The following is a 249,502-nucleotide window of genomic DNA, read 5'->3' on the forward strand; positions in this document are numbered from 1 at the left end:
GCTGCCGCTCCTTACTTGTTTCACATTGAAGCAGTGGATGAAAAATTTTCCACGGATGTCACCAGTGCATGCATTCAGCTCATATTATGCGTATATAAAAGTCCTCCCCTGTCAACAGCAGTTGTGAGGGCATGCTGCCTTGGAGCTCTATCGCACTTCTTGGAGAGGTGCGATGGAGCATTTGGGTAACTTGTTGGCACTGCGTCTCTTGGAAGCATGGGTCGATCACGGGGAATCTTGACTGTTTCGCCGTTGACCGTGCACATGCGTGAAGTGACACGTACACAATGCATTGTTCGTGAAAGTGAAGCTCACAGAGGGCAGATTTCTCGTGGAGAGATTTGTCGGCCCGAGGGACAGCCCACCGCCATGTTTCAAAACGTTCAGGGTCCTTTGGCACAGAAAATAAAGTGACATATACGTACGCTTCCAGTCTCCCTTGACGATACGTAAACGGGCGTGCCGTGAGGCGCAAAGCAGCGCGTTTGCATCGCTTTCTCTACGCGAGGATCCATTTGGCTGGCACAGGGCACGGAACTCAAGCCTACATGCTAACGAGCAATCTTTCACCGCGAATATCGCATGCGTGCAACGTCGAACCTATCTAGCAGACGGCGATCACACGTGCTCATGCACAGATAGCGGGAGGAGCGAGAGACTAGACGTTCATTTGAGGGATCGCCAGCCGTTTGTGCGCAGGCGCGAGAGAGATAATAAAAATGTCATATTATGGGGTTTTACGTGCCAAAACCACTTTCTGATTATGAGGCAAGCCGTAGTGGAGGACTCCGGAAATTTCGACCACCTGGGGTTCTTTAACGTGCACCTAAATCTAAGTAAACGGGTGTTTTCGCCCCCATCGGAATGCGGCCGCCATGGCCGGGATTCGATCCCGCGACCTCGTGCTCAGCAGCCTAACACCATAGCCACTGAGCAACCACGGCGGGTGGGCGCGAGAAAGAAAATATGTGGGCTTTTGTTCCTTGAATATATGTGACTCTGCCTAGGCACTACGGAGAAGTTTAGCGCGTGTTGTAGGCGTTATGTAACGAGGGTCTCGAATCCGGAACCACTGATGCCTCTAGTTAGGTAGCATGCCGTTTTTTCGTGGGCGCCGCCATATTGTGAACGCAGTGGCGCCCCCTATGAGTAGCGCCATACTGGCTTGAGTGAAAGCGGCGTTTTGCATGGCAGGTATGGGGAACCAGCGCTGGATAGGCGGCGCGTCGAAAAGAGTGCGTTGCACGCCGCCATGGCGACGAAACGCGGCATATTCCAGCCGCTCGACCACACTCTAAGAACAGTTTACACCCTTTGGCTTGCCCCCTCTGCCACACAAAAATAATCGTCATCTGCCTTGATGCGTTTCCTTTCTTTATCGCTGCAAGCCCGGAACTTTCCAGTGACGAACGGCACGCGCGTTATCAGAAGAGGCACTCCAAAGGGTGTAAATTGTTCTATGCTGATAACGCGCGTGCCGTTCGTTACTGGAAAGTTCCGGGCTCGCAGCGATAAAGAAAGGAAACGCATCAAGGCAGATGACGATTATTTTTGTGTGGCAGAAGGGGCAAGCCAAAGGGTGTAAACTGTTCTTAGAGTGCAGACGACACACACGTGCGCGGCCGTATAGTTCGTATGTTTCCGTTTTCGCGTCGCTTCACGGGACAGCTTTCGTATAAAACCCCTTGATAATTTGAAAGTAGCGACACTCTTTGAACTCTGCCGCCGCCGCACGACCTCCTCGCCCCTTGCATGCGCGTTCCCCCGCGGCAACCAGTTTTGCCCCCGTTTTTCTGCACGACGATTGGTCTCCCTGCCGTTGCCCTTGGAAACGCGCAGATCTTGAGTTTTGCTTGTGTTTTTCTTTTTCGTTCGCGCCATTTTCCTCCTGAGCATGGCTGGCTCGGCGCTTCAACTCGGTGTAGCGAACGTTGTACGCTGCGTTGCCTGCTCTATGTGCTAGCGCTATGCCGGGTTGTTGCGCATATAACTGCAGCAAGAAGCCTGACGATGGTTATGCCGTTTTTATGATACCACAAGGAAAGCGTGACGGCTGCGCAGGAAGCAGTGGCTGCATGACATTGGCCGAAAGAACTTTGTTCCAACAAAGAACAGCGTTGTTTGCGAGCTGAGGCGTCTTTCTTATAGGTCGTAGTAAAGCATCCCGTAATGCTGCATTTTCTTTTTCATTCTTCCAGCCTGCTCACCAGCGTTTTTGCTGCGTTCGTCCTCAGTATGCTTAATATTCTGGGGCGGCTCCATCACCTCGCACGTCGCTAGCTGTTATTCAATCGGAAGTGCAGCATTATAGATTATGCTTTGCGCCCTGAAAAAATTTGTGGCAAGTATACCCGTGGTATTGCAGGTGATGAGCGTTAGCTAGTCAACACTGAGTTTTTTTTAAGTTTTAAGGCGAAAGCCTTTAGATCTCTGTTTCAAGGTCGAGTTGTAAACTGGAAGTATCACGTGACCCAAAGAAGGCCAGAGGTGACCCAACACATGTTCACCCCTGTATAAGAGAATGATTACCTAATTAACTAATCATTAGCGATTGACATAAGGTGGATTAGGGAGGATTAAGGTTGATTAGAGTGCATTGAAGAAGATTAAGGTGGATTGGAGTGCATTGAAGAAGGATTAAGATGCATGAATAAAGATTTAGGTGGGTGGAGGAGGATTAAACCGGATTATGGTGGATTAAGGTGAAGGGTTGGTGAAATTATATTAATACCGATTAGGGTGAATTAGGGTGCATGAACAATGATTAGGGAGGATTAAGGTGGATAAAGGGGTGAATTAGAGTTGATAAAGGAGGATTAAGACCGATTAGGGTGAATTAGGGTGCATGAATAATGATTAGGGAGGATTAAGGTGGATAAAGGGGTGAATTAGAGTTGATAAAGGAGGATTAAGACCGATTAGGGTAGATTAAGGTGGATTAGGGACCATGGAGCTGGATTAGGTTTGATAGAGGTGGATTAGGGTGTATTAAGGTAGATTGGGACTATTAAGCAGGATTAACTTGGAAAAAGGTGGATGAAGGTGATTAAGGCAGATTATGGTGGATTAAGGTTGATAAAGCAGGATTAAGACCGTATAGGGTAGGCTAAGGTGCATTAGGTGCGATGTAGGTTGATTAGGTTGTATTAAGGTGGATTGGGAGTATTAAGCTGGGTTAACGTGGATGAAGGAGCATTAAGGTGGATTAGGGTGGACTAAGGTGAATTAGGGTTCCATGAGTGTTAAGACCGATTAGTCTATTATAATCCTCCTAATGCATATTAATCCATCGAATCCACATTCATCGACCTTAATACTCCTTCATTCACTTTATTACACCATAATCCACGAAAGCCCTGCTTAATGCACCATAATGCACCTTCATCGACCTTAATCTACTCTAACCCTCCTTAATGTACTTTAATTCTCCTTAATCTATCCTAATGCTTCCTCATTCACTGTAATCCACTATAATCGTCCTTAATTCACCCGAATCCACTTTCATCTACCTTATTCCACCCTAATCCTTCTTAATCCACCCTTATCCTTCTTCATGCACTTTAATCCACTATAATCGTCCTTAATGCACCTCAACGCACCTTCATCGACTTTAATCCACCTTAATCCTCCTTAACACACCCGAATTAATCTTAATCCAATCACTAATCAATCATTACTTTGCTAATCATTAATCATCTGTTATACGCGGCTGCACATGCTTTGGTTCGCTTCCCGCCTTCCTTCGGTCACGTGATAGTTTCTGTAGCTCACAACGGGACCTTGAAACAGAGGTCTAAGGCTTTCGCCCAATAAGCCACACACAAAGAGATGTGTCACAAGCAATACTAGATCAGACGCACGAAGTAAAGCATCTGATCATGTGGCAGAAAAATTGTTTGGAGTAAGGAACCCGTCTCAAAGCTCCCTTTATATCGGTATACCTTGTTCATACGGCTTTAAGAAAAAAACCAACCTCCTCATAAACGTTGCCTCCAGCATTATCGATGCTGTTATTAGCATTTCTCAATATTTTCAACCCCACTGGAGCGCGCAACTGGCCCAAAATAACACGCCTCCAAAGAATCCTGCGGCCCGTCCGCGGGAGCCCAGGAGGAAAAGCGCGCCTTGCGCAGCCGGCGGGCGAGGAGAATCGAGGAGGAAAGCGCTGTGATGAGGAGAGTGTCGCTACTTCCGAATTATCAAGGGGTTTTATTCGCAAAAAAAGCTAGCGCCATCAAGTGAAGAAATGACGAGCCTTTTTAAGGTTTATATATTTTTCACAGTGTTTCTTTAAGAAACACATGCTCACAGAGCACGTGTTTCTTAAAGTAGTGTTTCTTTACGGTTGCGCCGTGGTCCGTTGCCATGCTTGCGTGGCAGCCTGCCTCGCAAATCTTAGCAGCTATGGATGGCTCCGGTCGTGCTGCGCTATGGTTTCGGAAGTATTAGTTAGCCTGAAGACATTCCATATTTCTCTGGCTAGATACAAAAAAATGGCTGTGGCTTAGGTAAGGTTAAGCCCAGGATGCGAAGCATACTAGCCTTTATTTTAGTTGTTGAACCACTGTTTAGCCTGGTGAACTGCTGTTGCTTGGCTATATTTGGTTCGGCTAGACGAAGAAACAACTCATGCATTACTTCTTCGCCTTCAAGAGTGGAACGCGACAGCGTTCCCGTCGACCCGCCAAGGGGTGTAAGACAATGGGCTACAGGGCAGCGACTACGCGCCCCGCATTGGACGCGGTGAGCGTCGAGCAAAGCAGCGTTCGGCGCGGCAACGAAATGTGCGCCTGAGCAAGAGACGCACGCCTTAGAAACAGCGCGTTTCTAAGGCAACACCGCATTCACTAGAGGCGCTTTTGTACCGCTTTGAAGCGTTGTACTCGTGGCTCAGTGGTAGCGTCTCCGTCCCACACTCCGGAGACCCTGGTTCGATTCCCACCCAGCCCGTCTTGCAAGAGTTGAGCCAAAGCCACTTCTCCTCTGTCGTGACGTCACGGTGTCACGTGATTTCATGGTCACCGCCGCGCCTGAGGAGCTGGGTTGAGCCCTCGTAATATGCTTCGCATAAAAATCTGATGTTACTTCGCCACAGCAGTCAATGGAGAAGAAAGCTTTATCGCATCAGCTCGCGACTCGCGCAAGCAAAGGTTTGAGTGCTCCGCTGGTGGATCCGTAACAACGCTGGCTACATTTAGCACTAATTACATAAATTTACCGGATGCATCTCAGCGCCGAGTCCTCATATCCGCATGCGCATTTTTAAAAATTGGAGGACGCTTAAGCTTCGTCTTCAAGAGTGGAACGCGACAGCGTTCCCGTCGACCCGCCAAGGGGCGTAAGACAATGGGCTACGGCGCAGCGACTACGCGCCCCGCATCGGACGCGGTGAGCGTCGAGCAACGCAGCGTTCGGCGCGGCAACGAAACGTGCGCCTGAGCAAGCGATGCACGCCTGAGCCTGAGAAACAGCTCGTTTCTAAGGCAACACCGCATTCACTAGAGGCGCTTTTGTAGTGCTTTGAAGCATCAAACTCGTGGCTCAGTGAAAATAAAGAAAAAAAAACTCGTGGCTCAGTGGTAGAGTCTCCGTCTCACACTCCGGAGACCCTGGTTCGATTCCCACCCAGCCCATCTTGCAAGTTGTTTTTTATTCTTGAAGTGCCTGCTGGAATTTATCGCTCACGGCCAACGCCGACGACGCCGACTTTTCTGCGACACGAGCTCCTTAACGCTGTCGCGTTAAAACACATAGGCGGCTGTCGCGCGTGCTGGCAGTATGCGCACACAACTCGTATTACAAGGCAGCCTCCCTCCCACATAATTCTTGGCAACGAATAGATATTTACCTTTCGTATCGTTCGCTTGGTGCGGTGGTGGTGCGCGGCGTGACGATGTGAGGTCGTATTGCGGGGTTAGCCCGTTTTCTCTTGCTTTTCAAGAGGATGATAACCAATTCTTTTTTGAGCTGTGTTCATTCCGTTCTCTACGACGCACTGACACGTATTACGGAAATTTTGTATACAAAAAATAGCAATTGCATTCTTTTTATGCGATCCCTCTCATATATTATGGCTGTATACAGGTCAAAAAGGCAGTGCTGAAGCACACAGCTGATCGTGCTGGTTCACCAACCGCAGTGATCGCTGTGTTGAACAGCACCATCGGTCTCATGCAGGAAGGCTAGCGTAGACGTATAATAATTTCAAGCCTACTAGACTTGAAATGCGTGAGAACAATGCCGTTGCATCACAAATATTTGAAAGCGCCTGCTGCTTATAGTTGTTTCGCGGTTGCCTTACGTGCACGAGCATGCGCTCTTATGTTTCATGTTTTACTCCCTACGCCAACTGATCAGATAGTGAGCTGATTTACCATTTAATGCTGGTAATACAGAGACACCGGTTTTCTTTGTTGAATTAAAACCGATATAAACAAAATAATTCACAACACATGCACACACCGCGACTGATAATGTGCGTCACATTTTTGCGCCTCCAAGACATATTTCCGCCTACTATAATTACCGATGCACCGAAAGGCTTCCCTGACGACCTTATATGAACGGACATGGCGTAAATTTCACAAAGTACTATCTAAAACATCTCGAAATCGTTCTGCAGCATGCGACAGCAATACTTTCAAGCAGCGCCGCGCGTCCTATCCTTCTCGCCCGATGAAACGGTGTATTGACCAGTTGCCATCACCCAAAAAAGATCACGTTCTCGTGACGCCTGCGGCAGAAAGGATGTTCCACATCCGCCGCCAAGGTCTGTGAGTGGTGTCGCTGGCTAACACTCCCGGGTTTCTACTAGAAAAACATGAATACCCAAGAAAGTGGATGGGGAAACGGTGCCTAGGTAGCTCAATAGGTAGAGCATCGCACACGAAATGTGAAAGTTGTGGGTTCGTTCGCCACCTGCGGGAAGTTGTTTTTTCATCCACTTTCATTTCCAGTAATTTATCGTCTTTATTTCATTTATTAAGCACAAGTAACTTCCCCTATGTCGTGCTTGGTGTCAGTGTTTGTTGGCTTCTTGTGATAGGACTAATAAAAATCCGGCCCCTCGGTTAACCCCCTTTCTTCATGTGGGTGTGCGCCACTCACGAAGAGCGGCACACATAACCAGGGACCCAAGTTGGCATCAAAGAGGTTCCTTGGAGACCAGCACAGACCAAGTTGCACAACATACCCAGTGTTCCAAATCAAATCAGTGATCCATGTTGGTGTGAAAGAGGCTCGTTTCATGAAGAGTGGCACGTATATACTCAGTGACCCATGTTGGTCCGATGGTTGGTTTCAAATCCTGTTCCCTAAGCACAGCACATAACCATGGACTACCCAATGACCCAGGCAGGCGGGAACATAAATGGATGGTTGTCCCTGGAAAGTGCGTGAAGTACCCTAAGAATGCTATGGCAATAAAGAAGTCGCAGTTTCGCCCGAAACGCGATGCATCAGCTGTGATAGCAAATTATGAGACAGGTACACAAATTAAGAATAGTAGTTTTATCGACCGTATAAACTTGTAAACATTCGCTTACTAACTGAACGGTGCCCCATGGTGTCACAAGCAAATATGAACACATCTCACTCAATGACCACAAAAACTCGCTGTCAAAACACTGCAGTGAGGAAGCGTGGCAGCAGCAGCGACTGAATTGACCTCTGCGCCGCCTCTAAGTGGCAGCACGAGCGGACTAACCGGCGAAAAGACAGAGCACACAAAGCTATCAGCACTCGGCATGCTGTCCCCATCGCCGAGAGCTTTCATAATAGGTCCCACGCAGCAGCCGCTGGTGTAGAATGTCCCCTCCCCCGATACTGTGCACGCAACAGAAGACAGTGCGCTTCCTCACCGCTTTCCTCCCTTGTGCATGCGAAATTGAGCTCTAATCGTTGGCTCCCTCGCACATACAGCACACAGTGTGCGGTGAAGATGCTATCGCCCTTGTACTTTATACAGAACATCACGGTGATGGCGGCGCCGACAGCAGAGATGCGCCTGGGGTATCTACATAACTGCTATAGCAGCAAAGCAAGAAGGGGGGGCTCTTGAGTTGAACGTCACAAAGTGCCTCGGATCTGGTATGATAGAAGGCAGGGACGGACTGCTGCTTGCTGAGGCTAGTTGAGCCTAAGGGAGAGTGCGTCTATGTTGGCAGTGAAACTGCCTGGCAGCAAGGCAACACAATATTTAGATTTTTCCTACCTCCTGTGATAACAAACCAATTAGAAAAAATTATTGTGGTAGAATAGCACCAAGACGGTCACTTCACAACCTCCATTGCATAACTCAAATTTTCAATGGGGCCTGGTGAGGGGCCTTTTAAAGAACTGCAGACATCAAAGAACTGTAAAGAACTACAGACATCAGCTTTGCGGCTGTGTCTTTGAGAGCCCTGTTTTAGAGTGACAATAAAGAGCAAAGCTTAGTTGGCCTAAACCACCATCTTATATTATCAAAACATTACCCATGCCCATTCAGCAGGAAGCGTTGCTTTTTTTTTTTTGCGGACGCAGCAGAGGCCAACGTTCTTGTTTTCAATTTTGCACACAAACTGCGGCACTTGTGGCGTAATGGTTACGTCAAGAGTTTCTTGGTATTATTTTCACATGTATGGGCTCCTGCCACACAAGAAAGGCCCACAATTAGGTGTTGGACCCAAATTTTCATTTAATACCCTTATCTTTTTTTCGATATGCACTACTATTTTAGCTACCCTATATCACACGCTATCAAATCTACGACATCGTGGGTAACCGACGCGAGAGTTTTTACCTGGCATTACTGCAAATCTCTTGTTTTGCAGTGTGCCATGCATCCTCTCAGTGTAAGACAGACCGCTCAGCAGCAATTCCAGAAGCGCAGTTTGCAGAGACATCAAGGGCAAGCAAGACGCTGCAGCCATTTTATATTTTCCCTTGTTGAGCAGCTGCATCTCACACACTTAACACTTCTGCAATGCTTATTAGTGTTTTAAGGATGACACTAATTATATCAATGCATGTTGCCTTATTGCGTGGTACATGGCGCAAGTGGCGCCCTTGCTTCACAATACACTGGGTCTGGATGCAATCTCCTGCCTCCATCCCCTTTTAAACACCAAAAAAAAAAAGAAACTGTCTCTGAAAAATTTTTGGGCACATCTTTGAGACTGCAATGCATGTAAAAAATAGAGGCAGCTCAAATTTCTATACCATTCAAATTTCGAAACTTACAATGTGCGAAAACTCCTATAACGTCGTCTGCTGGGTACATTCTTTCAATGCATAATACTGATAACAATCTCTTATTCTACACACAAAGTCATTTTGCACAAACATGTAATGAATCATGAAATGATGATCTTGAGTATGGCAAAAGAAAAAAAAAAAGAAAAGAAAGAATCAGCCACAAGAATTCTACTGCCTTTTCTAAATGCAAAAATTTGATCATAATTGGTGCACCGGCCGCTGGAAAGAAGTGTTTGAGCTTTGCAATGTTCTTTGACGGAAGCATCACACCAGCAACTTCCCTCTGGGAAAAAGCCAGAGATTGGCCGAATCAACAGAGCTGCTTCTTGTATCAACCAAACCGACTTGACCCTGTATATAAACATAGCTTCAGTACATGTAACACAGATGAGAATAAATACACATATTTTCACAGAAAACCAGCTTCTGCGTTCTTGTTTTTGGTCATGATGTGTGGCCGTGGTCCTCACACTCCGTCCACTTCTAGACAACTCCGAAGTGAACACACTGAATGGCCTGGCCCTGCTGAGGAGTAAGAATAAACATTGTGTGCAAATGTACTAAGGCATATACGTAGCAAGTAAAAAAGATAATGTCAAAAATAGAGCAAGAAAACTTTTGATTCACAATGCAATCCCCATGAAGCTCTGTTGTAGTTTGAAGGATGAGCTGAATAGCTCTCTGTAATATCGAGTGACAAAGTCTCACCAGCGACAAGTTTTTTCCTTCACTAACATCATTCTACTTTTAATACTCTTGGTTATATATATAAAAACCACATTGAAGATTACATCCGAAGAAGCAATAAACTTCCAACAGTGAGCACAGCAAACTTGTAAAAGTGAAAGGGCCCTAGGAACTTTTTTACATTATTTTTTAACTTCTTCCCAAACTCAAGAATATTGAGCTTGGGAAGTTTTTCAGGTGTGCACAATATGAACTGTTCTGAGCAAAAGACAATCCGTTTCAGGAATCTCTCAACAGCCACCTCAAGCAAAAACCCTCTGTCACTGCAGCACATGCAGAACGCTGTGCATTTCAATTATTGCTTTTCCTTTGCTGCCGCACTGAGCTGGTGTGCCAAAGGAAACAGAAACCATGCAAATGCAAGCTTCCACCACAAGTCCCACTACATTTCCGGAACATTATCCCCCGGGGTTATTAAAAATAAAATGAATTCTAACAGTCCTTACCAACAGTTCCTCACCGGATACGTCACCTAGAAGGAAAGGCGTAGGTGCACTTCAGAAAACTTCATAAATGCCACTGCAATGACAATGCAGGGACACTGAAAAATGCAGCTTCAATTTCAGCTACTTGACCAAACAATACTTTCAATGGAAATGGCTGCATACACTTAGAAGTGTTTAAACACTCTAGGGTGTATCTTTGTCACACAACAATAAATAGAGAGCTTTAGTGTGCCCAGTACATCGGCATATGCAACAAAATTTAATACTGGGATAGGGGATCCTTGTGATGCTTCGTCTAACCACAATGCCTTACAGGTGCATTTTCGTGTTTCTTGAGTGCGTTTGTCAAAAAGATATTTAAGAAGGCGACGTGTTCGCTATTACACCACTGTTGAAAATTTGCACTAGAAACAAAGTAGGATACAGCCAGTTATTTCAATAACTGTTTGTTTGGTTCAGCTCCACACCACCAGGTGGCACCACCAATCTTGTTGCTCACGTTTACACCTCTGCTAACCCAGTAAACCGCAAACTATGCCGGAATACTCAATACACTAAAACTCTTGTACCATCTGTCGTGCTTGCACTTTCTCTCTTGAAAACTCTCTGCTAGGCTTCTTTCCTGTGAAGAATGCTATGTCACGCTGACAACGAGCATGCCATTTACATTACGACTGATGTTTGAAGACAGGGTAAACCCCAAAGACTGCAAGCTTTTTCTAGAATGTACAATGGAATCATCTCCTTCAACATTATTCTGCAGGATTGTGGTCCTGTCGAAGGGTGCAAAAATTTTAATACACTGCATTCTGTCCTTAAAATGCTTGCATGCTACCAATTCACAACGTTCCCTGCCATTCCTGCATTCTTTAAGCACCCTAAAAGAAGTCACACCTCTGCTTTGATGGAAAAGCTTTGACAGAAGGATTTTTTCTAAGATCAGATCCTAAGAGGGGGTTCATTAGAAGGGCTCAAGTTGGGGCAAGTTGGCTGTACATGTTGAACTGAAATGCGCTAGCAGGTTGCAATAACGCACGAAAAAGATGCACACGACATGTGGACAAGTGCAAACTAGTAACCAATTTATTACTATATTTATATATTGACTGAGCTAGCAAAGTATCAAGCTAACAGAGTTCCTCCCTCGTGCCTACTGTAAAGCCAGTCTGGAGATTATACAGACTGGCTTTAAGAAATACTGCATATCTAACACACTCAACTGTACTGAGGACGACATCATTTGGGGTGCCGAGGACGCCTACGAAGCATCCAACAGGGTCGACTTCTCTGCCAGTTCCGACGGGGAAGCAGCTAGTGGCATTTACTAGCGAGATTTAGTAGCCGAGCTTAAGGCAAATGAAAAGGTGTATCATGTTCAAAGTTTCTTGTTTTTCTAAAAAGGTATTGACAGGCGTCCATATTTATAATTTTCTTGTCACCGGATAACACATGTTAGATGCGCCTGCCTATATTAGAACATTTTCAGTTGTTGTAGCAGATTCTGTCTGTTGACCATGTTGTCGCAGGACCTTATATAATTGGATTGCATGCGCAATGCGCATAGTGTACTTTCTGGAAAGTATGAGAGCACCAGCGATTATTCTGTAACCGTCCGTGAGCCATGTACAAATAGCCAATTCATCTGACCCATAGATCAGATTTCGACAATCGATCTATGGCTCACTGCTAGCATTGTTCCAAGTGTTACTTCTGTTGTTGGGCACAGGTTCACCCAATAAACCGTTAGTTCCGTGATCTGCGTTGCACAACTGCAGTTGTTCACCGTCACTATAACGTGACAATATGAATTGACCTGTATTCGAATTACAATTTCTTGTTTCTCGGCGAGTTACACGTAACAGGGGTTGACCTATATTCATGTTCGACCTATTTTCAAGTAAATACAATAATTCGAGAAGCGCAAACAAACATGTTACCAAAAGTGGCTCAAGTCCGTCTGATATGGAGCCTTGCCAGTGACTCCCTCCAGCACAATGTACATACTATGCTGAATACCCTGACATGCCACAAATACTGTGACCCATTGGCACCCGACCTTCACCCTCAAATTCCCACCTCACTCTGCCCCAAAATGTTGGGTGGCTGACAGAAGCCACCGCACCAGAAGATCGAGAGGACCTGGGAGGCTCCACTAGGTTGGCTTCGGTGAAATTTACGATGCTCTGTACTAAGGGCCTCTGAAAAGCCAACCACTTTATAAATAATAAAGTGACATCTAGAGAGGAAGATGATTTGAGTTGCTTTAGTAAATTACGCTTCGGCAATACAATAAAAAAAAAAGCCACTCGTGCTGTGTTTTCTTGCTTGGTAATGCAGAAAAGATGCCAAAAGGAAACACAGGTCACGTCGCTGCCTTTGATACCCTGCACCACATTTACATGAGGTCACGGATTTTAATGGTGTCTGTTCGGGCCTAATTAACTTGTTATTGATAAAGGTGGACAACACTGTATCCTAAAAAGAGTGAAAGACTGAACTCAACAATTTTCTGTAACTTTTTCTGGCACCGCAATGGCCAAAATTCAAAAATATATTTTGAAAGCCACGTCAAACTGATTTACTGGCACTGGGGCTCTGGTGTGAAATTCAAAAAAATGAAACTTCTATTTTTATTCTCTCTTCTAATAATCATTCTATTAGCATATGATTAAAGTAATGTTTTGAGAGACTAGTTTATCAGTACAAACTGATTTAATTGTTCCTCTTTAGTTTCCCTTTAATCACAGTTGCAGTCATCACACAGTGATGCTGCCGAGACCCCTAACGAAAAGAGCATCACTATTTTTTTTTACTCTTGACCGACAGGAGCAAGAGCTGCCTTAGGACTTCATGTACGCACCATCTGCACCTAATGTCTTTTGCTTTATGTGCGCAACAATGTCTGTTGTATTCACGTACGTACCGTCAAGCGAAGCCAGGTTTGCAGCAGCGGCTGGAGCTCCAGAAGGTGAATGCGGCACAGCTCTGTGATGGCTGTTTTTGAAACGAGAGGCACCACGTTTCATTGTAGTCGTCGTAGACACAAAGCTCCTAGGGAGCACACAGCATTAAAGACAAGCGCACTAGACTGATAATGGCAGATTGGCCTTTCAGAACTCTTTAAGCCCTCATTATTATCCTATTATTAGCAAGAAAAGTCAAGGATGTGCTTTCTTTTTGAACTTAAATTTGAAAAGAACAGCAGTGCCTATGGCACCATGGTGATGCCACACATTTCACAGCATATTCTTTTGCTCCGAAATTTGCAGGAAAAGCCTGCAAAAGTTGGCCAATTGAGTTTTGACCTAAATTCAAGTACAATTGCACTCCTACAATCGCATTTCCGCAGCTATTGGCTAGGGTTGGTCAGATCTCATGAAAATCTGCGACATTGAGGAAAGCCAACATGAAAATTAGGGTGGTGTTATCACCTGTCTTTCAATTCTTTTGGCCATGCAATACTTCTGCTCATGCAAAGGTTGACATATGTTCAATTAAAGTAGAATATATTAATTTAGCTCAACTTAATACTTTTCCATGTAAGTTTTAACTAATTAATAAAGTTAATTCATGGGAAGCACGGACACAGAGTTGGTTGGCACTTCTGTCTCATTAGAATATGAAGATTGTTGTTTCCACGCATTGAGCAATCGTGCACTGTGGCAAAGTGCACCTGTCAGTTACGTCTAGCAAACTTGCTGATATCATCACACCTTATATTTCCCACTGCCCTCAACTGTACTCCCCTTCCGTTGCCGCTCATTTTGTTACCATGACAGTCCATGATTTGCCTGCTCTATGCACTATGTGATCTGCCAAACAATTTTTCAATTTCAACTAGAGTAGTGTCTACACTCGTTCCCAGTTTTATTCCTACCGGTGTCTTCCTGTCTCTTGACGTTAAGCCTACTGTTTGTCGTTAAATCAGATCAACTATGTATTGCTCATTTGCGTGTGATATAGGGCACAAATAAGGCAGCAGAGGGAGAAAAGGAAGGTCTGCAAAGAGGAAACATGAAACGGACACAAAAAAGATGAAAATTTATTTGCAGGAAGGCCAGAAGTGACAGAACAGCAAGATGCTGAAGAGTGCATACAGCAGGAATAACAGAAAAAAAGTCAGAAGAGAAAAGGGGTGGGAGAGAAACAGAACAAATCAAAGTGCAGAGCGGAATGGTGATGTCAGAACAGCAAAAAAACAGGCCCTACATACTGAAACAATCACTTTTTCAATAACTTCACTCCTGCGTAGTGAATGGTGTCGCACTACCCCTCACTGTAAGCAAAAGGCCTTCCTGGTGCGGCCTTCTCGGACAATCACTTTTGGGGATCCATTCGCTTTTGCGAGATTTCGCCTGACCAGTGCCAGATGCGTCAGTGTTTACAAGTGATGGCATTCTTGACACTATGACAAGCAGGCTATTGTGGCACTGTCAGGAACGCTGTGCCAAGATAGCCTGCTGCAAGAACGCGAAGTCTGGGAAAAGTGAACGTATCCTTGAAAGTGATCGTGCAAGAATACTGTCCCTGATGTCACAAAACTTCTGCTGCCCATTTCGTCACTGCACTGGGCAATGAAGCAACACAATAACAATGACAAAGAGGTCCCCACAAACTTCTTTCATGCTGTCCATCCTCACGGCCTCAAATAATCAATGACTGCGACACGTCTGAAAGTGACCATACCAAGATGCATTTGCAAAATCACAACTTGAGAAAGCTTTGGCCCTGCTTCCGTTTCTGGCGTTTGCCAATCCAAACACTACAGGTTATGTTCAAAGATACCTAGTTAGAGCCTGGCAAGCGTTTCAAGTGGAGGTAACCAGAATATATTTTCAGAAGACCTTACAAAAGTTTTGCTTTGGTGACGTGACATTCTTATGTCTAAGCGGAGTCTTGATCTTGTTTTTAGAACTTCATGATGGCCGACAATACCTTTCTTTTTTAAAGAAAGGCTGGACAGCAACAACCCTGGAGAGTTTTTAAAAAAACACTTTCACTGCCCGCTCCCCTGGCACTTTGTGTCCAGTGGGTTTCTTGCCAAGCATGCTCGGCAGGACAGAAGGGAGAGGCGTGGCAACATGCGAGTACAGGGAAACACAGGTGTAGAAGCGCACTGTGCGGTAAGAAGTTAAACACACAAGCCGTTGCTCAATAAAAAATAAAATGATTCTGCCTTCATTGGTAGGCTATAAAACTAGGTCCAAGCCCCAACCCATACTACTCATTGCATACGAGAAACATACACACTGCTTCCCACTGAACCTTTCTACTCCTTCCCTCGCACAAGCTAGTGCATTGAGATGCCTGGCACGTACGTCACATTGCATAGCACCGATTTACTAATAAAAGTGAGGGCACACTCACTTCCCAATCCTTCCCTAGCAGAATCTAGTGCTTTGAAACATGAGACGACATTGCACCACCTTAAAGGGGCCCTTAACCACTTTTTATTGAAGTGGAGAAAGACATTTGAAGTGAAGATAGGCTACTTCATAACCACTTTGCCGCAAAAAGTACTTCAATGCGTTCAGCAGAAGCGGAGTTATCTGCAATCAAACATGGCCTCCGCTGTGCTCCCCTTCCTCCTCCAATGCCTTGCACTACAAAGGCTACGGTGGAGATGTCACCGTGGCTCGCAGATCAAATTTCCGGTTTGGTGGCTATGCCGTGCTAAACGTAAGCCAAACGCAGCTGTCCTCAGAGAGCCACAGTGCGTACAACAGCAGAACTTGGCTGAGATGTTCACAACAGCTTATGCTACCCACGGACTACGTTATTTCACCAAGCCCGAGGGGTGTTTCAGGGCCCCTTTAAGGACTGGTCTACGTCAGAGACAGAAAGGATGCACCCAGTGTTGTGTTAACACTACCATACACGACAAAAGCGAGACGTGCATTTTGCAACAAAGTTTGTGCACAGCTGTGCAGCAGCTGCACAATACAAAGCCTCGACAAGAAAGTAACAGAACACAGAGACAAGTACAGTATGATACAAAACACTATAAGCTTTGCTTACTCTGACAATCTTCTCTATTGGTTTCTGTATACTTCTTTAAAAAAAAAACAGTTAACACTCATATAAACACAGGCAATCCTTACGCCTTGAAATACCTGTACACAGCTTAGCTAGACTGTTACCCTTGACATGAGAGTGCACATTTTTCTATGTTGCCTGCGGCGATACATAACTCTGAAGAAATTTGCCACGGCAGAAAACACCCACTTGTAGGCTTCGGATCCGATGGAGCTCAGTTCTGTCGGAGCTCTCCTTGGGTCGGCTGGCTGGATCCTCGGAATCGGTCTAATGACAGACTGCTGCATTGTGGCGGAAGCCAACATCTGCGGAACCAGAGGGTCAATGATCGGCACGGCGACCCGCACGCCTTCCGACGTGCACTCGTAGTCGTCGCTCAGGTCAATGAGGTCTTCCTCTGCCGCCTGCGTGACCGGCACCGCTCGTGGTGGTGGCCAGTGGTAACCGCTGGTGCCGGCACCACTGGCTGTGAAACCAGTTGGCATGGACGGTCGTAGGTTCGGTGACTGGCCTTGCGGAGGCTGAAATGGTGTTGTCAGGAGAGAAGACTGTTTTTTATACTCTGCAGCCAAAGAAACATTTCCATAAAAACTGTGTCACTTAGGTGCTATGAGGCTTTGTTGGTCGGTTGTCTTGAGATGCTTGGTTAACCGCTCCATCTGTGAATCAATGCACTTATAAAAGGTACTTATGTGGGCACGTATGGATGCCAATTACACCACAGTGGCTGAGAAGGGATGTGTTCATTTTCAAGATGTGCAGCACGAGATGCAATATCATCTTGCCTGCCCTTTCCTTTTTGTGGCTGCCCAGTGCATATGCATATACTCTTGACAAATGCTTTGACACTTTGACACCCCTCTTCGAGCATGTACAGTGTAACCTGATTGCATGCCATTAAATGCTGCATTTGATGTAAGCTCTTAGGAGTAGAGAGAGATTAATATAGAATTTGATTGATAGCTCGAGGCCTGTTTGGGGAAGTGGGTAAAGGGATCAAAGATTGAGAGAAGTATGGCTCGCAATGGAAGCTTCATATAAGAAGCTCTACGATGAATGAAGCGTCTAGGATTGCCAACCATACCAAATTTAGCTGGACAGTCCCGACTTTTGTGTAAATGTCCTGTGTCCCGATTTGACCAAGTCGGGGTGGCCAAATGTCCCAACTTTTGCTTTTCTTTTCAACTCAATAAAAGTAAGTTGACCAGATATGATTTTTGTAATGCCTGACAGCTCGTTTGCAAATTATTTTTTTGTGTGTGTGTCCTGCTGCATTGTCATAAACGTAAAAGCGGTTTCATTTTTTTTTTCTAGTTTTGTTGCAGGCCCTAACAGTTGGCAGTAACTCTAACCGTACTGGTAGCCACGTTAGTCAAGCAACTATACTACATATTTCTTGTTGCAAATTGTGACACAACAGGACTGAAACAATTTGGTGAACTTTGTTGCATGTAAAGACTGGAGGCTCCTGGCATTGGCAAGGTCAGTCGTCAACAGCTTCTCAACGCACCTCGCCCCCCAGCATTGTCCCGACTTCATCCACTCGAGAGTTGACAAGCCTAGAAGTGTTCCATGTTAGCCCATGGTTAGATCCTGTCCTCAAAGGATGCCACTGCTTTGGGGCAGGATTTGTCTTGAAATGTCTTAGACGGGCAATATTTTTTCCGGCTAGAAATTGTATTGGCAGCCTTCTTGAATTTTGGATCTTACCTAAGCTCCCCCACCCCAGCCCCGCCTCAGTGTTCCCTGTTTTATGCTCAACGTTTTGAGGGGCTCTGGCTCAGAAGTATTTTTTCAGTAATTATAGCAACAATGTAAAATTAGCAAATTATATCTATTAATTAAAAAAGCTGGAACCTTGAAGCGGATATGTTATTTAACACTGCTATCGCTTCTTACACCATAAATCATACACTTTGTTTTTCTTTTCCTTGCTTTCCTGTACACCCTACCCTGCTGAAGCTTACTTGAGGTTCAGATAACATGAACTCGCCTTTTATTTAATCCGCTACTGAAGGTCCTCCCTGCTGTTTGTAATCATGGCTTGTGCATGCATGTCTGTCCCAAGCACAAACAATGTGTTCATAAATGAGGAACTGAAATCCTGTCTTGTTCAAACAAGCATACCAATCTAAGGCGACCAGATTCCGAAACACCTGTGGCCCCAGAGCAGGATGCCACAGCCATAGCCACAGCCGGACTGCAGCGGGCCCCATCGTCGCTTGAGCAACAGTCGTCGGTGAGCTCGCTTGACGAATCACAGTCATTTGAATCTGCACAAGGTACAAGCGAGGAAAAACACAGTTGTTCTTTTAAGCTAAATGTGATTCCTAATGCAGACTGATGGGCAAGAAAAGAAAATAATTACAATCATTCACACAAAATGATTTTCAGTAAGGCAGCATTACCATGCATTGAAACACAAACAGGAAAAAACTAATCAGGACACCTGCAAAGCATAACCAGACTGATTTGCTAACACTCCGTAGCTGGTCACTAAACATGATGTAGACCCAAATGTATGTTTTAGAACTTAAATTACACCACTGTTATACGTGCAGGCAGATTTGTAAAAATTCCATTCCAGTTGCATTCAAATTTATGCTAATGGGCACATTACTGGGGACATAGAAACAATGATAAAGTGAATGTCAGATGTTAGAGCTGTTCACATGATTTACATTTTTTGAACAGCTTGCACACTCAGCATAAAGCTTCTCTGTATTCACCATTTGTTGGTTGCCAACATGAATGCATATTCATGTTGGCAACCAACAGTATTAATGAATTCATATTTATGAATATTGTACACAGCAGTGAGATGAAGTAATGATTGGTAGGTGCTGCCATCTCTTGGAACACACAAAAGACTTATGTCTTGTGTCTCCCCCTTCCAGAAATGTGAAAGAAGACATTTTTACCCACTTTCACGCTCAAACCTGTTTACTTTTAGTTTTGGATATTGGCACACCGACTGTATTCTCGTAGAGGGACTCACAAGTTATCTTATAGTCCTTTGCGCTATGGGAAACAACAGTGAACGCGCACATGGTAGATTGCTGTCAGGAGCACACATATACACCTGTGAGCCAAAGCACGCAGGCTATAAGCTAAAAAAAAAAAATACCATAGACTCGACAGTCTTATGTGCATGACAGCATTAACTTAAGCTGCTTTGCGTGACCTACCAACCCCGGTCACAGGACTGGCTGAATGTTTACAGAAGCAACGGTCTGAATTGGTTTTGGCTTGAATGACACTCTGCACTGCTGAGTTGCCGTTGCCACTTTATGCCTCTACAAGTGGGCGAATTCACCTTAGTTGTAGTGGTAGCCAATTGTAATGGTGGCTTTTCACAAGAAGGAATTGCCAACATTTTTAATTCAAAGCTGATGATGGCGCCAGTCGTGGTTATGACTGCGCTAATTATGGGTCTATATTTATTTAAGACACTGATGCAGGCAGCCTGTCTAATGATGATTCAGTATTAGTAACAACTTCAGTGACTGGACACCTCAGCAACAGAAAGCCTTCCACAACAGAAAAGTCCTTTAGGTAATCCTAGTGCCTGCAAATTTTTTTAAACCAAATAAAATCTCTAATCTTCAGTGCAAATGATGATGCATTTGAACAGTTTCTGGACCAATAATCATGAAAGCATGTTTAAAAAATGTAGCACTAGAACATGAGACACAAGAGATGAGATGGAAGCATTACACAGATGACACTCTGTGTTTCATCTTTGGTGTCCCAGCTAGAGCTACATTTTTTTTAAATGCACTTAGTGTTCTCATTAATTATTTTTGAGCAGAAAAATGCTTGTTGCACTTGTACTGTCACGCATAAAGTGCCTCATGCTACACAGAATAAGCATACAGTACGAAATGCCCAGTACGTGGGCATGGCACACAGCGAACAGACGGAAAGGTATGGCCTTAGAAGTATTGTGGGATTGAGGGTAAATGCAACAAAAACCCCTTAACTCACAGCTACAAAAATCAGAAAACATTTCTAGATAAGCCGAGTTTTGAGACAACCGAAATCACGAAAATGGGCACCTGCAGGCCAAGCACAGTCTGCGCAAAGCCTTTCCAAAATGGCAGCAGTAATATTCTTGGGTGAACAGTTCGGCTTGACTTGGCGTGGCACACACTGGTGCCTAGGAGCAACACTGTTACCGTGCCAAAACAGCATGCTTGGCCCCAAATCAGACAAATGATCATAATGCAAGATTTGAAGCCTACCATCCGAGGAGTTCAAAACTACCTCCAGGTGTGCAAAAAGTTGAAGTCTATAATTTCTGCAGCATTGCGAATTCCAGACAATTTTGCTTAGGAAATCGAAAATAAATTACGGAAAAGCACAACTGTCACACCTTCAGCAGCGCCCACCAGTGCTGATCTGTTTATGCCACACCAGTGCACGAGCATGAAGCGAGCGTCCCTATCAATCCGCAGCAATCTCACTGAAGCTGCTCTGGGGGCTCACATGGTAACCTTGTTTAGGCGCAGCCCACGGACTGATCGCGCCTACTCAAAAAGTGCCAATGACCTTGCTAGAGGTCACAATTAATACACCGTAACCACATCGATACATTGCTGACAGCGTCCTGAATGAGAGCGGGGGAAAGGGAGGGAAAACTTGACTCCCAGTTCACCACTCTTGTGCGAGGCCACGATGAAGCAGCAGTCTGAGTAGGCGAGTGAGTGCGTGAAAGCACTGATGGAAAGAACGAACAGTAAGCTAGGAGCGCGGCAAGTGCGTAGGTGTACTCGGCCCCGAGTGAAAAAGGCAGGTAGAGAGGCTTCTCCGGGAATTACATCAGGGCCTCTCCTGTCAGAGAATGCTCAACCTAGAGCCACCGCAAGGCTCGTGCAAAGGTTAGTTCATGCAGTTAAATTTGCAAGTTGCTGTAGTAAAATATTTCTATTTCCACTTGTTGGTGATGCTGCGGGTGCGCACAAAGCATGCAAATCCTTTGGGCAGTGTCTCCTGCGGTGTTTTCACAGCCGAGATTTTGAGACATCAGGAATGCAGCACAGGGACTTTTCGAAATACTGGGTGAAATACACACGAAGTTGGCATCACGGCGTGAAAGATTTCTGCTTTAACCCTGACATGTTGAGTTAACGAGAGTTTGCTGTATATGGCACACTGCTTTTGCCAATGCAGCTTGGAGTAGACGTGGCAGCTTTGAATGCTTTCTGGGCTTTATGATAAGTGTGCTTTGTGTTAAACGTTGGCAGGCAAAGTCAAAACCTGATAAAGTCCTTTGGGAGACAGCAGCCACATGAAAGGTACACTAAAGAAATACAATGTAACACTGCATTACTAAATTAGGCTTCTACGATACCAATATGGCCAGCACCCCTACAGTCACAGTAAGGCTTACATACTTGCAAACCTATCAACTTGAATACATGTATTCATAAAACACATATGGAAATGATGGGGGTAAATGGGTGGAGGGGCAAGGCAGCCTTTGCAATGACTAGCTGACTAACAGAAAGAAATGCACTTTGTGGCACTCACCGCAGTCGGACAGTGCCCGGCTTGGCTTCAGGGCATTGGCACGTCGCAGGGCAACCTCCACGAGACCAGTTTCTCCCTTCTTCTTTGCAATGTTGTGCAGGTCCTGACACAAGAAAAGGTCAGTGACGTGGCTGAAGCTGCACATGAACACTTTGCAAATGCAGTTAAACCTCGACGTAACAGAACTTTAATATATAGCGAAATCATCAATTTAATGAAGTACTAAAGTGTTTGTAAACCCATGTTGGTAGAACATTATGTATTTTTAACCTAAATATAACGGAGTGTGTTTATGCATGATTTCAATGTAATGAAATTACTCTACTGCCGCAGAAGAAGACTGAGGCAATAAACTCAAACTATCATGGTTGCCAGTGGTCAAATGGCTGAATAACATGTGGTAGTTTGCAAATGCACCTTTCAAATCGTGTGGCACGTGACAAAAGACCAAGCAAACAGAGAAGTATTCCTAACACAAAAGAAAGATTGGTTGAAAATTGTACTTCTTCAATTTATGGTAATAAATTTTAATGTGGCAAAATTTCTGAATAATGAAGTAAACTGCTGAATCTACTGACTTTGTTATATCAAGGCTTAGCTGAACCACCGCACAATCTGTACATTTCCTACAAACAGCACCTTTCATCTGGTCATATATCTGGAGGAGCACGCAGGGTAAACATAGCATGTAGTCAATGTTCCTAAAGTATCTTTCTATGCATAGTTTTGCCACTTTTACCCTTTTCTGCCTTGAAGGCTCAGTAAAGTTACCTTTGCAAGGCACACTACACCCATAGTGTGATCTCAACAGCCCTCCAACTGGTTTCTAGTTCGGCGTATTCACCGAACTGCATTTAATTAAAATATTATTAGCCAATGTAGGTATCAGAAATACATGAGGAGCACATAGATACTACATACATAAACAACACTAACAGGTACAGTTGGCCACAAAAGGTTGTTACATGGCATTTACAAAAAGAGCTCAATTGCTACAAAGCCTTGGCACATGGCACTGAATCCTTGTGTAACACGTGACACAGGAGATCTGCTACTACTCATTCAGGCCTGTTTTGAGACAGTTAGCCGCTTGTTGGCCCAATTTTATTTGGTCACCCATGCTTAAGTTCAAAGATGCCATGTCAGCTCACCCCAGACAAAGATAGGCAGCCTTACCATGAAGAGATCCCAGTATCCCAAGTCAACGGCCAGAAGAAAGGCCTTTTCCAGCCTGTCGAACCTGGCGAAGTGACGAATGGCAGTGCAATGAGAGATATGACTGCACGAGTGTGCTGTGAAATCCTTACAGAGAAACTATATAGACAGAAGAAAAAAAGCACAACACCAACTCCATGACTGAATTTTGTGCCGGGCAGTGAGAAATGAAACTGCAGTCAGCCCCAGCAAACAAACATAGTGCACACGGAGACGCCCCACTATCCAGCCCTCATGACAGACGTCCTTTCCTGTAGTCGTACATATCTTTCCTCACCATATATTGGCAGCCGCAAGCAAAGAAGTCAAATTAATAAATTTAAAGCAATTTATCACATTCTGCAATTCAATGTAGACTGCCTGTAGTTCATCAATATGCATTGTAACTTCATCAGTTAAGGAAAAGAAATGATAATGATGTAAACAGTGCACCAACTTAATTGATTAAAAATAAGAAAGCAAGGCATTTCAAATCAGCAGAAGACAAGTGCCACAAGGAAGCTACAACACTTTATTTTTCCTTTTCAAACTTGACCTTCACAAGAGTGTATAATAAATGTGGAAGCGTTGGTTATTTGATTATTCATATTCAGGTGGGAACAACACTAGGGATAGTGCGCCTTTGCATTGTTCCTTGTGGGTTCTCAAATGTGCTTTTGGGACAAAGGAACAGCAACAGAGTAGTGGAAACAAACAAAAGGGCATTTATTGCGCCTTCTATACAATATGGCCAGCTAGAAGGATCACAACCAACGAAATATGCCAATGTGCCTGCGACAAATCGAGGGAGTGCGACTCACCACGACAGGATATTAAGTGAATATGTTCCCGCCATGACAGACACCAACGCCTAATTGTTTGCATGTACAGTCACACAAACGGTAGCCTGTTTGAACTATCGTGTTCGTCCATTGCAGTGCCCCCCTCTGAATCCTCTCGTGGGACATTCCCACAGAGTGTTCCACCAGGTGCATAAGTCCGTGTGCTTCACTGAGCCCAAGTCAAAAAGGAAGACACTAGTCCATTTTGCCCCCGAGTAACCCAACCTTTAGATGGTATTAGCTGCGCAACATTTATTCCATCTCTCATATTATTCTGCAATTACACCGACCAGCGGCGGCGCACAGCTATGCAGGGAAAACAATATTAGGGGAACCGTGAAAGTTGAGCGCCTCCAGACCGTGTAACTTAGCAGTGTTCCCGCCTTCACTAGAGGCCTCCCATGGTAGCTCAGTTGCTATGGCACTCTCTTGCTCAGAACCCAAGGTCGTGGGTTCGATTCCCAGTCTCACTGGCCACATTATAAAGATTGCAGAATGCAAAAACTCTCATCCACTTAGGTTCAGGTGCATGTCAAAGAATCCCAGGCAGTCAGAATTAATCTGGAGCTGTCCACTAGTCTCTCATAGCTGCAGTGATGCTTTGCTTTGTTAAACCCAAATAATGACTCAATAAATCGATCAATCAATCAATCAATCAATCAATCAATCGATCGATCGATCGATCAATCAATCAATCAATCAATCAATCAATCAATCAATCAATCAATCAATCAATCAATCAATCAATGTGCTCTGTTTTCTTTCATAGGACCTTATTCGACCAGATGGGATTCCATTAGAGTCAAGATTTTAGCAAAAGCTGAAGGCACAGCCCCTTTCAGAATATTATCCCATAAGAAAAAGTAAAAAATCTCACACTGTAGCCACACAATAAACCCATGACATCGTGCTCAGTGGCCAGACGCATTCACCACAGCCATTGGTCAAAAGCTACTGGCCACGGTCAAAAGAATTCAATAACCCTGCGGGTGCTATATAACAAGAGAGATATACAGAAACGTTTTACTTACACACCAGAGCCATCTATGAATCTTGCAGCATGCAGCTTGCTAAATGCCGGCAAAAGTTGATTAACCTTTCCACCTAACCCATTATTCAGACTGCTACAGCGTGCTCGCGGTGCAGAAAGTGCACTGTCCATGCAAGTGCATTTACAGTGGCAGTATGCAAGACCTGCCGCTATACTGAGAATGTACGTTGGCAGCGCGCGCAAATGTGCATGCAAACAGGATTCAGAGTGCAGTGTAGGATGGTGCTGGAGGAAATATCCCACGTTCCCTATGACAAGTTAGAACATCAGGTTGCCTTTTGTGAAAAGAAGCACAGTCAAACAAAAAATTCAGCGCTTACTGATTTGCTACAACTTTTCAAACACTAAATGCGTGGGAAGGAACCAAAACAAGGTGAAAGCAAACAGAGGACGATCCCTGCCACCTGAAATTTAATGTCTCAGCTGACCACGTTAAACCAGTTTTGCTGTAGTTAGTCCTTTACCTTCTCAGTGTTCCAATTTGACACAATGCTCTGACTACAGTGTGAAGGTATTATCAGTGCAAATGCATAATCTAGCCTAGCTGACATTATCAACTAACCAGAGAGCTACTGCAATGTTTGAAATGGGCACTGCTTTTTTGGGCAGACACCTACCGCAGCTGCAAGATGGGGTGCACATCTAAAGACACGCTGCAGTTTTGTGGGATGTGCAGGGTGCCTGTTGTCGAGCTGATAATGGCATTGAGCACAATGGTGCCATCTATTGTACAGAGAGGACATCGGTGCATCAAGCCACCCTCCTTCTCAGCTCACCCTCGCAAGCTTTCGCCCACACCTATGGCACACGGCGCGAGGCTGCAATATTATTACACTTGGGACTTTATACAAAATGTCACGGGGCGCCCACAGCACGAATTCGCCTGGAGTGTCCGTATAATTGCTATCGCAATAAAAGGAATTTTCAAGCTAAAGGCTCAATTTGGGACTTCAGTACATTCATTAAGAGCTACCCTTTGATGGGTCAAATTAAGCAGGTGCACTCGAGGGAACATGCAGCCACAGCAATCTACAGCAGTCATTAACGTGCACAGATGTCATGATTTAATGTGAAGGATACGGACTGATTGAAGTTCCTGTGCAACGCATATAATCGGGCAATGTCACAAAGGCAATTCTTGCACAACATAAATGAGATGGCTCTGCGAGATATTGCTATGAACTGCAATGTTTGAGCCTCTCCCTGGTCATGAAACATGGAACCATGGCATCAAATGCAACCTACGTATCTGAGAGTAACATAAATCCATGTGTTTCAAACAGCATGTGACCTGACACTAAAAACTGAAATTAAATCATGGCGCTTTTTGTTTCAAAGCCACGCCTTAGCCATCAAGTGTGCCATAGCTCTGCATTCACCAGCCTCCAGGTGAATCCTAATCACCAGAGGCTCACCAGGAACCAAAAGCTCGTACACGAGTGTTCTTGCATTTTGCCTATCACAATTAAACTGCCACACCAGGGATCGAAGCTTCGATCTTGTGTTTGAAGATAGATACATGACCATGTTTCATGCTCAGAGCATTTTAAAGATGCTCAAAAGTCAAGGAATAAGGTTAGTAAAGTGAAGTGAAGGACATGCTTTCTGGGAAGAAGTCATGCAGCCATACCGAAAGAGGTTAGGAGGTCAGCCCAAGAGTTCACACCACGGCACTCTGTGAGTCAAGCAGGAAAGGAATTGGTTCAGTATCGCAAGTCAAAGGTTTCCTAGGAAAAAACGACAATTTATAAATTTATTATGCACCATATAACACTAAACAACCGCTAAAGGCAAATGAACAATCTAGAAAAAAATGCCCTTGCATGTCCAAAAAGAGAACTTGACAGTGGCACAGCCATGGCCTATGGCTGTTAATTTTTTTATGCTAATTAATATGTGACATCCCAAAATATGTTAATTAGCATAAGGACACCATGCTAAATATGTTATGATGTCATCAATTATATTGATTAGGCTAGGTTTTAAGGCATTCTTGCTGCAATTTTGTGCCAATGACACGCAAGAGCACGTTGGCAGGAGGTGACATTAAGAATGCTTGTCACTAAGTGTACGTAGAAGAAAACCTGCTCCCTATTGAAAAACGGAGGTAAACATCACTGGCAAACTCATCTAGAAAGCACCTACCATATTGTTGATGTGGTTCAGCCCAGCGCATCTCTAACCTTACCAATCTGGAGGCGAGCAGTGCAAAATATAAAGACAAACATGCTGCTTTTCGTGTTGTTTGCCCTCAAGAATGGAATGCTAACTCGCCCCACAAACCATTCTTCTGAAGCTATGAAGTAAGCCTATGTGAGATTCTCAGAAAGAAAACAATTTGTCCCTTTCATTAAACTTAGAGTAAATTCGACATGTTTCTACCGTGCTCCAACTTAGTTTGCTGCAATGCGGAGCCTTCTAAAGATTGCAGCCAGAGAAAGGCTGCTCCAGCTGAACGTGCTAGCTGCTCGCAGAGCAATCGAAGTAGCTACATGATAGAGTACCTGACGGAAATCGGTCACATGCACAGGTTGAAGGCGAGAACGCCTCCAAGCGCTCTGAGTGGGAATGCAGCGCTCTGAATGAACAAGGAGAATGTGTTCTGAGCGGTCGATTTCGACCAGCCGAATGTACAAGTACTCAACCTTGCATATTTCTACAAAACTGCCATACTCCGAGGCAGAAACAAAACGTGCTGATAAGCTGTTTAACTCTTTCAAGGGTTTTTGATGCACATGTATGACAGTGATCTTATGTTTGATATTTCGCACGTATTCAACACTACTGCTTGTTGACAGGTGCTGCCATCTCTACGGAGTCGGCCAAAGTCATTTGAAATTGAATTGTCGCTTACCGGGGTGCACAACTCGAGTTGTTCTGGGGCCCCTTATCCCTGTTTACAAATTTTATACCACAGTGTGCTATTCCATCTGTCAGCCCCCTTCTTGATTTTGGATGTTTTTTTTCTAGACATTTTTCTCAATCTCATACTGCACAGCATACTTGTATGCATACTGTTGGTGCCAGTAAAGCGTTTTCGAGACAAAATATTGCATGCAATAATTTTTGTTGTATTCATGAGCTTTAAATAATTTCCTACTACTGGGAACTGCTATAAAGAAGAAATTGACCACAGGCCATGGTTCTTCCAAAAAAAATACCGACCCTGACAGCGTTAATATGTACAATGAACTACCCTCAATTGAACTTTTAGCTTGATTCAAACACACTGGAAGGTACCAGTGAGAAACCATACATGCTATCAAACAAAACTCGTTTATTTTTTAACACAATAGCATGTCACTTTGATCTATTCAACACCCCTCTGAAACTTCTAAAAGCCTGAAAACACAAGCAATTCAGCAGACAATGTGTTTACTGGTTCCCTATGTGATGACAGTCGCAGCTGCAACCTGTCCTGTGATGATGATTACTTGCTCTGTGCGTCAGGATGCGTCTCTTTTGGCAATTTTATCAAGCGCTGATGATAACGTTGAGTTTTGTTAGCCACTGACTGATGCCGACATGTATAATTATTGTGACACCGTATTTAAGTAAACTGTCAACGACAACAAAATACTTCAAGCAATAAAAAAAATACATTTGAAGCTGTTTATTCTGCTGCCCTTAGTTAATTCAATCGACCAAAACTTGCAGTCCAGCGAGGGCCAAATAGCTGGAGTCAGCTTGTACTTGCAAGCCTGTATGCGAGTCTGTGAGTCTACCAGCTGGTTTGGACCACAAATTTCCACAGTTTCAGGTAAAAGGCTGCCTTCGACATATGAGGCCTTGACTATCTGATTATTCTTACACACTTGGGGAAAAAGTGTTTAACACATTCCCATTTTACCCTTAGCGGAGCATTTCGGCCACGGTTCCTTCATGGTTGGTAGCACCACAGCAATGTGAGCGAGAAGCTTAGAAATCTTAGGTTCAAGCCAATCGTTGATTTGGTAACACATGGTAAGAGATTATAGGAACGAACAAAAGACTAGGACAAAGAAAATAACAGCGCTTGTCCTGTCGTTTACTTTATCCCGGTATTTCACTCACACAGTTAATATGCTACCTGCATTAGAACTGTTTCACAGCAGCACACCTAATGAACACACACACACATGCACAAAAAAAAAGAAAATGATGACCAGCATGTGTCAGTGTGGAAGTTAGCATTATTGGCCCGACCCCCAGAATGGGTACGTGTGTGCTACTAGGTATGGGCTTGAATAGACAAGCATATCGAGAGGCAAGAAGTGAAGAAGTCGGAAACAGAAGCAGTCGAGTATGAAGAAAGAAGTGAAAGGAACAAAATGGGTCCAAAGTGTGCATTGATTGAGGAGCATTGATCAACATAGAAGTGAAAAAGAAGTGAAGTGAAAACACTTTAATAAACACGGAAGAAACCTTTGCTTATCGCTAATTTAGGCATTTGCGTGCGATCTGCTGTCTTCTTTTTTTTTTTTTTTGACCATTTGGCTGCAGGGCCATCAAACACAATCCAAGTTCACGAACTCTCTCAGCTTTCAACGTTGCTGACAATAGTGCTGTCTACATGATGCCAGGGCATACAAGAGAGGCCTGCAGAATCACTCCAAGCATCCTACCTTAGGAGGTGATGAAAAAACCGCCTCGCCAGGTGGCTGATGCGAGCCCCGTATTCGGTAACCACCGACTCTGGTATTGGCTGGGCAGGTCCATAGAAGCTTCCCAGTGCCGTCTCCAGTTGAACTGCAAGAGATGAGACTTGAAGTTATTCGGGACTCTGGCATCCTGCTGGTCGGCAGGTGAAACATTCATCCCAGCACTGTGCATCTCATCACAACTGCCTCACACGCTGCTATGGTCACGTGCTTCCTCCCTGGTGATGTGAATGGAAAACGTGCAAAACCCCTTCACCAGTTCACAGGGCACTATTGCATCTTCCGAAAGCATCAGGTTAAGAGGAAGCTTTAGCTCGGCCCCAACTCTGATTAAATCTATTGATATACAAGTAAAACACAGAACTACATTTACAACGTCCCACTACATACCTTCATGTTTGGAATCCAGGGGCTGTCGAAGCAGGTAGTTGACTATCTTGCTGAGGCACACGAAAGACAGCTCTGCAACACGACCCCAGTCCAGGCTCAACAGGAGGTGAACAGCCTGTGACGTTGACAAAGCAAAGACCACACTGGCAGAGCAAATGCAGCAAGTTGGTTCTGAAAAATATTTCTAACCATTAATTAACCTAGCACATAATGTCCCAATGTGCATGCACGATATTAAAATTCTTAAAATTACTTACCAGCTATGGTGCAATAGTAAGTACATATAAAAACATGCATGAGCACGACATCATGGCCTAGACAGGCTTGGGAGACTCACATGCATGACTCGGGACCTACTATGTGTGATCAACACTATGCTTGTAGAAAAAAAAGATAGAATAGGCTCTGTGAGACAAATTCAGTTGTGCAGTCATATGAAACCTAGTAGAAATGAGGAGGTGCAGAATGGCGATTGATATTATGCAATAAAATGAAATCTCGCCAGGAGTTCAGGACACAAAGAACGGAATAGACAAATGAACATTGCCTCACAAGTGAATGTAAAGGAGCCCTGCAAAAGCTTTTCAGAAAGCTGTGAAATACACCTGGTGTAAAGCCTATCCACCTCACAAATACGTTTCTTGAAAATTGTTCAAACACTCCTTGTACAAGCCAAGTTAACAGCAATTGAATGTTGCTCCCGCTATGCCTTCGCGGCCTTCAAGCCATGATGTCAGGCAAGTATGGAGCGATGGCCATGTTTCGGTGCCGATCATCATGTTTAAGTGTCCGTAGCTGACCAATGTTTGGATGGTTAGGTACAAGGAGGATATTGCCAGTGCCACATGTCAGAAGAACTTAAAATACCCGCATCCAATATAAGCAGTATCAATGGTAAAATTTCGCCTACCTGCCCACTTCCTTGCTGTTGTCAAGTTTTGATGGCACTTAAAATTTATCACTTTGAAGTTATCCGAGATGCCTGATGTTTCCAATACAGTCGAGCACCTGTACAACGAACACCTCTACAATTAATTTACCCATATAATGAAAAAATAATTTTGTCCCCATTCTAATAAAGGCGTTAAACAGAAAGTCGTCGTGCCATTTCTTCAATAAGATCATCCATTGTGACTGCAGAGCTTATGACTGTATTCCTGCGATTGTACTGTTCCAAACAGAATGTCCTCCCAACTTATATGAATATCCATTTCACAACAAACCCCAGCTTTCTTTTCATTAGAGGAAGAGGTCCAAGAAAACTCCTTCCAATTAACAGCGTCTGTATTAAAATGCAACAAAACTGCAACCTTTCTGCATGATGCCAATTACGCATGAATCACTACCGGTAGCCAGGAACAGTCAATACCTCATCTACTTGCAAGTGCTTCAGGTACTGCGACACAAGCTCAAGTGGTCCCAGCTGCCCTCTGGTGAGCAAGCCAAGTGGTAACTTGAGGATGGCCAGTGGACCACTGCACCAAGAGAAAAAACATGGCTCAAGATTGTTTGAAAGATTGTTGACAATAACAGTATATCACAAGCCATGTTCAACGCAGGCCATTGAGAAACAATAGCACCACAGTGCAAGGTGCTTCATTTATACATCTTCATCAGTAAGACTTCTTCTTTTGCACACTGTTTTGAACGAACCTCGTAATGTTGCCACAAATTCAACCTGTGGCCATAATATTAGCACTAAAATACCAAAATTCTATTTTTTTTTTTCTACAAAACATACCGGGATGGTTTGGGGAATCGAACCGGGGCTCATTCAACTTCGAGCCATGTGCTCTAACTACAACTCAATTTCCATTTTCTCGTACTGTGGCAAACCACTAAAAGCTATGAAATAGGCTGAACATGTCCATCCATGGCCGAGAATATACCCTGAGCTGTACAAAACAATAATGTGCAGTAGGAAGACAAAAACGCTTCCACATAATGGTGGGTGCGAGATAGAAGAGTTTAAAAAAAAAAGAAAAGGCTTCACACTCACTGCACCATACAAGAAAAGGCGCTCGTCAACAAACTGAAGGACGGACAGCCACAGCCGGTGCTATCGTATCGGCCGACAAAGGCTTGAAAAAGGCAGGAGCCCAAAACAAGAAGCAGCTCGGGATTGAATGCCTGCCCTTCAATAACACCAGGCAGATGATGATGAAGCAGTGCTAAAATATGAAGCAAACCAGGAAAGCCACAAGCAAATGCTTCATTTTTGCTGTTTGCAGTAACTGAGTTAAAAAGAATCAAAGTCATTGGAGCCTGCCAGTAATTTCTGATTGCTTCTTCCAGAGGTTCTTTTGTGCCGAGCCGAAGAAAACGAGTCGATCTGCTGAAAGTGTGTCTGTGTGCGTGTCCGAGCAGCACTCACAGCTTTTGCAAGAAATGCGCAGGCCAGCCACATCATGCACGACCAGAGGTGCTCTCAGGCTGCATGGCAGGACTGGAGAATAGCTGGTTATCGGAAACTTCAGAAACCGAACCGAAGCAATTACGTTTTACTTTTTACTTTCTTCCTGACTTGGAGGCTTAACTGCTAGGAGTGTCACATACGTCAGACTTCACAGCCTGTCAACATACGCAGTCACAGGCCCTTGGTGGCACGGTCATCAAAGGCCAGAAATCAGGCTCCCTGGTGACGTTGGACCACTAGCATCTTTTTCTCTGCACTCAGCCCGCAACATAAAAGCCTTACAACCAGACATGTGACCTGTGACCAATAAATCATTGTCCATATGGATGTGGATTAATGAATTTATTGGCAGTCAATCAATCAAGCAATTATGTTTTAATGTCCCAAAGCAACTCCGAGGCTACGAGCAACACCATAGTGGAGTGATCAGGATTAACGTTGACTACCTGGAATTCTTTAAAATTCGTCCACGCTCGGTTTCATAAATACCAGACAATGCCATGATGGCTAGAGAGACGCCTTCCACTGATTACATTTGCAACCAAAGAATAACGTCACATACAAAATAAAAATGAGGTGTGCATCATGTAATTCCATGTAATATTGTTGAATACCTTTATGTCGCAAAATATGATGTAACTCTTACGTAGGTGCAGTGGCGTAGCAACAGGGGGGGCCGGGGGGCCGTGGGCCCCGGGTGCAAGGGGCCAGCGGGAGGGGGGGGGGGGGTGTCATACGCCTGAAGACACCCCTTTTTCCGCCGGCTTGACTGGGCGCAAATGGCAAAGAATGCTCCGGTATCCAGTAGCCCGAGCTCATGTACCCCATGCGTTGCGCCGCAGAATTGTCGGCTGCAGCTCTATCAACACCCCATAAAATAATTGCAGGAATGTGCGGGCTAAAAAAAATTTGATTCCCAAAATAGTTGCTAAACTATTCGCCTTAGCGGAATTTTTCATGTGGGGTGTGCCGTGCGTTCATGCTGGGAGCAGGAGTCGCTAAACAAACGCTCTTGGGTCCCTCTTCCGTTCAGAACGCGCAACGAAGACGAACAAAGACAGGATGGCGTTCAACGAGCGCTCCCGGCGCTCTCGTTTACAGCAAAGCGTTCGTTGAGAGCGACGTTGCATAAGTGCGGCCGTCAAAAGTCGCGAATGGGATTCTCTGGATCGTCTTCAGATTGGGTGCGGCCGAAAAGTTTGGCGGCGTATGACTCGACAGGCTGTATATAGTCGCGGGCGCCGCGATGTTCAGCTCGCTTTTACTTCCCCTCTCCCGCTCGCTCCGAGAATCCGCTGCGAAACCTGCCGTTATGTTTCACGCTTTCCTTCTTACCCTCGAAAGTTTCAGAAAACTGTTGTTATTGTGTGACTTCATGTCATAAGTACAGTGTCTGTGTCAGCTGCACATAATCGAAAAAAAAAACGTGAATTTTGTATGGATATTTCCGGATATTCTATGAAGTTATGTGACTGTGATTACTAGGAACTCGGTAGCGTGAAAAATATGGCAGGTAAGTAATAACCATATCCTTAATAATGCCCTAATTAGTACTAATAGAGGAAGCACTTCAATTCCAGAATTGAGGATTCAAATTCATATTATTAACTCAACAAAAACTTCTTAAACAAAATCGTTTTGGGTGCTACAACCTACAGTACTTTGGCACTGCGGGCGGCGCCCAGTATGGCAGTAGCGAAAGAAATATGAAATAGTGGACCAGTGATGTTGAGCCCGCAACCCTCTCCATTGCGAGTGCAGATCAACAGGTTTCGCTGGCACGGGCTTCATCGAGGTTCTTTTCTTTTTATGGTGACGCCAAGAGTCGACACGAAGCGTGCTCTATTCTGTTCCCAATCTTTTGGTGGTACCGCAGCTAGGATAATCACGTTCGTCCGTATAGCAGCAAATAAAAACAAGGCTTTATTGATCAGAATAAGGAGAAGTCGTAATTGTCATAACATTGGCGCCCGGCAGCAGGGAGGCAGGTGGCATTTTCCGTTATCCTAATATGGTGGGGAGATCAGCGCCACTGAAACACAAGTTAATTTTTGTTTTCGTTCAGGGCTGCCCACAGCCAAAATACTGCGGGCCATAGAACCTACGACGATTTTTGTGAAGTTGTTGTTAGGCAAGATATGAATGTCGGCCTTCAATTTTGCAAATGCAATGTTGCCGCTGAAATTGGTAATTAAAGCTTTATAAATTTTGTTTACTTGTGACGTCAGCCGTATTTGCCACGAAGCCACATTTGTTTTGGTTGCCCAGCCTTACAGTCTGACAGAAGATGTGCACATGCGCTTATCACAAGTTATCAGTGCAGCACACTGTGTTATTTGGCGCAGAGAAAAACAGCGTGTATTGGCCTCGAGTTCCACCACTGGAAAAGCTGGCGCCACTGTCGACGTGACGTTTTATTAGGGATCACGTACGTGGACATAGCGGCCGCGTCGGCTGCTTCGCGAGCGCCGAAGCGAGCTGAAAAGGAAAGTTTAAGTTCCCTCGTACGCTGCGGTCCTCATTTATTGGCGGGATTTTCCCGCTTCGAGTGTCTCCTTTACAACGATTGAAAGCACTAGAATAGGTAGTGGCTACCTGTGAAGGTGCTAGTACCTTCAAAGGTAGCCACTACTGCTCGGTGCCGCATTGCCGGAGGTATGCAACGGAGCCCGGTGTCAGCCTTATTCATACGTAGCCGCAGGACAAAAAGCTGCGTGAAGCTTCGCTCGCGTAACATAAACTGGCAAACAGCCATCGTCTACAACACGGGTATGCAGCAAGCACAGACACGAGGAAGATTTCTGCTTCGGCGCCGGGTCTGCAATGTTCGAAAAACGAGCACTGAGCTCAGTACATTAGTCGGGCAGCGGACTCGGGCGAGCATCTAGATGCTCGCCCGAGTCCGCTGCCCGACTAATGTCATGACGGTTTGTTCCATGAACTTGTCGATGCTATAGATACTGGCAACTTCACTGGAGTGGAAAGGGAGCGGTAAGAAGCACATTAAAAAAAAGCATAGCATATGGTCATGTTTGTGCTATGAATTAATGCACTGGATTACGAAAAAAAAGCAGTGGGAAATCGCACGCTGAGAACACCGATAAACATATAGTGCGACGCAACTCGGGAAATAATATTGAAACGTCCAAGAATTTAGAAAAAAAAAAAAGATTGAATCGTCGCGACGTCCGGCACATCAGTCCCCGTAGGCGTCGAAGTCTCTACAGTGAAATTATTTTTGAACAGCTCTGATAGCGCCCACGCAACATTGGTTGCTTGTATACTGTCAAATGCTCATATTCTGCAGCTTAAAGCTCATGGCACGATGCGAAAACGCGCACGCGGCGAAAGCGGAATAGTGCGCGGACAGGCATGCAGACACGCAGTCAGTCGCTGCACTGAGGCTTCGTTGTATTACGCTCCATTTAGATATACAAACACTATGAGAATATATTTCACATAGTTTGGTCTCGGTGTTTGCCTACCTTTCACGCAAAAAGCCAGGTCGGGAGACCAAATCACGGCGACCGCGCACAGTGGCGTCCACTGTACGTATTCGGTAAAGAGATAGCGTCTGTAAACGATTCTGTGCTTTCAGTTTGCCCGAAATTATTATTTAGGCTGTAAAAAACTTCTCTCGTTTCGAAAGTACTTACAGAAATTTTTGGGAGAGCACACGGGTGGTGTTTTTAATTCAGTGGGCGCTGACAGCAAAACCTATGAGGAGCGCACCGCGTGATCCCTCATACTACGCCAGCGAGGCGCTTCCGATAGATGGCAACTGCGTAACTCCTGGCCGCCAATACCTGCTGCATTCGCGACCTCTGGGAAAGAAAGCGAAGGAGAGGAGACCTGGGGGATGTGCGTGGTGTCCAAGGCGGCTGTACTGGTGCTGAAACCCGGAAATTGTCGATATCCTCGCCTTCCTCGACTACACCCGAGGGGGGGGGGGGGTGACAGAAGACCTATGGGCCCCGGGTACCAGACGACCTAGCTACGCCACTGCGTAGGTGTTACAGATCTGAACCTATTTACCAGCATACGAGCGAAGTGACATGTTTCTACGATCACCAATGTCACTTGCGCTGTCGGCCAAAACGTAGTACATCGCATAGCGGAAGCACCACAAAGAGGCACAAATAATACACAATTTGATATCACCTTACGTACGCAAGTTGCAATCGTGTCATGTGAAGTAGTTATTCTGTAGAAAGTGTTGCATATCAAGGACCACTGGATTGCAAAACATGCGGAGTGATGCTTTCATCACCAGACTAATTTAGTAGCTTTCACAGTGTTGCCTGTGAAATGTCAAACAGATAAAGTGCTCTTTTTCTATTTTTTGTCTGTTTTCTTTCTCCTAACGGCTCTTACGGGCATTACATAGCCAGAAACAATGCGTAACTAAACAGAAACACTAAATAATATTCAAACATTGCAAAAAGTATGAGAAGTAACGACGTCAGCACAAACTAATCTGTGCGGAAAAAACAGTACAAAGCACTTGTAGTTGATTTGACAAGAAAGAGATAAATAACAATGGTATCGGCAAACATTTGTCAATATAAAAGAGTGATCGCAGGCGTTAAGAGGATAACTAGCAGTTATAAACGGCCTGTGTCAAAAGAAAATAAAAATTTCAACCTCACCATAACTCTCACAGATAACGTCTACTCCTACGGGAAGTTAAGTACACAAGCATTTTTGCATTCCGCTCCCATCAGAATGCAGCTGCAGCAGCTGGGAATCGAACCTGGAACCATCGCATGAGTGAGCCTACAAACAGCGGCTCACTGCAAGAGGCTCGAGCCTCGACCACTTCCGACTAACCAAGGAGGGCGCAAGTGAGAGCACACCAAATCAGTCAAAACCCTCGCACCGACTCACCCGTCAAACAGCAAGGCGGCGCAGTTGAAAACTGCAGCAGTGGGGCAGCGCAAGACGGCGTCACCGTTTGACTGCCACATCAGCCGATGCAAGGAACCACTGTTGCTGCAAATGGGGGGGGGGGAGTCATGTGATCAAGTAAAACTCTTGCATGGGCTAGTTGGTTCATGCTTGAATTAGTAAAGGTAAGGTGCAGGAGACCAGGACTCAAGAAGAATAACACGCCGGTCCTGTCGTTTGTGTTCTTCTTCTTGAGTCCTGGTCTTCTGCACCTTACCTTTACTAATTCGAGCCATGTGAGAAAGGCGCCCATCATAAAACAATTATACCAGTATATAGCAGCGAAAGGGAGAGATGACCTAGTTGTTGGGCAATGTTCGGCATGAAGAATTTTCTTAGAGTGCAACAGCTGACACATGCAAAGGCGGGTAGGAATTGAAAAAAGAAATAGCAGAAGGAAAGTGCTTCACTCACAACTGAAATATTTATTGGAGCACACCCATATACTGTTTCCTTTCTTTTTCGAAGGTCCAAAATGTTTAAAAATTGCCTGACGCAGACAGATCAATTCTAACCCTTGATCTAAATTACTTGAGGCAGCCATCAGTTCATCGAGACATCAAAATGGTTCATTAAACAATTAACATAATTACACGAATTAGCTTTTTACTTAATTACATTACAACATATGTCTAAATCTAAGAATTATAGCAGGTGAGTTCGAAAGGCATATCCACTTAGAGCGAATTCTCAGGGTTGCACCAGTTTCGAGATATTAATACAGTGTCCAACTAAATGCATTGGCGTTCCAGTTACTTCTTTTGCGAAAACGCCGTTTCATGCATTGAAGCACAAAAGTAACTTTTGATAGGGAAAGACATTCTGGTGGTATCGTGAAGCAAGCATTAAGTGCTGCATCATATATGTTGCAGCACGCAGTTATGGGTTGCTTTTTGAAGGAGAGGAGAGATAGAGATTTGTCTCCTCACCATTTCTTAGAAACATCACTGGTGATGAATAGGCCAGAAAATCAAAATGCCAGTAGTGTTTACAGTAAAAATAGCGTTGGTGCCTGTCATATTTTAAGAGCTAATAACAGTTGAAACAGCAAATAATGCTCAGAGCAAGAGGAAGAAGGTTTTTCTTTTGGATTGCATCAAGCTCTTAATGACTACCCAAAGTGAAAATTGACACAACGCCAAGGTCTATAGATGATCCGGCATAGCTATTGAAACTATCTATTCGTCAATCAAGGATGTTCCATCAAATTTTAAAGAAACTTACACCAGCTAGAGCTGCAAGAAATACATTACAGTTTTTTAAAGCAATGTTTCATGCTTTTTCAGTGGTTCTGATATTTTTTTTTTTGCAAGTGTTCTGAAATTCATACATATTTCTGCATGCTCATAAAATATACCTGTAACTGAATGGTGTATCGTATACGATATGCAACAACTTTGGGTCACAAAATTGCAAGCAAGCATTTCTTTAGAAAAGAAAGGTTTATTCAGGTGTATTTGGCACAAACAAAGGGCTTGTCTAATTTTTTGCGCAAGAAAATGAAAATTCATGTAGCAAGAGTCTAATGAAAAACAATGCAGCCCTAGGCTGGCAACAAGGTCAAAGCCGTTTAGAACATACCTTAATAATATTTGGGGTTTTACGTGCCAAAACCACTTTCTGATTATGAGGCACGCCGTAGTGGAGGACTCCGGAAATTTTGACCACCTGGGGTTCTTTTAACGTGCACCTAAATCTGAGCACACGGGTGTTTTCGCATTTCGCCCCCATAGAACATACCTTAAATAGGAGCCTATGTTCAAAGTTGGTGCAGCAGTTGCAGACTCGTCGTTAAGCCTCAGCTGTATTGTGGACAGAGCTGCGTCGAAGCACTGCATTGAAGAGAAAAGATATCAGCTCTGTCTTGTGCAGCAATATTCATCAGTTTCTTTCTTTTTTCTTTTTAACTTGCAAGTTCTTTCTTCTTTAAAGCTAACACGTCTCGAAAAAAAAAGTCAGCAACATTTTTTTCTAGCATGCTGAAGCAAACGTGTTGCAGTTAAGAGAAAGATTTACCCCAGGAGTTTGTAGCTAAATACACGGGAATGAACAAATTGTTCCGCTTGGCACGCCCTGCAACGAATTTGATGAAATTTACTGCCCTTTTAAGAAACGTTAGAATCAATATATTTTCGGGAGCTGATTTTCAGTTTAGGCTGTCAATTTCTCTTTATAAAAAATTTGGTGAAAGTCAGAACATGTATAAATGTCAAAGGACCAAGTTTACAACTCCGTCACTCGGCAATAATAAACCGATTTCACAATTCCGTAAAGCGCAGATACCGGAACATCTAAAGCAGACAAATATGTCGTACACCGCTTTGAATTAGAGCGATAATTTATAAACAGAACTTTTACAAAGCTCAGGTACACAATGCAATGATTTCACATAAACTACAAACTAACGTATCATGTTCGCATGTTTCAGACGATCTAACAGGCGCAATTGGCATAATTGTGACACATTTTTGCCTTTTTGGTGCACGGTCATGGAGCTGTAAACTTTGTGCCTAGCTCTTCTCTTTTTCTAACTATTGTCGGCAGCTTTCGTAAATACTATGATGCCCTGAATCAAAATTATGCTTTCCACAGTCACACGTGATTGGTACTTTGATGGACATGATACTTTGCAGACACGATCGTCAGCCATTGAAGTATGTACTGCGCTTGTCTGTCTAAAATGGCCGAATGTGGAGAGAGCCCCTTTAAGTGCTACATTCCAATTGGCTGAGTAGTCATGTGAGGAAAGCGATTAAGCACTCCACGTGCATTTGAATAGAGAAACCAGAGTTGTACTAGAGCTAGAGTGACTGACTTGATATTTTTTACACGTCAGATCTTTTGCATCAAATGTAGGTGCAAGACCTCTATACCCTAGAAAATGTACTGGCAACCGTCATAGCACCCGAACTAATTTAATATAACAGCTTTCCTATAGCCAGTTTCAGTTTTGTATTCCAGGAGGTGACTGCGCGATGTCGTGACGTGGAAAGTGGTCACGCAGGAGGAGATTGTGAGGTTTGGGCACTCACTCTAGCAAACTTGGTTGCCTCCTATACAGATACTTGTTGGGAGGCCCAGTGCAGCAGTGCAGCAGATGACTGAACTTGCTATTAGTGGAATGTCAGTAGTTGTCATGTGTGTGCCCAATGACCATGTCATAGCACCAAGGCAGGATTTAATTACATATGGTAAATAATGAGGCCAGAAGAAAGATTTACCTGAAGCTGACCTTCTTCAGAGGCGAAGAACATGACACAGCCACTCGGATGCCAGGTGACTTTTGTCCCAACCTAGAAGAGACAACAGTCTCTCATTATCACGCACAAAGTTCCCTGACAAATGGCCTTCCTAGCTGGCCACTGAGTCACTGTGGTCAAGTTAGTTGTCCTCCCAGTAACGAAGAAACATTATTGGGCATTGGGTTTGAATCAAAATGGCTAAAACTTCTTGTCTTTTTAAAAAATGCAGTTGTTATTTAAAACACTACAAGACTATTGTATGGCCATATCGGTGATGGGCAGTGTAGGGTGCTCTGGTTCCCAAGACGAGCCCCTCATACTCTGCTAAGTTAAGGTAAGCCAGCCACAATGTCAGTTGACATAAAGCCAGTAAATAGAAGCCATGGCATGTACAGTAGAACTCAGATTATATTACTTTCTCGGGACCGTGAAAAAGCGTCGTAAAATGCAGCCGTCGTAGAATCTGAACATAAATTATGCCTATAAAGATACTACTTATTTCGCATGATAGATTTACGAGAAACTTCAATGTAAACTACTAACATACTCTGCAGGGCTTGGAAACCCAAATTACCAAAAAAGTAAATGCAATAAGAATTAATGTGGCAGTACAGGTACCAATCATGCTTTATTCAAACGAACCTTTACAGCACTCCACTGCCCACTGCCGCGCTTCCTGCCAGCCGCCGCGAACTTTAAAAAAAGTCGGTAAGTTTCTTTTGGATCTTGTTTCATCGGTGAACCAAGAGCTTTCGCTCGAGTTGGGCAACGCCCAAAAGGAGGTCCTCTACGACGTCGCGTGAACAGATCAAGCTCTCGATGCCGCATATGTGCCGTAGCACCTCGGCAAACGTGGTAGGCACAGGCATGGCATCTGCAAAGCCTCCTCGATGGCATCATCTAGCAACACCTCGTTGCAGATCGCAACATTGTCATAGGCCTCCACATACTCGGTGAAGGTTGTGGTGAGGTTTAAACCCTCGAAATCGTCAGCGAAGCCTGCATCGACCTCGACCGGCGTCGAGGTTGCTGCGTCCCCAGCAGAGGAGGCAGTCTCTCGCTTAAAGGCACAGTGCTTGAACGAGTTAGCGATTGTGCTTTGTGACACTGTGTTCCATGAACTGGTGTTCCACGAACTGCCCGAGTGACAGAACTGTCCGCTTTTGGGACATCGTGCATCGCATTGCTCCACACAACTCAAAACTTCCGCTCAACACTGGTCGCTAGGACTACGACGAAGAACATGTGCTATAAACCTAGGCCTCTCCACGCTACCTTGTCGGTGATCTGCTGCTGGGAAACTGGAAGGAGAGAAACGCTTCCCCAACGCGACGAGAGGTGACAACGCTGAGAAGAGAGGGAGAAAGTGATTGTGGAGAAGAAAAGGTGCTATTTCAGCACATCGGGCATTGCGGGTGGCTGCTGGTAGGAGGGAGAGAGAACTGGTCGAGCAGTGTCAAGCGCACCACATGCAGAGAGACGGAGCGAGGAAAGAGACCCGCGACACTTTTCTTTCGTTCGCCGTTCCATTCCACACTTCACGAGCGTCGTCGTATAACGCAGGTCAGGCGTAAGATTGCATCGGATAACCGGGGCTTTAATGGATTCCTTCTATGGGGACTTCGCCGGGACTGCGCTAATCCGTCGTAAAACCTGAGTCATTGCAAAACCAGGGGACGTATAACCGGGGTTCCACTGTACTGGCTGCATTTAAGCCTACTATCACTACTACTACGTTTAATCACCCATGCAATGTGTCATTACGTATACTGAGAAAACATTCGTGCGAGATTCACATTAGATGTTACCGAAACTGGCACATATGATGAAGTGTGGAAAGAGATATAGTATAAACCACTAATTACAGTACTACATGCAAATTCAATATCACTCACTGAATAAAATAGTTTTCCACTCAACAGCAGCAAGATACTGCTACATGGCTTAGTGCTCAAAGGAACACTAAAGAGTGCCATATTTTATATATATGGCCAATATAATCTTAAAATGTCAAAGTAACAACAACAACTATTAATCGCCTTGGATCAACAATTTCCGGTTAATAGTTGGGAAAAGTTACAAAATGAACGAATAGGCAAGGTTATGGCGCACTATAATCAATTTGTGATCGGTGAATTAAGCTGGCGATTAGGACGTATTTGTACATTACCCTTCAACAAGAGCAAAAAACAGTGGTGACAGGAGACTTAGCGAGCCAGGAAGGATGCAAAAATTTAAAAACTGGTCACAATGTCACCTGGATGTTCCCATACCACATTACCGTGATGCCATAAATTTTGATGGTCTTTTCTCAGGCCTAAGTTAATTTTATTGGTATATATGAACTATTGTTGTATTCTAAAAGAGCCAAATATTGAACTTGGCAAGTTTCACAAATATTTACTGGGCCACAATGGGCCAAACGTGAAAAAATTTACTTTGAAATCCACGACGTCACACTGATGTACTGGCAGCGGCGTTTTGATGTGAATTTCCAGAAAACTAAACCTCAAGCTTAATTTCTTCTTTCAACAATCAACTTATTACAAAGAGACGAACAAAAGTAGAGCTTCCTTATCATTTTTTGTTGATCTAAACAGGTCTAGCAATTCTCTTTGGTGTCCTTTTAAGGCCAGGTGGCAGTATTTGTAGTTAATAACAAGCAAATCTGACCACTTGTGTCAGACATAGCGTTAATTAGTAACTTGGTTAGTCTGGCATTCTATTTTGCTTGATTTCAAGGAGCACCAGAATGTGGATCATTCATAATACTATAACCCAACAAAAGAGCAAGCGTGGCAAGAACCAAAGTTTAAAAGACTAAGGCTCACAAAAGAAGTTGTCGTGAAGTGCGTGGTCTGGCGCACGGCATCATAGAGGACCTGGGAAAGAAACAATGAAAAGACGGGTCGACAAGTGACAGCACTTTCTTGATTGCAGCCAGTACTGCTGCAAGTCGGCAAAGCTCCGTTTCCTGAAAGTTTTCATAGAAGCAAAATGAGCACAGCTCAACTAGAAGAAATCAAGGAGTAATCTAATACTTGTGAAAAAGATGCTGTAACGTTTTGTTTTCTTGCATTTGTTCCATAAATGCATCTGGGAAACGTTATTTCTTCAGGAGGAAGTTTTACCTTGGGAGCTCCTATCTAAATACATGGGATTAAGAAAAAATTGTTTTGCTTGGCATTCACTGTGCAAAATTTGATAAGGCATTTCCTTTTTTTTAATTTAGAAGAGCAACCTAAAATATACTTGTTAGCAGCTGAAATTTTATGTAGGCCAGCAATTTTTTTTTTCACAGAGGATGATGAAAACCACGCGCACACAAAAATACATGCATACACACACCCGTCAACAACAACCAAAAACATCGAGCTTACTCTGTAACTTAAAAATAAAAACCATATCCCAATTCCGTACACACCACCTACTGAGACATCTAAAGTGGATAAAATTGGTGCAGATAGTATACACTTCTTGGAAATATACAACTAATTTATAAGTAGAATGTTTGTAAAGCACCTGCAAAAATTGTGACAACTTACTGCAATTTTCACCCGAATGAAAGGAGTATGATAAATTACTCCTGTAGTAGTAGAGCTCGGTATTTCAACAAAGCTGCATATTGCTAAAGGCGGACCGTGCTAAGGTAGCCCAGTGGCTATAGCATTACGCTGCTGAGCTCCAAACACAAGCTGAATCCTGACCACAGTGGTCACATTTCAATGGAGGCAGAATGGAAATACGCCCATGCACTTAGATTGATTGCACATTAAAGGATCTCAGGTACTCAAAATTCATTTGTAATCCCCCACTATGGCGTGCCTCATGATCAGATTGTGGTTTTGCCATGTAAAACTACAGAATTTAATTTTTACTAAAAGGGAGATCAGAGCCACACAACCGACAATGGCTGCTGATACACAAAAACTCACTCCCATTTCTTTTATTCTGCAAAACCCACATCATCAAATTTCCTTTGTATGTTCTAATTCTCATTGTTTACAATGCCCACATTATTCAATTTGCCACTCGTAAAAAAGAATCAATCTGCACATGTTTGAAACAATGTGCTACAGAAGATAGAAAGCACCAAGGCAGTCACCATTATTATATCATTCCATGAAGATTTTTTTTTGATAAGATGTCACAGAACTCGCTTACCAAGGATGCATCGTCACAAAGCAGCACAAGCTTGTCTTCTGCATTGTTCCACTGGGAAGTGACAACACGGCCTATGAAAGAAAGAAAAAAAAATAAAGGAACTAAGCATGAGTGCTCTATCAACAGGTATGAGAGGAAAAAAAATTTTTTTTTTAGCTTACCTTGTAAAGAGATGGATATCATTGAAACTCTCTCAAACTGCAAAAAGAGAGCTATCAGTAAACAAAGAGAAAAAAAAATGAATGTATTTACTAAACATTCTTTTTTGATGCTAGATAAGACATACGAAAGCAAGGACACACATATTCACAAAGAACCACTTACATATGGCACGTTGTGTGTGTGTGTCCTTGGTTTCGTACACCCCATCTGGCACCAAAAAACAATGTTGAGTAAATCCTACCAACATGCACAAGAAGAAGTTATATTAAGCTAAAATGAATTTGTTCTTATGCTAGCAGTAAAAATCAATTAGAAAAAACAACCTAGATCACAGCTAAAAATTCATTAATTTGGCTGCGATCGGAAGTAAGCATCACAAGTTGCTCATTGTGACACTGCCCCAGTGTCACAGGTGTGACAATGAAACTAACACAAATTAGAATGTCTGTCACAACCAAAGCATCGGCACTATTTAGTAGACTCAACTAGCTTAACAGTTGCAAAATGTACAAAGAGAGTAGCAATATAGACCAATTGTGCACAAGCCATAGTTATCCATACCGTAAGTTCCAGCAGCTTGATTGAATTACACTGCACCATATTTAAAACAGTAGAGTGAAAGTGTGGCTGGTTTTTCTTCGTACCATGGAGGTGACGCTATTGTTCACACGGCAGGAAACTGTATCTTTTGCCACTGACTCTCAAATTCAACGAATCCTTTTTTCTCATTCTCATTCAGACTTGCTTTTTCTGACTGCCTGGTAATTTGGAAAATTTTGCGGCCCCTTCCATGTAAAAAAAATATCTATCAGCAACTGTACTTATTTGCATAAAAGGTCAAATTGCAATAGAACAAAATCTTCACATAAAGAAGCAAATTACAGATTTTAACGCCTTGTTATATTGAGCTTTAATAGAGACGAGCTAAAGCTCATAGTAAAGGGCTGATGTTTCAAAACTAACATTCTTTCACAACTGTTAATTTATGCATTGATGCAAACAAGCCTCCTCAGCACAAAAGTCCTCAAAGCAACTTGCCTTACTACATTTGTTGCATCTGCGATAAGCCAACCAGCAAGTCACTGACGACTCACCTTTCCTCTGCCAAGCTCGTAGACACAGACATCAACGGCAACACTGCCGCCACGGGAAGCGTCCTCTTCAACAATCAGGAGTTTGTTCGACTGATACTGACTGGTTTGCAAAGACAGAAAGACGTGAAACCAGTGTTCAGCATACAGCCATTAAAATTCTGCAAGATTTGAGCCCTCAGGCGGTGCTCATGAAGCAAGAGTGAGAATGAGAGGCTCACCTGAATGACACCAAAACTGGAACCTTGTCGATTCTTCCATAGGTTAGTAACTCAATGTTGGGCCTGCAAGTGATGAAGCCCACTGAGCCGTGGTCACCGCAATACTCAAAGCTCCTGTTATAAAACTGCGCTTGACTATAAAGTTACAACTGTATACTGGGTCACCTTGATGGAAATACACTTATCGGCATTGTGTAAAATGGACTGTTGATAAGTTTTAAAGGCAACATCAATGCATTTTGCCGCAGATCTTTAAGGACACATTTGTTGAAAATGATGCTAAGGGCAGAATTTCTACTAAAAAGATATCATTTAACTGTTTGGGCGGCAATCGCGACAAGCACCCATAGTGAATTATTGCAAAGTAGCAAATATTACTAATTAGCTAACTTCACTCTGCAAGCTGTCTTGTAAGTATCAGTCACCTCTTTCAAGTAATTCTGCTGATGTGACAGTACTGTGATGTCTACAACCGTAGGTCTATAATAAGTTTGCTCCCATTAAGATCACCTGCTACTGTTTGTTTTCCACAATATGTGACATTTCATTAAAAGGCTGTGAGCAGATTTTCATGACACGCAATGCTAGCTCAGTGACAATGGCATTGCGCCACTCAGCTTGAGGTTGCAAGTTTGATACTGGCCACAGCAGCCACATTTCAATGGTTGCGAAATGCAAAAAAGAAAAAATGCTCGTGAGCTTAGATTTAGGTGCACATTAGAGAACCCCGGGTGATCGAAATTGATTCACAGTTACCCACTACGGCATGGCTCATAATAGACCATGGTTTTGGCACGTCAAATGTGTCAAATCCCAGATTTGGTTATTTCAGAAGGTTTTCACTAACTACTGTGCAAGAATCAAAAGAAAAGAGCAGCTGTGAGCTGGTGCCTAATATACCATTACAAAAAAGAAATAAAGAACTTCCAAAGGATTTAAAAATTCCTTCAAAACAAGGTAGGTAGGCAGGCAGGTATTGTGAGCGTTCTGTCAACCTTTCAAAATGACATACTTCTTTACAGATGTGAGGTGCTATACATGAGGTGGTATACTGATTGCACACTACTGCAAAACAAGTTCTCACCCATTCAGAGCATAGACAACCATGTTTGACCTTTCACGATTGGAGGTCGAGGGCATCCAGGGCCACACTTCCCCATCACCCACCGACCACCAGTTTAGCACCTGCACATGGAGTAGCACAATATAATCACATGGCATGCATAATTTAACCTGACAAACAAATGCAAGAAAGTTGAAAAAAGACAATATATATTTTTTTTACATGCAAACAATTCCGTTGATCAAGCAATATCAAGACCAAGCAATAAGTTCGTGTCATAAAGGCAAAGTTGCTGAAAATTTTTTTTAGGCTGTAATGAAGATGGGCTTCACAAAGTGAACTTCAATGCACATTCTGCTGCCTTTACCACCCCCTATTCCTGCATAAGCCCTAATTAATCTAATTGCCTTCACCACCTGTAGATAGGGTCTGTACATTTTTGCCCAGCACCCTTCTTTTCCTGTTCTTATTTTCTCTCCTCACATATTTTCTTTTCCAACAAGTGCTGGAAACGTCACGAACTGCCACTCTCCTTTGCTGGCCGTACTCTTACTGTCACTGCTGAAGACGAACATGCACTGAAGACACGAAACATAAGGCACAAATGATGTCATGCCAGAACATAATTGCATACCACCGCAGCCAATGCAATTTGCCTTACCCAGTCTTTCAGTGAATTGAGGCTCAGCTTCCGTTCGAGTCGCCGCCCTGCCAATCCCAGGATATCAAACGTGACAAGCTTGGCGTCGACAGAAGACAGCTTGCGCACACCATCTGTTCCAATCAGTGGCTTCCCAAAACAGGCGTACGTCATCTTAGGCTCATAGTATGAGATCAGCAAGCTGTGGTTTTCCAGAATGGCTGAAAAGAACAAGCTTGGATCATTACACCATCTTTTTCATGCAAAATGCAGACGCAGACAGTGGGTTAACCAAACCAGCCGTATACTAAGATGTCATAAAAATGCTTCATACATTCCATTTCCATGAAACAGTAGACAGACAATGCACAATTTTACGATTCAAGGGGCAGTTAGGGCCTCACTTGTAAATTGGAACAGACTTGTAAAGCAATGAGGAAAGGACCACTGATAATGCAAGCATAATTAACAGGTAAGGTTTCAATTGAGATTGAGAAAGGTACTATCCTGGCTTTTAACTGTCACACCCAATAAACTACAATATGTGCCACCACAAATCAAGTTTATCCCTTCACATCTCCAGATGCTGATTTTCTTTCTCATTGACCAACACAAATAATGAGATTTTGATTGAAAAAATGTAAGAAAGAAAGGAGGAACTTTTAAAGAAAACAGGCTTATGTATTCCTACATAGTGCCTTTCAGGTGTGTTTGTCACTGCATTTTTAAATCATCGATGACTAGTGTGATTGCTGAGATACGAATCTGTAGAAAACGTAAATGCCTTACGCCAATGCCAGTCGGAACAATACACAAGGTCAAACTATATTCTACAAACTGTGTCATTACTCTGTGACGGAGCATTTGTATGATATTATTTGTAAGGTTGCAGTAGAAGGCAAAGCAATTAACTGTTGGTGTTTGTGTTTTAATAGAACTAAGAGCCCCTCTAATGAAAAAAAAAAAAGAACTTCAGCCTCCTCTGACTGGCCTCTTCTGATCAGGACCTGCTCGTACTATTGTGTACTGCAATGCACTACATCGCAAATTAATTTTTGCAGGTAACACAACGCTCGCGTCCTAAACTTGAAGTTTCGCTATTAAAATGGTAAGTGTTCTTTTTATCTCTTTGAGTTTCAATACTTACGAGTTCCATTAAACATGATTGATTTGTTGATAATGTTTATGTAAAAACATAGAAAAAGGGAACTCTTTTTTTTTTTTTTCGGCAACCACTGCACCAAATTTAATGAGGTAAGTTGCAGTTCAAGAAAAAGCTAAAACCTAGTGAATGTAAGAACAGGATTATTTATTTAGGCCACCAAGGTTTTTATAAACATTTAACATTGAACATTTTCGGCAAATGAAACTATCAGTTTCCAGCAATGAAAGCAATAAAAAATGGCATTGCAATTCTGTCAATTGCCTGTAACAGCACATCTGATGCGGAGAAAATTGATGTGTTATATATGGCTTTTAATTACACCAATGATATGCGAGTTGGACTTTTTCAAAACCCTAGTAAGCATTGTACCAAATTCATGGAAGATATGAACTAATATATCAAATTTGTCCATTTTGGGTGTTCTTATGGACAAAGTTTACAGAACTGCAATATCTGCTTTTGGTACAGAGTTAAGGTTTTGTAAATTTCATTCTTCTATGTTTGTCAAACTTGCAAAATTTTGACAATTTTTGGAAAAAGGTTCCAAACCTGAATCGAAATTTCGATTCTGACATTCACTAGAATTTAACTTTATCTCTCAAATGCAACAAATTTCATTTAAATTGGCCCACGGGCTACCCCACACAGGCATTTCTGCGTATTACATGTATCTGAATAGGCGGCATCATAGCTGGCCCCAAGCTAAAGCTTCCTCTTAAGTGCAGCTCGACTTGTACCATGATGTGTTGTGCAGATGCCCCTGCTGATGTTGGGAAACACGAAATACTTTAAAAAGTATTACAGAATGTCACCGGAGGGCTTTGAAACCTTGCACTCACTTGTCGAAGCAGGTTTGATAAGGCTTCACGCTGTGCCTGAACCAATGCATTCACGCACACAGCTCTCTATTGCACTCGGGTAAGCATGCTAAAGCTAAGAAGCATTGGTCTCAGTCAGTGCCTGTCACCACTTCCGAGGTAGTTATCTCACCTTACTGTTTTAACCGTCTTGGTGCTGTAAATGTTGCTAGTGATCTTCAGGAAACAACACAGAAACATATCTGACATATCTTTTTTGTCTAAATCTTCCGTTTCATTTTGGGAAGAAATATTGAAAAGTGCCTAAAAAAATAAAATTTTGCGCTTACGTGCCTCATACTGTGTTGCATTTATAGGCAAAGGAAATGCTATGTCATTTATGCATGCAGTTAAGTTTACATACGTTATTCTCATCTGGTAAACAATAGAAAAACAATGCAGAACACGAAATGCGGCTCAAGCCTTCACAAAACCTTGTGTTGTATTTTTGTATTCTTGTTATCTGTTTTAACTGCATGTTCGCACTCCAGATGGCTTTCCTAGAGAATGCGAAGTGGACCTCTCGTCTGGCCAGAATGGAAAGTGGAGACCTCGATGGAGGCAACCTTTGCCCTCAGTGATTGACGAAGAGCAGCGCGTCACCCCTGCTGTGTTTACATCTTGGAAGTAAGGTGAAGTTCTGATGACAAGAGGGGCAGACCATGCGCATGTGTGTGTGCATGTGTGAGAGAGAGGGACAGCCACTCCTTGAAGACCCGACAGAGTGGACATCGTGTCTTACGCTGCAATTTTTTTCCGTTATTCTCCTGTGCTGCTCAAAAGAATGAAAGTCTTCTTCAATATTTCCTTTTCAATCGAGTGTTGTAAATCTTTCACACCTTGTTCTTCAGGTACCTTACATCTGGCGTGCACATGCAAGCTGTTGCTATTGGCTTCAGGGTTAGCATCTCAACAGTGGCGACCACTGCGCATCACACATGCAATCTGCTGTGGATAACACTGCAGCCTTTACACCTAGAGGTACGCACTTAGCCACTGTACAAGGAGGCTATTTATTACTAAAACTTGCAGCGTGGTTACAAACATAGACTCCTGCAGCTAGTTTCTTGCAGTACCCATGTGCATGAGCTAGCTTGCTTCAGGTACATTTCTATCAAACAATTTTTTTCTAAGAGCGACTTTTTTTTAATGTGTAAGGTGCCGAAAACTGAAGCCTGGAAAGAAGCAGCCCAAGGATTCGGTGAAAAATGAAACTTCCCTCACTGTATTGGTGCTATTGACAGCAAGCACGTTCAGATACAAACCCCTCCTAATTCAGGCAGCTTGTATTACAACTATACGGTGTTTAATGTGGTAAGTCACATTTCCATAACATGCGCCTATGGTTTTATTTTCTTACAGGGTACATACTCCGTCATGCCACTGTTGACAGCGATCTGAAAGTCGTGTGTGTTGATGCTGGGGTGTACGGATGTCAGCGATGGTGGCACATTGTCTGATTCCCGCTTTGGGAAATCACTAAAAAGAGGGCTTGCTCGGCCTTCCACCTCTGAAGCAGCTGCCTGGCACAAACATCATTCCTCCTCACATTTTTGTTGGAGACGGAGCCTTTCAACTTCATACGGATTCTCTTCAACTATATTCTGGGAGGTACCAGAATGAAAACAAGCATACCTTTAATTACCGTCCAAGCAGTGTCCGGTAAGTAAAAGCACAAAATTTGTCCTTGCTTATGTTGAACAGTTTCTTTTTACTCAAGTTTGCGGGAGGTGCATTGAAAAACGCTTTCGGAGTGACAGTCTCCCGATTCAGGATCTTTTGGTATGCCATCAATCTGCGAACACAAAATGCAGACCACGTTGTAGTAGCGTGCCGTGTCCTACACAACTTTTTGCGTGACGACGCTATCTAAATGACGACCCTGAAGATGCATATGGCAACATCACCAGCGGTCAGTGGCGCACCACCCAGTAACAGGGAACTTCGGCAATGCCCAGTCTGCAACCTCCCTCTGGGCGCAATTATACAAGGATGGCAGCGGAAACAAGAGACCATTTCTGCTCATACTTTGTGAGTAAAGAGGGTTCTGTGCCTTGGCAACGGGCATCTGCTGGTTTGTGGCTGTCAGAGGCAAAGCAAGTAGCCACTGGGATTTTGCTGGACGTGCTGTCTACCAGCCGCTTCTTGTTTGATGTACGGCACAGTGACACTTCACAGAAGTCAATAAATATGTAAATAAAAACAGGCATTTCTGTGGCTGGCTACTGAAACCCCACAATGAAAGGTGAATTTCGTACTTTGTGTACTCCTCCTGTTTCAAGGAATAATGCTGCATTTTTACGTCGCACTTTGTGTTTCAAATAACATTTAACAGTGCAGATCAATTGTGTTTTATTTTTCTTCCATGTTGTACTTTTTCGTTAATTATTTTATTGCATATCTTTATGTTTATGCTACGGCCTTACCATAAACGGGGTAGGGGGTTGCAGTAGCAAGTGCAGCTACTACAACCCCCTACCCCACTGCTTTCGTTTGTGATATTCTCAGTTAACAGAAAAAACGAAAACCATTTCCTTCATGTTTAAAAGCTTCATTTGCTTTGGTTTGTGGTGTTGCCGCTGGACTGCAAACTGACAAAATGTATTTAACGATTTCTATGTTGTAGTGCCTATCTCCACAGTAGAATAAACAAACGTGATCAGCTGGGAAATCTTTTATTGCACTCTTGCCTTTCATGCAGTTCAGTTATTTGCAGCTGTATTAACCCTTTTAATGTTGAGTTTTTTCCTCACCGCTGCACACTCCCTGCCAGGTTTTTTTTTACATGTTAGTTTCTTGAAAATCTTATGCTAGTAACACACTACAATGCTCTGAAGGTCATGTAAACATTTTTATTCAGGATTATCTTATAGATATTAGTTTTACTGAACACAAGAAATTGGCACTTAACAAATTAGCAATAATTATCTGCTAATTAGGATGTCCAGGTGTTTAGAAAGCCTTTTTTGGTGTGGTATTCTTCAAAACAAGGCACCATACAAAGCGGCACCTGGCAGCTAGAACAGAGATAGTGAGACTCCATTCGTTGCTTTGGTCGACGCTGTGTGTTAGCACAGACACGGCAGACTCGTGTTGGGTTCTGCTTCGCGGTAGTCGGTGGTATTGGAGACAGGAAGTGGCACGCTGTCAGCCGCGTTGGATTTTCACCCTTCAACGGGTGTCCTGCCTTTGGCTTCGAGTTTCCTTCATGGTACTTCTCGATTAGCTGGCGGACAAGTTTGAGTTGAAAGTCTGCCATGCTTCTTTTTTTTACCAGAGGCTGTGATTTGCAGTAAATTGCTGTTGAGTATGGTAATGTCCAAGAGGTGAAAGAAGTACTTCTTGTACCACTTCATGCACTTCCTTGTGACTGTGCCAGTCACGGTCGCAACCATGTCTACCTTATCTACAGCAACCATGCATAAGTTGTCTTTGGAGACGCACAGGGGAATCTTTCTGCTCTCGCCCTTCTTCCTGTCCACCTTCCCGGACTCTACCATGCCACTCTTATGCTTCGTTGTGAGCATGAGCACTTCACGTTTGTCTTTCCAGTGGACAAAGAGAAGCTGATCATTGCACATGTCGCTGGTTTCCTCTTCTTCCAGTCTTTTCTCGTCGCATGGGATACCCTTCCTGTTCTTCTGGACTGTACCGCAAGCATTGGTCTTCTTTTCGAAAAGGTAGGTGAAGAGGGCGGGACTGGTGTACCACTTGTCAACCCAGAGGACGTGCCCTTTGCCCAAGTACTTGTCCAGTAAAGTGATAACAACTGAGGCTCCATATCCCATCTCAGAATCGTTGATCTCAGTTGAGGATCCGGTGTACAACACCATGTCCAGCACTATGCCTGTCTTCACATCACAGAGTATGAATGATTTCAGGCAGAATCTGCTTTGTTTGGATGGGATATATTGCTTGAATGCCAATCGCTTTTTGAAAAGAAGCAGGCTTTCGTCAATACAAAGATCCTGGTATGGAGATAGCACCCCTTGAAGGTTTTTCCGAAGCGTCAAGAGAACCAAGCGCACCTTGTGCAAACTGTCACCATGAATCTTACCTTCATTATTGGAGAAATTAAGAAACCTCAAAATGAGGAGGAAGCAGTTGCGACTCATCAACTTCGAGAATGCAGGTGTACTCAAGAGGGGATCCGTGGACCAATACTGGGCAATGCTACCTTTTCTTGCATGAGCCATGAGCATTACGACAGCAAGAAATAAATAAAGCTCATGCGCTTTACCTGTTGAAAAATCATCCTACAAGTTTTATGTTACTTATGTGGCATCTCCATAGATGGCGCGACATGCTTGCATCATCTTGTTTTACACGAGTATTATCGGGAACGGCAGGGAGCGAGTTAAAAAGCCAAAACGAGTATACTCGGGAGAGGCAGGGGGTGTGCATGTGTGGTCGCCCGAGTTATCTCGGAAGTGGCAGTGAAAGGGTTAATTGTAATATGTAATAAGTAGATCGGGATGCTTTCCGGTGCTGTAGGATGCGACAATATTTTGCAGCTCTAACCGCAGATGCTGCTGCATGCGCTTAGGTGCTTCCCTGATTGCTGGCACAAGAGGCAGCACGAAATGGGTAACATCGTCCATAGACTGGCTTTCTGCGAGGGTGCCCCTTAGTGTTTGAACTCTCAAATCGACTGCCTCGATTTCCTTCATCATTTTCTGCCTCTTCCGTGCCCGTCACTCTGTCGACTCAGGCAAGGTCACAGATGACTCCTTGCTTGTGGATGAGTTTGTTTTCAGGGAGCGACCAGGCAATGCAAACGTTTCTTTGAAGACCTCCTCTGTTTCACGCTTGGTGTTTCCCACTCGGTGTTTCACACGCGCAGCACTCTCCTTTGGATCATCTTGTTGCTTGGGTGAAACATCGCTGTGGCTCCTGCGTAATATACATGTGGCTTATTAAAGAGCACTCATACCTTTACACATGCAGTTGCTCTTAACGACATGGTTCAAACAAATCTGACACGAACCTCAGCCTTTCCATGTATGGCCCATTCTGGGATTTGGTTTTCTTCATAGCAGCTGTGCCACTCCTGTGCTCATCGTTAAAATCTTTCAGCTTGTCCCAAAGTGTGCCCTACAGGTCTCTTCATTGGCTTTATATTTCGTCCATGGCCACTGAAAAAATTCGAAGCAACATAACAAAATGTAAAAGACAGAAAATACATGCAGAACTTTCATCTCTGTATAAATGTGTCACCTGATAAGTAGCACACTCTCTAAATACAATGCCGTCAGATGATCCGTGATCGCATTTCAATGTTCTTGGCACCGGGTCACGTACTTCACTGGGTGGTTCGAAAAACAGCTAGGAAACTAAAAACGGAACCTCGAAATATCAACCCCTCGCATTCTGCATTTCTTCACACACAATTGAAAAAGTGTAATTGTCCAAACTTGGCATGCTGAGCAGAGGGAACTCTTATATTGGCTTGTATCTCTTCACTTTTTTGTGGCTGATTCTTTGTTGCGGGTACGTGCTACAGAAATCATAATCATCAGCAAGCGACAATCATAAAAGCGCCAGTTGGCCCTGGCACTGAGCATAGATACAGGGGATAAATTTGATACTTAATTTACAGTTGCATGAAGTTGTTACAATGTTTTTAGGGCTTTTGCAAAATCCTACAAATTAGTGATATAAACCAATAGTAGTGATATACATCAATCTACCGATACATAAATCGGTAGATTGTTATTAAGTTTGACAGGGAATTTTTCTATTGGGTTTACGGTCTTTTTATATTTTGACGCACTGGTTTTATTCACGTAATGACGCATGCACTGGTGTCTACCACGCGTGTTTCGACAAGTCATCCGGATAACTCCTAATGCACATGCACAGTGGCTTAGTTGTTGACATGTTGGCCTGTGTTGGCCGGTGTATATAAATGTGAATTTCCTCAAAATAAATCTTCAGATGTGAGTCAGCGCCAGTGTCGTGTTCTTCTCTTTCTTTGTCCTTGTCTGTTTTGTGCTGTCAATTTCCGAAACATGAACCCCCACCAACTCGCCCAAGTTTCTCTTCTAGTATAAATCAGAGAAATACATGTTATATAAATTTTTCCCCTTCAGATGTATTATTAGGTGTAGCTTCCAGAATTGTGATATCATTTATCATTGCGGAGTTGTAAACTTATAGTTCCGTTTCCCAAAATGTTTTCTTTTTTTTAAATTTTGTACGAAAACTGATGACTCAAATAAACACTCTGCTTACCATAGTGACTAGATTCTAGCTCTTTTTTTCTTTAAATGCCGCAAACCTCATCAAATTCGGTGGAGGCGTTTGCAAGAAAACCCATTACTATTTTCCCGTGTATTGGATAGGAGTCCATTTACTTACATAGGAATAAATAAAAAGACTGAACACATACCGTTAGGGCCGATGGTCCTCATTGCTGCCAGCACTTCTTCCCATAACGCAGACCTGTTCCTGGTCGTCTTTTACTCATTAACGGCATTCCACAAAAGCGGGCACATCACGACTTCATTGATTAAAACATCATTGAAACTGATGGCCAACATTGCTCCGCTGAGCTTCTAACATGCAGTAAAACTGGAAAGCGTCTATTTCGACGTCGCTTGCCATTATGCCGTTCACTGCTTCGCTCACATCGCGCTGATTTCTGCGACTCAGCGACAGCGCAACCAACTTGTCGGAATCCAGTCACGGACATTCTGCCACTATCAGGGACCTGCTGTTCAGGTCGACGGCAGCTGGGCGAACAATGGGTGCTGAACTCCAAGTTCGGGCCCATGTGGGTGCGTGGGTTACCTCCTAGGCAGTCCTGTCTTGTGATCCAGAATGCGGCATCGTCCTCATCACCACTGCCTACACCTTCTTGTGCCCTCCCAGCCTCCACCAGCCAAAGCCAACGCAACAGCACCGACTTCACCGTGACCGCCGGTTGAAGCCGCCACGGACCAACAGCACCGTGACAGCGTTGCCCTGTTATTGACTCGTACACTGTGTTAGCACTTAGGGTTTAGCATATACGGTAGCTGTTGGCGTGGGAACTTTAGAACTTCGCACAGTGGATGAGGCTGGATCAATCGCTTGCTGTGCTTGTTCATGTGTGTATTTAGTCGCTTTTCGTTTTTCTACTTGAAAATACATTTGTGTGCTTTGCTATGACACCCGCTTCTCTCGTGTTCATTTCTCAACGCACTGCACATCTGTAAGCGTGACAATCGTCCGCTAAAACACCACACGGCACACAACAATCTAAAATGTCTTCCAACCGCACAAGTGACAAACCAAATTCTCAATAACATAAATAAGGGTACCTTACCATCTGTCACATGTTCCGAAGCAAGTCGGCCAACAAGATATCGATCAACGGTGACCTTTCGCAGCTTGCACGAGTCGGGGTCAACTTGCACAAAGATGCAGACGCCGCTTTGAAAGAAAAACTGCACAAAAGAACCAGAAAGAAAAGGAACAATGATGTGCATGCATTTTGCTGCACTTGGTGAGCATAAGCATCACTCCAATGTACTCACACAAAACACACAACTGAGGCCAGTAACATAAAGGAACAGCAACTACCAGAGCAAAGCTGGCCAGTGTGTGGACACTTACCTCCAACAGTCCAGACGTAATCCATCTTGCGCTGATGCACTTTTGGGCATTCATGATATCCTGCAAAAGTCAGTGGATTTCACATTAACATATTTACGCTCGTGCACATCTCTCATGCTACCTTATCACCCCCAGCTGGCCTTTATATGTTTTCTATATTTCTGTGACACAGTCATGATGCTGCCTTTCACCACTGCATCGAACTGACTGGTACAAATGTCGGTAACTTGAGGTACTACGCAATTGTTGCCTTCAGCTCTTTTTTGATTAATCTTGTTGTTGTTAAAAACTTTATTTAAACAGAGGTGTTCAGGCCACTTAGGCCCCTGGGCCCCCGCACGACGGTACTCCTCTCAAGTGGTCCGTAGGTCCATAACTTTGGCAGCCCGGCTGGTCGCGATAATTTGCGTTGCCGGGTCCTCAGAGCGAAGCACGGTCTCCCAGTCCTCCCACGATGTCAGGTGCTCCAGGCCCCGCGGGGGAGGGTACGCCGGGCAAAGCGAGAAGATGTGGATGGCGGATGCGAACGGTTCGGGACAGAGGGCGCAGGTGGGCGTGGGGAAAGAGGGATGGTAATGGGATAGGGTGACAGGGGAGGGGAGTGTGTGGGTCTGGAGTCGCCTCCACAGTGTCGCATGCCTGTTGTCTAGGGATGGGTGAGGTGGGGGGTAGATCTGACGTGCTGCTCTATAAGCCTGCGTCAGATCGCTGAAAGAGTGCATGCGCTCCTTCATGAATCCTGGATCGGAGGCCACCTGAGCCCGGTTAATAGAACCTCGGGCTAAAAGGTTGGCAGCCTCGTTTCCGGGATTCCCGGAGTGCGCAGGCACTCATATCAGCTCCACATGGCGGGGTCGAGGCGCAACGGGCGAATCCAGTATGCAAAAAGCAGGAACATGGACTCGGCCTCGTGCAAAATTTAGTATAGCTGTTTTTGAATCTGTTATTATGTGCCGGGCTTCCGTATGGGTGATGGCAATGGCAATCGCAGCTTCCTCTGCAGCTTCTGGGGAAGTGTGTGGGGGGAGGGGTAGTGTGATGAGTGGGGAGAGGAAGGAGTCCACCACGGCGGCAACCGCTTGCTCTCCCATGCATGCAGCGCCTACCCATACGGTGTCCGGTTCGGGGCCGTAATAGCGATGGAGCGCCTTAGCTCGAGCTCGGCGGAGCGCCTCGTGGTGTTGTGGATGCATGTTCCTTGGGAGCGGCTTAATAAGCAGCTCCCGGTGGATGTGGCGTGGGGTGGCGAGTTGTGTAGGGTCGTTGGCCGGTATCTGGATCCCGAGGGAGTCCAGGATGTGCCGCCCAGTGGATGTTTGTGTCAGGCGAATGTATTGCGCCTGTCGGTGGGCTTCTACAAGTTCCCCGATAGTGTTGTGGAGGCCCAGGCCGAGTAGTCTGTCTGTGGGTGTATAAATGGGTAGTTTTAATGCTACTTTGTACGCCTTGCGTATTAATGCATCTAGGGCATTAGTGTCGTGTCGGGATAAGTGTAAATATGGGGTTGTGTAAAGCACATGGCTGAGGACGAAGGCATGGATGAGGCGACATAGGTCGCGCTCCTTCATGCCTCTGAGGTGTGCTGAAACCCGGCGAATGAGGTGTGAAATCGCACCTGCAATCTGCTTGAGTTTCTACAGGGTGGTGGTGTTTTTACCATCATTCTGTATATGGAGTCCCAGTACTCGGAGGGTTTCAACCTCCCGCACTGGGCGTCCGTCCAGCTCGATCGTGATGGGGGAGCATGGGGAGCAGCGATTACGAGGTCCGATGAGTAGTAGTTCGGATTTTTCTGGGGAGCAAGAAAGACCGATACTGGCAGCATAATTTTGGGTCAGGGTGGCTGCAGATTGGAGAGTGTCCTCTATGCCACCGTCACTGCCGTAGGCAGTCCACAGCGTGATGTTGTCGGCATAGAGGGTGTGTTTGAGATGGGGTATGATTGCCAATTGTCAGGCCAGGGGGATTAGGGTTATATTTAATAGAAAGGGGGACAGAACGGACCCTTGCGGGGTGCCAACACTCCGTAAAGTGAAAGAGAGGGAGGTGAGTGGGCCAAAGTGTATCTGAGCCGTGCGGTCGGTCAGGAATGCTTGAATGTAGGTGTACGTATGTGCACCCACATTCAGTGGCGAGAGGGCAGTCATGATCGCATGGTGTTTTACGCGATCAAAGGCTTTGGAGAGGTCCAAAGCCACGACTGCCTTTGTGTGACCTGGGATAAGGGGGTCGAAAATGTCGGGCGCAAGTTGTAGCATGGCATCCTGCGCAGATAAATGGGGGCGGAAGCCCACCATGCTGTGAAGGTAAAGGTCGTTTTCCACCATGTGTTGTGTGAGTCTCGATAATACTATATGCTTGAAAAGCTTTCCGAGGCATGAGGTTAGTGAGATCGGGCGAAGGTTTTCTGAGTGTAAGTGGTTTGTTGGGCATGACGCCAGGACTGGGGGAGGGTGCTCTCCCTCCAACACTGGTTGAAGTAGTCCGTAATTTGTGTGATGGATTGATCATCCAGATTACGAAGCATAGATTTGGTTACCTGGTCGGCGCCAGGTGCGGAGCTGGTACGGAGAGTCAGGAGGGCCGCTCTGACTTCCGTCTCCGTTATGTCCATGTCGAGTGTGGGGTTGGGCTGCCCTGTGTAGGGAGGTAAGCGAGTCGGTATGCCTGGGGAGGTGTAGGTTTTTTGAAGTATATCTATAAGGCTGTCAGGGTTGTCCATGTGTACGTGGACGAGTCTTGTTACATGGTGTTGTGTTGCTGTTTTTGTCTGCGTCGGATCTATAAGGTGGCGGAGGAGTTGCCAGGCCCACTTGGTGGACAGGTTCCCAGCAATGCCGTCGCATATCTGGCCCCAGTTGGACCGGCAGAGCTCCTCAGAATGTTGTTGGGTTTGGGTTTGCAGTGCGGCCAGCCGCTTTTTAAGTGTCCTGTTTAGCTTATTCCTCTTCCACTGTTCTAGGAGGCTGTGATAGGCCTCCCAGAGGTGGGCCAGTCGGGTGTCTAATGTAGGGGTTTCAATGAGTTTTGTGTTGCATTGGACGTCATCCTGGTGTGATTTCACCCAGGTGTCGATATCGGAAATAGGAGTGTCAGAGCGGGCCGCACGAGTGGTGCGGAGCGAGTCCCAGTTTATGAGTTTGTGTGTCATGTAAGTGTGACGGGGTTGTTTGTATGGGACAGTGACCTGTATAATGTAATGATCGCTGCCTAGTGTGTATTGTGTTCTGGTCCAGGTGACAGCTCGGAGGGAGTGGGTCAGCACCAGGTCCGGGCTGGTGTCCATGCTGACGCTATTTCCGATCCGAGTGGGCGTCAGGAAGTTGTTGTGTACGGTGAGGTGGAGGTTCTGGAGGAGCAGCCAGAGCCTGCGACCTCGGTGTGTTGTTGTTTTGTATCCCCAGTCTGCATGTTGACTGTTGAAGTCTCTGCCGACTAACAGGGGGTGCTTTCCTGCCAGCCGGTGCACCGATCGAAGTAGGGACTCTAGAGACGCCATCGGGTGTGATGGGAGGTGATAAATGTTGACAATAAATATGGATGATAATGTGTGTTTATGGTGTATGATTTCAGTGATCATGCAGGGCGTCTCTGAAGCGATATGGTGTACCCTGTGAGTGATGCTACGGTGTATGACTGTGGACGCCCTGGGTTTGTCTGTGGCGTCCGAATGTACCGAGGTGTAGCTGGGAAGTGTTTTGCAATGTGCAGCGTCTTGGAGTAAAAGTATTTGGGGCTGAGGAGTGAGTGTGGGAAGTAAAAGCTGCAGAGGTGCACGCTTACCCCGGAAGCCACGGCAATTCCAAGTTAGAATTTGTAGGTAATTATTTCCCCGCACCGCCATACTGGAGCGTGGGGGGGCGGAGAGGGGGGGTTAGTTGCGTGTCCATTGGAATGTGTTGGACAGGAGGGGTGAATTGTGTAGGCTGAAGGGTGGGTTGCGAGGGTATGGAAGCACGCATTTGTGTGAAGCGGTGTTCTATGTTTTCGAGCATCTTGTTAAGCATAACATCCATGCGGTGCTCTAATTTCTCCGTGAGGGTTTATACGAGGTGAGTGAGTTTAGTCTCGAGGCGTGTTTCGAGTTCTTGTAGCTTACGATCGAATTTAGCCTCAAGCGCTGCGAGTTTGACATCTATGTCTGTCAACTGAGGGGGTGGTATTTCCTGTGTGGTTCGCTGTTTTTTCGTGGGAGGTGTGCTGGGAGATTCCGTCTCCGGGGGTGGAGTGGAGTTAGGGAGGCCTGATTGTGTCGGGGGTTGGGTATGGACGAGGGAAGCAAGGCGACTTACCTCTTCCCTGAGGGCCTGGAGCTCCCGTTCCTGTTGCAGCGCTTCGGCAGTCTGGGTGAGCGGGGGGGTATGTCTTCCGGCGACCAGGTCGGCCCATGTGAGATGTCGAGCGTCCGAAGAGCGAGAAGCTGTGCTGCCGGAGGGTTGACGCAGGCTGGGACTGGATCGATGGTGTTGTTGATGTTCTGTCTTCTTTTGAGTGGATCGCGGCTCATGTAGTAGGACCTCTTCGATTTGCTTTGCATCCACTTGTTTCGGTCATGTGTCCTCCACCGCAGAGAATGCTTTGTGGAGCGCAGGTTGGGGGGTCCACTCTTTCATGAGTTTCGCCACATCTTGGGCATCAGTGGGAGTGGGGCAGGGTACATACATCTGCTCTATATCCTGGTTTTCTGCAGTTCGCACAGGCGTCGATGTGTCCCCGGTAGACCGTGCATAGGTGGACACCGCCGCCGTAGATGATTTTCCTCGGAGCTGGTCCGTAGGCGAAGGTGATAAGGATTGAGCGAGTTTTCCCCATACGTCGAGCATCAATGATGGAGACTTCGGAATTTCGGGCCTGAAGGTCTGCGATGACCTCGCTGGGGGTTTCATCCCAAAATGCGTTCGTGATCACTCCGGGCACCGCCCCGGCTGGTGGGGCGATGTAGGCTGTGATAGCATATTTTCGGTCGCGTAGTGTAATTTCCTTGAGATTGACGAGTTTGAGGGCGGTCTCTTGGCACGTGGTGGCGATGGTGCACGTGTTGTTGGTGGGATGTACTCGGATCTGGATGTCTTGTTGGCCTTGTAGCTGCGCTGCTTGCGTGATTGTGGCGAGTAGCGAGCGTGGTGGGATGTTGAGAAGCGCGAGCCCTCCCTGCGATCGGCAGACAATTTTGTAAGCGTCGGCAGGCAACGGCGCGAGTTGGCGACCTTTGAACGCTGCTGCTCTCGCAGCGCACAGCTGTTCTTGGCGACGCTGGAACGCGGGCGGCTATGGCGTCGTGGCGTTTGCGTTCTGTGGCGTCCCCATGCTGGATCCTGGGCATGCGGGAGACAATTTGGAGCCTCCGGTCGTGTTCCGATGGGACGCGTGCATGGACAGGACATGCTTCCAGTCCCGGGGGTTGTATTCGGATGGGTTCAAGTCCTCTGCAGACACTGTGACCTGCATACTGGAGTCTGGGAAGTGGCCGCGCGAGCCTAGTGCGGCGGCTGCGCCGCTGCCAGGAAGGAAGGCTGACGGCTCAGCCGGAGAGCGTCAGATCTCCAAAAATGTGGGGTCCTCGGGAAGCTCTCACCTTGCTGCGTTGATTGAGGTAGGCAGTGGAGTTCCCCAGCGGGTTCGCTGACCGCTGAACAGGTCTGTGTGCCTGGTGTAGTTGTGCGCACTCGAGATAGCAGCGACTGGCAGTTTTCGCTGTCACGGCGGCCGAGCGTCTCGCCGGAGCTGGGGAGCCGGAGTCACCGGGGTTTCGAGGCGAGCCGTGCCGCTTGCGGTGCCTCGGGGGCCCCCGGCTGGGGGCGGCGGTTCGGGCCGAAGTCTTGATATAACACACTTCACACCTGAAGCTGTGCTGCACTTGGTGGGCATGCTGAACTGGTTGCATTAGGAGATTACATAACAATTGGTGTATTATGCGGTTGAGAAAGTGAAGCTCCATACTAGAATTATGGTGTTGGTAGCTAGCTAATAAAGCAAAGAAAAGCAGGACAAAATTTTTTTCTTGTCGGTACCACTTTAACATAAAACTGAAGCAAAACCAACACAAGGAACATTGTTCTTGACTTTTGCTTCTGTCCAGTCTTAAAGGGACACGTAAGGGAAATATTAGACTGGATTAGTAAGTTACACTTCCGGAATGTCAGAAACAAAAATATGATAGATAGGAGGCCTGAAGCTGACATGCTAGCTTCTTGGGACATCATGAATTTCGGATAGCATATTTTCGGGACTAGTTAAGTTTATCAATATACAAGGATTACATAGCACTTGAATGAAATCAAGAAATCTATCTAGTGAGTTTTGAGAACTCTTTCTACACAAAAATGCTCAAACCCGTGAAAATACATAGAAACATGTGACATCACAGTAAGGCATCAGTGTTCCAGTTCAGGAATGACATTAAAAAAAACGGAACTTCTCTCAAACAGTGTTGAAGACGATCACATGGCACTTCAGCCGTTCAGCATGACCTTACGACATGACAGTTGTTGGGTTCTATGTGGGTAATGGACAAGCGTAAATGAGAGAAACACCAGCTGTGGAATCATCAGTGACTACGTATTATATCTGAATGAAAAAACCAGTAAAAAACACAAAGGACGAGAGGAGAGGTTCACCCTAAAGCCAGTCGTTGTGGTGTGAACCTCTCCTCTTGTCCTTTGTGTTTTTGACTGTTTTTTTTTGTTCAAGTATGTACCAACTGACCCAGATTTCAACCCTTCTGCAAACCAGTCGTTGTGGTGTGAACCTCTCCTCTTGTCCTTTGTGTTTTTGACTGGTTTTTTCGTTCAAGTATGTACCAACTGGCCCAGATTTCAACCCTTCTACGTATTATACATTCGTGCATACCTATGTCTATGTCATGTGGTACATGTTAAAACGACAATGGCATTATACTACAGTGAAGAATGTAAAAACACGGTTAACTTGGGCAATTAGGAAGTTAGCAGAATGTTGCACAGTTTATACATAGCGTAAACTCCTCTAGAAAATGGGTCAGTCCCAACAGTCTAACATGGCGCCTCAAAGCGCAAGCTGTCACAAGGAACAAAGGCAAGTGGCATGTAACACACATGCCGAGTGCTTCAAAGAGCTGGCTGAATTTAGCACAACAAAAGTATCCGTGAAATCATGGCCTAGTGGTAAGAGCACTGGGCTGCTGTGCTCCATGACAGACGTTCGAATCCACCATCAGACAAACTTTTTTTTTTTAAGAGAGGTGAGACAGGACGTTACCTACCTACCTATTGCAAGGTGCCATGAATGAGGTATAGAATGCTTCGCATTAGAAATACTTCATTGGACTAAACTCACCCAGCATTGCTCTTTATATGGCCATTTATATGTGCCTCTTGCAAGTTTAAAAAAAAAATGACCAGCTCGTCCAAGCCTGCACCCTGTTAACAATATCGTCCAGTCAGACACAAAAGCATGTAAAAAACACAATAAAGATATTGCAAGTGTTTGCATCTCATGGGCTTTCAGCAGGTAGTGTAGCATCTACTGGCAAGTGCATAACAGCAGCACTGAGAATTTTTCCAACTTGGCAGTAGCAAGCATAGCACCCTAAAGCCAATTTTTATTGGTCAACCTGGTGGTCCACAGCAGATAATTAGTTTTCTGCGGAACAATTCAAGCCGAGGGTGGTTAAGGTGCACACGGTACAAAAAGAGCACAAACTACACAACAGAATGGTTCAGGTGCTTTGGTTAAAAACTGGAAGTTGTAAAGCACCACAAACAGAGTGTTCTGCCAAAAGGGTGCACTAATAGTGGAGCCAGGATCAAATTAAATGCTGCCAGGTAGTGGTGCGAGGTGGGCCACCCTCTCCCCATTAGGGATTCTCTCCAACTGCCTCAACCAGCGAGTGCAAGCAATGATATTCTTCTTCCTCTGCCTCCTCTGATGTTAGACAAACGGGTCAACGTGGTGTTTGCTCTCTCTCCCTCTATCTTCCTTTCTTGCAGCATGGCACACTTCCGGTGGCGGTTTTGTTCAGCCTGCATTTTACTGGAACCTCCAAGCTGCTCACGTTGCTGCTGGTTATTTGTGCATGGCAAGCACAATGTGTGGAATGCTATTTTAGTGAGAACGAGCCAGGAGTTTACAAGAAGAATTGCGTATACTTGGCGCCTCTGTTTAGGTAACATTCAGTATTTGTGGCCATGAATGATTACTTTTGAGCACAACTAACTTTGGCGACAATAATTGCCAGCACAAGGCCCAAGACTGACCAGGAATTATTTTCCGAGCAGCGACACAATATGATGTTACTGCAACAGCAATTAGAAGCTTGAAACGGGGTTTGCCATGACTGTCCTGTCCCTTACACTGCCACGATCATGGTGCCTTGTCATCAGGCCATCTCTTCATATTCATCCTTGCCATACGGCGAAGAAAAACAACATTGCCAGTGGAAATTTAACTTGTGCTCCTGTGGCACTAAGTAGTGTGCTAATTGCTCAGCTATTCGCACAATGTTCATGCCTGGCAATTTGCACAGGGTTTTGCGCATTATGCAAACTGACAGTTGTGGCATCTGCGGCGGATTTCAGAAGCCACAACCGAAAATACCGCAGCAGTCGAGGACAACTTTGTGTACACAGCAAAGAAGTTGTTCTTGAGAAGATGGCAGTATCTAGCGAGTGAGGATGCTGCTGTCACAGTTCAGAGCCAGAAGAATCGCTGAAGTTTGCCCAATTTTTTTTCTTTAGCTTACCTCGAACTCCCAGATGCACTCTCGCAGTTTCTCCGGTCGCTTGTTGGATGGAGTCCACATGATACCCTTGGCTTTCAATGAAACAGCGATAGTTGCATTTCAATACAGTGAACATGGCATAAGGAATGCAACTAGTTACAGCAAGTGCAGGTATACATACCTTTAGCATATGCCTCCTTTGCGTCTATGTACAGCTCTTCCGGATCTGTAGGAAACATAGGTATGCGAATTAAACTCTTCTCAATAGTCAGGGCATGAAGTGATGACGAAAGCTTCACAAGTGAAGAGCGAACAACTGCACTTACCGAGATCACCTTTGTCGTAGAGCTTGAAGCAGCCCAAATCACTACCTAAAGTAGGACAATGAGAAGCACTCTAGACAAACAGCATACCAGCCAAAGTGCGAGAAGGGGTGAGAAATTGCCTCCCCCCCACCAAATATACGTACCTTTGATTTCAACATCATCTTTCATGGTCCAAAATTGCAGCTCACACAGTAAGGATACCATCGTGATGTGTTCCTGATAGGACCAGAGTCAATGGTACAGAGAAGTAATAAAACTAATCAACTTTTCTCACTCATACACGCATGCGCGCACACACAGACACACACACGCACGACTTCGACGTGGACTTGACAAACTCTGCTTGCTGTCAACAACAGCAACTGTATATTCGCTGTCCAAAACTAACAAAAAACATCACTCACAGCTATGTCAACAACACAGCACCACGACCCCTAGGTCGGAGAACAGCAATGCTACAGACGGAGTCGCATTTGAAGTGCATCAACGTCTGAAGCACAGTAGTCGGAAGTTTCTGATCTCCCGTACTCCAGCCGACAACAAACTTTGAACCGCTTTGAACTTTGCGTCGGGACTTAATAAATTCCAAGTAATACCGCTTACTTCGTGCTTCGCTTCATTCGCAATTTTTTTAAACAACTACTACAAACTTTATAGCGCTGCAGTCGCAAGCGTTAAACAAACAATTGATTCATGTATGGCTTAATTTCTATCAAATTGTATTTTTATTCAGCTATTTAAAACTTAGTTGAAATGTTTTATACTAAACAAACTTATCAATCTTGTTTCTTTTGGAACCAGTACGATTTCGGAGTTTTTTTATTAGTTTGGGTTTTTGGACGTAGTGCGCGACGGGCGACTCGAAACTTCGTGCGCGCGTACATGGGCGCAGCTGGGAAGTTGGTACACAATTTCGATGTAACAGCATCGCAAATTCACCGGCATTGCTGGCTGCTGCGACATGTAGAAAGTTACCACGGTGTTTGTGGCTATGACGACGTTGTGGCAGTTACGTCCAACCGCTGTCATCGGTTCCGCAACGCTTGTCGCCGTCGCCACAGTGATTTTTTCGCTGTCCTACCGGAGTGGTGTGCCCCTCAGCGGCTTGGAAAGCTGTTACGTATTTATTGATCGCTTAAAAAAATCGGAGTTCGCCTTTATATACGCGAACGTTGGTTCATTGCTCGCTTCGGTAGGTTTCAGTCGAGAGGGTAGAAGATGGGAAAGCCGAAACGTCACGATACGAAGTACCTTCCGAGGTATAGATGCGAGTTCGCTGACGAAGAACATCGCTGAAGAGGTTTTGTCGGTGAGTGTCATCGCTGTTGTGGCACGACGGCATTATGTAAATATTTTTAAGATCGTTACCGTTTCTCAGTATATGCTTTGCTGCGTTGACAAACTTTTCCCTGTGACTTTCCTAGGAGCTCTAAGGCTGTTAACTTTCTCAGGAAAGCAGCTAGAACCACGTCATCCATTTTTCCGGCTTAGGCGAGTGACACTGCGCTTGTGTTGTCTGTCATTGGTAGCTTTTGTTTGTTTGATTCAGTTTTACCTCTGAAGAACCCGACTCCGTCTATATAATCAGCGAATTGCTGCATCGATTGTTTTGTGCGCGCCTCAGAATAACCTATTCTCTAAATACTTTTGTTGATTGATAGTGCCATGAGTTTTGATGTTTCTAACAATCAAAATCACAGACTAGATTATGGTTAGCCCGTTGAGTCTTCACCTGAGCACCCTAGCAGAGAACATGTCAATGAGGCCTCACCGCTGTATGGAGGCATAAAATCCTTCAAGAGCAGGGACACCCGGTACATGGCATGAGGGGCCGGGTTACACAGCACAAAAGCCCTTTGGCAAATGGCACACACTTAATTCAGGTTTCTTATTTAAGGGCAGCCACTCGACTGACTGCCATGCTGTAGTAAAGTGTAGGTAATATCGTGCTAAGGTATTCTATATTGGTAAACTTGTAGCGCACAATAAGAAAACAAACACAGCAGGACACATGGTTTGAGAAATTGAAATTGTATCTGTGAGAAGGCACATAATTTAGCTTTAGGACGTTGTTAGTTATGGCTAAGCAGTGGTTTATGCACTTAAATTGTGTTGTACACTTATTGCAGAACCCCAACAGCAATCTTCAGGCACTCCTGTCATGGAGAGAACCTCAGCAGCATGTCAAAACGTTGCCACTGTCCAGATTCTCAGCTTTTCTGCCACCTCATGGTAACATTCACGGTAATCCGTGGTGGCTGTTGGAAGCAAAAGACTCGCGGAACTCCGATGGACATGTGGAGGCAGATGTCTACGAACCACCAACACCCAGAACGCCAGCCGAAGTCCTGCTTGGAGAGCTTTTTGGGATGTTTCATCAAAATGTCTTCCTCTTTACGAGAGCATCGCCTGCTGGAACAGCTGCGGTCGTTACAAGAAGCAGAAACAGCACACTGGATATCCTGTTCAGGTTGGTATACACCGGTCTTTCGTTAACTCCTTATTATCATTCTGAGAAAAAGTGACCTTATTTCGCTTGTTTTGTTATGGCATATTTTCAAATTTCACTTCCTACAAAGCACTTTTAAGGCGTTTAAACCAAGTTACTTCACACTTTGTGCATGCAAACCTCATCCCACGAATAAGCAATATAGATGTACTTGTCATTGCCATAAACAGTGCAGTCAGAAATGAGGAAAAGGCTTTATATTACAGACCTTCAAAATCAACTTATGTGAAGCAAAGCTCAGTACCAAAGAAAGTTTTCTCCCCATTCTTCCTCCACTAAGGCAGGTGGTGAAGTGCATGAAACTTCATGAAGCACAGAACGGTGCACAGAGCTTTGTCGCATGGCTTGCACCAGATCCCAGCACGACCCCTGTGCGAGCGGTCAGTGGGAGACGCCATCTTCGAAAAGAGCTCCTGCCGAAAGGTGCCCAAAGAGCACAATTTCAAGAATGCCGTCTTCGAGCAATGACAAAGTGCTGCCATCTATTTAGTAGAAAAAGAAACTAAGTGGTTGCACTCTGTTCATCCAAATCAGTTCAAAAAGGGGAATATTGCCGTGGACAATGTGAACGTGTCCAAAGCAGAGTTTACTACAATTGCGCTGACGAGCTAGGTTCGTCCAAAGCGCTTCAAGAGTTAATGTTAACTGTTGCTTTCTGAGAAGACCAGAATACAGTAAGAGGTATGCTGGAGCCAGCATATGTTATTTACTGTGCAATATAAAGAACTTGTATCTTACCACTGCATGCAGTAAAGTAATGGAAAGAAATTCTCAGCCTGTATAGAAAAGTAAATATGTCTTGAATCCAAGAAATCTGTCATACCCATTTCTGTTTGCGTGTTGCCCTGTGACACCCAAAGTAATTATAGAAGTAACCATTCCTTTTATTGAACTGTAAATCAGTAGTTTACAGAGTAATGCCTTTGAAGCTTGCCGTGGAATTTAAAGAAGAGGTTAGCCCTTAAGTACTTACTGTAATACATGCTATGCTGAAACTCATCACAGCCTTGAATGCAAAACTATCTTGCTCTGTTTCTGTGAGCCAGTATTGTTTGTGGGCTGCAGTTGCTGCTGTGACATTTGAATGTTTTGTCTGGGTCTTTTCTAGATATGAAGACTTTGAGTCTGTTATATAGGCTTTTTGTGGATATTCTTGACAACATACTGGCAATTAACATTTTGGGCAGTAAAGACGTTTTACTGTCCCTCTTATCTTCTGAGCCAGAGTTTTCTAGCTATATATGACAGTTCTAATTATAGTTGTACTCTGGCTTTGATTGCTGATAACAGTTACTAAATTTGACACCATGAGTAGCATTAACTGGAATTTCTGTAGTTTTGTTCACGGTTTGCAGGCAGCGCTGTGCAAGCATCTGGTCTTCTGGCACTTTAGAAAGTGTAGTGCATTTTGTTTTATACCTGGAAAAATTAAACCCACGACAGCTGTCTATATGGAAACAGCTTAGCGGGATGTTTCTCAATATATGCTGCTGCATTTACAGTGAATGTTTTCTCTTGAAATCAATGCTTAAGATAGCTCATTACTTTTTGCTCGTTTGTGAACCAAGGTCATTTTTAAGGGTTTGCACAATAAGCTGAAACACCCTGCATAATGTGAGTGCCTCTGTCGCAGCAATGCAAAACCAATGTGCAGTGCATTTTGCTTATTTGGGCCTGTGTATTAATGGAAACACTTCCCGATACTTTTACCCCCATGTAATGTGAGGTCCAGTGCAATGTCACATCACTGTAGCAACAGGCATTTGTTGACTTGGCTACAATCCTGTGCTGTCCATAGTGTCGGTTCATTTGGCAATTAAACAATGTGGAAACAGCAGTGACGCAGCATATGCCCACTGACACATTTTGTCCATCATGTCCAATTCTCTTTCTTTAGCCAATCCCTGCAGGCAGAAAGTGATACGTTGATGAATTACAATTCTGAACAGTTATAGCCATAGTCCTTCTACTGTGTCACATATATAAGGTGTGCGAGCTGGGTCAGCCCACATACAACTGGTATAACAGTTGTTGTGTTGTGTGGATGCCATATGTAGATCACACTATGTTACGTAAAGTGACTGATTGAGAACGTGGCCCCTGATCTCTGTGCCGACAGGTCCCACGTTGAGTTCCAGATCAGCACGCCACCACACAGGCCACTTTGGTTCACGCCTGCTCAGTTCCAAGGACGAGTGGTGATCAGTGAGGACGGTTCTGTCCTGCACCACTTTGAAGCTCACTTGCCTACCGACCGGCAACTTAACGTTGGTGTGTGCAGCGTTGGTTCTCTATTTTTTATTCCTTACAGTGGAGTTGTTTTTGTGGCTACACTTTTGCGAAAATACAAATACTAAAATATGTCAACATGAAAGTACTAGTAATTTGTTGTTTATTTCTTACATAAATGGAGAATTACTGCTGACCGCACTGTAACTGTCTACTTCTAGCTACTTCTACTGACACCTGAACTGCCGGTCAGCAGTAGGGGCCAGCTTGAGGAGGTGGAAGGGGGTGTAGACAGGGAACGATGACAGAGTAGGGGGACGGAAGCTATTCGCATGCTGTACAATGATATAAAAATACAAGCAAATAAATAAAAGAATCTGTGTAAACAAGAAAAGCCATAGTTTGGTTTTGTTATCATTTCGATGCAGTGTTTGCAAACACAGCCCTGCAACAGGCTCTGTTTAGTTGGTGAAAGTGCAACATTAGAAAAGGTCACAGTTAGGTATATAAGGATTCAGAAGTCGGTGTACTGAAGATTACAGGAGCTGTGGGGTGTGATGAGACTAATGTGTGGCCAAAATTACAAGTCCTGGAGCTTTAATGAAATGTGCTTTGGAAAATTATCAAAGTGGAGGAGGTGGCAGTAGGGCTAACTGCGCTACCAGCTATGGAAAGTGGCCTGTGGTTCTAGTTGTTATCGTAGAAAAAAAAAAAAAAACTCTGGTTGGCGATAAAAATTCAATGAATTTCGAACTTGGAATATATGCCATCTAGGTCAGTATATCCCACTCCTATGGTTTGATTATTATTACACATCACAGAGTATTCAAGTACTCACAAGTGGTGTGCACTCTAACATATCAAATTTGTTGACCAGTTTTATGCACTGTTCAAAGCTTTGCCTTAGCGCAAGTTTCACCGTGCAAATATTTATTTCTTGCTTCTAGATCTGGAATGGCTATCACAACGGTATAGTGGTGACGCGCCGACCACAGAAGTGGACATTGGAAAAGTTCCTGAGATGATGCTTAGTATGGGAACTCCCAATGGGCTGCCTACGGAAATGCGCCCGTCATCTATAAGCTCTAATGAGGAGGACAAGGCGCTAAGAAAGCTGCATCAGATGTTCTTTCCTTTCCTCAAGGTGGGTTTGAAGCACTTCTGGAAACACTTGACTTCAAGGTGGTTGGAAACACTGTCTGGAAAACACTTGACTTTGTCGCCATTAGCAAGGGCGTGTTTTAAAGTGCAAGTGAAGCTCACAGTGCACAGTTGGTGTTCTACATTAAAGATCTCGCATTGATACGGGACCTCATTAGGACTTCAATATGGTTGCTAGCCAGGCTTGTGGGTAGCTGGTCCCTGAAGTATACGCCTCATTAGGGCAGTCATAAGAAGTGACGAGTGACTTCGTATGACTGTGACTAATGTGCATTATGCCTGTTTCAACCATTTGTAACGACCATCTATGTCTTTCCACCATGGGAACAACGGCCGCTCAAGTGTTGCTGTCAACATGGCCTCAGTCAGCAACAATTCTGCACCACGCGGTGCTGCCACACAGTCTTGCAAAGGACCGGTGGTTACCATGGCGTTATCGAGAGACCATGGTTTGGCAGTGCTTCGTATACGTGTTGCCCATTGCTGATAACAGTTTGTGGTGATGTTTTAGCTTTCAAGTATTTAATTTTTTTCTGCCTGAAGTGACATAGATAACAGAATTTTATGGCTCTTTTGTGGCTGATGCGCAGCCGTAATGCTGAGATCATGATGTTGAGACCTTCACAGAACGGTGGCATACCGCCGCAGTTTCTGAAGTTGACGCTTTCGGCGAACTAGAACGCTTCGCTCTCTTGTGCAGAATATGGGCATGTCCCACTGGTAGTAAGATATATCACAAGCTCTTGATTAAATAGTAGCGGCTGCACTTGCCGATTCCAAATGACAGGTGATCGGAACTGGGCGCCATTTTGAAAGAGCTTCACGACGCTACATCTCGTTCTTTAGATGGCCATTTCTAATGGAAGTTTGCAGCTAGGTGTGGAAACGCACTGGAAACAAAATGACAATGAATAATCTGGCTTTTGGACCAAAGTGCTGCCGAATTGTAACTGCTGCTGCTGACGCTAGCTTCAGCGCAGTTAATTTTTTAGCATTCTTAAGTGCGAGTCCATATATAACGAGCCACTGGTATGACCACTTTTCATGGCACTATCAAGTTTGTTATAAACAGGTTTGACTGTACCTTCTTTGTTGTCCCATCAACATCAATGTTTCTTCGTCATTCTATTGTAACCATAATGTCATCATTCAATCATGATTATGCTGCCGTTGTCAAGCTACTGTCAGACAGTTGCTATCATGCATCCGTTGTCAGACCGCCGTCGTCATGATGTTGTAGTCACTCCAGCCTTGTCAACTGACTCTCGTCATGCTATCATTGGCACACCATCGTCGCAGTAGTTCTATCGTCATCACCCTAAGTTCGACATCCAGTCGTCATCAGCCATCATTGTCACGCATCATCGTTGTCATATCATTGTTTCATGTCGTCGTCATTGTACCATTGTCATCATTCAAGAATCGACATCTCATTGTCGTCATGCCACCATCCTTATACCTCCTTTGTCGTTCCATCGATGTCACTTCTCCTTTATTCCATAATTGTCACTGCATGGTTGTTACATAGTCGTCAGCATGCCCCCATGCTCTTATGCAACCTTGGCAAGCAAGTGCCATAGCAAAGTGAAACAATATTGGGATATTTTACGTATATCCAAAGTAATGAAAGTCACAGAATGACCGCTACAGATCTTGCATAAATGTTACTTCAGCAATATGGTTTGTCACTACACTGCTCGAAAGCTAATCGCATTACTGTCGACAGTCATGAGATGAGCATTGCTGTAATTTTTTAGCCCACTGTTTCGCTTGGACTCCATGAACTTCCGCGATTGGCTCCCGTTTCTTTTCTTTTGCCCTTGTGAAATGTGCCCTTGCGATCAGCTCCTCATTGTCGTCTCTTCCAAAGCGCTGCACTTGCATGAGTGTGCTTACCCTTCGCTGTTATCTTACTTTTCTTCTTTCCATACACTGCACTCGTCCTCGTGCACTTCACTCATCACAAAAGCCCCCATATTGAAAAGTGTTTCCTTCAAAAGAAAAACTGCTACTCGGTGTACTACAAGTCCGCCACAACACACAATAAATGTTACAAACAGCATCCGTTATGCGTCCAGCACATAACGATCACAATTTCAAAATAAATTTCAGCATTGAAAGAAAGAAGTTCTGTTCAGTAAAAGGTCAAAGATATTGAGATGGCAACCAGTGATTCATCACTTCTCTCATATTATCTTGTCCCAGATCAGATGAATGCTACGTTTTGCCTGCTTATTGGAGGACGGGACTGACGCCACTTTATGGACTTCGGAGAGGGGAACGGCTGTGTTTCCGCATGACAGGACTCGGGAACTTAGCACACTTGTACAAATTTACGTTGCTGGAACTGAATGACGTTTTCAAATTCCGAGCCTCACGACTCATTTCCTCCAAAATTGAGAGAACTAACGTATCCTTTCAACCTGTCAGCTGAATTTGCAGAGTAATTTGTGTCATTCACAAGTGACACTTCAGAGGGCATAGTGGCTGCCTCATTATTCAATGGGGAATGCACGCCAATCTGCTCCCTTTGTTTTCTCTATAATGATTCGTTTCTGACACCTTAACAATGCGTTCGTCAGCAGAAGCACACTTTGATTGGTCAACAACCTTTTCAAACCTGCATACATGCACGCTTTGCATGCATCATGACACTGTGCCCTTTGTTTGTGCCTTTTAAGCAGCGTTAGTGAAGCTTCCCCTCATTGCTAGCCATAAGCAATGCATGTTTCAAGCTACCAAGTAGTAGCAATCTCTTAGTAGTAGTAGTAGTAGTGGTAGTAGTAGTAGTATAGTCTCATTGTAACCTTCTCTTGAAGCCTCCTGCATTGGAACTGGTGCCTTGGCTGCCTCGGTAGTGATTGCATTCTCTTGACACCTATATTGCACCTGCAAGATGCTTTTTTTGCATCCTTCAGGCCATTGTGCCAACAGGCTGCCTGATCGTGCAACTCATCAACAAATACACAGGTGCCATACCACAACCTGAGTTCAGTGGTAGCAGAAGCCAGGCGCCACAAGAAGCTAGTCCACTCCATCATCACCTGGGGTCCGCTGGATGACCAGTCCTGCTGAGGAAGCGCTCGGACCCTACGACAGGGTCCGCTGGCTTCGCCTGCAGTTCAAAAGCTCCTGCAGGCTGGCTTTGTCAGCTCGTGGAGCTTAACAGCTGAACTACATGTATGTACTAGCATTCACTAGTGGACACTTGACTACAGTCAACCTATGGTGTACTGGAATGGGGCAGTGTGTCGTCCATCTAGCAAAACAATGGGAGAACCGTGGTCACTTCGGCGATGATGCGATCAGACATGTGCTGCGATCAACCGATGTGCCTAGTGCGCAAAATTCAGACATATTCTGCAAAACTTTGACAAACTCCTAGAACAAACTGTTAGACAAACTTCAGATACACTAATGATGCCGTCTAAGCTTGCACATTTGCAATCGCAAATCATGTAGTGTTCCTGATCGCCAGCTCAGTGTTTTAGTTGCAGGAGACAAACAAACACTCATCTGCTCGTCCCATTCAGTAAGCATGCATGTTTTTGTTATCCAAGTATTTCGAAAGCCACGAGGATGAGAAGTCTGGAAGGAGCAACTACCTGCACTGTGCCAGGTAGGTTGCACGAGGTTCCTTTCACACTGCATCAGCCGGAAAAGCAGTCGGCAGGTTTTGCTGAAGCAAAAAGAAATGTTCTGTGACGAATGCTGCCACCGTGGCTTGGACATCTTGCGCCCCAAAAGGGCGCCGCAGAGCAAGAATACGGTCAATTTGCCCGATCTGAAAAATCCGGGATTTGTTCTTGTTGTGCAGGAACTACGATGTGCAAACACACTCACACCAAAAAACATTCTTTTACAAAGCCAGCGCTTGTCGTGCACATAAAGAATGTGCAAATGAGACAGGACAAACCGCAGAAAGCAATCGGCGAGCTTTGTACGGACATGCGTGACCTCTGCGACAACTGTAACTGCTAATCTCTGAGGCCCTGTGTTGCGCCCTTATGGATCCACCTGCCAGCATTGACTCCAGGCTGCAGTGACAGATAACACTGAAGTAGACTAGTGTGCTCTAGCACCCCAGGCCATCATTGCAAACTTATATTAAAAAAAAATTATATTAAAAAAAAAACTACATTTTTGCTGCCAAGTTGCACTCTGGCTGGTCCAGTACACCATAGTCGAGCCCACTTATAACGGACATTACAGTCACATGCATTCATTACAGCTGATTATTCATAATAAGCGGACATGCAAGAATAAGCCAACAAAATGGCAGAAACATCTGTACTTTTCTGAACTTTACAGTCCGCTTTGCTAAGGACTGTAAAGTGTGATCTTAAGTTAAGTGACAATGAATGCGAGTGAGTGTTGGTATGTATGAGCGGGTGTGAGTAAAAACGTGAATGGGTGCCAACAAGTGTAAGTGAATAGATCGCCTGTTTTCTTTAAAGAACCCAATTACCGTATGCCGTATACTCATGTAAGGGCCGCACCCCCGCTTTGGTTTGGAGGGCGCAATTTCAGGGGAAAATGCAAAACACCTTGCCAGAAAGCAAAGTTAGTTCCGTTGCTACTAGATGATGCCAGCTGCTTTTGTGTCGACGCTGCTCATGCTGCCACCCTCGTGCCATTATTTCGTTGCATGGCACATCATCTCTGTTGGCACTGTTTCCAGCCAGATTGGTAGAATTTCGCCTCTAGAAAAGGGAGTCCTGTTTGGGTAATATCTGATCAGGGATGGTGAGCTGGCATTTGAGGCCGCTTACTGTCGCGTTATGTAATTTGCGCCTCTCGTACCGTCTGCTACAGTTGCGAAAACAGTGCGAACCTTTTACAGGCTGTCATCGTCCTGATTCGTTTAAGCGCCACACCCAGCCAAGATTCTAGAAGAAAAAAGTGCGGACCTTGCATGAGTACATAGAGTATTCACACCTACCCAGGGCACTTCCACACGCCAATTTCAAGTTCTGCTGCATGAATATTTCATAAATACACTTCATAAATGTTTTGATTTGGTTGTGGTACATTTCATTCTAGCTGCTGCATTACGGCAGAGTACGTGTTCACAGCGGCCTCGCAGAACAAAGCCTGTGAATTTTGGTATGAACAGTTAACACCTTCAAATAGAAAGGATTTTTTACGTTTTTCACCAAACTGCAACATTTCTTGGCTTTGTCTGTGTGCATTTGCAATGAAGAAGCTAAAGGTCATCCATCCAAATGCCTGGTTCAATTCTTCTTATTATTGTTTTCTCATACCCTGCACTTCCCTGTGCATTTCATCTTTACATATTTTTTTATATTCCAAGGTTGGCAGGCCCGAGCCGATGTTTTGTATCATGTGATGCCCTATGTTTCAAACGTTTGTATTGTATGATGTATTACTGAGTGTATCGGCTGAGCTGGAATCCAGGAAATTAACATTGTAACCACGTGGTGTTCATTTCAAGGATTACGCTGCCTCCGAAACGGATCAAGCAACGAAGAAAATGGCTGCTGCCTGTCTCAGCGAGTACAAGTTTCCCGTCCAGATTCTGTGCCTCCTGCCGAACGCAACAGTAGTCGACAGCATCTGCGCCAATCACCTTCTCGCCGTAGATGACGTCGATGAAGCGGAACTTCAAGGGTAGGCTTTAACTTCTTGTACGTCTAGTTAAGCCGAGTTTAAAGAGACATGAAAGAAAAACATTGAATCAGTTTAAGCTGATATAGTATTCTTTCAAAACTCTACTTTAGTTAAATTTGCTGTAAGAACTTGGTAAATACAAGAGAAAGCAATGGTCACACTTTCGTTTTGTGGATTTCGTGCCGTAACTTCACTGCCATACGTCAATGTGGCGTCAGGGATTTCAAGTTATTTTCTTTTACTTGGGTTGTTGTGACCCCACAAACACTCTTGAAGCTTGCTGAGTTATTGGTTCCTTTAGAATTCAATTGAAAGCCAAGAAGGGCAGCCCTCGCACCCCCCCCCCTTTTTCTTTCTTTTTCTTTTTTTTTTTTTTTCAAACAGCTTGGCCCACATTAGCTGAGACACAGAGTAGAGCTGGAACTTCAGAGATAACCAGGAACTTCAAAGGGAAGCTAGGGACTACATGACAAGTGATGGACAAGGAAATTATGGATGTAGCGTTCAGAGATAAAATGACAGGATAAAGGATCGGTATGTAATAAGGAGGAAGTGTGCATGTTGTACGAGATTAATTTGCGCACAATGCAATGTGTGATAATAAATGGGATTGAAAGAAAGCAAGCCTTACACGATACCGCCCATGGCTAGTTTTCCAATTAAGAATACAGGGTTATGCTGGGTTCAATTTTTGCAGATGTCGAACTTAATAGTTATCAACAGTCCAATTTAAAATTGTTTTCCACGGTGCATGCTGTCATCTAATGATAAATACACTAAGCATGCTTATTTATTTGAAGAGTTACTCAAGGTAGGAATTAAATTGCAGCCCACAGAAGGCTAGGCTTGCAAGCAGGATGCTTCAGTTTCTCTTTACAAAAAGTGTTTAACTGACATTAATTTACATTGTGCATATCATTCACTGTCTATGTAAGTCGACCTATGCTATGAGGATTTCCAGAAGTTCGAAAAATGAGAGGGAGCATATTAGATGAAAAATAGGACTTGGTCTTTGTGGGTAATTGATTGATCTTGACTAAACAATGCACAAAAATGAGTAACACGAGCTGTTACACACTTCCGTCTATTTGCTCTTGCAGAGGCATGTGTTGTTACTGTGATTGGCTCTGTTTCTCACACTTCTTTAATTGAGGTTTGCTTGTTTAGCGACCGATTGATTGGTGACCATTGTGTGTTAGGAATAATAAAGGGCGATTGACAGAAGTCCGTTGTTCTTGGCCATCTCTACATTTCAAAAGCGTCCATTTTGAAAACGTTCATTCCGCCTAATTATACATTTTTCTTTTTCATTCAGATTCACTGACCCCATCGAAATGGCTTACCACCAGTTCCTCAGCTCCTGCATTACAAAGGCCCGCACCAAGCATCTCTTCGAGATTTCCTAAACCTTCGTCTCTCACAAGAATGTTGCACCATAATCAAAACATACACAAAAGTGCCTTTCACTGTAGCGACGGTAGCTATCATATGAAATCAAAACAATATTTTACACTCGTCCTTAGTTAAGTGGCCCTGTCTCAGGCTTAGTCACATACTCACTGAGAACATGCTGTCCAGTTGTTTCATCGTAATTCATGGTAATACAGTTGAGCTTTGTTATAACGAAGACATGTCGAACACAAAAACACCTTCGCTAAATCCTATATTTGTGTTAAGCATACACACTGACATTAGCATGAAGAAAACGAAAATTGACAGTTGAGTGTAAACAATAATGATGCCTCCAATTAAATGAAATACGGCCAGTCATATTTCAGATTCACTACGTTATATATTATATAATGAATTATATACTTGTGTTGAGATATATTGAGGCTCAACTGCAGTCAAAGCGTGACAGCTATGTTATGAATGCAAACAAGTTGTGATTGAAACTGTCACACTGTACTGAGCTATTACAGTGCCTGTAGATGTCACATATCAAAATATTCATCTATCATAACTTCTGGAATGTACACACAGACTGCACCCGCTATGTTACTGCTAGTAACTCGAGCTTAGCATGAATGCTGCTGACAATTGAAGCTTAGCATGAATGCAAAATCAAAGCGTGTATACCTGACACCTATTAGCTTTTGCTTTTCCTATGATTATCTGTGATATAACCGCCTCCACCAATCACAGCATATTTTTTTTTTCCTTTTGTAACATCACAATGCAAGTGCTGCAAAAACATCACATCTGTTCCGTCCTAAAGCCCTTTTAAAGTAAAGCCTCGTTAGCTCAAAGTATGATATTTTGAAATAACAATTTTTTAAGTTGAGTTTTTTTTCGCCGTGATGTCAACTCTATGCATTTTTCACCTCTTATCTCTCAAAAATTTTTGCTCCATACTCTGAATATCTCAAAATCTCAACTGCAAAACTGCCTGGGAAGAGTCAAAACCCGAAGGTTTCCATATTTTGTGTACAGCTGCGATATCGCCAAAGAGTGAAATCGGAATTCTGTGGCCACAGCGACTTTTCATGAATGGCGTGAACCAGCCTAGGCCTTATGTTAATATTTTTCATTTGCACAAAAAGTGTGCGTGCCCTCCCAGTGGTGTGTGAGGCTAGACGGAGAGGTTAAAACCATTACTCCCGTGGGTCGGGTAGCACCGTGCTTATCAACCCCTTGCAGGAAAGGGCCTGGCATCACCACTGGCGAAGTGCGCCTTCGCACCGACCAAGGTCACGTCGGAGAGAGCAACCCGCTTAGCAACCATTGCTATTTACCTGATAAATGTGAAAATGACAAGCGACTTCTGCCAAACCTTTCACAATGCATCGGGATTGTAGAGGTCTTAGAACGACAGAAAGCTGAGCTAGTTGGTAAGGATTCATTACGCAAAAAAGAAGTGAGGCGTGCAGACAGGACACAAGAGTAGAGAAGTGGACAACACGAACGCAACACGAACATGAAGTGCACAACACGAACATGAAGTGCACAACACGAACAACACGAACGGCGTTCGTGTTGTCCACTTCTCTACTCTTGTGTCCTCTCTGCACACCTCACTTCTTTTTTGCATAATTGTAGAGGTCTCTTTTGCAAAGGGAGACGATTTTATGAATATCCCGACGCGTGGATTTCCTTGACAGCCGAGCATCATGGCTTCCGACACTTTTCATCTGGTAGCGAGCGATCGTGCTGCGCTATGCTAGCTAGTGTAGTCAGGCGCCGCACTACATATTCGTTCTCCCTTTCTGTCGCTTACGCACGATTGATTGCTGCCACCTCTCTGTGGCTCTCATGTAAGCGGTGAACTGGGAGTTGAGCTTTGCTTTTTTTTTTCTTTCTTCTCATTGAGGATGCTGTCAGTGGCGCATTAGTACAGCTATGGCGTATTCATTGTGACCTTGAGGAAGGCAGTCAACGCTCTTGAGCAGGCGCAGTCGGACTACTCGCTACAGCTAAATGAGGCGAGCCCACGGCGTAGTTTCAGTTTTCGCGAGATCATGGCTTGGCAAGGTCACTGGCTTCATGCTTGTGCAGCGTAAACAGTAACGCCACTTGTGCACATTCACAGTTCTGGTTGAGTTTTCTAAGTGAAATTGTATGGAATTCATTGCAGTGTCAGTTTCTTGTTTTTTTTTCCCCCCCGCGTTTGTAACTGGTTTTCAGTGCCAAGCGCACTGCCTCGCCACAGTGCTAGGAACGCTCTTGTCTGCGGATGCCGATCTGTCCGGTGTCGATTCGCGTGAAACCTCGCGAAAGTGATCGTGTTACCAGAAGTGATCAACGGAGAATACTGCTACTAGTATACTGAGCTTATGCCAGCGAGTTAGCTGCTACCGGCGCCATACTGGCAAGTCCCTGTGGTCCATGAGTGATTTTTGCAATTTCAGTTATCTTGAAACTCTGCTTATCTCGACACTTTGTTTGGTATTTAAGAGTTGGCATTGGAGAGTTAATAAGGTTTTACTGTACTTAAGCAAGATATGCCAAGGCAAGACACCCAATATTTTTTCTACTGTTTACCACTCAAGATATTACTTGGGAAACAATCACACATTATTTGTCATTGTGCTCAACCTGAGATCTTCGCATAGATTTCAAAGCATTAAAAGACTCTCATCAGGTTTGAGTCTTATAAACAGATAAGTGTAGTGCTTAGATCATGCAGCAACATGCCTGCAATGTATTGCACCAACATATGGTGCGAAAGCAACTGAAGATTCAAACAAAAGATTATGTGCTGTTTAGCTCGAAAGCCTACCAGTGAGATGACAGCACATGTATGATACTTTTAGATAGCACACGTAGCACACACAGCACAAATAACAGGCAGCAGTGTGGAAAACGTGAAAATTTCCATGAAACGCAAAGGGCGCAGAATGTCCTCTGGCAAGTATGCCATGCAGCAATAAAAGAAGGGAGGCAAACAAACAAAAGCAAGAAGCTTCTGCCTCTTAAAGCAGTTCATGCTGGTGCGACAAAGAGTGGAATTTTCAAAGTAGGTTAGCACAAATGTTCCATCTGGTACCTATCACAACATATTTCCGTTTCTGTCACAGTTTTGTGTAAGCCAGCAACACTTTTTTGCTCACAGGACACAAGATGTAGCACGTAGTGCAGTGCCTTAGGATTTTACATGCATGCTCATTTTAAAGCAGCATTTATATTAGGAACACCGCGTGCGTAGCTACACCCGTTTGTTCTCCTGAACTTCAGCACACCAAGATCTTTCATGATGTTGATGCAGTGGTGTTTTTGCTTTAAGCCCAAGTCAGGTGTTCAGAACAGTCGTGTTTTGATGTTGGAGCTAAAGAAAACTGTTTAAGCTAAGTATCCTGATCCCAATTTAGTGGGGGGGAGGGGGAGGCTGCAATATCTTGGCAGTAATCGCACATCTTGCAGCTAGCCCAGTGACAGATTGGTATAGTGTACTGGTCGACTGTAAATAAAATGGGAAGGACTCGTAGCTTTTCCTTCAACACTGATCCTATCACTTTGCTAATAGGAATAATGTACAGTACAATCCACTGTTAAAGGGAACACATACGAATTTTTCGCTCGGGCAAGTACACAGCTGACCAGCTCTGCAGCAAGTTCCTATGCACATCTGCACAGTTCACTGACATAGCATGTCGGCACTTGCAGCTGGAGAACCAGAAGATTATATAGTGTGTTCCCTTTGACTTTTGACTGCACTGTACCTGGTAGCATTATGCTGTGTCATTTCAGCCTCAATCAGTCTCGCGCAATCCAATTGTGAGTGCGTCGAGAGCAGCTGCCTTCCAAAGGGATAAGCTGTGCTTGCCCCCCAAAAACGGCTTATGAATTGCCGTGTAACTATCTTTGTTAATGAGCAAAACGTGAACAAGGTTAATTAAAAAAGGCTCCTGCATTCACTTTGTTCACGTTTTAAAAAAGGCTCCTGCATTCACCTTGTTCACGTTTTACTCATCGTCTTGAATTTCCATCGCCCGCATTCCCCGTGTTTTCCCTATCTTTGCTAATGTGTCTCCACAAATGTGCCGCCATAGTTGACAATCGAGCAACGACATGGAATCATTTTTGACACAGCAGAATGTGCCTTAGCATGCTTGTCATGATCATTATACTCATTAAGGAAGAATGGGTCAGCAGTGGGTGAACAAGAGAAGTCTCAAGCCAATGCCTTGTGCTAATGAAACCAAGTGCCCGTGTCGGAACATTGACTCTAGGCATGCTTAATTTGCGCACTTCTGTTCAATTCAAATCTCCACCCTTTGACCCCTTCCTTTCTTCTTTTCACCGGAAAAAAAAGTTACTCATGAATATCCGAGATTTCTTTTAGCAGCAGCCTTCGTAATTCAGAAATCTGCTCTACGAGGAAATGTGTTCAAGAATACCAGTGCTCACTAGTCTGCGGGTCAGAGTTTTAATTTTGCAGCATGCTGTCAACGAAAATGTGAGAATGCAACCTTGTGTCCAAGCTTTTTGCTGGTGTGGTTTGCAATTCTTTTCAGTTTGCATATTCTTTATTCTAATAGAAATACTGAAGGAAAACACTCAAGTTTGTCTGCCTTATGAAGTTGTCTTTCAAAACCGTCTGCGACGGTGAAAGATGATGGATGCTTTATGCAGGCTCCTTGTGTGGCTTTAATAAAGCATGTTGTGTTTACGATTTGCACTGCCTCTCATTGAATTGGGAAAGACACTCTGGGTACGGTATTGTTGTCAATGATCTAGTCAACAAAGAAAGTAAGCATAAAGGCCTCTGATGTTTTAACAGCAACATGCTAGTGCATTCTTATTATCAGTTGTGTGTTTTGTACAGCTGTTGCAGAACTCTCTTGCTTGCTTAATTGGGCAGTGCCCCCTCTATGAATACGACAGTACATAGCACGCAAAACTGCGAAGCCATGTTGCAACTAACAATTTCAGGTCTCCACAGAGCTACCACAAATAACCTCAGTTTAATCCTATGGGTGTACATTAAGGATCCCCAGATGGCGAAAACTAATTCAGAGCCCCCTTACTACAGCGTGCCTCACAATCTGATCGTCGCGGTTTTGGCATGCACAACCCCAGAATTTAAATTATTGTTCAATTTACCCACTTTCTTGTACCATAAAACACGAGTATTGAGATTGCATATAATGAAAGAAAGAAAAGTCGGTTTTTGTTCTTGAAAAGACAATCGCCGGTAAAGTTCTTCCATGAACTGAGTATAACGTCAATGTATGTCCAAATAAATTTGAGAGCGGAGTTCATGGCAGAAGTAAAATCTGTCTCGGGCGACAGATTGCAGCGCCGAAAATCTATCGGCATTTGTTCTCACGCCGAGGCATGATTTATTTGCCGAAGAATTCTAAGTCAAGGATGGCTGTACATTTAAGGAAGTGGATCACTTGAGAGAACTAGTGCTGGTACGTCACCCACAATTGTCTGTCGGGCAGCAATTCGGTGCTACACCGACAAATTAGGTGCTGGTCATCGGTGCGCTACCAAATGTCACGTGTAACCAGCACTGGCCAGGAGGAACTATGGCTGTTTCAAGTGTGCAACTAAGAAAAGCCGGATGCTGTCCGGTAGGGACGCCATGATAATGGCTAGACATCTCGAGGGACAATGGTTGTTCGCCTATGTCAACACTGGCACTATACAATGCGTACAGCCAAGCCGAATTTGTGCTCTTCCTTATTTTAATCTCCAGCTATCATATAGAAGTTTTAAAGTGCATGGAATTGGGACTCTAAGGTAAAGGGGGATAAGAGTTCCAGTAAAAACATTTGTTATTGGTTCTAGACAACTGAAATTTTCCGCAAACATTCAGCCTTGCGCACCGACTGCAAATATACAATAAGCTTCTTTCCTAAGTCAATCCAAAATAGAGTTACAATTTTGTTGTTTAATTTAGGAGGCGAGATGCAAAGAAAAGAAATGTACTGCAGTAAGGCAGCTCAGCAGGTATGTTTCTGAATGTACAGAGTGTGCAACTTGGCATTTTAATGTTTGTATCTGTATTTTTGATGAAGTTATGAAACTGTAGTTTCAACTTTGTAAGGGTGAATGTTTGTTGGTTTCGCTAACATTTCAAAATATTGCCATGTCCTACCATATCATAGTGCTTCTGCTTTCTACAACTCTCTAGCATACAAGGAAAAAAAAAAAAAATTGAATGATTTGCAGAGGGACAGTGCCGACTCCAAAATGTAAGATTTGCAAAAATCAGTAATTGATAAAAATGCAAAAAAAAAACCTAAAGAGCGCAAAAACATATATTTCAAGCTACAAACTCCTATAGCTTTCTTCTGAAGTAGCATTGAAGGCTTGTTTTGGCAGGAGAGCAAGTCGGAAAGAGTCGCTTACAAACGAGACAAAGATGGCCGGGCTCTGATGAGTGGTTTTGGAATGGCATACAGGACAAAAATGGGTCAATTTTGGCACTTTCATGGGTGTAGCTGAACGTTTTGTAGAACAAATATGTTTCTTTTTTCTCAACGACACATCATTTTGAGCCAGTCTGTTAGAAACAGGTGCGTCATAATATGTCGATTAGAAAAATACTAACAAATGAAAAATAAATTTTTTTTGCAATATTTTTGTCTATAAGACAAATGTCCCCCACTTACTTGAGAATGAATTGAAGCTGTGCCTGTAAGAAATTTTCAGGTAGTGTTCGTGGGTTTGTCGCACGCCATCAGAAAATGCTTTAAGAATTTTTCAACGTGCATTTGGCTTCGTGACCTCTTCTCCGCAGCTCAGTCGAATGCAGAAACTCTCGATTCTCAACATGCAAGCACTCAGACATGTAGACAGAAGAAATTCACTTCTGCGTCACACAATAACAGAAAAGTTTTGAGCAAGTGAACTGCTTGACCGTTCAAAGCAACTTGCTCCTTTACAATCTCTCACCAGTATCAAAGCAGGCACTTGTCAAGCAGGACGTGGCAGAAATTGCACTGACGTCAGAATGATTCACAAAACCACCACAAGGCAGAAGAGCACAAGGTCATTTAGAGCAAAGGACATTAGGGAAAGATTCGAATGACATTCCTAACGACCACAGGATCCCAAGTCACTGGTTTTGAAACACAAACACGTGCATGTAGCACCGTAAAGTCAACATAGCCGAGGCTATTTAAGTATGACATCATAAGTCTCTGGAAGTCCATCTGTTTTTTCATAAGCAAAATACTCAATGAAGAACTACAAATGCCTCTTCGCAGTGTGAACAACAAATGTAAATAAGGTACTCCAATAACAAATAATCATAGAGTGCCTAGTCAATCGAGAAGTGCAGCAATTTCATTTCAACACGGCTCAGAACCAAAATCAAAATATAAAAAGGGCATGTCTTGGAAGTGATATAATACCCTTTGTACTGAAATTAAAGGGCCAGTACAATATTTTTTACACTCTTTCACAAGGCCAAACACAAGGGCAATATAGTAGGTGTAGACTTTTGCTTCTGAAGTCGTTGGTTGCGGGTAAGTGAACTCAACATAAACAAGTCTAAACAGATTGAGCCAAGCTTTTCTGATCCTGTGTTAGCAAACGCTTATGACACATGCGAGATTAGTCCTATGGAGGATGGGTAAGGGACTGCCTAACATTTAGCAATAGGCCATAGACAGATGCAACGCTACATGTTCATGTAATCCCGCACAAGACGTTTTCTTGTTACCTTTTCCTTCTTTTTTTTAGGTTTATATTTAAGCTGACGGTACCTATGCGCACATCAACAGAAGAACAAAGTTCCAGTGGCTTGACCAGCAAGCCATTCGAAAATTCTTGAGAAAAACTTTTAAAAGATAAGTGACCAGACTTTTCCTGCTTGATGTTGAAGTGTTTGCCAAAAAAAAACACTAATAGCCAAACACGTACACATGAGCAGCTTTAATTTAAAGTACAGTAGCTATAAAGGCAGCATGATATTGCACCCTCAATGTGAAAATAGCCTTCAATAAGAACGTTAAGCCAGTCACCAGTCAGTAGAAAATAACGACCGGCAGACTGGTGGACAAGACCATACACCAGGCGAGACATTGGCTATCTCACCAAAGTGATCACACCCTGCCGGCTCCGGTCACGACTGTCAGCCCTCGCTCACCTAGTGGCATCTCTGCAGCGTCATGGGAAGACAAAGCAAGCTAGCACCAGAAGGAAAGCTCTCTTAAAATTCCAAAGACTTCCTAGATTGGTGTAGCATTGACTTCCTTTGCCTCCGTCAGTGCCCGCGACTCGTGCACAAACGCAACAAAGTCAGCGCCCTGGGCCTTGGCAGCCCTCAAGAACCCACTGTTCGCAGTCACGGTCACTGCCTTAAGTCGGTCGCCGGTTCCAAAGATGATCTTCGAGCGTTTTCTGATCTTTCCGCGAAGGGCGAGCGCCGAAGCACACTCGGAGGGAGAGTCCGGTACGACTTCGAGTCGCTCGAACAGTCTACGCGCTGCCTCGGCCTCGCACGGTCCGGCCATGACTTTCACGATCGTCGAGAAGTCGTCGTAGGCAGATTGGCAGCAGACAAGCTTGCGGCTCGTGAACAGCTCGTCTAGAGCCGGCCGGACTGGGTTGCGGCGTTCACTCTCGGCTTGCTCGGTGAGTACGTTCTCGCGGAACCGGAAGTGACAGCGGCCGTTGGTCAGTGCGGATGCGCACGCGATCATCGTGGAGACGTCGAGGTTGAGCACAGCGTCCTTGGGTACCTCGTGCAGCTTCAACGCCGTAAAGTTTTCCGCACAGTCGTCAATGCCCGCCTCGCTGTCGTCTGCTGCAGCCTCGGGAGTCTCCTCGTCGCCTGCCAATAGCACATCCTCTTGGTTGAGCACCTGCGTGCAATGAAAATTTTTAATTAAGGTCTTCTCAACGTCAATGATTAGCAAAAATACAAAGAGATGTAGAAAATGTAGTAGCACTATTATTGGTTTGAGAAATTTCAGTGTCGATTTATACTTCTGGTCAGATGGTTGAGTTACAGCCATCATAAACAAGGCATACAGTACTGGACATCACAACAAAACAAATACGTTACACAAAAAAGGGCAGGAAGTTGCGAGAAATGGCATGGCCTAACTTGTTGGAAAAAAAAAGAACTTGAAACAAAGATTAAAATAATAGGCGAATTCCAATGAGGCAATATGTAAAGACACCAAGGTACTTAGAATTGGGTCGCATTGAAGAAGCCCAGATGGTTAAAATTAATCCGAAGCCATCTGCTACAGCATCCCTCAAATTCCAAGTGCAGCTTTGAATCAAAGAATCAATCATGAAAACGCCGACACTGTGTTCATCTTCTTTATTTATTGTTCACATGTCTTTGTCTTTCTTTCCCCCGAAAATATATTACACATATTTCTCCTAGGAAATATATAAGCTACTGTTTTTATGCCCGCAGTAAGTGCTCACAGTGCACAATGATCACCAGTCAAAACATCTAGAATGTGTACACCCTTGTGTTGTTTATATCGATCAAGGCATAAATATAAGCTATTTCTTCTATATTTATTTATTGCCTAGATTCTCTCATATTAATCCAGCCGTTATGTATTCACATGTTAAGAGCAAGCGGCCGCGGATACCGTACAAAATTTTGTGCGACAGAATGGTCTAGCGTGCTCGCCGACAAAATCGGAGCTTCCCACCCCACCGAAAGCGACGCCACCTCCCCTATACGAGTCAGTATGGAAGACAGCCCAGTTCCGCCCGTACTGACTATAAGAGTCCTGGGCATGTTAATTCTACATAACACCCATAATTCTGAGGCAATTGTCCGATTACGGACGACAGCCCGCCAAATATGTGGCCTAATCAGACGAGTAGCTACACGACACCGCGGTATGAAGGAGGCTGATATCTGCCATTTGACGCAGGCTTTCCTGATCAGTCGTGTCGTGTATTCATTCCCTTACTACCACCTACGCCTTTCTGACAAGGAAAAGGTTAACAGCGTCATTCGCACAGCTCATAAAGCTGCCCTTGGTCTCCCGAGGTATGCGAACACTGATCGATTACTTGAGCTAGGTATATACAATACCCTAGACGAACTCGTGGAGGCCCATAAAACAGCCCAACGTGAACGACTCTCCCGCACCGCAACTGGCAGGGTTATTCTAAGTAAACTCGGGCTGAATCCCGTTATGAATTCAGCAGGAAGAACAACATTACTCGGTGCGATCAAAAGGCGTTTGGTTATAAAACCGTTACCCAAGAACATGCTCTGTGGGAGACACGACAAGAGGCGGTCTGCCAGAGCCAAGGCCCTTCAAGAAAGGTACCAAAGCAACCAGCACACCGCTTATGTCGATGCGGCAAAGCAAAATCACCAAACTTACGTAGTGAGCGTCGTGACCAGAGAGGGAAGTATCCTCAATGCCGCGACCATAAAAACAGCGTCTGCCATGGAAGCGGAGGAGACTGCCATTGCTTTGGCCATCATGAATCCCTCTGTGCAAACTATTATAAGCGACTCCAAAAGGGCAATATTCAACTTTTCGAGAGGCAACATAGGCGTCTGTGCAGCGCAAGTCCTACGGGACTTTAATAATGAAAACACTGTTGAACTCGTATGGGTCCCTGCCCATTCGGGGAATCAAGGGAATGAGGAGGCGCACTGAGTAGCCCGAGGTCTAATCAACTGGGAGATGTGCCCCTCAGACTCGGATCCCATGGATGAGGCACCGACGACATACCACGAAATAACAAACTATTACAAGCAAAAAAGGCGAATCTACCCGCCTCCAAACGCAAGCCTCACGTGAGCGCAAGCCTCGATCCTGCGTAGAATCCAAACTAAATCGTTCCCCATCCCACATTGGCTAGCGATAATTACCAACGGGCAATGGAACCCAATATGTCAAAATTGCACAAATCAAACATTGGCTACCCAAAATCACATTCTTTGGGGGTGCGAGGGCTTACCCCCTCCCAGGTCACTCCTGCCAGCTCCCTCACAACATACGTGGGAAGAGCTGCTCAGAACGCCGGACGTAAAAGTACAAGAAGCCCTCGTTGCCTGGGCCGAAAGGGTCGCTCCTCGTGAGGGGCCATCCTAGAACTCGGGCCTGCCAGAACATAACTGAGCAGAATCTCAATAAAGTTGTTACCACCACCTGGCAGCATTTGTAATGCAAGGTGTCCTTGAAGAATGACTGGATAACTGATCACTGTTATGTAGTCAGTACAGCACTGTTCAATATTTCCTTGGCTCCAAATAAGTTTACATAGCATGTTATGTGGGGTATGTTTACCATGCCAATTCGTGCTCCCATAAAGTGTATAAAGCAATCAGCAATGAAGCAATTTCAACAATCAAGCAAGTCAAGAAACGAAAATGAATGGAATATGAAAGATACAGAAGAAGCAAGTGCAACACAAAAGTCATCAGTAAATTCAAAAATCAAGCAATCGAGGGACACAAATGAAAGAGATACAAAGCAGGCCCAACACATGGGTATATTACAGTTCCAAACAATTGTAAGGTAATTAAAGATAGGTTTCAAACATTTTCAGTGAAATTTGTGATACTGCATCATTAGAAAGACTATTCCAGTCTGTGATTGTTTTCGGGAAATTGAAGCTGAAGTTCATCACAATGTATTCTGTCCTTTCTCTGATCAGCTCATCGTTTAAATTGTTCTTTAATTTCACAAGCCTGTCTGCAAGGTTAATGTAGACGTGTCTTCTAGTGGGCTAGGAATGTGCCCTCCTGGTAGGGGAAGATCAGGCCTGTGGTACTTCGAAATAAATTTAAGAAAATGTAGACTTAACTGTGCTTCATAGAATGGCAATCAAATTCTATGCCACAGAACGGCATAGCATGGCAATCGCAAGACAAATTGCCAAGTAGCCCCTCCTGCTACACGGTCGCACGTGCCCACGGCAGCCAGGCTCAATGTTTCGAAACGCAACCGCTCGAGGGCTCACCTCTGCGCCGACGGCCTGGATGATCTCCCGGAGTGGTTTGCAGACGGGCAGCACGGTCCACACCTTGACCTTGGGCGCCTTGTAGAGGTGCGGGTGAAAGCCGGCGCACTCCACCATGTCCTGGAGCTGGTCCAGGATGGTCCGCCGGCCGTACTCCCCGTCTCCAAGAGACGAGGTCAGCAGGGCGTCAGGGTTACGCGCCACCACTTTGATCCACGCTGCCCCGTGACTGGCCACCACGTCCACAACCGTCCGATCGGCACAGCGCCTCTGCCTCTCGCAGTCGGCATCACTCTGCGAGCAAGTTTTTTACATGACCGGATATATTTTGTTTTTCTTAATCCTAACTTTTCCAAGCATTTGTAAAAGGATCAATAATGTACACATTTGAGGAGACACTGTTGGATAACTGGTACGCAGAGGCTATGGCTGATTCACATGTGGTTGCCAGCACTGGTGCCAAAAAAGTTCTGGCAGTACCGCGGGCACATGCTTTTGAATCGAGCGCCGAGGTCTGGGCGACATCATCTGCTTGGCCTTCTTGCTCGGAGGCCTTACACATGTGGTTACCTTTTTTTTCGGTTCAAGGCTAGCTTCTTGTGCTTTCAGTGTTTCTAAAACACGACGCTGTGCCATGAACAACACTTTTTTGTGTGGGAGACTTGTTGCAAGGCGTACGCAGTAAAAGAAACGAACAAAACGACATTAAATAAATGAATGCAGCCTGTGTGATCTAAGTGTTGCCGCAATAGGTTATTGCATCTTGTGTCAGTTATCCAATGGGCAAGCTTCTCTGGATCATGGGAATGACTGCTGCATGTACTGCAACCTATTCTTGTTCTTCAGAATAACTTGCAGTGAGACATAACTACGACTAAGCTTGCTTGCCAATCGTAACACAATAAAAGAAAATTATTTAGGGAGCAAACATTTAAGAAATGGCCTGAAAAACATTAATAGGCATACTTTATGTAGTTTACTACAGGAATGTCATATTTGCACCCAGCCGTAAACTGTTTGAAGCCGAAGCTTTCGAATGCGTTTGGCCAAGCGACTTGCAACAGTTATGAGAACACACTACGGTGCGAAAAAATATCTCTTTTTAGAAAACAGTGAAGAATAGATTGTCTTTTGCTACAAGTTCGCTTAGCATCATCAGAATGTGGAGACACAAAGCACGAAAGTATGCATTTAATGGCCAAGTGAATTAAGAGTATGCGCTATGCCGTGAATGGCATCAAGTTTTAATGCCACTAAGCACATCTGGGTGGCACCCCATAAATGGCATTAAAATTTAAGGCATCAGCAAGTTAATGTCATTTTCTGTGTCCGCGTGGCACAAGTATATAAGGCACAAAGGAAAGCAATCACGACGGCATTGGAAGTGTCGCCCTTGTCGTTGCGATCACTGTCTTTTGTGTGCATTCTTTTCGTGGCAATTATGTCTCGCACTATTTTTATTCATCCGTAAATTTTCTTAGTTGTCATGGTCCAGGTCCCCCTTGCCTATTTGGCATAGACAGGCGCACTTTAAGCACAGCTTGAATAGTGTGAATACCAGTCAGGACTCTGTTTGCTTGCTTAAGCTATTCAATGAAAACAGCCCAATACATGATCAACATGGTGGAAATTTGGGCTTGTTGGTACAATATCTCCGTATTACGCAGCCCAGGATAGGGCAACACAGGCGCCCTGTGTTGTCCCATCTCCTCCTTTTGTCGGTATTTACCCTGCACCACACAATAGGAAGGCCAATATAATGACTTGTACAGTACTCGGTGATCGAATACGTGCAAGGTGCAGAAGGTCCATTCAATTTTCCTGCACTTTTCTCAGCTAGCTCAGGAGGTGCTGGACTTTGCGTCATTCGACAAGTCACCACTCGTTTCGCCAGTTCAACACGGTGTCGTCTGCAAGTCCCCGCTCCTTTCACACGGCGCAGTGCTTGGTGCAGCAGAAGTTCACGGCATTCCCTGGCACTTGTCAGAGAGGTAACGCAGGGCTGGTGCAGGTCGAGCCGTGCCGGTTCCATGCGAGCAACCAGTGCAAAGTACCAGTGCAACCTGGTACCAGTACCAGTGCAGCTACTTTAAAGTAGCTGCTCACTAAGTGCGGGGGTGAATATCGAATGGATCTAGAGACATATATCTCACCTCGGGAAGCGAGAACGGCTTGAGCACGTCGACCAGCCCGGTGACGGCCAGCGAGCAGGTAACAACGGCCGACAGGTAGGCCAGGTTGGTGCAGCGCAGGTGCTCCTCCTTGATTCCCTCGGGCGTCTTCCAGAGCTTGCGGAGGAACTTGATTTCGGCCTGGATCTTGCGCTGCAGCTTGCTCTTGCCCGGACACACGGTCAGGGAGTCGCATTGCGCCAGAAGCTTCTCGGCATCGCCGATCTTCTCGAGCACTTTCTCCCTGGCGCTGCCTTGCTCCAGCACCATGTCTTCCAACCTGCGAAACGTTTTTTTGACGAGGTTAACGAGAATTGTCGGTCGGGCGGAAAGCTCGCTGCGAAGAGCGGTTAGTTATGCGGAAAACAGATTACATAAACTTCGCGAACAGCTGGCGCGCTCTGACAACTTGACTTAAAAAAAAAAAAAACAATGCAACTACGTTTTCGCAATCTCTGGACCAGAAACTCGTACGGAACAATACGTTTAAAACATAATGAACAGAATATGAATAACTGAGTCCTCTAGAGTCGATAATTTTTTTTCTGAAAATTTTTTTTTGCAGGTAACTGCTTCCGCGATTTCAATACAATCAGTAAAGTCAGGAGGGTTGCAATGTGGACTTGTTGGGTGTGTCCCTTCGTGTCTTCTCTTGTCCCGTCTTTGAATCGCGCTACCATACTCCCCTTGAAGTAAAGTCAGGACGGTCTTGGTGCTCTGTCCGAAAACGAAACACTTACGTGAGAAGCTTCCTGCTGTATCTGAAGAGTAAGTAACCTCTACGCTCTGTAAACCTAGTTAGCCCAGCGGCAAGGGGTCTCTGACAATAGTGACTAGTAAATTAATGAAAGCTATTAGCCATCAGCGAAACACAACAAAGAGCGCCCGCCATAAATGCACAGTCTCGAAGGCTGTTTACTGAGGTGGGGAAGGAACAGCCTTGAAGCAGCTACCAGCGGACTGTCTTGGAGAACTGCCCGCACAGTTGACCCGAGCTCCCGCCGTTAATGCGGCGCCAGCGTCTACAAAAACGGGGCAAGTGAACTGGCGACAATTTGCGCGAAGCGTCAAGGGCGGCGACGTCAGCTGACAACCGCAGACACTGGGAAATGCCACTGTTAATAAGAAATCTCTTCACGTAAAACCGCACATACACATTCGCCGCTGGAATCCCACCTGTTTGCAAAACAGAAACAAAACTCATGTCGATTAACTAGAGCCACTTCCTCGTACTCCGTTGAACAAGCTCAGATTTGCTTGTTTTAACAAGAATCTTTAAGCCGAAACTGTCTGTAAAACACTTTTAATTATATTTTTGTATTTGTGTGCCCTTAAAACGCTTTTAGGCAAGGTAATTTAAGGCGAGAACCGTAAATCTGAGTGCTTAACTGTGGCTAAACATCGGGGCGCCACCGAAACTGCACGGTCGCGGCCAGCGCAAGTCGTGGCAAAGTGCGAGCTATGACAGCGACTGTTTCCGGCCTTCCACGAATTTAGCTTTAAAAAAAAATAACAATTACGATCGCAGTCCCTGGCCCGTCATCTATGAACTTCTAGTCGAAGTTCGTCTCGGCGGAGCAGCGTTTAAACACTGGGGAGAACGCCACCATGGGGCTGTGCAAGTGCCCTAGAAAGAAAGTGACCAACCAGTTTTGCTACGAGCACCGCGTTAACGTGTGCGAACATTGCATGGTGGCCCAGCACCCTACGGTGAGCGAATGTCCGTCTCCGGTTAACGGCGTTTCTTTCTAAAGACGTGCACGGCGATGTCAGCACCAGCTGGCAGCCGCTTGGACGCGTTTACGCAAGCCGTGTTCCTCCACTATGCAATTCGCTTGTTTGCAGGTATTTTAAGCACCCGTGTGTTTCTAGATAAAAAAAAGAGTAAAACAGGTTGAGACGCTCGTGTTACGTTTCCGCATGGTGCATAAAAAGGTTACGTGCTGAAGGAACCATCTCGAACATGTATTTGCAGTGCATAGTCCAAAGCTACCTCCAGTGGTTGCAGGACAGTGATTACGACCCAATATGCCAGATCTGCCGCAAGGAGCTCTCCAACGGGACATGCACACGTCTCCTATGCTACCGTAAGTGTTGTCGGCAAACTTATTTGCGATTGGAGCGAAGTAAATCTTCGCAGGCCACGCCCACGCACATGATGGTTGACACGCGCGTCATTGGTGACGTCGAAGTTTCGGCAGCCAATACTCTTCGGGAGCGGGAGATCACATGTCATGCGACGTAGCTGAAGTTTCGTATTGCTTTTACGTAAGCAACAAGACGAAGCGCTTTTTAAATAAAGCAATAGCTTGCGTAGGAAACACAGATAAACATTTTGTGGCCATTGTTCTTAAAGCCATGCTGTCACTTTGGAACCAAAACTTTTGCATGAGGACACCCTTTTAAGAGCACACTTTTTTGCATGTGTGCAGATGTCAGTGCTATGCTTAGACACTTGTCACAGTCTTGAGAAGAGATCATTTGATAACGAGGAGCTGTATTTTGTAAGGGTTCTTTTCCTTCGATTCTATTAATTTCTTTTCGTTCATCCTCCTGAGTGGTCAATTCTTTTGGTAAGGGGGGGGGGGCGCAGCTTCATACGAGCCATTGAGGGAGTGCAGAAAGAACAGAAAATGAAAAATAACAAAAACACGTGGATCACCAATTCTCGTGACTCCTGGTCACGCTACATGTCCGCCATTGATTATGTTTCTGATGTGCTAACGTCGGCACATTTGCTTTAACTCACCTGTCACATGGCCTGTGTATCACGCTTGTCTCATATGTGCACAAACTGCCTTCTCAGATGTTTTCCACTGGGCCTGCTTGGACGATTACTGCAAGCGGATGCCCAAGACGACTGCACCGGCTGGCTACGGCTGTCCATCGTGTGGCTCGGCTGTCGTCCCAGCTAGCAACATTGAGTCGCCTGTGGCAGACGCGCTGAATGTGCTCCTCAAGGCTGCTTCCTGGGCGAATGCCAGCCCTTCCGTACCGGAGATCCCACAGCAGGTAACAAACAGGCGCAGCGTTACAAGGACATCACAGACGAATGTCCAACTTGGCTAGAGTGGTAGACTATAAACTTGCGGACAACTTCCTGTGGCAGCAAAGGAAAGGCTACCAGCTCCTGAAAATAGTCCCAAAGTCTCATTCACGTTAGGTTAAGCTGGTATACAGGAAACATGAATATCTTATTTACTGCCAACTATACAGTTGAACCTCTGTATAACCATGTCGTATACGACATGGAAGATACCCTCGTTACATTAGATATCCATTATGAGCATGTATTCATTACACGCTGATATTGCCTAGCAACAGCTATTTTGCTATACAAGAGAATTCGTTATATCAAATTTTTTTACTGTAGTAGAGTAAGACATAAAATACAACACTCGGTGTAAAATTTTGTTTTTTATTATTTTATAATTATTTTTTTCCTGTGCTCTTCTGTACTTTGGCAAATGCGAAGCTGTCGCAAGCAACAGGCTACATTGAGTGAATGACACGTCCAGAAGCTCTGCCCCTTTAGCTTTCACATCATTGGCACAAAAAGTTGGCTGCGAGTGCAGTACAGAAAATCTCACTAACGAAAAAGAAGCATGTTTCTCATACCTGCCAACTATCCCAAATTTTTCGTAAAGCTTACGAATTTGGACTTATTCTACGATTTTACGAATGTTGCATCAACGTTTACAAGAACTGACTGCTGTTTTCAAAAAATTTTTTAAGTTGAAAGATGGGGCAGGACAAGATTGCGAAAAGAATGTTAGAGAAGTTGTGGTGGTACCTGTGTCGTCCTCTTAGGACAGCGCAAGAAACCACACGCCAGATGGGCATTTGCTTCAAACAAGTTTGTCAAGACAAGTTCTTGGAGTAGGCCAAATCAGCGAAAGCAGTGTCACCGAAAAAGTCACCGTGATTTATAATCTGTGTGTAGCCTTCTCTTCTATTCAAAATTTGCTGCTGCTTGTTTGCTGTGTCTAAAACAGTGAATCATCATAGATAAAATCTGCATGTATTCCTCAAAAAGTGTGTGCTCTAGGCAAACTTTAAAAATATGTGTGCACTCCGCCCTCCCCTTTGTCATGTGCACAAGGTTCTTATGAATTTTAAAGTTCACGGGTTGGCAGGTGTGTGTTTATTAAAGACTAGGGACTGCCCGAGAAATTTGGTGAACATACATCGCTAACATGGTAGTGCAGTTTGGCAACCTTGTGTTGTGCGAAACCCTCCCCTCTTCCACCGAAAAAGAATTAAAAAAAAATATATTGTAAAGCAGACGTTCGTGCAGACTACAGACATGTGAATATACTAATGCTAAACATAAATGGAAGCCAAAATATAATCAACTAGAAAAGCACAGCTTTTGTGTTACACACCTGCTACTGAACTCTTGCATCGCATATTGGCTTGGTGCATAATGTCAAGTTCTTACCCTTCTTCACAGTGGTGTCTTTGTGGGATTTGCAAAAAAAAAAAATATGTTTGAATAGTCGTGAACGGACACCAACGTGCACTGTTTGCCACACACACACACCGTACCTACCATATCTGTATATCCTGCTATGTTCACTGCCTTGTATTCATTTTATGTTCCTGTTTGTAACTGCTGCTCATGTTATGGGGTTGAGAACTTGTCAAGCTGCCGAAACTGTGGCTTTTGTTTCTCACTCTTTTCGTATACCTGCGACATGAATAAAAATTGATTGATTGATTGATTGATTGATCGATTGATTGATTGATTGATTGATTGAAAGAGCATGTTCTTGAGAGGACGATGTGGAGGTGGGAAAGCTTAAACTGGTCACAAACGGAGCTGTCTCATTTCAGGCGCAGCCTCCGGGACCACAGGGCGACCACCGCCAGGCCAGCGCAAGCCCCGCAAGGTCATTGTCCCAGTCTGCACCTCCACCGTGGCGCTCACAAGGCATCGCACCCAGCACAGTACCGCCCCAGCACACGAGTATGGCCCCTGAAAACAGTGTCAACTACGGCACCACCGCCAACAGTACGTGACCCCAGGCATCGCAAACTCCTCGCTTCGAGACCTTGCTATCGGTTGGATACTCCGCACTGTGTCTCGTACAGGCAGACCGGCCAGCTCCGCAGAATTTCTTGCGAAGTTTACGAATTTGGGCTGACATAATTGCCTGCACATAAAAACGCAAGGGCTCGTCGACAGATATGCACCAGCCGGAAGTTCTAGTAAATTTGGACTCCTGTACAATTTTAACAAATCTTGCATCAAGTTCTACAAAAAAAAAAAAAATTGTTCCCAACGAAGTTTTAAAGGCGTTAAAGGACGGGTTGGCGCAATGTTGCAACAACTGCATACAAAAAAAAAAGTGACGTAGTACCTGCGCATTTCTGTTGTGGCAGCACAGGATGTCATTAGATGAGAGGATTACCTGCTACACGCAAGTTTATCCAGACAAGTTCCCAAAGCAGGCAAAATGGGCAACACCAAAGTCGCTCAAAAGATCACTCATTGTATATCATTGTACGTACATAAAGTGCACGGCGTGTGCTCGGTACAAAATTTGAAAAAAATGCATGCTATCCCAACGCCATGTATTCTTGTCATGCCAGTGGGATTTTTACTAATCCTAATTGTATACAGGCTGACAGGTATGTACGTAGCAGGTAACACTGTAGAGACTAGGGCAACTCTTCCCACAATCTGCATTGGCAATTGAAAAAATGGCACGCGCTATGTGACATCAAAAAATCACGCTGTTCTACATAATTTAACACAAAATTGATCATATTGTCACATTGTAGTGATGTTGAACAACCACCGTGGCACAATGCAAGCCACAGGACGGACTGTTTATTGGGCGAATCTGTGCCCAGCAAAACAAGTAGCGCAATGATGGCGGCTAGCGCATTCGGTGTGATCTCTGGAAGTCTGATCTGCAGGTGAAGCGCGTTGGCTTTTATACGTGACTCCTCAAAGTTTCCAGAGTAATTACTAGTGCTCGCATACCTTCCATAAAGTACAACCAATATTTGCTTTGCGCATGCAATCTGATTACACAAAGTTCGGTGAGCGCATAGATCAGCGACAACATTTGAGCAAATTGCAAATCATGCAGGCGTGCTGAGTGATAACTTTATTACGAAATCAATAGGTTAAAACGAAATGTGGTTAGAGTAAAGGGTGTCATAATTGCTGTTATGAACTTCTTAATTTGACGACGTACATCACGATAGTTGAAGTAGTTTGTGCGGCTAGTTTGTGCGGCTATATTCTTGTTCCCAATCTCTGACAGTACGCTAGCACCTCTTGTCGGCCATGTTTACAAATGCTCATCTGCTTTTTTTTTTTTTAATTTCTGAATATTGTTTTCAAAGTGGTGCCGCGCTAGAGCCTATGCACCAATGACGCAAGCCAACTCTGCAGCTTTGTCAGTGGAGAATGAGAAGCAAAAAGTGCACTAGACCGACGACTAGATGCATGCATAGGTGAAAGTGTGGGAAGACTGCCTCACCGATTTTTGCAGGGCGTAGCACAACCTGAAAGCATACATGTCGATTACGGAGTGCCTGTGCGCGCAAGGGGCCGATAAACTTCGCCATAAATTGCGAATGCCATTTTGTATGCCCGTGTAGATGGGGAACACATAACCGCAATGATATTTGGTATGAATGTCATGTGCTGTGAATGATGCCATGTGACAGAGGTATAATTCATCAGAATTTGTCCACTTTTGACGCTCCAACAGATGCAGTTTACAAAACTGTGACATCTATTTCCATTGTAGTGTCAAAGATTAGCAAGCTTAGTGTTTTCCCTTCTTTTATTTCCAATTTCTGGCAATATATTTGTAAAAATATTGTGGCTCTAAATGAAAATATTGTTTCTTACAGTTGATAGAATTCAACTTTTGCCTCTTAAATACAAAACTTTCCATTCAAGTTAGTTGAGCTGCTGTCTGATGAAAGCATTTGTGTTTCACATTTATATGAATAGGGAAATTAGAGTTTATATTGAACTATAGCTTTCTATTAACATGTTGAGCAGATGACTGGCAGTCTGCTAGTTTAACAGAATGGGGTTCCCATGGAAAGAGTAACAGATGATTAGACAGTAGCAATGAGGTTATGAAAGTAGCAGTTATGTGTTCACTGACTCGGAACGTGGGCAACTGGTGACAGCATGGATAGGCCGTCGCCCTGCAGAGTACTTAAAGCTCCCCTCACCAGGCCCCATAGTAAATTTTGGTTATACACTGTAAGTTGTTACGTGCCTTTATTAGAGCGTTCTGCCAAAAAAAAATTCAAATTGGTTCATTAATAGCCGAGAAAAATATTTCAGTGCCACGAACACATTATTGCAGGAGGCGAGTTCCACTGCCAAGCGAGACACTCTCTCTACTTGCTCCGTCTAGCCTCCGCAAGCGAAATTCCTTCCCTACGTTCTGCCATACCGGACCTCGAGGATAGCATGACGCATACGTCATGGGCCCCACCTTCATTTTTTTCCCCTCACTTTTTTGCTGCACGGCGTACTTCTGCTGACGGCGTCGCGTGCGAGCTGTTCTGTTTGTTTCATTTCTCACAGTGCACAATTTTCCGCACTGTCCACAAGGACACTTGACTAGCGGTATAAGTCAGTGTTACACGAACACCGAGGCAGACACGAGAGTATCACAGAGCATGATCGCGCGCTGGGACATGGTAGAAAATGGCGTAGTTTCGGTGTCAGCACGTGCGATTGCACAACATGGAAACAAGCAGACCAAACGGAAGTACATCTCTCTTGCTGCAGTGCAAAGTGAAACAAATACATGCAGACATTCTGTTTGTGTGTTTTATTATTTATCTAAACATTAATTCATCTATTCAAGCAACAGATTAAACAAAAAATGGCTGTGGCTTAGCTGGATGCGAAGCATACTAGTCTTTATTTTAGTTGTTGAACCACTGTTTAGCCTGGTGAACTGCTGTTGCTTGGCTATATTTGGTTCGGCTAGACGAAGAAACAACTCATGCGTTACTCTGCTTCACCTTCAAAAGTGGAACGTGACAGCGTTCCCGTCGACCCGCCAAGGGGTGTAAGACAATGGGCTACGGCGCAGCAACTACGCGCCCCGCATTGGACACGGTGAGCGTCGAGCAACGCAGCGTTCGGCGCGGCAACGAAATGTGCGCCTGAGCAAGCGACGCACGCCTGAGCCTTAGAAACAGCTCGTTTCTAAGGCAACACCGCATTCACTAGAGGCGCTTTTGTACCGCTTTGAAGCATCGTACTCGTGGCTCAGTGGTGGCGTCTCCGTCTCACACTCCGGAGACCCTGGTTCGATTCCCACCCAGCCCATCTTGCAAGAGTTGAGCCAAAGCCACCTAGAAAATCGGTCTCTGTAGCACGCCGCAATGTTCGCTTCTCATTCCAACGAGCAGCTCTGTCTCCAGGAGGCATCTCACCTCGTGAGTGTCTAGCAGAGGCAAGCGCAGCTGCTTATATACCGCCGCGACGCCGCGAGCGACGGCGCGAGTTGGAGCCCCGTTTCTCGTCTGTCGTGACGACACGGTGTCACGTGGTATTGAAGGCGACACCGCCGCGCCTGAGGAGCTGGGTTGAGCTCTCGTAATATGCTTCGCATAATAACAGATGGTGCCTTGAATAATTCTCGAAGTCACGAGTCACTAAGAGTGACGTCACAGCAAAGACACATCTGTGTAGGCGCACTAGCTTGTATATGTCATCCCTCCGACTTGGAGTGCAGCGCCCGCGAGGAGAAGGGGAAATGGTGTTCAGTTTGAAATTTCAGCTCTTTTCATGGTGCGTAGCATACTTAGCAGACACGATCGTTAGCGCGCATCGTATGCATGGTGCTTGTCAGCTCAAAATGGCCAGACCTGGTGAGGGGCTCTTTAAAGTTGGCTGCTTCCTGTGTTGGGTGACACCATTTCAATCGTGTAAATTTTTCTTTTCATGATTACTATTTGTGTTGCAGGCAACATGACATCATCACGGAAGATATTCAATGCAGCTCAGGGCAACTTCGTCACATCTGCTCCGGACTACGATGAGGACAAGTACAAACGACGATCCGGATTCGAGCTTCTGTCACGGTGGATCAAGTACGTGCTCATGCTCATTGCTATCATGCCGGAACTTTGTCTTACAAAAGTTAAAAAAGGATTGCCAATAATTTGGGAGAGCGTGTGCAACTCTTGGCTTTTACAAATTACGACGGTGAACAGTTTCCAGTGTTGTCTAACTTCTGCATGGTTTTTTGGCTCACCGCTGCCCACGTGCATGGTGGTGTGCTGTGGGACGAGGGCTGGTACGGTATTCTCAGTCCACCACTTTCAGGGATGCAGTTGTGTTCGCAGCATTTTATGTGACTTGGCACCGGACATGTCGACCTCTATGTGCAGAAGCGTTCCTAGCACGTGCCAAGACAGTGTGCTTGGCATTGTGCAAACATTGCTGTCACTTGAAAGTGTCCGGCAAGGCACGTGAAACCTCATGAACATGATTGTATCTATGAAAGTGATCTACTGAGACTGCAAACAGTTATTCTTTTTTTCTTACTCTCGGCAGAAAAGGCAAAGCAAAGGCCTCGTTGTGCCCTGCAGCCAGCAGGAGGGGTTGTTCAAAGCCGAGGCCCAAAAATAATCAAGTTCAATTTTTTGGGTGCTGCAGGCCAGAATAGCAGTTGGCTGTTCCTGTCTGTATATCTGAAAAGGATTTTAAAATTGATGGTCTGCAAGACGCTCATTTAAAAACCTGCCAGTAAAAGCATCACAAGCATTAAAAGTTCGTGCAGGAGATTTAATGACCTGGGAATATTTAAGGCACTTTCATATGGAACCAGTGGTAATTGCTAAATGTTGGCTGATGAAAAGGTATGTTGAAATTGTGAAGTGTGGAAAAATAATCCCATATCTTATGCTCGCGTTATGTTCATAAAACAAAATTGACTGGTGCCGAGTGCGCCAAATAAAGCTGTTAGTTGCAGTATTTAAGGCGGAGACCAATGCATGTGTTAACAGTGACGGGAATGACCGAGCACATTTTGTCCATTGTTGGCAAAGCACTTTTTACAGAAATACGCTAGGTGCATAAATTGCCATCCACTGGGCTGTAGCGCAAAGCCACAGAGGAAACCAATGTGGGTTTCTCTGCACAAAATAAAGCTTCGTGCTTCAATAAGAATTCATCCTGGTCTGCGGTTCGAACTCAGGACCAGTGCCTTCCTGGGGCTGTTGGTCTGCCACCCCAGCTGACCAGTAGGGTAGCAGACAGACCCTCAGAGGCTGAATTAATCGACAACTCGAAGTGTAGCATCATTGAATACTTGCGGGACTATTGCACCTCTAGCTTGAACCCGTTACTATACTTTGTGACAACTTTCTGTGCCATTGAAGGGAAACTACATGGGCGGAGCTTCAGCACGTGTCATATTTCCAAATATTACGGCCGCGTATGACAGTGCTTTTGATTTTTTAGAACCGGTACTGAATCAGTGTAGTTTCCACACGCGATGGTTTCGCATTTTCCCAAACCTAGAAGACAAAAGCAGAAAAAGAGAAGTCAGATTTAGCAAACTGTGGTGTGTTTTGTCTCACATTCCTGTCGTACATTACTTGTTTATCTCTTTTCCCCAGCTTAAACTAGCGTGAATGAGAATGTGGTACTTTGTTTTTAGAAGCACTGTTCCTTGCGTGTGCGTTGCCTCCGTAGCTCCTCTTCCACTGCCACAGAAAGTCGTCCGTAGAAATTCGTAGAAAATCCGTAGAAAGCCCTTGGCTGTGGGTCGAAACAGCTTTTATATACTAATTGCATTGTAAGAACTATAAAGGTCAAGTCGAACTGAATTACCATTCTTGCTGAAAACACTCTTGCCTCTTCCCTTAGATCACGGACAATAATGGCGGGCAGTCACAGACGAGACCCGCACAAGTTCCTCAAGCGCTGGGTCGTCCTGTCCATCCTCATTGTCCTCGGGCTGTTCACCGTCGTTTACTTCCTCTTGCACTGGGGTCGTGCGGCAGCAGAGTCGGATCCGCTGCTAGATCCCCGGCTCAATCCGGACATTAGGGTCAACGACGAGCCTCACGTCATGGAGCCGCGCTGAGGGAAAAATAGCGGCGTAGGCCGTGCGCGAGTGTTTCCTGTCGTCGCGGGAAAATAAAAAGAGCTTGGGTATTTAGGCAGCATCGGTCTGTGCATTTCAGCCAGCCAGTGCCGCCACGAAATGTATATACTGGGTCTTTGTAAGCCTAACTGGCGGTGCTTTTGGGGGGCAGGGTAGTGGACAGTGCTTTGAATGAGTGTGTGTGTGGTCAGCGGGTAATAAAATGCGATAGTCCGAGCACATGGCCTTAGGTGTCGATTGTGGACCACGTGATGGGCGTGCTGGATGACGACTTTTTCACTCCAGCACAGTTTAAGGTAGTGCTTCCAAAACTGCCGCTCCGTGGATCGGCTGAAATGCAACTAATTTTGTTGAGACCCTCATGCGCGCAAGCGCACATACCTATGTGATTTTTGTCTACTATGAGAATCGCAGAAGTTGCACCTAAATTTCGTTATTGAGTTCAGAGTCCTGCTAAATTAGTTAAAGAAGAAAATGCGTTCAGTGCTGACTCCTCGTAATAAATTAAAGTGTGAGTGTTTATATTTTTTCTAACAGTTTTATGATGAACAACACTAAGATGCCGCCCTTGCCCTTCATTACATAATTCACTTGTTCACAACAGGTTCAGTGATAGACTGCTTCAAAACTACCCTTGATGAATCTGTTGTGGCTTGAGGTGATTAACAGGAGCATGCGTGGTGCAATTGTGTTCGCTCCCACTAAAGTATGTATTGTCAGGTAGAAAATTGCGGAACACGAGTTCAACGACAAATGCGAATTTTTGTTCCTTCCGATTTACACGTTTATGGCCAAACGCACACATTGCCACCCCGCAGTATATAGTCTAGGCAACGCACTCTTGTTATTTCTTTTGTCGCTGGCACCAAATTAACGAGTTTCTTGTGCAAGCATTTTGCTAGCGTACAAATATGAGAGGGCGAGAAAGTAATGTTATATGAGCACTCGGAACCCGCTTAAAGTTTACACCCTTTGGGGCTTATCTTGTCCCACAGCAATGATCATCTACCTTGCTTGCATTTCCTTTCTTGAAAACTCTGCGCTCGCTACTTTCCTGTCGAGAATGCCGTGTCACGCTGATAATGCGCATGCCCTTTGTTACCTGGAAGTACTGGGCTTGTAGCATTAAAGAAAGTAAAAGCAAACAAGGCAGATGACGATTATTGTTGTGGGGCAAGATGCACCCCAAAGGGGGCAAACTTTATTAAGAGTGAAAGGTTAGGCCTAAAAAGAAATAAAGAAAAAGAAATCAGAGGCGTGGCTCTTTAACCAGGATGACCACAGAGGCCAAGGACTGCAAGAAAAAGAGCAAGAAAAAAAAAACTAATCCCAGAAGCAAGCATTTACTTGTCGGCTCTTTCATTTAGATAGCTCTGTCGTATATTAAAGGTTTTGAGAATATCTCTTCTGATATAGTCCAGTAAAATTTTTGACATGTTGAATCTCCTGAAACATGCTAGTTATATTCTGTTTAAGGTCCTGCTCAACAGTAAGGGCTTCACGTTCACGCACAGAAAAAGATTGATAAATTCGGCACATTTGCCTACAGTTCACTGCTTGTTTTGTACCGTGTATGCCAAAAGTATGGTCCTTACAAGCCATGTTTCTGTGTTCTAATCAGTGGTGCTTCTTTTTTTTGCCTGTGGATTGAAATAAATGATTTTTCAGCCAGCTTTCAGTGGTGGTCCAGTCAGTTTAAGATTTGGAGCAATTTTTGGAGCAGGCAAAATGTTGTTCTGAAGCAGTTTAGGAGCAGCCATACCTACATTTTGGAGCGACTCCGGAGCATAAAAATTGGGTCTTTTTGGAACATTCGGTGTAGTACAGCAGCAATCTGTAGCCATTTGGCGAAGCTTGTTATTACTGTGCAATCATCAAGTGTTGCTCAAGAGAGAAGCAAGACTTGCCTTCCCACGGACGGTATGCCATGCACGGTATGTTGCAAACATATCTGGGTAGGCAAGGAACCTAGTTTTGTAAACAGTGAAAATTTTGTAGGCTAACGATAACAAAAATATGCGCCTGGGCGCAAAACAGACATAAAATTACAAATGAGCTAGAACAATTTGCGCCGTCGGGCACAAGACAAAAAGTGATGGGAAATGTCTTGCGTGCATTCGAAGTGACATGTGTTTTGATATGCTTTCCAGCACAAGACAAAATGTGTATTACGCCCAATAAAAATGCTAGAAGCTCGACAAGAGACTAATCATCTATGCAAGATGTTGAAATACAAGATGCCTCCGTACAGTGTGTCTCGAAGACTGTGGTGGCGGTTGAGAACGTTCGTGCCATCCCGTACGCTTGCTTTTGTTGCGCGGTGGTTTGCCACTTCCCGTGTGTCATGTGGCCTCTACGAATAGATACGAGTTGATTAGGGCATAAAACCTAACTTGTATCGCCAATACCCGACTGATCTTTCAAGGCGCTACCTTGCCCCCAAGGGCTCTAATTGCCACAGGCATGCCCGAAATAGCCATGAAGGCCTGCCAGTACACTTATCAGGCGTATCAGTGCTTGTACTGTGGCAGAAGAAGGCGGGTGCTCGCGTGTGTAATTATGGAACACACACTGTGTCCCATGACATTTGCATTTTGGTATGCTGCTTCACTGTGCAACACTTTTATATTGAAGCAAAGCCGCCTTTCGGAAACCGGAATTATACAATCGAAGCCATTGCTAACAGCAGCAAATTGTTTTAACGATAACATGGCACCGAACAGCAAGAACTTTGGTAGCGAACGTCGAAGTAGCTAGGCCTAGCATTGCCGCGGTGGTAGCTACAGCTGCCCGTGGATATGCGTGCGAGAGGTGGCGAGATAATCAAAATGGTGGTGGCTTCAATCAATGCATGGATCAATGCCATTTCGGACCTGTGGTCAAGGCTATGGGAAAGGGTTTTTGCATCCAAAATTTCAGATGTTGTTCTATACATTAACCTATGGGGTACCCTGGCGGTGTCCGAAAAGCCGGGCATCCAGAAAATCGGTTGTTGACTGTAGTTTCACAACCTTACTGAGTGCATTACACTGCCGTGAAAGCGCTCACTTTCGCGCGGTTGGTGCAAATGGCACTTGAGTGGGTGCAGCCAGGAGCACGCAAGTCGAATTGTAGCAAAACGGTGCAAATGGAACAATTGGACCACCATTGAGCCTTCTTTTAACCTGGCAAGACAGCTACGTCATTACCTAGACAAAAAGAACATGCTTGCTATGTTCAGGTTATAGAGTCATCCTGCTGTTAGAGGAAACACCTTATTTACATCCCTGAACTGATGTGCTTACACAAGCAGGCGAGTGAAATCGATACTATATACACTTTGGTTAGACACAATCACATGATGTTGCCACCAGACTAATACTAAAATTACCAGGGGTAAACCTGTTTAACCATAATGGCAATGAACAATGGTGTTGAACGGAACCGGAGCAGAACCTTTATTTTCACTTGAACAGGAAGTAAACCAAACCACTATTTTTTCCATCTTGGAGCTGAACCCAAACAAACTTTTTGAGGAATCAATCCAAACCGGTTCGACCTACAGGTTTAGGACACAGTCATTATTGCTGCATTTTTAAGAGAGGAGGCGATGCCTCTTGCACTAATTTGGTGCAGCTTACTCGGTCAACAGTATGCATGGACGGCTCAACCGTACACCGTGCACATAGTCAACGTGTACTGTCCAGAACAAAGCGTCACCAATACTGTGTCGTGGAGCAAACGGATTGTGCTCAGACAATTTGCTGTGTTCGGACAAAGTTGCAGTGTGTACTGTACCTTCAGTGACTGCTAGTTACTTTCCCAGCGCAAGCGGAACTATGTAGAAATTCTCCATGGCAAATGCATACAGCAACAATAAACTGAAAGCGAGAGCAGATTTTTTGAGGTGCTCTGCTATTAATAAGCAATACTGCGAACTCTAGGCTACAGTAGCTTCTGGATGAAAACCCTCTTTGTTCATGAAGTTGTTTACACACGCACTCTGCATTTTTATAATGACTAAAATATATATTCCTTCAGTGGTTTCGCTATGTTATATTTAGAGGGGCCAAAGAAATGTCAAATACAGTCGAACCCACTTATAACATTACCAGTTTTAACTATGTATCGGTTATAACAATGAGAAGCTACGGCACCGTCAATTTTTTAATGTTTTCCATGGTGAAGTAACCTGCTTACTACAATGCCCCAATGCCGCATTATCGGTTATAACGAGTAAGTCTGGCTGCTGGGCATCCGTGCCGAAAGGTATTGAAATGCGAAATCTTTGAAAAGACAGAAAAAGAGAAACTCGAGCCACTGCATGATGGGCCCACTGCCGCCGCACGCTCATTTTCCAGGCTTCTCCGTACAACCCTCTCCTGTCGCCCTTTCTCCCCTCCGAACACGAATGGGCTACGCCCATAGGTTTATGCCGCCTCACCTTCCGAAACACCAATGAACTGTGCCAACTGCGCCACAAGCAGATTGCTCACATGTTGCTCGCAGGCTCCTCATTCAGCGCAGTTCTGTGAACAGCTTAAGCACTTGCGTTCGTCTTTGTTGATTGCATCGAACTCATTCCTGGCCACGCGGTTTCTCAGCTTTGCTTGACTCGCCACCGAAGCGGAAAATTGCTTATCTGCCCAGTGACCATCAGCAACGCATGACATTGCCGGCGAAAATAAAGCGCATGGATATAGATTTGGAAACGAAGTGCTTCCAACCGATGAGACGATTGTCGCGAGTGTGCTTGCATCAGATAGCGACGGCGACGACGGGAGTGATGACACAGTAGGGCAGGTTGCATCAATACTGTCCTCACAGGAAGCCCGGCTGATGATTCAGTCCCTCTGGGGCTTCGTTTTCGTGAGGAACCTTCCGCTGCACTAAGTGGAGCACTTGGATGCCTTGGAGGATGTAAGCAAGCTTTGCGTAAAGCATGCTTGGCTGATGAAGATAGGCTACTATTCTCGTACAAGCCAGTAAGAAGTACGTGGCAAGATGGTTGTGGCAATCTCTCCTCAGCATCAGCTCCAAGCTGACGGGCTGCCGTGACAGCCCTCTCGCAATTTTTAAAAGGCCCCTTCCGAGGCCACCAAAGCCGATCATTCAGATAATTCACACGTTTGCTACTTTGACCAAAAACGTGAGGTTTCCAACGAAAAAAATTACCTGTATGAGGCATAAAGCAACCTTGTAGCTGGTGCTTTACAGCAGTACTTACATGACTACCAAGAACGCCAGTAAATGTAACCAAGACACAAGCACAAATAACAGTTTGCGAATCTTTGCACACAACATTTTTATTTCTGCAGACATCCTACTATACACAGCCACAGCCACGTTTTGTCGCATGCATTCGTGCACGACATGCACTGGTGCAAATATACAGTTGTCGTCCCAGAAACATGCACTACGGGCGGCAGCGTCCTGGGGTTTACTCAATGTCAAAGATAAAACGCATGTACATGAACACAGAGTTACACGAACTAGCAACAGTGTGTTGCCATCAGTCACATATGAACACAAGAGTTCAGTCCACATGAGGCAGCCATCTACCGGCAAAAATACGGCACTGCAGATGTCTTCCGGCGCTTGCGGGCTTCCATTCCGCTGAAGAATTCCCGAACGTCCTCTTCTCTCACGACCTAGCATTAGCAGAAGGACACGCTTAGCACAAAAAACAAACAAACACCAGTACTTCTGCTGGGCAGAAACCTGGAAGTTAACAATGAAGTTTGAGAAAAAGTTAAGAAGCATGCAACAAGTGATGGCATGAAAAATGCCAGGCGTAAGCTTAACTTTCGTTACCGCACCTATTCAAATCGATCACCAGTAATCGATGCTTTAGATCACCAATTTTGACATGTTAGAGCCGTTTCTTATCCACTTAACTCTTTCATTAGCACAAGAAAATTGTAGTTTTTATAGGCCCTGGAAAAAAATTATTTACCACTACAAATAATATTGCAGCACACATAGCAGCATAGCATATTGTGCATAATGAAATGCTCTTTCCAAAAACATGTTTTCAAAAAATAAAATGATTAGGTAAAACATAAAAATTCTAGAAATAGCCATTTTAGCTGCCAGTTCACAAAAACAATATATAAAAAAAGACATTCATATCAAAGGAAATTCAGAATATACATTTCAAAGATAAATAATCCAGGAATAGTGTTTGAAAAAATAAATGCTTAGTACACTGCCATTCTTCGAATACAAAGAAGGAAATAAGACCAGTTCATAGCTCGTACCATGGGGTGAAGCAGTACGTGGATTTTGTGAAGCATAGGCACACTCAGCATTTACCCAGAAAATGTCTAGTTTTTGTTCAACTTTGCAGTCCTCGTCAGGCACGTACCCAGGGGGGGGGGGCGAAATCAAGTGGCATACCCCCCCCACGCCACCACTCCTCACACATTCCTAAAGCTCCACCAGATGAGACTTGACAGCTGTTCATCAGTCAGCATTATGCTGCCTTTTTCACTCCTTTTAGACGGCTGTAGTTATCGGCACCTCTTGTAATGTGAAGGACAGTTTTCTCATAAATTCCGCACTCGCGCGATTAACTCGAGATGCGTTCAGCTGTCACCATCTATTCAACCGTCACGCGCATAGCTGTTGCTTTTGTTAGTTCAACCTTCTTTCTTTAGGCTGATCCTGGGACCAGGAGAAGGATGCGGTTGTTACTCACCTGGTCTGTACTCTCATGGAACGAGTTGCGGCCGCAGAAAACGCCAATTGCATTTAACTTTTCCCTTTACTTCATTATTTACTTCATTATTTTCTTGAGTTACGGCTGGCCGCGACGCTGGCAGATGCCCGGAACCATATACACGTGATATGGGTTAGATAAGGTGGGAAATAAAATAATGTGAAAGAGCGTCCATCATGAAGCCCTGCAATAACCCTTAAACCAATAAGCAAGATGACTGTCGCCCGTTACCTCGTCTGTTTTTCCCTAACTGTATAGCACTTTTCGTGCAAAATTGGCAACTGGAAACAAAAATCGCAAGTTGAGAAATTAAGCGATATACTAAGGGAGAGAGCCAAGGCAACAACCAAACTGCAAGCAAAAGCGAATAATAAAAAAGTTAAGCGTTGTTTATGAGACTATTTATGGATTAACATCTTTTTATTGAAAAAGGAAGTAGAGAAAATGCCGCCGGAAGTGGAGAACAATTACTTGTTTTGAATGACGCTTCTACAGTTATCGGTCGAACCGCCTCACGTAGCCACTTCTCTGCTGTGCTTATGTGGGTCTTTTTCTAACCTTTCGCGGTGAGCGCACGCGGTTGTATGGGACTGGCGGCCGCACAGCGTTACGCAATTTGCGGAACTGTCCAAACTGATCAACAAGGCGAAAATAACTGATATTCGAAACTATAACATGAGAAACACTGAAGAAGCCGTAAAAATGAACGCAGCCTGAAATCAGTAAAAAAGAAACCTGGCGTAGGACAAACCATGATGTATGCACTAAAAGATAAAAAGTGGAATATCATCAGCAATCTCGAAGATATAGTAAAAGCAGCGGAAAAATTCTAAGCTGACCTGTATACAGTACCAAGAGGAGTCACGATACCTCAGTTAGAAACAGTCATGAACAGGATACAGAAACTCCTATTTCACAGAAACCACATTTGAAACCCACAGAAACCCAGAAACCCACATTTGACAGCTTCTCCAGAGTATAAACACCTGGCATTTCCCTGGCATAGCGAATCTTGTTACACAAAGATGCTTGAGGTCTGCCTCACCAAATTACGCTGCCGCATTCCCTCTTTAAATTTCAATTTATACAGGTCGGGTTTGGTTCCCTCTCCCCTTTGTTCTCTTTGTGAGAAAGAGGAGACGATACAGCACTTTCTTCTATCTTGCCGCCGCTTTGCTGCGTTAAGAAAAAGATTGTTGGAGATACCTTTTCGAAGAATTGGCCTCGACTTGACAGAACCTGCAATTCTTTTGTTCGGGGCGTCCACTTTGGGATTCAGCCACAGGGATGCATGCTTCGCTGTCCAAACATTCCTTACAGAATCTAAACGAATTCCCTGCTAAATTCTATTTCTTTATTACCTTTAAATTAATTATTCCTCATTCAACAGCACCTTCCTGATTTTATTTTAGCCGGTAATTCAACCCTATTCAATGCTATTCGCATAGATATTAGGAAATTTATGCTCTATATTATTTTGGAATAATCCACCCATTTCTTGGCCAATCCCCCATCGTAGGTAGGAGCCACACGTGCCAAAGGATACAACAACAACAACAACAACAACAACAAAGGAACAAAAGATCAGGATCGCCACTCGGCCACTAGAGACTGTGAAGGAGCACGTTTACCTAGGCAAATTGATCACAGGCAACCCTGATCATGAGAAGGAAATTCACAGAAGAATAAAAATAGGTTGGATCGCATACGGCAGATATTGCCACCTCCTGACTGGAAGCTTACCATTATTATTGAAAAGTAAGGTGTGCAATCAGTGCATTTTGCCAGTGCTGACATATGGGGTAGAGACTTGAGAGCAAGTTAAGGACTGCGCAAAGAGCGATCGAACGAAGATTGCTAGGCATAACGGTAAGAGAGAGAAAGAGCGGTTTGGATCAGAGTGCGAACGGGTATAGACGATATTCTAATTGACATCAAGAGGAAAAAAATGTAGCTGGGCACGATGATGATGATGATGGAGGTAGAGGGCCCCCCCCGAAAAACAATCCTGGGTACGTGCCTGGTCCTCGTAACACATTTTGCAGTTCCACCTTTTCGGCATCTTCCGAGGATGGTCCGATGAGAAGTCCAAGGAACGTACTTCACCAGTTTGTCTAGAGTCATGCACCTTTTCCAGGACTGATCGCTCTCAGTGTAGCTGGGCAACTACAAGATTGTGCATCCAAGCATATCTTTTTGCATTTTTGCAGATTGTCTTTATCACCTCTGCAGAGAAGAAGAGTAGAAAGAAATCCCACGCCGTTGTAAACTGCCTTGCTCTGATCCGTAGTACGGGGCCAAGATGTGCTACGGGCAGCATTTTTGGCGTGAACGGAAGTTTCTTTGCTGCCAACGGCAGCACATCATAACCAAGCGAAGTATGCACCCTGAAGATAATCACTAGAGCTGTTAGGTTGTGCAAAAAGATCACCAGATAAACGCACACAAGGAAAGAGACCGCTCAAGGCCGTAAAGGAAAGTCGCCGGTGAACACCTGTGGATGTCCCATGCTGTCCCATGGTGTTCTCACCGTCAGAGCTTGAATCTGCTTTGCTGTCATCTTCAGAATCATAACTCGAGTCCTCATCACTAAATTAAGTGTGGACACAGCTGCGCGAGATGACACCACCGGAACAACTTTCAATAACTGCACAGTGACGCTGCACCCCTTGCCTGGATTTTACAAGAAAAGTGAAAACGAAACTCTTGGAAACTGGTTGCAAAAGCCGGGTCCACATATTGGACGTGCGGCAGACGTTCAGAAACACACTTAGGCGGAATAAAACGACTGGGACTCCACACCAAAGCTCACTAGTGATCAGCTGGCATCACTTTTAATTATCACCGCTCAGCACCGTTGGACGGCAAAGCCGGCGAAATAATTTAATTCTTGACTTGCTGGCAGTAATTTGATTCCAAAATTTTGATGTTAGTGCAGCGTAATCGCAACTGCCACGCCGCTTTTTGCTACAACATATGCACATGAGTTTGCAAAAAGGTCCATCAAAAATCACAACATTGCCGGAGCATGAAAATTTTAACTAATTCTGAAAGCTCAGTGTCTGTACTTATTGGATGGCCTTAAGTGGATAACGGCTCCAACATGTCGAAATTAGCGGTCTAGTGCATTGACCACCAGCGATCGATTTGAATAGGCGTGGTAATGAAAGAGTTAAGGCCATCCAGTAGTTAGTAGAGGCACTGAACTTTCAGAATCAGTTTAAATTTTCACGCTCCGACGGTGTTGCGATTTTTGACGGACCTCTTTGCGTACTAATGTGCGTATGTTGTAGCGAAAAGAGGTGTGGCTGTTACCTTCTGCTGCGCTTGAGAAAAAAGCATGCTGCTCACAATTACGCTGCACTAGCACCAAAATTTTGTAATGAAATGACTCCCAGCAAGTTAAAGATCAAATTATATTGCCGGATTTGCCGTCCAGCAGTGCTAGCGGTGATAATTAACCAAAAATGATGCCAGCTGATCACTAGTGAGCTTTGGTTTGTAGTCCCAGTCGTTTTATTCCGCCAAAGTGTGTTCTTGAAGGGCTGCCACATGTCCAACATGTGGACCTGGCATTTCCAACAAGTTTCCGAAAGTTTAGGTTTCGCTTCTCGTGTAAAATCCAGGCAAGAGGTGCTGCCGGTGTCACTGTGCTGTTGTGCAGTTATCGAAAGTCGCTCCAATTATGTCGTTATGTTGTCCCGTGCAGCTGCGCCGCAACAAAAGCGCTATAATCGAAACTATGCTGCACTCGCACTTCAATTTAGTGATGAGGAATCAAGTTACGATTTCGAAGGTGATACCAAAGCAGATTCAAGCTTTGACGGCGACAATATTTTGAGTCAGCATGGGACATCCATAGCTGTTCACCGGCGACTTTCCTTTACGGCCTTCAGCGGTCTCTTTCCTCGTGTGCGCTTATCTGGCAATCTTTTTCACGACCTAAGAGCTCTAGCGATTAACCTCAGGGTGCATAATTCGCTTGGTTATGATGTGCTGCCATCAGCAGCAAAGAAACTTCCGTTCACGCCAAAAAATGCTGCCTGTAGAACATCTTGGCCCAGCACTACGGATCAGCGCAAGACAGTTCATAGCGGCGTGGGATTTCTTTCTACTCTTCTTCTCTGCAGAGGTGATAAAGACAATGTGCAAAAAGATATGCTTGGATGCACAATCTTGTAGTTGCCCAGCTACGATGAGAGCGATCAGTCCTGGAAGAGGTGCACGACTCTAGACAAACTGGTGAAGTACGTTCCTTGGACTATTCATCGGACCATCCTCGGAAGATGCCGAAAAGGTGGAACTGCAAAATGTGTTACGAGGGCTGCAAAGTTGAGCAAAAACCAGACATTTTGTGGGAAAAGTGCAGAGCGCACCTATGCTTCACAAAATCCAGGAACTGCTTCACTGCATGGCATGTGCGAATGAGCCGGTCTTAGTTTCTTTTTTGTATCTGAAGAGCGGCGGTGTACTGAGCATTTATTTTTTCAGACACTATTCCTGAGTTATTTATCTCTCAAATGTACATTCTGAATTTTCTTTGATATTAATGTTTTTGTAGATATGTTTTTACTGATATTTTTGTCAACTGGCAGCAAAAATGGCGCTTTCTAGAATTTTTATGTTTTACCTAATACATTTCTTTGTTTGGCAATGTATGTTTTTTGGGAAGAGCATTTCATTATGCACAATGTGCTATGCTACAATGTGTGCTAGAATATTATTTGTAGTGGTAATTAATTTTTTTCTGAAATCTATAAAAAGCTACCATTTTCTCACGGTAACGAAACAGTTAAGAGACAGAAAGAGAGCGGTATGGATCAGAGAGCAAACGGGGATATCCGATATTCTAGTTGACATTAATAGAGGAAAAATATTAATATTAATATTAATATTAATTATTATTAATATTAATATTAGAGGAAAAATATTTATAGGAAAAATTGCAGAGAAGTAGGTGGCATAATAAAATTAGGAAATTTTCGGGCACAGGATGGGGTCAGCTGGTACAAGACAGGAGTAATTGGAGATCACTAGGAGAGGGCCTCCGTCTTGCAAGGAACATAAACAGGCTGATGATGACCTCTGCAGCCGCGTTTCCAGATGAACAATTATTCATTACAGTTGATCAAAGTTCAATGCATTGGCAATAATAATGGATGTTTCTTTATGGAAACAATGTGGATCCATAAAGAATCACAAAGTACGGTCTAGTTGTTCAAAGCCCCCTTCTTTGGCGAAGACATTGTAACGTCTACTGCAGAAAGAATAAATGACTGTATCGATAGTGGGGATTCACATGCCAAAACCACGATTTGATTACGAGGCACGCTGTAGTGGGGAACTCTGGATTAATTTTGACCACCAGAGGAGCTTTCACGTGCTCCCAATGCGTGGGACACGGGCGTTTTTGCATTTCGCCCCCATTGAAATTAGGCCGCTGTGGCCGGGATTCAATCCTGCGACCTCGTGCTTAGCAGCGCAACACCTTAGCTGCTATGATGTAGCGACGGGTGTCTACTGCAGATTCTTCTAAAGGACTGAATCTGAGGGGTGCATGGAGGGAGCTGGCATATTCTTGCAAGCAATGCATGCACCCTGAAACCGAAGGCAGCTGAGTAGTTCACTACGCTACGTTTGTTGATTACAGTTCCAGCGAGACAGCATTAGGAAGTTGAAGCTTCCCTACTGCACTCTTCTGTATTCTGTAAACCTGACTCACCTTCCGGTTGTCGGCAAACTTCTTCAGGAAATCGACAAGCTCCGTCTTGAGGTTGTTGTAGCCTGCAGTGAAAGGACACGTGCATCAGACGCAGCTGGAAGAGGGTGTACCTGAATATGCACTCCCGCCTAAGACTCCCCCCAGAATGACCATCTTCCCTTCTCCCCCTTTTCCCTCTCCCCAAACAGCATCAGTGGTGTTGTTTAGATTCTCCACAGAAAAGCTCCAGCTGTGGGTGTGATCGCCTCATCCCTGTCACGAGCATGTTGCCCTACGAAGACCGTTCTCGCCTCCACTGTGGTTCTCTGTACTCGTCCTGGCGTAAGCTCAGGCCTCTACTGTCACTTCACGGGGATGGAAGTGACTAAAGATGCTTTGGAGCATCTCTCGGAGCAGCAAATTTTGCACTTTGGACCAGGAATTGCCTATTTTGGAGCAATAAGCATGCGTTTTGAAGCAGCTTGGTAAAGGTCAATATGAGTTAAATACAGGCATACGGAGGAAAGTTGTTCCTTATTTGACATTGTGTAACACTATTAGGTTACACAATGGTCTCTTGCTGGTGCAGTTGTATTACCGTTTGAGTCGCAAGGAGTCACGACAGAAGCTTTACTGCTCTCGTGTCACGAATTCAGTGTCTGTTTTATGTTCTACAAATCTTGTTTTCAGGACCGCTGTAGCTGCAAAGTTTCGTCGTGCGTTGACGCACGGGGTGCAGCCCGGAAAGTAAACACGTGTTTCTGGCGGATCGAGACAACGACGACCACATTGCAGGCTGCAGCTGGTGAAACACGGTCAAATACTTACTACGCCCACCCACGTAAATCTACTGTAGCACTTCTCTAGAGCTGCGACAAAGTGCTACAAACATATCCGTTTTGACCTTAAATGCTCGTATGTTCTTGTTGCGGTGACCACAAGTGCGCAGCTCGAGCTTGGCCGCGAGGCGGGGCATGGGGTACAGCGAGAACGAAAACATGCGCTTCTGGCGAAACGAAACACCGCGATAACCATGCACACACTACAAATTAATGCAGGTGAAACCTGAGCAAATACTTCCGACGCTCACCCACATACTACATGTACTTGGGATCAAAGCCACGCCGTTGTTCGCGCTGCTGCAATACACCGTCAGAAGCTCTAGTTCTTCTAACTAATGCATCGATTTTCCGATTCTCTGTAGAAAAACAAAAGAATACACATAAGCAAAGAACTTTCGTTTTCTTAACTGCATGGCTCCAGCAGAAGTCACTGCTGATGAAATACACACCGCACACTTTTATTGGTGGTGTGGCTGGCCTGCAAATTCGCAACTTCACAACCCCTTCTTTCTTCTATACCGCATCTTTGGGGAACAAGTGGAGACTCACTTCAATTGCCACATCTATGTTGGTGCATTGCGGCACGCTGCTCATGTGATTGCTTTTGAATTTCATCTTGCTCAAACGATGTGTAAAAACAGATAATCAAGCCCACTGGTCACCACAAAGAAAGCAAGCAAATACACTACCTAAGTAAGTAATTAACCAACCATCTAAGTAGCCATCTAAGTAACCGCTACCACCCAGGGGTGGCTGCGTTACTTTGCCATGACCGCAGGTCCGAAACGGCATTAAACGTTTCAGACCTGTGGTCATGGCAAAAAGTCCAGAAAATGGGACGGCAAAGGGTTCGCGCATCCGAAATTTCAGATGTTCGTATACATTGACTCTATAGGGTATATGGTGGTGCCGCGAAGCCGTCCGAATTATTTGGCATGTCCCAAAAAGTGGGTGTCTGGAATATCGGTTGTCGACTGTACACAGGCAACTCCTCTAGCTGATGACACGGCACCAAAGAGGATCTGTTATGATTCCTCTACGTTACTCGAGCCAGCATTAGCGCGACTTTCATTCCCTTTCAATCAAATACAGCTAATTTTCCCTGATAGAAGCACAAATTCCATGAGATTTCCCGGAGTTTTTCTATACTTAAAAATTCCTGAGAATTCCCAGTTTTCCCGGTTGGTAACACCCTGATTCTATGAACCGATTTTTCAAATAAACCGAAATCCATTAACCAAGGATACAGCAGACCCCCCCTTTTTTTCCAATAAGGTGAGAGGCATTGAGTTAGGTCTACCTTAACGATTTTGATGTTTGCTTTAGGAGTGAACCATACAGCACATAAAGTGAAACGCTAATTTCTGCTACAGTTAGTACTAGAATTATCCAGTACTCTCTAGTAGGTCTCTGAGTGACTTTTTTCTTTTTTTGCCAGAAAAATACATATTACTTGTGGAGAAACTAGGCCTTAACAGTTGAAGCTCCCTTTAATTTCTGTTGTGCTCAAACTGCAGCATAGATAAGATTACGGCTCAAATACACTGATTCATGCTCCTTTCAGCAACTCAATTATTCTCTAGAAAAAAGCGTATAGAAGAAGCCAAGCTGAATTTCAGTTCTTGCAGTGTACACAACGTCTGATTATTATCTGCTTGTTGTGTATTATATCTTGTCTTACTGGTACGTGACTACACGCACATCAGTTCCAAGCTGAAAACGGATCTCATTGTGGCCACGACTAGAACGTGGGCCTGCTCGTGGAACACAGGTGGCTCATTGTAAAGTTAATCCCGCAGTTTGTTAAGAGCCAAAGAGAAAGGGAAACCTCTGCACAGCTGGTTTTAGCATTGCCTCTGAGATCTGCGGCAGTGTCTTGCTCCACCCGAGAGAGAGAGAGAGAGAGAGACAACTTCATGTAGTCGCCTGCAGAACGACACCACGACTAAATGGCGCCGTGACGCGGGCCCTGACGTCTTCTCAGCGGGTGGTCTCTACTCAACTCCAGCGCGTGTTACTCCCGCGGTTGGTCGCCCTGGGGGGCAACGTTCCGTCGGTTTCGCTCGGCCTTTGTCTTTCAAGAGCCGCCGAGACCTGCTGGACGGCCCAGGTTTCGCTTTCGTGGTCGTAGCATTCCGCCGCAGCCGCGAGTCGCGGAGGAATCGCTGTACTTGTCGAAGCCTCATTGGGAAACTTGGTGCAATCCCATAGGATGTGCGTCAGGGTGGCCCTCTCCCGCTGGCACACACGGCACACATCACTCACATATAATTTAGGGTATAGATGAGTCATTAATACTGGGGTGGGTAAAGAACCAGTTTGTAATTGTCTGAACAGCACCGCCTCCGCTCGGCTCAGCCCCGGGTGCGGGGGTGGGAAAGTCCTTCGAGCCAGGCGGTGGAACTGGGTAAGTTCGTTGAACGTCGTCATGCGGTCCTTGGCACTACACCACGTTGGACGGTCGGTTGCAGCGGCGCGGTTGGTTAGCGCTCGCGCCACTGCGTGTGCCGTCTCGTTGTGGTTATCGTGCTTCTCGGATGCATCGTTGCCCGCGTGCGCCGGGAACCACTTGATTCTCACACACCGATTCTGTCGTTGCAGGTCAGCCGAGCACAGAACGCGCACAGCCTCACCACACACTTTGCCCTTTGCATAATTCCGCACTGCACTTCGGGAATCGCACAACACCGTCTGGCACCCGGGGTCGGCAATGGCCAGGGCAATGGCCACCTCCTCCGCCTGACACGCCTCGCGGACCCGTAAGCTCGCCGCTGCCCTCGTCGCGCCGGACGACGCCTCGATGACGGTGGCTACGAACGCCGCGCAGTCTCCCTGGTATTCTGCCGCATCCACGAACCTTGCGTGCTCGTCCTTGGCGTGAAAGTCGATGAGGGCCTTGGCCCTCGCCGCTCTTCTCTCCTTGTTGTACTCCGGGTTCATGTTTCTCGGGATGAGGTCCACCCTAATCCGGCGCCGGGTTCCGTCCGGGACAGAAACGTCGCTACTCGCCGCTTTCGCTCCGGGCGTGAAGCCCAAGTATTGAAGTATGCGCCTGCCGGCTTCGGTCATAGATAGCCGCTCCAGCTGGGCGGTCCGTTGCGCTTCCGCAATTTCGTCGAGGGTATTGTGTACCCCCAGGCTCAGGAGCTTGTTGGTGCTCGTACACTCGAATAGTCCGAGCGCCGCCTTGTAAGCTCGGCGTATCAGGGCGTCGATTTTATTCCTTTCACATTGCATCCAGTTGTGGAAGGCTGCAACGTAGGTGACGTGGCTGATTACGAAGGAGTGCACAAGCCGAATCAAGCTTTCCTCCTTCATCCCGGCCTTGCGGTTGGCGACCCGTCTGATGAGACGTATTGCGTTGGTAATCTTGGCTGTAAGGCGGGAAATAGTCTCGCCGTTGCCCCGTCGCTTGTCTATGATCATGCCGAGCACCCGGATTTTGTCGACCTCCGGGATCACGTGGCCGTTCCTCGTCACGATCTTGATGGCCTCGTAATCCCTCGCCTCGCTCTTCTTACGTCTGACGTATTTCGGTGGTAACACCAGCAGTTCTGACTTGCTCGGTGAGCAGATCAAACCGGAACCGTTCAGCTGGTCTTCAATCGCGTCGACGGCTTCTTGCAGCGTGCTCTCAATGTGACCATCGCTGCCTCCCGGAACCCACAGCGTGATGTCATCGGCGTAGATGGTGTGCCGGACGCCCTCGACGCGAGAGAGTCGCTTGGCCACCCCGATCATGACGAGGTTGAATAACAACGGCGAGATGACCGAGCCTTGGGGGGTCCCGACACTGCCGAGCCTCTTCTCTTGGAGCCGTAGATCGCCGGCGCAGAGCTCGGTAGTCCGCCCCGTCAGAAAGTCCTTGATATAATTGTATGATCTTGCGCCCATGTTGAGTCTGGACACCTGGGCTAGGATTGCAGAGTGCTTCACCTTGTCGAAGGCGCTCTGCAGGTCCAGCCCCAGAATGGCCACCCGAGAGATTTCGGAGGCTCGTGCCTAATAATAATAATAATATTTGGGGTTTTACGTGCCAAAACCACTTTCTGATTATGAGGCACGCCGCAGTGGAGGACTCCGGGGTTCTTTAACGTGCAGGCTCGTGCCTAGGCTTGCGTCCTGTACTCAAGTAGTGCTCACAAGAAATCGAATCACAGCAACATAATACAAAAGACAGCGGAGTAAAAAGGTACTCACTCAAACTGCACGTCTCCATTGTCGAAGCAATCTTACTGATTAACATTGCTGTTAATGATGAATTATGAATTAATAGCCCCATTTTTGAATGCTGAACGTTCAAACCTTCATGCAAAGCGTGTACACTTAGAAAGGCACAAGGCTTGCAATGAGCATACAAACAGCAGTGTACTCTTTACGGCCGTGCTGCACCATTTCTTTGTTCCTACCGTGAATGGCTTCGATCTGCTGGACCCGTCCCAACGTCCCCAGGGCGGACATGAGAGGGTCACCAGCAGGCGCCTGTGCACGGGCCGCCTTCCCTTTCTCCTCGTACGAGTGCACCGTGTCCTCTTCGTCCAACAGGAACAGGCAGTGCTGCTCGTTGTACATGGCCTACGAGGCAAACAAAACAATGAAACTGGGGTCAACAAGGTCAGCAAACCAAGCATCTGTTCCCAACAGGCTTTGTTCTCTGCTAGAACAGAAGTTTGCTAGTGGCAACAGGCAGCCTAAATCTGGATACAGTGGAACCCCGTTCATACATTTTTCACCGGACCGAGGAAAAAAAACGTAACAGCCAGGAAAACGCAACAGTGAGGAAAGCTCCGAAAATGAATGAAAAAAGTGCAGCTTCAACTATAGACAATTTATTTCCACAGAGTGCGCTTAGGACTTAAAAAGAGTCTAGAATGGTGGCTTGCCGTTTCTTTCGCTCGCTAGAAATCACCACACGTTTCTCAATAGCCTGGAAGGCCGCATTGCTGTCAGCGTCGCTGTGAGGTGCGACGTACCTGCGGAGGAGGTCCAGAGCCGCGACGGCTTCTCCAAAGCTAGGATTTGGCAACTCCCCGGCATCACGCGGCTCGTGCTCCTCGTCGTCACCGCGCCAGGCAACAGCAACGGACGAATGAATATCCGCGGGAAATTTTGCCCTCTTTGGCGTAATCATGCTAACGTGCTAACGTTTGTTTAGTATCGCTGCGGATAGCCAAGCCCGGCCAAGCCCGGTCAAAACTCGTCAAAAGCCAAAATGGCGGTTGGAGCGCGTTGCCTACTTTAGCCCAGGCGGGTTCGGGTTGCGACGCATCTATGCGGGAACGTTTTCACAGCTACTACGTAACAGCGGGGTTCCTTATACATTGGATCCTATGGAAGCTATGCCGGGACCGGATGAAAGCGACGTAGCAGCCGGGAAAACGCAGCAGTGAGGAACGTAACAGCGGGGTTCTACTGTATACTAGAATCCTTGCCATTTCGCTCGCACCTCCTTAATAGCAGCAGAAGGCCACCGTGGCTCAACGGCTATGGCTATGGTCTCATGGTCATGGACTATGGACTGTGGTGCTCACCAAGCACTGTATGCAGTGGCACAATCGTGACCTCCATCCGGATGGCCAGTAGGCGCACTCGTTGCGGGGCTCCTCCTTCACATCAACACCGCTGCTCCGCAGGCGCTCCAGGATGCACTGCGACACCGAAGAGAGCAGGCCGCTTCCTCCGGCCGGCTTCTCGACCTTGACCTCGTCACGAGAGCCACTGGATCCCTCGGTTGGCTGGTTGGGACGCTCTTCTTTGATTGCATCAGTGCCGTTCTCGTGAGATGTGGACATGCCATTTTCTGCGCTTCCTGCAATTTGGAGAACTTGTGAGGAATCACTCACAAGTCTTTCCCCGGATAAGGTCACACACAAAGGAAGAAGTGAGCCACAAGGCTTGGTCACTATTGATCACCATTTTCTACAGCCATATAAGCCACACTGATGCAGCTTAGTAGGTGTCGTAAACGGAAAACCAATAATTTTATTTTTGTAACAGATAGATAAAATCTTAATAGTAGATAAATTTGTTACCATTACCGACAGGTGGCCCTTCAGTTATGTCTAAACTGGGCCACATGAGTGCCACTGACACCGACTGAAACCCTAACTTTAATTTAGTCAAATTCTCAAGTCCACGCAACAGCGGTAACATCTCACTTTTGAAAATCTAGTTCTCCTCTACAAATATAGTCATCATGAGGAAAGCTGCCTTGCAGTGTGAACCAACTAGTGTACCATATGGTTGCTTTTAATCGGAATTTTAGATGCTACTAGATGGCAGCACTTGTGAATGTTAGTGACGTTGCACATAGTTTCTATTTGGACTGCTTGAACGCTTGCACTGGAGACATGGCTGCCTGGACAATGCATTTCCGCAAAGTTTTTTGAGAAACTTGGACTAGTTTTCAACATTCCCTGTGGTAAGGTTAGATAGCCACTCCCTCAGCCCTGCAGCTACAGGAGTATTGCATACTTGCAAACCTATCAACTTTACTAAATATCCAGCAGACACGCCAAAAGGGAGGGAGGGATAACACACATTTCCTTTCTGGGGATAGAGATACAGCACGTAAGCAGCAAACAGCAGCAAACTAGGAAATGCAAAGACTGAATTGATGTGTGAAGCCGGTGAACAACAACGAAAAAAAAAAAAAAAAAAACTGGAAATTTGTAAATACTGGCAATGCATGAGACCAGTGTCTCTTATAACATTTTTGTATGGAATGCACGACAGAGGGCATTAGCAAAGTGTTGCCATGTTTCTGTAGCCAGAAAGTGCTGTTACACAGCTGCAGTCGCATCTCATGCTAAGCGGGACAGATCTGGTGCTCGGAGTCTCCGCAAGTCCCACGCTGGTTGATGTGCCTCTACAGAAACCCACACAGACGGTAGCACCACTCTTGCTTTTAATTTTAGCAACACAGGGTAGAGATATGTGAATAATAATTTTTTGACCGAATTGAAGAGTTCCAGAAACTAACCAAATATAGTACAGTCAAGTGCATCTACAAAGAACACACCACTGCAACGACATGGCCCTGTATAACGAAGGAGTAATTCCGACCTGGTTCTATCGCAAGTGGTGATGTGCGCGACCTTCACAACGAAGTGACCTATACAATGATGACCTATAGAACAAAAGACCTCTCCTTATATTTGAACAAATACGGTACATCAAAGACAATTCCACAGCGAAAGTTGACTTGTGGCATTAGTGTGCAAAAAGTAAGCAAGCTTTTGTGTGCCCGACATGGCCTTAGAGATACAAACTGGTAAAGTCCCGATTTTTATTATTTCCAGAAACTGCCTGAGTCTGACAAGTGCAGGTAAACTTCAGGTGGGCATATTTTATATTTTGAATTATTGATATATAAGTCCCATATATCCGGGTTGAACTGTATACTATTATGACAAATCATATAGTGTATAACAAAGCTATTCAGCATTGTATGTCACTTTGTTATAATAGGGTTTTGCTGTAATTTGCAAATTATGCCAACACACACACACACACACACACACACACACACACACACACACACACACACACACACACACACACACACACACACACACACACACACACACACACACACACACACACACACACACACACACACACACACACACAGTGTGCTTACTGATTTACTCAACAGCAATGCCAGCAATTCCAAATGACACTTTCCTTTTTCGTGCAGCAGTGCGCCGGCAAAAAGGTATTTGCCCAAACTGGCACTAAGCTGTCCATCTGACCAGGGTTAGAGCTCCCCTTACTGCCATCTTTACTACAACCCATACTAGCTTCAATGGCCATGGTTCTAATCAAAAGAAGTATCTGTTCAACATTTATAAGAATGTCAATAAACATCAAAACTTTCAGTGTGCACAAAACCCTTCAGTGCACCTTCAAAGTAGCAGTCATGAACGCACCTTCTACTTTGACCCCGTTCTCCGGCGCAGTTTCCAAAGCCGATGAACTTCCTCCTGCCTGCTTCTTTTCCATGGCATCCTCGCACAAGCTCGCATCCCTCTTCAAGAGCGACAGTTCTGCAAACGGAAACCAGGCGGGCCTTCAACGATTGCAGTCCTGTTATTCGAGCAGTAGAAAAACTCACCGTGCGCTAAATACCACCGAAGGAAAGGGTGCTTGCTCATGCAGCCGTTGCACACAACCTCAGAGTAGCCGTGGTTCACCGACGTGTCGCCTCCGATGGAGTCGTCCGGGTTCGCTGGCACGTCACCTCCAATGTGCTGGTGGGAAACAAAGAAGGCGGCTCAAATGTTGTGCAAGAGCGCGTAACCTTAACCATGCATCGCATTTTCAAGTGCCACTGTTTTTTGCAAGTTTCCTCACCCCATAGAGTTTTGCAACAATATTTCTAAAGGCAAATTCGGCCCTAGTGTCCACACGCACTACCAGTACCGCACTCCAACATGGGAATGATGCATACTATACATGGATTTGTCTTAATCACTTCCCTTTTGGCTTCGAAAGCAACCTTCTGGGTTACAGTTTTAACCCAATGATATTGCTGCTTCAAATGTGCTCTCTGGCCACGATTAGCCTCATCTAAACTCTTAATTTCTAGTTTCCTGTTGTTTTCACATCACGAAGCAGGTACCTCAGAATAAATGTCACTGGCCAAAAGCCATCCGGATCTAGTGGCGCGCATTCTCAGAAGTGCGGAGACTCCCTTATGCAGTCAGTAATGGCACACCTGCCAACCTGTGAGCTTCAAAATTCGTAAAAAAATCCTGCACGCATGAAGGAGAGGTGGGGGAGAGGCACACAGGGCAAGTGCCTCCCCCTTCTCACCCCTCCCCCAAAATATCTGTGCTCGTATGCGGCCAGCCCAGCCTCGCCTACAGTACCACCTATTTTCTTTCCCAAAGATACACACACTGAAAGGCTGCTGATGCTGACACAGTCAACCATTTTAATGATTGCACCAGTCTCCGGGAAAGTGGAAAGGATGGAAGAAATTATTCAGATGGTCTATGAAAACAGTGGACACGTACCCGTCCGTGATACCAGTCCTCGCACACGACGCACTGTAGCATTTCATCTTCCACCTGAGGCAAAAAAAAGGAAGAAGCAGAAGCCGAAAGCACACATTACTTATGAGCGCCCAACAGTTTAAGAAAGAAAAAAAAAGACTATTAAATAAATAAATAAAAGGGTAGAGAGAGACAGAACATTTTTTCGACTATTTCTGATAACTTCCACAAACAGTGAGCAAAACATCGCTCTACTGGGCTATCGGAGGAGATGACCGGAACTCTCGGCGGACGAATTCCCTGTTTGTTCCCAGACGCCTCTATTTACGCCAGCATCTAGGGACGCAACAGACGCCATCACATCATGTGTGCTTTTGCTTTGGTTGCTTGAGAGCGATGACAGTTCTGAGTGTGACAGTTCAAGTTCGGATTCGTGAAGCAATGTATCTAACAGCGACGCTGAGGCCACTGCTCTCGAGCAAGCCTTCCAAATCATGTTTCACCTCCCTTCCAAGAGACCAACAGTTGTTGGCTATGTCGACGATGTCGTTCGCTGCTACTCCCTAAGAAGCTGTGTGCTGTTTGTAAGGATATACCAGTTTGAAGAGAGTGGACTGTAAGTATAGCATATCATCCTATGAGCAGGGTGTCTACCAAGTTGACGTTTCCAAATTCCCCGAGTTTTCAGGGTTTTCTCTGAGTGCCTTTGCTGACACCAGGCTGACAGGCTGACACCATGTTGTCCGATGCTGTCACTCTCTAGTTAGCATGTTAAAAAAAAGAAAACTTAATCCAATTTGAATAGTAAGGAGTAGTAAGGGAGGGCTTGCACAGTGCACAGTGAATAAAATATCTTCGCAAAAAAAAAAGCAATGCCCAATGCAAATCGAGTTAAACCGTTTCGAATACGAATAAAAAGAGGTGCATACAGAAGCAAATATTTTCAACTATGTGCTATTTCTATCAAGTGACAGCACGTTCATTGGTATGAGGCCCAAACTTTCTCACAAGTGAGACTTTCTCTCAGCAGTTGGTAAGTCAGCCTCCACTGTACTAACATACTCTCAGCCCGCACACAATGCCTCAGTGTTGCCTTTCACTGCTTTAAAGAGTTTATTTTGGTTTGCATGAGGGACACCTGCATCTCAGCATCAGCCAACACTTTCTTGAGCTGAGGTTCCTTCAAAGAAGTGGCAGCACACTTCCTTCCTCGTTCATCCCTCAATACGCCTGTCCTCTCTGTTCTCGCCCTACTTCCACCGCGTGTTTGCACCACGGACCACTTGAAGCATCCTTCTGGCCAGTTGTACAGTCGATGCCCGAATTTTCCGACTCCCTAGGCACCGCGAGAATGTAAGAAAAATAGGGCAATCAGAAAAAATGTATACATGCCTTTTACTGCCTGCAAGGGGCCCAACTTGATACAGGCACGTCCGAAAAAAGCTCTGAAGGCCTGCCAGTACACTTATAAGGCTTATCGGTGCTCGTATTGCAACAGAAAACGGGAGGTATACGCGTTTATAGTTAAGGAATACATACTGTGTCCTGTGACAATTGTCCCGTGCCACGCTTGTGACGCTTTGCCACAATACTTCGCGTATGCTTCACCGTGTAACATTTCTGTAATGAGGCAAAGCTGACTTTCGGGAACCGGCATTATGGTATGCTCCGTGCGTTTTGAAGCCTATCGTGAGGATTACAAAGGCAGAGTTGGTGCCATTGCTGAAAACTGCAAATTCTAAAAAAAAAAAAGAACCCATACCACCGTACAGCAAGAAGCTTAATAGCGAATGTCGACGCGGCTAAGCCTAGCGTTGCCGCGGTGTTGGCTACGGCTGCCAGTGGATCTGCATGCGAGAACGCCGGTTCAAGGCAGCAAGATAATGAAAATGGCGGCAGTGATGGCTTTGATTAATGCCATTTTGGACCTGCAGTCACGGCAAAAAGTCCGGAAAATCGGATGGCAAAAAGTTCTTGCATCCGAAATTTCAGACGTTTCTATACATTAAATCTACAGTGCCGCGAAGCCGTCCAAATTATAGGCCATGTCCCAAAAATCGGGCATCCGGAAAATCTGTCGACTGTACACTGGCAACTCCTCCAGCCGATGACATGGGGTCGAAGACAATTTGTTAGGGACCCTCTCTGATATTTGAAGCCAGCATTAGTGCAACTTTCGTTCCCTTTCAATAAAATTACACCTTATTTTCCCTGATAAAAGCACAAATTCCCTGAATTTTCTCTGAGAATTTCTAGACTATTCAAAATCCCTGAGAATTCCCGGTTGGTAGACACCCTGTATGAGCCTATGACACACATTACTTGCCATGAGGCGAGGGCAGTATACCATGTGCCAGAATCAAACATTGCACACCGTGATTGGCGTGACTGCTCACAAGTAACGGTATTAGAAGGCTTGCAGCTGGTGTCGGTTGCGTTAAACATCCATCTCGAGAAGGGTCAGGGAAATGATTGTGCCGATAAAGCCCACCAGGCTACAACTACTACAATCATGGTGCAATTCTACAGTGCCTGCAGCGTAATCGTGGCGAAAAGACAGCTGTGATGTCTGCCAAGGGGAAGGGAGTTCCATGTTCGATAGTGCCTTGAAGCTCTACAATCCTAGCACTCAACACCGAGTGCCAGGATCGTAAGCCTTTGTCGGCAATGCAAAGCTGGCCTCGACTTCTTTGGCAATAGGGTGTCCGTGAATGTTTAAATGCAGTAAACGATGCGACATGTATGCTGCACAACTACTTAGCAGCATGCCCGAGAGGAGAAAACTGGTAAAATGACCACACTTTGGATGATGAAACTGTGAGGTACGCACATCATCATCAGGATCTGGGTACGGCCTCTTGCACGTGCAGTAGACGCCGTGGAAGTTATGGTTGTACTTGTTCTCATCATTGCGGACAGCTTTTCTCTGCAAAGGAAAACACAACTCAGTAGCTGTAGCAGCCATGCGATCAGTGCGAGCGGCAGTCATTGTGTCAGACAACTGTGTTAACCTCCTACATATGAATCATTGTAGTGCATTCTGGAATAACCATCAGTCACCGTTACATTAGAAAGTGAGCGACGTCAAGTACTTGTTATAAAGATGAGACCACGGCACTAGCGACAACACCCTGTCACTGTACAATCGCTAATGATTAAGGTAAAGAAAAATATTTTTCTTGCCTTTTTTGTTGTGATAAGAGGACCTTTGTACCTGTTTTCAAAATTAGTCACTTTCATGTAATTAAACGGCACATATCTCTTCATTTTTCAAGCTTGTTCCTTTGTGTTCCCTTGGCTTGGCACTGCACGTAGTTCACAGTGCCTTTTAATCACAAAAAATTCCACATTACCCGCCGTGGTTGCTCAGTGGCTATGGTGTTGGGCTGCTGAGCACGAGGTCGCGGGATCGAATCCCGGCCATGGCGGCCGCATTTCGATGGGGGCGAAATGCGAAAACACCCGTGTGCTTAGATTTAGGTGCACGTTAAAGAACCCCAGGTGGTCAAAATTTCCGGAGTTCTCCACTACGGCGTGCCTCATAATCAGAAAGTGGTTTTGGCACGTAAACCCCCCCCCCCCCAAAAAAAAAAATTCCACATTCATGTGAACATGAACATTTTTAATGCAGCCACATATAACAAGAGCTTATGGGAAGCACAGTGGTGGAACAGCCATGTCACCTTCTGGCGCAGGTCCTGGTGCAGGCAAAAAGCCGATCTGGTACATCAGCAAGCACTATTGGCACAGGGTCCAATGCATTTATGCTTAACATATACCATGCAAATTTTATTATGGTTGATATGTTGTGCAGACGGGTTTGCTAAGGCTTACCCTGCAAGCTCAGTAAGAAAAGGACCCGACAGCTGGGTTCATCCATACCCAGCAGAGAAGGTGCCACAGACAGATTGTGAACAAACGCTTGTGTATTAACCCAGGATGCAACGCAGTGTGACAGTCACGGCTAGTGGGCAAAGGCTCACCGCAAGACCGATTGAGAAAGCGCACCTGCACTGACATGACATCATGCAATACACTCGTATCATACCACGAACCTTAGTGAATTTTTTAAACAGGGACTGCAAAAGTGTTGCGGCCAGGGAAAAAGAAAGAGGGTGAAAGATAGAAAAAAAGAAAAGCGTCAGTCGCAACACACGTGCACGAGACGCAAAGAGGGTTTTACGTTTGTGTCAGCGACGCTATTTCACCAAAATGATGCAGTGGCTCAAACTCGACACGAATGTTTTGAGTCAATGAACATGGTGGCACCCACTAAAGTGGTGGTTCTCGGCGTGGCCCCTGTACCATAGCCTACCTCATTCCCCAACACCATTCTTAATTACGCACCACGTGCGATTCTGATCGCAGCGGCTCATTAGCAAAGTGCTGCTATCACCCACAAGTTAGAATGTTACAGTCTGCTTCGTAAAACTCTGCGGTACCACACTGGTTCGATGAACACCGATATAAAGCGCCAGCAAGACGGTAAAGCCGCACTACATTATGCAGTAAAACCTCGTTAAACTGCACCTGCTTAAACAGTATTTTCGTTTAAAAGTAGTAAAGCCAAATCCCCGACTCAGCGGCCACTGAACATAATGTGTTTTGTATCTGCACAAACCGTACTAGCTTATTGCGTATCGGTTAACACGTAGTGTTTCCACTTTTCCACAGTTCACAACGATCATGCTGTGCAGAGAAAAGTGCTGCCTTGCCTTTTTTAGAATGCTATTATTGTTTGGAAGTTTAAAAATCCAATGAAAGATGCCACAAGAACACCTGAAGCCAAAAGCACGGAGACAAATCTTTAGACAAATCCTTGCGCTACCCACCATCCCCATGGCAGTTGAATGACCACAACGCCAGAGTTCCTTTCAATAAATTTTTGCACGAAGCTCTACAACAGCATTTTGACAAGTACGGGGTACAGAGACGTGCTCAGAGATCCTCAAGTTACAAGCAGCTATAAGTTGACACTTACCGGGCACAAGCGGCATGGGTTGTTTGCAGGGAAGGACGCATTCCCGCAGTCACATCGAAAGTTTCTGAAACCAGGCAGGACATCCATTAAGCAGTAGTCCTTACATAACTGGCCATAAAGTAGGCACAATCCTCACGAGAGTTGACGCTTTCCCTTTGCGTTGACAATGAGCCCTATCCCAGCATGAAATAACACACAGCATCGATGTCTGCCACACACTGGTGCGTGCACCTATAACAGCACTTAGCTGCATGAGACTTCGCCTCATTACTCGTCCCATGCGAATGTTACAAATTGACATGGTGCGTCAGGACGTGAAATGATGTGAACCACAAATGAGACAAAAGTGTCAACTGTGAAGTAAAGTGTGTCATTTCATGAACTGCATCAATTATGAGCCAACTATCACTGCAAACAGACCATGAATTGGAATATCCTTGCGTGGTTTGTAGATTAGCAAGGGCGAGGTAAACATTACAGCTAGAACGAGCATCTACTCGCCATATTTGCTTAGTAGCTCTGGTGTTGTGCTGCTAAGCCCAACACCAGAGCACAATTTAGGTGCACGTTAAAGAACCCACCGTGGCGTGCCTCATAATCAGATCGTGATTTTGGCACGTAAAACCCCACGTTTAAGAATGAGCGTCTCAGTTCGACAACCACACTGCAGAGGACTGCACAGCAAGTGGTTATGGCCGGCAGGGAAACCCACCTCTTGGTGTAGAGCTCATAGAGGTTGTGTCCCTCGTGGCATGCGTAGCTGCAAGCCAGACAGACGCCTGCTGGCTGTGAATCCGGTCCAGTACACGTGCCGCATGCGTACAGGGCCTGCCGCTTGATGTAGCCCTATAGAAACATGAAGCAATAACATTAATAAGCAAAGTTTCGTGGCGAAGGAAAATTTTGAGCGATAGAAAAAAAATGTCACAGCACTTTAGACTCGTACTATCAGCACTCAGTTTGCATTCGAAGTGCAATATCCTGCCAAGGGTACCTCATTGACCCCCCCATAACACTGCCTGAACGTGTTTGTGGCATAAACTGTAACCAACCTTGTGACAGTGGCAGCACAAGAAATTCATAGAAGGAAACTTGGTACTCAAAGTGCAATTATACTACTCTGAGACTGTGCAGAATGAGCCCTATAGCAAACAGTTTTACTTAGGCAGTGTCAGGATTGGGGGCTCAATCCCATCGTCCGTGGTCCTTTGCCAAGATTGGAGTACGGCATGAATTCGAAGGTAGCTGGCCCATGCCGTCGTCCAACTTATTTACGCTGAGATCGTAGATGAAGTGAAGAACTGTTTCTCATCGAGAACGAGGAAAAAGGGTTTATTTACAGAAATTAAATCAGTCTAGCATGACTGCTTGAGAAAAAGAGTATCAGTCCAACATGACTGCTCAAGAGAAGTGACTCAGTCTAACATGACTGCTCAAGAGAAGTGACTCAGTCTAACATGACTGCTCAAGAGAAGTGTCACCAGCATTCGCACAACAACAGTTTTTATACACTCGGTCCGCCGGCCATACGAGGCGGCGACTGTTCGTTTACTCATCACCAACTCGCCGCTGCTCTGCAGATCAGTTTACAGACACAAAGGCACACACATTCCGATGCCCAAACGACGGCGTTGGCGGGGTGCCGTTCCGGGAAGTATCGGTGCCGATCGAGGGTAGCTCGTTGTTTCGCGTCACGCCGAAGAGTGAGAAGCACCAAAATACGTCGTTCCCGCGGCAGCTTGTCCATGCGTGTCAAATCAGGTCCACGTTGGGGAACTCCGAAACCATTGTTCACACACCGAACTCGTCCCGTCACAATGTCGATGGGGCTGGAGGAAGGAAGCGGTTTTCAGCACAAAGGCCGCTTCTTCGAACGCCTCCTAGCTGCAGTGACGGAGAGGGTGCAGAATGCGCGTCTTGCCCCCCTTGTCGTAATTGGGTGGCAATCTTGCGTAGCAGCTCGCCATTCTTAACAGCGCCTCCATGGCCCGAAAAATCTCGACTGTCTAGCGCTGACAACCGCTAGGCAGGAAGAGAACGGCTGCTGGTCAGAGGGGGGATTGATGTCTTGGCTCGCAGCGACCACTTGTGCATTGATGTCACCGCCCCAAAACATCCAACAAGGACAGGCAACTGCAACACGAACCCCACAACACGGCTCTGCGCCGAGATGACGTGCATTGGCTCTCACTTTGGACTCGCTAGGCTTAAAAAAAACAACAACATAAGTGCAGAAACAAAAAAATGCTGCATTTCGCTATGCCAATTTCTGAAGCAAATTCCTGCTGACGCATTCAGCAATCATGGAAGGAATTCTGCTAAATGAGAGGGTATCGTCTTCGCTCAATAAAGTTAACACTAGTAACCCTAAAATTTAGGCGGGACCCTCGAACGCAGAACTCAAATTAGCCTGCTCAAACCATCCACATTGCTATGCAATTTTCCCTTCTTATATCTAACGGAGAAGTTGTACTCTTGGAGATGGAGCAAGCGGCCGTTTTTGTGTGACATTTGATTGAGCCACGTCAGAGGACAGTGGTCAGTCTCGAAGATGAACTTCGCTCCGTACAAGTAACACGACAACTTCTGGGCGGCCCAAACCAAACAAGCGCATTCCTTCTCTGAAGCGCTGTAGGCTTCCTCTCTTACATTTAGTTTACGGCTGGCGTAGAGGATAGGATGCTCCTCGTTATCGTCGCCGACCTGACTAAGTACCACGCCCATACCTCTGTCGCTTGCGTCGCATTGAACTATGAATTTCTTTGTGTAGTCTGGTGCGCGAAGCACAGGGCGAGAAACCAATAGCGTTTTCAAACTTTGGAAAGCGTTCTCTTTGTCCTTATCCCAGTGTACGTTACTCGGTGCTCCCTTTCGGAGGGCGTCTGTTAATGGACTTGCCAATTGCGAGTAATTCGGAATGTATCGTTGATAGTACCCCACAAGTCCCAAAAATGAACGAAGGTCCGTTTTCGTGCGCGGCTGAGAAAAATATCCAATCGCCGCTATTTTCAGCTCAGCCGGCCGTCTCATGTCCTGACCGACAACATGGCCCAGATAAGTAACCTGCGAACAACCAAACCTACACTTTTCCGCTTTCATCGTTAAGTCGACTTTAAACGTACGAAGCCTCGCATCCTTGTCGTAATAGACTTTGGCGTTCTTTTGAGCTATTGCCATGTTCTTTCCGACTAGTTCTCGGGTTGCGCTTAGCCGTTCCAGTAAATTTAGCACGTATTCAACAACTGTTGGACTCTCCCCTCTTTCCTCCCACATCTCTCTTAACATTTTCAGTGGAGACCGGAGTGTCCTCCCATACACTAGTTCTGCTGGTGAGAACCCTGTCGCTTCATGTGGAACCGTTCGCAAAGCAAACAAAGTTGCCGGCATACAGTTCTCCCAGTCCTCCTTGTGCTCGTAACAGAGCGCACGCAAAACTCGCTTAAGCACCGAATGCCACCTCTCTACACTGTTTGACTGAGGGTGATAGACAGAACTGTGTATTAACTTTACCCCGCACTTTTGCAAGAATGTGGAAGTCAGTGCGCTCGTGAATACTGACCCTTGATCTGCCTGAATTTCGGCTGGAAACCCAACTCGTGCAAACACTGTCAAAAGTGCGTCTACTACTTCGGTGGAGCTGAGCTCTTTCAAAGGGATTGCTTCTGGAAACTTGGTAGCCGGACACAGCATGGTAAACAAGTACCTGTAGCCTGATTTTGTTTTTGGAAGAGGCCCTACCGTGTCTATTACAAGTCGTCTGAAAGGCTCTGTTATTAAGGGCACTACCTTCAGTGGAGCTTTCCATGTCTCTCCTGGTTTACCAGAACGCTGGCAGGCGTCGCATGATCTTACAAAGTTTTCTACATCTTTGAAACAGCCAGGCCAGTAGTATTCCATAAGCAATCTTTCCTTTGATTTGTTTATGCCTAGGTGGCCGGACCACCCATTTCCATGACAAAGACTCAAAAGGTCCTCCCTATACTTAGTAGGTATGACTAACTGATCTAAAATCCTACCCTTTCGATCTCTGTAATGCCGATACAACAATCCTCCTCTCTCGTGTATCGTTACGTTGCGCCTAGCAATGCCTTCTTTAGCTGTGTCATGTAATTTAGCTAAGCTCGCATCATTCTTTTGCTCAGCTGCCAGCGACTCTCTATCCACGCGCAAGAGTTGATCAAAGTTCTTTGAAGCCGGTGATAATAACGACCCTGTCTCGCTTGTGAGCGCGTCTACTTGCTCTTCCTGCAGGCTAGAACTCTGACACTCTAGTACTACGCTCTCATTGAGCTGGTCAGCTGGCAGGCTCTCCTCAACTGTTCTTTTGTCCCTCGGGCCTAGCTCGGATTCGGGTATTGAAGTTATCCCCTTTTCTGCTTCCGCTGGAGGAGCTTGAGCATTTTCAGCCAAAAGCGCCGCGATCTTACGAGCTTGGCCTCGGGTCAATGCCTGTACTATGCCCTCTCCCAGTTTGAGCCCTCTGTCACGCAGTAACTGATTCGAACGATTCGAAAAGATGTAGGGATACTGCAGTGACAAAAATTTGGAAACTGCAGCCTCAGTCTCTAGCTCCCCGAATGGTCCACTGATTTTGACTTTGGACATGGGCAGACACACGCTGTGTTCTTCTACAACCTGTTTTATCCATGCTACTTCTCCGGTGAAGTCATCTACCATCACGTAAGACGGATGGACAATGTCCAGCGTAGCGGCACTGTCTCTTAGCACTCGGCATGATTTTCCATTAACTTGCAGGTCGTGGAGATATGGACTTAAAAGTTCCATATTCTCATCTTTTTCCTCCACGTAGGAAAAAACTACGCTAGACTTCTCGCAGTTTACAGCTATATGTCCCAGTTTGTGGCATTTGTAACAGCGAATTGGTCTAGCAGATTCGAATTTTCTTTTCTGTTCTTTTTGTGCGGTTTCTCCGTTAAGTTTCTCCTCGCTCTTTTCTGCGGGCTTTTACGCCATGTCTACAGGCTCTGATCGTCTAGTTTGCGCACCCTTTTTGAACGGAAATGGTTTCCGCGGTCCATTTCGACCGTCCCAGCTTCCCTCCTCGGCGTTCAACTTTCTACGGGTTGCGTACTCTTCGGCTAATTCAGCCGCCCTTTCCACAGTGTTTACATTACCTCTGCCTTGCACCCACAGTTTCACAGCTTGGGGGATGGTTTTGTAAAACTGCTCTAGACACATGCATTCAATGATCATGTCTCTGCTGTCGTACGCTTCCGCGCTTTTAAGCCACTCGACTAGGTTGGCCTTTAAGCTATATGCAAACTCCAGATAGCCCTCGCTATCTTTCTTGCCTGTGCTCCTAAACCTTTGCCGAAAAGCTTCGGCTGAAAGGCGGTATTTCTTCAGGAGACTAGCCTTAACTTTTGCATAATCATATGCATCCTGCACACTCAGTCTGGCAATTACTTCCGCCGCCTCACACGGCAACATAGACAGCAACCGCTGTGGCCATGTACTCGGGCCGAAGTTCATCTTTTCGCAAGTCCTTTCAAAATTGCTTAGGAACAAGCCTATGTCGGTCCCGACCTCAAATGGCTTTAATAGCCTGTCCATGCGGTATGATTCTGCCTCACTTGATCGTCCCAGAGCGCCTTCACTTCCTTGAGACAACTCCAAACGTTTGCTTTCAAGTTCAAGTTGCATTTTTCTTAACTCGCCATCTTTATTGCGTTCCTCCCTTTCTTTTCTCTCTCGTTCTTCTCTCTTTTTCAGAAGTTCAAAGCCCAGTTCAACTTCTTCCTCACTGGCCTGTTCGGAAATGATATGCAATAATTCTGATTTTAGCATTTCCTTGCGTACATCTAGGCCCAGTTCCTCACCAACAATCAACAACTCGTCTCTCAGCAGTGTCCTTAACTCCATGACTGCTGCTTTACTGCCTTGATTCTGCTCTCTAAATCTAGCTAGGAAAACACAACCTAGCTAACACTCAACAATCTAGCTTCCCTACTGTTCTAAACAGAACAACCACAAAATGAAGCCTAGAGAGTCAAAGCAAAAACCAAGCACTCACCGCAGATACAGCACCATGTCGCAAAGTCCATTTCACCGCTGTCAGCCAGTTGTCAGGATTGGGGGCTCAATCCCATCGTCTGTGGTCCTTTGCCAAGATTGGAGTACGGCATGAATTCGAAGGTAGCTGGCCCATGCCGTCGTCCAACTTATTTACGCTGAGATCGTTGATGAAGTTAAGAACTGTTTCTCATCGAGAACGAGGAAAAAGGGTTTATTTACAGAAATTAAATCAGTCTAACATGACTGCTTGAGAAAAAGTGTATCAGTCCAACATGACTGCTCAAGAGAAGTGACTCAGTCTAACATGACTGCTCAAGAGAAGTGACTCAGTCTAACATGACTGCTCAAGAGAATTGTCACCAGCATTCGCACAACAACAGTTTTTATACACTCGGTCCGCCGGCCATACGAGGCGGCGACTGTTCGTTTACTCATCACCAACTCGCCGCTGCTCTGCAGATCAGTTTACAGACACAAAGGCACACACATTCCGATGCCCAAACGACGGCGTTGGCGGGGTGCCGTTCCGGGAAGTATCGGTGCCGATCGAGGGTAGCTCGTTGTTTCGCGTCACGCCGAAGAGTGAGAAGCACCAAAATACGTCGTTCCCGCGGCAGCTTGTCCATGCGTGTCAAATCAGGTCCACGTTGGGGAACTCCGAAACCATTGTTCACACACCGAACTCGTCCCGTCACAATGCCGATGGGGCTGGAGGAAGGAAGCGGTTTTCAGCACAAAGGCCGCTTCTTTGAACGCCTCCTAGCTGCAGTGACGGAGAGGGTGCGGAATGCGCGTCTTGCCCCCCTTGTCGTAATCGGGTGGCAATCTTGCTTAGCAGCTCGCCATTCTTAACAGCAGGGAACACACAGTATAAATTGACATCTAATACAACTGCAACATATCAGAAAGATTACTGCTCCAGCTGCTAGAATCTGTTTGAAACCTGTAGGGGGCAGTTGTAGGCTTGACTTATCGTACATCACATAGCACACAGAATTGTACATGCCTACTGCTTTAGAGTTTACAGTGTCTGTTCCACTAACTAAAGCAACCACCACTGTCTCCTAGCACCATTTGGTACGGAAGAGCGCTAGGGACTGCTGAGTCCATTGTTCCATGCACATCGCCAAAATGAAGTTAGGGCCGTGACTAGGGCGCCTGGATGTTTTAACGCGATATCTTTAGAGCGCACAGTCAACGAAAACCCGTCGGTGTCAATATTAGAAATCGTTGCTTTTTCTACTCATTTATCGTTGCTTTTTCTACTCATTTATTTCACAAAAAACCTCAGCAAATAAGGTTTTCATTAATAGAGTTTCGTTAATTCAGGTTGATGACAACATCAAATCCTATAGGTATCTGCCAGGGAATGGAAATTTCTTTGTTAGATCAAGAATTTCATAAAATCGTGTTTCGTTAAATCGAGTTTTAACTGTAGGAGGCTTACGCGAGATGACTTGCATGTGAAAACTGTGCAAAAATAGTGCTGAGACAGTTACATGCATTTCTCAAAAATGTCAATCACATCTCTGTATTCATTTCAACACCCCAAGTCATTACAGAGGGGAGTGAGGAAAAGAAATGCACATAACGAGTTAGTACATACAACAATCCTCAACTGTAGACAAACATGGAAGTACTGAAAATGGTGACAATGAGTGGGGGGGTCAAGCCCTTCCACGCATTGGCTATCTTCAAGATGAAGGAATAAACATTAAAAAAAATTAATATGAGAAAAAGGGACGTCAACCTTCTGGCAGCGGTCAGTCTGGACTGACACTTAACTCGAATCACTAAGGGTCACATTTTTTTAGTGCGAATTATGAAAAATCTTGTGGAATGACAAGAGATTTTCCAGTGCAAGGAGATGTTACCAAGCTGCAAGGCGAGTTTCATTTGAGGGGTGGGAATACTTGTACAGAATGAAATGTGCACTACAGTTTTAGACTACAGTTTAATTACAGCAACTCTACTTCATTAACAAGGAATCCTCAACTATGATTGATCCTACAATGCACAGTAGCTAAACATGTTCAGTCTCCACAAAGCTCTGTGATTTACAGCAGCTATGCGGATGTAAATGCATAAGCATACAACGCAAAAAGCATAAGGACAAGATGTTTGGAAAGTTAACAATGCATTAGGCATATAAGAACGAAGGTGGCGTTGAATAAAAATTGGTGCATAACTGCGGGATGGTGTGATGACGTGCTTATATAGACAGCAAGGAATGGGAATTAAAACATGTTCAGTGACATTAAAGTTGCTTACGAACTCAAATTCTATTCTAGAATGTGGTGGCTGATGCCACCACCCCGTTTCGAAGGGGAATTCGCTTGTAATCATCACCCAGCTGCTGCACCATTCTAGAAAAGCGTCGTCTGTACAAGTAGGCTTGCAGTGGAAGGAGGCATCTTGGTGAGCACGCACGGCATGCAAGCAGGCGATGCGCCGCCGACCAAGATAAAGCAAAACTTCGCGGCAACAAAAGGATGAAGATACAATTTGGCGTCAGCCGCGCGAGCGTCCTCATAAAGCGAATACAAGTCCAGTGTTTTCCCGAGATACAAACGCCGACACTGACGTAGGTATCGCATTCGCGAACTCTTTTGGGCGGCAAGAAGGTTATACCGCTGGTTTCGATTCGCGCTCCATAACAACAAAAGTTATGAAACGCGAACCGAATAGCAGCAGTTGCCCACAGCCACAGTACGACGACGACACGAGATCCGAGCAGACGTAACTACACGCCCATCCCCCCTGAACGATCAGAACCATGCACGCGCGCGCGTGCGCGAAATATATTTGGCGCGCTTTCTTCTATGCCCGAAACTACCCGAGGCCACAGACCAACAAGTCGCTACCGTCAACATTTCCGCGCCTATGTTAAGGTACGTGCAAGGCGCGGACGCAGGATATAGTACAATAGGAGCAGGAAAAATTAAAGGAAAAGCGAAGGCAACTCAGACTGCTAACGCAGTTTTGCAGCTAATCTAGCCACCAAGGCCGACGGAAAAACTCCACACGACATTCAGCGCTCCGTCACGGCTGTGGTAGTGGACGCGACAATCTACGACGAGCATTGTGTTATGTCCGCGCATAACTGGTCGTTGACTAGCACTAGTCACACGTAGCAAGGCAGCTAGCAATTTGGTATCACACAGTGGCGACATTTGTTGACATTTGTTGCAGCGCAACAGTCGGCCATTCTGCCAGCTGAGCCGCCTCCATCGTGCCACACCATGACAACTACCAAATCACCAAGACATCCAACACAAACGAACGTCTGGAATGATTGTGCAGCGGCGGTCGTACATGCGCCAGCAGCTTGGCACATCCAGAAACTCGATAAAATATCAAGTTTCTCTCGAACCTTGGGTTTCAAGAGCCGAGGCCATACGCACAGGGGGCAACCTAGGCCTACAACACGGTGCCTTTACCCAATGGTTTACCTGATCGTAGGTGCAGTTTTTGTCGTCGCTGCCACCCAAAACGGCGTCAGCATCATCCTCGAGCTCCTGCGCTTCGTCGAGCACGTCCTGCAGTGTGACACTGTTCTCATCCTGCAGGTCAATCGACGTTGAAGGCGCACTTTCCGAAATTTTTCCGTCGTCCGCCATAACTCCCGCCACAGACGCTCCCGCCATTAAACGAATGGAGGGATGTGCTCACACGACAGAGCTCTGGAGCTATGGAGGACACGCATATCGCGAGTTCGACTGACCCCCAGCGCCCCCACTAGACAATTTCTAGACAATTTCGTCGGTTGTGGTTGCGAGCATAGAGTTTCCTACAAAATTTTGTGGGAAACTCTATGGTTGCGAGGTTGCGGTAACGCGACTGGTATAATTCGGATACAAGCTTTAGCTCGGGTGTTCCTATCTAAATACATGTATAAGGAAAATTAGTTTTTCTCGGCAACTACTCCATCAAATTTGGCGAGGTTTATGCATTTAAAAGAAACACCTAAAATCTAGTGATTGCTAGTTTCAAATTTTTGATTTAGGTTGTCAATTTTTTTATTAAAAAGTGAAAAAAATCGAAAATTTCCAGAACACCAAACTATGCAGTTTACAACTCTTAATTCAGCAATGAAAAATGATGTCACAATTATGTTAATTGCATTACTAGTGCATCTAAAGCAGACAAAATTGACATGTTACACATGAACCTCGAACAATTTAGTAGTATGGAAATACAGCAGAACCACAACGCATGTGTACACAACGAAACACATTCACATAAGGTATAAAATTTCATATGTAATATCAAATTTGACTGCTTTCAATGATCTAGTAGATGCCGTTTACATAATCACAATATCTGTTTTTGATGCAGAGGTATTAGTTTGTAAACTTCGTGCTTCTATTTTTCTCAAACTTTCGAATTTTAGAAAATCTGTTTAACGAAATTTAGGCTCTAAATCGGAATTCTGCTTCCAACAGTCACCAGAATTGAACTGTATCTCTCAAATGCAAGAAATTTCATTAAAATCGGTCCAGGGGATATATGAGAATAACGTTTTTGCGTTTTACGTGTATTTGAATAAGACGCATCAGAGTTGGGCCCGAGCTAAAGCTTCCTCTTTAGCTCGGTTGCTTATTAAAGGGAAGCTGAAACGGTTTTCAATTTCCGTGAATTGCTGGGATTGGGAAGAACAGACCTAATAATTTACGGTTCCGAAATTTTTTCTTCGTTTTGTTAATATGAGGGGCGGAAATCGCTTTCTAAATCACCCCCGCGGACACGCCCCCATCGCTTCCCGGAGCGCCGGGTGAGGTGGTTGCCAGAGGAGAGAACCGGCGAGAGTGACGTCACTGGCGGGGACCGAGCTGCCAGACCGGCGTGCTGGCATGCCTCTTTCCGTCCTGCGCTTTACTAAACGACGCTACGAGAGATTTGCCGCCGCCGCAGCTCACGTTTGTTTTGCGATTTTCGTAAACTGTTCTTTTCTTCTGTGCTGCGTGAGTGCTTATAGCCAAGGGCGCCCAACATGCCTTCGTTCTGTGCATCATTCGGCTGCGCGAACACACGCGGGCGAGACGATGTGGTGTTTCACAGGTTCCCGAAGGACAAGAAGCTTGCAGCGCAGTGCGGTGAGGAAAGATAAGTTCGCGCCGACGAAATCAACTGTGCTGTGCTCGGACCATTTCCGCGATAGCCGAATAGCCTTACGACAAATGCGGAAACGCGTTGTTGCTAGCGTTGCTATACTCCGTTTCATACATCAGGTGCAACGCTGTGGAGGCTTGAGATACTTCTTGCAGTGGCTGCGTTCGCACTTAGAAAAAGTTCGGTGTTTCTTGACCCGATTTTTGAGAAAACTTTTCATATATAAGCTCAGTTCTGAATGAAAAAAAAAGAATTTACCCATAGGAACAATCCGTCTACTTATACGGCTGCTAACACGTTCTTTTAAATCAATTTTCTTTTCGCCATTCTTTAATTGCAGCCCGTCGCGGCAGCTTCACGTGCATGCTCGCGCGAGCAAACGCCGCTGGCACGCTGCGAACCATAGACGGAAACACGCGCAGTAATAAATTTTGGTAACCGGACTTCGTGCGTAGCTGCACAGCATTGCACCTGAGGTATAAAATGGGGTATAGGCTTACCTAGTGACATTCGACGTACGGTTGCAGTTATCATGTTTACCACACGGCGGTGCTAAAACTGCCTAATATCTTTATGTCAACACTAGCATGGAGCGCGCATACCGATTCTTGATCGAGCCACAATCGCAAAGTCGCCGAACCATATTGTGAATATTGCACATATAATCCCCCTGACCATCTCGATCTGGATGTGTATGATAAGCAACTTCCATGACTGCACCTCGCAGCACTGCATGTGCGCGCTTTAAAACGCGGCACTTATGTTCGCGATCGTGTATCAACGCTCAGAAAACCACGGGACTTTAGACAAGCAGCGGCAAGGTGCTTGACATCGCGGAATTGTATCCGTGTTGTCAGGATTGGGGCTCAATCCCATCGTCCGTGGTCCTTTGCCAAGAATGGAGTACGGCATGAATTCGAAGGTAGCTGGCCCATGCCGTCGTCCAACTTATTTACGCTGAGATCGTTGATGAAGTGAAGAACTGTTTCTCATCGAGAACGAGGAAAAGGGGTTTATTTACAGAAATTAACTCAGTCTAACATGACTGCTTGAGAAAAAGAGTATCAGTCCAACATGATTGCATGAGAGAAGTGACTCAGTCTAACATGACTGCTCAAGAGAAGTGTGTCCTCAGCATTCGCGCAACCACAGTTTTTATACACTCGATCCGCCGGTCCTACGACGCGGCGACTGTTCGTTTACACATCACCAACTCGCAGCTGCTCTGAAGATCAGTTTACGTACACAAAGGCAACCGCGCTCTGTACACAGAGGCAACCGCGCGGGGTGCCGTTCCGGGAACTACCGGAGCCGATCGAGGGTCGCTCGTTGTTCTGCGCCACTCCGAAGCGTGAGACGCACCAAAATACGTCGTCCCCACGGCAGCTTGACCATGCGTGTCAAATCAGCTCCGCGTTGGGGAACTCCGGAATCATTGTTCACACACGCCGAACTAGTCCCGTCACAATGTCGATGGGGCGGGTGGAAGGCGGCGGATTCCAGCGCAAAGGCCGCTTCTTTGAACGCCTCCCAGCTGCAGCGACGGAGAGGGAGAGGTGCGCGTCGTGTCGCCCTGTCGTATCTGTGTGGCAATCTTGTTGCGCAACTCGCCATTCTTGACAGCGCCTCCATGGCCCGAAAAGTCTCGACTGTCTAGCGCTGACAACCGCTAGGCAGGAAGAGAACGGCTGCTGGTCAGGGGGGGGGGATTGATGTCTTGGCTCGCAGCGACCACTTGTGCATTGATGTCACCGCCCCAAAACATCCAACAAGGACAGGCAACTGCAAAATGAACCCCACAACACGGCTCTGCGCCGAGATGACGCGCATTGGCTCTCACTTTAGACTCGCTAGGCTTCAAAAAAAAAAAAAAAACCAACATAAGTGCAGAAACAAAAAAAATGCTACATTTTACTATGCCAATTTCTGAAGCAAATTCCTGCTGACAAATTCAACAATTAATGGAGGGAATTCTGCTGAATGAGAGGGGATTTTCTTCGCCTAAAGAAAAGCTAACACTAGTAACTCCAAAATTTAGGCGGGACCCTCAAACGCAGAATTCAAATTAGCCTGCTCAAACCATCCGCATTGCTATGCAACTTTCCCTTCTTATATCTAACGGAGAAGTTGTACTCTTGGAGAGTGAGGCTCCATCGGAGCAAGCGGCCGTTTTTGTGTGACATTTGATTGAGCCACGTCAGAGGACAGTGGTCGGTCTCGAAGATGAACTTCGCTCCGTACAAGTAACACGACAACTTCTGGGCGGCCCAAACCAAACAAGCGCATTCCTTCTCTGAAGCGCTGTAGGCTTCCTCTCTTACATTTAGTTTACGGCTGGCGTAGAGGATAGGATGCTCCTCGTTATCGTCGCCGACTTGACTAAGTACCACGCCCATACCTCTGTCGCTTGCGTCGCATTGAACCATGAATTCCTTTGTGTAGTCTGGCGCGCGAAGCACAGGGCGAGAAACCAATAGCGTTTTCAAACTTTGGAAAGCGTTCTCTTTGTCCTTATCCCAGTGTACGTTACTCGGTGCTCCCTTTCGGAGGGCGTCTGTTAATGGACTTGTCAATTGCGAGTAATTCGGAATGTACCGTTGATAGTACCCCACAAGTCCCAAAAATGAACGAACGTCCGTTTTCGTGCGCGGCTGAGAAAAATCTCCAATCGTCGCTATTTTCAGCTCAGCCGGCCGTCTCATCTCCTGACCGACAACATGGCCCAGATAAGTAACCTGTGAACAACCGAACCTACACTTTTCCGCTTTCATCGTTAAGCCGGCTTCAAACGTACGAAGCCTCGCATTCTTGTCGTAATAGACTTTGGCGTTCTTTTGAGCTATTGCCATGTTCTTTCCGACTAGTTCTTGGTTTGCGCTTAGCCGTTCCAGTAAATTTAGCACGTATTCAACCACTGTCGGAATCTCCCCTCTTTCTTCCCACATCTCTCTTAACTTTCTCAGTGGAGAACGGGAGTGTCCTCTCATACACTAGTTCTGCTGGTGAGAACCCTGTCGCTTCATGTGGAACCGTTCGCAAAGCAAACAAAGTTGCCGGCAGACAGTTCTCCCAGTCCTCCTTGTGCTCGTAACAGAGCGCACGCAAAACTCGCTTAAGCACCGAATGCCACCTCTCTACACTGTTTGACTGAGGGTGATAGACAGAACTGTGTATTAACTTTACCCCGCACTTTTGCAAGAATGTGGAAGTCAATGCGCTCGTGAATACTGACCCTTGATCTGCCTGAATTTCGGCTGGAAACCCAACTCGTGCAAACACTGTCAAAAGCGCGTCTACTACTTCGGTGGAGCTGAGCTCTTTCAAAGGGATTGCTTCTGGAAACTTGGTGGCCGGACACAGCATGGTAAACAAGTACCTGTAGCCTGATTTTGTTTTTGGAAGAGGCCCTACCGTGTCTATTACAAGCCGTCTGAAAGGCTCTGTTATTAAGGGCACTACCTTCAGTGGAGCTTTCCAAGTCTCTCCTGGTTTACCAGAACGCTGGCAGGCGTCGCATGATCTTACAAAGTTTTCTACATCTTTGAAACAGCCAGGCCAGTAGTATTCCATAAGCAATCTTTCCTTTGATTTGTTTATGCCTAGGTGGCCGGACCACCCATTTCCATGACAAAGACTCAAAAGGTCCTCCCTAGTAGGTATGACTAACTGATCTAAAATCCTACCCTTTCGATCTCTGTAATGCCGATACAACAATCCTCCTCTCTCATGTATCGTTACGTTGCGCCTAGCAATGCCTTCTTTAGCTGTGTCACGTAATTTAGCTAAGCTCTCATCATTCTTTTGCTCAGCTGCCAGTGACTCTCTATCCACGCGTAAGAGTTGATCAAAGTTCTTTGAGGTCGGTGATAATAACGACCCTGTCTCGCTTGTGAGCGCGTCTGCTTGCTCTTCCTGCAGGCTAGAACTCTGACACTCTAGTGCTACGCTCTCATTGAGCTGGTCAACTGGCAGGCTCTCCTCAACTGTTCTTTTGTCCCTCGGGCCTAGCTCGGATTCGGGTATTGAAGCTATCCCCTTTTCTGCTTCAGCTGGAGGAGCTTGAGCATTTTCAGCCGAAAGCGCCGCGATCTTACGAGCTTGGCCTCTGGTCAATGCCTGTACTATGCCCTCTCCCAGTTTGAGCCCTCTGTCACGCAGTAACTGATTCGAACGATTCGAAAAGATGTAGGGATACTGCAGTGACAAAAATTTGGAAACTGCAGCCTCAGTCTCTAGCTCCCCGAATGGTCCACTGATTTTGACTTTGGCCATGGGCAGACACACGCTGTGTTCTTCTACAACCTGTTTTATCCATGCTACTTCTCCGCTGAAGTCATCTACCATCACGTAAGACGGATGGACAATGTCCAGCGTGGCGGCACTGTCTCTTAGCACTCGGCATGGTTTTCCATTAACTTGCAGGTCGTGGAGATATGGACTTAAAAGTTCCATATTCTCATCTTTTTCCTCTACGTAGGAAAAAACTACGCTAGACTTCTCGCAGTTTACAGTTATATGTCCCAGTTTGTGGCATTTGTAACAGCGAATTGGTCTAACAGATTCGAATTTTCTTTTCTGTTCTTTTTGTGCGGTTTCTCCGTTAAGTTTCTCCTCGCTCTTTTCTGCGGGCTTTTCCGCCATGTCTACAGGCTCGGATCGTCTAGTTTGCGCACCCTTTTTGAACGGAAATGGTTTCCGCGGTCCATTTCGACCGTCCCAGTTTCCCTCCTCGGCGTTCAATTTTCTACGGGTTGCGTACTCTTCGGCTAATTCAGCCGCCCTTTCCACAGTGTTTACATTACCTCTGTCTTGCACCCACAGTTTCACAGCTTGAGGGATGGTTTTGTAAAACTGCTCTAGACACATGCATTCAATGATCATGTCTCTGCTGTCGCACGCTTCCGCGCTTTTAAGCGCCACTCAACTAGGTTGGCCTTTAAGCTATATGCAAACTCCGGATAGCCCTCGCTATCTTTCTTGCCTGTGCTCCTAAACCTTTGCCGAAAAGCTTCGGCTGAAAGGCGGTATTTCTTCAGGAGACTAGCCTTAACTTTTGCATAATCATATGCATCCTGCACACTCAGTCTGGCGATTACTTCCGCCGCCTCACACGGCAACATAGACAGCAACCGCTGTGGCCATGTACTCGGACCGAAGTTCATCTTTTCGCAAGTCCTTTCAAAATTGCTTAGGAACAAGCCTATGTCGGTCCCGACCTCAAATGGCTTTAATAGCCTGTCCATGCGGTACGATTCTGCCTCACCTGATCGACCCAGAGCGCCTTCACTTCCTTGAGACAACTCCAAACGTCTGTTTTCAAGTTCAAGTTGCATTTTTCTTAACTCGCGATCTTTATCGCGTTCCTCTCTCTCTCGTTTTTCTCTGTCTCGTTCTTCTCTTTCTTTTTCCCGTTTCTCTCTCTTTTTGAGAAGTTCCAATCCCATTTCAATATCTTGCTCACTGGCCTGATTGGAAATTAGCTCCAATAATTCCGATTTGAGCATTTCCTTGCGTACATCTAGGCCCAGTTCCTCACCAACAATCAACAACTCGTCTCTCAGCAGTGTCCTTAACTCCATGACTGCTGCTTTACTGCCTTGATTCTGCTCTCTAAATCTAGCTAGGAAAACACAACCTAGCTAACACACAACAATCTAGCTTCCCTACTGTTCTAAACAGAACAACCCCAAAATGAAGCCTAGAGAGTCAAAGCAAAAACCAAGCACTCACCGCAGATACAGCACCATGTCGCAAAGTCCATCTCACCGCTGTCAGCCAGTTGTCAGGATTGGGGCTCAATCCCATCGTCCGTGGTCCTTTGCCAAGAATGGAGTACGGCATGAATTCGAAGGTAGCTGGCCCATGCCGTCGTCCAACTTATTTACCCCAAGTAACCACGGATATCCGGGCGACGTCCGACGGACGTCCTTTCTGGATATTCGGGATGTCCGTGGGATATCCATGAATGTCCGACGTACGTCCGAGGGACGTCCCTGGGGAATCCAAAGGTAATCGCTTTGGCATCCGTAGTACGTCCGACGCGGACATCCAGCATGGACATTCAGGGGACGTTCAGGATATATATATATATATATATATATATGTGTGTGTGTGTGTGTGTGTGTCTTCCCGGGGATATTCCAGATATACACATGCCTTGAAGCGACAGTAGTGGCCGGGACACATTCAAGCACCGGACCATTATATATACATATATTACATTGGTCTAATGCTTGAATGCATTCTTGTTTTAAATAAACGAGAAATGAACTTACACCAACTTCCAAATACAATTAAACGTTTATTGTCACCTTATACATATACATAAAAAGACCAATAAGCAGATATATGCGTACTGTTCAAAGAACAAATAAATACACGGATAAAGAAGAAAACTTGCAATTTCAATAGCACAACACAAGGTAGAGAACAGCAGAACAAAAAATACTTATTGCCCACCCTGCATTGACATTTGTGTTTGCAGCATGGAATAAAAAGAAAGAGCAAAAATACATCAATTAGCATTATTAAGCAGCGAAAGCAACAGAAATGACATGAAGGAATTAATCTTGACTACATCACTTCACTAGCACTCTGCGACACGGGCACAAAAAATGACATTAACTGGCTAATGCCTTAAACTTTAATGTCATTCGCGGGGTGCCACACGGACATGCTTAATGGTATTGCAGCTTAAGTGTTATTCGCGACGTAGTGCGTTCTCGTAAGTCAACTTGCCGTCAAATGCGTACTCTCGTTCCCAATGTCTCCACATTCTGACGTAGCTAAACGAACTATTAGTGAAGAACAATCAATATATTCTTCACTTTCTTTAAACAATAGCTCTTTCTCGTGGCGTAGTGCGTTCTTACAATTATTAAAACTTACTTGGCCATCGAATGCGTACTCTCGTTTACAATGTCCCCGCCGTGGCCGTAGTGACCATATTCTCACGATATTAAACAAACTTGTAGATAAAAACAACTAATATATTCTTCACTTTTTTAAAAGGAGCTTTTTATTTTTCGTAGAGATCAGCAGGCGATCTTGCTGCTACTGACGGCTACAGCTCTGATCATGAGCGCATTAGCCAGGAGAAGCTCTTTGCCAGGAGAATCAAAAGGGCGCCAATGAAGAGTCCGCGGTAGCTAAAGAAAAATGTAGACTCCGGGGTCCTGCTTACCAGAAAACCCGCATTGACTTGTGCGTACACCTCTCCTAAGGGATCCTGTTCCGTTCTCACAGCGAAGTGAACCATCCGAAGCGTCACGTAGAGTATATCCATCAGGGAAACAAGGCACATTGTCCTTAGTGAGCGTAGTGTCACAACCACCGTCCTGAACTTCCGATGTCGCCTCGGTGCAGCGACCAACATCACAAGGCGTACAAATGTTTGCAGGGACAGCCCGACCGCACATGTTAATGCATGCGTGCGGGGTATACGCGCCACTGCACAGTTCTAGACTTGCGAATTCTCGAGCTGTTGACTGCTGGCTGCCGGTGCGAGATCCGAAGTCCTCGAATATCGTCTTTGTTTCCAGCGACGCTCTTTTTTCGCGCGTGCGGCTTCTCCCGCAGTCTAGGCATCCTGGCACCTGTGAAGAAAACACATTTCAATACCCAAACGAATTAAAAAAGAAATCGATGTAGCTGTCATACCTTGGTAGCTGAGTAGGAGACTTCGGCAGGCACGGAAGGTGACAAACGCTGCTCCGCTGCCCTAAAACGATCGCAGAATGAAAAAATGGCGTGGCGACGATGGCTAGAGCTTGGATTGGATTGGATGACTGCAGCGTTCTGCTTTGCCAAGGTTCTAACACTTCCACGTGCATCTACGCAAACATAAATAGGTTTTTAAAATATTCTATTATTACACAGTTAAATATTTACTTATTCTGGGAATATTCGGTATCTGATTTTCGAGTTTTTTCAGTTTCTGCTAAAGCTGTCGGCGCCAGAATAACATAGCCTTTGAGATTACTGTCAATGCATGGCGGCTCTGACGCATTATAGCTTTCGTAATCGCTTTCAACGCATGCAGCCACCAAAAGCGTAGCCTTTGAGATTTGTTTTTGTTACCTATAATGATATTATTGTATGCACAATTGAACACTGCAGACAACTTCCTGTTTTAAGAAACCAGCCAAAAACAGGCGCACACAGGAAACATACGAGAAGACAGGAAAGAGGCTGGAAGAGGCCTGTCTTGTGTATGTTTCCTGTGTCCGTCTTTTTTTTTGCTGGTTTTTTTCTTAATACAATGCACCAACTAGCCCAACAACGTGTTTTACTTCCTGTTCCAATGATAAACCTGAACCTACATGTTAGGAGGTCAGGACCAAAACTCTATGATCAGGAACTTTTCATAATGAGGGGTAACTTGAGTGCTTGGCTCTAGGTCGAATAAGTGGCTTCAAATGGGCGCTTATATATTCTGCTAGTCATCCACAAGCATTTTTTTAAAGCAAACTACAAATTGTTTGTATGACCCACCGATAGAAAAAAAATCGTATTTTAATACTGCGATGTTAAAGTGGGCAGAATTTATATCAAGTTGGAAATATATTTATTTTGCTTTGAAAAAAAGAATGAACTGTGTCCGATAGAGAACAAAAATAAACAGATATAATATGAACAAACTAAAATTTCCGGCAATATATTTATGCTAGTTTATATATAACTCACTAGTGTATATCCTGGGCATGCCTATTTATGGACAGCCAGCGGACGTTCAAAATGGGATGTCCCATGGACATCCCGGTGGGATGTCCTTCGAACATCCAAACAGGATATGGACTTTTCATGTACGTCCCACGGACGTCCGTGTTGGATATCCGGATGGATGGACGTTGGGACTTATGGTGGACGTCCCACGGATATCCGTGGTTACTTGGGACGCTGAGATCGTTGATGAAGTGAAGAACTGTTTCTCATCGAGAACGAGGAAAAGGGGTTTATTTACAGAAATTAACTCAGTCTAACATGACTGCTTGAGAAAAAGAGTATCAGTCCAACATGACTGCATGAGAGAAGTGACTCAGTCTAACATGACTGCTCAAGAGAAGTGTGTCCTCAGCATTCGCGCAACCACAGTTTTTATACACTCGATCCGCCGGTCCTACGACGCGGCGACTGTTCGTTTACACATCACCAACTCGCAGCTGCTCTGAAGATCAGTTTACGTACACAAAGGCAACCGCGCTCTGTACACAGAGGCAACCGCGCGGGGTGCCGTTCCGGGAACTACCGGAGCCGATCGAGGGTCGCTCGTTGTTCTGCGCCACTCCGAAGCGTGAGACGCACCAAAATACGTCGTCCCCACGGCAGCTTGACCATGCGTGTCAAATCAGCTCCGCGTTGGGGAACTCCGGAATCATTGTTCACACACGCCGAACTATAGTCCCGTCACAATGTCGATGGGGCGGGTGGAAGGCGGCGGATTCCAGCGCAAAGGCCGCTTCTTTGAACGCCTCCCAGCTGCAGCGACGGAGAGGGAGAGGTGCGCGTCGTGTCGCCCTGTCGTAACTGTGTGGCAATCTTGTTGCGCAACTCGCCATTCTTGACAGTGTTCACAATCTAATGAGAAGTTAGTGCTTCGGCATTCTTCCAGCAGCAAGTTCCCAGTGACACTTTAGCGCATTTTTTTCTCCCGTCATTGGAACGTGCAGCTACATGAAAAAAATAAGCTTACGTAACAGCTAAGATTTCCAACGCGCGAGAAGGTGCACACATCGCTCTCGCTTTTGGCACACTCAACATCGTCGTTGCCGCCGTTGCCGCCATCGTTTTCCGTATCGGCTGTCGGTTCGAACATGTACGGCGAAAATACAAGCTGTCCGAGACAGCGAGAATGTTCCATAATGCTTACAACTCAGCTATGAAGCCGGACGTATTCTGAAACGTTCGCCGCGGCGAACTTTTCGCACTGGCCACGCCTCCGCCGTTGCGGCGCGCGCTGAATGGCTGCTTTGACAAAACCGGAAATTCACTTGCGCCACCTGAATTTCCGGTTTTGTCAAAGCAGCCATTCAGCGCGCGCCGCTACGGCGGAGGCGTGGCCAGTGCGAAAAGTTCGCCGCGGCGAACGTTTCAGAATACGTCCCCTGGCCAGGGGACGTATTCTGAAACGTTCGCCGCGGCGAACTTTTCGCACTGGCCACGCCTCCGCCGTAGCGGCGCGCGCTGAATGGCTGCTTTGACAAAACCGGAAATTCAGGTGGCGCAAGTGAATTTCCGGTTTTGTCAAAGCAGCCATTCAGCGCGCGCCGCAACGGCGGAGGCGTGGCCAGTGCGAAAAGTTCGCCGCGGCGAACGTTTCAGAATACGTCGTCTTCAGCCTCGCTCTGGACGGCGACTGCCGCCATTGACGTCACAGCGGCTCCGACCAATCACGGACAACAGCGGCGTTCGCGCGATACCCTGAGGCGCTGGTGCGCGTTTTCATGAAAAAACAGCCGCTTGCGCTTGTTTCCGCCCTTTTTGAACGAGATATTCGTGTTCAGGGGACTCAAAACTGTAGAATGCCACAGAGAACTAATTTTTTTCGAAAAGTGTTTCAGCTTCCCTTTAAAGCTTTAGCTCGGGTGCTTAAAGCTTTAGCTCGGGTGCTCCTATCTAAATACATGTAAAAGGAGAATTCGTTTTTCACGGCAATCACTGCGCCAAATTTGGCGAGGTTTGTTGCATTTAAAAAAAAAACTTAACTGTTGGTTTCGCATTTTTTATTTACGTCGTCAATATTTTATTAAAAATTGGAAAAATCGAAAATTTTCGAAAACGGAACTATCAAATTTACAACTCTGTAACTCAACAACAGAATACGATAATAGAATGCTGTGAATTGCATCTAATAGCACATCTAAACCGGACAAAATTGATAGGTCACACATGAATCTGAAAAAATTTAGCAATGTGGAAATACAGCTTTTGCAGAACCCTTGTGAACAATGTAACAAATTCACGTAAGATACAAAATGACGTATCTAATTTGTCCGCTTTCAATGATCTAATGGGTGCCATTTACAGAACCGCGATATCAATTCTTTATGCAGAGCTATAAATTTGTAAACTTCGTGCTTCTATTTTTTTCAAACGGTCAAATATTTGAAGATCGTTTTAAGAAAACTCAAGCCCTAAATCGAAATTCCGCTTCCGACAGTCACTAGAATTTAACTGTCTCTTCCAAATGCAACAGATTTCATTAAAATCGGTCCAGGGTTTATCTCATAAAAACGTTTTTGCGTTTTACATGTATTTGAATAGGCCGCGTCGGAGTTGGGCCCGAGCTAAAGCTTCCTCTTAAGTGAGCCTCGCCCAAGCCCTCATAACCGCCAGCCACTGTTCCTCCACGAGGCTGCAAATAGTTCGTACTTCAAACTTTCCCTGTTATCTAAATAAGGTGGCAATCACAAAAATAAAATTATAAGCGCGTAATTTTATACGTTTTCATTTGTCTATTATAGTGGAACGGCGAAAGCCTAATTCTTTGCTGAATTGAAATAATACACTTGATTCACTGAAACTATTTACTGTCAAGTTTCACTTTAGTTGGCGTTGAAGTTTCACGAGTAAAACAGGCTCAGCAGTGAAATGAACTGAACTGCGGTCTTTTCAAGAGTGAAATGCTCAGACTCATACACATTGTCCATGTCTGTTGCACATCTCATCGCTTCCGCCGATGAACACTCTTCAAGAACAGCAGATGATCCGGAGGTATCAAGTACGACGCCATTTTGAAGACGTCACATGACGACGACTTTGCTTCTGTGATTGGCTAGCAGAGTAACAGAACGCTATGCGGTCCGTGTGCCTCATTTGCCAACTGCTGTTAATTTAAGTTGTATACCTTATGTTGACCCTTTAGGTTGTATCTTGCCACACAACGATAATCGTCATCTGTCTTGCTTGCATTTCCTTCCTTTAACGCTGTGAGCCCGGCACTTCCAAGTAACGAACGGCATGCACATTATCAGCATGACAGAGCATTCTCGACAGGAAAGTAGCGAGCGCAGCGTTTTCAAGAAACGCAAGGAAGGCAGATGATTCTTGTTGTGTGGCAAATATACACCCCAAAGTGTTTACATTTGTTTAAGAGTGTACTACTATAGCACTCAAATTAATGTAGGCAAAGAATGTTTCAGCCTGCCGAAATTTTGCAATTACCGTTTTCTGTATCAAAACAAGCGCGCTCAGTAATTCGGCAGGCAGTCCATTTATCAACGGTCCACAGCGCCACAAATGAAATGCAGAGTTGGTGTGCTGAGCCACAACCACTCACTGCAAGGTTCAAGGGTGCACTTACACCGCCGAGGCACCTTGCCAGGGTGCACCACTGTGCCTAGGGGAAGTCCTAGGTGCAGAGAAACTTGGTTGAATGGAATAAACCCATATGGACACAGGAACCTCTCTCTAGCAGTGTATGATGGCATGAACTGCAGGTAAACTCAAAGTGAACTATGTCAACCATAGAAACAGGTAGGTTTACACCAAATCGGACCAGTAGTCACTGAGGCCATGGAAGACGGGAAAAACAGAAGGCCAAAAAAATATCTGAGGGAGCATCAAGTCACGCAGCCAGCCTTGGCAAGTGAACGCTCCGTGAAGCCACAGTGGCGGCCTAGCACGTGACCTCTTGTGTCGAGATCACGGGGCAGGAATCGAGAATTGCAGAGGTTTGGTTCCCAGTAGCTATGCCAGTAGTTTTTATTCAGTGCGCGCTTGTTCAGCTGCCTTGCCATGGCTCTGCCTGCACAGCAGATACACTAAAAGCAACCGCGCAGCTTGATGTGCAATCACGCGCTGGGCCACCAGGTTTGGCTTCCATCTTTTTTCTTTCTCCATGACAGAGACACTCCCCACTCCCCTTGCCCTCCAAAAAAAGAAGAATGACTTCTCCAGGCTAACCAGGAGCTTTTGTCATCAGGCAACACACAGGAGACCATTGAAAACGAACTTCATTTACTTCAATTCACCAGGAATGTACAACAATTAGAAAATAGAAAAAAAAGAGGGGGCAAGGGGAGAAGGTGATGGAGGAGAAATGATGAGGTGCCTTGCGATACACTGTGAGCAACCAATGTCATTCATTCATTCCAACAGGACCCAAGAAGAAAGGCAGCATCTGCATTGTAGAAAGAGAAAACAAAATATTTCCAAAATTAAACATTTTTCTTCCTACCTACAAGATGCAAAGGAATCAAGAAATGAGGGGGTCTTGGTAACAAAAGCAGTCACCGACACCAATGCAATTATGTTGGATATCCCAACATAGCTTCCGATCGGTAATTCATGGAATATGGTCATTACAATGTATTTATTTGTGAAAATATAAAGAACAGTAGCACCAAGTTGGTCTAGACATCCACATGTATTTACAAGTGCAGCCTGATGTCGAGTACAGAGACATAATGAACTTTCGCCACAGCTGTGAACAGGTGGGTTTATCGGCTGGGTCTTCTTTTCAAACGCTAACAGAATTTTTAAAAGTCACCTGTGGCATAAAATCTATTGAGTTGGATCAATCGAACAGGGAGACATTAACTACAATGAAAATCAGTATGCACAGCTGATTAACTAACAAACTCTCATTTATCATATTGTGAATTAATTACATTAGTGCACATTTTGCAATATACAGATTGAAGCCAGTGACAGCGATGAAAATGGCCAATAGCATTTTGGAGCAGTTTTTGTAGCATTAAAAATGACTAGTCTGAATTGTTATCGGCCTGTGCTTCACTATTCCTGTGCTTAATCAACCACCATGCTAGAAAAACAAAATGCCGTACGTCCCCAATGAATCATACAAAGGCACAAAAAGCTCATGGCAATAAAGTCAAATGATATGCAGGTTGACAATTCGAGCACTTTTATTTTAGGCCTTAAGACGCTTAGCTAGTAAAATAGCTAGGGCAGTGTGAATAGTTATTTCTGAGAGTGAATCGAATACGGATTCAATCATGCCAGAAGTGAAACAAATATAGAATAGCTTTCGTATAATGAACAGCTGTTGTCACAATTAATATAAAACAATGTTCACATCCTAATATTCTTAAAGTTAGCATGTTCTTGCCATTACATAGCATGTTATGAAGCGCTGTTTATTAAAAGCACAAATGGAGCATTAGGACCAACAAGTAGTTTTTTCGCATGCACAGGACTATTTAGAGAGGGGAATGATCGCTGTATAGCCTGTAAAGTATGGCTACCTAAGTGACGTAGCCTACTCCACAACAAGCTCTTATGTTTTATGTCTATACCATGGCCGCGGGGGTGAGAATTTAGTGTACTTTTGTTCCAATTTCATGTTTAATTGGGCACAGTTGACGTTTTGAAATATTCAAAAAGTGTTCGCATTTATGGATACAGTAGTTACAACTTGATTCGAAGATTGAATTGAATAGGACACTATCTGATTCAATATTCTAAATTTTCGAATATTCACACACCCCTAAATATGGCCGAGCTACAAGTTCACTACAAACGCGACATGGAAAAGCCGCCAATAACATGCAAGGGGGGCAAGTTTCAGTTTGCCGTGTGCACCATGACACAGCTGCCATGCTGAACGTGCAAAGTTCGCATCGTTGGTTGAGGAACGCCTCTCCCACCGAGACTACACCACTGGTACGAAGACACGCCAACAACACGTAATGGGCATACTACTAGGCCTGACACAACTTTATCCAAAACCATGCACAATCCACAGATATGGTGCACAGCGTTTCTTAATAGCTGAGCACAAATGTGCGCGAGCGCGCACTGGATTGAATTAGCTCAGTGACCTTTCAGCTCATTTAGCTTTATGAATGGCAGGAGATGCAATGGCATGCTTCGCATAACGTGGTGGCAACCACCGCCCGATGTTGACCACAAATCCTGTTCGCTGTGGCCTTAGAGAGTGTGCGGCACGTCCTGGAGCAGTTTTTCTCACGTAGGATGGATGTAACTGCTTTAACAGGATGTAGCAGATTGGGGCAATTGTCGCAGTATTCCCACCACTGCAGTGATCTCACTAGGCAATCTACATCAACTTAGAACAAATTCTGAAGCTAGCACCAGTTTTGAAATAAGCACTGTCAAAGCTGTGGTATGAATGCTGTCGTTTCACTTACTTTTTAAGAAAATGCCTTTGTGCACATTGAAGCTAAAATGTTTCTGGAATACCAACGCATTTTGTAGCAAACACTGAGAATGCATATCTTGAAACTAGTGTCATCCTCAGAATTAATTCCAAGTGAATATGAATATGACTTTCAAAGTCACCGGCTGCAATTTTTAAGTTTAAATATCGTGTCATAGCAATGACTAGTTTCAGTAACCTAGCACAAGAAGTTGCACTGTGCTATATGCCACGTGTGGTTTCAAGGTGCATGCATTGTGTTGTCTAAATAGAAGCGCAAGGCACAGACAATGTTTAAAGTTGCACCACTGGCTTGTACGTGCTGAAATTTCGCACACGGGCAGCATTTCGCAGTGGGCTCAGTTTGATAGCACGTATACATGAATTACTTCTCTGTTTCATCTAATGATAGGCCTGCTTGCAAGTCATATGCAGCAAAAGCACTAAACAAAAATTTTGCTGCCGTCGATGTTTGCATGGTGCTTTTCACTTTGTACCAGGCGGACGTAAAGCTTGTGTCCTAGCAAGCACTATGATAAGAGCCACCTTTCACCATAGCAGTGACAAATGGCATGATAGTTTCTTTTTTCCATATGGAATTAACGTTTTAATAACGGCAATGTTCTAGCCACACCTGCCAACCTGTGAACATTAAAATCTGTAAAAACACTCGCTGACATGACAAAAAAAGGGAGCAGAAGGCATTTGTGTTTATGTTGGCCTTGGCACAAGGCACAGACCTGGCATGCATACGGACTTTATTTACGGTTGGATGCAGCGCCTAGGCAGCAATAAACCAGGCACAGAAAAGACATAAGAGCAATACAGTGCCTGACTGACTTTTTCAGAGACTGCTTTTTGTCGACATAGCCTGCTTGAGGAAGTTGCCTCAATATACATGCTTGAATGAAGTAGTCCTCTGTTTAGCACCTTGCATCGCGATCACAAAAGGATGATGCAGGCACCCTTGCAACAATCTTGCTCACCCCTCCAACACCTTTGAAACATGTTCGCAAACAGAATCTATTCTTCGTAAAAACTTGCCGCCACCTTCATAGAAGCCCAAATTCGTGAATGTTATGACAAATTCGAGAGCGCTGGCAGGTATGCTTCGTCCGGAAACAAGTCTGGAGCAATGTCTCGTTACTGAACAACACCAATGCATGTGTCAACTGAAAAGAAATCTGCTCTGCCACCAGCTCTTCTCACTGCACAGATTTCTTTGGCTTGGCCAAACAACATGTGCTGTGACAGCGACGTCAGTATGCGTGGCCCTTCCAGCATAATTCATTTACAGTCTCCAGTACTAGGTTGAGCGTAATACTGATTAGTCACTATGAACCATTTGGGCCAAAGCAGGAAACGCATAGAAAACGTATACATTTTCTTACTGTCAAGGCACCATGGGTTGCCATGTTGCTAGACGTATATGCCGACCCAGAGGAGCAGGAACAGAATGCCGAAGCCCAGGAACACTGCGGCGACTAGAGAGATGATGAGCTCCTTGAAGAGGTCTCGCGTGAACTTTGTTGAGGTCACCTCGTAGCTGTACGCACGTAAGAGTCAAGGATGCACTTTAAACCGCCAGTCAACGATGCTGGGATACGCTAAGCAGTGCGCCTCGAAAGCTATCCTCATGGCATCCAATATCATTAGTGCAGCAATAGGGCCAATGTGTTTTAATGCATCACTTCTAATTGGCATGGCACTTTCAAACAAAATTGGCTCATGGAAAGACATGCTGTCCTCCAGAGGCTGAACTTTGAATTCGAGACGGCTGTAAAACGGGGCACTAATGGCAGATCCCTATGCAATATTGTACATTGTAATTAAGAGAAAGCTGCAATACTTTCCAATACAGAAAACAATGCCAGAAATGTCTCAAGCCAATCAAAACCGTTGACACGTTTCACTGAGAACACACTCGTAGCAGGCTTGCAACACATATAACATAGCGCTTCATGTTTTTCACTTATGCGCACAGCCTTGAAGGAATTGACAGGCAATTTTCAAGTTAAATATGGGAAGGAAACATTTACCATCCAGAACACCCAATCTTGTGACTGTCACATGAAAAGTGTTGCGCGAATTTTTTTCAAGAATTCTTCCAATTGCGGTTGTGCTCAAGCAATTGCTCTAATGACTTGTGCGCTGCAGCAACTGTGCGTCAGCTTACAAATGGAGCTGAAAGGAGATGGAACCCTAGCGTAAAAAAAAGTTAATCTGCTGCTTGTTGGAGGCACTCATTGCACAATTCGTGCCTTCAGAACTGAATCATTTCTCCAAGATACATACGTGGTTTTGTTGAGACCTGTTTTATTTTTCTCTGGTCAAGCTGTCTACAAAATCAAAATTACACTACTACATGCGACTTGGGTGTTCCATGAGTTGCTGCCGTCACGCGTGCACTTTCATGACATGGTTTGGTGACATTTTGAAGCTCAAAAACTTAAAAAAAAAAAGAAAATCCACACATGTACCAACCCACTTTTGCGTGCCCACGTACAATAAGGGCCACTCCAGTTCTGTTCGTTGACACGACAGAAGGCGCTCCTTTTTAGCACGAACAGTACTGAAGCGCTGTGGTATGGTGCTACTTCGCCTAGCTTTGCATGACTTTCTGAATGATTTCAAGTCAAAATATTGCACGTAGCTGCTTAAACTGTACCCAATCCTATCAATATAAAGCCCAACCTTGTTTCACCACAACCTCGTATTATGCTTTGGTCAACTCTCTTCATGCAGCCAATAATTAAGTGCAATGTGCCTTATATTGTAATGGCAAAGTCACTTTCATGTTTAATAACAATGCTAACAAACACAATTTGATCTGTTATGCAAAACCTATTTTTTATACTGGTGTCCCACAGCCACTTTTGATCGCGATCGAGCCCAATCGACGAAATGCTCGACTACGACTGACTCCATCTTGTGGCTTGCGCAAAGGAGCCAATCGCGACCGAGAAATTCGATCCACAACTGGGCTCGATCGCAATCCCAACTGCGCTGGGTCACACCTGTATTAAAGGAAAAAAAATTAAATTAAGGGGTTTTACGTGCTAAAACCACTTTCTGATTATGAGGCACGCCGTAGTGGAGGACTCCGGAAATTTCGACCGCCTGGGGTTCTTTAACATGCACCTAAATCTAAGTACACGGGTGTTTTCGCATTTCGCCCCCACTGAAATGCCGCTGCTGTGGCCGGCATTGGATCCCGCGACCTCGTACTCAGCAGCCTAACACCATAGCCACTGAGCAACCACGGCGGGTTCGTATTAAAGGAGGCTGGGCGGAATGACATGAGGGAACACTCCATGAAAATGACCAGGCTTTGGTTCTTGTTAGGCACACTTCTTGTAGTTCGACAAAATGTGCTTCTTTGCTACCCCTGCAGGCTCTCGTGCGATTAAATGCACTCTTGTAACATGCAAATATTTTTTTGCTGGAGTAAATGGAATAATGGCAGTTGTGCTACATGCCCTCACAGGATGGTGACACATAAGAGTGCTGTTGTACATATACAATTCACTTTGCCTAAATACCTTACAATGTGCATTGCGCAGTGAAAATTTGTTGGCACCTCAAGCGCATTAATATTTTTAAGAATTTGTTTATTTGTTGCCAAAGCTTCACTGCTTAGTTTTTATGGTGTTTATGTTGCCACTGGGATTGGTTATCACAGTTTGTTATTACTTATCATTGCCATCAGCATCTACATAATTTTAATTGAGAGTTTGCAAATAGAAAAATTACATTTGAAAAAAAAAATACAATCGCTTTTCCCACGTCAACTGCCGCGAATGTTAACGTTTTCATTGTGCCACTGGGAAAGGTAGTCACTGGACATAGGTTGTGGGTACCTACGGCCTAAAAGCATCACATCACTTTCGCAAAACACAGACGCAGCAAAGGATACACAAAGAACCAGGCCATGAAGAACAGGCCGATGCCCATGAGCACCAGCGTGAGGTGCGGGTAGACAGCCGGGTTGACCGGGCTGACATACTTGTACATGTGATCGATGCCCAACTGAAACACGCAAGCGGAGAATTCAATGTCACGCACTGCGGGCAACACATACACCCATGCTTCAAAGAAGAGGAAGTAAACAACCTCAGAACGCTCAGAACCTCAGAACGTTCTGAGGTTCTGAGCGCTACGTAACAGGGAACGGCAAAACACCTAAGCTACGTGGACATGGTTTCTCAAGTTTCAGCGCTGATAACGGGGGCGAGAAATGCTCCAAGCAGCGTTTTTCGACAAAATTAGTGTTCCTATCAAGTTTGGACTCTTTACATACACACAGGACTAATCACAAATACATATTTGGCCAGTGAAATACGACTATCTTGCGGCATTATTGTCCAGTATTGAAATGCCGGCTCATTTGATGCCGTGTTTATGTAGACGGCGTCTCGAAACCTGCGCCACGTGTACGCCATAGCTTCACGATCTGAAGACAAAGCGATTGACTTTCTGCGTCTGCCGATTACTTCTGCCTCCTCCTAAATTCAGAGCGAAGCTCAAGGCTGACAAAGAACGCTCAAACCACGATATTTCAACGCAAAGGAACAACTTACCAAACCGATGGTTGCCATGTCTGCAAGTTGAGTGACGTCGACGTAGCCGTGGAACGTAGCGCCACATTGGCTTCTGTTGGAACAAACACAGTCAATAAAATCCAGTCTTCTTTATGACACTAAATTCATTCAATTATAGAAAGTTTTTTTTTTCCAGCATAAGTAGTGGCATAGTATCTGATCTTACACACACAATTTACTAAGTGTATATTACAACACTCAAGCAATACCTTCTTTGACTCAAGGGACAGTTACGCTATTTGCAGCCGCCATGTTCGTGCAACTTTTGTTTCGTTTTTCACACGAGTTTCTTAAGTTAAGTACTCACTTGTTTGTTTTGCTAGAAAATTCATAGCAAAGCGGATAGGCAGAAACGCTTTGCTTGACGACGTGCTCATCATTTGCAGATTAAAAGTGCTACAAATAATATCGTCTTCGTGATCGTACAAATAAAGCAACTCTGCAACTTTTCACGGAAACAAATCAGTGGACCCGAGAGCGGTTTATTATTTCTGGTTAGTGTAGTACGTATGATTTGACGATTCGAAGGTTTATGAAATGCACAACTTGCCGTTCAAAAGGCTTGCAGGGCCAACTGAAACTTTTGCTATGTATTTTAAGCCCATGTTTTCTCATGCTTGCTCCTCACGCCATGAGGAAATTCGCCGTCGGCGGCCATTTTCAGGTCAAGTTCGACAAGCTCCTCCCTCTGTGAGGTCGCTCGCTCGTACGACCGACCATTCTCTTCCTCCTCGCTCGTTCGCGTCGGCGCCGAAAGAGGAAAACACAGCGCCGCAGACCGACAGAATCTTCGGTCGGTACTCAACGCGGTGAACCGTCCACCTCGCGTCGCTTGTCAGTCGGTGTTGAGAAGAGCTTAGTGCTACGGGGAGCGCCGACGGTGACTGCACAGCCCACCGACCATGGCTAAGGACGGCCACTGCCCTCTCGCCGAAGCCGGCATCCCGTACTCGGTGACCGTGTTCGCTTACTTAGGACTTTTGTTCATCGTGTACCTCCTGTGCCGCATCCTGTACGCGTCATGGCAGGGATTCTACTCCTGTTACCTCGGCCGATGGCTTGGCCACAACATCAACTTGCGCAAGATGGGCGAATGGGCTGGTGAGTTCTTTGATGCACCGAATTAACCTCCCGCGCGCCACACGAACCAAGATTGGCCCGGTGTCATTTCGTGCTGCACCGGTGTCATATCGCGTTTCGGAGTAGTTTCGCACCTCCGATCTCGTCCGTGCGTGCTATTACTGAATTCGTTTGATGCGGCTTCTAGCCAGCTTTGCCGCAGAGGCCGTTCCTGCGCGTCATGCAGGACCTTGGGCCGCTTCCTTAGGGAAAGTGAGCGTGCGAAAAGGTAGTTTCTCACGTGATTTGTCAATTTTGAACTTCCTGCAGAGTTTACGAACCATAACTGAGGCGTGCCCTAACACAAGTGACGCTGAGCCACCTCTACTACTGCGTCGAGTGAGCCGCCTTTGCTGCCAATTTGACCACAGATCACCTACGACCAACTTTGTGTTGCGGCAATCCTATAAATTTGGTCTGCGGGCTCGCGTGTCCGCTCGACTGTGACTTCGAATCAGAGGCGCTGGGAAAGTTTGAAATGGCGATGCGTGTAGAGGCGGATCGAGTTTTCGCGACCGCTATCCGATGCAGCAAAAACTTTTATTGGCCTGCATCTTCTGTATACCGCGTTTTTATGCAGCCCGCACTATGCAGTTTTATGGTTGTGGCCGACTTGTGCATAGTGCGGCACACAGACCTCGAAAAACAACGGATCGTGATAGACCAGTGCCGCTATCAAGACCCCGAGGCCACTCAAAAACGCCGCGGAGACCTCGGTTCGTGATATGCACAGCGATGCGGAGGGCGCGATAAAACAATAAAATAAAAAGGCCTTTGGATAGGTCAAGTGGCGAGGTCGGGTTACTAGCGCGAATAATCGAGAAATATCTTTTTTTCTCCCATTTTTTTTTATAAGCGAGAATAAACCAGCAACGCTATATGTGGGCTCGATATAAAAACGATAGCCCTGGGATTATGGTTGACAGAGATATCGTCTGCTAGTGACACTGAGCAGCGTGCAACCCTTCTTACCGTTTGCAAAAGATTTCGTAGGAGACGTACTGCGCACTACAGCCGCGTTACGGGTTTCCGTGCTAATTCCGACAGGCGTTTCTGCTTGTCCGCGCCTTTTCCGCTACCCTACGTGCAGCGGTGGTCTTTTATTTCCTCATAGGTACAGCGGCAACATTTTTTTTCCGCGTGCGTTCAACACCGCGAGGATGGATGAACGTTGCGTGCACTTGTGTGCACAAATGGGCTCATCAGTGATCGTGATATGTCTCTACTCGCCGAAGTGCATACTCGTGTGTTTCCGGCATCGAGAGCAAAAACAATGTGACACGTACCGTTGGGATTCTCATCATCGCGCGAGCGTCAAGGTGACGCCCTTGCTTTGCCGTTAGTGCGCTCTGTGCATGAAATGACGGGACATTCTGACAGGCGACACGGGCGGCTGCGCGTGTAGTGGTTTGACTCGTAGATTTCGTGTAGTCCGCAGGTAATTATGCATGCGCCAGTCTGCTCGTGGGGCCATGGGGTTGCCGAAGAGTAACTAACGGCGACGGCAGCTTATTTAAAAGGGTTGAAAAGAGGTGTTAGGCTGCTAAGCACGACATGTAAACATGTATCACTTTGCCTTCTGTCGGCATGATCCCCAGGTCCCCTCAAGTCTGACAACTTTTTTGGCCGCAGGACCCCAACTTTGTGTTGGAAATAAAGGGTAGAGGTCGTGGGATTGAATCCCCGCCACGGCGGCCGCATTTGAATGGGGGCGAAATGCGAGCTCTAGAACACCTGTGTACTTAAATTTAGGTGCGCGACATCCCAATCCAGGTGATCCAAATTATTTCGCAGCTCCACACTATGGCGTGCCTCATAATCAGGTCGTGGTTTTGGCACGTGGAGCCCCGTAATTTAATTTTAGTTATTGACCCGTTTCGCGGCGACCCCGTGGGCGCTGCCATGTTTGATCACGTGGTGCCGCCTCCATTGCTTGCCTCCGTCCGCGTTTAATGGTTGTGTATGACGCCGGTGCGGCTTAGCAAACCTCTGTTTCGGGAGATATCGTAGACGGTGACTGGTTGGACAAAACGAAGCTTTCGCCACAGCTTCAGAAAATATGTAAAAGAGCTTTGGAAGCTGGTTAGGCTATGTCGAAACGGCCTGAGCAGCGTATATGGTGCTTGTTTTAAGAGCGAGGCTAAACATGTATTCCAAGCTATCCAAACTTTGCCCTCATGTATTGAATCAGGATTAGTGTTTTTTGCTGTTCGTTCTTTATTTGACAAATATTTTGAAGCAGCGGCTTGTCAACGCTTCTAACTAGGTAGATTTCATTGGTGCGGTCACTACCTGATTATTTTCTGCCTAATCGCTGGCAGGTGTGCTCAGTTCCGATAGATTTGTTCTTTCTGCGCGCAAGGCTTGAAGCGTAGCTGTTTCGTACATCGTAATATCTCGTAGGAAAGGCGTATTATCGCTAGTAACTCGCTTACTCTTGTGGACCGTCACGAAACACTTAGCTTCGACCATTCGCGCGCTATCGGTGTAGTCTGTCATTTATTGTGCGTATATGATGCGCATATACTATTCAAGTGGGTGCCCATGCACTTCTTAAAGGGGTGGAGACATCAAAATTTTCGTTCATGCGTTTGTTGATTCAAACGTTGCGTCATGCTTCAGGAAGCACGATACACACAGCGGGATTCATATATATCCGATAAATAATTTAATAATAGCATTATTATACCGAGCGATTTCGGTTTCGGTTTCTGGGCTCCGGGGGATGCTATGACGTCACAGAGGAGGAAACGCAACATGGCTCGGTCACGTGGGCCACAAAAAATAGTGACGTAAAACTATGCTGCGTCGTCTGCTCGCGCATACGCGTGCTATGCCAGCAGAGGTCAACTGGCGATTCGAAGTGCATGTCGCGATTATTATAATTATTGCGAAGAGCGACAACAACGGTAAGAAAATATTGCGGCTTGTGAGAGTCGGTGATTCATTCCGAAGTGCCGTAAGCTTTAGCTTCGAAGTGAAACGGAAAAGGCCTAGCCACGATATCGGCGGCGCCGAACGATCAGAGGCGGTGAAGCTGCCGTCGGTGCACAGAGTGACCACTCCTCGGACGCTGATTGGCCGCTTCGCCGTACGGCTGCCGCACAAATGGGTCCCGGGCCCGTGCGCGTCTCTCTACAGCTAGGAAATCTGGCCGTTCGCGAGCAAAACCGCCGTCGCACGGGGGCCCGCGAACGGCAAACGGCGTGCGGCGAGTTTTCGTGCCGGTAACGTAGACGGGCCCTCACATTGAGAAAGGCCAAGCGAAAGAGAGACCGCTCCGAGCTGCCGAACTATGCGACTATGCGAGGAGAGAAGCGGACAACACGAACTCCGCATATCCTGGTCCCTTTCGGAGTCGGCCGGCTACTGTTTTACACTCAAACGTGCAAAGGCCCGTCGGCACGGCAACTCGCTGCACGCAGTTTGCCATTCGCGGGCCGCCGTGCGGCGTTCGTGTTGTCCACTTCTCTCCTCCTGTGTCTGTGTCTGCACGCCTTACCCCTTCTTTGCATTATGAAAGGATTTCTATATGCCTGTAGCTCGGTCATAGTGGAGGTCATGCTCGGTCGCTCGGCTCAGCAGGCTCCGTAATCGGCATTTCGTCGCTTCTCATCATACGTCACGTTTTTGTGCTGGTGTGCTATGACGTCAATATTTTCGTTCCTCCTCTGTGACGTAGTAGCTGCCGCGCTAGCGATGGGTCTCGACTACGAGAAGGAGTTTTTATTGACTTTTTGGAGCTGAATTAAAATTATTTTGAAATGTTTGCAGCGTCCGATACCTCGTTCTGGGTGTCCTTGCATACGGAAGCAGCCAACAACATGCTTTTTATAGCCTCAAAATTTGGTGTCCCAACCCCTTTAATACGTTGGCGATAGAGTGGGTGTAAATTCCTGTGCCAGTTGGGGTAGATGTGTGTAGATACCGTGTGTGAAACTTACTATGACGTGAAGCGGCGCTACTCCCTTTGTCTAACGAGCGGTACTCATTCTTGTCGACGTTCCGGGGCTGCTACACTTTAAAGGTTAGCGATACAACGCTGGCGGATGAGCAAATTTCTGTATCCTCGAAGAAAGCCGCACATCTCGAAATGCCGGTAACATGTACGGACAATTCCAGCAACGGTCCGCGAGGGCTACACAGATTAATTCCATTCCTTAACATGTCAGTCACTATTTTTGCCGCCAACTATGCGCACGCCTTCAATCCGGCATGATTGGATCACAGTACGTTAGCGAAAACCCACTTGCATTTCCGACTGCTGATCGCACAGAAGCAAGGTAGAAGCGGTAATGGTTTCGGATTCTCCCGCTGTCGTTGAGGCGACGTGCGGCGCGCCGCCGAAAGCGCCATCTCGTTTCTTTAGAACAAACTGCTCCGCGAAAAGGCAGTATCGCTCTTCGAAGAAGTGACGCCGTGCACATGTATAGAGAAAACATTGTCAGTGACGTACCTGTAGATTGTGAGGCTAAAATGTGTTCGTGCTGTTCGCTATACATGAGCCCCATTTCTCCCCTTGTTCCAAGACGTTCTCGTATGTCTACAAAAGGACGCCCCCCCCCCCCCAAAAAAAAAAAAATCGCAGGAGCTAACTGAAATCACTATGCTAACGTCTTGAGACCTGTCCCTATTTTGTTACGATCCATTACAGTACATATTCTCCTCCCGTGAGTATAATCATCTAACGCGCCGATCTGATCGATTTGATTAGAGCTGCTGACCAAATCGGCCAACTTGCGCGAAGTGTGATTAAAAAAGAAACTCGGTGCTCTTTTATTTTTTCAAAAAGGATGAGCAGCGAAGCTGTGTGGGGCCCTTAATGGCGAACTGCACCTCCGCCGCGGGTCGGCCCGGCATTGCATTATCTTCGACCTACGTATGGGGAGTTTTCTGTCTGCACACGGACACGATCCTAGAACTATCCCTTAACAGATTCGCTGTGAAATTGGTTACGTCGTTGTGTTTTTCTTAATTAATGACGACGGCGAACACGGGAGTATAGTGAACTAGAATACTTTCTAGTGGCGCGACCGGTGGCTGCTGGGGCCAGCTCGGCTGAAGCGAGTTGACACTGACGGCCGCCAGGGGCGCTGCTGCGCCTTTTCCTAGCCTCCGGCGCGCGCGTTGGCAGCACATGGCAATGCGGTGTGTGATTTAGCTCGCTTCGCGCGCGCGCTGTCACGCAGTTAATTTTACTTTGGCGTTCGTATCTTGCTGTTAAGTAGGGATAGCAGTGAGCAGGAACTATGTAGCATTAGTGTCAGGGAATTTAACGAAGTTATGGCGAAAAGAAGAACTGATTCCCACTGTTTTGCGCCAGGCTGCCGCACCGGCTACTCGGGCGCGCCTAAAGCATCGTTGTTTGCCGCACCAAGAGACGACGAGTTGCGAGGGAAGTGGGAGCGGAACATGCGAAGGGACGACAAGAGCCTCACGGAACTATCAGCAGTGTGTGAGCACCATTTTGAAGCCCACCTCATATTGCGCGACTACGTTCACGTAATCGACGGCGTTGAAGTGCGTATACCCAGAGGCAAAGCCGTCGTTAGCTCCCGGTGCCATTCCGACGCTGCTGCCTGGGTGTCCAGCCTACCTCTCTGTTGAAACCCCTAAACAGAGGACTGAAAGGAAAAGATCTGCTTGTCAAACAATTCCACCACGAAGCAAGAAGCCGTGTCAGGACGTGAACAGCGCTGACAACGAACATCAAGAGCCGGGAGAGCTGGCTGCTACAGAATCCTCGCCTTTTTTTTCGTTTCAGGCGCTCCGTGGACTCGCTCCTTCGACGAGCTGGTGCCGCTTCGAGGACGAACGTTTCGGGTTAATTTTTGCGACGTCTTCTATGAAAATGCAAGCAAGGCTTGTGATTACGCATGAGCGAGCTGTGGTTTTCAAGCCTGTCGGAGGCAAAGTTTGTGCTGACATTTATTACCAAGGAGTGATGTGCACAGAAAAAACAGTTGCCTCTGTTGGCGACGCTGCAGCTGTACTGCAGGATGCCGAAGCAACTTGTGTTTGCAAGGGAGCAATGACGGATGATGAATATAGGCAGGTGTTACCGAACTTGACGGTGAAACTTCAGGCAGCAACATGCAGCAACAGACTCTGCGTCTTCAGCATAAAGTCGTCTACTCGTCTGCATTTTTTCACGAAGAGCATTAATCGAGCCAGCGACAGCAAGCGGCAGGCGTCAAAGCACCTTAAATTGAATAGGTGCTGAACAAGGCAATGGCAGGGAAGTTGTGGATTTTTGCAAACAAGATTTTTTTCTGATCATTTCTGCACTGAAGTCAGTTGTAAATAAAAGCTTCATATGGTGTTCATGTGTACATAGCTGTGACATCAATTTTATAATTATTACTACATCAAAAACAACACCAAAACTCACATCATAGCGGTAAATCGATCATATTTACAAGACCATTGACTTCTCTGAGCCATATATGAGCTCAAAATGCCGCATAAAATTTAGCTTAAACGGTTTACTTCTGAAAGTGTGTGGACAATAAATGGCTGTGAGTACACACACTAAATGGCATTGCTTTCGGGTCTTGATCTTCAAACCACAGCAATGGTCGCGCAAATAATTTGCTCTGTATGTCATGCTGACCGCTTGTCATTCTGCGATGGTGTTTTGCGCCAAAAAATCACTCTGCAAGTCGGAGTTTAGCAGACGACGCGACAGTAGGAATGTTGTATCCTTGCTTAGGTACGTGGTTTTCGGACGCGTTTCAATAATTAACAAGCCTAGTCACTGTAACTGACAGGCGGAGAACAGCAAGAAGTAATAAATGAGCGATTCTTATTAGTAAATGAGATGAAAAACGCAAGATGACAGACGACCTTTTCAAAACTACGCGAATTCCTGTGCCTATGAAAAGTTGCGGTGGCGCCATCTCATGGCGTCAGTTAGAAAACGGCTCGCCTGCGCCTCGCCGCTCGCGCCACTAGAGAGTATTCTAGTTCACTATACACGGGAGTACTGGCCAACGATTCAGCTGTGGAAGAGGACGACGCTGGAGCCAATCGTGATGGTGATAGTTTCGTGTTAATGTGTTAACACACGGACATGATCCTGAGGGAAGTAGCCCTTCGTTGTAAAAAAGAAAAAGAATCTTAGAAGAGATCAGCTGCAAAAGTATGAGCTGTGGTACGAGTGCATCAGCACCGAGTTTTAGGGCTCGAGGAACTGTTTAACAAATTGGAAGATAGATGCTATAGTGGTTGGTTCGTTGTCTTAGCAATAGTGTTGATACAGGTAATTTGTGAAATGACTGTTTTCCTTCTGTACTCCGCGCGTGAACATCATTTACAATCGAACAGCAATTTCTTTTATATATAATACGACGATTACACGCAATGAATGCGTTAATATCTAGGACCTTAATACATAAAAATAAATTTTCCTGGTGAACATTTGGCATAATTGAACGCTTTTATGGAGGGCATGTGTGTTTAGCCCCTACGGACGTTTCAGAAAAATGAGGGGTTCCCTTTCGTATTGGTGATGACTGTAATCTTGGTGGTTCTCGCGTCGATGCTGCGTTCTGGCGATAACTTTCGGCGGTGCTATCACTTTCGCGTGACGTAGTACGCGGCGCGTTAGATGATTCGAGCGCTTTTTTTTTTTTGCTGAACCAGCCAATTAGCGCTCACTGAAGGTGATAACTCCGAAAGTGATCATCCGAGAATGCGTCCCAGTTCATTATTCCACGAGCGATTTCAGTTTTTTGAGCAGGCGGTATGAAAGCTCGTTACGTGGTGCGCTGACGTAGGTATAGAACTAAATATAGAAACGTATCTGAGAAAGCGAAGGGTCTCTTGAGAGGGCCATTCGTTGCGACCGCGAGAAGCAGACGTATCGGGAAACAGAGGAGGCAAAGAAAACACGTCTGCGCCGCGCTGATAAGCTGAAGTACGGTGGCTCAGCGTGGGACAGATATGCCGCTTTCGTTTTAACCTTGAAAGTAAAGGAAAGAGTGACCAAAACCACCTGGGTTTCGTCTGCACGATATGACGTCAACGAGGATCGCGCGTTTTTCGCTCCTTTCATCCTTTCTTTTTCTGTTCTTTCCTTCGCGCGAACGAGGAAGCGTAATTTAGCAACCTGGCTGGCGTCGCCGGACTGAATCGACGCCATAACCTCGCCGGTTTTTCTGTGGCGAGGAAAAACCGCGCATGAGAATGCCTGGTTTTCTCGGCTTGAAAACGCGTCGCGCCGGAATTCTTGTTTACGAATCCTAAACCCCTCAACTCGATCTCTCTCTCTCTCCCCTCCTTCCCGCGCCCCTATGCGCGTGTGCCTCTGTGTACTGATGCAAGTACGATGTTGATCTCACCTGTACACCATGAAAAGGGTTGAACGAACCGTAGGGTTGTCTTGCTAAAATTACTGGAGGGGAGTCTTGTGGCTTTATTTATTCACTTTATAATAAATTTCTGAACAATCATGTTTATCTAAATGCATAAGGGCAATAGATCTCTGCACATGAATAGTCGTTTGAAATTTTTACGTTTATTAATGCAATATATTGTTTAAAATTGTCACTTTGCAAGGCCACATGGTCATTTGAAGCCAAAAGCACAAAATTTCGGTAAATTCATGTGCTAACCTACTAACCATCATTCCCCTGCTGGCTGAATCGTCATGCCTGCTACCTCTTGGGGACACTAGCTTCAGATTTCCCTTGAGTAATATCTGCAGGAAACGCTATGGAATGCACTGTTTCTCACGTCTATTGCCATGTGAGCAGACTGGTAGGCCTGCCAGCAGCTGCAATCGTAGCTGTAGCGACCGTCCGTCACTGTACATTGTCCCCGCTTGGGTGTCACCACTATTTGGTAGCTCGGTTTAGCAGAGGCAAATAATACACGTTTTGACAGGTTGAGAACGGGGAGAGTCAGCTAGCTTTATTCTAAAGCAAAGGCAGGTTTGCCGAGTGGCTTTGGTGGCGCCCCTGTCGGGCAGCCACTTCACTTCCGAGGAAGAGCAGGGGGCAATAACCTGCACGTTGAGGCAAGGCGAGGTAATATGGACTTCCCAGAAGCGGGGACAACGTATAGTGACGTACGGTCGCTACATGGCTGTGTGAATGAGGACTGTACATCCAATTTTTGTGCCACTTAATATGAAAAGGATTACCATTTTACTCTTTTGTTCTTGACATACTAGGGATGTTTCAGCAATCGCTGTCCCCAATTATTAAATACAGGTTTTCTCAAAATTACAGTGGCCTATTTGCTGCCCTAAATTTATAGTGATGTTGGACACCAGAAACCGTGCAGTTGATTGTACAATCAAAGCCAATCAGTACTGCAGGAATGTCAACTTAGTAGAGCCCATGAGCAACGAAAATCGGCAACGAACACATGTGTAATGTTCTGCATTGCTATTGTTAAAGAATGCTTTGTACGAAAATAATTGTAATGCCAGTGCATTTTGCATGACGTTGTGAGGTGGATATTTCAAAACTGGTGCTGTAGTCCCTGGATTTTTCACTAAGTGAGCTGCCTTCACTTACTGCATTGCATTGCCAGCATTGCAATGTGTGCTTAAGTTAATAATTCAAACATTAATTCTTGGGAATGTGAAGAAGGAAAAAACAATACAGCGCTGACTATCAACAAAAGTTTTATTAGGAAGAGGAAACTATATGTAGGGCGATGTGCAATATTGCCAGTGATGTTTTTTCCTTCACCATGTCCCGCCTTTTCACGCTGTACCGAGAATGAACCAGCATCAAATTGCCCAACTTTGAAGTACTACTGCAGTTTAAGATGCTAAATAGTGAATCTTGTTAAAAGAACTGATTAGTGATAATGACACAAATTTTTATGACCGCTGCTGCTATGACTGTAAGCTACTATGGATTATAATCTTGGCTTTAATCTTCTGATTTTATTAATTGGGGACAGTCATTGATTAAACAGTTAGTGCTGTTGTCCATTTTGACAATTGCACATCCCAGATCTTGGCAAAGTGTGCTGGTTTAGTGAACTCAACTCTCATTTTATGTTAAAAGCGCACACACATGCACGCATACACACACATTGCTGCTTCCTTGGCAGAACAATGGCTTTCTCACAGGCTTGTTTTCCAACACAAAAGAATTGCCCATTGTGACAAGCCTTGAGGAACTTCAGCTCCTTAATACTCCGGTCCTGGTTTCCTAAAGGTTTTCTGTAGCAAGCAGAGAACCAGTTTGTCTTGCACATCCCTTTGCATTTGGTTAAGCCAAAATGGGCCGGTCGTGTCACACCTGAGCCTAGAAAAGTATATTGTCACAATTAATTCTACCAGTCAAAATCAGAATTTTTATTAGTAAAGGCTGAGTGATATTGCGAGTGTTTAGTATACAGAAGGAGGTTCCATAGTCAGAGACTGTAGTGTGATCTCTTGTACAAAATTATTAAACTGCCATTATAATCATAAAAAATAATTATGAAAGTTAAACTAGGGTTTATTTCTGCAACAGCTAACAAGAAATGAAATTGATTTCATACTTTCTGCTGATCCCAGCATAGTGCATGATGTAGAACGTAGGTAGGGTAAAGTGCAGTGATCATAGGTTAGCGAGGGCTAGGATTCACCTCAATTTGAAGAGAAAAAGAGTAAAATTGGTCAAGGAGAAATAGGTAAACCTAGAGACAGTAAGTGTAAAAGCAGACTAATTCAGGTTGGTACTTGCAAACAAATATGCAGCCTTAGAACAGAGAGATGATGATGACATAGAGGTAATGAATGAAACTGTAACTGGGCTGGCTTCAGAGGCAGAAATTGGGAGGCAAGGCACCAAGGCAACCAGTAGAAAAGCTCTCCCAAGTAAGAAGGGTTCTTATAATGAAATGCCAAAGAATGGAAGTGTCCAACTCAAGAGATAAGATAGAATTCGCGGAACTGTCAAAACTGATCAACAAGGTGAAAAGTGATGTTCGAAATTATGACATGAGAAGGACTGAAGAAGCCGTAAAAAAATGGATGCAGCCTGAAATCAGTGAGAAGGAAACTTGGCATAGGACAGACCAAGGTGTATGCACTGAAAGATAAGCAGGGCAATATCATCAGCAATCTTAATGGTATAGTAAAAGGCCAGAAGAATTCTTTACTGACCTGTACAGTACCCAGAGTACTCAGGATAACTCCATTCAAAACAGTAATGAACAGGATACAGAAACTCCTCCTATAACTAGCGATGAGGTCAGAAGGGCCTTGCAAGACATGAAATGAGCAAGAGTGGCAGGAGGAGATGGAACAACAGTCGATCTAATCAAAGATGGAGGAGACATAATGCTTGAAAAACTGGCGGCTCTCTATACGAAGTGTCTATCGACTGTAGTGGTCCCAGAAAACTGTAAGGATGCGCACATTATACTAATCCACAAAAAGGGAGACGTTAAAGAATTGAAAAATTATAGACCCATTAGCTTACTCCCAGTATTATATAAAATATTCACCAATATAATCTCCAATAGAATAAGGGCAGCACTAGACTTTAGTCAACCAAGGGAACAGGCTGGCTTCACTTAGGGATACCCTGCAATGGATCACATCCGTGTCGTCAGTCGAGTAATAGAGAAATCCACGGGGTACAACAAGCCTCTCTATGGCTTTCATAGATTACGAAAAGACATTTGCTTCAGTAGCGATACCAGCAGCCATAGAGGCATTACATAATCAAGGAATACAGACCGCTTACATAAATACCCTGGAAAATATCTGCAGAAATTGCACAGCTACTTTAATTCTACACAAGAAAAGTAGGAAGATACCTATAAAGAAAGAGGTCAGACAGGGAGACACAATCTCTCCAATGCTATTCACTGCGTGCTTGGAAGAAGTATTCAAGATATTAAACTGGGAAGGCTTAGGAGTAAGGATCGACGGCGAATATCTCGGCAACCTTCAGTTTGTCGCTGACATTGTCCTGTTCAGCAACACTGCAAACGAGTTACAACAAATGATTGAGGACCTTAACAGAGAGAGTGTAAGAGCAGGGTTGAATAATAATATGCAGAAGACAAAGATAATGATGAATAACTGGGCACGGGAACAAGAGTTCAGGATCGCGAGTCAGCCTCTAGAGTTTGTGAAGGAGTACGTTTACCTAGGTCAAATAATCACAGGGAACCCTGATCATGGGAAGGAAATTCACAGAATAAAAATGGGTTGGATTGCATACGGCAGGCATTGTCAGCTCCTGACTGGAAGCTTACCATTATCATTGGAAAGGAAGGTGTACATTCAGCGCATTTTACCAGTGCTGACATATGGGGCAGTGACTTGGAGACTGACAAAGAAGCTTGAGAACAAGTTAAGGATCTTGCAGAAAGCGATGGAATGAGGAGTTCTAGGCATAACGTTAAGAGACAGAAAGAGAGCGGTTTAGATCGGAGAGCAAACAGGTATAGCCAATATTCTAATTGACATTAAGAGGACAAAATGGCACTGGGCAGGCCATGTAATGTGCAGGTTAGATAACCGTTGGACCATTAGGGTTACAGAATGGGTAGCAAGAGAAGGGAAGCACAGTACAGCACTGTAGAAGACTAGGTGGTGTGATGAAATCAGGAAATTCGCGGGTGCTAGTTGGAAACGGTTGGCACAGGACAGGGGTAATTGAAGATCGTAGGGCAAGGCCTTTGTCCTGCAGTGGACATAAAATAGGCTGATGATTATGATGATGATGATTATGAAACTATGGGGATAGACATTGGAGGATAACAAAGAAAATTGAGAAGCTAGCAAGCATACACTGAGAGATATAATAAAAAATCATAGGTGTAACAATAAAAAACAGGACGGCAGTGCAAAGAGAGTTGTCTACTTGCATTCCAATAAACAGCGTAATGCATTTGTTGTTATTTATTACTTCATAAATGCCAAGCAGGCCTATGCCTTGCACTCAAACTGATAGGCCATTAATTTAATTTTTGTAGCCGACTGACATGGCTTAGGTGACTTCTCAATATTTTTAACATGGTAGATCAGTTACTGACAATGTTACCTGTGCCATTTCGGAGTCTCGTAGACAGCATCCACAGCTATGTTGATGACAATAGAGGATAAAAAGACTAGTTGTCTTTGAACATGGATACTCTGCTATCAGCACGCTGTATCGACAGTTCTCTTTCGTTATAACTGATTTTGAGCTCATGGCTTCTGAACTTGTTTTTCAGTTGTCACTGGTGCTTCAGATGGCATTGGGCGGGCCTACTGTGAAGAGGTACGGTATTTTTTCCCACCCTTCTACAATCTCTGCAAGTGGTTCCTTAGTGATGAGCGTCATTTCACTCTTTTCCTTTTTTTGTTCCAGCTTGCTGCACGGGGCCTCAACATCGTGCTCATTAGCAGGACACTAGAGAAGCTCGAGACTGTGGCTCGGGAGATTGGTACGTGGCTGTCTCATTGCTGGCTGCTCAGGCCAGGGTTCACTATTAGAGTTGAAGCACTAGGGAAAAATGGGGACGAAAGGATGGACATGGACAAGTGCCAACTTCGAACTTTATTTTAGAGTGGCACTGTTGTATGGGGAGGGGAATGGTGGGGAGGAGAGGTGAAGCCACTCGTGCACTCGGTGATGACAGTTGACATAGTGTCTCAACACGGGGCTGCTCGCAGCACTCCTCCAATAATCTGAATTACAGCCAGTGTGCTGGAGAAGCGACTAATGGAACAAGGCAGTATGGTGCAGGAAACAGGCTGTGTGTGCACGGCCAGTTATGCACAAAAAAAAAAAAAGAAAAACGGCCAAGAGTACGGACACACAATTTTAGCACTGCAGTACATGCTTGTTGTGCCTAAAACGATGACACTGTGCACATTTATGCTTTCTGCACTTCCATATGGCAGTCACACCAATCACAGGAATGGAGTGAGCCAGCGTGTCATGATGTCATGACACAGTATCCACCTCCTGGGCATACATATTGAAAGTGTTTTGCAGAAGCAAGTAATTAATAGTAAATTATTTAGGGTAAGTTGATCCTTGCGAGTACTTTTCTGCCTGGTTTAAAAGACGGGGAAAGAAAGAACGGTTTGAAAATGTAATGATTGGCCTTCCTTCTAAGGGTGCATGAAGAAATGTCAGATTGTGGATTGTGTACCTGTGACGGTCTGTGTACTGATTGAGAGTAGTCAGCGATGATGGGACACACTGTCACATAAATTAAACACTGCCTGTGCACCTCCCATAATATTAATCGATGTTCATCGGGCACACGTGCCGAATTTTCAGATTTTGCCAAACAGGCTTTTACGATAACCGACCTTTGCACAGAATGTTCTGCTTAAAGAAGCCAGTGCAGCACACAAAGTTGCCAGCACATGCATTTGATAGAACTAGGGAATAATTTGCTTGCCAAGAGGTCAGCTTCTGCCAATCTTAACTGATTATCCCTGCAACTGCAGAGGAGGCGTCCAATGTCAAGACCAAGGTGATTGCCGTTGACTTCACTTCTGGCGGCGAGATCTACGACACGATCCGGAGGGAACTGCAGGGTCTGGAGATTGGAGTGCTTGGTAAGCGTTACTTCGTAGCCTGCTTCCCTGCTTCTTCCCACATTTCGGCTGTGGGAAGCATTTCGGTGCAGCCATTGGCGCAGGGAGCACCGGTGACTCACCGTGGTGGCTCTTTGTCTATGACATGTTACCCCCAGAACGCAAGGTCACAGACTTGGTTCCCAGGTGCAACGGTTTCATTTCTGTGGGAGCAGAAATGCTTGTTTTGTCCCAGGAACTGCAGCACCTGTTGCAGCTTTTATATTGAGGTTTGTTTGGAGGAGCGCCAAATGATGGGACAAGAAAAGATGAACAGAAGGGTGCCCTTGTGTTGTCTTTTCTTGTCCCGTTGGTGAGTGCTCCTCGAAATAAGTTTCGGAATCTACCAACAAGCTCAGTTTTCAACCCTTCTGCTCTTGCATTGCTTTGGAATAAATAAATAAATAAATAAATAAATAAATAAATAAATAAACAGTAGTGTTTATTCAAGCGATGGTAATAATTTATTTAAGTATAGCTGTTGGATGACTCATTCCACAATATAGAAAATAGCATTGTTTTCCTGCTCTTATGCATAGATGAAATGTATTGTTGTGAGTGTGCCTACTTACTACTATTAACGTTACCGACCATCTTAGGTCCAATGCCCGGCCCTTCGAAACAGCGACGGGTTTTGGATTTATTGTTCAAATACCTGACAGAAATTGGTCAAATAGGAAAGCTTTAAGAATTGCATCCTTCCTATACAAAAGCCTAAATTTACCCGCCATGTCACCTGTAAAATTAGTATCAGGTCCAGTCGGACATTTCATATTTATTTTTATCCTTTTTTTTTCTCCCACTCTTATCTGAAATCTTTTAATCCCATTCCCCATTCCTATACAGAGTAGCATGCCAGCGGTTATATACACGCCGGCAAAATTCTCTGTTTTTCTAATAAAGAGCCCTCTCTCTCTCTCTCTCTATTATTCTGTTTTTTTTTTTGTTTCTAGTCTTCCTGCTTTGTTTGTCCGAGTGATTTATAACTGCTCATTTGTAGTCAGAACCTTACTTGGTCCTGCATAGCTTTGTTTTCATCATTATTTCTGGACCTTGTGTAGGGAGCTGGCTTGTTTGAAAGCCAACATTTTGCTTCTGCCGTCTTCCAACAGTGAACAATGTTGGCGTCAGCTACGTCTACCCCGAGTTCTTCAGCGTTGTTCCTGATGGCGACAAGGTGAGTCGCGCATTCCTCAAAATGGTATAGACTTGCGGTAAATGTTCCGAGTTCCTGTTCATAGCATGCCGGCGTGTGAACCACAAAGGTAATTTGATTCCGATAAAGGAAGATGTGGTGATTGTTTTATTTGATGTACTCATTCATGCTCATTCCTAACCAGTGATCATTGGACAGCATCTCAACGTTGATATAAGGAAGTTTATTTGACACTATCGTATCCTGTTATAGGGTCACAAAAGTGAAAATGCAATGAAAGCACCAGCTTTAAGAAGTTATGTGCCCTGAACCCTTTCACTTGTTAACGTAGCCTTGTGAAAGGTAACCTAATGAGCTTTGCAATGGCTCTTTTAATGGTTAGTGTTCCATGCTGCTGTAGCAGTATTGTGGTTTAAGGTTGCTTCACCGAACAGTGGAACAAATGTTCATTCTAGGGTGCCTGTGATAGCGTATTACAGTATAGTTGGTTATCTAGTCCTGTTTTAACCTTAATTTAACGCTATTTCAGGTCATGGACAGCATCATCCGGGCCAACTGTGTTGCCGGAACCATGGTAAGACTTGATTGCACTCCCTTTTGTTTTGGTACATATCTTCAACGTCATCATTGTAATCATCGTCACAACTTCTGATACAACTATGCTGGAACATTTTGTCTCTGCCAAAACTTCAGATGACTCGCATCTGCCTGCCCCAAATGGATGAGCGTCGCCGTGGAGTGATCATCAACGTGTCTTCCATCTCCGCCATGCATCCACTGCCTCTGCTCAGCACGTATGCGGCCTCCAAGGTAAAGCTGGGTCACTTGGACTTCTAGAGATACACTGAAGGCAAATATTAAGCCAGGCTGAAGTGATATTTTAGTGCTCCAAAGTCTCCAAAGCATCACTCTTAACAAAGGAAAACCTTTCGTAAGTGATAAAATGACATAAAACTAGGGCATGTGTGGTGGCGCCATTGTGAGATTGCAGTAACAGCTCCTACGATGTAACATGTCCTGGTTATTACGGGTAAACAGTAGCCGGGCATTGCTAATAAAGGGGAGCCGATTACCTTCTATTTCAATATGATATAAAATTCAGTTTGTGGAATCCTCATGGATTTTCTGAATGAAGGACCAACTGAAGCTGCCTTATGACACCGCTATATTGGTGATATTTCTGGCATTGTGGAGTCTTCTATGTGTAGCCACTTGAGTCAAAGCTGTTGGTAGTGTTCTGCAGAGCATTTATTTATTTATTTATTTATTTATTATTACCCTCAGGGCTTACAAGAAGCATTATAGAGGGGAGGGGCATTAGAATATCAGTACTTATAAAATATGTACAAGGAGAAGTGAAGAACAGTTATACCGCAAATAATATACAGCAACAAATACAATAGCGCAGCAATAAAGCAACAATAATAACAATAAAGCACAAAAGTAACAAGGCAAAAATAAACACTTAAAAATCAAGTAACAAGAATATCAAAAATGAAAACATGGAATAATAGCAATGAAAGAAAACGATAGCAATAGGTGACAACGTGATAGTGACGCTAGAGACTGTCCATGCAGCTGTCCACGATCTAGAGACTGTCCATGCAGCTGAGGTTTATGACCTGTTTGTCGTGGGAGACTTAAGAATGGGATTGTGCGGTCTCGTCAACTAGCTTTCCGTACAGCTAACACACATTGTGGGGTTTATAGAAGGTGTAATCTAACAGCAGTTTAGATTGATGCAATGTTTGCCTCTAGAGTGTGTGTTTAATGTGAGAATTGTAGTTAAGGAGGGATATAGAACATTTGCTGTGAGCCAGGCTTTTTGCAGTGCGTGATGGTGCGCACGAAATGAAACACTAACTTTTGGAGAAGACATTATCTTCTCTGGAGTTATGTTCTGCAGAAAAGGTTGCTTACAGTGTGCTTAATGCCCCCCATCGTGGAATGATGCCTCTAACCAGTCTCGGTATGACTGCTTACCTCATTTCTGAAGCCACAAGGCATGCTAGATGCACAGAAACCTGTTTGAAAGGATGTTTGTGTGCCATTTGCATGCCTCCGTATGTCTAACCTTCACAGATCTATGCCGATCTCGGCAACTGATAATGGAAGAACACGAAGCTGTATGATCGGGTTCTCGCACCTTTTGTTGAAAGTACTAGAGGGCTGTCTGCTAGCTGTTCTTAGTGATGCTTAGCACTTTGTTGTCCGTGGGAAAATAGGCTGTTCTTGGTTAGTCTAGTAAACAATTTTTTTAGTGCTGCAGCAAATGCTTGATATTAAAATGCATGGTATGAATTTGTAGAAGAAGGAATGTGCTTTCTAAATGGTATTATTGTGAAGCAAACGTTTGTTAACAAATATCTGAAAAAATTTATTTAATAAAAAAGTTTGTAATGAAAATGACCAAACTTCGTAAAAACATTGATGCTGCTTTGCACTTAGAGAACATTAAACAAAATTTCAAAATATACATTTTGAACAAAGAGGCTGTATGAGGCAAAGAGGCTGAAAAAAAAAAAAGATTTTTTTTTCTTGTGCACTGTGAAGAGAGTGCTTCACTTCTTTGTCCTTGCGGTAATTGTTACCATGCTGTAATGCAATTTGCAGGCCTACATGGACAACCTGTCTCAGGGACTTCATGCTGAATACAAGGATCGTGGCATCTACGTTCAGGTAAGCTCCCAGGTGGCGCTACTGCTGTTTCTGAACCACCATCCTTGCATGTGCATGTGTGTGATTGGGCACAAGTATTTAGCTTCCAAAACTGGTGGTAATGTCGCTTGCCTGTTCAGCGTGTATTTGATTGCACCAGTTTCCCGGCATGGGCAGGTTTGGGTGCTTCGAGTCCCGAAACGCGGGTCTGCCGTCTGTAAAGTGTAGTTGCAAGTCACATACAGTAGTGAATAAAGCGATGGGACATTGTGGTTTCCTGTGAAAACTTCATTGCCTATGTTTTTAAGCTATTAGTTGCCGTTCTTTTTCTCCCGGTAATGTAAAGTAGGCTGCCTGCTGTTGCAGCCAAAGGGACAGAGATAGGCTAAAATTTGTTTATCGACGGTGCTTTAAAGCTCCACTTTCCACTTTGTTCATTTCATGGGGCTCACTGATTCCTACATTTCCGAGTTGGTGGGGCTCTGTGCGCGTTTTTAAAATTGTCTCTCCGTCTTTGACCTCTGGTGATATATTAAATCTGCAGTAGCCTGCCAAGCATTTCACTAGGCCAACCTCTACAGTTGTTGAAATTTTTCTCACCGGCACACAAGTATTGCCACATACTGTGTAAATACATTCTTGGAATACACAAATTGCGTGCATTTTTGCGGGCTTGTGCGGTCTGAGTAACGTAAAATGGCAGTGCATGTTCAAGAGACTATTAGGCAAGGCTTGCGGTCTGGCACAACGCAGCACCAACTTTGTGAGCAGTTTAACTCAGGGAAGCCAAATGCAAAATATCATCTTTTTGTTCACTTCTGTAACTCTAGGTCAGGATCCCCTGTTACTAGTACTTGTGGTACAACTTGTTGCATTAATAGCACTGTCCTGTTTTCTTATGATTTCCAGTGTATCTTATTTATTATAAATGGGCACAGCTCGAAGGGATGCTTGAAAAAGACAGTGTAAGCAGAAAGCAACGAGATTTTAGTTGAAGACAACCTTATTGGCAAACATGGTGGCGTGTGTGTAAGCCCAATGTTGATTGCTCTATCGGAAGATAAGTTTTTTTGGTGGCTCTTAATAGTGTCATGCAGGCTTTGTCAAACTAAATTTATTGGCTTGGTTCTTTTTTTTCTGAGATCACCTGTTTACTTTCTTCATTTATGTTCCCCTTGGCTATCACTGGTTGTGTCTGTCTGTGCATGTCATTATTAGCTTCTGTGAAATGAAGTTAAGCTTTTAGTTCATGCCTATGGTGTCTGTTTCTTTGTCCTTGTGTTTTCTGTGCTTTGTCTGTTATCAGGGATATGTGCTAACTTGTCATACTTTCTCTTCCAAAATTAAGTCTCTTGTCGCAGCTGCGGCATCTAATATCCAACAGCACTTATCTGCCAATGCCACTCATGGTGTTGTTGCTGCAGATACGCTTAAGATATACTGCTTATTGAAAAAGCAGACTTACTGCAAATTGCAGCACGTTAATCTTTTTACTGCAAAATGTCCCCATTTGTGGCGTGAACACCTTGTCGTAACTTGCAGCATTCGTGAGGGACATAACAGTCTCGCCTGCTCGATGGTCCCACCGTTGGCAGTCGTAAGCTTTAAACTGATTAAGCCGTGTCGTTTTGCTATGACTGGGCCATCGTGAAAGCTGAAAGGCTAAGGTGGACTCGGACACCTGTATCATAGAGGCTGCTTGCTTGGAAGGTGCATGGCTTCTAACAGTGTGAAGCAGTGGATGCAACTCCTTTGCTGCCTTCTTCCATTTCCAGTCTGTGATGCCGGCTTACGTGTCCACGAAGATGTCCAAGATCCGCAAGGCCACCTACATGGTGCCAACAGCCACCACCTACGTCCGGGAAGCCCTCGACACTGTCGGCATTGAGCACGCCACCTATGGCTATGGTCCACACAAGTTCAGGGTACGGTCCCACAAACTTGACATCTCCCCCCCCCCCCTCCCCCATAGCAACAAATCGCAATACTATTGACTCCCGTCAATTCAAGCCTTGCGGGGCCGCAAGGTTTTGTCGAATTATCCGAAAGGTTGAATTAGTAAACAGTGGCACAATGAATTAACTCGGATCTTTTTTTTTATTGTTTGAGGTAATCTATGATGTCTTTTTTTGCTTCTCCCTCATGAAGAGCAACCTAAGCCACATGCGATGAAGAGCGCCAACATGTTTGAACGCTTCCTCAGCGCTGGGCTGAAAATAAATGTTCGGCAGCGTTGAGCCCAGCCTCAACATCAGTCACTCTCGTGACATCAACACGAAACAAACGGGAATGGATGGTTTCATGGGTGGAAAGAGCATTGGCCACTATAAGTTAAGAATAAGACAGCTTCACGCCTAGGAAAGCAGTAACTCCTTCTGCTGAATTGTGTTTTGAAGCTTTTTGTAAACTCTGTGCACATGAGGGGAACCGGTGGGGTCGAATTAACTAAAGTGGCGTGCTTTCAGCTCCGAATTGAATGAGTTTCTCTTTCATAGCAATGTATGCTTTCTTCCTTCTGTCACCAGTTACGTGTATTATGACGTACTGCACTGTTTGGCATGGTTGCTTCAAGTTCACTGCCTTCTCGTGTTTTACGCGACTTGTTCTGTTACACTCGTGTAAAACTTGTACTGACCCCAAACTACCTCTGACGTTTTGAAATATGGTTTGCATAAACGAGAACCCTGTGCCTTGCTGTCACAATGATCGTTGGCAAACATGGCAGCGTTATGGTCCACGGGGGAGCTACAAATTAAAAAAAAAAAATGATACAGCTGCAGTTCTGTGTGTGACCTCACCAGGGTAAAAGTTGTAAATTTTTTGGCTGATGAGGGACAAGAGCGCCAACATGGCAGGAGCTGGCCACGTGTTTTGAGGAATAAGGGAGGATTAGGTCGCGGTGTGCCGCTGGTCCTAGTATGAAGCTTGCATTCACTTGGCATTGTACCGAGGGCAATTAGGGGCAGACAGTACAGGAGCCTTTCTTTTGTTGCTTTGATGCAACCCATAGATTTTGTTACACTGCACTGAAATGGTAAGTGGTACGCTCCAAGGAGGTGCGAGCAGTTGCGTAGCCATTAGACAAATGCCCGTAGCATTGCTATTTCGGCATAATTCGAGAAACATTCTTGCGGCTGCACTGTCATTGTAGACTGGTGCATCGTTGCCACAACATAACACATTTTCAAGCTCAAGGTGGTTTCAGGGCCTCTCCTGGTAAGGTTCACTGAACAACTAGGGTATTTGCATATCTTTGACCTCTGAGTCAGTGTAGCTTCACCCAATATTCTGACGTGCACTTGTTCAGCTGAGTTATTGGGGATGGCTACTCGGATGCACAGATAAGTGAATTTTTCCACTTCAGTTTTAAAGGCTCACTAAAGACAAAAACAACCGCTTTAGCAAGATATTTGCTAGAGTATAACAATGGATTCCATTGTTGTTTCATGCTCAGGCTCTGGTTCAACGCAAGCTCATGGAGTGCCTACCCCACAGCGTTTTCATGAACATCTCGAAAGCGTCCCTGCTCCAGATTCGCAAGCTCTACTACAAGAAGAAAGGAATCGAGGACACCTTCCTGGGAAAGCGCAGCTCCTCAGCCAATGCCGTGGGCGACGTGGCAGAGCAGGTCAAGAGCCAGTGAAACAGAGCCAAGGCATTGTCAATCTTTCCAGCTTCTCTGGTGCACGTCGGCACACGACAACAACGTGCACGGAGTGGTCATCACTTTTTTCACCTGTAATGAATGCTCGGACGGGAAAGGGGTGTGCTACTAGTTAATATTGCTACAGTTGAATCCCGCTATAACGAAATTCACGGTGCACGAAAAAAAATTCGTTCTCGCGGAACTTCGTTATCGCAAAAATTTGACGTGAAACGCAGAAAGAATTGCCCAAGCAGCAGCAAAGGCGTTTAATGCCAAAAATCTGTAAGCTTGGTTTGCTTACGCTTCACGGCGAGCAATGCCGTCACGCGATTTTCGCACTGCACAGGTACAGCTACGAGTTCCCTTAAAACAGCGCGGCGTGGCACTTTTGCCTAACGGCGGACGCTTGTCCGAGCCATCCATGTTTGTGCAAAGCAGCACTGTGATGCGTTTTTTGCTGTGTTTGCCGCCGTGACAGCGCTGCCCCTTGAAGTCGAGCGTCCTAGCCGGCAACATCTCGTAGAATAGCCCGGTCTCGTCGGCGTTGTAAATGTCTGCAGGCGCGAAGTTGCTTAAAATTCCGGCCATGTTACTCGCCTTCCAAGCAGCTGCTCCGTCCACGTCTGCTGACATTGACTCGCCGCACAACACTTTTCCAACGATGTTATGGCGGGCCTTGAAACGGTTTAGCCAGCCAATGCTGGCTTTAAAATCATCAATGCCAAGTAGGCATGCATAGTTCAAGGCTTTCTGCTGGACGATGCTTCCGGACAGGGGGACGTTGCTGGCTCGTGCTTCCACAAACCACGCATGCACTGCTTTGTCCAACTCTTCATGGAGGGGCCGCGTCACCTTTTTGTGCTTCGAGGATGTGCCTGAAGCAAGTGCCATTCTCACGCTGTCCTTATTGCCTAGAATCGTTGACAGCGAACTTGCAGGAATTCCGAAGTCTTCAGCAATTGCCGCTTTCTTCCTTCCGCTTTCTGCTTGGGCGATTATTTGAGCTTTTTGCTCAAGGGAAAGAGTTTTGCGTTTTTTCACTTGCGTTGCCATCGTGTCCTGCGGATGAAAACTCGTCGTTGTCGAAGAGAAAGGCAGCGAGTGAACAACGCGACCACGACACAAAGCCAAAATGGCGGAACTGCAATCACGTGATTTCATGCTTAATGTGGCTTTGGATTTGACTTGGACTTCTCGCCAATAAAACTAGTTTCGGTTTCGATTTTGAACGCGAAAATTTCGTTGAAGCGGAAACGCTCTGCAAAAATGGTTCGTTGTGCAGAGAAATTTAGGCCATTAATTCTTATAGGATACTCGCGGGGAATAAAAAATTATTCGTTGTCGCGGAAATTTCGTTGTGGCGGGATTCAACTGTAACACTTATGAGGAAGAGAGGTTCTACGTTTGTCCTTTACTTTTTTTTTTACAATCACACTGATTCTTACTATTGCATTTTCGTCTCGCATTTGGACATTTCTGAGAAGACCTTGTCACTTGTTCCAGTGCCTTGCATTCCATATATCATTTGTACAGAGATGTGCCGTGCTTTCTTTCTTTATTGTTTGTTCGTGGCGTTTTCAGTTTGTCGCTCTGTGAAATAAAGGTGAATAAAGGTTTTGTGAAAAGTACTATACACATGTATAGAGTCAGATTCTCGTGCCACTTCATTCACGTGAAACAAAATAAAACTTTGCTTTTGCATTTTATGGGTACAAGTAACTTGCACGAATCCTTGCACAATCAGTGCATTGACCTTATACGGGAAACCATAATGATACAGTGCTGTCTACTGTTAAAAGGGACGGGTGAGCATAGAGCGCATGTGAAATTCTCCCCCTGGCAAGTGTGAAATTGCCCGAATTTGCAGCAGACGGCTTATACGTTGTTGTGCCTGGCGCTCCTTCTGAACAAAGGATGCACACTGGCGAGCATGCCGCTGTGGAATGCCATTCACGGCTTGTCGTCTTTTCGACGCCAAAGAGCTGGCGATGAAACCAGCGTCAAGTTAAGATAATTGAGCGAAGCTTGCCCGAGCCGGATGTACACCTGCACCCAGAGTCCCAGAGTAATCGGACGAGCCACGGGGCCGGAACTTGCATCTTGGTCGCACTCCCAGCTCGATGGCGAGTGCACCTCTGGACGCTTTGAGCTCCAGCCCGGAGATCTGAATGAACCATGCACATATGTATCGAGCAATCTGGAGCAGTTGAAGATGTGCAGTTGAATGTGCCTGAATATTACAGCAGGTAGTGCAAACACTAGACCTGTGGTGACAAACTAGCCCATGTTGACAAGCTGTACATTTGTAAACAAAGGGATGTAGTGTAGACAAAAAAAAAAAAAAAACCCAGGTGACTAAACACATTACTTGACTTGGGCAGTATAGACTAGAATTTGCAGCGTATTTAGGGGGCCGGCATCTTCTGCCGGTTTCTACAGTAACTTTAAGTGTGAGAATGAAAGAACTGCAACAATGCTCAGCCTGTGGTAGCATGCTTGCCATCAGTGTTCTCTTGCCACTTTGGTGTCTGCTGCTTCGTCATGCAATTGGCCACCCAGTGTGGGCTGCACCAATAGCAGGTGACTAGGGTCGAGATTAGGTGCGCTCACTCGAAATATGCGCTCGAGATGAACAGAATCGGGTCTATGCGTAGCACGTTGCCAACTAGAGTGAACGGAGATGTGACGAAACCCACTTAGTGCTTCTCGTAACTTCATTGTTTGTCCTCATCCGCAGTGCACTGTATACTTGCTGCTCTTGTAGATGACAAAAAACCTCTAATAACTACGCGAGTGAAATAAGTTTCTTCAATTTCATCGCCATGAACATCAGTATTCGAGTAAATTTTGAAAACCTGACCTTATTTACTACTAAGCCTTCTTTCCAAAAAAAAAAAATAAAAATTGAAGCCAGTACAGGCTTCTGTACTGTAATCACTTCTATTTTAACTTTCTGTGCGATGTTCACTTTCACAAATCCACATCTACTTTCTCGGAAGTCTGCATTTTGTGCGAATGCAAGCCTAGAGCCACTTCGGAAATGCATTGATGGCAGAAAAGATGTTTACATCTAGTTCACACCATGCTTTTTCTAATTACCGAGTGCAGTGAGGAGCAGAGCAGACTGCTTTTTGACACTGAACAGACTGAACAGTCAAGCAAGCTTAGATACGAGCAGTTTGGGGCCCATTCTGTAGTGGAAATGAAATCGGGTAAGTTTTTCTGTACACCATTGCACCACCTTTGCCTTGTAAACTGGAGCAGAATTCTGCTGATACATACGTCCACCGAGGGTTTCAGAAGTGCGATTTGGCCCAAGGCAGTATCTCCTTCTTCAGGACCTATACCAAATAATTTGCATTGGTTTCTTGGGCTCCTTGTTCAACAAAACTAGTGGCACCTTTCCATCAGAAGCGGTTGCCTCAAAAACCATCACCGGTTGAGGGCAAGAAACTTTAAACATTCCTTCTACTGACATTGGCTTCTTTTGAGGCTTCCTGTCACTACCCTATCGTTTGGTGCTTTAAAAAATGGCTGTGGCTTAGGTAAGGTTAAGCCCAGGATGCGAAGCATACTAGCCTTTATTTTAGTTGTTGAACCACTGTTCAGCCTGGTGAACTGCTGTTGCTTGGCTATATTTGGTTCGGCTAGACGAAGAAACAACTCATGCATTACTGCTTCGCCTTCAAGAGTGGAACGCGACAGCGTTGCCGTCGACCCGCCAAGGGGTGTAAGACAATGGGCTACAGGGCAGCGACTACGCGCCCCGCATTGGACGCGGTGAGCGTCGAGCAAAGCAGCGTTCGGCGCGGCAATGAAATGTGCGCCTGAGCAAGAGACGCACGCCTTAGAAACAGCTCGTTTCTAAGGCAACACCGCATTCACTAGAGGCGCTTTTGTACCTCTTTGAAGCATCGTACTCGTGGCTCAGTGGTAGCGTCTCCGTCCCACACTCCGGAGACCCTGGTTCGATTCCCACCCAGCCCGTCTTGCAAGAGTTGAGCCAAAGCCACTTCTCCTCTGTCGTGACGTCACGGTGTCACGTGGTTTCAAGGCGACACCGCCGCGCCTGAGGAGCTGGGTTGAGCTCTCGTAATATGCTTCGCATAAAAACTTATTGGTATTGAACATTGCCTCGTCTGTGAAGAGAATGCTGCATGGGCCTTCTGTGATACTGAAGCATTTGAGCAGTTCCTTTAAGATCTTGTGACCCTGGTCCCTTTCATGTGCTCTGTCAGTCGATCGAATTTCTGAACCTTGTAGTTGTGCAACTTCTCTTTCACAATTCTTTCAATGAAACGTTCAGAAATTCCTTCAGTTTAGGCCATTTGGCTTATTCACAACTGATTTCTGGAGAGTGCAGGAACTTTTGCCGCATCCTGCAGAAGGGTCGAAAACTGAGCTTGTTGGCACATTACCGAGAATACTCGGGAACAGAACGACAAGATTGAGCAGCCTTTTCTGGAAAGTCACTGGGTTTATTCACGGTAAAACTGCAGCGCGCACAGTGGATGAAGGACACAGTAAGTTCATAAACAAGCGCCGACTCGCAACTCGGTTTACTACAGGAAGAGATCGTACATGTTGCACCCCGGCTAACTACAATGAGCGTGTGCAGAACTATTCAGAGAACCAGCAACAAATTTTAAAAGATTGCATGGTAATAAAAAAAAATGAATCCTTTGTCAGCGATTACAATAGATGGCCCACTAAAGCACATATGTGTGCACTTGCTGATATTGAAGGCTTGCCATTTTGCACGTTTATTTTTGTGTGTGTGCACATGTTGCAGCTTTGCCATGAATAAATACAAACTTACAAACAGCTTTCAGTCGTTTTCCAGCAGAGCTGGTAAAGTTTCTTTTTCTTTCTTGCTGGCATAAAATGATACCACCACCAAATCTCCGTCATGTCCTGTCCTGCGGATTGTCTGTCGTAGCATGACTGGAACATCGAGCACTCGCCGGCCCGTTGGAAACACCTTCCTGTTCGCTCGAACAGAGGTTGCGCGAGGTGCCGCATGTCAAGACGTTTCTGGCAGAGTTTCAACTGGGCTCCGAGGTGTTCAATGTTGAGAAACAGGGCTGCAGTTTGTTCTGACATCCATTTTTTTTGTGGTGTTGGGAAAGTGTCGATAGAGTTCATTGACCTCCATCCAATCACCGGATGGAGGTAAATGAACTTGAATTCCAGTGAACACTGGCGAACGCAGACATCAGGAGTGCCGTTGCTCAATGTTGAACGAATCGTCCAGACAAGAAAAACCAGCAGAACCCATCCAACCATGAATGTCGACGTTAGTACGTGTGATTAGCATTGAAGCAAAGCATCGACACTCTTGTGTTGCAACCGCCGAAACGAGTCATGCATGAGGTGTGTAAGCCGCTGGGCTGCGCTCTCACGCTCTCTGCCAGACGCACTAAGCCGCCTAGGACCTCGCCGCACTCAGTCCCTGCATACTCCATGCAGGGACTTAGGTGCGTGTGTGAATGTGTGTATATTCAAACAAGATTGTCTGAATATATATGACACAGGTCCGACTTCCGCCGAGCATCGGACAAATTAATATTTTTCTCATTGAAGAGCAGTAGATACCCAGTGTAGGAGTTGAAGGAAATCCCACCGCTGCCACCAGTTGTAGGAGTTGTGGACGGACTTTGGGATGAAAACACTTGGGAGGTTTATTTTACATTATTTACAGCGAGATGTCAATGAACAGTCCTACAGTCATTAAGGGCCGGCAGCAACTCGGACGCTGTGGCCCGCGGCAAGAAGTTCGAGAGAGGTGAATCCGGGAATGCTCTAGGAATGCTCTTGCTGCTCCCGGTCTCTCTTTTAAGCCCTTCGATGTCTGGAAGACGCGTAATGTTCGGCCAATGGGAGAGTCCGCTCAGATGACGCCATTTTCGGCCAATGGTAGGCGCCCGTGCAATGGTGTCATGCCCGGCGAAAAGAGTCGCCGCTTGGTCCCCCTGCGGTCTTGCCTTGCTGACTTACGCGCCGTCACAAGAGCCAGGTGGGGCGAGGCGGACCAAGGCGGGCAGAATTGGTCTTGCCTCGCTGGCTTGCAACGCCTTGGCACAGTGGGCGTATGGGGGCTACGCTGCCAGGCCTTCCCGGTACATCACAGCCGTCCTGCTTCGAGACCCACTTTCCTTGCAACAGTGCCAGGCTATCCCCTCGCTTTCTGGAAGAGTCAAGCAGTGAATAGCTCCCGCGGCGGCACACAAAGTGGGGGCTGCCAAATTGTTTGCACTTGTCGTGCCTCAGGAATGTGGCATCCATGCTTCTGCATTCCTTACTTAGCAGTGGTGCGATTCGATCTGGTCTGGGGAACTCGAAGTAGCCTCAGGAAACGGCCCCATATCTAACACCAGTGGCTCTTATCCAGTGACCCAAGTTTACGTCAGAGTTTCATTAAGAGCTACACATATCCGGTTACACTTAGCTAGTGACCAAAGTCAGCATAAGATATGTTCAATCAAGAGCGACACATACATTGTGGCATATACCCAGTGATCCTTGTTGAAGTTAAACAGGTTCTTTGAAGAGCCGCACATGAGTACAAGTTGGCGTGAAATGGCTTAACTGATGTCCTTGAAGTGCACCACATACGCAGTGGAACATGCTCAGTTACTCAAGTTGGCAAATTCCTACAGTGGGGTGTGTGCCTCTGTTCAATGAACCTCTAAGAGGTTCATTGAACCTCTAAGAATGAAACCTTAAGAATGCTAATTGCATTACTTGTGCAGATACAATGCCTTGACTTGATTGTCACTCTTTGTGGTTATCTAACAGTTAATGCGCAAGACTTCAAATGCACTAGATTTGGAATGCTATCGTAACACTAATCTGCAAAAAAAAAGACATTAAAGCGTTATAGGCCCTTTAGCGTACTTCCAGTGTAGTACAAAGTACTTATTAAGGTTTCCTCATGTAGAATGCGAGAGCAACAGTTGACTTTTGCAAGCCTGCGCTTTAGTCCGACTTGAAAAAAGACACTCGGTGATGGATCACATCAGTGTTGTACGTGTTCCTCAAAAACAGGAATGAAAGCTCATTCCTTCCCATCTTGAAACAATCCTGAAACAAGTCCCGGTAACAAGTTCCTTTACTGCGAAAGGAATGCGTTCTAGTTACACTTTGAACATTGGAATGTGTCGTTAACGTTACATTTGATTTTTTAAATTAAAATATAGTGTCAGATAATCCAGAGGCGAAATAAAGTCAGTGATTTAACACTCGCATCGAAGTACGTATATTATACAAATTTGAACATTGCGGGCAGCAGATTATCTGGAGATAATAAGAATCCAAAGAAACACTCCTAGACACTTCGGTCTTCAAATGTGCAGCCAAGATACTGCGCTTCAGATGTGCAAACAAAGTTACTCACGTGCACCAATATAATTAAATTTCTTGCCAAGAAACCGCATCAAAAGGAACAATAGACAGCTGTTTAATGAATGCTGCTTCAGCATTGCAGTACGAGTGAAAAAAAAGAATGTCCAGAATACATAGTCGCAACTTGGTAAAGTCCCTTGTTACAAGTCGGCAAGAGTTGCATCTCGATGTTGGTGTCCGACAGATGAACCCGTTTTTTCATCAGCACTTCGTAGACAATGTTGAGCCACTCCACCAAAGCGCTTGAGGGTACTGCCGCGTTGTACTTGGGGAAAAGTTGGTTCAGTCTCTCGAATTTCCTCATTTGTGACTGCGGGTCACAAAGGTCACTGGTATCAGTAGCTGCCGTGACAGCTCATCCTGTGCCTTGGCTAGAAGGGCTTGGTGCCCAAACGAGAAGAAATATTTGGGCACAGACGAGGTGGCGACATCTGCACTGGCTGGTTTGGTCACCGCAGCCTGTTCTGTCTTTATGTTGATGGTCGCCTGGTCTCAATGTCTAGGATCCACGGTCCCTTAAACCGTGGGATTAAGCAAAAAGCGACAACGAGCTCGCGCTTTTCTTTGAGGTGTCCAAACCTACAATCCCGAACAATTCATTAGAAAAGCAACATATTCAAACTCGGATGGTGAAATTGCTTACCTCTTTTCAATCCCGGCGAAAACTGCACTTGCCAGAGGACCACAATATGCCAGTCCCTTCATGCCGTGGAACGTTTACAGAAGGAATGCCGTTCCCTCTGCCATTCCTTTGTAAGCCTAACAATTTACCGTTGCAGCTCCACCGACCCTTAATGGAAAGGTGGCATTCCTCCATTCCTCCCAAATGGAACTAGTTCCAGGAACGCCGTTCCGTACAACACGGGATCACATAGACGATTCCATGTTTTTGGGTAACACGTTCCTGGAACTAGTTCAATACAACACTGGAGCACATCGATAATTCCACGTTTTCAAGTAATATGGAAGACTGCAGAATACCGGCCAACTGTTCTATGTGGTCATACACAGATTGCAAAAATGTGTTCGATCCAGTCGAGATACCAGCGGGCATGGAGGTCCAGGACAGCGCAGTGAGCAATTGAATGGCACATGAAGAGACAAGAAGGCAGTGGTATGTGTTGGAGAACAAATTAGTGTAGCTGATATTCTAGTTGAGAAAAACACTTACTACAAATAATATATTGATCCAAGACGTACGAAAATTTCCAACATAACGCATCATAGAATCCTCCCCTCCCCCACCAAGAAAGTTTTCTGCGAATCTTAGGCCTCCAAGGCCCGTGTCCATCCTTATGAAGATGACGTGGAGTTGGGCAGGTCATGTGACGTGTAGAGCAGATAACCGGTGGTCTTAAAACGATGGAATGGGCACCAAGACAAGGAAAGTGCAGTCGAGGCCAGTAGAGAAAGTTTGCAAGCCCAGGATTAAGTCAGCTGACACATGGCAGGAGAGGTAATTGCAGTTTACTGGGAGAGGCATTAGTTTTCAAAGTGGATACGGAATAATGTGGTGATGATGATGAAAAGTGTGAGAAGGGCTTCTCGTTTGTGAACAAGATGATTTACACAACAATGCGAGATGGCCAGAGGAATACCAACAAGTGCGATGACACCAGACCTCGGCAAACTGCTATGTACATTAGAAGTGTGGCGTAATCTTGCTAGCCAAAGCCAAAGCACCTTCCACAAAAAGTAGTCTTACCCGCATGGCTTTATTTTTCTGTTGCAGAGCCCTGGCACAGAGTTTTCAGTGATAATACAAACGTGGCCAATTGCCCACTCTTAAGAAGCCGGACAATGTAGCAGTGTCAACTCACTTTGGTCGCACACCACTGCGCTAGACTTCCCTAGACACCAATGGTGATGTCTGGCGCTCTTCTCCCTAGACCGTTTACAGAGTCAGAGTCTCAGACCATGGCTACACCCGTCACTGGCACGAAAAGAGATTTGTGCACCAGTGCAATACTTGAAGCACACCAGCTTAAGAGACCGTTTGTAATGTCCCTGTGTACAGTGTCCCTCCAACACGCACTCAGTGTTTACTCTCTCCCTTATCTTTCTATTCCCCTTTCCTCCACCCTTAGTGTAGGGTAGCAAACCGGATGCTCTTCTGGTTGACCTCCCTGCCTTTCCTGTCCTTGCTTTGTCTCTCTCTCTCTCTCTGGCGCTTTTGTCATCATGGCGAGACCACACCTCACTAAATTCTGCTTTGGCTTCCTATACAGACACCGAGATCAAAAAACACAAATTTGTCTATGCAGCCCTTTTATGGGTACATACACATGACAGTGTAATCAAACGTGACTGCAGTTCAACACTCCAGCAATGAGACACAATAGATTATTGTGAACCCTTTAATGACTTCCATAATAAACCTATAGCTTAAGCGTACATTTACAAGAGAAAAGTACCCACACTTTCGATGGTAGAAATCCATCGGTGGCTTAGGAACTCTGTTCTAACAAAGTTGGGCATTGCTCGCCTCGTTCAACAAAATCTCGCAACAGAAACAATGGTTGCATGTCAGCATGAACAGGCACACGTCAATGCACATTCCTTGAGCTCACTGTTCAAAAGGAACGTTCCATTTCTTTGAAGGACTGAACAGTGGCACTGGCAGACTTGCAATCGTTTCCCTAGACCTCTACGTTTCCCTAGACCTCTACAAGAGCCTACAAGAGAAACACTGCCTCGGTGGAGTGTGCCAACCACTACGTTCTGCGGTCTGTAGACAAATTCATCGCAAAATCTCACAAGTCCAAGCGCCTTCTGAGTGTTCAAAGTACAGACACACACAAACACTGTGGAGGTTTATTTTACTAGACGTAATAGTATCCAAGACTTTGGAAGTCTGACATAAAACTGCGCAATATTTCGCGAGCAAGACCCCATAAACGCAACATACTGAAATTAGCAACACTGAAGTGCATGTCACCAATCATAAACCTGACAGTTTTACACGCACATATCTGTATACATAACATCAATGACATTTTTAAATGCTCTGTACACCTGAAGGTTTAGCTAAAAACTAAACACATAATGGACTAGGCTTGATCGATCAGCTGGCCTTCAGCTGATGGCAGAAGTTTCCTTGGTATAAGTTGTGCAGTTATTTAAGTTAAAATGCATTTGACACTTAGTCACACGATTAAAAAAAAAACTGCACCTGTACTATGCCTTATGAAACTGCTGGTTCCTGAACTGGCCGACCTCTCTATGAGCGACTTGTTGGCTAACAACAGGTTTCTACAACCAAATCACTGTAGGACCACTGCCCGACCCGGTGCACTTCTTGTAACTGTGTAACAATGCATTACAACTACACAATAAATGTTTATACCATTACTGTTATGCAGTTTCCAGTTAAGCATGGCTTCACCACCATGGCCACATGCTCATGCATTGAATGCGCACGTATGCCATGCAATGTTGGTCGCCTTCATTCCAAGCATCCTTCTCCAATGGTTAAAAACGGTAAAGCTACTCGGTAATTGTGAAATATATAATTACTTCAATCTTAGAAGCAACATTCCTCTTCAAGAGAGGGAACAAATGTACTAGGCAGTGTACCCACACGCGGTCTGTCATCGGTAGTTGCACATTTAAAGCAATCATTTGGACTCACTGCCTCATACTCCCGAGCATTAAGGTGTAGATACGTAATTGAGCGTGTTGATAAAGAGAGAAAAAAATGTCGCCACGAGAATTCGGCAGTCGTTCAAGACGTCTGCCCAGCACAGTGACAACAATGAAGAACAATACTATCATGCAGTCATAGATCGTCAGACACTGGCTCCTTCCATTACAGTTAAATTGCTGAGCAATATTTGAAGTAGTATTCTAACAATCGGTGACTAAGCTATGGACTACACTCTAGCAGCGCCAGTGATTTTAGATCCGTGCTACACCAGCGCTTCATTAAAATAGAAATCGTTACGCCTATTTCAGTGGCGCACCCTTTGTTTGCAAGAATGACATAGTCGTTTGCACAGAAACGGGCAGATGCGACTTGTGGGTAGCACAGCGAATCAACAGTGCCATAGAAAGCACCAAGAGCATCGTGTAAAGGGGGGCAACGCTTGTACATGCTAAGGTCACCCCGGAGACAAAAGTGAGCCGACGCGTTGCACAATGCATGAGCCCTGGTGACCGACCCGGTCCAAAACCTGCATCATGCGGAAGGTCAAGCAAGTCATGCCTTTGAACGCTATCAGACCGTGACTACCGTCACATGGTACATTTGCAGAAAACGATCGGGGTGCACTAAGAATTGCAGCACATTAACTGGCATTCCCAGATTGTGCTAGGCACGAAATACACTTCGCAGAAATAAAAGGACCAGTCAAAACATGTGGTCCCAAAAATAGTGTCGCTTGAGCAAACTTGCAAACCCGAACTGCTGGGCGCCACGATGACACACCCCTTCGCAGCAAAATACAGCGTGTTACGCAAACTGTGGAAAGGGCTTCCAAACTTGGCATCACCGAGTCATCTTGTTTCCAGACGACTCAGCCAAACGCTGACAAACTTGTCATAACAGGAATGTTCACTAGGTCACGACACTAAATATCTACAGTAGCGTGACCACCGATGCATCAGCGTGGAACGCTAGATCAAAAGTTGCGTTTAGTCAGCTCCCCTAATGCCCGGCACCACCAGTAGCGCGCCCTTTTGAAAGCAGCCGGCGACATGCAAAGCACAACCAGGCGAGGCGTTATTCAGAGTCACACCAATGTAGGTCCTTGATGCAACGCCGCCACTGTGCTGTCGTGAAAGCTGTCGCCCCGCCGTGCTGTCGCCACTATCGTGAGAGCTGGCGCCGCGATGGGAGGGTTCTGTCAGACCCTTTGGTCCCCTTGGAGCAGTAGTGGCTCGCAGGCAATTGAGCCATGCGAGACGGGCGTCACACTAATGGTGTTGCTGACGTCGCAGGAGTGCGCCTTCCACAAGAGGCGCATGGACTTGCGCGCCTCCAGCAAGGAGCTCTTCTCCATGGCGGTCCAGAAGAACGCCATGATCAAGCAGAAGCCCAGGAGCATCGCAGCGATTGTGCGGCTCAGCACTAGAATCCAGTGGTAGATCTGGCAGCCAGGGGTGGAATACAAGAAACGGTTAAGACCTAACGCAGCTAAACAGTATCACTCTCCACTACATTTCATACATGGCAGGCAACACCACGAAGACTACAGGGACACCTCTCACTGTGGGCATTTGCAATAACAGCAACAACAACAACAAAAAGAAAGAACAGTGGATCACTGTAAGAAACAATAATATTAGTATGCCTCACGCAATTTGATGCAACATTGTCCTGTGCTTTTACGTCGCCAAATGTGAAGGTGTCACAGACCTGAATGTACTTATTACCTAGTGAATGGAATTATGTGTTTCTGTGACAAGTGGTCACAGCACTACGCTTGCACTATTGACCAAAAAGCAGCACCTTGTGTACTGGAAGCACAAGACATGCACAAATAATACGCGACCTGACATAACATTAAACCAACAAGCTGTAGTTTTAATATGTGAAACAGCTACTTTGTAGGAGTGTTACTTATAGACAACTGCACTGCAAAGCTTCTTTGGGTGTGTTCCAGTTCTGGCCAGCGTCAAGACAGTCTATGCAGACAGCTGAGCAGACTACTGGTGACAGCTTGAAGCCCAAGTAATGGAATGCATAGCTTTAGCAGTGTTGCTAGCTGTGCATAGAGTATACATACAGTTCTAAACAAGATATATGTTCACAGGAAATAGAGGCTTGAAGTTATCAAGGGTGGATAAAGAACAAGGGATGCTTATGGTCGAAGCCAACATTTCACCGAGGGGACTTGTTCAAGAAGAGAAGGCACAGTTAGCACTCAAACAGTCGACTCGGTTCACATCCACACAGACTGAGTGATTGATTACCTGATTGATCTGCCATAATTGCTTAGCGGCTATGGCGTCCTGCTGCTGAGCGCAAGTTCGCGGATTCGATCACCTGGCCATGGTAGCTGTATTCCAATGCGGGTGGAATACAGCCGCCCCTTTTAGTGTTTGCCATTCAAGTGCTACTGCTTAGATAAGACACCACAAATGTTAAACTACCCCTGAGAGGTATATAGAGTGAACAACTGCAACCATGCAAGTTCCCAATGTAGTGACGGTGCAATTGATCCACATAAATCTCAAAATTCAGATCTGCAAAGTTTGACAGCAGCTGATGTGAATGCTTACTAATGTTTGTTCTCTTATTTGTTTATAAAGATGGCTGTCACAGTGGTGGGAACATTGTTGGCATCCCCAGGACTGTAAAACACTTGCGCAGCTACCGCCAATAAGGCGAAGAGAGTTACAGAAGTGGGTGGGTTCACACGAGACCTGTAGCTGCAGAAATCTGGCTGAAAAAACACACAGATCCAATGCCATGCTGGGATCTAAATGATGCGAAGCTTGTTTAAGTTAGCAAGGCGGCAGAAGTAGCTGATGACACGAATGCAGTCCTCGTTGCCCATAGCTATTTAGCTGGCTGCGTCACGAGGACGGAGGCACTGTATGGCATAGTATCTTTAATACATTTAAGGCTTTATCCTTATGTGTCCCAGTGGCACACCCATTCTACACTGGCTAAGAATGGCCCAGTTTGCCCACTTGGCAAGGCTGCCCCCAGCATATGCCCAGTGACCCCAGTTGTCTACACAGTAAAACCTCGTTCATTTAACCCTTGTTAATTCAAAAAATCGGATAATTTGCACTCGTCCTTTGGTCACGTCAGGCACTACTTAATGCAATGACGCTCTCGTTAATTCAGACATATCTGGCTGCACATCGGTACATTAAGACAACTCTTGGAGCCTAGGCAAGCACCGGATCGCCGCAAACGTGCGAGACAAAAAAGCAAAAAATTGCATTAGTGCCCATGGAAATGAAGCAGCAGAGTCCGCATCGCCATAGTCATTGGTGGAAATCGTACGTGAATGACAGCAACACCAGATTGCTTCGTGCCTATTTGTGCCAGTAAAGCCTTTATTCTTGCTTCTAACGCTGCGCATAGCACTGCATCGGCCGCGTGCCTTCAGAACTGCGAGGTTGCCGTCCATGATCACGTCAACAGCGGCAGCGGTTGCGGTAAACAGTAGTTTCATTTTGACGAGCTCTTTCGAGGATGAAGAGCACCAGCTACATCGTGATGGATGCCGACCAGCTCACCGGCGAAAAAATAACCGGGATGCACACATGGTAGTAAAAAAGACTGTACCAAATAAAGACGTGCACCATGGCCGTGCTCTGAAGGAAGTTGCAAGGCCTCTGCCACAGCAAGTGCTTATCAGCCACAAGATGACGAGAATTGCAGCTTCCGCGCTGCTTATGTGCAAAATAGAACCGGAACTGGCTCATTCATTCAGTAAATAAAAGTGCGTTGACGTAGTAAGCATCTGTTTATTGTTTTCTCGATACCCTTGATAATTCAACATTCGGTTTATTCGGACGTTTTCTTTGGTCCCGTGAAATCCGAATTAACGAGGTTTTACTGTATGTACTATCCACATGTATATCTGTTGAGGAGACGACGACGACTAGTGCCCCGGAGAAGAGGCAACGAGAGGTTTGCTTCAGAATTTGAATACAAACACCAGTTGTGACGTCCAGCTGCAGTGCTCACCTGCGGCAGGTGCAGGGGCACGGTGGCAGCCAGGATGCAGGCCATGAAGCAGGCGGCCACGACGTAGAAGATGCGATCCAGGTGCAGGCCGTCTATGCTCACCCGCAACTGCTCCTGGCCACGGTGCAGGGCGTCCAGCAGACCGTTCGGGCACTGCGAGTTGAGACTGGTGTGGTCCGGACTGGCCGCACCGCTCTCGCCGGGGAAGTTCAACACCGGTGTCATCGTCGTCGAGAAGGCGCAAGCTGCCACTGCATAAAGGTGCGTCACCCACGGGCGACGACCGCTTTTGAGTCACGGGCTGCCCGTACGCAGCTGGAGAACCAGCTGCCCTCAGTGCAGGGGAACCTGGACACTGTCGCCTAGGGACGGTATTGAGAATCTAATATTTTAGGGGGTGAACTTGTGCCCAGAAAATCGAGCAACACTCGAGTGCAATGATAGTGGCGAACACCATCGTTGGTTGGCAGTGCGATTCCACGAGTCAAACGTGTCCGCCATTTATACCCGACTAACCTTGCATTTAATCATGCCCGTGTAGTAGCACAATTCGTGTTGCATGCATAATCTGATTAGACAAGACTGTCACTATGGAGCCAGTGACAACACTCAGGGAATTTCAAATTCGTGTAGGTGTGTGCCTCACTCCGAGCAAGAACATTCGAACGGTAGTAAGCCAGTCAAAATAGGCACTGTTAGAAAAGCAAAACAATGCGTGCGTGACAATATAACGAGTGCAAATACAGTTAGACCTCGATATAACGAGTTTCATTATAACAAGATTCTCACTATAATGACATATTTAGCTTTGTATAACTTCTTGTCCATCGAACACCATGTCTTTTGAACCTTGATTTAACGAAGTGTGTCTATACACGATTTCAATATAATGGAACACCACTGCTGCCAAGGAAGAACACCAAGGCAATAAATGGAAACTTTGATGAACGCACCTTCGTATGCGAAGGTTGTGGGATTGTTCCCCACCTGTGGCAAGTTGCTTTTTCACCCACTTTCATTTTCATTAATTCATTGTTTCTTTATTTCATTTATTAAGCACAAGTAATTTCCCCTATGTTGTCCTTGGTGTGAGAGTTTGTTGGCTTCTCATGAAGTGGTAGACTTGTGATTTATTGTAAGTTCTGTTAACTTGACTCTGGTTTGCTTGATCCCGATTGATGGTCCCTGCCTGTTATTTCGGACTTAGCTGGTCATCACATGCCCGACACCAGTGATGACTTCAGTGGCAACGCCAACAGTGCAGCATACATCTTGGCAGCGCTTATAGTACAGGAAATGCGTCGAACATGCATCAGCTCCTGTCAAAAACGTCTGTTTTCGGGCGGCCCCAGTAAGATTTTAAGCCGAAAGTGGTAGCTCACAAACTATTACAGTATTTACCCAATTCTAACGTGCATTCTTTTTTTTTTATTCCACGAAAATTTGTCTGAAGATTGCTTGGCTGGTGCAGTCCAATACGAAACTGGAGACTGGCAAAACCGAAACCCCATTTGCTACAGCCTACTGTCAGAGCCAGTCTAGCCAGCATAATCGCCATTACAAGATGGCGACCCTGGATGGTGGCAGAGCGAGTTCATGCGCAGCTTGACGACGACGAGCCACTTTCAGTCAGATTACGAAAACATGTTCAAACGATCAGTTGTTTTACATGTTAAGATAGTGGCAAGAAGTCGTGTCACATGTTCTTGTCATTCCGGAGCATCGCATGCATCATAGTACGCAGTCTAGGTGTGGGCAGCCATCCTAGTATTTGTGTTTGTTGCAGAGTCATTTGATATATACTACACAGAATATCAAATGCACTCTGGACCGTATGGAGTACGAGATGTAGTGGTTCTTCACAGACAGTGATAAAGGGATGACAATGAATTATCAGATAAATAAAGATTCCTTTTATGAAAAGAAAATTTGTTAATTTACTTTTTTTTTACACAATTGAAGGCATACTATGGTTTTCTTGCTAAAAAATCTGGTGCCCGTTTGATTCCTACTTTGTTTGTTCTAATGCCATTTTTATGTTAGTTCTCTACTTTGAACACATAAGAAGTGGTTGTGTGTTTGATTCTGCGGCCTTTTAGAATTGGGACAAATACTGCCAAATGAATTGGCACTGTTTTTTCTTCTGCCTCTTGTTTAATTTGGCCTGCTGCATAATTTGACAGATTTCGTTGGTCCCATCAGTGTCGAATCAGTGGAAGTCGACCAGGCACCGCTGACCACACCACAATGACATCGCGTTTCTGATCACACTACCGCAGCAACAGCTACAGCAAACAAGCATGGTGACTCACGTTCGCTGGACTTATTGATGCGCATCACCACCTCGACGGGCTCGTGGTCCGAAAAAGGGAGCCCCGAGGGGGTCTTCAACTTCAGCGTCGTGCACGACTTGGTTTCGACGTTGACACCTGCAAGCGCAATGTGAGGTGCACGGAGAAAGAAGAGCAGGGTAAAGAAAAGACAACGAAAGTGCAACTCCAAAACTCTAACTTCAAAATCAGTTTGGAGTGACAAACTATTCTTTTAAAGTATTGCACTTGCTTTTACTTCGCTGAAAAAAAAAAGTGTAAAACTACCCTTTTCATAAATTCCGTGTCCACACTTCTGCCACTGGTAGACAGCTTGATGTCGCAGATTTTAAAGGGTTTCTGTGCATCAAAGCAAATTTAGTGAAGAAGTAGTCACCAGGATCTGCTTGGTTAAGCAGTTCAATCAATCAATCACTCTTACCAATCAATACAATCAATACAATCATTCAATACAATCAATCAATACAATCATTCTTTACCAATAAACATTTGATCAGTTCCGAACAAGTGGTTCAGGAACATTAAACTAGTACTGTTACTCTTTGTTTTTAAGTCAAATTACATATTTTAGCATTTTGACTGCAGTCCCTCTGATACTACGGTATATTCTAAGCACAGTAACTTCTAGCGAAGGTGCATATTTTCACAAGTAAAAGGTGCATAATTAGTATTGTTTACCAAAGTGAATGCAAGAAGTGCCTTGGATGTTCTAGTTATTTTTCACTAGGTCTGAAGATGACATCAGGGTTAGCAAAATTTACAGAGGTGATATGAACATAACTTCACCACTAGCTACCATATTGAACATGCAATAACATGACGTCTGGTATTGAAACTGCTTATGGCTCTTGCTTGTAAATCTGGCTCCAACTGGTGTCATCTTTAGGCTTGATGAAAAAACTCATAATAACTGAACCAGTGAGGATGTTGGAATTGGTAAATGGCACAGCTGTACCTTCAAATTATCGACTATGCAGCTATATAATGACTATCACATTTAAACTGTATAAAGACTGGTTGATTTGTAGCAGCAGCACCATCAACATGACTGGCAACCTGAGGAAGGAAGGAAGGAAGGAAGGAAAAAGTGGAGAAGGAAAGGTAGGGAGGTTAACCAGTATGGCTTAACCGGTTTGCTACCCTACACATGGGAGAGGGATGGGGGAGATTAAAGATGGGGAAGGGGGAGAGGGAGAGAGAGCACATATCACAGCACACACACATCGTCCGTTGGAGTCCATCATTCTGGCATGGTACGCGACGTTACTCTCACAGCCGCTTGTCCAATCCCGCCTCTTTCAAAAACCGAAGTAGTCCCTTTGTCACCTTCACCTGCGATATCTTCTGTCGGCGGCATGTGAAAATCGTGTCGAGCGACAATGGTCTACTGTCAAGGCGCGCTAGAACAGATGCCAGGGACTGTCGCTGAACGTTATAGTCAGGACAGTCGCACAGAACATGTTCCAGCGTCTCCTCGCAAAGACAGGCATTACAGAGATCGTTGTCGGCCATTCCAATGCGGAAGGAGTAAGATTTGGTGAAAGCCACCCCCAGCCATAAGCGATAAAGCAGGGTCGCCTCTCTTCGACGCAGTCCAGATGGCATATAGAGATGCATCAAAGAGGGCAGGTGGTATTGACGGTTGCTCTGGGTGGTCTGGCTGTTTGGTGTGCACCATAGAGATAGCGTGATCTCATGTGCAAGCACTCGAAGTCTGCTAGCTGCGTCGGATCGTGAAAGCGGTATGGCCTCTTCTTGTGCGTCTTCAAGAGCTGCCCGAGCAGCATTATCGGCGTCTTCATTTCCAGTGACGCCGCAGTGACTTGGCAGCCACTGAAACGTCACATGGTGTCCTTTCTCCTGTGATGTATGGAGTAGGCATCTAATATCGAATACGAGCTGCTCGAATGGCCCGCGATACAGAGCTGATAGTACAGATTGTAGGGCTGCCTTTGAATCGCTGAAGATTGACCATTGCCGAGGTGGCTCCCGATTGACGACACGAAGTGCAGCGCGAAGAGCAGCTAGTTCAGCAGATGTCGATGTTGTTGGGTGGTCAGTCCTAAAGCTGATGGTAATAGCTTTTGCTGGGACAACCACAGCACCGGACGAACACTGGATGTTTGTGGAACCATCGGTATAAATGTGTTCCCTGTCCGCGTACCTCTCGTGCAGAAGAAGCAGAGACAGTTGTTTGAGCACAGGCGACGACAGTTCAGACTTTTTTCCGATTCCTGGTACACTGAGATGGACTGTAGGGCTGATAAGACACCAAGGGGGTATCGATGGTTTAGATGCAGCGGTGAAGCCCGATGGCAGTTTGTCGTTGTATTTGATGATAGTTTTAGCGAATGATGATTGGTGCCTGTCCGAAGGTAGTGCTGCAAGGTGGTGATAGGTGGCACGTGCAAAATGTCTGATGTGCGTTCTCAGGGCTTCCACCGTAATGTGAGTTCGCATTGGATGGTCCCGAGCAATCGCAATAGTTGCCTCTGTTGAGGTGCATCTGGGCAAACCAAGGCAGACTCTGAGTGCTTGAGCTTGTGCTGCCTGCAGAACACGAATATTTGTCTTGCAGGTGTTGGTCAGCACAGGTAGACTATATCTTAGAAAACCGAGAAAGAGAGCTCTGTAGAGTTTAAGCATTGCATCTACTGACATCCCCCACGTCTTTCCTGCCAAGTATTGAAACAATTGGGAAGTCGCTGTCAGGCGCCGTTTCATGTAGGCCACGTGCGGGCTCCAACAGAGGTCTCGGTCAATTATTACGCCAAGGAATCTGTGGGTTCGGACATAGGAAATAGTCCGCCCATTGATTGAGATTATATAAGGCGTCATCGGTTTGCGAGTAAATGCTACTAGTGCGCATTTTTCTGGTGATATGCTGAGACCCTGTTTACACAAGTAGTTCGCTGTCAAAGTGGCCGCTCTTTGAAGTCGCGCACGTATCTGAGGACGTGTGACTGCCGAAGTCCAGACACAGATGTCGTCAGCGTATATTGAAATTTTGATGGTAGTTGGCAAGTACTCAGCAAGTCCAACAAGAGCGAGGTTGAATAGCGTCGGGCTGAGAGCACCGCCTTGAGGAACGCCCCTGCTGGTATAGCGTCGCGTAGTTGGGCCATCGTCAGTTAACACAAAGAATGATCTTGCAGATAGGTAGCTTGCAATCCACAAAAAAACTCGACCACCTAGGCCAACCGTCGCAAGGGCGTCGAGAATGGCCTCATGTAATACGTTATCGTATGCCCCTTTCACATCTAGGAATAAAGCTGCAGATAAACGCTTACGGGACTTTTCGTGCTGGACATAGGAAACGAGATCCACTACATTGTCGATAGAAGAGCGGTCACGTCGGAAACCAGCCATGGAAATCGGATAAATCTTGTAGTATTCAAGGTACCATTCCAGGCGGCCAAGGATCATCCGTTCCATTATCTTTCCTACACAGCTGGCCAGCGCTATTGGGCGGTAAGAGGTGAGTTCTAATGGGGATTTGCCCTGCTTTAAGAGTGGCACCAGGCGGCTTACTTTCCATTCGTCAGGAACATTTCCCTCCTGCCATGAGGAGTTGTAAAGGCTCAACAACGCTATCCGTGCGGACTCTCCGAGATAGCACAAGGCCCGGTATGATATACCATCCGGACCCGGAGATGATGAGCGCCTGCAGAGAGCTAGAGCCGCTTCGAGCTCCTCCATTGTAAAAGGAAAGTCCATGCAGCCATCACGTGAATTGGGGACGTCAGCTCGGGCTGGAGGATCTGGACGAGTAGCTTGGTCTGCGATCCGCGCACAAAAGTCTTCTGCGACATCGATGTCTTGCCGCCCTTGGAAAAGCGCTAGCGCCTTGAATGGGAAACGCCGTTCCGGAAGGCAACGCAGACCTTGCACCGTTTTCCATATGTGAGACAGTGGCTTGCGGGGGTCGAGTTTCTGGCAAAACGTTGCCCAACGTTCCGACGCTAATCTATCCATACGACGCTGAATCTTCTTTTGCATCCTCCTGGCTGCCCTAAGGTCATGAATTGATTTTGTACGCCGATATCGACGTTCCGCCCGGCGACGAAGCGCTCGAAGGCGCTCTAATTCTATGTCGAAGTCATTCCGCGTGGAAGAGGTCGTCATCATGCGAGTGGCGTTTTGCATCGTCATTTTAATCGTTTGCTCTAACCCTGATGGTAGGCCCTCGTGGCAGGCATCTGCCATCTCAGATTTGAAGTTGGCCCATTGAATCGTCCGAATGGTATTCCGTAAGCCTGATCTAGACGACAAGCCTTTGATGTTCAGATAGGTGGGAATGTGGTCACTCCCATGTGTCTCAATGTCTGGAAACCACTTCACACATCTGGCGAGAGAGTTGGAGACGAAAGCAAGGTCGAGGCAGCTGCCGTATGTCACGCCGCGAAGAAAGGTGGGGCTACCATCGTTCAGGAGAGTAAGGCCATAGTTGTGGGCGATGCTTGCTAATCTTCGTCCTCTTGCATTTGTCCGTGTACTTCCCCATGCTGGATGGATGGCAACCTGAGAGTGTCTGGGCCAAGTCATGAGCCCGCGAAATAATTTTAAGAAAGAAGCAGTTTATTCCCAGTACCCAACGGATGTCTTGTCGCATCCCTGTCTCACAAGAGCTCCAGATTGAATGGTTGATTGCAATTTCAAATGAAGAAAGGAAAATATAAGTCAACCCAATGTTGTCCTTGCAAATGAGGCATGAAACAATGCAGTTAAATCTTGGTCTAAGTATGTCAGAACAGTATGAACTAAGTACGTCTGACAGATAGTCAATGCTTTATTGCCAGTGATTTGTCCCACGAAAGGCATGGTAGTGGTACATAACCTAGCATGGCTATTAAGAGTGCTTTAGCACAGTGTTAATGTCTTACCATTACCGTTACCAATACCGACTGCCACAACTACCCATGCAGGGAGTTAATGAGCTCTTGGCTAATCTGGCACATTTAACAGCTTTTACCGGTCACCTTGATTGCAAAACAACATAGCAGCGCCCAGGTTGCTTGCTTCAGTCTGTACAGTATAATCTCGCTCATATGTTGTGGGGAAAAAAATGCAGAAAGATATGTACTAACTGGAAAAATTTATGATCCGAAGTAACTAAGAAATTTGACACTTAACATTAGTTTACGTCTATGTAATGCAAATCATTGCACGATGCGTTTTGTCGCAAGACGCCGATGCGCATCGAGCTGTTGTGGCTCTGGCGACCCAAGACGCATTCTTGTTTTACTTTTCTGAGACTGCGACAGAAAACGAAAACAAAATCGAGCTGGTGGGTGGCATCGAAAATGTGATGTCGTCAGAATGAAACGTGGTGCTCATACCGCGCCACCTGCAGCAGAATATGGTGGCATGTTTGGGTTTTCGCCTACTAAAAGCATGCAGTACGCTTTTGCTGGCACTATATCTCCCATGCACTGTAATATGGGCAGGTGCAGATGCTTATCACAATAGGGTTTGAGACGATAGCTGTGAGTGCGGCATGCAATGACCCATGAGGAGATTGGTTGGTGCCTGAATAAGAAACTGAGTGCGCGCCGTCGTTTTCAAGTGAGACGGGTGGGTGAGCCTTGCTTGATGTCAAGCTGCTGCGGCGGGCGGCTACTGTTCTCGATTGCGCACGCATTGCGCACCTTCTTGTTTACATGTGATCTAGTGGCCAGAAAACACATTATGCCATTGCAGTTTGGCAACATTGGTGCCAAAATATTGTGTTTTCTGGGAACGTATGAGCTGTTAAAGAATTAGCACAACCCAATTGGGTCATTTTTTTTTTGTTGTTGATTGCAAACGTTGGCGCCAAGAAATAGTACAGAATCGGATCGTATCAATGCGGTTATACTATATTTAAATTTGCTACTTGGTGCGCATCGTGACAACAAGAAATAAAAGGTAAAATTGACCTTCGCTTAGTCTGATCTCAGGCTGAGGACAAAGTATCAGCAATGCCTTGTTAATACTATTGAGACCAGCTGTTTCTTATGTGGCGATTTGTCTACGACTTGTCTCGGCAAGAGGTACATCAGATTTCCTCTTTGTATTGTCCAGTTTTGTGCACAATGCTCTGGTAAACTTTTTGACTGATAGCGGCAATATTGAGAGCCCGATAAGATCGGCACATGTGCAGTAGTGGTAGCTGGTATCAGTAACAGTAGTGTTAGGACGGTCACACCGTGATTAAACACTCTATTATCTGTGGGACAGGACGTATGAAAACGAGGAGCAAAGACTACACACCTCGCCCGACCTTGTACATGATGTAATCGATCCGTTTTCCTGTTGGGCAGGTGCTCTTCTCGTACGACGTGGTGTACTTGTTATCGGGATGGCTGCACGTTGCACCCACACACATGCTGTCCTGCAACATGCGTGGCAACACATGGGTCATGCAAAAGCAACCATGGGCAAAAGAGAACTGCATGCTTCTCTTGAGCATGCAGGAAATAAACAAAGATCACCATCAAAAAGTCCCACACAGTTCACAAAGGCGAAGTAGTGGAATGACATCTACTGTAAATAATAATTAAAAAAAAACTAAAGGTTCTCACACTTCCTCCAATTCGTGAGAAAGATAGGAAAACGTGCAAGGAAAACGTATGTCAATTAAGGCGTTCCCAACTGGCCAGTAGTGACACCGGCTAACACACTTTGGTGCAGGTAAGTAAACACGCACAGAAACACAACTATCCATGGTAGTAGAGAGAACAACAGCCATAACTGTAGCATTCGTGGCTGTAGCACGACACATGAAAACAGTCTGCTCAGTCCACACCGGTAGCAATGTTGTTCTTTATTATATACAGTTAAACCTCGACACGCCGAACTTTAACATAACGTAATTCTCGATATAACGAAGCATTTAACTTTTCATAACCTCTTGTCCACAGAAAACCATGTATTTCGAACCTCAATATAACGAAGTGTGTTTGCACGCGATTTCAATATAACGAAATTTCGCGTCCACTGCAAAGGAAAGCAGAGACAAAGGGAAACTTCCGCGGAGGCAGATGGTGAAGTGATTGAATTACAAGCGTGCTTGCAAACTCACTTCTTAAATGGTGCCCAGCAAGCACCACACAGCGAAAGTGGTTTCGCATCATGTTCCCCATAAGTGCAAGTGCAACAAGATCCTGTCAAGCCCAGCGCAGTTTGTGCGAGGGTGAGGCAAGAAAGATGGTGGCTTCACGAGTGCCGCCTTCCCGCGCGAGCAAAGAGGGGGAGGGGAGCTCGCTCGCAGTAAGGCGATCAAGCGCGCGCACGCGAAGGGTGGTTGGGGGTGTGGGTGCAGTTGGCGCGCGTCGCAATTTTAGGCACACGTCTCGGCCGTGGCCGTACATGGCTGTAAGCGCAGCTGAGTGCATATGCAGCCGCGCATCCTGCTTTAGAGGCAATCTGCCGTGTGTGCAAAGAGTGGGCGTGCAGAGACCGCGTGGCGTCACGTTAGCCATCCATCTTTCCGCGCGTTTAGCATTGGAGGTTGCGTAATCTCGAGTTTCGACGAACCGTTGGAGCGAGAGGCAGACGAAGCATTCGCTCCCCGTTGCCGGCGCTTTTCCCGATGGCGTCGTCCCAGTGCGGGCGACGCTACCGGCTGCGGGGGCTGAGCGCACGCGACAGCGCGGCTGGCTTCGCTTAATTCGTACCGCCGATGTGAATATATCGTCGGCGTGGCATGAAAGCGCACCATTCGTCGCCGACTCCCAAATTCGTCAAAATGAATTGTTTTCTCATTCAAATTTGCTTTTTTCAATTGCTCTTTAATTCGGAAAGTTCTGCGGCCCCTTTCCGTGTAAAAAAAGATCGATCGGCGACTGTACTTATTAGCATAAAAGGTCGAATTACAATACAACGAAATTTTAATATAACGTAGCAAATTGCCGATTTCACCTACTTCGTTATATCGAGGTTTAACTGTACCTTCCTTTCTGTTTACATCTAATGCAACGCAAAAACAAAAGCTTAGAATGCAGATGTAAGAAAGGAACACGGAAGAGAAAATATGCAGCACCCATCAACATAAATTTTAAAGCTTTTAAAATCAATGCCAGCTTGTTGTAGTTCCACTAGATGGCTCACAGTAAAAAAAAAAAGTTTTTGGCACAAAAGAAGCAAGACGTAGCTACAACACGTTAGTAGGCTGAATGGACAAGTCGGATGGTATAGTCAGCCATTGTGGAAGGAATGAGCACAGCACAGAAAGAAGAGCATTACAGGCACCAAAGCGCTGGTCTTGGTGCGCTAGTTTTCCATGCTGACATCTGTTTCGCGCTACTTCCAAAACAACGTCAAAATAAACCAACCTGTCAAGCTAAAACTGATCCTACTACAGGCAAGTCGGTTTTCAATATCGAAACTAGAAACAGCATCAAAGAAAGGCTAGGAGACATAGACACAAGCAATACAAAAGCAGTGACCCTCACAACAAGGTCTTCTCCTTACGTTACACACAGAATGGTAAAGGGCTGCAGGTGCTAGATATGTAAATACGCTATCACTTTCCTTGAAAGTTAAAGGTTTAATGCGACCGCGGCCGCTTACGTTTATTATTTTTGTTTTTATAACGTTGGGCTAATCAAACTCGAGCAGAGATACTTAGCCCATTGCTGCAACCACCGCCCTCAAGGTTTACGCTTATAGGACGTCTTGCAGTCATGCAATAAAGGACACTTTCTAGGTTGCCTTCAGATCTACTAAACCAATTTCTATGAGATATTGCTTGTTTAACATACGAAGATGTCTACGAAATTGACATCTCCAATTTGCCCGAGTTTTTCAGTTTTTCCCTGAGTGCCCTTGCAAAATTCCCTGAGTGACACACAACTTTGTTTAATGTCCAGACAGGCTGGCATTATGTCGCCCGATGCTGTCACTCTCTAGTAAGGACGTAAAAAAAAAATCTTAATCCAGTTTGAAGAGTAAGAAGTAGTGTCAATCTTATTCAAAAACAAAACAGAAGAGAGTGGTTAGTGGAATGCAACAATAAAATATCTTCCCCCCCCCCCCCCCAAAAAAAAAGAGGTAAAACCCGTTGCAAATCAAGTCGAATATTTTTAAATACAAAAAGAAAGGAAGACGAACACAGAAGCAAATATTTTCGAATATGAGCTATTTCTATCACTGATAGCAAGCTCATTAGCATCACTGCAGGCCCGAACTTTGTCACAAGCGAGATTTTCTCTCAGCAGCTGAAAAGTCAACCTCAACTATCCTGACATACTCTCAGCCCGCTGTTTTGTTTCACCGATTTAGAGAGTGGTTTGGCTGAGGGACACTTGCATCTCGGCATCAGCCAACACTTTGCTTTTTTGAGCTCAAGCTCCTTCAAAGAAGCGGGGGCACGCTTCCTTTCCCATCCATTCCTCAATGCGTCGTTCCTTTCTGTTCTCTGGTCCTCCTTCCGCCGCATGTTCGCCCCACGGACCATCAGAAGCATCTTGGTCAGTTGTACAGTCAGCGTTCCAATTTTTCGGACTCTTTAAGGGCCGCGAAAGCGTCCGAAAAAATAATGCAAGACTTTTAGTGCCCTTAGGGGCTCAAATCACCACAGACACGTTCGAAAAAGCTCTGAATGCCTGTCAGTACACTTATCAGGCATATCGGTGCTCGCACTGTGACAGGAGACGGCGGGTGCGCGCGTGTATAATTAAGGAGTAGATACTGTGTCCCGCGACAATTGCCCCTTCCCACGCTTGTTATGCTTCACCGCAATACTTTCGCGTATGCTTCACAGCGTAACATTACTGTATTGAGGCGAAGCTGACTTTCGGAAACCGGCATTATGCAACACGCCGTGCTTTCCGAGCTTCGAAGCCACTGGCGAAGACCACGAAGGCGGAGTCGGTGCCATTGCCGGCAGCGACGAATTCTTTGAAAAACACGGCATCGAGCGGCAAGAAGCTTAATAGCGAACGTCGAAGCGGCTAGGCCTAGCGCCGCCGGATTGTGGCTACGCCTGTCAGCGGATTTGCGTGCGAGAGCGCCAGTTCGAGGCGGCGAGAAAATAAAAATGGCGGCGGTGGTGGTGGCTTTGAATATTGCCGTTTCGGATCTGCGATCAAGGCAGAAAGTCAGGAAAATCGGCCAGCGAAGGGTTCGTGGGTCCGAAATTTCAGACGTTCATTCACTACATGGGGCATGTGGTGGTGCCGCGAAGCCGCCCGAATTATCGGGCATTTTCGAAAAATCGGGTGTCCGGAAAATCGGTCGTTGACTGTACAGTGGCAACTCCTCCAACCGACGACGCGGCGCCAAAGACGATTCGTTACGATTCCTCTCTGTTACTCGAGCCACCATTAGCGCGACTTTTGTTCCCTTTCAATAAAATTACAGCTAATTTTCTCTGATAGATTAGCACAAATTCCCTAAGTTTTCCTTGAGTACTTTCAGACTATTAAAAATCCCTGAGAATTCCCGGTTTTGCCGGTTTGTAGACACCTTGCGTATACGTTTAATATAGATAATATGCATATGTTTAATATGTCTGCATCATTCAAATCCATTGTCTTTACTTTATTCGGCCTGGGGATATATTCAGCATTTGAATGAGAAATCTTTACTGTTTCAGGAATATGGCTTTAGGAAATGATGTTGGAAAGTGTCAGACCTTTACTATGCATTCGTTGTAACAAATACAGATTTATTTCTTTTGATGGTAAAGTGTTGCAGTAGCACGAAACTTGGATGCTGAGCAAAAAAAAAAAAAAAGAAGCTACTCTCTCAAGCCTGAAAACCACCCTGCACTCATGGGTCGCATGTCATTCGCACAAGTACATATTATGCACCAAATGACAGGCCAGCAACACTGACTATTGTTTAAAGACAATGGACTGCAGTCTAGTAGACCAAGCTTGTTTTCACGAGTCCAAAAGATTGCAGCATACAAACAAGAAAATACAGTAATTATGTTACATAGACACTTATAAGGTAATATACTGGCTTCAGTATACCAGTAATAAAGCACCCATTACTAAATGGCAGGACATCTATAATATCGATTTGTAAAATGGGACACTGTATTAAACGTTTTCAACTATATAAGGCTGGTTAATCAGTTTCACCTTCGAGATCTATTCAACAGGAATGTTACTCAACTGCGAACAAACAAACTACTGACCCTATTGATTTTCTCCTGGTCCACAAACGTATCCACCATGTCGGCATTGTAGATGATGATGTTGTAGGGCGGGTCCAAGGGCTCTGTATTGAAGTCGCCAGCCAGAATGGCCAGGTCACAATTGCTGCTCGTATGCTTCACGTACTGGCTCAGCTCAAAGGACTGGCAGATGCGGTGGGACAGGTACGTGTCACAGTTGCGGTTGTACTCTGCGTGGAGCTGTTGCAACATGGGAAGCATTTTGACACCGTGGCTGTCATCATGACAATGCTGACATTTTCATACATATATATATATATATATATATATATATATATTATATATTATATATTATATATTATATATATATATATATATATATATATATATATATATATATAATGCCCCTTTTATTTAAATATAGCTTAAGCTATGTGTATTTTGTTCACAATCTCTTTATTGTTTCTGTTTCCCCTTTTCATTGCACACCATATTAGAAGGATTGTACACTGTTCTTGGGAACAATAATAAACAATTAAATTCAACTGCGAGGACTAGGCTGCAGTTCAGGAAGAAGCAAAAAGAAGTGTTGGTAAACAAGCTTTCTAAATATAATTAGAAAGAAAAAAAAAGGATGTCACTGCCAGTGTTTGAAACGAACATTGGCTTATGTACAGGCTAAATCACCTTTCATGCACTGCAACAATAGGGTAGTTTACAGGCTCCACATTGACAAGCAGTCAAAGGTAAGCGTTGTCGTAAATAAGTGTCTCTCTAGTTAACATTGCTTTCATAATAGCCACTGTAAGTTGTCGATATGTAGAGCAGGATTTGATTAAATGTGTCAAGCAGTGAATGCCACAAGTAGTTTCTTTGTGGCCTTTTAAACATGCAATGCCTTTACCTGTGAACACATTTAATACGTGCTTACGACATTCATGTGCAACTCACTGCTTACACGTAAAACGAAAAACGCTACAGGCAAACGCACAACGCTTTGGTGCATTGCCTGCCCCCACTGCTTCACCAAACCTGGCGAACATGTGCAACATATTTGCACACTTCGCTTTAAAGGCATACTGACACATGTTTTCGAATTAAGAACTCTACTACATACTTCTTGTATGTAAAAGGACCGCGCACAGTAAGTATGAAGGCTGGGAAATGTAAGACGTTTTAATGTGATCCCGAAATTGGCCTCAAAGCTCAGCATCCGTAGTCCTTGATAGTCACGACTTGGCACAGAGCAAAATTTGGTGCCATTGTGTAGCTATAGGGCTAAGTATGACAATGTTACCGATAAAAAAATTAACTTGAGTGCTGGGCGCATTTCTTCTGGCAGCCACATTCATTGCAGAACACAGGAAACCAGCGAGCCAATGTACCATGACATTCTCACATGACCACCTCCTGGGTACTAGGACATATTCATAGAAATGGGCATCGTAGTAAATTATTTACGATGGTGCGATATTTGCCAGTACAATTGAGTCAGGGACAGTCATGTCGGTACTTCTAGGAATAGAGTGCCAACAGTTTAAGCTACAAAGCAATGTGTTTTTACATGCTATCGACATCACACCAAAGCCAAATATACTCCTATGCACACACCGCCTCGACATTTAAGTCCTTGGCCAAGACAGTGCTTACTTTCGTTCCACTATTTTAGTGAAGTTGTAGGTGTATTAATTGCTTTTTTTTCCTAAGGGAAATGGCAAATCGAGTACTCACGACGGGGACTGACTTCCATTGTTTTACTCCTCCCCTCGCACTCTCTTGCACTTAATCATGTGCTGTGTGCACAATTGTATGAAAGAGTGCACCAAGAGAAAAATATATTTAAAATGTGTTGCAAATGCCTTGAAACAATTCTAACTGGACCTGTGCCGTAGATTTGAGCATTACGTGTAACCTGTTTAAGTGAAGTCAGTTGGAGGGTAGATGTCTGGGTGTTTGCTCTCGGTACCAGTATTTCATCATGCAGTGGGTCTTCTTTGATCATTTCTCACATTGTTTCACATCCGGTGAATATCTCAAGTGGCTAGCTGGGTGCTTCCTAAGTATGCTAGACTAGACATATAATCATTATGTTCTCATATCTGACGTCCCTGTAGAGATTTCTTGCACTGAGTCTGCATTCCGTGAACTTTACAACCAACACGAAAAGAGGAAAAATGCTTAATCCGTTGTGCAGGAGTACTCTTTTCATGATTGTAACAAAGAAAAAAATGGTGAAGCTAACTTCTCAATGGATAGAATTAAGTAGTGCCCAAAGGGGGGTTATTTATACAGGAAAATAGTGCTTGTGGTACAAATGAACCAAAATGTGCAAGACACTCCATAAATGCCCCTGGAAGCTGCCGTTAGAGATGAGATGCCCGATGATGATATTGCATAAGATCTATGACATTGGCCAGCTATTTATTCAATCTGACCTTATATGTACATTTACTGTGACATTATCTCCAACCTGCATGCGATCTGTATGTATACCGTTATCTCCGAGATATAAGTGAACCTGGTTCGATCCGACTGCGTCCCCATACTCCACCCACCAGGAAAGAAAACTTCAAAAGTCTGCAACAAAAACAAATAAACCAACGTCAAAAAACGTATTGCTCGCACTTGGGTGCAGCTAATAGGCCAAGTAACGCGGCGCCCCACTGTCATGGAAGGCCGCATTTTGACGGCCTGCGCTTAGGTATCCGAACTAAGGGCATCAATGGATATATATATATATATATATATATATATATATATATATATATATATATATATATATATATATATATAGCTTCGCGGTGAGACGACCGTATCGACGCCGATTTATACCTACGATATCGGCCTTTCGCAGATTGCGCCGACGTCGCCGAAGGACGAAAGAAAGACGCTCGATAATAAAAAAATAAAAAAAAAGGATCGAGGCGAAAACGCCTTGCGAACGGCCGGCAAGGAAACTAATAAAAGAAAAAAAAATATGGTGCAGCTTGGCTTGGAGATCGCGGCAGCGACGTGCGCTGGATCAGCTAAGGTGAGCTTATACTACGCATACGCAGCGTACGCGGTGCGTTACCGGGGGGTGCACCGCGGAAAGAGTGCGACAACACGCGGACCGCGATGACCTCGACATCGAGATGTGCGGAGCGATATAACGCGCGCCGCGAGCATTTGCGTATCGCGCGCGCAGCGACACACCGACAAGGGAAAGTGAAGTGAGTGCAACGCTTATCTTCGTCTCGGCCTTCTTTTTTTTCTTGTTCTGGCTTTCGTTTTTCGGGGTCGCGCGAGACAACCATCGACGATAATCATCGAGAACAAGACCGTTTGGCGCGTCTGCAGGAAGGACGTTGAAGGAGCGAGCTTGAAACCTCCACAACAACACGTTAAACGGGCTGTATAAGGGCGGCCTCCGATCGCAGCGTTCTTGAAAGAGTAATGTTGAAAAAAATAACTAAAGGAAAGCAAGAAAAGAAAACAAAACAAATAAACTTCGGAATTTTGCGTGCTAGAAGCACGACCTGATTACCAGGCACGGCGTAAGGTGGACTCCGGATTAATCTAGGCCACCTCGGTTTCTTTAACGTGCACCCTATAATGCATCGGCACTCGAACAACATATTCTTGCATTCCGCGCCCATCGGAATACGACAGCCGCGGCTGGCCGTAACGAACCCGCGACCTTGTGCTTAGCAGCGCTGCGCCATATATACCCCGAGCTACCGAGACGGGTAAGGAGCAAAGCTAGCTGTAACCTAACCTAAAGACAAAACCGCGCCGAAATGACGTTTAAATAAAGATAAAAAAAGATATATGCGCGCTTTCACTACCTCTGTGGATCACGCAAACGGACATTGGGGAGCGAGCTCCACCACTGGAAACAACCGGAAAGGAACTGGCGCCACCGTCGGCGTGACGTAATATGAGGGATCGCGTGGACACAGCGGCCGCGTCGGCTGCTTCGGAAGCGCCAAAGCGAGCTGAAAACGAAAGTTTGAAAGTCCCACCTGCGCTGCGGTTCTGATTAAGTGGTGAGGCTTTCCCGCCTTGGGTGTCTGCTTGACAACATTTGAAAGCACTATAATAGGTAGTGGCTGTCTTTGGAGGCGTGAAGCGCGGTAGACTACTGCTCGGTGCCGCAGTGCCGGACGTACGCTACGGAGCCCGGTGTCAGCCTTATTCACACGTAGCCGCAGGACAAGAATGCGTGAAGCTTGGCTCGCGAAACTTAGAACAGGCGGACGGCCGCCGGCTACAACTCGGCTATGCAGCAAGCACAAACGCGAGGAAGATTTCTGCTACGGCGCCGGGACTGCGCGACATTCGGCGAGTAGCAGAAAACGCGCACTGAGACGCTCGCCCGCGCCCGCTGCCCGGCTAATGTCATGACGGTTTGGTCTATGAACTTGTCGATGCTAGATATTGGCAAGTTCACTGCAATGGAAAGGGAGTGGAAGGAAGTACATAAAAAAAAAACACGGCATATGGTCATGTTTGTGTTATGAATTAATGCATTGGATTACGAAAAAGAAGCAGCAGGAAATCGCACGCTGAAAAGACCGATAAACATACAGTGCGACGCAACTTGAGCAATAGTATTGAAACGTCCAAGAATATAGAAAAAACGAAAAAAAAGATTGAATCGTCGTGACGGCACATCGCAGTCGCCGTAGGCGTCGAAGTTTCTATAACGGAATTATTTTTGAATAGTTCTGATAGTGTTCGCGCAACAATGGTTGTTCGTGTACTGTCAAATGCTCATATTCAGTGGCCCAAAGCTCACGGCACGGTGCGAAAACGCGCACGCAGCGAAAGCGAAACATTGTGTGCGGATATGCATGCAGGCGCGCAGTCGATCACTGCGAACCCGTGCGGTCGCTGCACTCAGGCTTGATTCTGTTATGCTCCATTTGGTTATATATAGACAGCCTACGATAAGAACATATTTCACATAGTTTGCTCTTAGTGTTTGCCAACCTTTTGTGCAAGAAGCCCGTTCGGAAGACTCCATCGCGGCGACCCCGCGCAGTGGCGTTCACTGTACGTACAGTGAAAGCTCGTTAATTCGAACTTCAATAATTCGAATTTATGGATAATTCGAACTGTACGATTTGGTCCGGCCAAGCTCCACAGAAGTCTATGTATAAAGAAGTCCGTTAATTCGAACACGAGAAGGTTCCCTCACGGATAATTCGAACTACGCTCGCCTGGCACACGGCCAGAGAAACGCGCCTACTGCCTACACACAAGGCTGTATTGCCTCCGAAACGGAGAGAACGGCGAGAGAAGGCAAAATCGGAAAAAAATCTAACCGACGCGGGGTCAGCCAGAAGGCAGCGGCGGCTGCCGCCTCTCCGTTCTACGTAACCTCCGAGACGTCTTGCCCGCTGCGAATCTCGGAGGCTTCGCAAATCTTGTACAGCTGCTAATGCTGTGCGGAGATGGCACGGCAAGCGCCAAAACACAGCGAATCAAGTACGTCGCAGCTGCGCTTGCAATAAAGAACCAACCAATCAGGGCCTTCGCCACCTTCACATGTTCAGCGTCTTTGTCTCGGCAGTCTTCATCGGTTGTGCACCTGTTTTCAGCTTAGGAGGCATCGGCCGTCGCGATTCATTGTGATGGTGTTAAGCCTCGGCTAACGTTCGTTTCATTGGACATCGGTGGTGTGGCACAGTCGGACCCAGAGCTTCGACTCGAAGATGGCGTGTGCCCGCGGTACATGCCATCACTTTTTGACTCGCCAAATTTCTGACATGCCCTACTGCTTCCAAATCGCAGTGTACTGTTGCTCTCCTTCACTTTCGTTAGTTCGAACTTTCGTTAATTCGAACTGAAGCGGCTTCCCCTTGCGGTTCGAATTAACGAGCTTTTACTGTATTCGGAAAAGAGATAGCGTCCGTGAACGATTCTGTGCTTTCAGTTTGCCCTAGATTATTATTCAGACACTAAAAAACTTCCCTCGTTTAGAGAGTACTTACAGAAATGTCCGGGAGGGCTGCCGCGTGGTGTTTTTATTGAGTGCCGTAAGCGAAACCTGTGAGGAGCGCGCCTCGTGATCCCTCATAGTACGCAAGGGAGGCGCTTCCGATAGATGGTGACTCCGTAAGTCCTCGCCCCCAATATACACACACGTTAACCGAAGTTCGAATTTTGGAGATTTGCCTAGAATACTTCGATATGTGTTGCCCTCGATATGTGCTCGTATGGGACCTTGCAAGTCTGGTAAGGGTTGCAACAACCGACGCGAAATGGACATATGCGTTCCGAACACGTGCAACTATATAGAATCCCTATGCTGGGCGAAGTGCTGCTATTTTTGGAGTGCCTCACATTTTGCACCCTTTTGGGTGTAATCTTGTCCTACAACAGCACTCTTAAGCAAAACGACACCCTTTGGGTTGTATCTTGCCACACAACTATAATCGCCATCTGTCTTGCCCGCATTTATTTTTTTTTAACGCTGCGTACGCGCTAGTTCCAAGTCGTGAACGGCATACGGGTTATCAGCATGACAGAGCGTTCTCGACTGGAAAGTAGCAAGCGCAGCGCTTTCAAGATAGGAAACGCAAGCAAGACAAATGACGATTGTTGTAGCCCGTTGTTGTGTGGCAAGTATACAACCCAAAGGGTGTACATTTGTTTAAGAGTGAGCACTCTATGCACTCTAAAAAAGTTTACATTCTTTGGGGCTTATCCTGACCCACAACGTCATCTGCTTTGCTTGCGTTTCCTTTTTGAAAACTCAGCGCTCGTTACTCTGCTTTTGAGAATGCTATTTCAAGCTGGGGGGGGGGGGGGGGGAGGGTGTGGTGGGATGACAACGCGCATGCCATTTGCGACTTGGAAGTACCCAGTTCGCAGTGTTAAGGAAGACATATGAACAATTATTGTTGTGGGACAACTGATGAGCCCCATAGGGTGCAAGCTTACTTAAGGGTGCCAGTCTTGCCCAAAAAACGAAGCGCCTATTGTGATAGCAAATTAACAGACATCTATTAGAAGTAAAGATAACTTTTATTGACCGTGTACACTTCTTACTAACTAAATTAGCAAGCATGGTTTCGCATACTCAGGCACACATGAACACATCTCACTCAATGACCACGAACACTCGATGCCAAATCGCGGACATGAGGAAGAACAGCAGCAGCGAGTGAACTGACCTTCGTGTTTGCTCTCGCTTCAATGCGAACGAAGTGGTGAGAACACAGCACACAAGAAGCTATCAGTCCTCGGTGTGCTTATAGACTCTGTAACCACTGCAGATCGCTTTCGAGATAGGGCCTGCGCTCAGTCGTGCCATACACCGCTGCCGCTGGAGTGAAATCCCCCCTGCTGCCTTGCACGTGATGTAAGACGGTGTTCTTCCTCCCTCGCACATGCGAGATCAAGCAACTATCCTTCACGGCTCACCTCTGCATGTTTTCACTCACACCACAGCGTACGGCGTGCAGCCGCAATGCTATAGCACTTGGACTCCACACGGAACATCAAGCTGACGGCGACAACAGAAATGCGCCTGGAGTGTCGATATAATTGCTATCACAGTAAAACAGTTTAAACCCATTTGGTCGTATGTTCGTCCTACAACAATAGTTGTCAGCTGTCTTGCATGCCTTTCCTTTCTTTAACGCTGTGCACCCGGTACTTCAAAGTCACGAACGACGTGTCTTATCTGCATGACAGAGCATTCTTCACAGAAAAGAAGCGAGTGCAGCGTTTCCAAGAGAGGAAATACAAGCGAGACACATGACTATTATTGTTGTGGGACAAAGGTATGTCAAAGGGTGTAAACTGTTTTTAGAGTGTACAACACACTCTAGAAATGAAAGAAATCCGAAAACAAAAATGAAAGAAAACCGAAGCTAAAATATCACAGTACAGGGCTATAGTGTTGTCACACAGTGTGGCAAAACTGGATTTGCTGTCAGCGTCAAATGAAACGCGGACAGCGGGGTACGCGTGGTACAGTTTCCACCAGTACAGTTTCCACCATCTAACGGTCATTATTAGCGATAGATTTGCTTATGTGGTTTGCAGGCAGGGGGTGAGGATGCTCGTCCTACTGCAATACTATGGCTTCAGTTGTCTTTGATTTTTCCTTTCTTGCTTTCAAACTGAAGGGAGCCAGAACAGAAACGAAGATATTGCAGTAGGGGGAGCACCATGGTGCCACGTGGTCAAACCAGATGTGTGCGCCTGTCAGTGTTGACTGTATGGCGCACATTGTACCCTAAAAACATTTGCACCTTTTGGGGTGTATATTTGCCACACAACAATAATCATCATCTGTCTTGCCTGCATTTCCTTTAACAGTGCGAGCCCGGTACTTCCAAGTCATGCAGGGCATGCGCGCTATCAGCATGACAGAGCATTCTCTACAAGAAAGTAGCGAGTGCAGCGCTTTCAAGAAAGGAAACGCAAGCAAGGCGGATGACTATTACTGTTGTGTGGCAATAATACACCCCAAAGGGTGCAACTGTTTTTAGAGTGTACCTTCAATTATGCTGCAGCCAGGCACTCCTCTGTTCGTGTTTCATTTGATGCGAATAGTTCTTAGATTTAGGTGCCCGTAAAAGAATCTCAGGTAGTCAAAAACAAATCCAAAGCCTTCCACTACCACATTTCTTATACCCCAGTGTGCATTTTCGGGCTGTTGCATTAATAATAGGAATGACAATAACATACCCTAGACACTACCTGAACACAGTGCAAGAGCTATTACCCTGTGATGGCTTCACTGAGAGATCAGGTTGACCATGGTGCTGAGAGTAATTATATGGGACAATATCAACAGCATTTCTGTTACACACCCATTGGCGTAGCAAAGGGGGGGGGGGGCGAGTGCCAGGGGCCAGTGGGAGGGGGCGGGGTGTCATACGTCTGAAGACAACCCTCTCTCCGCCGGCTACACCCGGGGGGGGGGGGTGACAGAAGACCTACAGGCCCCGGGTGCCAGACGACCTAGCTACGCCACTGTGCACACCACTAGCGGAGAGCCGAAGTTCAATGTGCACTATTTACAGTATGACTGGCCACGTTTAGGTTGAAGAGTGGAAGTTAGCCAAAAAAGATGCCAACGGTAATCAGTCTCCTGATCACCTCTCGTGGAAACCTCCTATGGGGAACCCCAAAGCAATATATTGGCAAAATAATGCAAATAGGTCACAGCTCTGAAAACCTCTGCACTTGTTTTGCGGAATGAGATGACGTAATGTCAATGACAAAATCGCCGCTAACTGCAGACAGCAGGTTTCCTTCTCAACTTAAACCACTGAAAAACGCATGTTAAGATACGCCATCCACATCTAGAACAGCAATCCTATGCAGAGAAAGCACCACGACACCCCAAATAACGACATGAAGGGCTAATATCAGAATTATTCTGCAAAAAAAAAAAGAAAATCAACAAAGCACATTTTCTGTAATATCAAAATGCAACGTAATTACCTTGTTACTACAAGTGGTTGACTACTATTTGTCAATCGTAAACTCATTGGGAACAGGTTGGTTACTTTCACAAAGATGGTGGTGATATATTCCTCCATTCACATAATTTTCTTGTGGGCAAAAGCTCGGCTCTTCTGACATTATAAAGTGCTACAGTCAAGTCGCGTTACTATGAACCCCACATTAACGAATTTCTTAAACTTACGAATATTTTAAACATCTCCGCCAGATTGCCTATATTTTCAATGTGAAAATATTTCAGAACTATGAATTTCAATACAGCGCATAGTTCAGAAGCATGGACGTAATTTATTTTCTCCTTTTTTAACCGAGGAACACCAGTATTACGAATTCGGCTAAAAGTAACAGCGCCACAACTCTCGCGTGAAAGAGAAATTGCGAATGTAGTAGCTATCATCATCACCATATCGAGTGCCAACTGCTTCACCACAAACTTCGTACAAGAACTTCACGACAATGGTATGGCTGGGTATGGCGATGTTCACACGAGATCCAGCGATGGATACGGCTAGCGACGGCGCCTAGAAGAATGAAATCAGCTTTCGCTGCAGGACAAATTGGATGTATTGCAGGAAATAGACGGAGGGAAAAAGCAAATCGATGTGTGCAGACACCGTGGCACTGCCCCATCGACCGTCACAACCATTTCGAAAGACAGACAAGATTGTCAAGCTTCACCGGGAATCGCAACTCGCTCCTACGAGGAAACGGCTGCGACTGCGAAACTCAAAATTTGGACCAAGCTGTTCTCACGTGGTTCAAAGATGCCAGACTGCAAAACGTTCCCGTGTCTGGCCCAATCCTCCAAGAAAAGAGCCCGAGAATTTGCCGATGCACTTGAAATAACTGGATTCGACGCCAGTGCGGGTTGGCTTTTTCGTTTCCGCCAAAGGAACGGAATAACTTGGCAGGTAGTCTCGGGCGAGGTAAAGGTTGCTGACAGAGAAGGCGCGGATTCTTGGCGCAATGGTCGTTTTCTAGAGGTGGATTAATCGCACTCTGAAGACAATATTTTCAACGCGGATGACACCGCATGTTTTTATCAGCTCCTGCCAGACCGAACGATGCACTTCAAAGGGAAGCAGTGCAAAGGAGGGAAGAAGGCGCATCTTCGTGTGGCAGTCCTGCTCTGCTGCAATGTAACAGGCACGAAGAAAATTAAACCGCTCGTCTTCGGCCAGTATGTAAAGCCTCGCTGCATGAAAAACGTCATGTCGTTACCGTACGACTACCGTGCCAACAAAAGAGCCTGGATGACCAGAGCAATCTTTTCTGAATGGCTCATCAAACTCGACGACCAAATAAGGAAGGATGACCAAAGAATTCTACTGGTTGTCGACAACTGCTCTGCTCACACTGTGAATGCTCGCTTAACGCACGTTCGCTTGCCGGAGTTTCTGCTGCCAAAGCACACGTCCTTGCTGCAACCCCTAGACCAGGGCATTATAGTGTCAAAGCAGAATTTCGTAAGTGCTTTGTGCAGCAGTTGATTATCAATCTCCGCCTAAAGCAGCTGACTGCAATCAATATTCGTCAGGCAGCGGAAATGCTCACAGGAGCTTGGTGGAACTTCAAGGCGTCCACCATTAGCAACTGCTGAAGAAACGCAGGGCTTGTCAAAGTGCCTGTGCAGCTTGAAGATGACCTGGAGGATGTGGGATTCTCACACCTGTGCTCTTGGGACAAAGGAACGACAACACAGTAGTGCAAACAATCGCAACGGCATTTATTGCACCTTTCATAGATCAGTGCCTGCTAGCCGAGTTGCTATCCACAAAACATGCCGATGGGTGCGCGACAAATCTACGAAGTCCGACAATAATTTGCAGACTGGCATACACAGTGTAATAAATAAAGAAAGAAACTACACAGCTCTTCACCCTGGCTTCACAGCACATTCAAATGTCTAGCATTTCCTGGAGGTGCCACAGACAACCCTGAAGGCAACACTTGTGCAACATGAAGAAGGCATTTCGATTTCATGCATACTTGAGAAGTGGCTCCTAATAAGAGAAACACTAAATCAATTTAGACCAATAGGGTATTCTTTTCAAAGTATATTTTCATTCATTTAGCAGGAAGAGGTAGATTTGGATTAGCATACATTTTTGCACTGTACATTACCCACGGGAACAGCCCACATTTCTGCATTAAACTACCTTCAGGATCAGCCAATTTATAAAAATTAAAATGAAGGCCCTTTCTTGGTCAGAAACCTCACCACCAACATGCCAGTGTGACGTCACTCATTTCTACAGTATTTTTCTCATAAAAAGGTGAGGCGTGCAGACAGGACATAAGAGAAGTGGACAACACGAACGTGCAGATGAGTTTTGTGTATTCTTTCTTTTTTTGCCTCAGTGCCCCCTTCAGTTGATAGTCGGCGTTCGTGTTGTCCACTTCTCCTGTCTCCTGTCTGCACTCACCTTTTCTTGCATAATGAATCCTTACCAACTAGCTCAGCTTTCTGTTGTTCTAAGCTTCTTATCATCATATACGGGCATTTGTGGCTCAGTAAAAGTCAAAAGGTTGCTCAGTCAAACTCAGTCAAAAGGTTGCTAAAGAGTTCAGTCTATGCTTCCTTTAGAATACAACATTGTTAATCTCTACCGACTAACTAGGCCTAATCAAGCACCATCAAAATCTATGGCATCACCACAGGCAAGTGCTGGAACTTTAGCAGCAACGCCACTCTGATCTTCTACTTTTGCTTCTTTGCTGGCTTACCAATCCTTATCTTACCGAAAGAGTGCCCTTTTCAGTACTGCGGAAGGGTAACTTACTACCACAACTCAATTTAATGTGTTAGCATTCTTTGGATACTTCAAGCACTTTCAAGTGGCTATGTTATCGACCTTTGTTTCAGGATGTCTACCAAGGTGACATTTTCAAATTCCCTGAGTTTTTCAGGTTTTCCAGGAGTGCTTCTGAAAGTGACACAGAAGTTTGTTTTATATCAAGACGGGCTGACACCGTGTCACCCAATGCTATCACTCTCTAGTAAGCATGTTAAAATAAAAACGACTTAATCTAGCTTCAACAGTAAGGAGTAATGTTTATTTTATTCAAAATAGAAGACTGAAGGGAGGGGATAGTAAAATGCACAGCAAATACAGTATCTTTGAAAAAAAATGGTTAAGCCCATTGCAAATTGAGTCGAACATTTTCAAATACGAATAAAAAGATGCATACAGCAGAAAATATTTTCGAAAATGTGCTATTTCTATCAACTGATAGCAAGCTCATTGGTATCAGGCCCAAACTTTGTCACAAGTGAGATTCTCTCAGCAGTTGGAAAGCCGATCTCAACTGTCCTGACATACTCTCAGCCCATGCACAATTCATTAGTGTTGCGTTTCACTGCTTTAAAGATTTAATTTTGGTTTCGATGAGGGACACCTGCAATTCAACATCAGCCAACATGTTTTTTGAGCTAAAGCTCCTTCAAAGAGGCAGCGGCGCGCTTCCTTTCCCATTCGTTCCTCAATGCGTAGGTCCTTTTTCAGTTCTCGTGTTCCTTCCACCGCGCGTTCGCCCCACGGACTATTTGAAGCATCTTCTTGGTCAGTTGTATAGTCAACGTCCGATTTTTCGGCCTCGCTAGGGGCTGCTAAAACTTCCGAAAAATCGGGCAGTCCCCAAAAAATGAATGCATGTCTTTTACTGCCCTTAAGGACTTAAATCGCCGCAGGCACGTCCGAAAAAAGCTCTGAAGACCTGTCAGTACACTTATTAGGTACATCGGAGCTCGTACTGTGACAGGAGACGGCGGGTGCACGCGTGTGTAATTATGGAATGTGTACTGTTATCCCGCGACAATTGCCCCTTCCCACGCTTGTGAAGCTTCACCGCAATACTTCACGTATGCTTCACCGCGTAACATCACTGTGCGGAGGCGAAGCCACCTTTCGGGAACTGGCATAATGCAACGCGCCGTGCTTTCAAAGCTTCGAAGCCGATCGCAAGGATAGCAGAGGCGGAGTCGGTGCCGTTGCTGACAGCGGCGAATTATTTCAATGAAAAACGCGGCACCGAACGGCAAGAACTTAACAGCGAACGTCGAAGCGGGTACGCCTCGCGTTTCCGCGGTGGTAGCTACGGCTGCCAGAGGAACTGCGTACGAGAGCGCCGGTTCGAGGCGGCAAGATAATCGAAATCGCGGTGTTGGCTTTGATTAATGCCGATTCGGACCTGCGGTCGCGGCAAGAAGTCCGGAAAGCCGCACGGCAAAGGTTTCTTGTGTCCGAAATTTCAGACTTTTTTATACATTTACTCTATGGGGTAGGTGGTGATGCTGCAAAGCCGTCCGCATTATCGGGCATGTCCCAAAATTCGGGTGTACGGAAAATCGGTCGTCGACTGTACACTGGCAACTCCTCTAGCCGACGACACGGCGTCAAAGACAACTTGTTACGATTCCTCTCATTTACTCGTGCCAGCATTAGGGTGACTTCCGTGCTCCTACAATAATATGACAGCTAATTTTCCCTGATAGAGGCACAAATTCCTTGAGTTCCCCCTGAGCATTTCCTGACTACTCAAAATCCCTGAGAATTCCCGGTTTTCCCGGTTGGCAGAAACCCTGTTGTTTGTATCTATGTATCATGTATGTTTGCATCCAGCTGTTTTCTTGCCAACCTGGGTCACTGGGTAGTCTGCGGTCTAATGGTTAGCGCATCAGGCTGCTATGCCGAAGAAACAGTGTTTGAAACGGACCATCAGACCAACTTGAGTCACTGGGTATATGTCAATGCATACTGGGTTTGTGCTGCTTTCAATGAATGCCTTTCATGCCAGCCCTTTTGCAAGCTGTGCCATAAATGCAATGGGTATGTGCTGCTCTTCAATGAACGCCCCGCAAGTTTGGGTTGCTGAGTATGTGCCCCTCAGTGTGCAGCAAGCAAGGTTATAATTCTAAGCATTCACAAGCACCAGCACACCATGCTTCTCATCTCAGTTCTTGGTAGTGCCACTAGATGGCAAAATGTGTCCGGAAAGGAGCGTGAGAGAGGAGCCCAGTTACCACATGATGCGTTTCTCAGCGTTCATACGCACGGATGCACCATGCATTTTGAAGGCCACATGCAGGCTTTGTGGCAGTGGCGCTAAATGGCGGCCAGTGTTCTTTAGAAGCGTGAAAAGGGAGTCACGCTGCAGTACACATTTCATACATAACTAGTTTCGGCATTGGCAATACATTGTGTCGCAATATTTATTCAACGCTAACACATTACCGTCAAAAGTCATCATCAGCTGGTTTCTGCTGCAATTTTTTAAACTCTGCCATGCCTCGAGTACTCAGCAGATCACAAGACTTCCAACATAGAGAGCACAGATAGACAATGTGCATGAAGCTGCAATCTTTATCTGCTCAACATTCACCCTGGCGCTCGTTGCATCATCGCCGACACATGGTGTGCTGACCACGCAGTGCCAATCGCGTGATCTCCAACATTTGGCATGTGGAAAGACTGTACACCAAGCGACCAGCCCACACCAGCCCTCTCGGCGCCCTGTCATATGGATGGCCACTACGGCTGTCAACCTTAGGGAAGTTTCTCTAAATCGAGGAATTTTTGTATTTGTTTAGGGAAATAGGGAATTTTCTCCAAATCGAAAGAAATTTTGTGCATACGATAACGCCAACCTGCTACGTGGAACCACAGCTCTGAGAGCACATTTGGATTTCAGGTACAGTAAATTACCTCTGCATTACCATACAAAGTAAAATTGTACTGTAGTGCATCACAGTGCCCAGGAAATGACAGGGTGTGGCTGTTCTGGGCTCCTTGACAAAATGCTGCTATTGCACCACTGTGCTACTGATTTCTGGGCACTTAAAGAAGTCCTGCAATACCTCTCATCGAAGTCGTGGAAACTATTCCACATTAAAGGACACATTTTTAGTGTAAGGGGGTTTATTTACGAGCAGGGCTATGCAAAAACAACCTTGGCCCAAGAGTATCAGTCATTATTTCATGCTCTCCAGGCCGCTGGACTTTGTCACCTTCTCTCAATAGTTGCTGACTCTCTTTCGCACTACAATGGCCCCGGCAGCTAAGAGGAGCCATTCTGGTGACTCAAGGCGACGTGAGCACAAGAGGGTCATGGTAGGGCTTTAAATGGATAACGTGGACTGTTTCATGACAGCGGTAGCGTCTGTTGGTGGGAGGTGCTTGACAATGTAGTTCACTGGCGATGTGCACTGAACGATGTGGTAGGGACCATGATATTTCGCTGCAAACTTGCAGGAGAGACCAGGGGCCTGGCATGGAATTGAAAGCCAGACGAATGAGCCAGCAGGGAACGTAGGGGCAGGTTTAGCCAGGTCAAGGCGTTCTTTTTGAAGACCTTGTGTCACGGATGTAAATGAGCATGCTAGTTGAAATCAAGTGACTCTTGGTTTCGAATTTTTGATTTAGGTTGTCAATTTTTTATTAAAAATTGGCAAAATCAAACATTTTCAGAAAACGAAGCTATCAAGTTTACAACTCTGTAACTCAGCAACGAAAAATGTTGCCACAATTTTGTGAATTGCATCTAATAGCACGCCTAAAGCAGACAAAATTGATTGTTACACATGAATCTAAAAAAAATTCAGTAATACGGAAATACAACTTTTGCAGAACTGTCGTAAACAACGTAACAAATTTATGTTAAGAAATAAAAGGACACATCAAATTTGTCCGCTTTCAATGATTTAAGGAATACCGCTTACAGAACTGCGATATCTGTTCTTGATGCAGAGCTATCCATTTGTAAAGTTTGTGCTTCTATTTTTTTCAAACTTCCGAATTTTTGGAAATTCTTGAAACAACATTCAGCCCATAAATCGAAATTCCGCTTCCAACAGTCACTATAACTCAACTTTCTCTCTCAAATGCCACAAATTCCATTAAAATCAGTTCAGGGGTTATCTCAGAAAAACGTTTTTGTGTTTTACACGTATTTCAATAGGCCGCATCAAAGTTCAGCCCAAGCTAAAGCTTCCTCTTAAAGTGCTTTGCCAAGCAATTAGTCTGCAGATGACAGCTTGTAGTGGTGCGATGAATAGTTTTGCACTGACTGAGAAGCTCTTGCATGAGTTGCGAAAGAAACTTGTGGCCTCAGTCACCAAGCAGCTCATGTGGCATGTTGTGGCAAAGAATGAAGCTGCGCAAGATAAACAAGGCAACAGCACAAGCTGAAGCTGCTGGAAGAGCAGCGGTATTGGCATAGCAAGCGAGATCGTCGATCGCCATAATAATCCACTGATTGCCCGCAGGGGTGGAAGGAAGGGGCCCGTACAGGTCTATGCCGATTCTATCAAACGGGCGAGCTAGACATGGCAAAGGTTGAATGGGCCAGGCACGTGACAAGTTATTTTCCAGTGTTAACATTCAATGCAGGAACGAATGTACTGGCGGATGTATGTGTACATTCCATGCTAGAAGAATTGCCTGGCGATGTCTATCATAAATATTCAAGACGCCAGCATGTGCGTTTTATGGGTCTACATGGACATGCATGCACAGGTCGGAGCGCAAATAGCGAGGTATAACTAGAAGCCATTTGCGACCATCTGGTTGATAGTTATGGTGGTACAAGATGGCGTCCTTAAGCGCATAATGGGGTACTTGGCGATGAAGGGGATGAAGGAGCTGTGGGGATGGTGCCACCGAAGGCATAGAGAGAGAAACTGGCTTCGGAGGTCAGCAGCACTGCTGGCCTCGCACCCACAGGAGATCACGTGATCACCTACACAGTGCACGGGGCAAACTGACTGTGCATCATGCTGCACATGTTGACAGGAAATGTCTATGCGTTTTCTCTGCAAGTTTTAATCAACAACCGCCAGTATGTTAATGTTTTCTTTAGGGACAAAGGCTTTTGTTTTCTCAACACCATCACCTAGCTGTTGAACAAACCAATGTAAGTGTAGCAAGAGCAATGAATGCAACACAGTAAGTCCCGCAAGAACATTTGCTGATACCGGAGATTTTCCGAACAGAGTGCGTGTCAGTACTTCCATGCGACACGAGTGAGTGCTGTGGGCAAGCTGTCACCATAGGCAGCTACTGCTCTTGTTCGCACGTACGTTGTGTCTTTTCTAGTTTCTAGTGGCTGAAAAACATATTGTACAATAGTAGTTTGGCGGTGTACTGAACATCCTCGATGTTGGCAGACTGGACATTAGCAATGCCCAGTATCGGCTTTGCGTGTGCGTTTCAGTGGTCAGCCCATGACAGTGTCTGCAGGCATTCTCTCGTGTGTGCCATTTTTATTGCACTTGTGAAAGTCTTGCAGGAACAATGTAACAGTTACACCCTTGCTGCATTGTTGGGTACCAAAGCGTGCAGAGCAAAAACAGTCCGATACGGTGCGCGAATGCTTCTAGAACGCTTTCAGTAGATGACACAGTGGTCGCCACTTCTACTTGATGTTGCACAAGCCCTGCCAAAATAGCAGCCACTGTCGGTGGAAGGAGCTCAGAGCAGAAATATCAAACTGAAATTCGGAGTTAAAGTGTATGCCGACAGCCCAGTTTTTTTTTCGTGTGGGCATAAATATATTGGCACCTCCACTATCAGTCACAATAATAAGCTGAAAATAGTTGGATGGCCCCGTCATGGCCCCTTTAATCTTTTGAGTGTGTTTACCGTACATGTAGGGCACTGATTTTGTGTTCGATATTTTGTGTGTGTTCAACATCACTTGTTGTTGAGACGTCTTGCCATCTCTCTGGAGCTGCCCAAAGTGATCTGAAGTTGTGTTTACGCTCACCGGTGCACACAACTAGATTTGTCCACCTCCAAGCGCTCGATCGTGTGGGTATGTGTATCGTCAGCTACTTTCAAGGCATGCGTGGAGGAGATGCTATTGTTTCTTTACAGCCACAGCTATCACTTTTACAGTAGCCTGGCGTGGCCAAAGATCATAGATAGTAATCAGATTTCTCTTTCTTTGCCTTCAGTTGGGGTTCGCGCATTCCCTATGTTAGGGTGCATGCAGTCATAATTTCAGTATGGCCACGCACAGTGCCTCTTCCTGGTGCGACTGCTCAAACGTTTCTTCTACTGACTCATTTCTGACTCATTTCTTCTTCTGAGTAAACATGTTTTTGGGACAACAAATTGATGAGCATAAATATGGCAAAACAATTTTCTCCATTTCTAACTGTATAGTGTATTTGTGTGTACACTGCTCGTGTGAGTAAAGCATTTTTGAAACAAACTATTGCTTACAATAAATTGTTGCTGTATTCATTAGCTTTTAATCATTTCCTACTACTACAAAGTGCAATATAAAAAAATTACTGCAGAAACTTCCTAGTGGGACTTCTCAGATAGTGCGTAAGCATTCTTTTCGATCGCTTATCTTACACACATGTCTCCGACATATCCGAACGCATCTAGTTGTATGATTGCAATGTTTGCTCAGTCTGTTTCTTTTTTTTACCCAGATATTTATATATATCCTCACAGAACCCTATGTATATCTAAGGAGCACAACCTGCCATGCATTAAAGACAGACGGACGAACAAATCTCCAAGGGAAGCAGTCCTAGAATGCTTACACATTAAAACTGGCCACAGAGGACAGTTTCTTGCAAAAAAAAAAAGGACTACCTGCAAAGGTGTAAGCACTTATTTGGCTACAGTCAGCAAGTTCTGCCATTGCGCTTTGACTTAGGTAATTTCTTTGGCCAGAATGTGGCATGAACTTGATCGCACAAAAGAAAATTGGTGAATTAAAAATGATCAGCTTTGAATGTGGCCACCACAGTGGAGCGAGTTCAGAAGTGTCTTGGGTGGTGATCACTCACATGCGTGACGTAGAGGTTGACGTTTAGCCCCCGATGGCGGACCTTGCAGAGGCCGACCACCTTGCCGCCGAACCAGTCGCCGTGGAAGATCTTGTGTGCATAGCCGTTCAGGTTGTACTTGAGTAGGCCAGTGTCCACGATGGGGCTCTTGGAGAGCAAGCAGACGCCGCTGCCTATGACACCACTGCACATGAACGAGAAAGGGAATGCCATCGGATCAGCATTTTCGAAGACGAAGCTTAACTGGTGGAGTGAAAAACGTGAAGACGGAGGCAAGGAAATGTAAAAGCAGCGAGGTGAAGTGCAGACCTCCAACTAAATTCTTAAATATATTTTTAAAAAAATGAAGAAGGCACTGAACAGCATCAATAATGCACTGTATTGTGGCACAATAACAATAAAGAAAACCAACTTCCAAGCATTTAGATGCATAATACAAGCGCACATCAATTACCATGCAGAGATTTAGGAACACGTCAAAGAACCACAGATGGTCAAGACTAATCCGGAGACGCCCACTACGATGTGTCTCAATCATATCATGATTCCAAAAAAAGAAGAAAAAAGAAAAAAAAAAACATGCCAGACCAGGACACACATACAATACAGTGCAAACTGTTATATAGCTATGGAAAACAATTCCAAAATGGTCGAACTGCGAAACAGTGAACTGACAATGAAACATACATTAGTTATGTGAAGCGTATGCCCTCATTATGACCTCATTTACTATATTGTTTCTGCGATACAAAACAGCGCATTATCTGAAACAATGAATAAGCAACTGAACTCAACTACAGCACTACTGTCACTGGCTATATAAGCAACCATACTGACTACGTTACCAAGAGCTTCAAGCAAGGATTACCACAAACACTTGATTCACATTAAATCACACAAAATGTGCAATGTTAGACAGTGTCAAACTAAACTTGACGGTAGCCTAAGCAAAACCTAAATATACTGCCAAACAGATGTACACACAATGTTTGACCTCCGTTTTCTATTTTGTGACAAGGCCTTAGCTTACCCATGGCTCGTTTTGTATAAGTGCAACCACCTTCAATTCCTATGTTATTGGTTTTTACCTTGGTTTTGCACTGCCAGGTATTTGTTGGCTTCTGGTTCGTTAAGTTCTTGTTGGTTGTCTCGTTCATGGTTTGTTTTCATTGCGTGCACCCTTGTTACCCGATGATTTAAAATTTTTCTTGAAAACTACATCTGGAACTTGCGGTGACACTCGACCTCTCTCACATCCCCAGACATTCGTTTCTCCCCGCATGCTTCCTCCTGGCCTTCCAGCTTACCCACACAACACGCACGCTGCAGATGAAGTCAGTGTTGCAGTTAGGAAGCTACGATGAGAGATGGTGCGAGTGTTTCGATGCGACTGCCTTCTGATGGCGTGGATAACTTAGTTGCAAAAAGAACTCTCTCCGTTTTCCATAGTTTCAAGATGGCATTACACGTGGACTGATTCTAGGCTTGTCAGTGTACTTCATGAGGCTGTCTCACGAAAGGCTGCCTGGTCAGCTTCAAAGCGCTGGACAGGCATGAGCAAACATGATCGCTCAGCTGTGCTTCCAGTTTGTGGGATTTCACCCACGAATGACTCTGGCGTCGGCTGTTGGTCATGGGTGAACAGTCAGTCAGTAACCTCGCCTCGTGAGTTGAACGTTCTTCATTGCTCAGCGTGCCACCAACGAGGAACTGTTCCTTGTATATACTGTTTCAGGTAGATGGCATTGTGTATAAAAGCAGCAGTAAATGACACTTTTTGTGTCATTTTCTTTTGATACCAAGAGCACTTCAGATGACCACAAACTATGACCTAAGAAATTAGTAAGCTACAGGCTAGCCAGAGAAGTTGTGTTGCTACTAGAGCTGCAACTGTATTCAACGTGAATACCATTTGAGGTTCAAATCCTGGACGTCATGCGCAGTGGTGGAAAGCCATAGCCAATGAGTCATTCTAATGGGCTAGATGCAAGATGAGTGCTGACTTACAACTAAGGCCTTAAATTGTGGGCAAAAATTGTGATTATATATATATATGTGTGTATATATATATATATATATATATATATATATATATATATATATCAATTAAATCCACTATTAACATTACAGGTTTTAACAATACTTGGATGTAACAATGAGCAGCTACGTATCAACATTTGTATGCGTTCTATGATAAAATAAACAACTTACCACCATGCTCCCATGCCACGTTATTGGTTATAACAATGAAATCTGTCTACGGGGTGTCTGCACACAAAACAAAAGAAAAGTGAAGCGAGCTGCTGCACCTGCCTGCCTGCCCCACACCTTTGCCACATCTGCGTTTCTGCCGCACGCTGCACACAGGACACCTTTATTGCGTTGTCCCATGCGCCGCTCGCCGGCCTCACAGGCTTCTCTCCCACCTCCCTTCCACAACCCCTCTCTCTGATATGCAAGTCCACTGTGGCGATGTTGTAGGAGTGGAAGGGGGACTGAAGAGGGGCGAGCAAAGCCTGCGATGCGACGAAGGCATGCCAAACGGGGAGTGTGGCACAAATGCGAGTCTGGTGGCTCAGTAAATTTTTTTTTTGCCACAGATTTTGCGTTCCTTCTCCTTTCGGTTCACACAGCCAAGCTAGATTTATTTGTTGCAACTGACAACGTGGCATGGGAGCACTGTAGCAAGTGATTTATATCAGCTTAGAAGACGTATAAAAGTTTAGGGTGCATTGGCTGCTCATTGTTATATCCGATGTATTATTAAAACCAGTATTGTTATGAGTAGGTTTGACTGCGTGTGTGTGCGTGCGTGTGTGTGCACGTGTGTATGTACCAACTAGAAAGGCAAATAAAACAATATTGTCACAGTGAACATCACAAGTAAGCAAGCAAAGCAGCACAATGATGAAGTTGCGTGTCTTCCACTAGTGCCTCGCAGCGTCACGTTTTCAAAGGCTCAATCTCAACAATCTGTGTTGTTCTTGCTGCTGTCATCCATGAACAATATTCGCGCCTGTTTCCACCTCACAACACTCATATAGTGAAAAGAATTAATACTTGCAAGATGTATATCGACACAACACCTAAATGTAAATAGCCACAAATACTGATGAGCGAAATCGGTGGAAAGAATTAGGGGCTGCTGTTACCCTTGTCATTCATTGCATAGGGAGGGTCTCAAGTTTGGCAGCCTTCATGTCACAAGGCAGCATATGTCGATTAGCTTGATTATCCCGAGTGACAAATCACAGAAGTTGCCCAGGACCAAGCTGCTATTTAACACAAAAAGAAGACAAAAGTGGATGCCCGAAATTTGCACAACAAACCGAAGATTCCGTCTTTGACTGTAGATTGACAAGGCATGTTGCTAGAGGCAATTCTTCGACATGAGGACTTGTCACAATGAAATCAAGGGAAAATCGTCCCACTGTTTGAAGGCAGTGTTACAGGGAGGAATTTGCTAGTAACGACCATTCTTCAGTAGGATGTGGAAGTAATGCAGAAAGCATCGAGCCCATCTTGCTGATGTGCCACGGTATGCACCCAAAGGTATACGATGACATGGTCACTGATGATGCATTCTTGGCCAATCTCCCGGAATGTGTACGTGCCACCGTGTGGGTGCCCGAGTAGACGAAGCAGAATTGAAGGAGCTGGCAACAGTAAACTGAGGAACTCGGCTGCAGGGAAGTGCAGAAGTCGGGAACAGGAGCAGCCGAGTGTGGAGAAAGAAGTGAACGGGTCCAGAGTGTGAATTGAATGAGGAGCACTGAGCTACAGAGAAGTGAAGACATTTCAACAAACATCAAAGAAAGCTACAATTATCCCTGATTCCCACACATGTGAGCGATCTGCATTTTTTCTTTAGTGCATTGGAATACTAAAGTGTGCATAGGTGCATAAGTGCAAGAAAATCGCTGGTACTGTAGGTTTCGCACTGTAGGTTTTAGGTGCGTTCATGCAAAGCACCCACCTGAAGAAGTAGTGACCGTAAGGCAGGTTGTGCTTGGCCTTTCTGCGGATGCGCTTGAAGTCTTCCTGGCTCCAGATCTGCGGAAAAGATTTCAGACGACCTCACTTAGTGATTTGAGCGAGTCAGCCCTCTCTAAGGGGCCATGACACTTGAATTATGGGCTGCATGTTAAACCATATGTGCCCCATAGCAAGCTGGCAAAGTTTGGCCACGTTATGGGTGTTGTAGAAAATTTATAATTGAATGTTTTATATTTCAGCTGAATTGTACAGCCCTCTGGAAACACTGACAGGTGACAAAGTAAAGGGCAGCCTCTGCAATCAAAATGTGCAAAGTTTGCATATGGCTCCGTTTTTTCGCATGCATCTCGGCAGTCTACAAGCGAAAAGAAATTTCTACCGGTATTCTCGGGTTTGCGCTGTTTTCCTCGTGAGAGTGAAAGAACTGTGGGGACAATGCAATGGCGACTCCCTTGTGGTACATTTGAGTGCTGGAGTGTGTTGAGCAAGGAGAGTTCCACACAGCTTATGCATAGTTTTGAAATGTTTCAAAGCAGACAAATTTTAGGTTGAAATGTGTGTAAAGAGCTCTGGTTTTGTGTCTATAACCATACTGGCCCCTCTGCTCTCAGTAACAATGATTAAGTGAGAATAATTGGAAGTCCCTTCAACATCCCTTCAACTAACAGATATTATGTGATTGGTAACATTTTACTATAGTGAAGGTAAACAATTCATAACAGTGAGAAATTGAATGGGTAGTTGTGAAAAATGGGAAATGGAAGTGCATGTAGGCCAGAAAGCCAACAGGGCAGCAATGAGGACGTAAAACAGTCTCTGCTGTAACAACACTTGGTCACTTAATGAATAATCAAAGCCTTCATATGCGAATCAAACAAGCTGCCTAAGCCAGAAAGACGACATGACAACAGCAAGTTGTGAAAAGTTGTACAATCTTGGATGCCACATCAATCTATCGTTGCTTAAAGGACACCTCACCCAGGCCCGATTGCAAATTTTGGTTATACACTAGAAGTTGTAGGGTGCTGTCTTGGAAGTGCCTTACAAGAAGAATTTTTTTAACTGGTTTACTGTTAGAGGATGCAGGAGACATCGAAATGTGGCATTGCTATGCTGCAAGTACGTGAGCTTCACTATCAAACCGAACACTCTCTCCTTCTCGCTCTTTTTGCTGTGCAGCGCATTACCGGTGGCAATATTGCATGTTCTGCATTGGACAATTTACCGAGATCACATGTCGATACTGGTAACACTGCAAGCAGTGTTTTATGTAGAAGCATCTGTGCATGTGACCTTGATCCTCTGGATGGAAGCGGGGTTCGCCTGAGAGAAAAGGCACGGGGGCTTCTGTTTGAAAGTGCAGTTGTTAGCGCAATGTGAAGGTGTTCGATACGTTGCAGATGCCATTGTAGCTGCGTGGTCTACATGCTACATTTGTCTGTTTTCAATGCTCAAACCTGTTAAGGGGCCCTATAATGTATGGTTGAAACAAACCTAAGCTAACACAATACCGTACATATGCAATGTGTCTTGGGCATTTAATGACATGAAGTTTCCCATGGCAGCTTCCATTTCACATTCAGATTTTTTTCGAAAGTGTGCATTACAAAATGCAAGCATCTTTACATTTTTTTTGACCGGTGCAGAAATTGAGAGTGTTATGAACTTTGACTCAAGACGTTGATGTCAATTATCAGGTGTATTCAAGGGACAGTAACAGCAATGAAGAGTTCCTTTTTCCTGAGGAGCATTAATTATTCTAAATGAAGTAATTACCCAAATCTAAATTATATAAATTTTCGGATTTAGGAATTTGTAAATGCAAGGTATGGCCAATAAACACCACTTGAATTTAGGGCCTGGCAATATATTACTTAAAAACATTATGAAGCACTTTGGAAAACCACGGAGCACCCAAACAAAGGGTTAAACTTGGACAGTAGCTGCTGTGAGGAAAATGCGGCAGCACATAGTCCCGTGTGCTCACCTCTTGGAGAAACACGAAGTCATACTCGGTCGTGGCGAGGTAATTTGCGATGGCCGTCATGCGTTCGACGCGGTGCTTGCTAATACCAACAATGCCCCTGTGAAGCAAAAACACGACAGTGAGGAGAATGCACCGGCTGCAGGTGACCAAAAGAAACACGGGGAGGGGGGGGGGGGGGGGGCTACATAAAAATGACCGGACTGTTTTCCCTGGGCAATGGAACTTTGGTGTTCCTTAAACACAGCAGCAACCACTGCTGGCTTAAGACCTTTTGCACCAGTATGACAAGTGGCGCAGCTTATAATGAAATTGGTCATTTATGGGATATATGTTTGGTATAGGTGTGTAAGCCCCCGTGCACTGATAATGTTTGAACAATAACACTGGTTCATTTCGCTGGTAAGAGATAAACGAAGTGACCAGACAAAACCTAGGCAGGTCAAAGAGATTTGGTACCTGGTGTAAAAGAAAAAAAAAAAGAATTTGAATATCTATGGAGGGAAACGAGTACAAACACAACACAGCACACTGAAACAGAGACACAGACACAGCACAGTCTTCCAACTAACCTTTACTTGAATCACAAATAACACTTGCTTGTTATGGTTTTGAAAAAGGCAGAAGTAATCGGGAAGAGAATCAACGACTCTTTCATCCGAGTTGCTTGGTTAGCAATTACTGAAGCTTAAAGCCTGAATTTAGAGATGGAACATAAGTGAGGTAGCACATACACCTTCCCTGTGCCTTAACCCCTTAACTGCTGATGACGAGTTAGATCGTCATAACAAAGGTTGTACTACCTTGGAATTTTGATGTACAAATAAATAATACACAGTGTCTTTTGCTGTATATTTTAACAAAAGCACTAAAAGTGCTATAGGCATTCAAGGTATGACATTTTAAATAAAAACATGGTAAAATAATTATAGGTTTTAATAAAATCTGCATTTTTCACCAATCTTGTGACATTTCTCATGGCATTTAAGGGTTGCAATGACAATTTCAGTTGCTAGTCAGCCATATGTCATGCTGCCACTTCTTTGTCTGGCCTGTATATTTAGGCTGTGCACTCCAATAATCGGGAAGGGAATGTGTCACCCACCAGAAAGTAGCACGGAGCTACAATGGAAACCACCCCCACAGGTTTCTCAAAAAGAAAGTTTCACACTTGAAGAAAATTCACACTAGTCCAAGGATTAACCATGAGACCAAAGCCTTTTCTGTGCGGTAAACCCTACAATCTGAGAAACCAAGAGGCAAGAAGATCGCACAGCGAGGCCAAAGTAACCGACAACTTGAAGTACTGGGACACTGAATGCAGCAATTTGGTTCTGCAGCAATCCTATCATGCCTTTGCAATTTATTAAAAAAAAAGAATGCAAGATCCCTGCCCGTGAGATTCACTGAAGGTGTGCCTGCGCTTAACCCCAACTCGTCCAGCCACCGTCCTGCTGCCTCGAATCATTTCACACGTAGTTAGAGTGGCATTTCTCGCCAAAACAATAGAATCTTGGAACAGCAACCTGCGCCCGCAATCAGCGATCAAGCAATATGTCTGCAGCTCTGTAGCCGGCTGCCTAGGCATTCACATATGCGATGATGCATGCGTGCAGCTTTTGTGTGTGGCTACCTAGGCATTTACATACGTGACTACAGGTGCAAACCGCTGTTCCAGGAATGCGTTTTAGTGAGAAATGCAGATCAAGCTACTTACGAAATTATCAAGGCAGTGGAGAGAGATAGTGCAGCCGGGTGCATGGCATCAGGAAACTTTACTGACAAGGGGCACGAATTCCTTTGACGATAACAAAGGTACAATAGGTGGCTCTGTGCCATAGATCCCTTCTACATATGCTGCTGCAAACATTTTTTGTGCTCTTTGTTTTCATTTCTTTGGTGCCTCGTTAATTTTACCCTTTCGTGCATGCAACCTATGCAAATGTGTGATGATTGATTTAAGTAAATATTAGTCAAAAGACAGTGCTGTGCTTAAATAACCTTTTCCGTTCACTTTGTAAGATATCCCCCTTCCTGTGAGCTACTTGTAAAATATTTGATTGCCATATATTCATGGTTACTCAATGTCTGCAGAATCTATTTTTTTCAGCCATTGCTACTAGGAATTCACTGTACGCATGTTTATTGCTGATGCTTACTATCCGATCACCTATTACCACTCATGCAACTACATGAGTTGTGGAAATCTACATGTATGTATTTACAGTTATTACTTTTTTGACAATAACTATGACTTGACTTCTTAAGCCGTATTTACACTGGTTGCCTGTGGTGGATTTGTCATTCCAGCTTGCCCAAATCAATACCATGTTTAAACTGAGAGGTTAGCATGGACAACATTTACAAGATGTGAAGCGATTCGGCATCCTTACAGATAGACACTGCATGATACAATATTCGCTACCTCGAAACAATCCCACTTACAGCTCTTACGATAATTTTCAATCAGTCCAAAGTCGAAGCAATCAGTAACAAACTATTAACTTTTAACAAACAAACTATTATACAACAAATTACCAAACAAACAAACAACAACAAACAAATTAACAAACTATTATAATTTATTGATAGCCCATGCTTCAGCGCAGACAAACGGGACAAACAAACACACGCCCATTGACAAGACATTCTACTCGCAAGGATCATAAGATGAGGCTGCACATGACAACCTGCACAGTGAACATGCCAGTATGAGGTTGTCTGAAGACAAGCACGGCAAGCTTTTTGTTGCCACTACCTGAAGTAGCATATGCCGAAGAGCGGAAGAAGATTCAGGGAGACTGGTTTACGTGCAAACAAGCAGCTCTCACGATTAAGTATGAGCTTGTCTTGAGGCAAGCCACTCTGGGTGACTGACCACAGGCATAAATAAACATGACAGCGACTTCCATCAAGCAATCAAGTCAGTACCACAGCCAAGAGGCACGGTGTAATTGTCTTTGCCACGACGACTCAACACCGAACCCACAAAAGCAAGCTGGGACAAATATACTGGTACTATATAAAGCCGGCAGCTAGTCGCTCTGCCACCACACAGTGCCTCTTCTACATCCCTGCATGCTTCACAAAGGTAATACCAATCATGCACGTACGTATGACACACATGCATCTACATAACGAATGCAAACAGCTTCCACAAGCGGAGAACAACGTGTTCATAAGTCAAACTCTTGGGGGGGTCATTGACCCACTTCCATAAACAACCTCTTCTTCAAGCGTGCGCGCGTACAATTTCCGCCGTACGAGCAAGCTTTCACGCTTGGGCATCGGCATTTCTGTCACCCCTCGTCTGGAAGACCCAAGCCCTTCATCGGCGTGCGACAACCACAGCAAATACGCAAAGCAATGTCAATTGAGGTATATGCGCATACAATAAAGGACCTATATATAGCAAGTATATAGCGGGCCTCAGCTGACCCAGAAAAAAAGCGGCTAGCGCCGAAAGACCGCCGGAGAATGGTGCACAGCGGTGACTGGATATGTGTGCCAGGCGCGCACACCTGCGCCAAACAAACGAGAAAGGAAAAAGAAAGAAAAAGAAAAGAAAATCGATGCCGGCAGCGAAAGAAACGGACGGCCCGACGTTGCAATGAGGAAGCGCTCCGCCTCCTTCGTTTTCTTGATCCGTTGCGGCCGTTCACTTTCTCTTCCGCGAGCGACACAGCGGTACAATGATTCGGCGCAGCGTCTTTTTTTTTTTTCTGTTTCCAGAGATTTTGTGTAAACGACGGGTTACATGCGGATGTAAAATTAAAGTCCGACAAGTACGTGCGCTACTGTCAAAATAAGCCAGCACTTTCTTTATTAATTTGAGGCAAACATACACTTCTACAAGGGCTGAGTCACACGTTATCAGCTGCTGATCACAAACGACAACGTGCCACCTACACGCTATCGCGAAGTCATTAGTCATAGGCGAGATTTGTTTGCAAATGATCAATCATATGGCGCGCGCGCATTTTAACGTCCTACGGCACCTTTCATAAATTACTACATGGACAACACGAAGAAACGCCGCGGTAAACACTGCATTTAGCCATTTAGCGCGACAGATGATCGCACAAATAATTTTTTTTACAGGTTTCGAACTGACGGAATCGAGAAGCTACGAAAGAACCATTCATTCAACGTGATCACGCGACGGCCTCCACTACAGCGATTACAACTGCTACGCGTCCGGTTCCTTCCCAACAGCGAGAAAGAGCTGCAGAAAGATATCTCACAGCACGGCGGAAAAAAGAGCAAGATACACGTCACGCCGCAATTCTATTCTTTTCAGCTTACAGAGCGATGCGTTTATTAGGCCTAACTCTACGGAAGCAGACGTGACGGCCGGGCTTTACAACACGGATAAAAAGCAACTTACCAGCAGTTGAGAGTCATCACACGCACTTCGACTTCCATCTTCATTCCTGCGAGATGCGTTTCACAAGAGGACTGGTCATGAAGCCGCAACACCGCGCTTCGAGCTGGAAAATAAAGCGAGGCGCTTACACGGATCAAACACCAAGCGGCGGGCGATAAGCCAGAGGAGAAGCAGACGACGACGCCAGCTGAGCGATCGCGGAACTCCTGGTGATCGCTTCCGCAGTCATGCGGATCGCGGAATCACGGCTGGCAAAATCCGCGCTTCCGCTGCCATCAGCGCGGCTCACGCTGTGTTCGTTGACGTTTCACGGCATTGGTTGTAACACTTTAACGTGTTGTCGACGCAGCAGCAGTAGCACGAGACTCGAAGGAGGCTTCTTGCAGGAAAAGGGACTGAATCTGAGGAGAGGCGAGCGGGCGACGCGCGGCAAACTGAAACCCGGCGACGCACATGTAAAGACAGAGAAAGAAAAAAAACCAGGAACGCCGCCGCTACGCGCGGCCTGTTCTAAATACGCTTCACGCTTCGCCCGCGTTGTCCTGGTTCGTCACTGTCGCGGTGGTACTACAGCATGCTCACACGCGTCGCAAGAACGTCTCGAAATAGCTCTGAAGTCTGCTCTCAAAGCGCGTACACCACTCAATTCACGCTTCACATATACAAGGCGACGTCGAGCGACCACGCGACACTCCGCTACGGCTGGTGCGCGTCATTCTGGAGTCTTTTTGCAACACGGTGCGACGGTTTTTAAGTCGTTCGCTTTTTCTCCAACACTCTTTGCGTGTTCGCGGAGTCGGCTCCATTTTGCTTCATTACTCATGGCGCTCACGAAAGCACACGCGTGTAGACCGACCGTAATGTATATTCAGCGTTTAGGCCGCGATTCGTCCTCCAACGACCTCACTTGCGTTATGATATTGTGCACATGTTCAGCGAGCGGCTCTGTGTGTTTCTACGGCGCCAAGGCGACTTCCGAACCAGTGACCGTCAGTGCGCATTTCAAACGCGCTCCCTGCGTGTGGCGTTGCACATTAAACTGTAGTCGCGCACATTCCGGCAGGAATTATTGTAGTCCAGTGTTTTGTTTGAAGCTGGAAATGCTTTGTAAAGCTAGTTGCGTGGAAAAGGGGGCAAAATAATATATATATTCGTGTTAAAGGGGTGGAGACATCAAAATTTTCGTTCATGCGTTTGTTGATTCAAACGTTGCGTCATGCTTCAGGGAGCACAATACACACAGCGGGATTCATATATATCCGATAAATAATTTAATAATAGCATTATTATACCGAGCGATTTCGGTTTCGGTTTCTGGGCTCCGGGGGATGCTATGACGTCACAGAGGAGGAAACGCAACATGGCTTGGTCACGTGGGCCACAAAAAATAGTGACGTAAAACTATGCTGCGTCGTCTGCTCGCGCATACGCGTGCTCTGCCAGCAGGGGTCAACTGGCGATTCGAAGTGCATGCCGCGATTATTATAATTATTGCGAAGAGCGACAACAACGGTAAGAAAATATTGCGGCTTGTGAGAGTCGGTGATTCATTCCGAAGCGCCGTAAGCTTTAGCTTCGAAGTGAGCCGGAAAAGGCCTAGCCACGATATCGGCGTCGCCGAACGATCAGAGGCGGTGAAGCTGCCGTCGGTGCACAGAGTGACCACTCCTCGGACGCTGATTGGCCGCTTCGCCGTACGGCTGCCGCACAAATGGGTCCCGGGCCCGTGCTCTCCACAGCTAGGAAATCTGGCCGTTCGGGAGCAAAACCGCCGTCGCACGGAGGCCCGCGAACGGCAAACGGCGTGCGGCAAGTTTCCGTGCCGGTAACGTGGACGGGCCTTCACATTGAGAAAGGCCACGCGAAGGAGAGACCGCTCCGAGCTGCCGAACTATGCGACTATGCGAGGAGAGAAGCGGTCAACACGAACGCCGCATATCCTGGTCCCTTTCGGAGTCGGCCGGCTACTGTTTTACACTCAAACGTGCAAAGGCCCGTCAACACGGCAACTCGCTGCACTAGAGCACTGTAGCTGCACGCAGTTTACCGTTCGCGGGCCGCCGTGCGGCGTTCGTGTTGTCCACTTCTCTCCTCCTGTGTCTGTGTCTGCACGCCTTACCCCTTCTTTGCATTAAGAAAGGATTTCTATATGCCTGTAACTCGGTCATAGTGGAGGTTATGCTCGGTCGCTCGGCTCAGCAGGCTCCGTAATCGGCATTTCATCGCTACTCATCATACGTCACGGTTTTGTGCTGGTGTGCTATGACGTCAATATTTTCGTTCCTCCTCTGTGACGTAGTAGCTGCCGCGCTAGCGATGGGTCTTGTCTACGAGAAGGAGTTTTAATGACATTTTGAAGCTGAATTAAAATTATTTTGAAATGTTTGCGGCGTCCGATACCTCGTTCTGGGTGTCCTTGCATACATAAGCACCTTACAACATGCTTTTTATAGCCTCAAAATTTGGTGTCCCAACCCCTTTAATATAAAAGTCGGAACGCGACAATAGTTCGCGCATCATGCACTGAGCAGAGACGTCTTTTATTTCAAACAAGTTGTTAGCCGACACAAGGCGACGAAGGCCCATTTGCGCACACATAATACAGTGTACTAGAATTTCTGGTGCACTGTACACATACTGCGTACAGCAGTCGGACGTGCAGCGCACGCACGCGTGTGCTCCACTGCAGCTCCAGCGCAGCAAAGTATGGCCTTCGAGATTGGGCTACGCGCTCTTACGCCGTCCGATCTTGGAGGCCATGAGCAAATTCGACAAGTAACATCTGCCCTACCGCAACTGTTGCCGGAGAAACAACAACAACAACAACAGGATGAGCATATATCATATATATGGGTGGAGGAAGAAAAAGAAAACTACATGCCCGTGGTGTTTCTATGAAGACATTTAGTAATATATAAGAAACGTCTGGAAATACGTTTCTTCAAAAAGAGGGTTTCCTTGAAGCCATACCGCAAGCGGTGGCAATCCTGAGGTGACGCGCTGTACGAGAAAATTAGTTGCTGATTAACAAAAACTATATTAACAAAATATCTAAATATAATTTCCTTTTAAGTTCCGGCTCATCGGAATCGGCAAATTGAAGCGAGCTCTTTGTACAAGCGATATCAACTCCTGGTTGTGGAAAACGCGATCACCACCGTAAATTGTGGCACGACTAAAATTCACACGGAAGATAGGGAAACAAAATTGCAATGTCTGATGTGCGACGAGCAGCAGCAAAGTTCCTCACAATTCTTTACGGTGCATACATGAACGCTCAATTCTCTTAAAATACTTATATGCTTGAGAGAGAGAGAGAATAAGGTTTACTGAGACGAAAAGCGGAGGTGTTCTTCTAATGGTGGTAGAGAGGGAAATTGAACATTTAATTATACTCGTATAACCACATCGTTTCAAAAATATGTTTAGAAAATGCGGCACATTGCCGCGCCACTGGCCGCTCGAAGCACTTTGCGTGTATTCGCGGTCCTCTTTCACGCTCTGAAAAACACTTTTATGTAGCACGTATTGAGCTACAGAAAGCTGTATCGGGAGTTTTTCATGTTGCTCTACAATTTTCTCATTGACATTTTTCATCTTATTATAACGTTTGAGAAGTTGATTGACTAATTAAAACGTGCTACGTACATAATTAGGCGGAATGCAAAAGAAAAAAAAATAATCCGAGTATCTCCAAGCGACCTTGCGTCTGCCCAGTACGGTGGCATTTGCATATTTTTGAATCTTGGTGCATGATAGTTGGGACGCCATATATATATGCAGCGTATTTCAGCGAACACTTTCAAAATTTTTTAAAGGTTGCCTGTGGCAGATATCACAATTCTAGTTTATGAGCTGGTCTACTCGAAGCTGCGGGCAATACTTGCACAAAAATTGAGGTTCAACATCGTATAATTAATAAAAATTCACTAATTAAGTTCTGTCTAATTGCATTATGGCCCATGCAATTCACAAATTCTAGCCATGGAGTTCGTTAGGGGGATCCACTTGGAACGAATTTTTATGATGACACCAGTTTCGAGATATAAATTCCCGAACTTTGCGGATAAACGCATCGGCGTTCCAGTTAATTTGTTAACAAAACGTCGTTTCATGCAGTGAAGCACACAAGTAACTTGATTGCCAATGCATCTCTTCGCAAAGTTCGGGAATTTATATCTCGAAACTGGTGTCGTCCTGAGAATTTGTTCCAAGTAGATTCGCCTTGCGAAGTCCACTGCTAGAATTTGTCAATTGCGATATGGGTCATAAGATAATTAGGTAAAAGTTTATTAGTAAATTCTTGTTAATTAGTCGATTGTGCATTTCAATTTTTTTAGCAAGTGCGGTCCGCCGCTTCGTGAGCACCGGCTCATAAACTAGAATGGAGCTATCTGCCACGAGCAACGTTTAAAAAATTTGGAAGTGTTCGCTGAAGCACCCTGTATATGATTGGATATAAATTGTTTATGTATATCTTACAAAACTGAAATTTCGTTATATTTAAGTTACTCACAGTTTATTAACATTGTAATGTATTTGTTCTATTCATACTAGGTAGTTTTCTTTTGTGTTGTGTAATTCTAGCTTCTGAAAAACCTGCTGCTGTTCATCGCATTAATTATGTTTTATGCGCAAGCTCAAGGTCTTACAATTTTGTTTGTGAGACTTTCTTCTGTATTAAGATCTGCTTTGAAATATATATTCCATATATATCAGAACAAAAACTGAAATGAAAAATTGAAATCAGTCTCTTTATTTTTCTTTGTTTTGCAAATTCGGTGGCCCGTAGACATTTGTGACCGACTGCGTCATCTATGTAGGAAACAACTTAAAAAAAACAACAGTTGGCAACCAAGGAAGACGGACCGCGCGGGTATAGTGTACTAGTTTTATTCTAGTACATTATACGCGCGGGGTTGTTACTCCGCCAGCAAACAAAATCGTGGTCATGTAACCATTTCAAAATGGCGTCGTACTTGATAACTCCGGAGCGTCTGCTGTTCTTGAAGAGCCTTTTCATCGGTGGAAGCGATGAGGTGTGCAACAGACACGGACAAAGTGTGAGGAGTGTGAACATTTCACTCTTCAAAAGTCCGCGGTACAGTTCATTTCACTCCTGGCCCCGTTTAACTCATCAAACTTCACTGCCAACTGAAGTGAAACTTGACAATAAATAGTTGCAGCGAAGGAAGCGTCTTATTTCAGTTCAATAAAGAATTAGGCTTTCACCATTCCACTATAACAGACGAGTGGAAACGTACGAAATTACGCGCTTA

At 45.3% G+C, this 249,502-nt stretch overlaps 8 protein-coding genes and 1 long non-coding RNA gene across 15 annotated transcripts; 3 read left to right on the top strand and 6 right to left on the bottom strand.

Annotated features, from left to right (window-relative positions):
* Nucleotides 1-7,708: 7,708 nt before the first annotated feature.
* frtz (WD repeat-containing and planar cell polarity effector protein fritz) lies at nucleotides 7,709-67,268 on the bottom strand. 3 transcript variants are annotated; one of them, XM_065428774.1, is made up of 27 exons: nucleotides 67,111-67,268; nucleotides 66,850-66,922; nucleotides 66,707-66,751; nucleotides 66,562-66,606; nucleotides 66,402-66,472; nucleotides 57,683-57,742; nucleotides 57,393-57,513; nucleotides 48,083-48,282; nucleotides 47,443-47,543; nucleotides 46,359-46,421; nucleotides 46,141-46,240; nucleotides 45,046-45,082; nucleotides 44,885-44,955; nucleotides 43,552-43,602; nucleotides 40,700-40,771; nucleotides 39,219-39,310; nucleotides 37,419-37,517; nucleotides 31,485-31,590; nucleotides 30,116-30,230; nucleotides 29,690-29,813; nucleotides 23,175-23,238; nucleotides 21,999-22,101; nucleotides 18,594-18,739; nucleotides 16,656-16,987; nucleotides 13,354-13,424; nucleotides 10,431-10,456; nucleotides 7,709-9,762 (listed from the first exon to the last, which is right to left on the bottom strand). In XM_065428774.1, the coding sequence occupies exons 2-27, from the start codon at nucleotides 66,908-66,910 to the stop codon at nucleotides 9,721-9,723; spliced, it is 2,418 nt and encodes an 805-aa protein (XP_065284846.1). In that variant the 5' UTR covers nucleotides 66,911-66,922; nucleotides 67,111-67,268; the 3' UTR covers nucleotides 7,709-9,720. The 3 variants fall into 3 exon arrangements, with proteins under 3 accessions (XP_065284846.1, XP_065284837.1, XP_065284828.1); XM_065428765.1 differs by having other exon boundaries at nucleotides 7,709-9,759; nucleotides 37,419-37,523; XM_065428756.1 differs by having other exon boundaries at nucleotides 37,419-37,523.
* A 277-nt stretch (nucleotides 67,269-67,545) lies between these two features.
* LOC135899446 (selenoprotein N-like) lies at nucleotides 67,546-84,348 on the top strand. Its single transcript, XM_065428699.1, has 7 exons — nucleotides 67,546-68,015; nucleotides 68,836-69,176; nucleotides 71,335-71,486; nucleotides 72,392-72,588; nucleotides 75,576-75,785; nucleotides 78,061-78,236; nucleotides 79,552-84,348. Exons 1-7 carry the CDS (start codon nucleotides 67,698-67,700, stop codon nucleotides 79,640-79,642), a joined length of 1,485 nt encoding a protein of 494 aa, XP_065284771.1. The 5' UTR covers nucleotides 67,546-67,697; the 3' UTR covers nucleotides 79,643-84,348.
* A 2,129-nt stretch (nucleotides 84,349-86,477) lies between these two features.
* On the bottom strand, nucleotides 86,478-95,009 carry LOC135899453 (UPF0415 protein C7orf25 homolog). 4 transcript variants are annotated; one of them, XM_065428712.2, is made up of 4 exons: nucleotides 94,918-95,009; nucleotides 93,746-94,043; nucleotides 91,593-91,886; nucleotides 86,478-88,498 (listed from the first exon to the last, which is right to left on the bottom strand). In XM_065428712.2, exons 1-4 carry the CDS (start codon nucleotides 94,965-94,967, stop codon nucleotides 87,863-87,865), a joined length of 1,278 nt encoding a protein of 425 aa, XP_065284784.1. In that variant the 5' UTR covers nucleotides 94,968-95,009; the 3' UTR covers nucleotides 86,478-87,862. The 4 variants fall into 4 exon arrangements, with proteins under 4 accessions (XP_065284784.1, XP_065284810.1, XP_065284792.1 ...); XM_065428738.1 differs by lacking the exon at nucleotides 94,918-95,009 and adding an exon at nucleotides 94,717-94,911; XM_065428720.1 differs by lacking the exon at nucleotides 94,918-95,009 and adding an exon at nucleotides 94,683-94,911.
* A 147-nt stretch (nucleotides 95,010-95,156) lies between these two features.
* LOC135899472 (zinc finger protein-like 1 homolog) lies at nucleotides 95,157-105,831 on the top strand. The gene is made up of 6 exons (XM_065428750.2): nucleotides 95,157-95,473; nucleotides 95,739-95,850; nucleotides 96,570-96,775; nucleotides 98,600-98,777; nucleotides 102,730-102,856; nucleotides 104,640-105,831. Exons 1-6 carry the CDS (start codon nucleotides 95,372-95,374, stop codon nucleotides 104,857-104,859), a joined length of 945 nt encoding a protein of 314 aa, XP_065284822.1. The 5' UTR covers nucleotides 95,157-95,371; the 3' UTR covers nucleotides 104,860-105,831.
* Nucleotides 105,832-110,145: 4,314 nt separating this feature from the next.
* On the bottom strand, nucleotides 110,146-141,836 carry LOC135899439 (putative E3 ubiquitin-protein ligase UBR7). Its single transcript, XM_065428689.2, has 11 exons — nucleotides 141,592-141,836; nucleotides 132,816-132,949; nucleotides 132,104-132,167; nucleotides 129,953-130,048; nucleotides 127,144-127,197; nucleotides 126,240-126,375; nucleotides 126,055-126,171; nucleotides 123,655-123,932; nucleotides 122,533-122,698; nucleotides 117,303-117,364; nucleotides 110,146-110,510 (listed from the first exon to the last, which is right to left on the bottom strand). Exons 1-11 carry the CDS (start codon nucleotides 141,784-141,786, stop codon nucleotides 110,418-110,420), a joined length of 1,395 nt encoding a protein of 464 aa, XP_065284761.1. The 5' UTR covers nucleotides 141,787-141,836; the 3' UTR covers nucleotides 110,146-110,417.
* Nucleotides 141,837-149,532: 7,696 nt separating this feature from the next.
* LOC135898486 (uncharacterized) lies at nucleotides 149,533-151,072 on the bottom strand. The gene is made up of 2 exons (XR_010563345.2): nucleotides 150,911-151,072; nucleotides 149,533-150,846 (listed from the first exon to the last, which is right to left on the bottom strand). It is a non-coding gene; the product is annotated as an uncharacterized lncRNA (long non-coding RNA).
* Nucleotides 151,073-156,191: 5,119 nt separating this feature from the next.
* Nucleotides 156,192-163,603, bottom strand: kud (oligosaccharyltransferase subunit 5 kud). Its single transcript, XM_065428675.1, has 5 exons — nucleotides 163,524-163,603; nucleotides 162,953-163,025; nucleotides 162,289-162,401; nucleotides 159,764-159,918; nucleotides 156,192-156,371 (listed from the first exon to the last, which is right to left on the bottom strand). The coding sequence occupies exons 1-4, from the start codon at nucleotides 163,586-163,588 to the stop codon at nucleotides 159,792-159,794; spliced, it is 378 nt and encodes a 125-aa protein (XP_065284747.1). The 5' UTR covers nucleotides 163,589-163,603; the 3' UTR covers nucleotides 156,192-156,371; nucleotides 159,764-159,791.
* Nucleotides 163,604-163,735: 132 nt separating this feature from the next.
* Nucleotides 163,736-187,722, top strand: LOC135899424 (very-long-chain 3-oxoacyl-CoA reductase-like). Its single transcript, XM_065428668.2, has 10 exons — nucleotides 163,736-164,074; nucleotides 177,272-177,318; nucleotides 177,409-177,484; nucleotides 178,503-178,613; nucleotides 179,744-179,808; nucleotides 180,317-180,361; nucleotides 180,481-180,597; nucleotides 182,401-182,466; nucleotides 184,221-184,370; nucleotides 185,900-187,722. The coding sequence occupies exons 1-10, from the start codon at nucleotides 163,876-163,878 to the stop codon at nucleotides 186,086-186,088; spliced, it is 1,065 nt and encodes a 354-aa protein (XP_065284740.1). The 5' UTR covers nucleotides 163,736-163,875; the 3' UTR covers nucleotides 186,089-187,722.
* An 8,116-nt stretch (nucleotides 187,723-195,838) lies between these two features.
* On the bottom strand, nucleotides 195,839-244,519 carry nSMase (neutral sphingomyelinase). Of its 2 annotated transcripts, XM_065428663.2 has the most exons (10): nucleotides 244,352-244,519; nucleotides 244,224-244,269; nucleotides 239,840-239,936; nucleotides 237,833-237,909; nucleotides 233,857-234,040; nucleotides 214,602-214,820; nucleotides 209,726-209,846; nucleotides 203,456-203,572; nucleotides 201,144-201,394; nucleotides 195,839-198,582 (listed from the first exon to the last, which is right to left on the bottom strand). In XM_065428663.2, exons 2-10 carry the CDS (start codon nucleotides 244,265-244,267, stop codon nucleotides 198,340-198,342), a joined length of 1,353 nt encoding a protein of 450 aa, XP_065284735.1. In that variant the 5' UTR covers nucleotides 244,268-244,269; nucleotides 244,352-244,519; the 3' UTR covers nucleotides 195,839-198,339. The 2 variants fall into 2 exon arrangements, with proteins under 2 accessions (XP_065284735.1, XP_065284727.1); XM_065428655.2 differs by having other exon boundaries at nucleotides 244,224-244,407.
* Between the last annotated feature and the right edge of the window lie 4,983 nt (nucleotides 244,520-249,502).

Source organism: Dermacentor albipictus, chromosome 10, assembly GCF_038994185.2.
Source record: "Dermacentor albipictus isolate Rhodes 1998 colony chromosome 10, USDA_Dalb.pri_finalv2, whole genome shotgun sequence".
NCBI lineage: Eukaryota > Metazoa > Arthropoda > Arachnida > Ixodida > Ixodidae > Dermacentor > Dermacentor albipictus.

Coding starts and splice junctions, on each gene's coding strand:
- nSMase (XM_065428663.2), bottom strand. CDS start 244,267: ATGAAGATGGAAGTCGAAGTGCGTGTGATGACTCTCAACTGCTG. Junction 234,041..237,832: donor TACGGTCACTACTTCTTCAG/GTGGGTGCTTTG, acceptor GTTCATGTGCAG/TGGTGTCATAGGCAGCGGCG. Junction 201,395..203,455: donor CATCAATAAGTCCAGCGAAC/GTGAGTCACCAT, acceptor ACCTTTATGCAG/TGGCAGCTTGCGCCTTCTCG.
- kud (XM_065428675.1), bottom strand. CDS start 163,588: ATGAGAAAACATGGGCTTAAAATACATAGCAAAAGTTTCAGTTGGCCC. Junction 162,402..162,952: donor ACATGGCAACCATCGGTTTG/GTAAGTTGTTCC, acceptor TGCGTGTTTCAG/TTGGGCATCGATCACATGTA. Junction 159,919..162,288: donor TTCATGGCCTGGTTCTTTGT/GTATCCTTTGCT, acceptor ACGTGCGTACAG/CTACGAGGTGACCTCAACAA.
- LOC135899472 (XM_065428750.2), top strand. CDS start 95,372: ATGGGGCTGTGCAAGTGCCCTAGAAAGAAAGTGACCAACCAGTTTTGC. Junction 95,851..96,569: donor CACACGTCTCCTATGCTACC/GTAAGTGTTGTC, acceptor CTGCCTTCTCAG/ATGTTTTCCACTGGGCCTGC. Junction 98,778..102,729: donor CTACGGCACCACCGCCAACA/GTACGTGACCCC, acceptor TTTGTGTTGCAG/GCAACATGACATCATCACGG.
- LOC135899453 (XM_065428712.2), bottom strand. CDS start 94,967: ATGAGTTTTGTTTCTGTTTTGCAAACAGGTGGGATTCCAGCGGCGAAT. Junction 94,044..94,917: donor GGGATTCCAGCGGCGAATGT/GTATGTGCGGTT, acceptor AACGTTTCGCAG/GTTGGAAGACATGGTGCTGG. Junction 91,887..93,745: donor AGCCGTTCTCGCTTCCCGAG/GTGAGATATATG, acceptor ACTTGCTCGCAG/AGTGATGCCGACTGCGAGAG.
- frtz (XM_065428756.1), bottom strand. CDS start 66,910: ATGGTATCCTTACTGTGTGAGCTGCAATTTTGGACCATGAAAGATGAT. Junction 66,752..66,849: donor AGATGATGTTGAAATCAAAG/GTACGTATATTT, acceptor GTCCTACTTTAG/GTAGTGATTTGGGCTGCTTC. Junction 57,743..66,401: donor AGTGCATCTGGGAGTTCGAG/GTAAGCTAAAGA, acceptor TGACTTTTGCAG/GATATCATGAATGCCCAAAA.
- LOC135899424 (XM_065428668.2), top strand. CDS start 163,876: ATGGCTAAGGACGGCCACTGCCCTCTCGCCGAAGCCGGCATCCCGTAC. Junction 177,319..177,408: donor GGCGGGCCTACTGTGAAGAG/GTACGGTATTTT, acceptor TTTTTGTTCCAG/CTTGCTGCACGGGGCCTCAA. Junction 180,362..180,480: donor ACTGTGTTGCCGGAACCATG/GTAAGACTTGAT, acceptor CCAAAACTTCAG/ATGACTCGCATCTGCCTGCC.
- LOC135899439 (XM_065428689.2), bottom strand. CDS start 141,786: ATGGCGGGAGCGTCTGTGGCGGGAGTTATGGCGGACGACGGAAAAATT. Junction 132,950..141,591: donor AAAACTGCACCTACGATCAG/GTAAACCATTGG, acceptor ATGTTTCTATAG/GGCTACATCAAGCGGCAGGC. Junction 132,168..132,815: donor TATGAGCTCTACACCAAGAG/GTGGGTTTCCCT, acceptor GCCTGGTTTCAG/AAACTTTCGATGTGACTGCG.